This window comes from Macaca nemestrina, chromosome 20 (assembly GCF_043159975.1).
Source record: "Macaca nemestrina isolate mMacNem1 chromosome 20, mMacNem.hap1, whole genome shotgun sequence".
Lineage (NCBI taxonomy): Eukaryota > Metazoa > Chordata > Mammalia > Primates > Cercopithecidae > Macaca > Macaca nemestrina.
In genome coordinates, this window is record NC_092144.1 from 64,833,868 (window position 1) to 65,121,022 (window position 287,155).

General features: G+C 49.0%; 7 protein-coding genes, 1 long non-coding RNA gene, 1 other non-coding gene and 13 pseudogenes across 10 annotated transcripts in view; 20 read left to right on the forward strand and 2 right to left on the reverse strand.

Annotated features, from left to right (window-relative positions):
• The first annotated feature begins 1,462 nt into the window (after nucleotides 1-1,462).
• On the forward strand, nucleotides 1,463-13,663 carry LOC112429385 (killer cell immunoglobulin-like receptor 3DL1). The gene is given in 10 exon segments (XM_071087853.1): nucleotides 1,463-1,496; nucleotides 3,438-3,473; nucleotides 4,223-4,507; nucleotides 5,944-6,243; nucleotides 7,889-8,182; nucleotides 9,804-9,854; nucleotides 12,653-12,754; nucleotides 13,217-13,269; nucleotides 13,369-13,524; nucleotides 13,526-13,663. Coding segments are annotated over 10 exon segments (1,449 nt in total).
• Nucleotides 13,664-16,040: 2,377 nt separating this feature from the next.
• On the forward strand, nucleotides 16,041-27,815 carry LOC105469841 (killer cell immunoglobulin-like receptor 3DL1; annotated as a pseudogene).
• A 2,146-nt stretch (nucleotides 27,816-29,961) lies between these two features.
• Nucleotides 29,962-41,588, forward strand: LOC139360476 (killer cell immunoglobulin-like receptor 3DL2). Its single transcript, XM_071087855.1, has 9 exons — nucleotides 29,962-30,034; nucleotides 32,333-32,368; nucleotides 33,116-33,409; nucleotides 34,849-35,148; nucleotides 36,782-37,075; nucleotides 39,680-39,730; nucleotides 40,642-40,743; nucleotides 41,205-41,257; nucleotides 41,357-41,588. Exons 1-9 carry the CDS (start codon nucleotides 30,001-30,003, stop codon nucleotides 41,531-41,533), a joined length of 1,341 nt encoding a protein of 446 aa, XP_070943956.1. The 5' UTR covers nucleotides 29,962-30,000; the 3' UTR covers nucleotides 41,534-41,588.
• A 2,441-nt stretch (nucleotides 41,589-44,029) lies between these two features.
• On the forward strand, nucleotides 44,030-56,578 carry LOC105497312 (killer cell immunoglobulin-like receptor 3DL1). The gene is given in 10 exon segments (XM_071087856.1): nucleotides 44,030-44,063; nucleotides 46,081-46,116; nucleotides 46,866-47,150; nucleotides 48,593-48,892; nucleotides 50,526-50,819; nucleotides 52,437-52,487; nucleotides 55,287-55,388; nucleotides 55,836-55,888; nucleotides 55,988-56,149; nucleotides 56,151-56,578. Coding segments are annotated over 10 exon segments (1,428 nt in total). The 3' UTR covers nucleotides 56,262-56,578.
• A 5,061-nt stretch (nucleotides 56,579-61,639) lies between these two features.
• Nucleotides 61,640-73,339, forward strand: LOC105471161 (killer cell immunoglobulin-like receptor 3DL2). The gene is made up of 7 exons (XM_071086216.1): nucleotides 61,640-61,688; nucleotides 61,798-62,091; nucleotides 63,365-63,664; nucleotides 65,303-65,596; nucleotides 68,207-68,257; nucleotides 71,951-72,055; nucleotides 72,677-73,339. Exons 1-7 carry the CDS (start codon nucleotides 61,640-61,642, stop codon nucleotides 72,682-72,684), a joined length of 1,101 nt encoding a protein of 366 aa, XP_070942317.1. The 3' UTR covers nucleotides 72,685-73,339.
• Nucleotides 73,340-75,342: 2,003 nt separating this feature from the next.
• LOC105469840 (killer cell immunoglobulin-like receptor 3DL1) lies at nucleotides 75,343-84,639 on the forward strand. Its single transcript, XM_071087857.1, is given in 10 exon segments — nucleotides 75,343-75,376; nucleotides 76,387-76,422; nucleotides 77,168-77,461; nucleotides 78,887-79,186; nucleotides 80,741-81,034; nucleotides 82,493-82,543; nucleotides 83,455-83,556; nucleotides 84,019-84,071; nucleotides 84,172-84,321; nucleotides 84,323-84,639. Coding segments are annotated over 10 exon segments (1,437 nt in total). The 3' UTR covers nucleotides 84,446-84,639.
• Nucleotides 84,640-86,903: 2,264 nt separating this feature from the next.
• LOC139360477 (killer cell immunoglobulin-like receptor 3DL1) lies at nucleotides 86,904-97,467 on the forward strand (annotated as a pseudogene).
• A 2,160-nt stretch (nucleotides 97,468-99,627) lies between these two features.
• Nucleotides 99,628-111,081, forward strand: LOC139360479 (killer cell immunoglobulin-like receptor 3DL1; annotated as a pseudogene).
• A 2,380-nt stretch (nucleotides 111,082-113,461) lies between these two features.
• Nucleotides 113,462-125,146, forward strand: LOC139360478 (killer cell immunoglobulin-like receptor 3DL1; annotated as a pseudogene).
• Nucleotides 125,147-127,434: 2,288 nt separating this feature from the next.
• On the forward strand, nucleotides 127,435-138,888 carry LOC139360480 (killer cell immunoglobulin-like receptor 3DL1; annotated as a pseudogene).
• A 2,380-nt stretch (nucleotides 138,889-141,268) lies between these two features.
• On the forward strand, nucleotides 141,269-152,953 carry LOC139360481 (killer cell immunoglobulin-like receptor 3DL1; annotated as a pseudogene).
• Nucleotides 152,954-155,249: 2,296 nt separating this feature from the next.
• Nucleotides 155,250-166,884, forward strand: LOC139360482 (killer cell immunoglobulin-like receptor 3DL2; annotated as a pseudogene).
• A 2,060-nt stretch (nucleotides 166,885-168,944) lies between these two features.
• Nucleotides 168,945-182,294, forward strand: LOC139360483 (killer cell immunoglobulin-like receptor 3DL2; annotated as a pseudogene).
• A 2,305-nt stretch (nucleotides 182,295-184,599) lies between these two features.
• LOC105484389 (killer cell immunoglobulin-like receptor 3DS1) lies at nucleotides 184,600-195,417 on the forward strand. The gene is given in 10 exon segments (XM_071087858.1): nucleotides 184,600-184,633; nucleotides 185,795-185,830; nucleotides 186,578-186,871; nucleotides 188,300-188,599; nucleotides 190,208-190,501; nucleotides 193,128-193,178; nucleotides 194,089-194,190; nucleotides 194,652-194,704; nucleotides 194,804-194,959; nucleotides 194,961-195,417. Coding segments are annotated over 10 exon segments (1,488 nt in total). The 3' UTR covers nucleotides 195,129-195,417.
• A 2,061-nt stretch (nucleotides 195,418-197,478) lies between these two features.
• Nucleotides 197,479-209,067, forward strand: LOC105469839 (killer cell immunoglobulin-like receptor 3DL1; annotated as a pseudogene).
• Nucleotides 209,068-211,307: 2,240 nt separating this feature from the next.
• LOC139360486 (killer cell immunoglobulin-like receptor 3DL1) lies at nucleotides 211,308-223,066 on the forward strand (annotated as a pseudogene).
• A 2,056-nt stretch (nucleotides 223,067-225,122) lies between these two features.
• Nucleotides 225,123-238,392, forward strand: LOC139360484 (killer cell immunoglobulin-like receptor 3DL1; annotated as a pseudogene).
• A 2,258-nt stretch (nucleotides 238,393-240,650) lies between these two features.
• LOC139360485 (killer cell immunoglobulin-like receptor 3DL2) lies at nucleotides 240,651-254,092 on the forward strand (annotated as a pseudogene).
• A 1,879-nt stretch (nucleotides 254,093-255,971) lies between these two features.
• On the reverse strand, nucleotides 255,972-258,495 carry LOC139360487 (uncharacterized). Its single transcript, XR_011617895.1, has 3 exons — nucleotides 258,452-258,495; nucleotides 258,170-258,367; nucleotides 255,972-256,439 (listed from the first exon to the last, which is right to left on the reverse strand). It is a non-coding gene; the product is annotated as an uncharacterized lncRNA (long non-coding RNA).
• A 146-nt stretch (nucleotides 258,496-258,641) lies between these two features.
• Nucleotides 258,642-267,736, forward strand: LOC139360204 (killer cell immunoglobulin-like receptor 3DL2; annotated as a pseudogene).
• Nucleotides 267,737-269,457: 1,721 nt separating this feature from the next.
• Nucleotides 269,458-269,564, reverse strand: LOC112429414 (U6 spliceosomal RNA). Its single transcript, XR_003021619.1, has one exon. It is a non-coding gene; the product is annotated as a U6 spliceosomal RNA (small nuclear RNA).
• Nucleotides 269,565-275,223: 5,659 nt separating this feature from the next.
• Nucleotides 275,224-287,155, forward strand: part of LOC105496977 (Fc alpha receptor) — a 15,520-nt gene continuing 3,588 nt past the window's right edge. The window contains exons 1-4 of one of the 2 annotated variants that reach the window (XM_011767615.2): nucleotides 275,224-275,335; nucleotides 276,340-276,375; nucleotides 283,612-283,902; nucleotides 286,584-286,871. In XM_011767615.2, the coding sequence (XP_011765917.2) occupies nucleotides 275,302-275,335; nucleotides 276,340-276,375; nucleotides 283,612-283,902; nucleotides 286,584-286,871 (649 nt within the window). In that variant the 5' untranslated portion in view covers nucleotides 275,224-275,301. Of the gene's footprint in view, nucleotides 275,336-276,339; nucleotides 276,376-282,339; nucleotides 282,720-283,611; nucleotides 283,903-286,583; nucleotides 286,872-287,155 lie in introns of those variants that run through there. The other variant, XM_011767616.2, reaches the window with a different exon arrangement.

Below are 287,155 nucleotides of genomic sequence, written 5' to 3' on the forward strand. Positions count from 1 at the left end.
ATGATTTCATGTACACAGGAGGATGAACATGGGTTATATGCAAACGCTGTGCCATTTTATGTAAGAGGCTTGAGCACCTGCAGACTGTGGTATCTGAGCGGAGATCCTGAAACCAATCACCCACGAATAGTGAAGGACGACTGTATCTAACTTTTATTTCTCAATTTTAAATATAAATCATAAAAAATTTACAATACCAAGATAAAAAACAAGAAGTGTTTTATAGTGTGAGAATACGTGTAGATTTATTTTTTTCTATGCGTAACCCTCGGGCCCATGTTATCTATGGAGAAGACATTCTATTCCTCCTTAAACCACACGGCAGCCTTTGTCAACTCTAACGGGGCTGTGTGTACACGGATGTATTTTAGACACTGTTTGTCTCTGCGTTCACTCTCTTGAGGATGCTGCACATTATGTAGGCTTACACAACCCCTTAAAATTTGGTAGCTGGAGTCCTCTACTTTTTTATTATAGGCTATTTGCTAGGCTTTTTAAAATATTTCTTGAGGCGGAGTCTCGCTCTGTCGCCCAGGCTGGACTGCAGTGGCACGATCTCAGCTCACTGCAACTTCCGCCTCCCAGCTTCAAGAGATTCTCCTGCCTCAGCCTCTTGAGTAGCTAACATTAGCTCACCACCAGGCACAGCTAATTTTTGTATGTTTAGCAGAGACATGGCTTCACTAAGTTGGCCAGGGAGGTCTCGAACTCCCGACCTCCGTTGATCCGCAAACTTCGGCTTCCCAAAGTCCTGGGGGACACTTGATTTTCTATAGCATTATGTTACTGGATATTTCCATACAATTTAAAATGAGGGAGGCAGAGAGACAGACAGAGAGCGAACCATGAGTTGGGGCTCTGGACTCTTGGGTCATGAGACAAATTGTAGATAAAATGACAAAAATCCAGAATTGACATGTTGTGGGTTTTGCTGATAAAGAACAGTTCTAAGATTGTAAATAATTGCATAATCCTTCCCTGGGTATTTAAATCATTTAAACTGGTTCTGCTGTCATACTAGAAATACAAGCATGAAGCATCCTAATGGTTTATTCGTCACAATTGCTCTGACAACGTTCATAATCCCTATTAGATATTTTGCATATTACACACGGAAAAGAGTTTGAAACACAGATAAAAACAATAAAAATACATAAAAAGTCTTTCACGTCAGCACAGATTTCAGTCACCTCGTGTCCGGGAGGTTGGATCTGAGACGTGTTTTGAGCTGGTCATAGTGAAGGACACAAGGTGTCAGTTCTAGTGAGAACAATTTCCAGGAAGCCATTTTCCACTCTTGAGTGAGCACCCGCTGGGCCTCATGCAAGGTAGGAAGAGCCTGCGTACGTCACCCTCCCATGATGTGGTCAGCACGTCAACTGCATGGGCAGGGCGCCAGATAACATCCTGTGCGCTGCTGAGCGGAGCTGGGGCGCGGCCGCCTGTCTGCACCGGCAGCACCATGTCGCTCATAGTCCTCAGCGTGGCGTGTGTTGGTGAGTCCTGGAAGGGAATCGGCGGAGGAAGCACTGGGGTGGTGATCTGGGCCTGGGGTGGAGATATGATCCTGGAGTGGAGATATGGGCCTGGAGTGGAGATACAGGTCTGGAGTGGAGATATGGACCTGGAGTGGGGATACAGGTCTGGAGTGGAGATACAGGTCTGGAGTGGAGATATGGGCCTGGAGTGGAGATATGGGCCTGGGGGACAGATATGGGCCTGGAGTGGAGATCTGGGCCTGGAATGGATATCTGGGCCTGGAGTGGAGATATGGGCCTGGAGGGGAGATCTGGGCCTGGAGTGAAGATATGGTCCTGGAGGGGAGATCTGGGCCTGGAGTGGAGATCTGAGCCTGGAGTGGAGATACGGGCCTGGAGTGGAGATACAGGTCTGGAGTGAAGATATGGGCCTGGAGGGGAGATCTGGGCCTGGAGTGGAGATATGGTCCTGGAGGGGAGATCTGGGCCTGGAGTGGAGATATGGGCCTGGAGAGGAGATATGGGCCTGGAGTGGAGATCTGGGCCTGGAGTGGAGATACAGGCCTGGAGTGGAGATATGGGCCTGGAGTGGAGATACAGGTCTGGAGTGGAGATCTGGGCCTAGTGTGGAGACATGGGCCTGGCATGGACAGATGGGCCTGGAGTGGAGATCTAGGCCTGGAGTGGAGATATGGGCCCAGAGTGATGATATGGGCCTGGAGTGGAGATCTGGGCCTAGAGTGGAGATCTGGGCCTGGAGCGGAGATATGGGCCCGGAGTGGTGATATGGGCCTGGGGTAGAGATATGGTCCTGGAGTGGAAATCTGGGCCTGGGGTGGAGATATGGGCCTGGGATAGAGACATGGGCCTGGCATGGAGGGATGGGCCTGGGGTGGAGATCGGGGTCTGGAGTGGAAATTTTGGCCTGGAGTAGAGATATGGGCCTGGGGTGGAGATCTGGGTCTGGAGTGGAGATTTGGGTCTGGAGTGGAGATTTGGGTCTGGAATGGAGACATGGGCCTGGCATGGAGGGATGGGCCTGGAGTGGACATATGGGCCTGGAGTGGAGATCTGGGCCTGGAGTGGAGATATGGACCTGGAGTTGGGATACAGGTCTGGAGTGGAGATACAGGTCTGGAGTGGAGATATGGGCCTGGAGTGGAGATATGGGCCTGGGGTAGAGATATGGGCCTGGAGTGGAGATTTGGGTCTGGAAAGGCGACATGGGCCTGGCATGGAGGGATGGGCCTGGAGTGGAGATATGGGCCTGGAGTGGAGATCTGGGCCTGGAGTGGAGATATGGACCTGGAGTGGAGATCAGGGCCTGGAGTGGAGATCTGGGCCTGGGGTGGAGATATGGGCCTGGGGTGGAGATCTGGGTCTGGAGTGGAGATATGGGCCTGGTGTGGAGATATGGGCCTGGGGTAGAGATATGGGCCTGGAGTGGAGATATGGGCCTGGAGTGGAGATCTGGGCCTGGAGTGGAGATCTGGGCCTGGAGTGGAGATCTGGGCCTGGAGTGGAGATCTGGGCCTGGGGTGGAGATATGGGCCTGGGGTGGAGATCTGGGTCTGGAGTGGAGATCTGGGCCTGGGGTGGAGATCTGGGTCTGGAGTGGAGATCTGGGCCTGGAGTGGAGTTCTGGGCCTGGCATGGAGGGATGGGCCTGGGGTGGAGATATGGGCCTGGGTTGGAGATCTGGGCCTGGAGTAGAGATATCAGCATGGAGTGGACATGTGGGCCTGTTGTGTAGATCTACCCCTGGGGTGGAGATCTGGATCAGAAGTCTGGGTCTCTGGGCAGCTGAGATCCCTGCTGCGGGGGCAGGTAGGCAGCCAGGGTGAGTTTACCTTCAGCCCAGCAAGGGCCTGGCTGCCTAGACACATAGTCCCATGGGGGCAGCACAGGAGGCCCTGGTTTGCCTGCAGATGGATCATCGACCATGATCTTTCTTTCCAGGGTTCTTCTTGGTCCAGACGGCCTGTCCATACACGGGTGAGTTCTTCCCCAAACCTTAGGGTGTCATCTCCCCACCTAAGAGGATTTTCCTGAAACAAGAGGGAAGTCCTGTCGGAGAGTCTCTCATAAACTAAGAAGGGGGGACCCTGGGGTGCTCGGCTCACACTTCTGACCTCGTCCCCTCTGGCCTTTCTTACCCTTGGCTGAGTCAAGCTCTGTGAAGAGCAGGGTGAGCTTGGGGTGCTCCAAGCTGAGGGGTGCAGGGAGGAAGTGGTGTCAGCAGCTGAGGAAGGGAGGGAAGCAGTGCTAGGAACAACAGGTCCTCTGAGGACAAAGGTGTAACTCACACCCTCCAGTGTTTCCATGACGGTCAGGGCTGCAGTGTGGCTGCTGTCCTTCTACCAGAAGAGGTGGGGAAACCACAGCCATGACCCTGACATTCCAAATCTTCTGATGGGGGTTCGGTTCATGCACTGGCCTGATATTCCATTCACAAAGGACACACCCTACATGCCGTGTCTACTTTGTGTTGTTTTATGTGAGTGATCTCGCAGTATTAAAATCTAGTAAGAGTCGCTTATTCAGCACTTGCTCAAAGTTCTCAGCTGACACTTTTCTTGTAGGGAGACGGCATGTCCATGCTGGATAGGTTCTTCCTGTAGCCCTGGACACCCAGGTGTGGTAGGAGACTTAGAAACATGGAAAGGGGAAGAATCTTCTGAGCACAGGGAGGGAGGGGCGGCACCACATCCTCCTTTCTAAAGCGGCCCCTCCTTTTCCCCCAGGTGGTCAGGACAAGACCTTCCTGTCTGCCTGGCCCAGCCCTGTGGTGCCTCAGGGAGGACATGTGACTCTTCGGTGTCACTATCGTGGTGGGTTTAACAACTTCACTCTGTACAAAGACGACAGAAGCCACATTCCCATCTTCCACAGCAGAATATTCCAGGAGAGCTTCCTCATGGGCCCTGTGACCCCGGCACACGCAGGGACCTACAGATGTCGGGGTTCATACCCGCACTCCCTCAATGAGTGGTCGACTCCCAGCAACCCCCTGGCGATTAGGGTCACAGGTCAGAGGACTCCTGTCTGGGCTTCTCCTTGTCCCACCTCCTGAATCCCAGAGCTTCTACTGGGGGTGTCCGTCAGGGTCCCATCACCCAGGACATGACTGTCTTTGGGGTACAGGGGAATTGAATACAGGGAAATGGGTGCTGTGATGGGAAGAATAACTGTCCCCAATATGGCTACATTCTAATCCCTGGAGCGTGTGACTATTTATGTTATAGGGCAGGGGACTGAAGGGGAAGACGGAGCTCTGGTTGTTGATGAGTTGACCTTGAGATGGGGAGACGGCCTGGACTGTCCCACTGGGCTCAGTGGAATCACAAGGCACCAAATGAGAGGAGGAGGAGAGTGGGGGTTAGAGCAGCGTCGTGGGAGACTCCATCAGCCACTGTGGGCTTTGAAGGTGGAGTAAGGCCACGAGCCACAATGGCAGGTGGCCTCTACGGGCTGGAGAAGTCAAGAGAACCGCTCTGCTGAGTCTCCAGAGGGAACACAGTTCTGTAGATGACTTGATTTTAGCCCAGGGAGAACTGGATCCAATTTCTGTCTCCAGAAGTAGAAGGGTCAGTGTGTTCTCTCCTGATGCCATGTTTGGGATAATTTTCTGCAGCAGTAACAGGAAACCAACACAGGAACCAGCTCAAGGACGAGTTAGGAAACCAAACAACGATAGCTGGGCATGGTGGTGGGCGCGAGTAAACCAATGACTGAATTCAATCGCTTGAATCCAGGAGGCAGAAGTTGCAGTGAGCCAAGACCACACCACTACACTCCAGCCTGGGTGAAAAAGTGACACTCTGCCTCAAAAATCAATTAATTAATCAATTAATTAAAGAAACCAAACAAGGAGAAGGTTGGAAACCCCGAGATCAGGAAGGGCAGGACGCTGAAGCCACCAACAGGCTCCATCCACATAGGGAGGGGTCGATGCTCCTGGAACCAGCACCAGGAGCCACCCTGTGGAAGCTGAGGCCATGGAGAAGGCACAGGCATGGCAGGAGAGGCTCCCAATCCCCACCAGGAACAGGGAGTGTGGACACTGGTGCCTGCCTTACTGATCAGTTCATTCCTCCTGCCAGGGACTCCAGTTTGTCCAAAAGAGATTGAACCAGGCTGTTAAGAGCCTGGACATGCAGCCTGCCATGGTTCCTCTTCCACCCCCACACAGACAGGAGGAAAGAGATGAGTGGGAAACAGATACAGCAGCCTAAGAGATGAGGATGAGCCCAGTGGGAAGGGCATCCAAGGCTACTAGAGACAGACGGACAGAGAAGAGGGAGGGACACAGATGGAGGGACCTGCACCAGGGGATAAAAGACAGGGAGACACAGAGAGGGAGGAAAGAGACAGACAGCCGGGAGGGGAACCCTCACTCGTTCCAGGTGCCATGGATATGATGACAAAGCGAGACGCCTTCTAAACTCACAACCTCTCTTTCTAGGAGTCCACAAAAAGCCTTCCCTCCTGGCCCTCCCAGGTCCCCTGGTGAAATCAGGAGAGACGGTCACCCTACAATGTTCCTCAGATACCGTGTTTGAGCACTTCTTTCTGCATCATGAGGTGACCCTTGAGGAGCCCTTGCACCTTGTTGGAGAGCTCCATGGTGGGGGTTCCCAGGCCAACTATTCCATCAATTCCATGATGTATACCCTTGCAGGGACCTTCAGATGCTACGGTTCTTTTACTCACTCCCCCTATGTGTTGTCAGCTCCCAGTGACCCCCTGGACATCGTGATCACAGGTGAGAGTGTCTGGACATTCTTGTCATTGTCACTGGGACACAGAGTGAATGATCTAGGACTTGGAAGCCCCAGGTGGTCATGAGGAAGATGAGTGTGGGATTCTTATGGAGAGAGACTGACTTGGCGAGGTCTGTACCAACAGAGACAGAGAAACAGGAGACACAAGTACAGACCAGGTGTCATAACAGAGGACAGACACAGGGGCCACACAGGGAGGTAGAAAAGAGAGAAAGAGTTAAAGGGGACACCCAGACACACAGACATGTCCCAGAGAGAGGCGTCCTTCTGTGCTGACTTTGCTCAGATACCTGGCACAGGTTACAAACTTCATTTCTGTTTTACCTCCACAAAGCGTTTCTACCAGGAGAACCCAAGAACACCCATATTTCTGTCCTGAGTCAGCCCCTGTGGCCTCAGACCTTGTGGCACCTACAGATGCCGTGTTTGTTCTGACACCTCTGCCTTCCGTGCAGTGGAGAGTCATCGTCCCAGGATATCGTGGCCCCAGAACACCAACCCCTGTATGCTGTGTGTACTTGGGGTCCCCACACTGGATTCTGAGGCTCATATTCCACAGAACCCCACATATGATAGGATTCCTGAGAGACACAGGGACATCAAAAAGAAATCAGGAACATCAAAAAGCAAAGACATAAACACACACAGAATGAGCCAGAGGAAGGAGATTGAGAGACTCACAGACACATAAAGAGACAGAAAAGTGGGCAGAGGAGTGGAGAGAATGATGGAAGGGAGGAGAGAAAAGCTCCAAAATCAGAACCCTGAAGGCGGGGGGCACAAAGACAGAGATAGATAAAGATGTGGGGATGGATTGCAGAGATTCCAAATAGAACTAGAGAGACTGAGAGGCAGAGAAAGACAAGGAGATGGAGAGAGACAGATGGTAGATGGATAGATAGATAGATATAGATAGATGATAAATAGGTAGATCATAGATAATGGATGGGTTATAGATACATAGATGGCAACTGATAGATAGATGATACATGGAGATGATGATGATGATAGATACATAGATCGATAGATAGATAGAGAGACAGATAGACACATAGATAGGTACATAGATATGTAGATGATACATAGAGACAGAGAGGCAGACAGATAGAGAGGGAATAGACAGATGTTACATAGATATAGATAATAGATGGTGGATAGATAGAGAGACAGACAATTGATAGAGAGATAAATGATACATAGATATAGATTACAGATAGATAATTGATAGATTGACAGGTAGCAGATAGATAGATAGATAGATAGATAGATAGATAGATAGATAGATAGATCGATAGATAATAGATAGAAATGTTCAGAAGGTTATGAACAAAACAGAAAGTGAGAAACTCAGAATTAAAGAAAAAGGAAGATCAAGTCAACAATCCAAGGAGGATCATAGAGAAGAAAACAATACAAAAAGGGAAAACACACCACGGGCTGGGGAAGTGAGGTCAGAGACCTAGAGAGACAGAGAAGGTGGAAGGAGGAAACAGACATGAAGAGAGATGGGGTGGAGAGTGAGAGAGAGCATTAGCATAGAGCAGAAGAGTGAGTTCTCAGCTCAGATGTGAGGGGAGCTGTGACAAGGAAGAACCTCCATGAAGAAACTGCCTCTTCTCCTTCCAGGTCTATATGAGAAACCTTCTCTCTCAGCCCAGCCGGGCCCCACGGTTCAGGCAGGAGAGAACGTGACCTTGTCCTGCAGCTCCCGGCGCTCCTTTGACATGTACCATCTATCCAGGGAGGGGGAGGCCCGTGAACTTAGTCTCTCTGCAGTGCGAAGCGTCAACGGAACATTCCAGGGCGACTTCCCTCTGGGCCCTGCCACCCATGGAGGAACCTACAGATGCTTCGGTTCTTTCCGTACCACACCCTACAAGTGGTCACACCCGAGTGACCCACTGCCCGTTTCTGTCACAGGTGAGGAAAGCCCATGCCTGTCCCATGTCTTATGATCCCAGAGCCATAGCTGAGGAACTTGCTGCTGATGATGGAGAGAAGCATGGACAGGTTCAGAGAGAAGACCAAGCCTTGGTGTGAGGGTGGGATCAGGAGGCAGGATGGCAGAGAGGGCACCTCCAAACTCTCCTGCATGGCCTGCGTGGTGGTCCTCGGTCAGGGCTCCAGGCACCCAGGCAGATGGAGAAACTGGTCAGGACAGACCCAGAGGAGGGAGACTGGGCTCAGTTTGGGGAGATCAGAGGTTCCCTCAGCATTTGTTTTGCTTGTCATATTGATAAAAGCCATTTTAATGGGGTGAGATGAAAATTCATTGTGATTTTTCACTTGTATTTCTCTGATGATGAGTGATACTGAACACTTTCATACACATGATGGCCATTTATATGTTTTGTTTGTGGAGAAATGTGTGTTCAAGTTCAATAATGGCCATTTATATGTTTTGTTTGTGGAGAAATGTGTGTTCAAGTCTTTTGCTCATTTTTAATTAAATTATTTGTTTTATTGAGTTATGTGAGCTTCTTATATTTCCAGTTATAAATCCCATCTCAGATGCATAGTCTGCAAATATTTGCTCCCATTCTGTGGGTTGTCTCTTCACTTTGTTGGTTGCTTGTTTTGCAGTGCAGAAGCTGCTTAGTTTGATGTAATCCCTATGGTCCATTTTTTGCTTTGATTACTTGTGTTTCTGAGGTTTTAAACAAAATGCCTTTTCTCAGACAAATGTTCTGAAGCATTTCCCCAATATTTTCTTCTATGTGTTTCATAGGTTTAGGATTTAGACTCATGTATTTAATCCATTTGGATTTGACTTTTGTGAATGGTGAGAGGTAGAGGTGCAGTTTCATTCCCTGCATGCAGATAACCTGTTTTCCCCACATCGTTTATTGAAAAGACTGTCCTTTCCTGATTGTAGGTTCTTGACACTTTTGTCAAAATGCATTGTATTGGCTGGGCATGGTGGCTCACACCTGCAATCCCAGCACTTTCAGAGGCCAAGGTAGGCGGATCACCTGAGATCAGGAGTTAGAGGCCCGCCTGGCCAACATAGTAAAACCCTGTCTCCACTAAAAGTACAAAAATTAGCTGAGCATGGTGGTCAGCACCTGTCATACCACTACTCAAGAGTCTGAGGCAAGAGAATTACTTGAATTCAGGAGACGGAGGTTGCTGTGAGTCAAGAATGCACCTCTGCACTCCAGCCTGGGTGACAGAGCAAGATTCCATCTCAAAAAAAAAAAAAAAAAAGCCATTGAATGTAGACGCATAGATTATATCTGTGTTCTTCATTTTTCTCCATTGTTCTATGCACTTTTCTTTATGCCAACATCATGCTGTTTTGTTTACTATAACTCTGTAACATATTTTTAAGTCAGGTAATGTGTGTTCCTGTTTTCCCTCTATATCTTAAAGTCTCGAGATAATGGGTAACACATACAAAAATTATGGAGAAGAGGATCCCAGGACTCCCAGAACCCATTGTTGGATAACACGGTGTTGGCCGTGAACCAACCTCAAAGATTTCCCTTGAGTAGAGGACAGGCACCCTCTTTTCCTCACCTCTCTCCTGTCTCTATTCTAGGAAACCCTTCAAGTAGTTGGCCTTCACCCACTGAACCAAGCTCCAAAACCAGTGAGTAAAGAATCCCTCTTATCTCTGCTTTTGGAAACCTGGGGAGGTGGAAGCCTTGGAGTCAAGCCTTGGCTCAGCACCTCCCAGCTCTGATTGTGGGCCTGTCTTCCACCATCTCTCTGAACTCCAGACACTCCAACAGCAAAAGGGATCTTGGCCCAGCACAGGGCTCCGTGAAGTCTCTTAATCTCTAATCTTCTGCGGCTGAGACCTCCTACAAGCTGGAAGAATGATTGCAAATCTGACATCCTTCTCAGGAAAAATGCAGTGTTTGTTCTCCCTGCATTCCTAACTGGAGGATAAATTCCTGGGGGCTTGAAAGAGGGAAGGGAAGGGAACATCTAATGAGGGTGAGGTGTTTTAAAGAAGTTCCACTTGCCAAGGAATGAGCTCCTGTTGGTCATGAGGCAACCCTGGCTGACTCAGCAGAGCAAGAGCCTTGAGTAACAGAGAACAGAGCTCATGCACGCACACTTCGACTCACTGACTCATTCAGCCATGGCCCCATGCTCAGGCTGTGCAGTTAGAATCCATTCCTACTGTTGCCATAACAAATTTCCACAAAATTGGTGGATGAAAACAAAACGGCTTTTTAATTAACTTACAGTGCTATAGCTCAAAGGATGAAATGCACCTCACTGGGCTAAAATCAAGGTGACAGCAAGGCTGCCTTCCCTCCGAAGGTTCCAGGCGAGAATCTGCTCTTCACATGTCCCAGTTTCTAGAGGCTCCCACGGTCCTTGGCTCCTGGTCCCCTTCCTCCTTCCTCAAAACCCACAAAGACTGGTCACGACTCACAGGGCATCACTCAGACCCTTCTTCCTTGTCCACGCCTCTTTCTCTGCCTTCTTCCTCATCTTTTAAGGACTTTGGGATTATATTGCATTCACCAAGATAATCCATCATCATCTCCCTAATATCATCCAGGATACCCTCCTTTTCAGTTCAGCTGATTAGCAACCATAATTCCATCTGCAATCTTCATTCCTCTTTTCCATGTAAAAATCACACATTCACAAGGTATGAAGGCTAGGACAGGGACATTTTTGGGGTGGGGTGGATTCTCCTACCTTCCACAAATAGTAAACAGGATGCATTTGGCCTGTGCTCTTGGGACACTGACGTTGCAGATGGGTAAACGAGAGGAAAGAAAATGAATGCACAAGTGGACCTATAAATGGCTGATCTATTGGGAAATATCTGTGCATAAAATCTATTTATTTGTTTATTTTTTTTTTCTTTTTTTTTATTAAGACAGAGTCTCACTCTATCCCCTACACTGGAGTGCAGTGTCACGATCTTGGCTCACTGCAACCTCCTGGGTTCAAGTGATTCTCCTGCCTCAGCCTCTCGAGTAGCTTGGATTACGGGCACCCGCCACCACACCTGGCCAATTCTTTTTGTAGATTTTTGGTAGAGACGATGTTTCACCATGTTGCCCAGTCTATCTCCAACTCCCAATCTAAAGTCATCCGACCGCCTCAGCCTCCCAAAGTGCTGGGATTATAGGCGTGAACCATGGCACCCAGCCAGAATTTAAAATAAATAATAGATAATGCTGAGTGTATAATTTCAGGTGACAGAGAAGGTCTCACTAATCACATATTTGTGATGTTAATGAAAAAAATGGAAGACTGGCGGAAAGATTTTCCAAACACAGCTATCAGCCGTGAAGGCACAAAGGTGAAAACAATCTTATGTGGAAGGAAGAGGTTCTGCCTGAAACGCTGGGATGAGATGGGGAGAATTACAAGACCACTGGAAGGACAGAAGAGCACACTGGGCACACAGGAAACTAAGGAGGACAAGGAGTGTGTGTTTTATACTCACAGCCCTTGGATTCACCTCGGGCTAACTAGGAATCTCTACATGATTAATAGTGACTGACATGAACATAAGGGAGGCCCAGGTGCGTAACTGGAATCTAGGAGACCGTGGAAAAGGCGGTTCCCGCCCCACTGGTGAAACGTGGTGCTGACTTAGACACTGAGTAGATGAAGTGGATGGATACAGGATATGTTTGTGAGGTAGAATCATTTGCAGGGAGGACTTGTTGGGTTTGATTTTTCCTAGTTGTTTATTCCTTGCTTCATTAATTTCTTTCTGAGATTTATTTCTCCTACATGTAAATCAATACCTGGCAGAGGAGTGATAGAAAGACGAGGCATGGTGCAAACGAAGGGACCTATTACAGCATAATATACAAGGCTGTGAATGGTGGCTCATGCCTCTAACCCAGCTACTTAGCCGCCCACCACGACGCCCGGCTAATTTTTTGTGTTTTTAGTAGAAACGGGGTTTCACCGTGTTAGCCAGGATGATCTCGATCTCCTGACCTTGTGATCCGCCCATCTTGGCCTCCCAAAGTGCTGGGATGACAGGCGTGAGCCACTGCGCCCGGCCCCAAGCTCTTTTTAACAACCAGCTGTCCAGAGTACTAATAGAGGGAGAACTTGTTAACCCCGTCGTGTGGGAAACACTGATCTATTCATGGTGATTCCACCTCCATGACCCAAACACCTCCCAAGAGGCCCAATCTCCCACACTGGGGGTTAAATTTCAATGTGAGGTTTCAAGGGATCAAACATCTAAACTAAAGCAGTTGTATGTTCAGCAGGTTCCATGGTTACTGTGAGAGCTATAACTGAGAGAGCAGGAGGAAGCTGGGTCTCCCGCCATCGGGCCGCTTGTCCTAAGGAGACATTCCACATGGTTACCTGTCAATCAAGAAACGAGAGACAATCCATAACAAGGAACTGCTATGATTAGCTTCTTATTCGTGTCTCTTCTTCCTCCAGGTAACCCCAGACACCTGCATGTTCTGATTGGGACCTCAGTGGTCATGATCCTCTTCACCATCTTCTTCTTTCTCCTGCATCGCTGGTGCTCCAACAAAAAGAGTAAGTCTCACGAAGCAGAGGCCACAGACCTCAGAGCCGTGTGGGGAAGCGGGATGGGAGCACGCGGGTGTGTGTTTCTCACCGGCAGGATGGTCTCTGGCCCAAGGCAGGAGCCACAGAGGCAGGGATTTCTAGAGAGAGCACCAGACACCCTGTCCCTGCCTTCAGCTCACAGACCATTGCCTGATTCTCAACTGTATCCACATGTCCCTGCAGCCACTGACATCCAGGAGAAGGTTCCATGACAGGCAGAAAGTGGGAGGCAGAATCACTGGGATGGGAACTGACAGCTCTTCATGGGATGGGTCCTTCAGCTCAGAGAGACAGAATGTCTGAGTCTGGCTGTTGGCAGCTGAGGGACCTCAGGCACCTACAGTCTCCCGCTGTGTGTTGGGCTCTGCACATGAAATGAGGACCCAGACGGGCCCTCCCAGCTGTTTTGATGACTTTTGTCTCCTACAGATGCTGCTGTAATGGACCAAGAGCCTGCGGGGGACAGAACAGTGAACAGGGAGGTAGGTCCTCCTCGGCCCAGCCTCGTGGATCGAATCTTATTCCCTAATAGTCCTGAAGAATGTGAGCCCCTCCCTCACTCAACATTTCCCTCTCTCCAGGACTCTGATGAACAAGACCCTCAGGAGGTGACATACGCACAGTTGGATCACTGCGTTCTCACACAGGGAAACATCACTCGCCCTTCTCAGAGGCCCAAGAGACCCCCAGCAGATACCAGCGTGTACACGGAGCTTCCAAATGCTGAGCCCAGATCGAAAGTTGTCTTCTATCCATGAGCACCACCGTCAGGCCTTGCTGGGGTCTTCTAGGGAGACAACAGCCCTGTCTCAAAACCGGCTTCACAGCTCCAATGTACCAGCCGCAGGAATCCGAAGGTGTGAGTCTGCATCTTAGGGCATCGCTCTTCCTCACACCACGAATCTGAACGTGCCTCTCTCTTGCTTACAAATGTCTAAGGTCCCCACTGCCTGCTGCAGAGAAAACACACTCCTTTGCTTAGCCCACAATTCTCCACTTCACTTGACCCCTACCCACCTCTCCAACCTTACTGGCTTACTTCCTAGTCCTACTGGAGGCTGCAGTCACACTGAGGAACTCACAGTTCCAAACATACAAGAGGCTCCCTCTTAACACGGCACTTAGACACGTGTTGTTCCATCTTCCATCATGCTGTTCCACCTCCCCCTAGACTATCTTTCAGCCTTCTGTCAGCAGTGAAACTTATAAATTTTTTTATCATTTCAATGTAGCTCTCTCCTCTTCAAATAAACACGTCTGCCCTCATCCTTTAGATAATGTGACTCTTTATTCGCCGAAAGTTTCTGGTGTTATCATTACTATGTCCATATAGCCCCGTATGTTCTCCACTGGGTTCTCACCCCTGGACTCTGAGCTTCTGGAAGCAGGTGGAGCCTGATTTGTCTCTGGAAGTCCAATTTCCATCCAACGATGCAGTGCATAGGAGGTTGCAAGGATCGTGAATCAGATGAACAAGTGATATTCTTACTCTCTGCAGACCTGGAAAGCTGGCAGAGCCATTCCAAGATGAAACATCTGTAGAGTCATAGGCCTTGTTAGTCTCATCTCCACGGGGACACATGTCCACACATCATCTTTCATACCATAAATACACAGTCGCTCCTCCAGACCTGTGGGGTTTACAGGTGTTTGTTGAGCCAACTATAAAGCAAAAATATTCAGGGAAAAAATCCACAAAGTTCCAAAAAGCAAAACTATATTGAATGGACACAAATGGAATGGTGTGTAGGCTGTGTCAGGAATTATAAGTAATCTAGAGATGATTTCATGTACACAGGAGGATGAACATGGGTTATATGCAAACGCTGGACCATTTTATGTAAGAGGCTTGAGCATCTGCAGACTGTGGTATCTGAGCGGAGATCCTAAAACCAATCACCCACGAATAGTGAAGGACGACTGTATCTAACTTTTATTTCTCAGTTTTAAATATGAATCATAAAAAATTTACAATAACAAGATAAAAAACAAGAAGTGGTTTATAGTGTGAGAGTACGTTTAGATTTATTTTTTTCTATGCGTAACCCTTGGGCCCATGTTATCTATGGAGAAGACATTCTATTCCTCCTTAAACCACACGGCAGCCTTTGTCAGTTCTAAGGGGACTGTGTGTACACGGATGTATTTTAGAGACTGTTTTCCGATAAGGGGCTCTCTGCGTTCGCTCTCTTGAGGATGCTGCACATTCCGTAGGCTTTTACAAACCCTTACAATTTGGTAGCTGGAGTCCTCTAGTTTCTTATTATAGGTTATTTGCTCCGCTTTTTCTATATTTCTTCAGGCAGAGTCTCGCTCTGTCACCCAGGCTGCACTGCAGTGGCACAATCTCGGCTTACTGCAACTTCCGCCTCCCAGGTTCAAGCGATTCTCCTGCCTCAGCCTCTTGAGTAGCTGGGATTACAGGTGCCCGCCACCAGGCATGGCTAATTTTTGTATGTTTAGCAGAGACATGGTTTCTCTAAGTTGGCCAGGGTGGTCTCGAACTCCCAACCTCCGTTGATCCGCCCACCTCGGCTTCCCAAAGTGCTGGGGGACACTTGATTTTTTATAGCATTATGTTACTGGATATTTCCATACAATTTAAAATGCGGGAGGCAGAGAGACAGAGAGCGAACCATGTGCTGGGACTCTGGAATCTCAGGTCATGAGACAAATTGTAGATAAAATGACAAAAATCCAGAATTGACATGTTGTGAGTTTTGCTGATGAAGAACAGTTCTAAGATTGTAAATAATTGCATAATCCTTCCCTGGGTATTTAAATCATTTAAACTGGTTCTGCTGTCATACTAGAAATACAAGCATGAAACATCCTTATGGTTTATTCGTCACAATTGCTCTGACAACGTTCATAATACCTATTAGATATTTTGCATATTACACACGGAGAAGAGTTTGAAACACAGATAAAAACAACAAAAATACGTGAAAAGTCTTTCTCGTCAGCACAGATTTTAGTCACCTCGTGTCCGGGAGGTTGGATCTGAGACGTGTTTTGAGCTGGTCATAGTGAAGGACACAAGGTGTCAGTTCTCGTGAGAACCATTTCCAGGAAGCCATTTTCCACTCTTGAGTGAGCACCCTCTGCACCTCATGCAAGGTAGGAAGAGCCTGCGTACGTCACCTCCCATGATGTGGTCAGCACGTCAACTGCATGGGCAGGGCGCCAGATAACATCCTGTGCGCTGCTGAGCTGAGCTGGGGCGTGGCCACCTGTCTGCACCGGCAGCACCATGTCGCTCATGGTCGTCAGCGTGGCGTGTTTTGGTGAGTCCCGGAAGGGAATCGACGGAGGAAGCGCTGGGGTGGAGATCTGGGCCTGGAGGGGAGATCTGGACCTGGAGGTTGAGTTATGGGCCTGGAGTGGAGATATGATCCTGGAGTGGAGATCTGAGCCTGGAGTGGAGATATGGGCCTGGGTGGAGATATGAGCCCGGAGTGGAGATCTGGGCCTGGAGTAGAGATATGATCCTGGAGTGGAGATCTGGGCCTGGAGTGGAGATATGGGCCTGGGGTGGAGATATGATCCTGGAGTGGAGATCTGGGCCTGGAGTGGAGATATGATCCTGGAGTGGAGATCTGGGCCTGGAGTGGAGATATGGGCCTGGGGTGGAGATATGATCCTGGAGTGGAGATCTGGGCCTGGAGTGGAGATATGGGCCTGGAGTGGAGATCTGGGCCTGGGTGGAGATATGGGCCTGGGGTGGAGATATAGGCCTGGGATAGAGACATGGGCCTGGCATGGAGGGATGGGCCTGGAATGGAGATATGGGCCTGGGTGGAGATATGGTCCTGGGGTGGAGATCTGGGCCTGGAGTGGAGATATGATCCTGGAGTGGAGATCTGGGCCTGGAATGGAGATATGGGCCTGGAGTGGAGATCTAGGCCTGGGTGGAGATATGGGCCTGGGATAGAGATATTGGCCTGGAGTGGAGATTTGGGTCTGGAGTAGAGATATGAACCTGGAATAGAGATAGGATCCTGGAGTAGAGACATGAGCATGGAGTGGAGATACGGGCCTGCAGTGGAGATACGGGTCTAGAGTGGAGATACGGGCCTGGAGTGGAGATCTGGGCCTGGGCTGGAGATAGGAGCCTGGAGTGGAGATATGTTCCTGGAGTAGAGATATGGGTCTGGAGTGGAGATAGGAGCCTGGAAGGGAGATATGGGTTTGGAGTGGAGATATGGACCTGGAGTGGAGATACGGGCCTGGAGGGGAGATATGAGCCTGGAGGGGAGATATGGCTTTGGAGTGGAGATATGAGTCTGGAGTGCAGATATGAGCCTGGAGAGGAGATATGGGCCTGGGGTGGAGATATGGGCCTGGAGTGGAGATACGGGCCTGGAGTGGAGATATGGACCTGGAATAGAGATAGGATCCTGTAGTAGAGACATGAGCGTGGAGTGGAGATACGGGCCTGCAGTGGAGATACGGGTCTAGAGTGGAGATATGGGCCTGGGCTGGAGATCTGGGCCTGGAGTGGAGATAGGAGCGTGGAGTGGAAATATGTTCCTGGAGTAGAGATATGGGTCTGGAGTGGAGATATGGACCTACACTGGAGATCTGGGCCTGGAGGGGACATATGAACCTGGAGGGGAGATATGGGTTTGGAGTGGAGATATGAGCCTGGAGTGCAGATATGAGCCTGGAGAGGAGATATGGGCCTGGGGTGGAGATAGGGGCCTGGAGTGGAGATAGGAGCCTGGAGGGGAGATATGAGCCTGGAGGGGAGATATGGGTTTGCAGCAGAAATATGGTCCTGGAGAGGATTCCGGGCCTGGAGTGGAGATATGAGACTGGAGTGGAGATATGGGCCTGGAATTGAGACATGGGCCTGGAATTGTGATATGAGCCTGGAGTGGAGATATGGGCCTGGATTGGAGATATGGGACTGGGGTGGAGATAGGAGCCTGGAAAGGAGATATGGGTCTGGAGTGGAGATATGGGCCTGGAGTGGAGATATGAGCCTGGCATGGAGGGATGGGCCTGGAGTGGAGATATGAGCCTGGAGTGGAGATACAGGTCTGGAGTGGAGATATCGGCCTGGAGTGGAGATATGGGCCTGGGGTGGAGACAGGAGCCTGGAAGGGAGATATGGGTTTGGAGTGGAGATATGGGCCTGGAGTGCACATATGGGCCTGGCGGGGAGATATGGGTTTGGAGCGGAGATATGGGCCTGGAGGGGGGATACGGGCCTGGAGTAGAGATATCAGCATGGAGTGGACATATGGGCCTGTTGTGTAGATCTAGGCCTGGGGTGCAGATCTGGATCAGGAGGCTGGGTCTCTGCACAGCTGAGATCCCTGTTGCGGGGGCAGGTAGGCAGCCAGGGTGAGTTTACCTTCAGCCCAGCAAGGGCCTGGCTGCCCAGACGCACAGCCCCGTGGGGGCAGCACGGGAGGCCCTGGTTTGCCTGCAGATGGATCATCCATCATGATCTTTCTTTCCAGGGTTCTTCTTGGTCCAGAGGGCCTGTCCACACACGGGTAAGTCCTTCCCCAAACCTTAGGGTGTCATCTCCCCACCTAAGAGGATTTTCCTGAAACAGGAGGGAAGTCCTATCAGACAGTCTCTCATAAACTAAGAAGGGGGAACCCTGGGGTGCTCGGCTCACACTTCTGACCTCGTCCTCTCTGGCCTTTCTTACCCTTGGCTGAGACAAGCTCTGTGAAGACTGGGGTGAGGTTGGGGTGCTCCAAGCTGAGGTTTGCAGGGAGGAAGTAGTGTCAGCGACTGAGGAAGGGAGGGAAGCAGTGCTAGGAACAGCAGGTCCTCTGAGGACAAAGGTGTAACTCACACCCTCCAGTGTTTCCATGGCGGTCAGGGCTGCAGTGTGGCTGCTGTCATTCTACTAGAAGGGGTGGGGAAACCACAGCCATGACCCTGACATTCCAAATCTCTGATGGGGACTCAGTTCATGCACTGGCTGATATTCCATTCACAAAGGACATGCCCTCCATGCTGTGTCCACTTTGTGTTGTTTTATGTGAGTGATCTTGAAGTGTTAAAATCTAGTAAGAGTCCCTTATTCAGTACTTGTTCAAAGTTCTCAGCTGACACCTTTGTTGTAGGGAGATGCCATGTCTATGTGGGATGGGTTCTTCCTGTAGCCCTGGACACCCAGGTGCGGTAGGAGCCTTAGAAACATGGAAAGGGGAACAATATTCTGAGCACAGGGAGGGAGGGGCGACTCCACATCCTCCTCTCTAAGGCGGCCCCTCCTTTTCCCCCAGGTGGTCAGGACAAGACCTTCTTGTTTGCCCGGCCTAGCGCTGTGGTGCCTCAGGGAGGACACGTAACTCTTCGGTGTTACTATCGTGATGGACTTAACAACTTTACCAACTTCACTCTGTACAAAGACGACAGAAGCCACGTTCCCGTCTTCCACAGCAGAATATTCCAGGAGAGCTTCCTCATGGGCCCTGTGACCCCGGCACACGCAGGGACCTACAGATGTCGGGGTTCATACCCGCACTCCCCCACTGAGTGGTCGGCACTCAGTGACCCCCTGGCGATCAGGGTCACAGGTCAGAGGGCTCCTGTCTGGGCTTCTCCTTGTCCCACCTCCTGAATCCCAGATCTTCTGCTGGGGGTGTCCACCAGGGTCCCATCACCCAGGACCTGACTGTCTTTGGGGTAAAGGGGGATTGAACTCAGGCAAATGGGTGCTGTGATGGGAAGAATAACTGTCCCCAATATGGCTACATTGTAATCCCTGGAGCCTGTGACTCTTTATGCTATAGGGCAGGGGACTGAAGGGGAAAACGGAGCTCAGATTGTTGTGAGTTGACCTTGAGATGGGGAGACGGCCTGGACTGTCCCACTGGGCTCAGTGGAATCACAAGGCACCAAACGAGAGGAGGAGGAGAGTGGGGATTAGAGCAGCGTCGTGGGAGACTCCATCAGCCACTGTGGGCTTTGACGGTGTAGGAAGGCCACGAGCCACAATGGCAGGTGGCCTCTACGGGCTGGAGAAGTCAAGAGAACCGCTCTGCTGAGTCTCCAGAGGGAACGCAGTTCTGTAGACGCCTTGATTTTAGCCCAGGGAGAACTGGATCCAATTTCTGACTCTAAAAGTGGAAGGGGTCAGTGTATTCTCTCCTGCCGCCATGTTTGTGATAATTTTCTGCCACAGCAACAGGAAACCAACACAGGAACATGGTGAAAGACACGTTAAGAAACCAAACGATAGCCGGGCATGGTGGTGGGCGCAAGTAAACCAACGACTGGATTCGATCGCTTGAATCCGGGAGGCAGAAGTTGCAGTGAGCCAAGACCACACCACTGCACTCCAGCCTGGGTGAAAAAGTGACACTCTGTCTCAAAAATCAATTAATTAATCAATTAATTAAAGAAACCAAACAAGGAGAAGGTTGGCAACCCCGAGATCAGGAAGGGCGGGACGCTGATGCCACCACCAGGCTCCATCCACATAGGGAGGGGTCGATGCTCCTCGAACCAGCACCAGGAGCCACCCTGTGGAAGCTGAGGCCATGGAGAAGGCACAGGCATGGCAGGAGAGGCTCCCAATCCCCACCAGGAACAGGGAGTGTGGACACTGGTGCCTGCCTTACTGATCAGTTCATTCCTCCTGCCAGGGACTCCAGTTTGTCCAAAACAGATTGAACCAGGCTGCTAAGAGCCTGGACATGCAGCCTGCCGTGGTTCCTCTTCCACCCCCACATAGATAGTAGGAAACAGATTAGTGGGAAACACATACAACAGCCTAAGAGATGAGGCTGAGCCCAGTGGGAAGGGCGTCCGAGGCTACTAGAGACAGATGGACAGAGAAGAGGGAGGGACACAGATGGAGGGACCTGCACCAGGGGATAAAAGACAGGGAGACACAGAGAGGGAGGAGACAGACAGACAGCCGGGAGGGGAACCCTCACTCGTTCCAGGTGTCATGGATATGATGACAAAGGGAGACGCCTTCTAAACTCACAACGTCTCTTTCTAGGAGTCCACAGAAAACCTTCCCTCCTGGCCCTCCCAGGTCCCCTGGTGAAATCAGGAGAGACGGTCACCCTACAATGTTCTTCAGATATCGTGTTTGAGCACTTCTTTCTGCACAGTGAGGTGAACTTTGAGCAGCCCCTGCGCCTTGTTGGAGAGCTCCATGGTGGGGGTTCCCAGGCCAACTATTCCATCCGTCCCACGACGTCTGCCCTTACAGGGACCTTCAGATGCTACGGTTCTGTCACTCACTCCCCCTATGTGTTGTCAGCTCCCAGTGACCCCCTGGACATCGTGATCACAGGTGAGAGTGTCCGGATATTCTTCTCATTGTCACTGGGACACAGAGTGAATGATCCAGGACTTGGAAGCCCCAGGTGGTCATGAGGAAGATGAGTGTGGGATTCTTATGGAGAGAGACTGACTTGGAGAGGTCTGTACCAACAAAGACAGAGAAACAGGAGACACAAGTACAGACCAGGTGTCATAACAGAGGACAGACACAGGAGCCATACAGGGAGGTAGAAAGGAGAGAAAAAGTTAAAGGGGACACCCAGACGGACAGACATGTCCCACAGGTGTCCTTCCATGCTGACTTTCCTCAGAGACTTGGCACAGGTTATAAGTTTCATTTCTGTTTTACCTCCACAAAGTGTTTCTACCAGGAGAACCCAAGGACACCCATATTTCTGTCCTGAGTCAGCCCCTGTGGCCTCAGGCCTTGTGGCACCTACAGATGCCGTGTTTGTTCTGACACCTCTGCCTTCCGTGCAGTGGACAGTCATCGTCCCAGGATATCATGACCCCAGAACACCAACCCCTGTATGCTGTGTGTACTTGGGGTCCCCAGGCTGGATTCTGAGGCTCATATTCCACATAACCCCACATATGAGAGGATTCCTGAGAGACACAGGGAGAAATCAGGAACATCAAAAAGCAAAGACATAAAGAGAAGACAAAAAGCAAAGACACACAGAGAAGGAGCCGGAGGAAGGAGACTGAGAGACTCACAGACACATAAAGAGACAGAAAAGTGGGCAGAGGAGTGGAGAGAATGATGGAAGGGAGGAGAGAAAAGCTCCAAAATCAGAACCCTGAAGGCGGGGGCACAAACAGAGATAGATAAAGATGTGGGGATGGATTGCAGAGATTCCAAATAGAACTAGAGAGACTGAGAGGCAGAGAAAGACAAGGAGATGGAGAGAGACAGATGATAGATGGATAGGGAGATATAGATAGATGATAAATAGGTAGATGATAGATAATGGATGGGTTATAGATACATAGATGGCGATTGATAGATAGATGATTCATGGAGATGATGATGATGATGATAGATAGATAGACAGATAGATAGATCGATAGATAGATAGAGAGATAGATAGACACATAGATAGGTACATAGATACGAAGATGATACATAGAGACAGAGAGGCAGACAGATAGAGAGGGAATAGACAGATGATACATAGATATAGATAATAGATGGATGGTGGATAGATAGAGAGACAGACAATAGATACAGAGATAGATACATGATACATAGATATAGATTACAGATAGATAATTGATAGATTGACAGGTAGTAGAAAGATTGATCGATCGATAGATAATAGATAGAAATGTGCAGAAGGTTATGAACAAAACAGAAAGTGAGAAACTCAGAATTAAAGACAAAGGAAGATCAAGTCAACAATCCAAGGAGGATCAGAGAGAAGAAAACAATACAAAAAGGGAAAACACACCTCAGGCTGGGGAAGTGAGGTCAGAGACCTAGAGAGACAGAGAAGGTGGAAGGAGGAAACAGACATGAAGAGAGACGGGGTGGAGGGTGAGAGACAGAGAGAGCATTACGTCATAGATCAGGGGAGTGAGTTCTCAGCTCAGATGTGAGGGGAGCTGTGACAGGGAAGAACCTCCCTGAAGAAACTGCCTCTTCTCCTTCCAGGTAAATATGAGAAACCTTCTCTCTCAGCCCAGCCGGGCCCCACGGTTCAGGCAGGAGAGAACGTGACCTTGTCCTGCAGCTCCCAGAACTCGTTTGACATGTACCATCTATCCAGGGAGGGGGAGGCTCGTGAACTTAGTCTCTCTGCAGTGCCAAGCATCAATGGAACATTCCAGGCCGACTTCCCTCTGGGCCCTGCCACCCACGGAGGAACCTACAGATGCTTCGGTTCTTTCCGTACCACACCCTACAAGTGGTCAGACCCGAGTGACCCACTGCCCGTTTCTGTCACAGGTGAGGAAAGCCCATGCCTGTCCCATGTCTTATGATCCCAGAGCCATAGCTGAGGAACTTGCTGCTGATGATGGAGAGAAGCATGGACAGGTTCAGAGAGAAGACCAAGCTTCGGTGTGAGGGTGGGATCAGGACGCAGGATGGCAGAGAGGGCACCTCCAAACCCTCCTGCATGGCCTGCGTGGTGGTCCGTGGTCAGGGCTCCAGGCACCCAGGCAGATGGAGAAACTGGTCAGGACACACCCAGAGGAGGGAGACTGGGCTCAGTTTGGGGAGATCAGAGGTTCCCTCAGCCCCTCAATCTTACTCATTTCCCAGAAGCCCATCCCGGCCTCTCACCCACGCAGACATATCATCACCAGGAACCCTTACACCCTTTCCTTTTCATTTGAAAAAATAATTGTTGAGGTTAAAAATACCTATAAAATTCACCACCTTTACCATTTTTAAGTGTAAAGTCTAGTGGTCATAAATACATTTATATTCTGTTCTGGTTTTTCTTTTGTGTTGTTTTTACCCTCCACCGTTCCCTTCCTGGCCTCTGGTAGCCACCATTCTACTCTCTACCTTCTTGAGATCCACTTTAGAGCTCTTGCATAAGGGTGAGAATTGGCAATCTTTGTAATGAGCTCCAGTTCCATCCATGTGGCTGCAAATGTCAGGATGTTACTGTCTCTATGGATGAGTAGTCTCCATTGTGTGTATGTACTACATTCTCTCTATCCGTTCACCCACTGATGGGCAGGTAGGTGGACTCCACATCTTAGCTACTGTGAACTGTGCTGGAACAGTCATGGGAGTGCAGATAGAACTTCCATACACTGAAGTCCTTTCCTTTGGTTGTAAACCCAATAGTGAATTTGTGAATACTATGAAAATTCTCTTTTTAGTCTTTTGTTTGGTTTTTGTTTTGTTTTTGTTTTTGAGGCAGAGCTTTCCTCTGTAGCCCAGGCTGGAGTGCAACTGACACAATCTAGGCTCATTGCAACCTCCTGGGAGGCAGTGGCCTCCTGGAATCAAATGATTCTTCTGCCTCAGCCTCCCTGGGAGCTGGGATTACAGGCGCACGCCACAACGCCTAGCTACGTTTTGTATTTTTTGATACAGACAGGGTTTCCCCACGTTGATCAGGCTGCTCTCAAACTCCTGACCTCAAGCAAGGTGCTCGCCTCACTCTCCGAAACTGCTGGGATTACAGGCGTGAGCCACCATGCCCAGCCTCTTTTTAGTTTCTTAAAGGACTTCCATACTTTTCTGCATAATGGCTGTACTAATTTACCTTCCTACCAACAGGGTACCAGGATTCTCCTTTCTCTACCATCTTGCCAGCATTTGTTTTCCCTGTCTTGCAGATAAAAGCCATTTTAATGGGGTGAGATGAAAATTCATTGTGATTTTAATTTGTATTTCTCTAATAATGAGTGATACTGAACAGTGTTTCATACACATGATGGCCATTTATATGTTTTGCTTGTGGAGAAATGTCTGTTCATGTCTTTTGCTCATTTTTTAGTTAAATTATTTGTTTTATTGAGTTATGTGAGCTTCTTATATTTCCAGTTATAAATCCCGAATCAGATGCATAGTTTGCAAATATTTTCTCCCATTCTGTGGGTTGTCTCTTCACTTTATTGGTTGCTTCTTTTGCAGTGCAGAAGCTGCTTAGTTTGATGTAATCCCTGTGGTCTGTTTTTTGCTTTGATTACTTGTGTTCTGAGGTTTTAAACAAAATGTCCTTTTCAAACAAATGTCCTGAAGCATTTGCCCAATATTTTCTTCTATGTGTTTCATAGGTTCAGGCCTTAGACTCATGTATTTAATCCATTTGGATTTGACTTTTGTGAATGGTGAGAGGTAGAGGTGCAGTTTCATTCCCTGCATGCAGATAACCCGTTTTCCCCGCATCGTTTATTGAAAAGACTGTCCTTTCATGATTGTCGGTTCTTGACACTTTTGTCAAAATGCATTGGATTGGCTGGGCATGGTGGCTCACACCTGCAATCCCAGCACTTTCAGAGGCCAAGGTGGGTGGATCACCTGAGACCAGGAGTTCAAGGCCCTCCTGGCCAACATAGTAAAACCCTGTCTCCACTAAAAGTACAAAAATTAGCTGAGCATGGTGGTCAGCTCCTGTCATACCACTACTCAAGAGTCTGAGGCAAGAGAATTGCTTGAATTCAGGAGACGGAGGTTGCTGTGAGCCGAGATTGCACCTCTGCACTCCAGCCTGGGTAACAGAGCAAGATTCCATCTCAAAAAAAAAAAGAAAAGAAAAGAAAAGAAAAAAAACCATTGAATGTAGACGGATAGATTATATCTGTGTTCTTCATTTTTCTCCATTGTTCTATGCACTTTTCTTTATGCCAGCATCATGCTGTTTTGCTTACTACAGCTCTGTAACATATTTTTAAGTCAGGTAATGTGATGTTCCTGTTTTCTCTCTATATCTTAAAGTCTCGAGACAATGGGTAACACACACAAAAATTATGGAGAAGAGGATCCCAGGACTCCCAGAGCCCAGTGTTGGATAACAGAGTGTTGGCCATGAACCAACCTCAAAGATTTCCCTTGAGTAGAGGACAGGCACCCTCATTTCCTCACCTCTGTCCTGTCTCTATTCTAGGAAACCCTTCACGTACTTGGCCTTCACCCACTGAACCAAGCTCCAAAACCGGTGAGTAAAGAATCCCTCTTATCTCTGCTTTTGGAAACCTGGGGAGGTGGAAGCCTTGGATTCAAGCCTTGGCTCAGCACCTCCCAGCTCTGACTGTGGGCCTGTTTTCCACCATCTCTCTGAACTCCAGACACTCCAACAGCAAAAGGGATCTTGGCCCAGCACAGGGCTCAGTGAAGTCTCTTCATCTCTAATTTTCTGTAGCTGAGACCTCCTACAAGCTGAAAGAATGATTGCAAATCTGACATCCTTCTCAGGAAAAATGCAGTGTTCTCCCTGCATTCCTAACTGGAGGATAAATTCCTGGGGGCTTGAAAGAGGGAAGGGAAGGGAACATCTAATGATGGTGAGGTGTTTTAGAGAAGTTCCACTTGCCAAGGAATGAACTCCTGTGGGTCATGAGGCAACCCTGGCTGACTCAGCAGAGCAAGAGCCTTGCAGTAAAGAGCCTTGCACGCACACTCCGACTCACTGACTCATTCAGCCATGGCCCCATGCTGAGGCTGTGCAGTCAGAATCCTTTCCTATTGTTGCCATAACAAATTTCCACAAAATTGGTGGATGAAAACAAAACGGCTTTTTAATTATCTTACAGTGCTGTAGCTCAAAGGATGAAATGCACCTCACTGGGCTAAAATCAAGGTGACAGCAAGGCTGCCTTCCCTCTGAAGGTTCCAGGCGAGAATCTGCTCTTCACATGTCCCAGTTTCTAGAGGCTCCCACATTCCTTGGCTCCTGGTCCCCTTCCTCCTTCCTCAAAACAGAGCAGGAGAAAGCTGGGTCTCCCGCCATCAGGCCGCTTGTCCTAAGGAGCATTCCACATGGTTACCTGTCAATCAAGAAACGAGAGACAATCTATAACAAGGAACTGCTATGATTAGCTTCTTATTGGAGTCTCTTCTTCCTCCAGGTATCCCCAGACACCTGCATGTTCTGATTGGGACCTCAGTGGTTATGATCCTCTTCACCATCTTCTTCTTTCTCCTGCATCGCTGGTGCTCCAACAAAAAGAGTAAGTCTCACGAAGCAGAGGCCACAGACCTCAGGGACGTGGGGGGAAGTGGGATGGGAGCACGCAGGTGTGTGTTCCTCACCGGCAGGATGGTCTCTGGCCCAAGGCAGGAGCCACAGAGGCAGAGCTTTCTAGAGAGAGCACCAGACACCCTGTCCCTGCCTTCAGCTCACAGACCATTGCCTGATTCTGAACTGTATCCTCATGTCCCTGCAGCCACTGACATCCAGGAGAAGGTTCCATGATAGGCAGAAAGTGGGAGACAGAATCAATGGGATGGAAATTGAGAGCCATTCATGGGAAGGGGTCTTGAACTTAGAGAAACAGAATGTCTGAGCCTCGCTGTTGGCAGCTGAGGCACCTCAGGCGTCTACGGCCTCCCCTGTGTGTTGGACTCTGCACATGAAATGAGGACACAGAAGTGTCCTCCCAGCTGTTTTGATGACTTTTGTCTCCTACAGATGCTGCTGCAATGGACCAAGAGCCTGCGGGGGACAGAACAGTGAACAGGGAGGTAGGTCCTCCTCGGCCCAGCCTCGTGGATCGAATCTTATTCCCTAATAGTCCTGAAGAATGTGAGCCCCTCCCTCACTCAACATTTCCCTCTCTCCAGGACTCTGAAGAACAAGACCCTCAGGAGGTGACATACGCACAGTTGGATCACTGCGTTCTCACACAGGGAAACATCACTCGCCCTTCTCAGAGGCCCAAGAGACCCCCAGCAGATACCAGCGTGTACACGGAGCTTCCAAATGCTGAGCCCAGATCGAAAGTTGTCTTCTATCCATGAGCACCACCGTCAGGCCTTGCAGGGGTCTTCTAGGGAGACAACAGCCCTGTCTCAAAACCGGCTTCACAGCTCCAATGTACCAGCAGCAGGAATCCGAAGGTGTGAGTCTGCATCTTAGGGCATCGCTCTTCCTCACACCACGAATCTGAACGTGCCTCTCTCTTGCTTACAAATGTCTAAGATCCCCACTCCCTGCTGCGAGAAAACACACTCCTTTGCTTAGCCCACAATTCTCCACTTCACTTGACCCCTGCCCACCTCTCCAACCTACTGGCTTACTTCCTAGTCCTACTGGAGGCTGCAGTCACACTGAGGAACTCACAATTCCAATCATACAAGAGGCTCCTTCTTAACACGGCACTTAGTCATGTGCTGTTCCACCTTCCCTCATGCTGTTCCACCTCCCCTCATGCTGTTCCACCTTCCCTCAGATTATCTTTCAGCCCTTGTCAGCAGTGAAACTTATAAATTTTTTTATCATTTCAACGTAGCTCTCTCCTCTTCAAATAAACACCTCTACCCTCATCCTTTAGGTAATGTGACTCTTTATTCGCCGAAAGTTTGTGGTGTTATCATTACTATGTCCATATAGCCCCGTATGTTCTGCACTGGGTTCTCACCCCTGGACTCTGAGCTTCTGGAGGCAGAGTGGAGCCTGATTTCTGTCTGGAACTCCAATTTCCACCTAACGATGCAGCGCATAGGAGGTTGCAAGGATCGTGAATCAGATGAACAAGTGATATTCTTACTCTCTGCAGACCTGGAAAGCTGGCAGAGCCATTCCAAGATGAAACATTTGTAGAGTCATAGGCCTTGTTAGTCTCATCTCCACGGGGACACATGTCCACACATCATCTTCATACTATAAATACACAGTCGCTCCTCCAGACCTGTGGGGTTTACAGGTGTTTATTGAACCAACTATAAACCAAAAATATTCAGAGAAAAAATCCACAAAGTTTCAAAAAGCAAAACTATATTGAATGGACACAAATGGAATGGTGTGTAGGCTGAGTCAGGAATTATAAGTAATCTAGAGATGATTTCATGTATACAGGAGGATGAGCATGGATTATATGCAAACCCTGTGCCATTTCATGTAAGAGGCTTGAGCACCTGCAGATTGTGGTATCTGAGCCGAGATCCTGAAACTAATCACCCATGAATAATGAATGATGATTGGATCTAACTTTTATTTCTCAGTTTTAAATATGAATCATAAAAAATGTACAATAACAAGATTAAAACCAAGAAGTGGTTTATAGTGTGAGAATACGTTTAGATTTCTTTTTTTCTATGTGTAACCCTCGGGCCCATGTTATCTATGGAGAAGACATTCTATTCCTCCTTAAACCACACGGCAGCCTTTGTCAGTTCTAACGGGACTGTGTGTACACGGATGTATTTTAGACACTGTTTTCCGATAAGGGGCTCTCTGTGTTCGCTCTCTTGAGGATGCTGCACATTCCGTAGGCTTATACAAACCCTTACAATTTGGTAGCAGGAGTCCCCTAGTTTTTTATTATAGGCAATTTGCTATGCTTTTTAAAATATTTCTTGAGGCGGAGTCTCGCTCTGTCGCCCAGGCTGCACTGCAGTGGCACGATCTCAGCTCACTGCAACTTCCGCCTCCCAGGTTCAAGCGATTCTCCTGCCTCAGCCTCTTGAGTAGCTGGCATTACAGGTGCCCACCACCAGGAATGGCTAATTTTTGTATTTTTAGCAGAGACATGGTTTCACTAAGTTGGCCAGGGTGGTCTCGAACTCCCGACCTCTGCTGATCAGCCCACCACGGCTTCCCAAAGTGCTGGGGGACACTTGATTTTCTATAGCATTATGTTACTGGGTATTTTCATACAATTCAAAATGAGGGAGGCAGAGAGACAGAGAGAGAGTGAACCATAAGTTCGGGGCTCTGGACTCTAAGGTCATGAGACAAATTGTAGATAAAATGACAAAAATCCAGAATTGACATGTTGTGGGTTTTGCTGATGAAGAACAGTTCTAAGATTGTACATAATTGCATAATCCTTCCCTGGGTATTTAAATCATTTAAACTGGTTCTGCTGTCGTACTAGAAATACAAGCATGAAACATCCTAATGGTTTATTCGTTACAATTACCCTGACAATGTTCATAATACCTATTAGATATTTCGCATATTATACAGGAGAAGAGTTTGAAATACAGATAAAAACAACAAAAATACGTGAAAAGTCTTTCTCGTCAGCACAGATTTTAGTCACCTCGTGTCCGGGAGGTTGGATCTGAGACGTGTTTTGCGCTGGTCATAGTGAAGGACACAAGGTGTCAGTTCTAGTGAGAACCATTTCCAGGAAGCCATTTTCCACTCTTGAGTGAGCACCCGCTGCACCTCATGCAAGGTAGGAAGAGCCTGCGTACATCACCCTCCCATGATGTGGTCAGCACGTCAACTGCATGGGCAGGGCGCCAGATAACATCCTGTGCGCTGCTGAGCTGAGCTGGGGCGCGGCCGCCTGTCTGCACCGGCAGCACCATGTCGCTCATGGTCGTCAGCCTGGCGTGTGTTGGTGAGTCCCGGAAGGGAATCGACGGAGGAAGCGCTGGGGTGGAGATCTGGGCCTGGAGGGGAGATCTGGACCTGGAGGTTGAGTTATGGGCCTGGAGTGGAGATATGATCCTGGAGTGGAGATCTGAGCCTGGAGTGGAGATATGGGCCTGGGTGGAGATATGAGCCCGGAGTGGAGATCTGGGCCTGGAGTAGAGATATGATCCTAGAGTGGAGATCTGGGCCTGGAGTGGAGATATGGGCCTCGAGTGGAGATATGATCCTGGAGTGGAGATCTGGGCCTGGAGTGGAGATATGATCCTGGAGTGGAGATCTGGGCCTGGAGTGGAGATCTGGGCCTGGGGTGGAGATATGATCCTGGAGTGGAGATCTGGGCCTGGGGTGGAGATATGATCCTGGAGTGGAGATCTGGGCCTGGAGTGGAGATATGGGCCTGGGGTGGAGATATGATCCTGGAGTGGAGATCTGGGCCTGGGGTGGAGATATGATCCTGGAGTGGAGATCTGGGCCTGGAGTGGAGATACGATCCTGGAGTGGAGATCTGGGCCTGGAGTGGAGATATGGGCCTGGAGTGGATATCTGGGCCTGGAGTGGAGATATGGGCCTGGGGTGGAGATATGGGCCTGGGATAGAGACATGGGCCTGGAATGGAGATATGGGCCTGGGTGGAGATATGGTCCTGGGGTGGAGATCTGGGCCTGGAGTGGAGATATGATCCTGGAGTGGAGATATGGGCCTGGAATGGAGATCTGGGCCTGGAGTGGAGATCTGGGCCTGGGTGGAGATATGGGCCTGGGATAGAGATATTGGCCTGGAGTGGAGATTTGGGCCTGGAGTAGAGATATGAACCTGGAATAGAGATAGGATCCTGGAGTAGAGACATGAGCATGGAGTGGAGATACGGGCCTGCAGTGGAGATACGGGTCTAGAGTGGAGATATGGGCCTGGAGTGGAGATCTGGGCCTGGGCTGGAGATCTGGGCCTGGAGTGGAGATAGGAGCCTGGAGTGGAGATATGTTCCTGGAGTAGAGATATGGGTCTGGAGTGGAGATAGGAGCCTGGAAGGGAGATATGGGTTTGGAGTGGAGATATGGACCTGGAGTGGAGATACGGGCCTGGAGGGGAGATATGAGCCTGGAGGGGAGATATGGCTTTGGAGTGGAGATATGAGCCTGGAGTGCAGATATGAGCCTGGAGAGGAGATATGGGCCTGGGGTGGAGATATGGGCCTGGAGTGGAGATATGGGCCTGGAGTGGAGATATGGACCTGGAATAGAGATAGGATCCTGTAGTAGAGACTTGAGCGTGGAGTGGAGATACGGGCCTTCAGTGGAGATACGGGTCTAGAGTGGAGATATGGGCCTGGGCTGGAGATCTGGGCCTGGAGTGGAGATAGGAGCCTGGAGTGGAAATATGTTCCTGGAGTAGAGATATGGGTCTGGAGTGGAGATATGGACCTGCACTGGAGATCTGGGCCTGGAGGGGACATATGAACCTGGAGGGGAGATATGGGTTTGGAGTGAAGATATGAGCCTGGAGTGCAGATATGAGCCTGGAGAGGAGATATGGGCCTGGGGTGGAGATAGGGGCCTGGAGTGGAGATAGGAGCCTGGAGGGGAGATATGAGCCTGGAGGGGAGATATGGGTTTGCAGCAGAAATATGGGCCTGGAGAGGATTCCGGGCCTGGAGTGGAGATATGAGACTGGAGTGGAGATATGGGCCTGGAATTGAGACATGGGCCTGGAATTGTGATATGAGCCTGGAGTGGAGATATGGGCCTGGATTGGAGATATGGGACTGGGGTGGAGATAGGAGCCTGGAAAGGAGATATGGGTCTGGAGTGGAGATATGGGCCTGGAGTGGGGATATGAGCCTGGCATGGAGGGATGGGCCTGGAGTGGAGATATGGGCCTGGGGTGGAGATAGGAGCCTGGAAGGGAGATATGGGCCTGGAGTGCAGATATGGGCCTGGAGTGCAGATATGGGCCTGGGGGGAGATATGGGTTTGGAGCGGAGATATGGGCCTGGAGGGGAGATATGGGCCTGGAGTAGAGATATCAGCATGGAGTGGACATATGGGCCTGTTGTGTAGATCTAGGCCTGGGGTGCAGATCTGGATCAGGAGGCTGGGTCTCTGCACAGCTGAGATCCCTGTTGCGGGGGCAGGTGGGCAGACAGGGTGAGTTTACCTTCAGCCCAGCAAGGGCCTGGCTGCCCAGATGCACAGCTCCGTGGGGGCAGCAGGGGAGGCCCTGGTTTGCCTGCAGATGGATCATCCATCATGATCTTTCTTTCCAGGGTTCTTCTTGGTCCAGACGGCCTGTCCACACACGGGTGAGTCCTTCCCCAAACCTTAGGGTGTCATCTCCCCACCTAAGAGGATTTTCCTGAAACAGGAGGGAAGTCCTATCAGACAGTCTCTCATAAACTAAGAAGGGGAAACCCTGGGGTGCTCAGCTCACACTTCTGACCTCGTCCTCTCTGGCCTTTCTTACCCTTGGCTGAGACAAGCTCTGTGAAGACTGGGGTGAGCTTAGGGTGCTCCAAGCTGAGGTGTGCAGGGAGGAAGTGGTGTCAGCGACTGAGGAAGGGAGGGAAGCAGTGCTAGGAACAGCAGGTCCTCTGAGGACAAAGGTGTAACTCACACCCTCCAGTGTTTGCATGACGGTCAGGGCTGCAGTGTGGCTGCTGTCATTCTACCAGAAGAGGTGGGGAAACCACAGCCATGACCCTGACATTCCAAATCTCTGATGGGGACTCAGTTCATGCACTGGCTGATATTCCATTCACAAAGGACATGACCTCCATGCCGTGTCCACTTTGTGTTGTTTTATGTGAGTGATCTTGAAGTGTTAAAATCTACTAAGAGTCCCTTATTCAGTACTTGTTCAAAGTTCTCAGCTGACACCTTTGTTGTAGGGAGATGCCATGTCTATGTGGGATGGGTTCTTCCTGTAGCCCTGGACACCCAGGTGCGCTAGCAGCCTTAGAAACATGGAAAGGGGAACAATCTTCTGAGCACAGGGAGGGAGGGGTGACTCCACATCCTCCTCTCTAAGGCGGCCCCTCCTTTTCCCCCAGGTGGTCAGGACAAGACCTTCTTGTTTGCCCGGCCTAGCGCTGTGGTGCCTCAGGGAGGACACGTGACTCTTCGGTGTTACTATCGTGATGGACTTAACAACTTTACCAACTTCACTCTGTACAAAGACGACAGAAGCCACGTTCCCATCTTCCACAGCAGAATATTCCAGGAGAGCTTCCTCATGGGCCCTGTGACCCCAGCACACGCAGGGACCTACAGATGTCGGGGTTCATACCCGCACTCCCCCACTGAGTGGTCGGCACTCAGTGACCCCCTGGCGATCAGGGTCACAGGTCAGAGGGCTCCTGTCTGGGCTACTCCTTGTCCCACCTCCTGAATCCCAGAGCTTCTGCTGGGAGTGTCCACCAGGGTCCCATCACCCAGGACCTGACTGTCTTTGGGGTAAAGGGGGATTGAACTCAGGGAAATGGGTGCTGTGATGGGAAGAATAACTGTCCCCAATATGGCTACATTCTAATCCCTGGAGCCTGTGATTCTTTATGCTACAGGGCAGGGGACTGAAGGGGAAGTTGGAGCTCAGGTTGTTGATGAGTTGACCTTGAGATGGGGAGATGGCCTGGACTGTCCCACTGGGCTCAGTGTAATCACAAGGGTCCTCGTGACAGGCGGAGGAAAAGGAGAGTGGGGATTAGAGCAGTGTCGTGGGAGACTCCATCAGCCACTGTGGGCTTTGAAGGTGGAGGAAGGCCACGAGCCACAATGGCAGGTGGCCTCTACGGGCTGGAGAAGTCAAGAGAACCGCTCTGCTGAGTCTCCAGACGGAACACAGTTCTGTAGACGCCTTGATCTTAGCATAGGGAGAACTGGATCCAATTTCTGTCTCCAGAAGTGGAAGGGGTCAGTGTGTTCTCTCCTGCCGCCATGTTTGTGATAATTTTCTGCAGCAGCAACAGGAAACCAACATAACAACCAGGTCAAGGACGAGTTAGGAAACCAAACAACGATAGCCGGGCATAGTGGTGGGCGCGAGTAACCAACGATTGGATTCAATCGCTTGAATCTGGGAGGAAGTTGCAGTGAGCCAAGACCACACCACTACACTCCAGCCTGGGTGAAAAAGTGACACTCTGTCTCAAAAATCAATTAATTAATCAATTAATTAAAGAAAACAAACAAGGAGAAGGTTGGCAACCCCGAGATCAGGAAGAACGGGACGCTGATGCCACCACCAGGCTCCATCCACATAGGGAGGGGTCGATGCTCCTGGAACCAGCACCAGGAGCCACCCTGTGGAAGCTGGCACCATGGAGAAGGCACAGGCATGGCAGGAGAGGCTCCCAATCCCCACCAGGAACAGGGAATGTGGACACTGGTGCCTGCCTTACTGATCAGTTCATTCCTCCCGCCAGGGACTCCAGTTTGTCCAAAACAGATTGAACCAGGCTGCTAAGAGCCTGGACATGCAGCCGGCCGTGGTTCCTCTTCCAGCCCCACATAGACAGCAGGAAACAGATTAGTGGGAAACACATACAACAGCCTAAGAGATGAAGCTGAGCCCAGTGGGAAGGGCGTTCGAGGCTACTAGAGACAGACGGACAGAGAATAGGGAGGGACACAGATGAAGGGACCTGCACCAGGGGATAAAAGACAGGGAGACACAGAGAGGGAGGAGACAGACAGACAGCCGGGAGAGGAACCCTCACTCGTTCCAGGTGCCATGGATATGATGACAAAGGGAGACGCCTTCTAAACTCACAACCTCTCTTTCTAGGAGTCCACAGAAAACCTTCCCTCCTGGCCCTCCCAGGTCCCCTGGTGAAATCAGGAGAGACGGTCACCCTACAATGTTCTTCAGATATGGTGTTTGAGCACTTCTTTCTGCACAGTGAGGTGAACTTTGAGAAGCCCTTGCACCTTGTTGGAGAGCTCCATGGTGGGGGTTCCCAGGCCAACTATTCCATCAATTCCACGACGTCTGACCTTGCAGGGACCTACAGATGCTACGGTTCTGTCACTCACTCCGACTATGTGTTGTCAGCTCCCAGTCACCCCCTGGACATCGTGATCACAGGTGAGAGTGTCCGGACATTCTTCTCATTGTCACTGGGACACAGAGTGAATGATCCAGGACTTGGAAGCCCCAGGTGGTCCTGAGGAAGATGAGTGTGGGATTCTTATGGAGAGAGACTCACTTGGGGAGGTCTGTACCAACAGAGACAGAGAAACAGGAGACACAAGTACAGACCAGGTGTCATAACAGAGGACAGACACAGGGGCCATACAGGGAGGTAGAAAAGAGAGAAAGAGTTAAAGGGGACACTCAGACACAGACATGTCCCAGAGACAGTCGTCCTTCTGTGCTGACGTTGCTCAGAGACTTGGCACAGATTAGAAATTTCATTTCTGTTTTACCTCCACAAAGCGTTTCTACCAGGAGAACCCAAGGACGCCCATATTTCTGTCCTGAGTCAGCCCCTGTGGCCTCAGACCTTGTGGCACCTACAGATGCCGTGTTTGTTCTGACACCTCTGCCTTCTGTGCAGTGGAGAGTCATTGTCCCAGGATATCATGGCCCCAGAACACCAACCCCTGTATGCTGTGTGTACTTGGGGTCCCCGCACTGGATTCTGAGGCTCATATTCCACATAATCCTACATATGATCGATTCCTGAGAGACACAGAGAGAAATCAGGAACATCAAAAAGCAAAGACATAAACACACAGAGAATGATCCAGAGGAAGGGGACTGAGAGACACACAGACACATAAACAGATAGAAGAGAGGGCAGAGGAGTGGAGAGAATGATGGAAGGGAGCAGAGAAAAGCTCCAAAATCAGAACCCTGAGGGAGGGGCACAAAGACAGAGATAGATAAAGATGTCGGGATGGATTGCAGAGATTCCAAAGAGAACTAGAGAGACTGAGAGGCAGAGAAAGACAAGGAGATGGAGAGAGACAGATGGTAGATGGGTAGATAGCTATAGATAGATGATAAATAGGTAGATGATAGGTAGTGGATGGGTTATAGATACTTAGACAGCGATTGATAGATGATACATAGAGCTGATGATGATAGATTAGATAGATAGATAGATAGATAGATAGATAGATAGATAGATAGATAAATGGATCGATAGATAGATAGGTAGATAGACACATAGATAGATACGTAGATACGTAGATGATACATAGACAGAGAGGCAGACAGATAGAGAGGGAATAGACAGATGATATATAGATATAGATAATAGATAGATGGTGGATATAGACAGACGATAGAGAGAGAGATACATGATACATAGATATAGATTACAGATAGATAATTGATAGATTGACAGGTGGCAGATAGCTAGATCAATCGATAGATAATAGATAGAAATGTGCAGAAGGTTATGAACAAGACAGAAAGTGAGAAACTCAGAATTAAAGAAAAAGGAAGATCAAGTCAACAATCCAAGGAGGGTCAGAGAGAAGAAAACAATACAAAAAGGGAAAACACACCTCAGGCTGGGGAAGTGAGGTCAGAGACCTAGAGAGACAGAGAAGGTGGAAGGAGGAAACAGACATGAAGAGAGACGGGGTGGAGGGTGAGAGACAGAGAGAGCATTAGGTCATAGAGCAGGGGAGTGAGTTCTCAGCTCAGGTGTGAGGGGAGCTGTGACAGGGAAGAACCTCCCTGAAGAAACTGCCTCTTCTCCTTCCAGGTCTATATGAGAAACCTTCTCTCTCAGCCCAGCCGGGCCCCACGGTTCAGGCAGGAGAGAACGTGACCTTGTCCTTCAGCTCCCAGAACTCGTTTGACATGTATCATCTATCCAGGGAGGGGGAGGCTCGTGAACTTAGTCTCTCTGCAGTGCCAAGCGTCAATGGAACATTCCAGGCCAACTTCCCTCTGGGCCCTGCCACCCACGGAGGAACCTACAGATGCTTCGGTTCTTTCCGTAGCGCACCCTACAAGTGGTCAGGCCCGAGTGACCCACTGCCCGTTTCTGTCACAGGTGAGGAAACCCCATGCCTGTCCCATGTCTTATGATCCCAGAGCCATAGCTGAGGAGCTTCCTGCTGATGATGGAGAGAAGCATGGACAGGTTCAGAGAGAAGACCAAGCTTCGGTGTGAGGGCGGGATCAGGACGCAGGATGGCAGAGAGGGCACCTCCAAACCCTCCTGCATGGCCTGCGTGGTGGTCCGTGGTCAGGGCTCCAGGCACCCAGGCAGATGGAGAAACTGGTCAGGACAGACCCAGAGGAGGGAGACTGGGCTCAGTTTGGGGAGATCAGAGGTTCCCTCAGCCCCTGAATCTTACTCATTTCCCAGAAGCCCACCCTGGCCTCTCACTCACACAGACATATCATCACCAGGAACCCTTACACCCTTTCCTTTTCATTTGAAAAAATAATTGTTGAGGTTAAAAATACCTATAAAATTGACCACCTTTACCATTTTTAAGTGTAAAGTCTAGTGGTCATAAATACATTTATATTCTGTTCTGGTTTTTGTTTTGTGTTGTTTTTACCCTCCACCATTACCTTCCTGGCCTCTGGTAGCCACCATTCTACTCTCTACCTTCTTGAGATCCACTTTAGAGCTCTTGCATAAGGGTGAGAATTGGCAATCTTTGTAATGAGCTCCAGTTCCATCCATGTGGCTGCAAATGTCAGGATGTTACTGTCTCTATGGATGAGTAGTCTCCACTGTGTGTATGTACCACATTCTCTCTATCCGTTCACCCACTGATGGGCAGGTAGGTGGACTCCACATCTTAGCTACTGTGAACTGTGCTGGAACAGTCATGGGAGTGCAGATAGAACTTCAATACACTGAAGTCCTTTCCTTTGGATGTAAACCCAGTAGTGAATTTGTGAATACTATGAAAATTCTCTTTTTAGTCGTTTGTTTGGTTTTTGTTTTGTTTTTGTTTTTGAGGCAGAGCTTTCCTCTGTAGCCCAGGCTGGAGTGCAACTGACACAATCTAGGCTCATTGCAACCTCCTGGGAGGCAGAGGCCTCCTGGAATCAAATGATTCTTCTGCCTCAGCCTCCCTGGGAGCTGGGATTACAGGTGTACACCACAACGCCTAGCTACGTTTCATATTTTTTAGTACAGACAGGGTTTCCCCATGTTGGCCAGGCTGCTCTCAAACTCCTGACCTCAAACGAGGTGCCCGCCTCGCTCTCCGAAACTGCTGGGATTACAGGCATGAGCCACCATGCCCAGCCTCTTTTTAGTTTCTTAAAGGATTTCCATACTTTTCTGCATAATGGCTGTACTAATTTACTTTCCTACCAACAGGGTACCAGGTTTCTCCTTTCTCTGTCATCTTGCCAGCATTTGTTTTGTCTGTCTTATGGATAAAAACCATTTTAATGGGGTGAGATGAAAATTCATTGTGATTTTTCATTTGTATTTCCCTGATGATGAGTGACACTGAACACTTTCATACACATGATGGCCATTTATATGTTTTGTTTGTGGAGAAATATCTGTTCATGTCTTTTGCTCATTTTTTAGTTAAATTATTTGTTTTATTGAGTTATGTGAGCTTCTTATATTTCTAGTTATAAATCCCGTCTCAGATGCATTGTTTGCAATTATTGGCTCCCATTCTGTGGGTTGTCTCTTCACTTTGTTGGTTATTTGTTTTGCAGTGCAGAAGCTGCTTAGTTTGATATAATCCCTGTGGTCTGTTTTTTGGTTTGATTACTTGTGTTTTTGAGGTTTTAAACAAAATGTCTTTTCTCAGACAAATGTCCTGAAGCATTTCCCCAATATTTTCTTCTACATGTTTCATAGGTTCAGGACTTAGACTCATGTATTTAATCCATTTGGATTTGACGTTCCTGAATGGTGAGAGGTACAGGTGCAGTTTCATTCCCTGCATGGAGATAACCCGTATTCCCCGCATCATTTATTGAAAAGACTGTCCTTTCCTGATTGTAGGTTCTTGACACTTTTGTCAAAATGCATTGGATTGGCTGGGCATGGTGGCTCACACCTGCAATCCCAGCACTTTCAGAGGCCAAGGTGGGTGGATCACCTGAGACCAGGAGTTCGAGGCCCGCCTGGCCAACATAGTAAAACCCTGTCTCCACTAAAAGTACAAAACTTAGCTGAGCATGGTGGTCAGCACCGGTCATACCACTACTCGAGAGTCTGAGGCAAGAGAATTGCTTGAATTCAGGAGACAGAGGTTGCTGTGAGCCGAGATTGCACCTCTACACTCCAGCTTGGGTGACAGAGCAAGATTCCATCTCAAAAAAACAAAAAAGCCGTTGAATGTAGACGCATAGATTGTATCTGTGTTCTTCATTTTACTCCGTTGTTCTATGCACTTTTCTTTATGCCAACGTCATGTTGTTTTGTTTACTACGGCTCTGTAACATATTTTTAAGTCAGGTAATGTGATGTTCCTGTTTTCCCTCTATATCTTAAAGTCTCGAGACAATGGGTAACACATACAAAAATTATGGAGAAGAGGACCCCAGGACTCCCAGAGCCCAGTGTTGGATAACAGAGTGTTGGCCGTGAACTAACCTCAAAGATTTCCCTTGAGTAGAGGACAGGCACCCTCATTTCCTCACCTCTCTCCTGTCTCTGTTCTAGGAAACCCTTCACGTAGTTGGCCTTCACCCACTGAACCAAGCTCCAAAACCAGTGAGTAAAGAACCCCTCTTATCTCTGCTTTTGGAAACCTGGGGAGGTGGAAGCCTTGGATTCAAGCGTTGGCTCAGCACCTCCCAGCTCTGACTGTGGGCCTGTCTTCCACCAACTCTCTGAACTCCAGACACTCCAACAGCAAAAGGGATCTTGGCCCAGCACAGGGCTCCGTGAAGTCTCTTCATCTCTAATTTTCTGTAGCTGAGACCTCCTACAAGCTGGAAGAATGACTGCAAATCTGACATCCTTCTCAGGAAAAATGCAGTGTTCTCCCTGCATTCCTAACTGGAGGATAAATTCCTGGGGGCTTGAAAGAGGGAAGGGAAGGGAACATCTAATGAGGGTGAGGTGTTTTAGAGAAGTTCCACTTGCCAAGGAATGAACTCCTGTGGGTCATGAGGCAACCCTGGCTGACTCAGCAGAGCCAGAGCCTTGCAGTAAAGAGCCTTGCACGCACACTCCGACTCACTGACTCATTCAGCCATGGCCCCATGCTCAGGCTGTGCAGTTAGAATCCTTTTCTATTGTTGCCATAACAAATTTCCACAAAATTGGTGGATGAAAACAAAACGGCTTTTTAATTATCTTACAGTGCTGTAGCTCAAAGGATGAAATGCACCTCACTGGGCTAAAATCAAGGTGACAGCAAGGCTGCCTTCCCTCCGAAGGTTCCAGGCGAGAATCTGGTCTTCATATATCCCAGTTTCTAGAGGCTCCCACGTTCCTTGGCTCCTGGTCCCCTTCCTCCTTCCTCAAAACAGAGCAGGAGAAAGCTGGGTCTCCCGCCATCAGGCCGCTTGTCCTAAGGAGACATTCCACATGGTTACCTGTCAATCAAGAAACGAGAGACAATCCATAAGAAGGAACTGCTATGATTAGCTTCTTATTGGAGTCTCTTCTTCCTCCAGGTATCCCCAGACACCTGCATGTTCTGATTGGGACCTCAGTGGTCATGATCCTCTTCACCATCTTCTTCTTTCTCCTGCATCGCTGGTGCTCCAACAAAAAGAGTAAGTCTCACGAAGCAGAGGCCACAGACCTCAGGGCCGTGTGGGGAAGCGGGATGGGAGCAGGAAGGTGTGTGTTCCTCACCGGCAGGATGGTCTCTGGCCCAAGGCAGGAGCCACAGAGGCAGAGCTTTCTAGAGAGAGCACCAGACACCCTGTCCCTGCCTTCAGCTCACAGACCATTGCCTGATTCTCAACTGTATCCTCATGTCCCTGCAGCCACTGACATCCAGGAGAAGGTTCCATGACAGGCAGAAAGTGGGAGGCAGAATCACTGGGATGCCAGTTGAGAGCCGTTCATGGGAAGGGGTCTTGAACTCAGAGAGACAGAATGTCTGAGTCTGGCTGTTGGCAGCTGAGGGACCTCAGGCACCTACGGCCTCCCCTGTGTGTTGGACTCTGCACATGAAATGAGGACCCAGACGTGCCCTCCCAGCTGTTTTGATGACTTTTGTCTCCTACAGATGCTGCTGCAATGGACCAAGAGCCTGCGGGGGACAGAACAGTGAACAGGGAGGTAGGTCCTCCTCGCCCCAGCCTCGTGGATCGAATCTTATTCCCTAATAGTCCTGAAGAATGTGAGCCCCTCCCTCACTCAACATTTCCCTCTCTCTAGGACTCTGACGAACAAGACCCTCAGGAGGTGACATACGCACAGCTGGATCACCGCGTTTCCACACAGGGAAAAATCACTCGCCCTTCTCAGAGGCCCAAGACACCCCCAACAGATACCAGTGTGTACACGGAACTTCCAAATGCTGAGCCCAGATCGAAAGTTGTCTTCTATCCATGAGCACCACCGTCAGGCCTTGCAGGGTCTTCTAGGGAGACAACAGCCCTGTCTCAAAACCGGCTTCACAGCTCCAATGTACCAGCCGCAGGAATCTGAAGGTGTGAGAGTGCATCTTAGGGCATCGCTCTTCCTCACACCACGAATCTGAACGTGCCTCTCTCTTGCTTACAAATGTCTAAGGTCCCCACTGCCTGCTGCAGAGAAAACACACTCCTTTGCTGAGCCCACAATTCTCCACTTCACTTGACCCCAGCCCACCTCTCCAACCTACTGGCTTACTTCCTAGTCCTACTGGAGGCTGCGATCACACTGAGGAACTCACAATTCCAGACATACAGGAGGCTCCCTCTTAACACGGCACTTAGATACGTGCTGTTCCACCTTCCCTCATGCTGTTCCACCTCCCCTCAGACTATCTTTCAGCCTTCTGTCAGCAGTAAAACTTACAAATTTTTAAAAATAATTTCAATGTAGTTGCCTCTTCTTCAAATAAACATGTCTACCCTCATGGTTTCAGTAATGTGACTCTTTTCTTGCCGAAAGTTTCCGGTGTTATCATTACTATGTCCGTATAGCCCCATATGTTCTGCACTGGGTTCTCACCCCTGGACTCTGAGCTTCTGGAGGCAGAGTGGAGCCTGATTTCTGTCTGGAAGTCCAATTTCCACCTAACGATGCAACGCATAGGAGGTTGCAAGGATCGTGAATCAGATGAAAAAGTGATATTCTTACTCTCTGCAGACCTGGAAAGCTGGCAGAGCCATTCCAAGATGAAACATTTGTAGAGTCATAGGCCTTGTTAGTCTCATCTCCACAGGGACACATGTCAACACATCATCTTTCATACCATAAATACACAGTCGCTCCTCCAGATCTGTGGGGTTTACAGGTGTTTGTTGAGCCAACTATAAATCAAAAATATTCAGAGAAAAAATCCACAAAATTTCAAAAAGCAAAACTACGCTGAATGGACACAAATGGAATGGTGTGTAGGCTGTGTCAGGAATTATAAGTAATCTACAGATGATTTCATGTATACAGGAGGATGAACATGGATTATATGCAAACCCTGTGCCATTTCATGTAAGAGGCTTGAGCATCTGCAGATTGTGGTATCTGAGCGGAGATCCTGAAACCAATCACCCACGAATAGTGAAGGACGATTGTATCTAACTTTTATTTCTCAGTTTTAAATATGAATCATAAAAAATTTACAATAACAAGATAAAAAACAAGAAGTGGTTTATAGTGTGAGAATACGTTTAGATTTATTTTTTTCTATGCGTAATCCTTGGGCCCGCGTTATCTATTGAGAAGACATTCTATTCCTCCTTAAACCACGCGGCAGCCTTTGTCAACTCTAACGGAGTTGTGTGTACACGGATGTATTTTAGACACTGTTTTCCGATAAGGGGCTCTCTGCGTTCACTCTCTTGAGGATGCTGCACATTCCGTAGGCTTTTACAAACCCTTACAATTTGGTAGCTGGAGTCCTCTAGTTTCTTATTATAGGCTATTTGCTAGGCTTTTTAAAATATTTCTTGAGGCGGAGTCTCGCTCTGTCGCCCAGGCTGGACTGCAGTGGCACGATCTCGGCTCACTGCAACTTCCACTTCCCAGCTTCAAGAGATTCTCCTGCCTCAGCCTCTTGAGTAGCTAACATTAGCTCACCACCAGGCACGGCTAATTTTTGTATTTTTAGCAGAGACAAGGCTTCATTAAGTTGGCCAGGGAGGTCTCGAACTCCCAACCTCCGTTGATCCGCAAACTTCGGCTTCCCAAAGTCCTGGGGGCCGCTTGATTTTCTATAGCATTATGTTACTGGATATTTCCATACAATTTAAAATGAGGGAGGCAGAGAGACAGACAGAGAGCGAACCATGAGTTGGGGCTCTGGACTCTTGGGTCATGAGACAAATTGTAGATAATATGACAAAAATCCAGAATTGACATGTTGTGGGTTTTGCTGATAAAGAACAGTTCTAAGATTGTAAACAATTGCATAATCCTTCCCTGGGTATTTAAATCATTTAAACTGGTTCTGCTGTCATACTAGAAATACAAGCATGAAACATCCTAATGGTTTATTCGTCACAATTGCTCTGACAACGTTCATAATACCTATTAGATATTCTGCATATTACACACGGAAAAGAGTTTGAAACACAGATAAAAACAATAAAAATACATAAAAAGTCTTTCACGTCAGCACAGATTTCAGTCACCTCGTGTCCGGGAGGTTGGATCTGAGACGTGTTTTGAGCTGGTCATAGTGAAGGACACAAGGTGTCAGTTCTAGTGAGAACAATTTCCAGGAAGCCATTTTCCACTCTTGAGTGAGCACCCGCTGGGCCTCATGCAAGGTAGGAAGAGCCTGCGTACGTCACCTCCCATGATGTGGTCAGCACGTCAACTGCATGGGCAGGGCGCCAGATAACATCCTGTGCGCTGCTGAGCGGAGCTGGGGCGCGGCCGCCTGTCTGCACCGGCAGCACCATGTCGCTCATAGTCCTCAGCGTGGCGTGTGTTGGTGAGTCCTGGAAGGGAATCGGCGGAGGAAGCACTGGGGTGGTGATCTGGGCCTGGGGTGGAGATATGATCCTGGAGTGGAGATATGGGCCTGGAGTGGAGATATGGGCCTGGAGTGGAGATATGGACCTGGAGTGGGGATACAGGTCTGGAGTGGAGATACAGGTCTGGAGTGGAGATATGGGCCTGGAGTGGAGATATGGGCCTGGGGTACAGATATGGGCCTGGAGTGGAGATCTGGGCCTGGAGTGGATATCTGGGCCTGGAGTGGAGATATGGGCCTGGAGGGGAGATCTGGGCCTGGAGTGGAGATATGGTCCTGGAGGGGAGATCTGGGCCTGGAGTGGAGATCTGAGCCTGGAGTGGAGATACGGGCCTGGAGTGGAGATACAGGTCTGGAGTGAAGATATGGGCCTGGAGGGGAGATCTGGGCCTGGAGTGGAGATATGGTCCTGGAGGGGAGATCTGGGCCTGGATTGGAGATATGGGCCTGGATTAGAGATATGGGCCTGGAATGGAGATCTGGGCCTGGAGTGGAGATATGGGCCTGGAGGGGAGATCTGGGCCTGGAGTGGAGATATGGTCCTGGAGGGGAGATCTGGGCCTGGAGTGGAGATATGGGCCTGGAGAGGAGATATGGGCCTGGAGTGGAGATCTGGGCCTGGAGTGGAGATACAGGCCTGGAGTGGAGATATGGGCCTGGAGTGGAGATACAGGTCTGGAGTGGAGATCTGGGCCTAGTGTGGAGATATGGGCCTGGCATGGACAGATGGGCCTGGAGTGGAGATCTAGGCCTGGAGTGGAGATATGGGCCCAGAGTGATGATATGGGCCTGGAGTGGAGATCTGGGCCTGGAGTGGAGATCTGGGCCTGGAGTGGAGATATGGGCCCGGAGTGGTGATATGGGCCTGGGGTAGAGATATGGGCCTGGAGTGGAAATCTGGGCCTGGGGTGGAGATATGGGCCTGGGATAGAGACATGGGCCTGGCATGGAGGGATGGGCCTGGGGTGGAGATCTGGGTCTGGAGTGGAAATTTTGGCCTGGAGTAGAGATATGGGCCTGGGGTGGAGATCTGGGTCTGGAGTGGAGATTTGGGTCTGGAGTGGAGATTTGGGTCTGGAATGGAGACATGGGCCTGGCATGGAGGGATGGGCCTGGAGTGGACATATGGGCCTGGAGTGGAGATATGGGCCTGGAGTGGAGATATGGACCTGGAGTTGGGATACAGGTCTGGAGTGGAGATACAGGTCTGGAGTGGAGATATGGGCCTGGAGTGGAGATATGGGCCTGGGGTAGAGATATGGGCCTGGAGTGGAGATTTGGGTCTGGAAAGGCGACATGGGCCTGGCATGGAGGGATGGGCCTGGAGTGGAGATATGGGCCTGGAGTGGAGATCTGGGCCTGGAGTGGAGATATGGACCTGGAGTGGAGATCAGGGCCTGGAGTGGAGATCTGGGCCTGGGGTGGAGCTATGGGCCTGGGGTGGAGATCTGGGTCTGGAGTGGAGATATGGGCCTGGTGTGGAGATATGGGCCTGGGGTAGAGATATGGGCCTGGAGTGGAGATCTGGGCCTGGAGTGGAGATCTGGGCCTGGGGTGGAGATATGGGCCTGGGGTGGAGATCTGGGTCTGGAGTGGAGATCTGGGCCTGGGGTGGAGATCTGGGTCTGGAGTGGAGATCTGGGCCTGGAGTGGAGATCTGGGCCTGGCATGGAGGGATGGGCCTGGGGTGGAGATATGGGCCTGGGTTGGAGATCTGGGTCTGGAGTAGAGATATCAGCATGGAGTGGACATGTGGGCCTGTTGTGTAGATCTACCCCTGGGGTGGAGATCTGGATCAGGAGTCTGGGTCTCTGGGCAGCTGAGATCCCTGCTGCGGGGGCAGGTAGGCAGCCAGGGTGAGTTTACCTTCAGCCCAGCAAGGGCCTGGCTACCCAGAAACATAGTCCCATGGGGGCAGCACAGGAGGCCCTGGTTTGCCTGCAGATGGATCATCGACCATGATCTTTCTTTCCAGGGTTCTTCTTGGTCCAGACGGCCTGTCCATACACGGGTGAGTCCTTCCCCAAACCTTAGGGTGTCATCTCCCCACCTAAGAGGATTTTCCTGAAACAAGAGGGAAGTCCTGTCGGAGAGTCTCTCATAAACTAAGAAGGGGGGACCCTGGGGTGCTCGGCTCACACTTCTGACCTCGTCCTCTCTGGCCTTTCTTACCCTTGGCTGAGTCAAGCACTGTGAAGACTGGGGTGAGCTTGGGGTGCTCCAAGCTGAGGTGTGCAGGGAGGAAGTGGTGTCAGCAGCTGAGGAAGGGAGGGAAGCAGTGCTAGGAACAGCAGGTCCTCTGAGGACAAAGGTGTAACTCACACCCTCCAGTGTTTCCATGACGGTCAGGGCTGCAGTGTGGCTGCTGTCCTTCTACCAGAAGAGGTAGGGAAACCACAGCCATGACCCTGACATTCCAAATCTTCTGATGGGGGTTCGGTTCATGCACTGGCCTGATATTCCATTCACAAAGGACACGCCCTCCATGCCATGTCTACTTTGTGTTTTTCTATGTGAGTAATCTTGCAGTATTAAAATCTAGTAAGAGTCCCTTATTCAGCACTTGTTCAAAGTTCTCAGCTGACACCTTTGTTGTAGGGAGACGCCATGTCTATGTGGGATGGGTCCTTCCTGTAGCCCTGGATACCCAGGTGTGGTAGGAGCCTTAGAAACATGGAAAGGGGAAGAATCTTCTGAGCACAGGGAGGGAGGGGCGACTCCACATCCTCCTCTCTAAGGCGGCCCCTCCTTTTCCCCCAGGTGGTCAGGACAAGACCTTCCTGTCTGCCTGGCCCAGCGCTCTGGTGCCTCAGGGAGGACACGTGACTCTTCGGTGTCACTATCGTGGTGGGTTTAACAACTTCACTCTGTACAAAGACGACAGAAGCCACGTTCCCATCTTCCCCGGCAGAATATTCCAGGAGAGCTTCCTCATGGGCCCTGTGACCCCGGCACACGCAGGGACCTACAGATGTCGGGGTTCATACCCGCACTCCCTCACTGAGTGGTCGACTCCCAGCAACTCCCTGGCGATCAGGGTCACAGGTCAGAGGACTCCTGTCTGGGCTTCTCCTTGTCCCACCTCCTGAATCCCAGAGCTTCTACTGGGGGTGTCCGTCAGGGTCCCATCACCCAGGACATGACTGTCTTTGGGGTACAGGGGAATTGAATACAGGGAAATGGGTGCTGTGATGGGAAGAATAACTGTCCCCAATATGGCTACATTCCAATCCCTGGAGCGTGTGACTATTTATGTTATAGGGCAGGGGACTGAAGGGGAAGACGGAGCTCAGGTTGTTGATGAGTTGACCTTGAGATGGGGAGACGGCCTGGACTGTCCCACTGGGCTCAGTGGAATCACAAGGGTCCTCGTGACAGGAGGAAGAAAAGGAGAGTGGGGATTAGAGCAGCGTCGTGGGAGACTCCATCAGCCACTGTGGGCTTTGAAGGTGGAGGAAGGCCACGAGTCACAATGGCAGGTGGCCTCTACGGGCTGGAGAAGTCAAGAGAACCGCTCTGCTGAGTCTCCAGAGGGAACGCAGTTGTGTAGATGACTTGATTTTAGCCCAGGGAGAACTGGATCCAATTTCTGTCTCCAGAAGTGGAAGGGTCAGTGTGTTCTCTCCTGCTGCCATGTTTGGGATAATTTTCTGCAGCAGTAACAGGAAACCAACACAGGAACATGGTCAAGGACGAGTTAGGAAACCAAACAACGATAGCCGGGCATGGTGGTGGGCGCGAGTAAACCAATGACTGAATTCAATCGCTTGAATCCAGGAGGCAGAAGTTGCAGTGAGCCAAGACCACACCACTACACTCCAGCCTGGGTGAAAAAGTGACACTATGCCTCAAAAATCAATTAATTAATCAATTAATTAAAGAAACCAAACAAGGAGAAGGTTGGAAACCCCAAGATCAGGAAGGGCAGGACGCTGATGCCACCAACAGGCTCCATCCACATAGGGAGGGGTCGATGCTCCTCGAACCAGCACCAGGAGCCACCCTGTGGAAGCTGAGGCCATGAAGAAGGCACAGGCATGGCAGGAGAGGCTCCCAATCCCCACCAGGAACAGGGGGTGTGGACACTGGTGCCTGCCTTACTGATCAGTTCATTCCTCCTGCCAGGGACTCCAGTTTGTCCAAAAGAGATTGAACCAGGCTGTTAAGAGCCTGGACATGCAGCCTGCCATGGTTCCTCTTCCACCCCCACACAGACAGGAGGAAAGAGATGAGTGGGAAACAGATACAGCAGCCTAAGAGATGAGGCTGAGTCCAGTGGGAAGGGCGTCCGAGGCTACTAGAGACAGACGGACAGAGAAGAGGGAGGGACACAGATGGAGGGACCTGCACCAGGGGATAAAAGACAGGGAGACACAGAGAGGGAGGAAAGAGACAGACAGCCGGGAGGGGAACCCTCACTCGTTCCAGGTGCCATGGATATGATGACAAAGGGAGACGCCTTCTAAACTCACAACCTCTCTTTCTAGGAGTCCACAAAAAGCCTTCCCTCCTGGCCCTCCCAGGTCCCCTGGTGAAATCAGGAGAGACGGTCACCCTACAATGTTCCTCAGATACCGTGTTTGAGCACTTCTTTCTGCATCGTGAGGTGACCCTTGAGGAGCCCTTGCACCTTGTTGGAGAGCTCCATGGTGGGGGTTCCCAGGCCAACTATTCCATCAATTCCAAGACGTCTGACCTTGCAGGGACCTACAGATGCTACGGTTCTTTTACTCACTCCCCCTATGTGTTGTCAGCTCCCAGTGACCCCCTGGACATCGTGATCACAGGTGAGAGTGTCTGGACATTCTTCTCATTGTCACTGGGACACAGAGTGAATGATCTAGGACTTGAAAGCCCCAGGTGGTCATGAGGAAGATGAGTGTGGGATTCTTATGGAGAGAGACTCACTTGGGGAGGTCTGTACCAACAGAGACAGAGAAACAGGAGACACAAGTACAGACCAGGTGTCATAACAGAGGACAGACACAGGGGCCATACAGGGAGGTAGAAAAGAGAGAAAGAGTTAAAGGGGACACCCAGACACACAGACATGTCCCAGAGAGAGGCGTCCTTCTGTGCTGACTTTGCTCAGATACCTGGCACAGGTTACAAACTTCATTTCTGTATTACCTTCACAAAGCGTTTCTACCAGGAGAACCCAAGGACACCCATATTTCTGTCCTGAGTCAGCCCCTGTGGCCTCAGACCTTGTGGCACCTACAGATGCTGTGTTTGTTCTGACACCTCTGCCTTCCGTGCAGGGGACAGTCATCATCCCAGGATATCGTGGCCGTAGAACACCAACCCCTGTATGCTGTGTGTACTTGGGGTCCCCAGACTGGATTCTGAGGCTCATATTCCACATAACCCCACATATGATAGGATTCCTGAGAGACACAGGGACATCAAAAAGAAATCAGGAACATCAAAAAGCAAAGACATAAACACACAGAGAATGAGCTAGAGGAAGGGGACTGAGAGACTCACAGACACATAAAGAGACAGAAAAGTGGGCAGAGGAGTGGAGAGAATGATGGAAGGCAGGAGAGAAAATCTCCAAAATCAGAACCCTGAAGGCGGGGGGCACAAAGACAGAGAAAGATAAAGATGTGGGGATGGATTGCAGAGATTCCAAATAGAACTAGAGAGACTGAGAGGCAGAGAAAGACAAGGAGATGGAGAGAGACAGATGGTAGATGGATAGATAGATACATATAGATAGATGATAAATAGGTAGATCATAGATAATGGATGGGTTATAGATACATAGATGGCGATTGATAGATAGATGATACGTGGAGATGATGATGATGATAGATAGATCGATAGATAGATAGAGAGATAGATAGACACATAGATAGGTACATAGATACGTAGATGATACATAGAGACAGAGAGGCAGACAGATAGAGAGGGAATAGACAGATGTTACATAGATATAGATAATAGATGGTGGATGGATAGACAGACAATTGATAGAGAGATAAATGATACATAGATATAGATTACAGATAGATAATTGATAGATTGACAGGTAGCAGATAGATAGATAGATAGATAGATAGATAGATAGATAGATAGATCGATAGATAATAGATAGAAATGTTCAGAAGGTTATGAACAAAACAGAAAGTGAGAAACTCAGAATTAAAGAAAAAGGAAGATCAAGTCAACAATCCAAGGAGGATCATAGAGAAGAAAACAATACAAAAAGGGAAAACACACCACGGGCTGGGGAAGTGAGGTCAGAGACCTAGAGAGACAGAAAAGGTGGAAGGTGGAAACAGACATGAAGAGAGATGGGGTGGAGGGTGAGAGAGAGCATTAGCATAGAGCAGAAGAGTGAGTTCTCAGCTCAGATGTGAGGGGAGCTGTGACAAGGAAGAACCTCCATGAAGAAACTGCCTCTTCTCCTTCCAGGTCTATATGAGAAACCTTCTCTCTCAGCCCAGCCAGGCCCCACGGTTCAGGCAGGAGAGAACGTGACCTTGTCCTGCAGCTCCCGGTGCTCCTTTGACATGTACCATCTATCCAGGGAGGGGGAGGCCCGTGGACTTAGTCTCTCTGCAGTGCGAAGCGTCAACGGAACATTCCAGGGCGACTTCCCTCTGGGCCCTGCCACCCAGGGAGGAACCTACAGATGCTTCGGTTCTTTCCGTACCACACCCTGCAAGTGGTCAGACCCGAGTGACCCACTGCCCGTTTCTGTCACAGGTGAGGAAACCCCATGCCTGTCCCATGTCTTATGATCCCAGAGCCATAGCTGAGGAACTTGCTGCTGATGATGGAGAGAAGCATGGACAGGTTCAGAGAGAAGACCAAGCCTTGGTGTGAGGGTGGGATCAGGAGGCAGGATGGCAGAGAGGGCACCTCCAAACTCTCCTGCATGGCCTGCGTGGTGGTCCTCGGTCAGGGCTCCAGGCACCCAGGTAGATGGAGAAACTGGTCAGGACAGACCCAGAGGAGGGAGACTGGGCTCAGTTTGGGGAGATCAGAGGTTCCCTCAGCATTTGTTTTGCTTGTCATATTGATAAAAGCCATTTTAATGGGGTGAGATGAAAATTCATTGTGATTTTTCATTTGTATTTCTCTGATGATGAGTGATACTGAACACTTTCATACACATGATGGCCATTTATATGTTTTGTTTGTGGAGAAATGTGTGTTCAAGTTCAATAATGGCCATTTATATGTTTTGTTTGTGGAGAAATGTGTGTTCAAGTCTTTTGCTCATTTTTAATTAAATTATTTGTTTTATTGAGTTATGTGAGCTTCTTATATTTCCAGTTATAAATCCCATCTCAGATGCATAGTCTGCAAATATTTGCTCCCATTCTGTGGGTTGTCTCTTCACTTTGTTGGTTGCTTGTTTTGCAGTGCAGAAGCTGCTTAGTTTGATGTAATCCCTGTGGTCTGTTTTTTGCTTTGATTACTTGTGTTTCTGAGGTTTTAAACAAAATGCCTTTTCTCAGACAAATGTCCTGAAGCATTTCCCCAATATTTTCTTCTATGTGTTTCATAGGTTTAGGATTTAGACTCATGTATTTAATCCATTTGGATTTGACTTTTGTGAATGGGGAGAGGTAGAGGTGCAGTTTCATTCCCTGCATGCAGATAACCCGTTTTCCCCACATCGTTTATTGAAAAGACTGTCCTTTCCTGATTGTACGTTCTTGACACTTTTGTCAAAATGCATTGGATTGGCTGGGCATGGTGGCTCACACCTGCAATCCCAGCACTTTCAGAGGCTAAGGTGGTTGGATCACCTGAGACCAGGAGTTCAAGGCCCACCGGGCCAACATAGTAAAACCCTGTCTCCACTAAAAGTACAAAAATTACCTGAGCATGGTGGTCAGCACCTGTAATACCATTACTCGAGAGTGTGAAGCAAGAGAATTGCTTGAATTCAGGAGACGGAGGTTGCTGTGAGCCGAGATTGCACCTCTACACTCCAGCCTGGGTGACAGAGCAAGATTCCATCTAAAAAAAAAAAAAAAGTCGTTGAATGTAGACACATAGATTATATCTGTGTTCTTCATTTTACTCCATTGTTCTATGCACTTTTCTTTATGCCAATGTCATGCTGTTTTGTTTACTACAGCTCTGTAACATATTTTAAGTCAGGTAATGTGATGTTCCTGTTTTCCCTCTATATCTTAAAGTCTCGAGACAATGGGTAACACATACAAAAATTATAGAGAAGAGGATCCCAGGATTCCCAGAGCCTAGTGTTGGATAACACAGTGTTGGCCATGAACTAACCTCAAAGATTTCCCTTGAGTAGAGGACAGGCACCCTCATTTCCTCACCTCTCTCCTGTCTCTATTCTAGGAAACCCTTCACGTACTTGGCCTTCACCCACTGAACCAAACTCCAAAACTGGTGAGTAAAGAATCCCTCTTATCTCTGCTTTTGGAAACCTGGGGAGGTGGAAGCCTTGGATTCAAGCCTTGGCTCAGCACCTCCCAGCTCTGATTGTGGGCCTGTCTTCCACCATCTCTCTGAAGTCCAGACACTCCAACAGCAAAAGGGATCTTGGCCCAGCACAGGGCTCCGTGAAGTCTCTTAATCTCTAATTTTCTTTAGCTGAGACCTCCTACAAGCTGGAAAAATGATTGCAAATCTGACATCCTTCTCAGGAAAAATGCAGTGTTTGTTCTCCCTGCATTCCTAACTGGAGGATAAATTCCTGGGGGCTTGAAAGAGGGAAGGGAAGGGAACATCTAATGAGGGTGAGGTGTTTCAGAGAAGTTCCACTTGCCAAGGAATGAGCTCCTGTTGGTCATGAGGCAACCCTGGCTGACTCAGCAGAGCAAGAGCTTTGAGTAACAGAGAACAGAGCTCATGCACGCACACTTCGACTCACTGACTCATTCAGCCATGGCCCCATGCTCAGGCTGTGCAGTTAGAATCCTTTCCTGTTGTTGCCATAACAAATTTCCACAGAATTGGTGGATGAAAACAAAACGGCTTTTTAATTAACTTACAGTGCTATAGCTCAAAGGATGAAATGCATCTCACTGGGCTAAAATCAAGGTGACAGCAAGGCTGCCTTCCCTCCGAAGGTTCCAGGCGAGAATCTGCTCTTCACATGTCCCAGTTTCTAGAGGCTCCCACGGTCCTTGGCTCCTGGTCCCCTTCCTCCTTCCTCAAAACCCACAAAGACTGGTCACGACTCACATGGCATCACTCAGACCCTTCTTCCTTGTCCACGCCTCTTTCTCTGCCTTCTTCCTCATCTTTTAAGGACTTTGGGATTATATTGCATTCACCAAGATAATCCATCATCATCTCCCTAATATCATCCAGGATACCCTCCTTTTCAGTTCAGCTGATTAGCAACCGTAATTCCATCTGCAATCTTCATTCCTCCTCTCCATGTAAAATCACATATTCACAAGGTATGAAGGCTAGGACAGGGACATTTTTGGGGTGGGGTGGATTCTCCTGTCTTCCACAAATAGTAAACAGGATGCATTTGGCCTGTGCTCTTGGGACACTGACGTTGCAGATGGGTAAACGAGAGGAAAGAAAATGAATGCACAAGTGGACCTTTAGATGGCTGATCTATTGGGAAATATCTGTGCATAAAATCTATTTATTTGTTTATTTTTTTTTCTTTTTTTTTTTATTAAGACAGAGTCTCACTCTATCCCCTACACTGGAGTGCAGTGTCACGATCTTGGCTCACTGCAACCTCCTGGGTTCAAGTGATTCTCCTGCCTCAGCCTCTCGAGTAGCTTGGATTACAGGCACCCGCCACCACACCTGGCCAATTCTTTTTGTAGATTTTTGGTAGAGACGATGTTTCACCATGTTGCCCAGTCTATCTCCAACTCCCAATCTAAAGTCATCCGACCGCCTCAGCCTCCCAAAGTGCTGGGATTATAGGCGTGAACCACGGCACCCAGCCAGAATTTAAAATAAATAATAGATAATGCTGAGTGTATAATTTCAGGTGACAGAGAAGGTCTCACTAATCACATATTTGTGATGTTAATGAAAAAAATGGAAGACTGGCGGAAAGATTTTCCAAACACAGCTATCAGCCATGAAGGCACAAAGGTGAAAACAATCTTATGTGGAAGGAAGAGGTTCTGCCTGAAACGCTGGGATGAGATGGGGAGAATTACAAGACCACTGGAAGGACAGAAGAGCACACTGGGCACACAGGAAACTAAGGAGGACAAGGAGTGTGTGTTTTATACTCACAGCCCTTGGATTCACCTCGGGCTAACTAGGAATCCCTACATGATTAATAGTGACTGACATGAACATAAGGGAGGCCCAGGTGCGTAACTGGAATCTAGGAGACCGTGGAAAAGGCGGTTCCCGCCCCACTGGTGAAACGTGGTGCTGACTTAGACACTGAGTAGATGAAGTGGATGGATACAGGATATGTTTGTGAGGTAGAATCATTTGCAGGGAGGACTTGTTGGGTTTGATTTTTCCTAGTTGTTTATTCCTTGCTTCATTAATTTCTTTCTGAGATTTATTTCTCCTACATGTAAATCAATACCTGGCAGAGGAGTGATAGAAAGACGAGGCATGGTGCAAACGAAGGGACCTATTACAGCATAATATACAAGGCTGTGAATGGTGGCTCATGCCTCTAACCCAGCTACTTAGCCGCCCACCACGACGCCCGGCTAATTTTTTGTGTTTTTAGTAGAAACGGGGTTTCACCGTGTTAGCCAGGATGATCTCGATCTCCTGACCTTGTGATCCGCCCATCTTGGCCTCCCAAAGTGCTGGGATGACAGGCGTGAGCCACTGCGCCCGGCCCCAAGCTCTTTTTAACAACCAGCTGTCCAGAGTACTAATAGAGGGAGAACTTGCTAACCCCGTCGTGTGGGAAAGCATTGATCTATTCATGGTGATTCCACCTCCATGACCCAAACACCTCCCAAGAGGCCCAACCTCCCAACCTGGGGGTTAAATTTCAATGTGAGGTTTCAAGGGGTCAAACATCTAAACTAAAGCAGTTGTATGTTCAGCAGGTTCCATGGTGACTGTGAGAGCTGTAACTGAGAGAGCAGGAGGAAGCTGGGTCTCCCGCCATCGGGCCGCTTGTCCTAAGGAGACATTCCACATGGTTACCTGTCAATCAAGAAACGAGAGACAATCCATAACAAGGAACTGCTATGATTAGCTTCTTATTCGTGTCTCTTCTTCCTCCAGGTAACCCCAGACACCTGCATGTTCTGATTGGGACCTCAGTGGTCATGATCCTCTTCACCATCTTCTTCTTTCTCCTGCATCGCTGGTGCTCCAACAAAAAGAGTAAGTCTCACGAAGCAGAGGCCAGAGACCTCAGGGTCGTGTGGGGAAGCGGGATGGGAGCACGCGGGTGTGTGTTCCTCACCGGCAGGATGGTCTCTGGCCCAAGGCAGGAGCCACAGAGGCAGGGATTTCTAGAGAGAGCACCAGACACCCTGTCCCTGCCTTCAGCTCACAGACCATTGCCTGATTCTGAACTGTATCCTCATGTCCCTGCAGCCACTGACATCCAGGAGAAGGTTCCGTGACAGGCAGAAAGTGGGAGGCAGAATCAATGGGATGGAAATTGAGAGCCGTTCATGGGAAGGGGTCTTGAACTCAGAGAACGTCTGAGTCTGGCTGTTGGCAGCTGAGGGACCTCAGGTCCTCCCCTGTGTGTTGGCCTCTGCACATGAAATGAGGACCCAGTCGTGCCCTCCCAGCTGTTTTGATGACTTTTGTCTCCTACAGATGCTGCTGTAATGGACCAAGAGCCTGCGGGGGACAGAACAGTGAACAGGGAGGTAGGTCCTCCTCGGCCCAGAGTCGTGGATCGAATTTCATTCCCTAATAGTCCTGAAGAATGTGAGCCCCTCCCTCACTCAACATTTCCCTCTCTCCAGGACTCTGAAGAACAAGACCCTCAGGAGGTGACATACGCACAGTTGGATCACTGCGTTCTCACACAGGGAAAAATCACTCCCCCTTCTCAGAGGCCCAAGACACCCCCAACAGATACCAGCGTGTACACGGAACTTCCAAATGTGGAGCCCAGATCGAAAGTTGTCTTCTATCCATGAGCACCACCGTCAGGCCTTGCAGGGGTCTTCTAGGGAGACAATAGCCCTGTCTCAAAACCGGCTTCACAGCTCCAATGTGCCAGTAGCAGGAATCTGAAGGTGTGAGTCTGCATCTTAGGACATCGCTCTTCCTCACACCACGAATCTGAACGTGCCTCTCTCTTGCTTACAAATGTCTAAGGTCCCCACTGCCTGCTGCAGAGAAAACACACTCCTTTGCTTAGCCCACCATTCTCCACTTCACTTGACCCCTGCCCACCTCTCCAACCTACTGGCTTACTTCCTAGTCCTACTGGAGGCTGCAGTCACACCAAGGAACTCACAATTCCAAACATACGAGAGGCTCCCTCTTAACACGGCACTTAGACATGTGCTGTTCCACCTTCCCTCATGCTGTTCCACCTCCCCTCAGACTATCTTTCAGCCTTCTGTCAGCAGTGAAACTTATAAATTTTTTTATCATTTCAACGTAGCTCTCTCCTCTTCAAATAAACACATCTGCCCTCATCCTTTAGGTAATGTGACTCTTTATTCGCCGAAAGTTTCTGGTGTTATCATTACTATGTCCATATAGCCCCGTATGTTCTCCAATGGTTTCTCACCCCTGGACTCTGAGCTTCTGGAAGCAGGTGGAGCCTGATTTCTGTCTGGAACTCCAATTTCCATCCAACGATGCAGCGCATAGGAGGTTGCAAGGATCGTGAATCAGATGAACAAGTGATATTCTTACTCTCTGCAGACCTGGAAAGCTGGCAGAGCCATTCCAAGATGAAACATCTGTAGAGTCATAGGCCTTGTTAGTCTCATCTCCACGGGGACACATGTCAACACATCATCTTTCATACCATAAATACACAGTCGCTCCTCCGTATCTGTGGGGTTTACAGGTGTTTGTTGAGCCAACTATAAATCAAAAATATTCAGAGAAAAAATCCACATAGTTTCAAAAAGCAAAACTACGCTGAATGGACACAAATGGAATGGTGTGTAGACTGTGTCAGGAATTATAAGTAATCTAGAGATGATTTCATGTACACAGGAGGATGAGCATGGATTATATGCAAACCCTGTACCATTTCATGTAAGAGGCTTGAGCACCTGCAGACTGTGGTATCTGAGCCGAGATCCTGAAACCATTCACCCATGAATAATGAATGATGATTGGATCTAACTTTTATTTCTCAGTTTTAAATATGAATCATAAAAAATGTACAATAACAAGATTAAAAACAAGAAGTGGTTTATAGTGTGAGAATACGTTTAGATTTATTTTTTTCTATGCGTAACCCTTGGGCCCATGTTATCTATGGAGAAGACATTCTATTCCTCCTTAAACCACACGGCAGCCTTTGTCAACTCTAACGGGGCTGTGTGTTCACGGATGTATTTTAGACACTGTTTTCCGATAACGGGCTCTCTGTGTTCGCTCTCTTGAGGATGCTGCACATTCCGTAGGCTTTTACAAACCCTTACAATTTGGTAGCTGGAGTCCTCTAGTTTCTTACTATAGGCTATTTGCTACGTTTTTTTTATGTTTCTTCAGGCAGAGTCTCGCTCTGTCACCCAGGCTGGACTGCAGTGGCACAATCTCGGCTCACTGCAACTTCCGCCTTCCAGGTTCAAGCGATTCTCCTGCCTCAGCCTCTTGAGTAGCTGGCATGACAGGTGCCCACCACCAGGCATGGCTAATTTTTGTATGTTTAGCAGAGACATGGTTTCTCTAAGTTGGCCAGGGAGGTCTCGAACTCCCGACCTCCGTTGATCCACCCACCTCGGCTTCCCAAAGTGCTGGGGGACACTTGATTTTTTATAGCATTATGTTACTGGATATTTCCATACAATTTAAAATGAGGGAGGCAGAGAGACAGACAGAGAGCGAACCATGTGCTGGGACTCTGGAATCTCAGGTCATGAGACTAATTGTACATAAAATGACAAAAATCCAGAATTGACATGTTGTGGGTTTTGCTGATGAAGAACAGTTCTAAGATTGTAAATAATGGCATAATCCTTCCCTGGGTATTTAAATCATTTAAACTGGTTCTGCTGTCATACTAGAAATACAAGTATAAAACATCTTAATGGTTTATTCGTCACAATTGCTCTGACAACGTTCATAATACCTATTAGACATTTCGCATATTATACACGCAGAAGAGTTTGAAACACAAATAAAAACAACAGAAATACATAAAAGGCTTTCACGTCAGCACAGATTTCAGTCACCTCGTGTCCGGGAGGTTGGATCTGAGACGTGTTTTGAGCTGGTCATAGTGAAGGACACAAGGTGTCAGTTCTAGTGAGAACAATTTCCAGGAAGCCATTTTGCACTCTTGAGTGAGCACCCGCTGCACCTCATGCAAGGTAGGAAGAGCCTGCGTACGTCACCCTCCCATGATGTGGTCAGCACGTCAACTGCATGGGCAGGGCGCCAGATAACATCCTGTGCGCTGCTGAGCTGAGCTGGGGCGCGGCCACCTGTCTGCACCAGCAGCACCATGTCGCCCATGGTCGTCAGCCTGGCGTGTTTTGGTGAGTCCCGGAAGGGAATCGACGGAGGAAGCGCTGGGGTGGAGATCTGGGCCTGGAGGGGAGATCTGGACCTGGAGGTTGAGTTATGGGCCTGGAGTGGAGATATGATCCTGGAGTGGAGATCTGGGCCTGGAGGGGAGATCTGGACCTGGAGGTTGAGTTATGGGCCTGGAGTGGAGATATGATCCTGGAGTGGAGATCTGAGCCTGGAGTGGAGATATGGGCCTGGGTGGAGATATGAGCCCGGAGTGGAGATCTGGGCCTGGAGTGGAGATATGATCCTGGAGTGGAGATCTGGGCCTGGAGTGGAGATATGATCCTGGAGTGGAGATCTGGGCCTGGAGTGGAGATATGGGCCTGGGGTGGAGATATGATCCTGGAGTGGAGATCTGGGCCTGGAGTGGAGATATGATCCTGGAGTGGAGATCTGGGCCTGGAGTGGAGATATGGGCCTGGGGTGGAGATATGATCCTGGAGTGGAGATCTGGGCCTGGAGTGGAGATATGGGCCTGGAGTGGAGATCTGGGCCTGGGTGGAGATATGGGCCTGGGGTGGAGATATGGGCCTGGGATAGAGACATGGGCCTGGCATGGAGGGATGGGCCTGGAATGGAGATATGGGCCTGGGTGGAGATATGGTCCTGGGGTGGAGATCTGGGCCTGGAGTGGAGATATGATCCTGGAGTGGAGATCTGGGCCTGGAATGGAGATATGGGCCTGGAGTGGAGATCTGGGCCTGGGTGGAGATATGGGCCTGGGATAGAGATATTGGCCTGGAGTGGAGATTTGGGCCTGGAGTAGAGATATGAACCTGGAATAGAGATAGGATCCTGGAGTAGAGACATGAGCATGGAGTGGAGATACGGGCCTGCAGTGGAGATACGGGTCGAGAGTGGAGATATGGGCCTGGAGTGGAGATCTGGGCCTGGGCTGTAGATCTGGGCCTGGAGTGGAGATAGGAGCCTGGAGAGGAGACATGTTCCTGGAGTAGAGATATGGGTCTGGAGTGGAGATAGGAGCCTGGAAGGGAGATATGGGTTTGGAGTGGAGATAGGGACCTGGAGTGGAGATACGGGCCTGGAGGGGAGATATGAGCCTGGAGGGGAGATATGGCTTTGGAGTGGAGATATGAGCCTGGAGTGCAGATATGAGCCTGGAGAGGAGATATGGGCCTGGGGTGGAGATATGGGCCTGGAGTGGAGATATGGGCCTGGAGTGGAGATATGGACCTGGAATAGAGATAGGATCCTGTAGTAGAGACATGAGCGTGGAGTGGAGATACGGGCCTGCAGTGGAGATACGGGTCTAGAGTGGAGATATGGGCCTGGGCTGGAGATCTGGGCCTGGAGTGGAGATAGGAGCGTGGAGTGGAAATATGTTCCTGGAGTAGAGATATGGGTCTGGAGTGGAGATATGGACATACACTGCAGATCTGGGCCTGGAGGGGACATATGAACCTGGAGGGGAGATATGGGTTTGGAGTGGAGATATGAGCCTGGAATGCAGATATGAGCCTGGAGAGGAGATATGGGCCTGGGGTGGAGATAGGGGCCTGGAGTGGAGATAGGAGCCTGGAGGGGAGATATGAGCCTGGAGGGGAGATATGGGTTTGCAGCAGAAATATGGGCCTGGAGAGGATTCCGGGCCTGGAGTGGAGATATGAGACTGGAGTGGAGATATGGGCCTGGAATTGAGACATGTGCCTGGAATTGTGATATGAGCCTGGAGTGGAGATATGGGCCTGGATTGGAGATATGGGACTGGGGTGGAGATAGGAGCCTGGAAAGGAGATATGGGTCTGGAGTGGAGATATGGGCCTGGAGTGGGGATATGAGCCTGGCATGGAGGGATGGGCCTGGAGTGGAGATACGAGCCTGGAGTGGAGATACAGGTCTGGAGTGGAGATATGGGCCTGGAGTGGAGATATGGGCCTGGGGTGGAGATAGGAGCCTAGAAGGGAGATATGGGTTTGGAGTGGAGATATGGGCCTGGAGTACACATATGGGCCTGGCGGGGAGATATGGGTTTGGAGCGGAGATATGGGCCTGGAGGGGAGATATGGGCCTGGAGTAGAGATATCAGCATGGAGTGGACATATGGGCCTGTTGTGTAGATCTAGGCCTGGGGTGCAGATCTGGATGAGGAGGCTTGGTCTCTGCACAGCTGAGATCCCTGTTGCGGGGGCAGGTGGGCAGCCAGGGTGAGTTTACCTTTAGCCCAGCAAGGGCCTGGCTGCCCAGACGCACAGCCCCGTGGGGGCAGCACGGGAGGCCCTGGTTTGCCTGCAGATGGATCATCCATCATGATCTTTCTTTCCAGGGTTGTTCTTGGTCCAGAGGGCCTGTCCACACACGGGTGAGTCCTTCCCCAAACCTTAGGGTGTCATCTCCCCACCTGAGAGGATTTTCCTGAAACAGGAGGGAAGTCCTGTCAGACAGTGTCTCATAAACTAAGAAGGGGGGACCCTGGGGTGCTCGGCTCACACTTCTGACCTCGTCCTCTCTGGCCTTTCTTACCCTTGGCTGAGACAAGCTCTGTGAAGACCGGGGTGAGCTTGGGGTGCTCCAAGCTGAGGTGTGCAGGGAGGAAGTGGTGTCAGCGACTGAGGAAGGGAGGGAAGCAGTGCTAGGAACAGCAGGTCCTCTGAGGACAAAGGTGTAACTCACACCCTCCAGTGTTTCCATGACGGTCAGGGCTGCAGTGTGGCTGCTGTCATTCTACCAGAAGAGGTGGGGAAACCACAGCCATGACCCTGACATTCCAAATCTCTGATGGGGACTCAGTTCTTGCACTGGCTGATATTCCATTCACAAAGGACATGCCCTCCATGCCGTGTCCACTTTGTGTTGTTTTATGTGAGTCATCTTGAAGTGTTAAAATCTAGTAAGAGTCCCTTTTTCAGCACTTGTTCAAAGTTCTCAGCTGACACCTTTGTTGTAGGGAGATGCCAGGTCTATGTGGGATGGGTCCCTCCTATAGCCCTGGATACCCAGGTGCGGTAGCAGCCTTAGAAACATGGAAAGGGGAAGAATCTTCTGAGCACACGGAGGGAGGGGCGGCTCCACATCCTCCTCTCTAAGGCGGCCCCTCCTTTTCCCCCAGGTGGTCAGGACAAGACCTTCTTGTTTGCCCGGCCTAGCGCTGTGGTGCCTCAGGGAGGACACGTGACTCTTCGGTGTTACTATCGTGATGGACTTAACAACTTTACCAACTTCACTCTGTACAAAGACGACAGAAGCCACGTTCCCGTCTTCCACAGCCGAATATTCCAGGAGAGCTTCCTCATGGGCCCTGCGACCCCGGCACACGCAGGGACCTACAGATGTCGGGGTTCATACCCGCACTCCCCCACTGAGTGGTCGGCGCTCAGTGACCCCCTGGCGATCAGGGTCACAGGTCAGAGGGCTCCTGTCTGGGCTTCTCCTTGTCCCACCTCCTGAATCCCAGATCTTCCGCTGGGGGTGTCCGTCAGGGTCCCATCACCCAGGACCTGACGGTCTTTGGGGTAAAGGGGGATTGAACTCAGGGAAATGGGTGCTGTGATGGGAAGAATAACTGTCCCCAATATGGCTACATTCTAATCCCTGGAGTCTGTGACTCTTTAAGCTAAAGGACAGGGGACTGAAGGGGAAGATGGAGCTGAGGTTGTTGTGAGTTGACCTTGAGATGGGGAGAGGGCCTGGACTGTCCCACTGGGCTCAGTGGAATCCCAAGGCACCAAACGAGAAGAGGCGGATGAGGAGAGTGGGGATTAGAGCAGCGTCGTGGGAGACTCCATCAGCCACTGTGGGCTTTGAAGGAGGAGGAAGGCCACGAGCCACAATGGCAGGTGGCCTCTACAGACTGGAGAAGTGAAGAGAACTGCTCCGCTGAGTCTCCGTGGTTAGGAAACCAAACAACGATAGCCGGGCATGGTGGTGGGCACGAGTAAACCAACGACTGGATTCAATCGCTTGAATCTGGGAGGAAGTTGCAGTGAGCCAAGACCACACCACTACACTCCAGCCTGGGTGAAAAAGTGACACTATGCCTCAAAAATCAATTAATTAATCAATTAATTAAAGAAAACAAACAAGGAGAAGGTTGGCAACCCCGAGATCAGAAAGGACGGGACGCTGATGCCACCACCAGGCTCCATCCACATAGGGAGGGGTCGATGCTCCTTGAACCAGCACCAGGAGCCACCCTGTGGAAGCTGAGGCCATGGAGAAGGCACAGGCATGGCAGGAGAGGCTCCCAATCCCCACCAGGAACAGGGAATGTGGACACTGGTGCCTGCCTTACTGATCAGTTCATTCCTCCCGCCAGGGACTCCAGTTTGTCCAAAAGAGATTGAACCAGGCTGCTAAGAGCCTGGATATGCAGCCTGCCTGGATCCTCTTCCAGCCCCACATAGACAGCAGGAAACAGATTAGTGGGAAACACATACAACAGCCTAAGAGATGAAGCTGAGCCCAGTGGGAAGGGCGTCCGAGGCTACTAGAGACAGACGGACAGAGAAGAGGGAGGGACACAGATGAAGGGAACTGCACCAGGGGATAAAAGACAGGGAGACACAGAGAGGGAGGAGACAGACAGACAGCCGGGAGAGGAACCCTCACTCGTTCCAGGTGCCATGGATATGATGACAAAGGGAGACGCCTTCTAAACTCACAACCTCTCTTTCTAGGAGTCCACAGAAAACCTTCCCTCCTGGCCCTCCCAGGTCCCCTGGTGAAATCAGGAGAGACGGTCACCCTACAATGTTCTTCAGATATGGTGTTTGAGCACTTCTTTCTGCACAGTGAGGTGAACTTTGAGAAGCCCTTGCACCTTGTTGGAGAGCTCCACGGTGGGGGTTCCCAGGCCAACTATTCCATCAATTCCACGACGTCTGACCTTGCAGGGACCTACAGATGCTACGGTTCTGTCACTCACTCCGACTATGTGTTGTCAGCTCCCAGTGACCCCCTGGACATCGTGATCACAGGTGAGAGTGTCCGGACATTCTTCTCATTGTCACTGGGACACAGAGTGAATGATCCAGGACTTGGAAGCCCCAGGTGGTCATGAGGAAGATGAGTGTGGGATTCTTATGGAGAGAGACTGACTTGGCGAGGTCTGTACCAACAGAGACAGAGAAACAGGAGACACAAGTACAGACCAGGTGTCATAACAGAGGACAGACACAGGGGCCACACAGGGAGGTAGAAAAGAGAGAAAGAGTTAAAGGGGACACCCAGACAGAGAGACATATCCCAGAGAGTGGCGTCCTTGTGTGCTGATTTTGCTCAGAGACTTGGCACAGGTTAGAAACTTCATTTCTGTTTTACCTCCACAAAGCGTTTCTACCAGGAGAACCCAAGGACACCCATATTTCTGTCCTGAGTCAGCCCCTGTGGCCTCAGACCTTGTGGCACCTACAGATGCCGTGTTTGTTCTGACACCTCTGCCTTCTGTACAGTGGAGAGTCATCATCCCAGGATATCATGGCCCCAGAACACCAACCCCTGTATACTGTGTGTACTTGGGGTCCCCACACTGGATTCTGAGGCTCATATTCCACATAATCCCACATATGATCGATTCCTGAGAGACACAGAGAGAAATCAGGAACATCAAAAAGCAAAGACATAAACACACAGAGAATGAGCCAGAGGAAGGGGACTGAGAGACTCACAGACACATAAAGAGACAGAAGAGAGGGCAGAGGAGTGGAGAGAATGATGGAAGGAAGCAGAGAAAAGCTCCAAAATCAGAACCCTGAGGGAGGGGCACAAAGACAGAGATAGATAAAGATGTGGGGATGGATTGCAGAGATTCCAAATAGAAGTAGAGAGACTGAGAGGCAGAGAAAGACAAGGAGATGGACAGAGACAGATGGTAGATGGGTAGATAGATATAGATAGATGATAAATAGGTAGATGATAGGTAGTGGATGGGTTATAGATACTTAGACAGCGATTGATAGATGATACATAGAGATGATGATGATAAATTAGATAGATAGATAGATAGATAGATAGATAGATAGATAAATGGATCGATAGACAGATAGGTAGATAGACACATAGATAGATACATAGATACGTAGATGATACATAGAGACAGAGAGGCAGACAGATAGAGAGGGAATAGACAGATGATACATAGATATAGATAATAGTAGATGGTGGATAGATAGAGAGACAGACAACTGATTGAGAGAGAGATACATGATACATAGGTATAGATTACAGATAGATAATTGATAGATTGACAGGTAGTAGATAGATAGATCGATCGATAGATAATAGATAGAAATGTGCAGAAGGTTATGAACAAGACAGAAAGTGAGAAACTCAGAATTAAAGAAAAAGGAAGATCAAGTCAACAATCCAAGGAAGGTCAGAGAGAAGAAAACAATACAAAAAGGGAAAACACACCACGGGCTGGGGAAGTGAGGTCAGAGACCTAGAGAGACAGAGAAGGTGGAAGGAGGAAACAGACATGAAGAGAGACGGGGTGGATGGTGAGAGACAGAGAGAGCATTAGGTCATAGAGCAGGGGAGTGAGTTCTCAGCTCAGATGTGAGGGGAGCTGTGACAGGGAAGAACCTCCCTGAAGAAACTGCCTCTTCTCCTTCCAGGTCTATATGAGAAACCTTCTCTCTCAGCCCAGCCGGGCCCCACGGTTCAGGCAGGAGAGAACGTGACCTTGTCCTGCAGCTCCCAGAACTCGTTTGACATGTACCATCTATCCAGGGAGGGGGAGGCCCGTGAACTTAGTCTCTCTGCAGTGCCAAGCGTCAATGGAACATTCCAGGCCAACTTCCCTCTGGGCCCTGCCACCCACGGAGGAACCTACAGATGCTTCGGTTCTTTCCGTACCGCACCCTACAAGTGGTCAGACCCGAGTGACCCACTGCCCGTTTCTGTCACAGGTGAGGAAACCCCATGCCTGTCCCATGTCTTATGATCCCAGAGTCATAGCTGAGGAGCTTCCTGCTGATGATGGAGAGAAGCATGGACAGGTTCAGAGAGAAGACCAAGCTTCGGTGTGAGGGCGGGATCAGGACGCAGGATGGCAGAGAGGGCACCTCCAAACCCTCCTGCATGGCCTGCGTGGTGGTCCGTGGTCAGGGCTCCAGGCACCCAGGCAGATGGAGAAACTGGTCAGGACAGACCCAGAGGAGGGAGACTGGGCTCAGTGGGGAGATCAGAGGTTCCCTCAGCCCCTCAATCTTACTCATTTCCCAGAAGCCCATCCCGGCCTCTCACCCACACAGACATATCATCACCAGGAACCCTTACACCCTTTCCTTTTCATTTGAAAAAATAATTGTTGAGGTTAAAAATACCTATAAAATTGACCACCTTTACCATTTTTAAATGTAAAGTCTAGTGGTCATAAATACATTTATATTCTGTTCTGGTTTTTGTTTTGTGTTGTTTTTACCCTCCACCGTTACCTTCCTAGCCTCTGGTAGCCATCATTCTACTACTCTCTACCTTCTTGAGATCCACTTTAGAGCTCTTGCATAAGGGTGAGAAATGGGAATCTTTGTAATGAGCTCCAGTTCCATCCATGTGGCTGCAAATGTCAGGATGGTATTGTCTCTATGGATGAGTAGTCTCCACTGTGTGTATGTACTACATTCTCTCTATCCGTTCACCCACTGAGGGGCAGGTAGGTGGACTCCACATCTTAGCTACTGTGAACTGTGCTGGAACAGTCATGGGAGTGCAGATAGAACTTCCATACACTGAAGTCCTTTCCTTTGGATGTAAACCCAATAGTGAATTTGTGAATACTATGAAAATTCTCTTTTTAGTCTTTTGTTTGGTTTTTGTTTTGTTTTTGTTTTTGAGGCAGAGCTTTCCTCTGTAGCCCAGGCTGGAGTGCAACTGACACAATCTAGGCTCATTGCAATCTCCTGGGAGGCAGAGGCCTCCTGGATTCAAATGATTCTTCTGCCTCAGCCTCCCTGGGAGCTGGGATTACAGGTGTACGCCACAATGCCTAGCTACGTTTTGTATTTTTTAGTACAGACAGGGTTTCCCCATGTTGATCAGGCTGCTCTCAAACTCCTGACCTCAAGTGAGGTACCCGCCTTGGTATCCCAAAGTGCTGGGATTACAGGCATGAGCCACCATGCCCAGCCTCTTTTTAGTTTCTTAAAGGACTTCCATACTTTTCTGCATAATGGCTGTACTAACTTACCTTTCTACCAACAGGGTTGGTAGGATTCTCCTTTCTCTACTGTCTTGCCAGCATTTGTTTTGCCTGTCTTACGGATAAAAACCATTTTAATGGGGTGAGATGAAAATTCATTGTGATTTTTCATTTGTATTTATCTGATGATGAGTGATACTGAACACTTTCATACACATGATGGCCATTTATATGTTTTGTTTGTGGAGAAATGTCTGTTCAAGTCTTTTACTCATTTTTTAGTTAAATTCTTTGTTTTATTGAGTTATGTGAGCTTCTTATATTTCTAGTTATAAATCCCGTCTCAGATGCATAGTTTGCAAATATTGGTTCCCATTCTGTGGGTTGTCTCTTCACTTTGTTGGTTGCTTGTTTTGCAGTGCAGAAGCTGCTTAGTTTGATGGAATCCCCTATGGTCCGTTTTTTGCTTTGATTACTTGTGTTTTTGAGGTTTTAAACAAAATGCCTTTTCTCAGACAAATGTCCTGAAGCATTTTCCCAATATTTTCTTCTATGTGTTTCATAGGTTCAGGACTTAGACTCATGTATTTAATCCATTTGGATTTGACGTCTGTGAATGGTGAGAGGTAGAGGTGCAGTTTCATTCCCTGCATGCAGATAACCCGTTTTCCCCGCATCGTTTATTGAAAAGACTGTCCTTTCCTGATTGTAGGTTCTTGGTACCTTTGTCAAAATGCATTGGATTGGCTGGGCATGGTGGCTCACACCTGCAATCCCAGCACTGTCAGAGGCCAAGGTGGATGGATCACCTGAGACCAGGAGTTCGAGGCCCGCCAGGCCAACATAGTAAAACACTGTCTCCACTAAAAGTACAAAAATTAGCTGAGCATGGTGGTCAGCACCTGTAATACCACTACTTGAGAGTCTGTGGCAAGAAAATTGCTTGAATTCAGGAGACGGAGTTTGCTGTGAGACGAGATTGCACCTCTGCACTACAGCCTGGTTAACAGAGCAAGATTCTATCTCAAAAAAAAAAGAAAAAATGCCATTGAATGTAGATGCATAGATTATATCTGTGTTCTTCATTTTGCTCCATTGTTCTACACACTTTTCTTCATGCCAACGTCATGCTGTTTTGCTTACTATACCTCTGTAACATATCTTTAAGTCAGGTAATGTGATGTTCCTGTTTTCTCTATATATCTTAAAGTCTCAAGACAAGGGGCAACACATACAAAAATCGCGGAGAAGAGAATCCCAGGACTCCCAGAGCCAGTGTTGGATAACAGAGTGTTGGCCATGAACGAACCTCAAAGATTTCCCTTGAGTAGAGGACAGGCACCCTCATTTCCTCACCTCTCTCCTGTCTCTATTCTAGGAAACCCTTCAAGTAGTTGGCCTTCACCCACTGAACCAAGCTGCAAAACCAGTGAGTAAAGAATCCCTCTTATCTCTGCTTTTGGAAACCTGGGGAGGTGGAAGCCTTAGAGTCAAGCCTTGGCTCAGCACCTCCCAGCTCTGATTGTGGGCCTGTCTTCCACCATCTCTCTGAACTCCAGACACTCCAACAGCAAAAGGGATCTTGGCCCAGCACAGGGCTCCGTGAAGTCTCTTAATCTCTAATCTTCTGCAGTTGAGACCTCCTACATGCTGGAAGAATGATTGCAAATCTGACATCCTTCTCAGGAAAAATGCAGTGTTTGTTCTCGCTGCATTACTAACTGGAGGATAAATTCCTGGGGGCTGAAAGAGGGAAGGGAAGGGAACATCTAATGAGGGCGAGGTGTTTCAGAGAAGTTCCACTTGCCAAGGAATGAGCTCCTGTTGGTCATGAGGCAACCCTGGCTGACTCAGCAGAGCAAGAGCCTTGAGTAACAGAGAACAGAGCTCATGAACGCACACTTCGACTCACTGACTCATTCAGCCATGGCCCCATGCTCAGGCTGTGCAGTCGGAATCCTTTCCTACTGTTGCCATAACAAATTTCCACAAAATTGGTGGATGAAAACAAAACGGCTTTTTAATTATCTTACAGTGCTGTAGCTCAAAGGATGAAATGCACCTCACTGGGCTAAAATCAAGGTGACAGCAAGGCTGCCTTCCCTCTGAAGGTTCCAGGCAAGAATCTGCTTTCCACATGTCCCAGTTTCTAGAAGCTCCCACGTTCCTTGGCTCCTGGTCCCCTTCCTCCTTCCTCAAAACCCACAAAGACTGGTCACGTCTCACATGGCATCACTCAGACCCTTCTTCCTTATCCACGCCTCTTTCTCTGAATGTTCCTCTGCTTTCTTCCTCATTTCTTAAGGACTTTGGGATTTTATTGGGTTCACCAAGATTATCTATCATCATCTCCCTAATATCATCCAGGATACCCTCCTTTTCATTTCAGCTGATTAGCAACCGTAATTCCATCTGAAATCTTCATTCCTCTTTTTCACGTAAAATCACATGTTCACAAGGTATGAAGGCTAGGACAGGGATATTTTTGGGGTGGAGTGGATTCTCCTGCCTTCCACAAATAGTAAACAGGATGCATTTGGCCTGTGCTCTTGGGACACTGACGTTGCAGATGGTTAAATGAGAGAAAAGAAAATGAATGCACAAGTGGACCGAAAAATGGCTGATCCATTGGGAAACATTATGTATTTATTAAGACGGAGTCTCGCTCTATCCCCTAGGCTGGAGTGCAGCGTCACGATCTTGGCTCACTGCAACCTCCGCCTTCTGGGTTCAAGTGATTCTTCTGCCTCAGCCTCTCAAGTAGCTTGGATACAGGCACCCGCCGCCACACCTGGCTAATTCTTTTTGTAAACTTTTGGTAGAGACGATGTTTCACCATGTGGCCCAGTCTATCTCCAACTCCCTATCTAAAGTAATCCGACCGTCTCAGCCTCCCAAAGTGCTCGGATTATAGGCATGAACCACGGCACCCAACCAGAATTTAAACTAAATAACAGATAATGCTGAGTGTATGATTTCAGATCACAGAGAAGTTCTCACTGATCAAATAGTACTTGTGATCTTTATGAAAAAAATAGACTGAAATCCCCAGAAGACTGGCGGAAGGAGTTTCCACACACAGCAGTCAGCTGTGAAGGCACAAAGGTGAAAACAATGTTATGTGGAAGGAAGAGGCTCTGCCTGAAGTGCTGGGAATGAGATGGGGAGAATTACAAGACCACTGAAGAGAGACAGAGAGCACACTGGGCACACAGGAAACTAAGGAGGACAAGGAGTGTGTGTTTTATACGCACAGCCCTTGGATTCACCTCGGGCTAACTAGGAATCCCTACGTGATTTATAGTGACTGACATGAACATAAGGGAGGCCCAGGTGCATAACTGGAATCTAGGAGACTGTGGAAAAGGCAATTCCCACCTCACTGGTGAAATGTGTTGGGTATTCAGACACTAAATGAATGAAGTGGATGGATATAAGATGTCTATGTGAGGTAGAATACTTCGCAGGGAGGGCTTGCCTGGTTTGATTTTTCCTAATTGTTTAATTTCTTTCTGAGATTTATTTTTCCTACATGTAAATCAGTACCTGGCAGAGGACTGATTGATACATGAGGCGTGGTGCAAAGGAAGAGACTTACTATAATATAACACGCAAGGTTGTGAACGGTGGCTCACACCTGTAACCCAACATTTTGGGAGGCTGAGGCGGATGGATCCATTGAGGTCAGGAGTTCAAGAACAGCCCAGACAACATGGTCAAACCCAACTCTACTAAATAAACAAAAACTAGCTGGTGTGGTGGCACATGCCTGTAATACCAGCTATTCGGGAGGCTGAAGGAGGAGAATGGCTTCCACCCGGGAGGCAGAGGTTTCAGTGAGCCGAGATTGCGTCATTGGACTACACCCTGGGTGACAGAGTGAGACCCCATCATAAAAAATAAAAATACAAACTCATAAATGTCATATAACATACACGAATGACAAAAGCACTTCAATCCCAATTATCATTTTTCTGTTTCTCTATAATGACTTCTTTGATCCTTTATCTTATCCATTAGAAAATCAGCCAAAAACGTCTTCCCTGTTTGCTTTCTGTGAGCCTGAGATCATATGGAAAATATGAAAGGCCCCCGAACCCACCAGCACAGGCCCTGGAATAGAGAAAGTTCTCTGTTCATGGCATAAAACTTGCCCCCTCACCCAAATCCCCCACCTCACGCCTACTTCCTATCACATTAAGAGACACAGACAGACCGTGGGAAGGTAAAAACTAACCAGCAAGTGACAACAGAAGCCTGCATTTCAGTGTGAGCCAGTCCCCCAAGGCTCAGAAAAGCTGCTCGAGACATATGGAGTCACCCCATTTGCACTGCAGCTGGGGGAACCCAGAAAGCAGCCCTGCCTGGGTTTTGTACCCTGGAGCCACAGGAAGCACTGAGCTAAAGCACTGCATGACGTCCTCCTCTGGGAAGAACAGGAAGACAGCCCAGGCTGTTCTGGGACGTTCCTCCTGATCTCAGGATGTTGCCGTCTCAGTCCCTTTTTGAGGCTGTGAAAGAACACTTGAGCCTGGGTAACTTCTACAGAAAAGAAAATTGGTTGACTCACGGTTCTGCAAGGTGTACAAGAGGCAGGACACCAGCATCTATTTCTGGCTGCGGCCTCAGGCTGCTTCTACTCTGGTAGAAGAGACGGGGGCCTACATGTGCAGAGACCACCGAGATCACACAGCAAGACAGGGAGAAACGGGGTGTGATGGAGCTTCCAAGCTCTTTTTAAGAACCAACTCTCCAGAGTACTAATAGAGGGAGAACGTGCTAACCCCGTCGTGTGGGGCAGCATTAATCTATTCATGATGGATCCACCCCCATCATCCAAACACCTCCCGATAGGCCCAACCTCCCACACTCAGGGTTAAATTTCAAAGTGAAGCTTCGGAGGGTCAAATATCCATACGATAGCAGGTGTCTCATCGGCACATTCCATGGTTATTATGAAAACTATAACTGAGAAAGCAGGAGAAAGCTGGGTCTCCCACCACGTCAGTGCTTGTCCTAAAGAGATGTTTTATGGGGTTGCCTGGCAACCAAGAAATGAGAGACAATCCTCAAAGAGGAACTGCTATGGTGAGCTTCTCATTGGATTTCCATCTTCCTCCAGGTATCACCAGACACCTGCCTATTGTGATTAGGTACTCGGTGGCCACCATCATCTTCACCATCCTCCTCTTCTTTCTCCTTCGTCGTTGGTGCTCCGACAAAAAGAGTAAGTCTCGCAAAGCAGAGGCCAGAGACCTCAGGGCCGTGTGGGGAGGGAGGATGAGGAGGGATGGGAGCACGCAGGTGTGTGTTCCTCACCGGCAGGATGGTCTCTGGTCCAAGGCAGGAGCCACAGAGGCAGAGCTTTCTAGAGAGAGCACCAGACACCCTGTCCCTGCCTTCAGCTCACAGACCATTGCCTGATTCTCAACTGTATCCTCATGTCCCTGCAGCCACTGACATCCAGGAGAAGGTTCCATGACAGGCAGAAAGTGGGAGGCAGAATCACTGGGATGGGAACTGACAGCTCTTCATGGGATGGGCCTTGCACTCAGAGAGACAGAATGTCTGAGTCTGCTGTTGGCAGCTGAGGGACCTCAGGCACCTACAGTCTCCCCCTGTGTGTTGGTATCTGCACATGAAATGAGGACACAGACGTGCCCTCCCAGCTGTTTTGATGACTTCCGTCTCCTACAGATGCTGCTGTAATGGACCAAGAGCCTGCTAGGGACAGAACAATGAACAGGGAGATAGTCCTCCTAAGGCCAGCCTCATGGATATAGTCTTATTCCCTAATAGTCCAGAAGAATGTGAGCCCCTCCCTCACTCAACATTTCCCTCTCTCCAGGACTCTGAAGAACAAGACCCTCAGGAGGTGACATACGCACAGTTGGATCACTGCGTTTTCACACAGGGAAAAATCACTCGCCCTTCTCAGAGGCCCAGGAGATCCCCAACAGATACCAGCGTGTACATAGAGCTTCCAGATGCTGAGCCCAGATCACTGTCTCCAGCCCAGGAGCACCACAGACAGGCCTGGAGGGGCTCTTCTAGGGAGACCACAGCCCTGTCTCAAAACCAGCTTCACAGCTCCAATGTACCACCAGCCGGAATCTTTAGTCTCGACCCTGCATCTTAGAGCATTGCTCTTCTCACACCACAAATCTGCTGGCTCTGTCTTGCTTACCAACGTCTGCGGTTCCCACTGCCTGCTGGAGAGAAAACGCACTCCTTTGCTTAGCCTACAATTCTCCCCTTCACTTGACCCCTGCCCACTTCTCCAACCTAACTGGCTTACTTCCTAGTCCTACTGGAGGCTGCAGTCACACTGAGGAACTCACAATTCCCAACATACAAGAGGCTCCCTCTTAACACGGCACTTAGACTCATGCTGTTCCACCTTCCCTCATGCTGTTCCACCTCCCCTCAGACTATTTTTCAGTCTTCTGTCATCAGTAAACCTTATAAAACTTTGTTGTGATTTCTATGTAGCTCTCTCCTCTTCAAATAAACGTGACTGCCCTCATTCTATAGGTGACTCTTTTTTTGCCTAAAGTTTCTGGTGTTATCATTACTATGTCCATATAACGCCATATGTTCTCCACTGGGTTCTCACCCCTGGAATCTGAGCTTCTGGAAGCAGGCGGAGCCTGATTTGTCTCTGGGACTCCAATTTCCATCCAACGATACAGCACATAGGAGGTTGCAAGGATCGTGAATCAGATGAACAAGTAATATTCCTACTCTCTGCACACCTGGAAAACTGGCAGAGCCATTCCAAGATGAAACATCTGTAGAGTCATAGACCTTGTTAGTCTCATCTCCACGGGGACACATGTCCACACATCATCTTCATACTATAAATACACAGTCGCTCCTCCAGACCTGTGGGGTTTACAGGTGTTTATTGAACCAACTATAAACCAAAAATATTCAGAGAAAAAAATCCACAAAGTTTCAAAAAGCAAAACTATATTGAATGGACACAAATGGAATGGTGTGTAGGCTGTGTCAGGAATTGTAAGTAATCTAGAGATGATTTCATGTATACAGGAGGATGAGCATGGATTATATGCAAACCCTGTGCCATTTCATGTAAGAGGCTTGAGCACCTGCAGACTGTGGTATCTGAGCCGAGATCCTGAAACCAATCACCAACGAATAGTGAATGATGATTGGATCTCACTTTTATTTCTCAATTTTAAATATAAATCATAAAAAATTTACAACAACAAGATTAAAAACAAGAAGTGGTTTATAGTGTGAGAGTACGTTTAGATTTATTTTTTTCTATGCGTAACCCTTGGGCCCATGTTATCTATTGAGAAGACATTCTATTCCTCCTTAAACCACACGGCAGCCTTTGTCAACTCTAACCGGGCTGTGTGTGCACGGATGTATTTTAGACACTGTTTTCCGATAAGGGGCTCTCTGTGTTCGCTCTCTTGAGGATGCTGCACATTCCGTAGGCTTTTACAAACCCTTACAATTTGGTAGCTGGAGTCCTCTACTTTTTTATTATAGGCTATGTGCTATGCTTTTTAAAATATTTCTTGAGGCGGAGTCTCACTCTGTCGCCCAGGCTGCACTGCAGTGGCACGATCTCAGCTCACTGCAACTTCCGCCTCCCAGGTTCAAGCGATTCTCCTGCCTCAGCCTCTTGAGTAGCTGGCATTACAGGTGCCCACCACCAGGCATGGCTAATTTTTGTATTTTTAGCAGAGATATGGTTTCACTAAGTTGGCCAGGGAGGTCTCGAACTCCCGACCTCCGCTGATCAGCCCACCTCGGCTTCCCAAAGTGCTGGGGGACACTTGATTTTCTATAGCATTATGTTACTGGGTATTTTCATACAATTCAAAATGAGGGAGGCAGAGAGACAGAGAGAGAGTGAACCATAAGTTCGGGGCTCTGGACTCTCAGGTCATGAGACAAATTGTAGATAAAATGACAAAAATCCAGAATTGACATGTTGTGGGTTTTGCTGATGAAGAACAGTTCTAAGATTGTAAATAATTGCATAATCCTTCCCTGGGTATTTAAATCATTTAAACTGGTTCTGCTGTCATACTAGAAATACAAGCATGAAACATCCTAACGGTTTATTTGTCACAATTGCTCTGACAACGTTCATAATACCTATTAGATATTTTGCATATTACACACGAAGAAGAGTTTGAAACACAGATAAAAACATCAAAAATACATGAAAAGTCCTTCACGTCAGCACAGATTTTAGTCACCTCATGTCTGGGACGTTGGATCTCAGACGTGTTTTGAGCTGGTCATAGTGAAGGACACAAGGTGTCAGTTCTAGTGAGAACAATTTCCAGGAAGCCATTTTCCACTCTTGAGTGAGCACCCGCTGCACCTCATGCAAGGTAGGAAGATCCTGCGTACGTCACCTCCCATGATGTGGTCAGCACGTCAACTGCATGGGCAGGGCGCCAGATAACATCCTGTGCGCTGCTGAGCTGAGCTGGGGCGCGGCCGCCTGTCTGCACCGGCAGCACCATGTCGCTCATGGTCGTCAGCCTGGCGTGTGTTGGTGAGTCCCGGACGGGAATCGATGGAGGAATTGCTGGGGTGGAGATCTGGGCCTGGAGGGGAGATCTGGACCTGGAGGTTGAGTTATGGGCCTGGAGTGGAGATATGATCCTGGAGTGGAGATCTGAGCCTGGAGTGGAGATATGGGCCTGGGGTGGAGATATGGGCCTGGAGTGGAGATACAGGTCTGGAGTGGAGATCTGGGCCTGGAGTGGAGATATGGGCCTGGAGTGGAGATATGGGCCTGGCATGGAGAGATGGGCCTGGAGTGGAGATATGGGCCTGGAGTGGAGATCTCAGCCTGGAGTGGAGATATGGTCCTGGAGTGGAGATCTATGCCTGGGGTGGAGAATGGACCTGGAGTGGAGATCTGGGCCTGGAGTGGAGATATGGGCCTGAAGTGGAGATATGGGCCTGAAGTGGAGATATGGGCTTCGGGTGTAGATATGGGCCTGGGTTGGAGTTAAGGGCCTGGGATAGAGACATGTGCCTGGCATGGAGGAATGGGCCTGGGGTGAAGATATGGGTCTGGAGTAGAGATCTTGACCTGGAGTGAAGATATGGGCCTGGAGTGGAGATATGGGCATGGGGTGGAGATATGGGCCTGGGGTGAAGATATGGGTCTGGAGTAGAGATCTTGGCCTGGAGTGGAGATATGGGCCTGAAGTGGAGATATGGACCTAAAGTGGAGATCTGGGCCTGGGGTGGAGATATGGGCCTGGGGTCGAGTTATGGGCCTGGAGGGGAGATATGGGTTTGGAGTGGAGATATCAGCATGGAGTGGACATATAGGCCTGTTGTGTAGATCTAGGCCTGGGGTGCAGATCTGGATCAGGAGGCTGGGTCTCTGCACAGCTGAGATCCCTGCTGCGGGGGCAGGTAGGCAGCCAGGGTGAGTTTACCTTCAGCCCAGCAAGGGCCTGGCTGCCCAGACGCACAGCCCCGTGGGGGCAGCAGGGGAGGCCCTGGTTTGCCTGCAGATGGATCATCCATCATGATCTTCCTTTCCAGGGTTGTTCTGGGTCCAGAGGGCCTGTCCACACACGGGTGAGTCCTTCCCCAAAACTTAGGGTGTCATCTCCCCACCTAAGAGGATTTTCCTGAAACAGGAGGGAAGTCCTATCAGACAGTCTCTCATAAACTACGAAGGGGGGACCCTGGGGTGCTCGGCTCACACTTCTGACCTCGTCCTCTCTGGCTCTTCTTACCTTGGCCGAGTCAAGCGCTGTGAAGACGGGGGTGAGCTTGGGGTGCTCCAAGCTGAGGTGTGCAGGGAGGAAGTGGTGTCAGCGACTGAAGAAGGGAGGGAAGCAGTGCTAGGAACAGCAGGTCCTCTGAGGACAAAGGTGTAACTCACACCCTCCAGTATTTTCATGATGGTCAGGGCTGCAGTGTGGCTGCTGTCATTCTACCAGAAGAGGTGGGGAAACCACAGCCATGACCCTGACATTCCAAATCTCTGATAGGGACTCCGTTCATGCACTGGCTGATATTCCATTCACAAAGGACATGCCCTCCATGCCGTGTCTACTTTGTGTTCTTTTATGTGAGTCATCTTGAAGTGTTAAAATCTAGTAAGAGTCCCTTATTCAGCACTTGTTCAAAGTTCTCAGCTGACACTTTTGTTGTAGGGAGACGCCGTGTCCATGCTGGATAGGTTCTTCCTGTAGCCCTGGACACCCAGGTGCGCTAGCAGCCTTAGAAACATGGAAAGGGGAAGAATCTTCTGAGCCAGGGAGGGAGGGGCGACTCCACATCCTCCTCTCTAAGGTGGCGCCTCCTTCTCCCCCAGGTGGTCAGGACAAGACCTTCCTGTCTGCCCGGCCCAGCGCTCTGGTGTCTCAGGGAGGACACGTGACTCTTCGGTGTTACTATCGTGGTGGGCTTCACAACTTTACCAACTTCACTCTGTACAAAGACGACAGAAGCCACGTTCCCATCTTTCCCGGCAGAATATTCCAGGAGAGCTTCCTCATGGGCCCTGTGACCCCAGCACACGCAGGGACCTACAGATGTCGGGGATCATACCCGCACTACCCCACTGAGTGGTCGGCATTCAGTGACCCCCTGGCGATCATGGTCACAGGTCAGAGGGCTCCTGTCAGGGCTTCTCCTTGTCCCACCTCCTGAATCCCAGAGCTTCTGCTGGGGGTGTCCACCAGGGTCCCATCACCCAGGACCTGACTGTCTGTGGGGTAAAGGGGGATTGAATACAGGGAAATGGGTGCTGTGATGGGAAGAATAACTGTCCACAATATGGCTACATTGTAATCCCTGGAGCCTGTGACTCTTTATGCTATAGGGCAGGGGACTGAAGGGGAAGATGGAGCTCAGGTTGTTGTGAGTTGACCTTGAGATGGGGAGACGGCCTGGACTGTCCCACTGGGCTCAGTGGAATCACAAGGCACCAAACGAGAGAAGGAGGAGAGGGGAGTGGGGATTAGAGCAGCGTTGTGGGAGACTGCACCAGCCACTGTGGGCTTTGAAGGTGGAGGAAGGCCACGAGCTACAATGGCAGGTGGCCTCTACGGGCTGGAGAAGTCAAGAGAACTGCTCCGCTGAGTCTCCAGAGGGAACGCAGCCCTGTAGATGACTGGATTTTAGCCCAGGGAGGACTGGATCCAATTTCTGTCTCCAGAAGTGGAAGGGTCAGTGTGTTCTCTCCTGCTGCCATGTTTGGGATAATTTTCTGCCGCAGCAACAGGAAACCAACACAGGAATCAGGTCAAGGATGAGTTAGGAAACCAAACAAGGATAGCCGGGCATGGTGGGGGCACGAGTAAACCAACGACTGGATTCAATTGCTTGAATCCGGGAGGCAGAAGTTGCAGTGAGCCAAGACCACACCACTACACTCCAGCCTGGGTGAAAAAGTGACACTCTGTCTCAAAAATCAATTAATTAATCAATTAATTAAAGAAACGAAACAAGGAGAACGTTGGCAACCCCGAGATCAGCAAGAGCAGAATGCTGATGCCACCACCAGGCTCCATCCACATAGGGAGGGGTCGATGCTCCTCGAACCAGCACCAGGAGCCACCCTGTGGAAGCTGAGGCCATGGAGAAGGCACAGGCATGGCAGGAGAGGCTCCCAGTCCCCACCAGGAACAGGGAGTGTGGACACTGCTGCCTGCCTTACTGATCAGTTCATTCCTCCTGCCAGGGACTCCAGTTTGTCCAAAACAGATTGAACCAGGCTGCTAAGAGCCTGGACATGCAGCCTGCCGTGGTTCCTCTTCCACTCCGGAAAGAGATGAGTGGGAAACAGATACAGCAGCCTAAGAGATGAGGCTGAGCCCAGTGGGAAGGGCGTCCTAGGCTACTAGAGACAGACGGACAGAGAAGATGGAGGGACACAGATGGAGGGACCTGCACCAGGGGATAAAAGACAGGGAGACACAGAGAGGGAGGAGAGAGACAGACAGCAGGGAGGGGAACCCTCACTCATTCCAGGTGCCATGGATATGATGACAAAGGGAGACGCTTTCTAAATCACAACCTCTCTTTCTAGGAGTCCACAAAAAACCTTCCCTCCTGGCCCTCCCAGGTCCCCTGGTGAAATTAGGAGAGACGGTCACCCTCCAATGTTCGTCAGATACCGTGTTTGAGCACTTCTTTCTGCACAGTGAGGTGACCTTTCAGGAGCCCTTGCACCTTGTTGGAGAGCGCCATGGTGGGGGTTCCCAGGTCAACTATTCCATCAATTCCACGACGTCTGACCTTGCAGGGACCTACAGATGCTACGGTTCTGCCACTCACTCCCCCTATGTGTTGTCAGCTCCCAGTGACCCCCTGAACATCGTGATCACAGGTGAGAGTGTCAGGACATTCTTCTCATTGTCACTGGGACACAGAGTGAATGATCTAGGACTTGGAAGCCCCGGGTGGTCATGAGGAAGATGAGTGTGGGATTCTTATGGAGAGAGACTGACTTGGCGAGGTCTGTACCAACAGAGACAGAGAAACAGGAGACACAAGTACAGACCAGGTTTCATAACAGAGGACAGACACAGGGGCCATACAGGGAGGTAGAAAAGAGAGAAAGAGTTAAAGGGGACACCCAGACACACAGACATGTCCCAGAGAGAGGCGTCCTTCTGTGCTGACTTTGCTCAGATACCTGGCACAGGTTACAAACTTCATTTCTGTTTTACCTCCACAAAGCGTTTCGACCAGGAGAACCCAAGGACACCCATATTTCTGTCCTGAATCAGCCCCTGTGGCCTAAGGCCTTGTGGCGCCTACAGACGCCATGTTGATTCTGACACCTCTGCCTTCCATGCAGTGAAAAGTCATCGTCCCAGGATATCATGGCCCCAGAACGCCAACCCCTGTATGCTGTGTGTACTTGGGGTCCCCAGATTGGATTCTGAGGCTCATATTCCAAATAACTACATATGATAGGATTCCTGAGAGACACAGAGAGAAATCAGGGACACCAAAAAGCAAGACCTAAACACACAGAATGATCCAGAGGAAGGAGATTGAGAGACTCACAGACACATAAAGAGAGAGGAAAGCGTGCAGAGGAGTGGAGAGAATGATGGAAGGGAGCAGAGAAATCCCTAAAATTAGGGCCCTGAGGGAGGGGCACAAGGAGAGACAAAGATGGAGATGTAGGGATCGATTGCAGAGATTTCAAAGAGAACTAGAGAGAATGAGAGGCAGAGAAAGACAGAGAGATGGAGAGAGACAGCTGAGAGATGGACAGAGAGATATAGTTAGATGATAATAGGTAGATGGTAGATAATAGATAGGTTGTAGGTACATAGATGATGATTGATGGATTGATTGATAGACAGATGATACATAGAGATAATGATGATGAAGATAGACAGATGATACATAGAGATATAGAGGCAGACAGAGAGAGAGATAGATGATACATAGATATAGGTAACACATAGGTGATTGATGGATAGAGAGCTAGATAGACAATTGATAGATACAGAGATAGATAGATGATACATAAATATAGATGATAGATAGATAATTTGTAGATAGACACCAAATAGATAAATAGATCGATAGATAATAGACAGAAATATGCAGAAAGTTGTGAACAGGAGAGAAAGTGAGAAACTCAGAATTAAAGAAAAAGGAAGATCAAGTCAACAATCCAAGGAGGGTCAGAAAGAATAAAACCATGCAAAAAGGGGAAACATTCCTCGGGGTGGGGAAGTGAGGTCAGAGACCTAGAGAGACAGACAAGGCAGAAGGAGAAAATAGACATGAAGAGAGAAGGGGCTGGAGGGTGAGAGAGAGCATTAGGCCATAGAGCGGGGGAGTGAGTTCTCAGCTCAGATGTGAGGGGAGCTGTGACAAGGAAGAACCTCCCTGAGGAAACTGCCTCTTCTCCTTCCAGGTCTATATGAGAAACCTTCTCTCTCAGCCCAGCCGGGCCCTACAGTGCAGGCAGGAGAGAACGTGACCTTGTCCTGCAGCTCCCAGACCTCGTTTGACATGTACCATCTATCCAGGGAGGGGGAGGCCAATGAACTTAGGCTCCCTGCAGTGTCAAGTGTCAATGGAACTTTCCAGGCCAACTTCCTTCTGGGCCCTGCCACCCACGGAGGGACCTACAGATGCTTCGGCTCTTACCGTGACTCTCCCTATGAGTGGTCAGACCCGAGTGACCCACTGTCCGTTTCCGTTACAGGTGAGGAAAGCCCATGTCTGTCCCATGTCTTATGACCCTAGAGCCATAATGCTGGGATTACAGACGTGAGCCACCATGCCCAGCCTCTTTTTAGTTTCTTAAGAACTTCCATACTTTTCTCCATAATGGCTGTACTCGTTTACATTCCTACCAACGGGGCACCAGGGTTCTCCTTTCTCTACTATCTTGTTTTGCCTGTATTGCAGATAAAATCCATTTTAATGGGGTGAGATGAAAATTCATTGTGATTTTAATTTGCATTTCTCTGATGATGAGTGAAACTGAACACTTTTTCACACACATGATGGTCATTTATATGTTTTGTTTGTGGAGAAATGTCTGTTCAAGTCTATTGCTCATTTTTTAGTTAAATTTTATTTTATTGAGTTATGTGAGCTTCTTGTATTTCTAGTTATTAATCCTGTCTCAGATGCATAGTCTGCAAATATTGGCTCCCATTCTGTGGGTTGTCTCTTCACTTTGTTGTTTGCTTGTTTTGCAGTACAGAAGCTGCTTAGTTTGATGTAATCCCAATGGTCTGTTTATTGCTTTGATTATTTGTGTTTTTGAGGTTTCAAACAAAATGTCTCTTCTCAGACAAATGTCCTGAAGCACTTCCTCAATATTTTCTTCTACGTGTTTCATAGGTTCAGGCCTTAGACTCATGTATTTATTCCATTTTGATTTGGTTTTTGTGGATGATGAGACGTAGAGCTGCAGTTTCATTCGTCTGCATGGAGATAACCAGTTTTCCCCACATTGTTTATTAAAAAGACTGTCCTTTCCTGATTGTAGCCTCCTGGCACCTTTGTCAAAATGCATTGGATTGGCGGGGCGGGCATGGTGGCTCACACCTGCAGTCCCAGCACTTTCAGAGGCCAAGGTGGGTGGATCACCTGAGACCAGGAGTTTGAGGCCCGCCTGGCCAACATAGTAAAACCCTGTCTCCACTAAAAGTACAAAAATTAGCTTAGCATTGTGGTCAGTGCCTGTAATACCACTACTCAAGAGTCTGAGGCAAAAGAATTGCTTGAACCCAGTAGACAGAGGTTGTTGGAACCAAGATTGCACCTCTGCAATCCAGCCTGAGTAACAGAGCAAGATTCCATCTCAAAAAAAAGAATGCCATTGAATGTAGATGCATGGATATATCTGTATTCTGCATTTCATTCCATTGTTCTATGCACCTTTCCTTATGCCAACGTCATGCTGTTTTGTTTACTACAGCTCTGTAACATATTTTTAAGTCAGGTAATGTGATGTTCCTGTTTTCTCTCTGTACCTTAAACTCTCAAGACAATGGGCAACACATACAAAAATTATGGAGAAGAGGATCCCAGGACTCCCAGAGCCCAGTGTTGGATAACAGAGTGTTGGCCATGAACCAACCTCAAAGATTTCCCTTGAGTAGAGGACAGGCACCCTCATTTCCTCACCTCTCTCCCGTTTCTATTCTAGGAAACCCTTCACGTAGTTGGCCTTCACCCACTGAACCAAGCTGCAAAACCAGTGAGTAAAGAATCCCTCTTATCTCTGCTTTTGGAAACCTGGGGAGGTGGAAGCCTTGGATTCAAGCCTTGGATCAGCACCTCCCAGCTCTGACTGTGGGCCTGTCTTCCACCATCTCTCTGAACTCCAGACACTCCAACAGCAAAAGGGATCTTGGCCCAGCACAGGGCTCAGTGAAGTCTCTTAATCTCTAATCTTCTGCAGCTGAGACCTCCTACAAGCTGGAAAAATGATTGCAAATCTGACATCCTTCTCAGGAAAAATGCAGTGTTCTCCCTGCATTCCTAACTGGAGGATAAATTCCTGGGGGCTTGAAAGAGGGAAGGGAAGGGAACATCTAATGAGGCCAAGGTGTTTTAGAGAAGATCCACTTGCCAAAGAATGAGCTCCTGTTGGTCATGAGGCAACCCTGGCTGACTCAGCAGAGCAAGAGCCTTGCAGTAAAGAGCCTTGCACGCACACTTCGACTCACTGACTCATTCAGCCATGGCCCCATGCTCAGGCCATGCAGTTAGAATCCTTTTCTATTGTTGCCATAACAAATTTCCACAAAATTGGTGGATGAAAACAAAACGGCTTTTTAATTATCTTACAGTGCTGTAGCTCAAAGGATGAAATGCACCTCACTGGGCTAAAATCAAGGTGACAGCAAGGCTGCCTTCCCTCCGAAGGTTCCAGGCCAGAATCTGCTCTTCACATGTCCCAGTTTCTAGAGGCTCCCACGTTCCTTGGCTCCTGGTCCCCTTCCTCCTTCCTCAAAACAGAGCAGGAGAAAGCTGGGTCTCCCGACATCAGGCCGCTTGTCCTAAGGAGACATTCCACATCGTTACCTGTCAATCAAGAAACGAGAGACAATCCATAACAAGGAACTGCTATGATTAGCTTCTTATTGGAGTCTTTTCTTCCTCCAGGTAACCCTAGACACCTGCATGTTCTGATTGGGACCTCAGTGGCCATGAATCTCTTCACCATCTTCTTCTTTCTCCTGCATCGCTGGTGCTCCAACAAAAAGAGTAAGTCTCACGAAGCAGAGGCCACAGACCTCAGGGACGTGGGGGGAAGCGGGATGGGAGCACGCGGGTGTGTGTTCCTCACCGGCAGGATGGTCTCTGGCCCAAGGCAGAAGCCACAGAGGCAGAGCTTTCTAGAGAGAGCACCAGACACCCTGTCCCTGCCTTCAGCTCACAGACCATTGCCTGATTCTGAACTGTATCCTCATGTCCCTGCAGCCACTGACATCCAGGAGAAGGTTCCATGACAGGCAGAAAGTGGGAGGCAGAATCACTGGGATGGAAATTGAGAGCCATTCATGGGAAGGGGTCTTGAACTCAGAGAAACAGAATGTCAGAGCCTCGCTGTTGGCAGCTGAGGCACCTCAGGCGTCTACGGCCTCCCCCTGTGTGTTGTACTCTGCACATGAAATGAGGACCCAGACGTGCCCTCCCAGCTGTTTTGATGACTTTTGTCTCCTACAGATGCTGCTGTAATGGACCAAGAGCCTGCGGGGGACAGAACAGTGAACAGGGAGGTAGGTCCTCCTCGGTCCAGCCTCGTGAATCGAATCTTATTCCCTACTAGTCCTGAAGAATGTGAGCCCCCTCCCTCACTCAACATTTCCCTCTCTCCAGGACCCTGATGAACAAGACCCTCAGGAGGTGACATACGCACAGTTGGATCACTGCGTTCTCACACAGGGAAAAATCACTTGCCCTTCTCAGAGGCCCAAGACACCCCCAACAGATACCAGCGTGTACACGGAACTTCCAAATGCTGAGCCCAGATCGAAAGTTGTCTTCTATCCATGAGCACCACCGTCAGGCCTTGAAGGGGTCTGCTAGGGAGACAACAGTCCTGTCTCAAAACCGGCTTCACAGCTCCAATGTACCAGCAGCAGGAATCTGAAGGTGTGAGTCTGCATCTTAGGGCATCGCTCTTCCTCACACCACGAATCTGAACATGCCTCTCTCTTGCTTACAAATGTCTAAGATCCCCACTCCCTGCTGCGAGAAAACACACTCCTTTGCTTAGCCCACAATTCTCCACTTCACTTGACCCCTGCCCACCTCTCCAACCTACTGGCTTACTTCCTAGTCCTACTGGAGGCTGCGATCACACCGAGGAACTCACAATTCCAGACATACAGGAGGCTCCCTCTTAACACGGCACTTAGACATGTGCTGTTCCACCTTCCCTCATGCTGTTCCACCTTCCCTCATGCTGTTCCACCTTCCCTCATGCTGTTCCAGCTTCCCTCATGCTGTTCCACCTTCCCTCAGATTACCTTTCAGCCGTTGTCAGCAGTGAAACTTATAAATTTTTTTATTATTTCAACGTAGCTCTCTCCTCTTCAAATAAACACCTCTGCCCTCATCCTTTAGGTAATGTGACTCTTTATTCGCTGAAAGTTTCTGGTGTTATCATTACTATGTCCATATAGCCCCATATGTTCTCCAATGGTTTCTCACCCCTGGACTCTGAGCTTCTGGAAGCAGAGTGGAGCCTGGTTTCTGTCTGGAACTCCAATTTCCATCCAACGATGCAGCGCATAGGAGGTTGCAAGGATCGTGAATCAGATGAACAAGTGATATTCTTACTCTCTGCAGACCTGGAAAGCTGGCAGAGCCATTCCAAGATGAAACATCTGTAGAGTCATAGGCCTTGTTAGTCTCATCTTCACGGGGACACATGTCCACACATCATCTTTCATACCATAAATACACAGTCTCTCCTCCAGACCTGTGGGGTTTACAGGTGTTTGTTGAGCCAACTATAAATCAAAAATATTCGGGGAAAAAATCCACAAAGTTCCAAAAAGCAAAACTATGTTGAATGGACACAAACGGAATGGTGTGTAGGCTGTGTCAGGAATTATAAGTAATCTAGAGATGATTTCATGTACACAGGAGGATGAACATGGGTTATATGCAAACGCTGGACCATTTTATGTAAGAGGCTTGAGCATCTGCAGATTGTGGTATCTGAGCCGAGATCCTGAAACTAATCACCCATGAATAATGAATGATGATTGGATCTAACTTTTATTTCTCAGTTTTAAATATGAATCACAAAAAATGTACAACAACAAGATTAAAAACAAGAAGTGGTTTATAGTGTGAGAATACGTTTAGATTTATTTTTTTCTATGTGTAACCCTTGGGCCCATGTTATCTATGGAGAAGACATTCTATTCCTCCTTAAACCACGCGGCAGCCTTTGTCAACTCTAACGGGGCTGTGTGTTCACGGATGTATTTTAGACACTGTTTTCCGATAAGGGGCTCTCTGTGTTCGCTCTCTTGAGGATGCTGCACATTCCGTAGGCTTTTACAAACCCTTAAAATTTGGTGGCTGGAGTCCTCTAGTTTTTTATTATAGGCAATTTGCTACGCTTTTTAAAATATTTCTTGAGGCGGAGTCTCGCTCTGTCGCCCAGGCTGCACTGCAGTGGCACGATCTCAGCTCACTGCAACTTCCGCCTCCCAGGTTCAAGCGATTCTCCTGCCTCAGCCTCTTGAGTAGCTGGCATGACAGGTGCCCACCACCAGGCATGGCTAATTTTTGTATTTTTAGCAGAGACATGGTTTCACTAAGTTGGCCAGGGTGGTCTCGAACTCCCGACCTCCGCTGATCAGCCCACCTCGGCTTCCCAAAGTCCTGGGGGACACTTGATTTTCTATAGCATTATGTTACTGGGTATTTTCATACAATTCAAAATGAGGGAGGCAGAGAGACAGAGAGCGAACCATGTGCTGGGACTCTGGAATCTCAGGTCATGAGACAAATTGTAGATAAAATGACAAAAGTCCAGAATTGACATGTTGTGGGTTTTGCTGATGAAGAACAGTTCTAAGATTGTACATAATTGCATAATCCTTCCCTGGGTATTTAAATCATTTAAACTGGTTCTGCTGTCGTACTAGAAATACAAGCATGAAACATCCTAATGGTTTATTCGTTACAATTACTCTGACAATGTTCATAACACCTATTAGACATTTCACATATTATACACGAAGAAGAGTTTGAAACACAGATAAAAACAACAAAAATACGTGAAAAGTCTTTCTCGTCAGCACAGATTTTAGTCACCTCGTGTCCAGGAGGTTGGATCTCAGACGTGTTTTGAGCTGGTCATAGTGAAGGACACAAGGTGTCAGTTCTAGTGAGAACCATTTCCAGGAAGCCATTTTCCACTCTTGAGTGAGCACCCGCTGCACCTCATGCAAGGTAGGAAGAGCCTGCGTACGTCACCCTCCCATGATGTGGTCAGCACGTCAACTGCATGGGCAGGGCGCCAGATAACATCCTGTGCGCTGCTGAGCTGAGCTGGGGCGCGGCCGCCTGTCTGCACCGGCAGCACCATGTCGCTCATGGTCGTCAGACTGGCGTGTGTTGGTGAGTCCTGGAAGGGAATCGGCGGAGGAAGCGCTGGGGTGGAGATCTAGGCCTGGAGGGGAGATCTGGACCTGGAGGTTGAGTTATGGGCCTGGAGTGGAGATATGATCCTGGAGTGGAGATCTGGGCCTGGAGTGGAGATATGGGCCTGGGGTGGAGATATGATCCTGGAGTGCAGATCTGGGCCTGGAGTGGAGATATGATCCTGGAGTGGAGATCTGAGCCTGGAGTGGAGATATGGGCCTGGGGTGGAGATATGATCCTGGAGTGCAGATCTGGGCCTGGAGTGGAGACATGATCCTGGAGTGGAGATCTGAGCCTGGAGTGGAGATATGGGCCTGGGGTGGAGATATGGGCCTGGAGTGGAGATACAAGTCTGGAGTGGAGATCTGGGCCTGGAGTGGAGATATGGTCCTGGAGTGGAGATATGGGCCTGGCATGGAGGGATGGGCCTGGAGTGGAGATATGGGCCTGGAGTGGAGATCTCAGCCTGGAGTGGAGATATGGTCCTGGAGTGGAGATCTATGCCTGGGGTGGAGATCTGGACCTGGAGTGGAGATCTGGGCCTGGAGTGGAGATATGGGCCTGAAGTGGAGATATGGGCCTGGGGTGGGGATCTGGGCCTGGAGTGGAGATCTGGGCCTGGAGTGGAGATCTGGGCCTGAAGTGGAGATATGGACTTCGGGTGTAGATATGGGCCTGGGTTGGAGTTAAAGGCCTGGGATAGAGACATGTGCCTGGCATGGAGGAATGGGCCTGGGGTGAAGATATGGGTCTGGAGTAGAGATCTTGGCCTGGAGTGAAGATATGGGCCTGGAGTGGAGATATGGGCATGGGGTGGAGATATGGGCATGGGGTGAAGATATGGGTCTGGAGTAGAGATCTTGGCCTGGAGTGGAGATATGGGCCTGAAGTGGAGATATGGGCCTAAAGTGGAGATCTGGGCCTGGAGTGGAGATCTGGACGTGGGGTGGAGATATGGGCCTGGGGTCGAGTAATGGGCCTGGAGGGGAGATATGGGTTTGGAGTGGAGATATCAGCATGGAGTGGACATATGGGCCTGTTGTGTAGATCTAGGCCTGGGGTGCAAATCTGGATCAGGAGGCTGGGTCTCTGCACAGCTGAGATCCCTGCTGCGGGGGCAGGTAGGCAGCCAGGGTGAGTTTACCTTCAGCCCAGCAAGGGCCTGCCTGCCCAGACGCACAGCCCCGTGGGGGCAGCAGTGGAGGCCCTGGTTTGCCTGCAGATGGATCATCCATCATGATCTTTCTTTCCAGGGTTCTTCTTGGTCCAGAGGGCCTGTCCACACACGGGTGAGTCTTTCCCCAAACCTTAGGGTGTCATCTCCCCACCTAAGAGGATTTTCCTGAAACAGGAGGGAAGTCCTGTCAGACAGTCTCTCATAAACTAAGAAGGGGGCACCCTGGGGTGCTCGGCTCACACTTCTGACCTCGTCCTCTCTGGCTCTTCTTACCCTTGGCCGAGTCAAGCGCTGTGAAGACCGGGGTGAGCTCGGGGTGCTCCAAGCTGAGGTGTGCAGGGAGGAAGTGGTGTCAGCGACTGAAGAAGGGAGGGAAGCAGTGCTAGGAACAGCAGGTCCTCTGAGGACAAAGGTGTAACTCACACCCTCCAGTGTTTTCATGACGGTCAGGGCTGCAGTGTGGCTGCTGTCATTCTACCAGAAGAGGTGGGGAAACCACAGCCATGACCCTGACATTCCAAATCTCTGATAGGGACTCAGTTCATGCACTGGCTGATATTCCATTCACAAAGGACATGCCCTCCATGCCGTGTCTACTTTGTGTTCTTTTATGTGAGTGATCTTGAAGCGTTAAAATCTAGTAAGAGTCCCTTATTCAGCACTTGTTCAAGGTTCTCAAATGACACTTTTGTTGTACGGAGATGCCATGTCTATGTGGGATGGGTCCTTCCTGTAGCCCTGAACACCCAGGTGTGGTAGGAGCCTTAGAAACATGGAAAGGGGAAGAATCTTCTGAGCACACGGAGGGAGGGGCGGCTCCACATCCTTCTCTCTAAGGCGGCACCTCCTTCTCCCCCAGGTGGTCAGGACAAGACCTTCCTGTCTGCCTGGCCCAGTGCTCTGGTGCCTCAGGGAGGACACGTGACTCTTCAGTGTCACTATCGTCGTGGGTTTAACAACTTTACCAACTTCACTCTGTACAAAGAAGACAGAAGCCACGTTCCCGTCTTCCTCGGCAGAATATTCCAGGAGAGCTTCCTCATGGGCCCTGTAACCCCGGCACACGCAGGGACCTACAGATGTCGGGGTTCATACCCGCACTCCCCCACTGAGTGGTCGGCACTCAGTGACCCCCTGGCGATCATGGTCACAGGTCAGAGGGCTCCTGTCTGGGCTTCTCCTTGTCCCACCTCCTGAATCCCAGAGCGTCTGCTGGGGGTGTCCACCAGGGTCCCATCACCCAGGTCCTGACTGTCTCAGGGGTAAAGGGGGATTGAACACACGGAAATAGGTGCTGTGATGGGAAGAATAACTGTCCCCAATATGGCTACATTCTAATCCCTGGAGCCTGTGACTCTTTATGCTATAGGGCAGGGGACTGAAGGGGAAGATGGAGCTCAGGTTGTTGATGAGTTGACCTTGAGATGGGGAGACGGCCTGGACTGTCCCACTGGGCTCAGTGTAATCACAAGGCACCAAACGAGAGGAGGAGGAGGAGGAGAGTGGGGATTAGAGCAGCGTCGTGGGTGATTCCACCAGCCACTGTGGGCTTTGAAGGTGGAGGAAGACCACGAGCCACAATGGCAGGTGGCCTCCTCGGGATGGAGAAGTCAAGAGAACCGCTCCGCTGAGTCTCCAGAGGGAACACAGTTCTGTAGACGCCTTGATCTTAGCACAGGGAGAACTGGATCCAATTTCTGTCTCCAGAAGTGGAAGGGGTCAGTGTATTCTCTCCTGCTGCCATGTTTGTGATAATTTTCTGCCGCAGCAACAGGAAACCAACACAGGAACATGGTCAAGGACAAGTTAAGAAACCAAACAACGATAGCCGGGCATGTTGGTGCGCGCGAGTAAACCAACGACTGGATTCAATCCCTTGAATCCGGGAGGAAGTTGCAGTGAGCCAAGACCACACCACTACACCCCAGCCTGGGTGAAAAAGTGACACTCTGTGTCAAAAATTAATTAATTAATCAATTAATTAAAGAAACCAAACAAGGAGAAGGTTGGCAACCCCGAGATCAGGAGGGGCGGGACTCTGATGCCACCACCAGGCTCCATCCACATAGGGAGGGGTCGATGCTCCTCGAACCAGCACCAGGAGCCACCCTGTGGAAGCTGAGGCCATGGAGAAGGCACAGGCATGACAGGAGAGGCTCCCAGTCCCCACCAGGAACAGGGAGTGTGGACACTGGTGCCTGCCTTACTGATCAGTTCATTCCTCCCGCCAGGGACTCCAGTTTGTCCAAAAGAGATTGAACCAGGCTGCTAAGAGCCTGGATATGCAGCCTGCCTGGATCCTCTTCCAGCCCCACATAGACAGCAGGAAACAGATTAGTGGGAAACACATACAACAGCCTAAGAGATGAGGCTAAGCCCAGTGGGAAGGGCGTCCGAGGCTACTAGAGACAGACGGACAGAGAAGAGGGAGGGACACAGATGGAGGAACCTGCACCAGGGGATAAAAGACAGGGAGACACAGAGAGGGAGGAGACAGACAGACAGCCGGGAGAGGAACCCTCACTCGTTCCAGGTGCCATGGATATGATGACAAAAGGAGACGCCTTCTAAATCACAACCTCTCTTTCTAGGAGTCCACAGAAAACCTTCCCTCCTGGCCCTCCCAGGTCCCCTGGTGAAATCAGGAGAGACGGTCACCCTACAATGTTCTTCAGATATGGTGTTTGAGCACTTCTTTCTGCACAGTGAGGTGAACTTTGAGAAGCCCTTGCACCTTGTTGGAGAGCTCCACGGTGGGGGTTCCCAGGCCAACTATTCCATCAATTCCACGACGTCTGACCTTGCAGGGACCTACAGATGCTACGGTTCTGTCACTCACTCCCCCTATGTGTTGTCAGCTCCCAGTGACCCCCTGGACATCGTGATCACAGGTGAGAGTGTCCGGACATTCTTCTCATTGTCACTGGGACACAGAGTGAATGATCCAGGACTTGGAATCCCCAGGTGGTCATGAGGAAGATGAGTGTGGGATTCTTATGGAAAGAGACTCACTTGGGGAGGTCTGTACCAACAGAGACAGAGAAACAGGAGACACAAGTACAGACCAGTTGTCATAACAGAGGACAGACACAGGGGCCACACAGGGAGGTAGAAAAGACAGAAAGAGTTAAAGGGGACACTCAGACACAGACATGTCCCAGAGACAGTCGTCCTTCTGTGCTGACGTTGCTCAGAGACTTGGCACAGATTAGAAATTTCATTTCTGTTTTACCTCCACAAAGCGTTTCTACCAGGAGAACCCAAGGACGCCCATATTTCTGTCCTGAGTCAGCCCCTGTGGCCTCAGACCTTGTGGCACCTACAGATGCCGTGTTTGTTCTGACACCTCTGCCTTCTGTGCAGTGGAGAGTCATTGTCCCAGGATATCATGGCCCCAGAACACCAACCCCTGTATGCTGTGTGTACTTGGGGTCCCCGCACTGGATTGTGAGGCTCATATTCCACATAATCCTACATATGATCGATTACTGAGAGACACAGAGAGAAATCAGGAACATCAAAAAGCAAAGACATAAACACACAGAGAATGATCCAGAGGAAGGGGACTGAGAGACACACAGACACATAAAGAGATAGAAGAGAGGGCAGAGGAGTGGAGAGAATGATGGAAGGGAGCAGAGAAAAGCTCCAAAATCAGAACCCTGAGGGAGGGGCACAAAGACAGAGATAGATAAAGATGTCGGGATGGATTGCAGAGATTCCAAATAGAACTAGAGAGACTGAGAGGCAGAGAAAGACAAGGAGATGGAGAGAGACAGATGGTAGATGGATAGATAGATATAGATAGATGATAAATAGGTAGATGATAGGTAGTGGATGGGTTATAGATACTTAGACAGCGATTGATAGATGATACATAGAGCTGATGATGATAGATTAGATAGATAGATAGATAAATGGATCGATAGATAGATAGGTAGATAGACACATAGATAGATACGTAGATACGTAGATGATACATAGACAGAGAGGCAGACAGATAGAGAGGGAATAGACAGATGATATATAGATATAGATAATAGATAGATGGTGGATATAGACAGACAATTGATAGAGAGAGAGATACATGATACATAGATATAGATTACAGATAGATAATTGATAGATTGACAGGTGGCAGATAGATATATCTATCGATAGATAATAGATAGAAATGTGCAGAAGGTTATGAACAAAACAGAAAGTGAGAAACTCAGAATTAAAGAAAAAGGAAGATCAAGTCAACAATCCAAGGAGGATCAGAGAGAAGAAAACAATACAAAAAGGGAAAACACACCTCAGGCTGGGGAAGTGAGGTCAGAGACCTAGAGAGACAGAGAAGGTGGAAGGAGGAAACAGACATGAAGAGAGACGGGGTGGAGGGTGAGAGACAGAGAGAGCATTAGGTCATAGAGCAGGGGAGTGATTTCTCAGCTCACATGTGAGGGGAGCTGTGACAGGGAAGAACCTCCCTGAAGAAACTGCCTCTTCTCCTTCCAGGTCTATATGAGAAACCTTCTCTCTCAGCCCAGCCGGGCCCAACGGTTCAGGCAGGAGAGAACGTGACCTTGTCCTGCAGCTCCCAGAACTGGTTTGACATGTACCATCTATCCAGGGAGGGGGAGGCTCGTGAACTTAGTCTCTCTGCGGTGCCAAGCGTCAATGGAACATTCCAGGCCGACTTCCCTCTGGGCCCTGCCACCCACGGAGGAACCTACAGATGCTTCGGTTCTTTCCGTACCGCACCCTACAAGTGGTCACACCCGAGTGACCCACTGCCCGTTTCTGTCACAGGTGAGGAAACCCCATGCCTGTCCCATGTCTTATGATCCCAGAGCCATAGCTGAGGAACTTGCTGCTGATGATGGAGAGAAGCATGGACAGGTTCAGAGAGAAGACCAAGCTTCGGTGTGAGGGTGGGATCAGGACGCAGGATGGCAGAGAGGGCACCTCCAAACCCTCCTGCATGGCCTGCGTGGTGGTCCGTGGTCAGGGCTCCAGGCACCCAGGCAGATGGAGAAACTGGTCAGGACAGACTTCCACCGTTCCCTTCCTAGCCTCTGGTAGCCACCATTCTACTCTCTACCTTCTTGAGATCCACTTTAGAGCTCCTGCATAAGGGTGAGAAATGGGAATCTTTCTAATGAGCTCCAGTTCCATCCATGTGGCTGCAAATGGCAGGATGTTATTGTCTCTATGGATGAGTAGTCTCCACTGTGTGTATGTACTACATTCTCTCTATCCGTTCACCCACTGATGGGCAGGTAGGTGGACTCCACATCTTGGCTACTGTGAACTGTGCTGGAACAGTCATGGGAGTGCAGATAGAACTTCCATACACTGAAGTCCTTTCCTTTGGATGTAAACCCAGTAGTGAATTTGTGAATACTATGAAAATTCTCTTTTTAGTCTTTTGCTTGGTTTTTGTTTGGTTTTTGTTTTTGAGGCAGAGCTTTCCTCTGTAGCCCAGGCTGGCGGGCAAGTGACACAATCTAGGCTCATTGCAACCTCCTGGGAGGCAGAGGCCTCCTGGAATCAAATGATTCTTCTGCCTCAGCCTCCCTGGGAGCTGGGATTACAGGTGTACGCCACAACGCCTAGCTACGTTTTGTATTTTTTAGAACAGACAGGGTTCCCCCATGTTGATCAGGCTGCTCTCAAACTCCTGACCTCAAGCAAGGTGCCCGCCTCACTCTCCGAAACTGCTGGGATTACAGGCATGAGCCACCATGCCCAGCCTCTTTTTAGTTTCTTAAAGAACTTCCATACTTTTCTGCTTAATGGCTGTACTAATTTACCTTCCTACCAACAGGGTTGGTAGGATTCTCCTTTCTCTACCATCTTGCCAGCATTTGTTTCCCTATCTTCCAGAGAAAAGCCATTTTAATGGGGTGAGATGAAAATTCATTGTGATTTTAATTTGTATTTCTCTAATAATGAGTGATACCGAACAGTGTTTCATACACATCATGGCCATTTATATGTTTTGTTTGTGGAGAAATGCCTGTTCATGTCTTTTGTTCATTTTTTAGTTAAATTATTTGTTTTATTGAGTTATGTGAGCTTCTTATATTTCCAGTTATAAATCCCGTCTCAGATGCATAGTTTGCAAATATTTGCTCGCATTCTGTGGGTTGTCTCTTCATTTTATTGGTTGCTTGTTTTGCAGTGCAGAAGCTGCTTAGCTTGATATAATCCCTGTGGTCTGTTTTTTGCTTTGATTACTTGTGTTTTTGAGGTTTTAAACAAAATGTCTTTTCTCAAACAAATGTCCTGAAGCATTTGCCCAATATTTTCTTCTACGTGTTTCATAGGTTCAGGACTTAGACTCATGTATTTAATCCATTTGGATTTGACTTTTCTGAATGGTGAGAGGTAGAGGTGCAGTTTCATTCCCTGCATGCAGATAACCCGTTTTCCCCGCATCGTTTATTGAAAAGACTGTCCTTTCCTGATTGTAGGTTCTTGACACTTTTGTCAAAATGCATTGGATTGGCTGGGCATGGTGGCTCACACCTGCAATCCCAGCACTTTCAGAGGCCAAGGTGGGTGGATCACCTGAGACCAGGAGTTCAAGGCCCACCGGGCCAACATAGTAAAACCCTGTCTCCACTAAAAGTACAAAAATTACCTGAGCATGGTGGTCAGCTCCTGTCATACCACTACTCAAGAGTCTGAGGCAAGAGAATTGCTTGAATTCAGGAGACAGAGGTTGCTGTGAGCCGAGATTGCACCTCTGCACTCCAGCCTGGGTAACAGAGCAAGATTCCATCTCAAAAAAAAAAAAAAAGAAAAGAAAAGAAAAAAAACCATTGAATGTAGACAGATAGATTATATCTGTGTTCTTCATTTTTCTCCATTGTTCTATGCACTTTTCTTTATCCCAGCATCATGCTGTTTTGCTTACTACAGCTCTGTAACATATTTTTAAGTCAGGTAATGTGATGTTCCTGTTTTCTCTCTATATCTTAAAGTCTCGAGACAATGGGTAACACACACAAAAATTATGGAGAAGAGGATCCCAGGACTCCCAGAGCCCAGTGTTGGATAACAGAGTGTTGGCCATGAACCAAACTCAAAGATTTCCCTTGAGTAGAGGACAGGCACCCTCATTTCCTCACCTCTGTCCTGTCTCTGTTCTAGGAAACCCTTCACGTAGTCGGCCTTCACCCACTGAACCAAGCTCCAAAACCGGTGAGTAAAGAATCCCTCTTATCTCTGCTTTTGGAAACCTGGGGAGGTGGAAGCCTTGGATTCAAGCCTTGGCTCAGCACCTCCCAGCTCTGACCGTGGGCCTGTTTTCCACCATCTCTCTGAACTCCAGACACTCCAACAGCAAAAGGGATCTGGGCCCAGCACAGGGCTCAGTGAAGTCTCTTCATCTCTAATTTTCTGCAGCTGAGACCTCCTACAAGCTGAAAGAATGATTGCAAATCTGACATCCTTCTCAGGAAAAATGCAGTGTTCTCCCTGCATTCCTAACTGGAGGATAAATTCCTGGGGGCTTGAAAGAGGGAAGGGAAGGGAACATCTAATGATGGTGAGGTGTTTTAGAGAAGTTCCACTTGCCAAGGAATGAACTCCTGTGGGTCATGAGGCAACCCTGGCTGACTCAGCAGAGCAAGAGCCTTGCAGTAAAGAGCCTTGCACGCACACTCCGACTCACTGACTCATTCAGCCATGGCCCCATGCTCAGGCTGTGCAGTTAGAATCCTTTTCTATTGTTGCCATAACAAATTTCCACAAAATTGGTGGATGAAAACAAAACGGCTTTTTAATTATTTTACAGTGCTGTAGCTCAAAGGATGAAATGCACCTCACTGGGCTAAAATCAAGGTGACAGCAAGGCTGCCTTCCCTCCGAAGGTTCCAGGCGAGAATCTGCTCTTCACATGTCCCAGTTTCTAGAGGCTCCCACGTTCCTTGGCTCCTGGTCCCCTTCCTCCTTCCTCAAAACAGAGCAGGAGAAAGCTGGGTCTCCCGCCATCAGGCCGCTTGTCCTAAGGAGACATTCCACATGGTTACCTGTCAATCAAGAAACGAGAGACAATCCATAACAAAGAACTGCTATGATTAGCTTCTTATTGGAGTCTCGTCTTCCTCCAGGTATCCCCAGACACCTGCATGTTCTGATTGGGACCTCAGTGGTCATGATCCTCTTCACCATCTTCTTCTTTCTCCTGCATCGCTGGTGCTCCAACAAAAAGAGTAAGTCTCACGAAGCAGAGGCCACAGACCTCAGGGCCGTGTGGGGAAGCGGGATGGGAGCACGCAGGTGTGTATTTCTCACCGGCAGGATGGTCTCTGGCCCAAGGCAGGAGCCACAGAGGCAGGGATTTCTAGAGAGAGCACCAGACCCCCTGTCCCTGCCTTCAGCTCACAGACCATTGCCTGATTCTGAACTGTATCCTCATGTCCCTGCAGCCACTGACATCCAGGAGAAGGTTCCGTGACAGGCAGAAAGTGGGAGGCAGAATCAATGGGATGGAAATTGAGAGCCGTTCATGGGAAAGGGTCTTGCACTCAGAGAGACAGAATGTCTGAGTCTGGCTGTTGGCAGCTGAGGGACCTCAGGCGTCTACGGCCTCCCCTGTGTGTTGGGCTCTGCACATGAAATGAGGACCCAGACGGGCCCTCCCAGCTGTTTTGATGACTTTTGTCTCCTACAGATGCTGCTGTAATGGACCAAGAGCCTGCGGGGGACAGAACAGTGAACAGGGAGGTAGGTCCTCCTCGGTCCAGCCTCATGGATCGAATCTTATTCCCTACTAGTCCTGAAGAATGTGAGCCCCTCCCTCACTCAACATTTCCCTCTCTCCAGGACTCTGAAGAACAAGACCCTCTGGAGGTGACATACGCACAGTTGGATCACCGCGTTCTCACACAGGGAAAAATCACTCACCCTTCTGAGAAGCCCAAGACACCCCCAACAGATACCAGCGTGTACACGGAACTTCCAAATGCTGAGCCCAGATCGAAAGTTGTCTTCTATCCATGAGCACCACCGTCAGGCCTTGCAGGGGTCTTCTAGGGAGACAACAGCCCTGTCTCAAAACCGGCTTCACAGCTCCAATGTACCAGCCGCAGGAATCCGAAGGTGTGAGTCTGCATCTTAGGGCATCGCTCTTCCTCACACCACGAATCTGAACATGCCTCTCTCTTGCTTACAAATGTCTAAGGTCCCCACTGCCTGCTGCAGAGAAAACACACTCCTTTGCTTAGCCCACAATTCTCCACTTCACTTGACCCCAGCCCACCTCTCCAACCTACTGGCTTACTTCCTAGTCCTACTGGAGGCTGCGATCACACCGAGGAACTCACAATTCCAGACATACAGGAGGCTCCCTCTTAACACGGCACTTAGACACGTGCTGTTCCACCTTCCCTCATGCTGTTCCACCTCCCCTCAGACTATCTTTCAGCCTTCTGTCAGCAGTGAAACTTATAAATTTTTTTATCATTTCAATGTAGCTCTCTCCTCTTCAAATAAACACATCTGCCCTCATCCTTTAGGTAATGTGACTCTTTATTCGCTGAAAGTTTCTGGTGTTATCATTACTATGTCCATATAGCCCCATATGTTCTCCAGTGGTTTCTCACCCCTGGACTCTGAGCTTCTGGAAGCAGAGTGGAGCCTGGTTTCTGTCTGGAACTCCAATTTCCATCCAACGATGCAGCGCATAGGAGGTTGCAAGGATCGTGAATCAGATGAACAAGTGATATTCTTACTCTCTGCATACCTGGAAAGCTGGCAGAGCCATTCCAAGATGAAACATTTGTAGAGTCATAGGCCTTGTTAGTCTCATCTCCACGGGGACACATGTCCACACATCATCTTCATACTATAAATACACAGTCGCTCCTCCAGATCTGTGGGGTTTACAGGTGTTTGTTGAGCCAACTATAAATCAAAAATATTCAGAGAAAAAATCCACAAAATTTCAAAAAGCAAAACTATGTTGAATGGACACAAATGGAATGGTGTGTAGGCTGTGTCAGGAATTATAAGTAATCTAGAGATGATTTCATGTACACAGGAGGATGAACATGGGTTATATGCAAACGCTGGACCATTTTATGTAAGAGGCTTGAGCATCTGCGAATTGTGGTATCTGAGCGGAGATCCTGAAACCAATCACCCACGAATAGTGAAGGACGATTGTATCTCACTTTTATTTCTCAATTTTAAATAAATATCATAAAAAATTTACAACAACAAGATTAAAAACAAGAAGTGTTTTATAGTGTGAGAATACGTGTAGATTTATTTTTTTCTATGTGTAACCCTTGGGCCCATGTTATCTATGGAGAAGACATTCTATTCCTCCTTTAACCACACGGCAGCCTTTGTCAACTCTAACGGGACTGTGTGTACACGGATGTATTTTAGACACTGTTTTCCGATAAGGGGCTCTCTGTGTTCGCTCTCTTGAGGATGCTGCACATTCCGTAGGCTTTTACAAACCCTTACAATTTGGTAGCTGGAGTCCTCTAGTTTCTTATTATAGGCTATTTGCTACGTTTTTTTTATGTTTCTTCAGGCAGAGTCTCGCTCTGTCACCCAGGCTGGACTGCAGTGGCAGAATCTCGGCTCACTGCAACTTCCGCCTCCTAGATTCAAGCGATTCTCCTGCCTCAGCCTCTTGAGTAGCTGGCATGACGGGTGCCCACCACCAGGCATGGCTAATTTTTGTATGTTTAGCAGAGACATGGTTTCACTAAGTTGGCCAGGGAGGTCTCGAACTCCCGACCTCCGTTGATCCACCCACCTCGGCTTCCCAAAGTGCTGGGGGACACTTGATTTTTTATAGCATTATGTTACTGGATATTTCCATACAATTGAAAATGAGGGAGGCAGAGAGACAGAGAGAGCGAACCATGAGTTGGGACTCTGGACTCTCAGGTCATGAGACAAATTGTAGATAAAATGACAAAAATCCAGAATTGACATGTTGTGGGTTTTGCTGATGAAGAACAGTTCTAAGATTGTAAATAATTGCATAATCCTTCCCTGGGTATTTAAATCATTTAAACTGGTTCTGCTGTCATACTAGAAATACAAGCATGAAACATCCTAATGGTTTATTCACAATTGCTCTGACAACGTTCATAATACCTATTAGATATTTCGCATATTACACACGGAAGAGTTTGAAACACAGATAAAAACAATAAAAATACATAAAAAGTCTTTCACGTCAGCACAGATTTCAGTCACCTCGTGTCCGGGAGGTTGGATCTGAGACGTGTTTTGAGCTGGTCATAGTGAAGGACACAAGGTGTCAGTTCTAGTGAGAACCATTTCCAGGAAGCCATTTTCCACTCTTGAGTGAGCACCCGCTGCACCTCATGCAAGGTAGGAAGAGCCTGCGTACGTCACCCTCCCATGATGTGGTCAGCACGTCAACTGCATGGGCAGGGCGCCAGATAACATCCTGTGCGCTGCTGAGCTGAGCTGGGGCGCGGCCGCCTGTCTGCACCGGCAGCACCATGTCGCTCATGGTCGTCAGCGTGGTGTGTGTTGGTGAGTCCTGGAAGGGAATCGGGGGAGGAAGCACTGGGTTGGAGATCTGGGCCTGGAGGGAAGATCTGGACCTGGAGGTTGAGTTATGGGCCTGGAGTGGAGATATGATCCTGGAGTGGAGATCTGGGCCTGGAGTGGAGATATGGGCCTGGGGTGGAGGTATGGGCCTGGAGTGGAGATCTGGGCCTGAAGTGGAGATATGGGCCTGGAGTGGAGATATGGGCCTGGGGTGGAGATATGGGCCTGGAGTGGAGATATGGGCCTGGGGTGGAGATATGGGCCTGGAGTGGAGATATGGGCCTGGGGTGGAGATATGGGCCTGGAGTGGAGATATGGGCCTGGGGTGGAGATATGGGCCTGGGGTGGAGATACGGGCATGGAGTGGAGATACAGGTCTGGAGTGGAGATCTGGGCCTGGAGTGGAGATCTGGGCCTGGGGTAGAGATCTGGGCCTGGAGTGGGGATCTGGGCCTCGGGCGGAGATATGGGCCTGGGTTGGAGATAAGGGCCTGGGATAGAGACATATGCTTGGCATGGAGGGATGGGCCTGGGGTGGAGATATGGGTCTGGAGTGGAGATTTGGGCCTGGGGTGGAGATCTGGGTCTGGCGTGGAGATATGGGCCTGGAGTGGAGATATGGGCCTGGGGTGGAGATACAGGTCTGGAGTGGAGATCTGGGCCTGGAGGGGAGATCTGGTCCTGGAGGTTGAGTTACGGGCCTGGAGTGGAGATATGAATCTGGAGTGGAGATCTGGGCCTGGAGTGAAGATATGGGCCTGGGGTGGAGATATGATCCTGGAGTGGAGATCTGGGCCTGGAGTGGAGATACGGGCCTGGGGTGGAGATATAGGCCTGGAGTGGAGATATGGACCTGGGGTGGAGATATGATCCTGGAGGGGAGATCTGGGCCTGGAGTGGAGATATGATCCGGGAGTGGAGATATGATCCTGGAGGGGAGATCTGGGCCTGGAGTGGAGATATGATCCGGGAGTGGAGATATGATCCTGGAGGGGAGATCTGGGCCTGGAGGTTGAGTTATGGGCCTGGGGTGGAGATATGGGCCTGGAGTGGAGATATAGGCCTGGGATAGAGACATGGGCCTGGCATGGAGGGATGGGCCTGGAGTGGAGATATGGGCCTGGAGTGGAGATACAGGTCAGGAGGGGAGATATGAACCAGGAGGGTTGATATGGGTTTAGAGTGGAGATGTGAGCCTGGAGTGCAGATATGAGCCTGGAGAGGAGATATGGGCCTGGGGTGGAGATATGAGCCTGGAGGGGAGATATGGGTTTGGAGCAGAAATATGGGCCTGGAGAGGAATTCCGGGCCTGGAGTGGAGATAGGAGCCTGGAGTGGAGATCCCGACCTGGAGTAGAGATATGAGCCTGGAGTGGAGATATGAGCCTGGAGTGGAGATAGGAGCCTGGAAAGGAGATATGGGTTTGGTGTGGAGATATGGGCCTGGAGTGAAGATATGGGCCTGGAGGGGAGATATGGCTCTGGAGGGGAGATATAAGCCTGGAAGGGAGATACGGGCCTGGAGGGGAGATATCAGCATGGAGTGGAGATATGGGCCTGTTGTGTAGATCTAGGCCTGGGATGCAGATCTGGATCAGGAGACTGGGTCTCTGAACAGCTGAGATCCCTGCTGCGGGGGCAGGTGGGCAGCCAGGGTGAGTTTACCTTCAGCCCAGCAAGGGCCTGGCTGCCCAGACGCACAGCCCCGTGGGGGCAGCAGGGGAGGCCCTGGTTTGCCTGCAGATGGATCATCCATCATGATCTTTCTTTCCAGGGTTCTTTTTGGTCCAGAGGGCCTGTCCATACACGGGTGAGTCCTTCCCCAAACCTTAGGGTGTCATCTCCCCACCTAAGAGGATTTTCCTGAAACAGGAGGGAAGTCCTGTCAGACAGTGTCTCATAAACTAAGAAAGGGGGACCCTGAGGTGCTCGGCTCACACTTCTGACCTCGTCCTCTCTGGCTCTTCTTACCCTTGGCCGAGTCAAGCGCTGTGAAGACCGGGGTGAGCTTGGGGTGCTCCAAGCTGAGGTATGCAGGGAGGAAGTGGTGTCAGCGACTGAGGAAGGGAGGGAAGCAGTGCTAGGAACAGCAGGTCCTCTGAGGACAAAGGTGTAACTCACACCCTCCAGTGTTTGCATGACGGTCAGGGCTGCAGTGTGGCTGCTGTCATTCTACCAGAAGAGGTGGGGAAACCACAGCCATGACCCTGACATTCCAAATCTCTGATAGGGACTCAGTTCATGCACTGGCTGATATTCCATTCACAAAGGACATGCCCTCCATGCCGTGTCTACTTTGTGTTGTTTTATGTGAGTCATCTTGAAGTGTAAAAATCTAGTAAGAGTCCCTTATTCAGCATTTGTTCAAAGTTCTCAAATGACACTTTTGTTGTAGGGAGATGCCATGTCTATGTGGGATGGGTCCTTCCTGTAGCCCTAGACACCCAGGTGTGGTAGGAGCCTTAGAAACATGGAAAGGGGAAGAATCTTCTGAGCACAGGGAGGGAGGGGCGGCTCCACATCCTCCTCTCTAAGGTGGCGCCTCCTTCTCCCCCAGGTGGTCAGGACAAGACCTCGCTGTCTGCCCAGCCCAGCACTCTGGTGCCTCAGGGAGGACACGTGACTCTTCGGTGTCACTATCGTCGTGGGTTTAACAACTTTACCAACTTCACTCTGTACAAAGACGACAGAAGCCACGTTCCCGTCTTCCACAACAGAATATTCCAGCAGAGCTTCCTCATGGGCCCTGTGACCCCAGCAGACGCAGGGACTTACAGATGTCAGGGTTCATACCCGCACTCCCCCACTGAGTGGTCGGCACTCAGTGACCCCCTGGAGATCATGGTCACAGGTCAGAGGGCTCCTGTCAGGGCTTCTCCTTGTCCCACCTCCTGAATCCCAGAGCTTCTGCTGAGGGTGTCCACGAGGGTCCCATCACTCAGGACCTGACTGTCTTTGGGGTAAAGGGGGATTTAATACAGGGAAATGGGTGCTATGATGGGAAGAATAACTGTCCCCAATATGGTTACATTCTAATCCCTGGAGCCTGTGACTCTTTATGCTATAGGGCAGGGGACTGAAGGGGAAGATGGAGCTCAGGTTGTTGATGAGTTGACCTTGAGATGGGGAGATGGCCTGGACTGTCCCACTGGGCTCAGTGGAATCACAAGGCACCAAACGATAGGAGGAGGAGGAGGAGAGTGGGGGTTAGAGCAGCGTCGTGGGAGACTCCATCAGCCACTGTGGGCTTTGGAGGTGAAGGAAGGCCACGAGCCACAATGGCAGGTGGCCTCTACGGGCTGGAGAAGTCAAGAGAACCACTCTGCGGTGTCTCCAAAGGGAACACAGTTCTGTAGACGCCTTGATCTTAGCACAGGGAGAACTGGATCCAATTTCTGACTCTAAAAGTGGAAGGGGTCAGTGTATTCTCTCCTGCCACCATGTTTGTGATAATTTTCTGCCGCAGCAACAGGAAACCAACACAGGAACATGGTCAAGGACAAGTTAGGAAACCAAACAACGATAGCCGGGCATGGTGGTGGGCGCGAGTAAACCAACGACTGGATTCAATCACTTGAATCTGGGAGGAAGTTGCAGTGAGCCAAGACCACACCACTACACTCCAGCCTGGGTGAAAAAGTGACACTCTGTCTCAAAAATAAATTAATTAATCAATTAATTAAAGAAACCAAACAAGGAGAAAGTTGGCAACCCCGAGATCAGGAAGGACGGGACGCTGATGCCACCACCAGGCTCCATCCACATAGGGAGGGGTCGATGCTCCTGGATCCAGCACCAGGAGCCACCCTGTGGAAGCTGAGGCCATGGAGAAGGCACAGGCATGGCAGGAGAGGCTCCCAGTCCCCACCAGGAACAGGGGGTGTGGACACTGGTGCCTGCCTTACTAATCAGTTCATACCTCACACCAGGGACTCCAGTTTCTCCAAAAGAGATTAAACCAGGCTGCTAAGAGCCTGGACATGCAGCCTGCCTGGATCCTCTTCCAGCCCCACATAGACAGCAGGAAAGAGATTAGTGGGAAACACATACGACAGCCTAAGAGATGAGGCTGAGCCCAGTGGGAAGGACGTCCGAGGCTACTAGAGACAGACGGACAGAGAAGAGGGAGGGACACAGATGAAGGGAACTGCACCAGGGGATAAAAGACAGGGAGACACAGAGGGGGAGGAGACAGACAGACAGCCGGGAGAGGAACCCTCACTCGTTCCAGGTGCCATGGATATGATGACAAAGGGAGACGCCTTCTAAACTCACAACCTCTCTTTCTAGGAGTCCACAGAAAACCTTCCCTACTGGCCCTCCCAGGTCCCCTGGTGAAATCAGGAGAGACGGTCACCCTACAATGTTCTTCAGATACCGTGTTTGAGCACTTCTTTCTGCACAGTGAGGTGAACTTTGAGAAGCCCTTGCACCTTGTTGGAGAGCTCCACAGTGGGGGTTCCCAGGCCAACTATTCCATCAATTCCACGACGTCTGACCTTGCAGGGACCTACAGATGCTACGGTTCTGTCACTCACTCCCCCTATGTGTTGTCAGCTCCCAGTGACCCCCTGGACATCGTGATCACAGGTGAGAGTGTCCGGACATTCTTCTCATTGTCACTGGGACACAGAGTGAATAATCCAGGACTTGGAAGCCCCGGGTGGTCATGAGGAAGATGAGTGTGGGATTCTTATGGAGAGAGACTCACTTGGGGAGGTCTGTACCAACAGAGACAGAGAAACAGGAGACACAAGCACAGACCAGGTGTCATAACAGAGGACAGACACAGGGACCATACAGGGAGGTAGAAAACAGAGAAAGAGTTAAAGGGGACACCCAGACACAGACATGTCCCAGAGAGAGTCGTCCTTCTGTGCTGACGTTGCTCAGAGACTTGGCACAGGTGAAAAACTTCATTTCTGTTTTACCTCCACAAAGCGTTTCTACCAGGAGAACCCAAGGACACCCATATTTCTGTCCTGAGTCAGCCCCTGTGGCCTCAGACCTTGTGGCACCTACAGATGCTGTGTTTGTTCTGACACCTCTGCCTTCCGTGCAGTGGAGAGTCATCGTCCCAGGATATCGTGGCCCCAGAACACCAACCCCTGTGTGCTGTGTGTACTTGGGGTCCCCAGACTGGATTCTGAGGCTCATATTCCACATAATCCTACATATGATCGATTACTGAGAGACACAGAGAGAAATCAGGAACATCCAAAAGCAAAGACATAAACACACAGAGAATGAGCCAGAGGAAAGGGACTGAGAGACACACAGACACATAAAGAGACAGAAGGGAGGGCAGAGGAGTGGAGAGAATGATGGAAGGGAGCAGAGAAAAGCTCCAAAATCAGAACCCTGAGGGAGGGGCACAAAGACAGAGATAGATAAAGATGTGGGGATGGATTGCAGAGATTCCAAATAGAACTAGAGAGACTGAGAGGCAGAGAAAGACAAGGAGATGGAGAGAGGCAGATGGTAGATGGGTAGATAGATATAGATAGATGATAAATAGGTAGATGATAGGTAGTGGATGGGTTATAGATACTTAGACAGCGATTGATAGATGATACATAGAGATGATGATGATAGATTACATAGATAGATAGATAGATAAATGGATCGATAGATAGATAGGTAGATAGACACATAAATAGATACATAGATACGTAGATGAATCATAGAGACAAAGAGGCAGACAGATAGAGAGGGAATAGACAGATGATACATAGATATAGATAATAGATAGATGGTGGATAGATAGAGAGACAGACAACTGATAGAGAGAGAGATACATGATACATAGGTATAGATTACAGATAGATAATTGATAGATTGACAGGTAGTAGATAGATAGATCGATCGATAGATAATAGATAGAAATGTGCAGAAGGTTATGAAGAAGACAGAAAGTGAGAAACTCAGAATTAAAGAAAAAGGAAGATCAAGTCAACAATCCAAGGAGGATCAGAGAGAAGAAAACAATACAAAAAGGGAAAACACACCTCAGGCTGGGGAAGTGAGGTCAGAGACCTAGAGAGACAGAGAAGGTGGAAGGAGGAAATAGACCTGAAGAGAGACGGGGTGGAGGGTGAGAGACAGAGAGAGCATTAGGTCATAGATCAGAGGAGTGAGTTCTCAGCTCAGATGTGAGGGGAGCTGTGACAGGGAAGAACCTCCCTGAAGAAACTGCCTCTTCTCCTTCCAGGTAAATATGAGAAACCTTCTCTCTCAGCCCAGCCGGGCCCCACGGTTCAGGCAGGAGAGAACGTGACCTTGTCCTGCAGCTCCCGGTGCTCGTTTGACATGTACCATCTATCCAGGGAGGGGGAGGCCCGTGAACTTAGTCTCTCTGCAGTGCCAAGCGTCAATGGAACATTCCAGGCCGACTTCCCTCTGGGCCCTGCCACCCACGGAGGAACCTACAGATGCTTCGGTTCTTTCCGTACCGCACCCTACAAGTGGTCACACCCGAGTGACCCACTGCCCGTTTCTGTCACAGGTGAGGAAACCCCATGCCTGTCCCGTGTCTTATGATCCTAGAGCCATAGCTGAGGGGCTTCCTGCTGATGATGGAGAGAAGCATGGACAGGTTCAGAGAGAAGACCAAGCTTCGGTGTGAGGGGGGGATCAGGACGCAGGATGGCAGAGAGGGCACCTCCAAACCCTCCTGCATGGCCTGCGTGGTGTTCCACGGTCAGGGCTCCAGGCACCCAGGCAGATGGAGAAACTGGTCAGGACAGACCCAGAGGAGGGAGACTGGGCTCAGTTTGGGGAGATCAGAGGTTCCCTTAGCCCCTCGACCTTACCCATTTCCCAGAAGCCCATCCCGGCCTCTCACCCACACAGACATATCATCACCAGGAACCCTTACACCCTTTCCTTTTCATTTGAAAAAAGAATTGTTGAGCTTAAAAATACCTATAAAATTGACCACCTTTACCATTTTTAAGTGTAAAGTCTAGTGGTCATAAATACATTGATATTCTGTTCTGGTTTTTGTTTTGTGTTGTTTTCACCCTCCACCATTCCCTTCCTGGCCTCTGGTAGCCACCATTCTATTACTCTCTACCTTCTTGAGATCCACTTTAGAGCTCCTGCATAAGGGTGAGAATTGGGAATCTTTGTAATGAGCTCCAGTTCCATCCATGTGGCTGCAAATGTCAGGATGTTACTGTCTCTATGGATGAGTTGTCTCCACTGTGTGTATGTACTACATTCTCTCTATCCGTTCACCCACTGATGGGCAGGTAGGTGGACTCCACATCTTAGCTACTGTGAACTGTGCTGGAACAGTCACGGAGGTGCAGATAGAACTTCAATACACTGAAGTCCTTTCCTTTGGATATAAACCCAGTAGTGAATTTGTGAATACTATGAAAATTCTCTTTTTAGTCGTTTGTTTCGTTTTTGTTTTGTTTTTGTTTTTGAGGCAGAGCGTTCCTCTGTAGCCCAGGCTGGAGTGCAACTGACACAATCTAGGCTCATTGCAACCTCCTGGGAGGCAGTGGCCTCCTGGAATCAAATGATTCTTCTGCCTCAGCCTCCCTGGGAGCTGAGATTACAGGTGCACGCCACAACGCCTAGATATGTTTTGTATTTTTTAGTACAGACAGGGTTTCCCCATGTTGATCAGGCTGCTCTCAAACTCCTGACCTCAAGCCAGGTGCCCGCCTCGCTCTCCGAAACTGCTGGGATTACAGGCATGAGCCACCATGCCCAGCCTCTTTTTAGTTTCTTAAAGGACTTCCATACTTTTCTGCATAATGGCTGTACTAATTTACCTTCCTACCAACAGGGTACCAGGGTTCTCCTTTCTCTACCATCTTGCCAGCATTTGTTTTGCCTGTCTTATGGATAAAAACCATTTTAATGGGGTGAGATGAAAATTCATTGTGATTTTTCATTTGTATTTCTCTGATGATGAGTGATACTGAACATTTTCATACACATGATGGCCATTTATATGTTTTGTTTGTGGAGAAATATCTGTTCATGTCTTTTGCTCATTTTTTAAAGTTAAATTCTTTGTTTTATTGAGTTATGTGAGCTTCTTATATTTCTAGTTATAAATCCCGTCTCAGATGCATAGTTTGCAAATATTGGCTCCCATTCTGTGGGTTGTCTCTTCACTTTGTTGGTTATTTGTTTTGCAGTGCAGAAGCTGCTTAGTTTGATGGAATCCCTGTGGTCTGTTTTTTGCTTTGATTACTTGTGTTTTTGAGGTTTTAAACAAAATGTCTTTTCTCAGACAAATGTCCTGAAGCATTTCCCCAATATTTTCTTCTACATGTTTCATAGGTTCAGGACTTAGACTCATGTATTTAATCCATTTGGATTTGACTTTTCTTAATGGTGAGAGGTAGAGGTGCAGTTTCATTCCTTGCATGGAGATAACCCGTTTTCCCCGCATCGTTTATTGAAAAGACTGTCCTTTCCTGATTGTAGGTTCTTGACACTTTTGTCAAAATGCATTGGATTGGCTGGGCATGGTGGCTCACACCTGCAATCCCAGCACTTTCAGAGGCCAAGGTGGGTAGATCACCTGAGACCAGGAGTTCAAGGCCCGCCTGGCCAACATAGTAAAACCCTGTCTCCACTAAAAGTACAAAAATTAGCTGAGCATGGTGGTCAGCACCTGTCATACCACTACTCGAGAGTCTGAAGCAAGAGAATTGCTTGAATTTAGGAGACAGAGGTTGCTCTGAGCCGAAATTGCACCTCTACACTCCAGCTTGTGTGACAGAGCAAGATTCCATCTCGGCCGGGCGCAGTGGCTCACGCCTGTAATCCCAGCACTTTGGGAGGCCGAGGCGGGCGGATCACAAGGTCAGGAGATCGAGACCACGGTGAAACCCCGTCTCTACTAAAAATACAAAAAATTAGCCGGGCGCGGTTGTGGGCACCTGTAGTCCCAGCTACTCGGGAGGCTGAGGCAGGAGAATGGCGTGAACCCGGGAGGCGGAGCTTGCAGTGAGCCGAGATCGCGCCACTGCACTCCAGCCTGGGCAACAGAGCGAGACTCCATCTCAAAAAAAAAAAAAAAAAAAGATTCCATCTCAAAAAAAAACAAAAGAGCCGTTGAATGTAGACGCATAGATTATATCTGTGTTCTTCATTTTAATCCATTGTTCTATGCACTTTTCTTTATGCCAACGTCATGCTGTTTTGTTTACCACAGCTCTGTAACATATTTTTAAATCAGGTAATGTGATGTTCCTGTTTTCTCTCTATATCTTAAAGTCTCGAGACAATGGGTAACACATACAAAAATTATGGAGAAGAGTATCCCAGGACTCCCAGAGCCCAGTGTTGGATAACAGAGTGTTGGCCGTGAATCAACCTCAAAGATTTCGCTTGAGTAGAGGACAGGCACCCTCATTTCCTCACCTCTCTCCTGTCTCTATTCTAGGAAACCCTTCACGTAGTTGGCCTTCGCCCACTGAACCAAGCTCCAAAACCAGTGAGTAAAGAATGCCTCTTATCTCTGCTTTTGGAAACCTGGGGAGGTGGAAGCCTTGGATTCAAGCCTTGGCTCAGCACCTCCCAGCTCTGACTGTGGGCCTGTCTTCCACCATCTCTCTGAACTCCAGACACTCCAACAGCAAAAGGGATCTGGGCCCAGCACAGGGCTCAGTGAAGTCTCTTAATCTCTAATCTTCTGCAGTTGAGACCTCCTACAAGCTGAAAGAATGATTGCAAATCTGACATCCTTCTTAGGAAAAATGCAGTGTTTGTTCTCCCTGCATTCCTAACTGGAGGATAAATTCCTGGGGGCTTGAAAGAGGGAAGGGAAGGGAACATCTAATGAGGCCAAGGTGTTTTAGAGAAGATCCACTTGCCAAGGAATGAACTCCTGTGGGTCATGAGGCAACCCTGGCTGACTCAGCAGAGCAAGAGCCTTGCAGTAAAGAGCCTTGCACGCACACTCCGACTCACTGACTCATTCAGCCACAGCCCCAAGCTCAGGCTGTGCAGTTAGAATCCTTTCCTATTGTTGCCATAAAAAATTTCCACAAAATTGGTGGATGAAAACAAAACAGCTGTTTAATTATCTTACAGTGCTGTAGCTCAAAGGATGAAATGCTCCTCACTGGGCTAAATTCAAGGTGACAGCAAGGCTGCCTTCCCTCCGAAGGTTCCAGGCGAGAATCTGCTCTTCACATGTCCCAGTTTCTAGAAGCTCCCACGTTCCTTGGCTCCTGGTCCCCTTCCTCCTTCCTCAAAACAGAGCAGGAGAAAGCTGGGTCTCCCGCCATCAGGCCGCTTGTCCTAAGGAGACATTCCACATGGTTACCTGTCAATCAAGAAACGAGAGACAATCCATAACAAGAAACTGCTATGATTAGCTTCTTATTGGAGTCTCTTCTTCCTCCAGGTAACCCCAGACACCTGCATGTTCTGATTGGGACCTCAGTGATCATGATCCTCTTCACCATCTTCTTCTTTCTCCTGCATCGCTGGTGCTCCAACAAAAAGAGTAAGTCTCACGAAGCAGAGGCCACAGACCTCAGGGCCGTGTGGGGAGGAAGGATGAGGAGGGATGGGAGCATGCGGGTGTGTGTTCCTCACCGGCAGGATGGTCTCTGGCCCAAGGCAGGAGCCACAGAGGCAGGGATTTCTAGAGAGAGCACCAGACACCCTGTCCCTGCCTTCAGCTCACAGACCATTGCCTGATTCTCAAATGTATCCTCATGTCCCTGCAGCCACTGACATCCAGGAGAAGGTTCCATGACAGGCAGAAAGTGGGAGACAGAATCAATGGGATGGAAATTGAGAGCCGTTCATGGGGAAGGGTCTTGAACTCAGAGAGACAGAATGTCTGAGTCTGGCTGTTGGCAGCTGAGGGACCTCAGGCACCTACAGTCTCCCGCTGTGTGTTGGGCTCTGCACATGAAATGAGGACCCAGACGTGCCCTCTCAGCTGTTTTGATGACTTTTGTCTCCTACAGATGCTGCTGTAATGGACCAAGAGCCTGCGGGGGACAGAACAGTGAACAGGGAGGTAGGTCCTCCTCGGCCCAGCCTCGTGGATACTGCTTTATTCCCTAATAGTCCTGAAGAATGTGAGCCCCTCCCTCACTCAACATTTCCCTCTCTCCAGGACTCTGAAGAACAAGACCCTCAGGAGGTGACATACGCACAGTTGGATCACTGCGTTCTCACACAGGGAAAAACCACTCGCCCTTCTCAGAGGCCCAAGACACCCCCAACAGATACCAGCGTGTACACGGAGCTTCCAAATGCTGAGTCCAGATCGAAAGTTGTCTTCTATCCATGAGCACCACCGTCAGGCCTTGCAGGGGTCTTCTAGGGAGACAACAGCCCTGCCTCAAAACCGGCGTGACAGCTCCAATGTGCCAGCAGCAGGAATCCGAAGGTGCGAGTCTGCATCTTAGGGCATCGCTCTTCCTCACACCATGAATCTGAACGTGCCTCTCTCTTGCTTACAAATGTCTAAGGTCCCCACTGCCTGCTGCAGAGAAAACACACTCCTTTGCTGAGCCCACCATTCTCCACTTCACTTGACCCCTGCCCACCTCTCCAACCTACCTGGCTTACTTCCTAGTCCTACTGGAGCCTGCAATCACACTGAGGAACTCACAGTTCCAAACATACGAGAGGCTCCCTCTTAACACGTACTTAGACACGTGCTGTTCCACCTTCCCTCATGCTGTTCCACCACCCCTCAGACTCTCTTTCAGCTTTCTGTCAGCAGTGAAACTTATAAATTTTTTTATCATTTAAATGTAGCTCTCTCCTCTTCAAATAAACACATCTGTCCTCATCCTTTAGGTAATGTGACTCTTTATTCGCCAAAAGTTTCTGGTGTTATCATTACTATGTCCATGTAGCCGCGTATGTTCTCCATTGGGTTCTCACCCCTGGACTCTGAGCTTCTGGAAGCAGGTGGAGCCTGATTTCTGTCTGGAACTCCAATTTCCATCCAACGATGCAGCGCATAGGAGGTTGCAAGGATCGTGAATCAGATGAACAAGTGATATTCTTACTCTCTGCAGACCTGAAAAGCTGGCAGAGCCATTCCAAGATGAAACATCTGTAGAGTCATAGGCCTTGTTGGTCTCATCTCCACGGGGACACATGTCAACACATCATCTTTCATACTATAAATACACAGTCGCTCCTCCAGATCTGTGGGGTTTACAGGTGTTTGTTGAGCCAACTATAAATCAAAAATATTCAGAGAAAAAATCCACAAAATTTCAAAAAGCAAAACTATGTTGAATGGACACAAATGAAATGGTATGTAGGCTGTGTCAGGAATTATAAGTAATCTAGAGATGATTTCATGTACACAGGAGGATGAGCATGGATTATATGCCAACGCTGGACCATTTTATGTAAGAGGCTTGAGCATCTGCAGACTGTGGTATCTGAGCGGAGATCCTGAAACCAATCACCCACGAATAGTGAAGGACGACTGTATCTGACTTTTATTTCTCAATTTTAAAAATAAATCATAAAAAATTTACAACAACAAGATAAAAAACAAGAAGTGGTTTATAGTGTGAGAGTACGTTTAGATTTATTTTTTCTATGCGTAACCCTTGGGCCCATGTTATCTATGGAGAAGACATTCTATTCCTCCTTAAACCACACGGCAGCCTTTGTCAGTTCTAACGGGACTGTGTGTTCACGGATGTATTTTAGACACTGTTTTCCGATAAGGGGCTCTCTGTGTTCGCTCCCTTGAGGATGCTGCACATTCCGTAGGCTTTTACAAACCCTTACAGTTTGGTAGCTGGAGTCCTCTAGTTTCTTATTATAGGTTATTTGCTACGTTTTTTTTATATTTCTTCAGGCAGAGTCTCGCTCTGTCACCCAGGCTGGACTGCAGTGGCAGAATCTCGGCTCACTGCAACTTCCGCCTCCCAGGTTCAAGCGATTCTCCTGCCTCAGCCTTTTGAGTAGCTGGCATGACAGGTGCCCACCACCAGGCATGGCTAATTTTTGTATGTTTAGCAGAGACATGGTTTCTCTAAGTTGGCCAGGGTGGTCTCGAACTCCCAACCTCCGTTGATCCGCCCACCTCGGCTTCCCAAAGTGCTGGGGGACACTTGATTTTTTATAGCATTATGTTACTGGATATTTCCATACAATTTAAAATGAGGGAGGCAGAGAGACAGACAGAGAGCAAACCATGTGCTGGGACTCTGGAATCTCAGGTCATGAGACAAATTGTAGATGAAATGACAAAAATCCAGAATTGACATGTTGTGGGTTTTGCTGATGAAGAACAGTTCTAAGATTGTAAATAATGGCATAATCCTTCCCTGGGTATTTAAATCATTTAAACTGGTTCTGCTGTCATACTAGAAATACAAGCATGAAACATCCTAATGGTTTATTCGTCACAATTGCTCTGACAATGTTCATAATACCTATTAGACATTTCACATATTATACACGGAGAAGAGTTTGAAACACAGATAAAAACAACAAAAATACGTGAAAAGTCTTTCTCGTCAGCACAGATTTTAGTCACCTCGTGTCCGGGAGGTTGGATCTCAGACGTGTTTTGAGCTGGTCATAGTGAAGGACACAAGGTGTCAGTTCTAGTGAGAACCATTTCCAGGAAGCCATTTTCCACTCTTGAGTGAGCACCCGCTGCACCTCATGCAAGGTAGGAAGAGCCTGCGTACGTCACCCTCCCATGATGTGGTCAGCACGTCAACTGCAGGGGCAGGGCGGCAGATAACATCCTGTGCGCTGCTGAGCTGAGCTGGGGCGCAGCCGCCTGTCTGCACCAGCAGCACCATGTTGCTCATGGTCGTCAGCGTGGTGTGTGTTGGTGAGTCCTGGAAGGGAATCGACGGACGAAGTGCTAGGGTGGAGATCTGGGCCTGGAGGGGAGATCTGGACCTGGAGGTTGAGTTATGGGCCTGGAGTGGAGATCTGGGCCTGGAGTGGAGATATGATCCTGGAGTGGAGATCTGGGCCTGGAGTGGAGATATGATCCTGGAGGGGAGATCTGGACCTGGAGGTTGAGTTATGGGCCTGGAGTGGAGATATGATCCTGGAGTGGAGATCTGGGCCTGGAGTGGAGATATGGGCCTGGGGTGGAGATCTGGGCCTGGGATAGAGACATGGGCCTGGCATGGAGGGATGGGCCTGGAATGGAGATATGGGCCTGGGGTGGAGATCTGGGCCTGGAGTGGAGATATGGGCCTGGGATGGAGATCTGGGCCTGGAGTGGAGATATGATCCTGGAGTGGAGATCTGGGCCTGGAATGGAGATATAGGCCTGGGTGGAGATATGGGCCTGGGTTGGAGATATGGGCCTGGGATAGAGACATGGGCCTGGCATGGAGGGATGGGCCTGGAATGGAGATATGGGCCTGGGTGGAGATATGGGCCTGGGGTGGAGATCTGAGCCTGGAGTGGAGATATGATCCTGGAGTGGAGATCTGAGCCTGGAATGGAGATATGGGCCTGGAATGGAGATCTGGACCTGGGTGGAGATATGGGCCTGGGATAGAGATATTGGCCTGGAGTGGAGATTTGGGCCTGGAGTAGAGATATGAACCTGGAATAGAGATAGGATCTTGGAGTAGAGACATGAGCGTGGAGTGGAGATACGGGCCTGCAGTGGAGATACGGGTCTAGAGTGGAGATATGGGCCTGGAGTGGAGATCTGGGCCTGGGCTGGAGATCTGGGCCTGGAGGGGAGATAGGAGCCTGGAGTGGAGATATGTTCCTGGAGTAGAGATATGGGTCAGGAGTGGAGATAGGAGCCTGGAAGGGAGATATGGGTTTGGAGTGGAGATATGGACCTGGAGTGGAGATACGGGCCTGGAGGGGAGATATGAGCCTGGAGGGGAGATATGGATTTGGAGTGGAGATATGGGCCTGGAGTGGAGATATGGACCTGGAATAGAGATAGGATCCTGGAGTAGAGACATGAGCGTGGAGTGGAGATACGGGCCTGCAGTGGTGATACGGGTCTAGAGTGGAGATATGGGCCTGGGCTGGAGATCTGGGCCTGGAGTGGAGATAGGAGCCTGGAGTGGAAATATGTTCCTGGAGTAGAGACATGGGTCTGGAGTGGAGATATGGACCTGGACTGGAGATCTGGGCCTGGAGGGGACATATGAACCTGGAGGGGAGATATGGGTTTGGAGTGGAGATATGAGCCTGGAGTGCAGATATGAGCCTGGAGAGGAGATATGGGCCTGGGGTGGAGATAGGGGCCTGGAGTGGAGATAGGAGCCTGGAGGGGAGATATGAGCCTGGAGTAGAGATATGAGACTGGAGTGGAGATATGGGCCTGGAATGGAGACATGGGCCTGGAATTGTGATATGAGCCTGGAGTGGAGATATGGGCCTGGATTGGAGATATGGGCCTGGGGTGGAGATAGGAGCCTGGAAATCAGATATGGGTCTGGAGTGGAGATATGGGCCTGGAGTGGAGATATGAGCCTGGCATGGAGGGATGGGCCTGGAGTGGAGATATGAGCCTGGAGTGGAGATACAGGTCTGGAGTGGAGATATGGGCTTGGAGTGGAGATATGGGCCTGGAGTGGAGATCCAGGTCTGGAGTGGAGATATGGGCTTGGAGTGGAGATATGGGCCTGGAGTGGAGATATGGGCCTGGAATGGAGGGATGGGCCTGCAGTGGAGATCTGGGTCTGGAGTGGAGATCTGGGTCTGGAGTGGAGATATAAGCATGGAGAGGAGATATGAGCCTGGAGTGGAGATATGGGCCTGGGGTGGAGATAGGAGCATGGAAAGGAGATATGGGTCTGGAGTGGAGATATGGGCCTGGAGTGGAGATATGAGCCTGGCATGGAGGGATGGGCCTGGAGTGGAGATATGAGCCTGGAGTGGAGATACAGGTCTGGAGTGGAGATATGGGCCTGGAGTGGAGATATGGGCCTGGAGGGGAGATAGGAGCCTGGAGGGGAGATATGAGCCTGGAGTGGAGATATGGGCCTGGGGTGGAGATATGGGCCTGGAAGGGAGATAGGAGCCTGGAGTGGAGATATGGGCCTGGAGTGGAGATATGAGCCTGGAGTGGAGATATGGGCCTGGGGTGGAGATATGGGCCTGGAGTAGAGATATCAGCATGGAGTGGAGATATGAGCTTGTTGTGTAGATCGAGGCCTGGGGTGCAGATCTGGATCAGGAGGCTGGGTCTCTGCACAGCTGAGATCTCTGCTGCGGGGGCAGGTAGGCAGCCAGGGTGAGTTTACCTTCAGCCCAGCAAGGGCCTGGCTGCCCAGACGCACAGCCCCGTGTCGGCAGCAGGGGAGGCCCTGGTTTGTCTGCAGATGGATCATCCATCATGATCTTTCTTTCCAGGGTTCTTCTTGGTCCAGAGGGCCTGTCCATACACGGGTGAGTCCTTCCCCAAACCTTAGGGAGTCATCTCCTCACCTAAGAGGATTTTCCTGAAACAGGAGGGAAGTCGTGTCAGACAGTGTCTCATACAATAAGAAGGGGGGACCCTGGGGTGCTCGGCTCATACTTCTGACCTCGCCCACTCTGGCTTTCTTACCCTTGGCTGAGTCAAGCTCTGTGAAGACCGGGGTGAGCTTGGGGTGCTCCAAGCTGAGGTGTGCAGGGAGGAAGTGGTGTCAGCGACTGAGGAAGGGAGGGAAGCAGTCCTAGGAACAGCAGGTCCTCTGAAGACAAAGGTGTCACTCACACCCTCCAGTGTTTCCATGACGGTCAGGGCTGCAGTGTGGCTGCTGTCCTTCTACCAGAAGAGGTGAGGAAACCACAGCCATGACCCTGACATTCCAAATCTTCTGATGGGGGCTCAGTTCATGCACTGGCTGATGTTCCATTCACAAAGGACATGCCGTCCATGCCGTCTCTACTTTGTGTTGTTTTATGTGAGTAATCTTGCAGTGTTAAAATCTAGTAAGAGTCCCTTATTCAGCACTTGCTCAAAGTTCTCAGCTGACACTTTTGTTGTAGGGAGATGCCATGTCTATGTGGGATGGGTCCTTCCTGTAGCTCTGGACACTCAGGTGCGCTAGGAGCCTTAGAAACATGGAAAGGGGAAGACTCTTCTGAGCACACGGAGGTAGGGGCAGCTCCACATCCTCCTCTCTAAGGCAGCACCTCCTTCTCCCCCAGGTGGTCAGGACAAGACCTTCCTGTTTGCCCGGCCCAGCGCTGTGGTGCCTCAGGGAGGAAACGTGACCCTTCGGTGTTACTATCGTGATGGACTTAACAACTTTACCAACTTCACTCTGTACAAAGACGACAGAAGCCACGTTCCCGTCTTCCTTGGCAGAATATTCCAGGAGAGCTTCCTCATGGGTCCTGTGACCCCAGCACACGCAGGGACCTACAGATGTCGGGGTTCATACCCGCACTCCCCCACTGAGTGGTCGGCACTCAGTGACCCCCTGGCTATCAGGGTCACAGGTCAGAGGGCTCCTGTCTGGGCTTCTCCTTGTCCCACCTCCTGAATCCCAGAGCTTCTGCTGGGGGTGTCCACCAGGGTCCCGTCACCCAGGACCTGACTGTCTTTGGGGTAAAGGGGGATTGAACTCAGGGAAATGGGTGCTGTGATGGGAAGAATAACTGTCCCCAATATGGCTACATTCTAATCTCTGCAGCCTGTGACTCTTTATGCTATAGGGCAGGGGACTGAAGGGGAAGATGGAACTCAGGTTGTTGATGAGTTGACCTTGAGATGGGGAGACGGCCTGGACTGTCCCACTGGGCTCACTGTAATCACAAGGGTCCTCGTGAGAGGAGGAGGAAGAAGGGAGTGGGGATTAGAGCAGCGTCGTGGGAGACTCCATCAGCCACTGTGGGCTTTGAAGGTGGAGGAAGACTATGAGCCACAATGGCAGGTGGCCTCTACGGGCTGGAGAAGTCAAGAGAACTGCTCCGCTGAGTCTCCAGAGGGGACACAGTTCTGTAGACGCCTTGTTTTAGGGAGAACTGGATCCAATTTCTGTCTCCAGAAGTGGAAGGGGTCAGTGTGTTTCTCCTGATGCCATGTTTGGGATAATTTTCTGCCGCAGCAACAAGAAACCCACACAGGAACATGGTCAAGGACGAGTTAGGAAACCAAACAACAATAGCCGGGCATGGTGGTGGGCGCGAGTAAACCAACGACTGGATTCAATCTATTGAATCCGGGAGGAAGTTGCAGTGAGCCGAGACCACACCACTACACTCCAGCCTGGGTGAAAAAGTGACACTCTGTCTCAAAAATCAATTAATTAATCAATTAATTAAAGAAACCAAACAAGGAGAAGGTTGGCAACCCCGAGATCAGGAGGGGCGGGACGCTGATGCCACCACCAGGCTCCATCCACATAGGGAGGGGTCGATGCTCCTGGAACCAGCACCAGGAGCCACCCTATGGAAGCTGAGGCCATGGAGAAGGCACAGGCATGGCAGGAGAGGCTCCCAGTCCCCACCAGGAACAGGGAGTGTGGACACTGGTGCCTGCCTTACTGATCACTTCATTCCTCCTGCCAGGGACTCCAGTTTGTCCAAAAGAGATTGAACCAGGCTGCTAAGAGCCTGGACATGCAGCCTACCGGGGTTCCTCTTCCACCCCCACATAGACAGCAGGAAGGAGATTAGTGGGAAACAGATACAACAGCCTAAGAGATGAGGATGAGCCCAGTGGGAAGGGCGTCCGAAGCTACTAGAGACAGACGGACAGAGAAGAGAGAGGGACACAGATGGAGGAACCTGCACCAGGGGATAAAAGACAGGGAGACACAGAGAGGGAGGAGAGAGACAGACAGCCGGGAGGGGAACCCTCACTCGTTCCAGGTGCCATGGATATGATGACAAAGGGAGCCGCCTTCTAAACTCACAACCTCTCTTTCTAGGAGTCCACAGAAAACCTTCCCTCCTGGCCCTCCCAGGTCCCCTGGTGAAATCAGGAGAGACGGTCACCCTACAATGTTCCTCAGATATCGTGTTTGAGCACTTCTTTCTGCACAGTGAGGTGAACTTTGAGGAGCCCCTGCGCCTTGTTGGAGAGCTCCATGGTGGGGGTTCCCAGGCCAACTATTCCATCCGTCCCACGACGTCTGCCCTTACAGGGACCTTCAGATGCTACGGTTCTGTCACTCACTCCCCCTATGTGTTGTCAGCTCCCAGTGACCCCCTGGACATCATGATCACAGGTGAGAGTGTCCGGACATTCTTCTCATTGTCACTGGGACACAGAGTGAATGATCCAGGACTTGGAAGCCCCAGGTGGTCATGAGGAAGATGAGTGTGGGATTCTTATGGAGAGAGACTGACGTGGCGAGGTCTGTACCAACAGAGACAGAGAAACAGGAGACACAAGCACAGACCAGGTGTCATAACAGAGGACAGACACAGGGGCCATACAGGGAGGTAGAAAAGAGAGAAAGAGTTAAAGGGGACACCCAGACAGACAGACATGTCCCAGAGGTGTCCTTCCATGCTGACTTTCCTCAGAGACTTGGCACAGGTTATAAGTTTCATTTCTGCTTTACCTCCACAAAGTGTTTCTACCAGGAGAACCCAAGGACACCCATATTTCTGTCCTGAGTCAGCCCCTGTGGCCTCAGGCCTTGTGGCACCTACAGATGCCGTGTTTGTTCTGACACCTCTGCCTTCCGTGCAGTGGACAGTCATCGTCCCAGGATATCATGACCCCAGAACACCAACCCCTGTATGCTGTGTGTACTTGGGGTCCCCGCACTGGATTCTGAGGCTCATATTCCACATAACCCCACATATGATAGGATTCCTGAGAGACACAGGGAGAAATCAGGAACATCAAAAAGCAAAGACATAAAGAGAAGACAAAAAGCAAAGACACACAGAGAAGGAGCCAGAGGAAGGTGATTGAGAGACTCACAGACACATAAAGAAACAGAAAAGAGGGCAGAGGAGTGGAGAGAATGATGGAAGGGAGGAGAGAAAAGCTCCAAAATCAGAACCCTGAGGGCGGGGGCACAAACAGAGATAGATAAAGATGTGGGGATGGATTGCAAAGATTCCAAATAGAACTAGAGAGACTGAGAGGCAGAGAAAGACAAGGAGATGGAGAGAGACAGATGATAGATGGATAGAGAGATATAGATAGATGATAAATAGGTAGATGATAGATAATGGATGGGTTATAGATACATAGATGGCGATTGATAGATAGATGATTCATGGAGATGATGATGATGATGATAGATAGATAGACAGATAGATAGATCGATAGATAGATAGAGAGATAGATAGACACATAGATAGGTACATAGATACGTAGATGATACATAGAGACAGAGAGGCAGACAGAGAGGGAATAGACAGATGATACATAGGTATAGAAAATAGATGAATGGTGGATAGATAGAGAGACAGACAATAGATACAGAGACAGATACATGATACATAGATATAGATTACAGATAGATAATTGATAGATTGACAGGTAGTAGATAGATTGATCGATCGATAGATAAGAGATAGAAATGTGCAGAAGGTTATGAACAAAACAGAAAGTGAGAAACTCAGAATTAAAGAAAAAGGAAGATCAAGTCAACAATCCAAGGAGGATCAGAGAGAAGAAAACAATACAAAAAGGGAAAACACACCTCGGGCTGGGGAAGTGAGGTCAGAGACCTAGAGAGACAGAGAAGGTGGAAGGAGGAAACAGACATGAAGAGAGACAGGGTGGAGGGTGAGAGACAGAGAGAGCATTAGGTCATAGAGCAGAGGAGTGAGTTCTCAGCTCAGATGTGAGGGGAGCTGTGACAGGGAAGAACTTCCCTGAGGAAACTGCCTCTTCTCCTTCCAGGTCTATATGAGAAACCTTCTCTCTCAGCCCAGCCGGGCCCCACGGTTCAGGCAGGAGAGAACGTGACCTTGTCCTGCAGCTCCCGGTGCTCGTTTGACATGTACCATCTATCCAGGGAGGGGGAGGCTCGTGAACTTAGTCTCTCTGCAGTGCCAAGCATCAATGGAACATTCCAGGCCGACTTCCCTCTGGGCCCTGCCACCCACAGAGTAACCTACAGATGCTTCGGTTCTTTCCGTACCACACCCTACCAGTGGTCAGACCCGAGTGACCCACTGCCCGTTTCTGTCACAGGTGAGGAAACCCCATGCCTGTCCCATGTCTTATGATCCCAGAGCCATAGCTGAGGAACTTGCTGCTGATGATGGAGAGAAGCATGGACAGGTTCAGAGAGAAGACCAAGCTTCGGTGTGAGGGCGGGATCAGGACGCAGGATGGCAGGGAGGGCACCTCCACACCCTCCTGCATGGCCTGCGTGGTGGTCCACGGTCAGGGCTCCAGGCACCCAGGCAGATGGAGAAACTGGTCAGGACAGACTTCCACCGTTCCCTTCCTAGCCTCTGGTAGCCACCATTCTACTCTCTACCTTCTTGAGATCCACTTTAGAGCTCCTGCATAAGGGTGAGAAATGGGAATCTTTCTAATGAGCTCCAGTTCCATCCATGTGGCTGCAAATGGCAGGATGTTATTGTCTCTATGGATGAGTAGTCTCCACTGTGTGTATGTACTACATTCTCTCTATCCGTTCACCCACTGATGGGCAGGTAGGTGGACTCCACATCTTGGCTACTGTGAACTGTGCTGGAACAGTCATGGGAGTGCAGATAGAACTTCCATACACTGAAGTCCTTTCCTTTGGATGTAAACCCAGTAGTGAATTTGTGAATACTATGAAAATTCTCTTTTTAGTCTTTTGCTTGGTTTTTGTTTGGTTTTTGTTTTTGAGGCAGAGCTTTCCTCTGTAGCCCAGGCTGGCGGGCAAGTGACACAATCTAGGCTCATTGCAACCTCCTGGGAGGCAGAGGCCTCCTGGAATCAAATGATTCTTCTGCCTCAGCCTCCCTGGGAGCTGGGATTACAGGTGTACGCCACAACGCCTAGCTACGTTTTGTATTTTTTAGAACAGACAGGGTTCCCCCATGTTGATCAGGCTGCTCTCAAACTCCTGACCTCAAGCAAGGTGCCCGCCTCACTCTCCGAAACTGCTGGGATTACAGGCATGAGCCACCATGCCCAGCCTCTTTTTAGTTTCTTAAAGAACTTCCATACTTTTCTGCTTAATGGCTGTACTAATTTACCTTCCTACCAACAGGGTTGGTAGGATTCTCCTTTCTCTACCATCTTGCCAGCATTTGTTTCCCTATCTTCCAGAGAAAAGCCATTTTAATGGGGTGAGATGAAAATTCATTGTGATTTTAATTTGTATTTCTCTAATAATGAGTGATACTGAACAGTGTTTCATACACATCATGGCCATTTATATGTTTTGTTTGTGGAGAAATGCCTGTTCATGTCTTTTGTTCATTTTTTAGTTAAATTATTTGTTTTATTGAGTTATGTGAGCTTCTTATATTTCCAGTTATAAATCCCGCCTCAGATGCATAGTTTGCAAATATTTGCTCCCATTCTGTGGGTTGTCTCTTCACTTTGTTGGTTATTTGTTTTGCAGTGCAGAAGCTGCTTAGTTTGATATAATCCCTGTCGTCTGTCTTTTGCTTTGATTACTTGTGTTCTGAGGTTTTAAACAAAATGTCCGTTCTCAAACAAATGTCCTGAAGCATTTGCCCAATATTTTCTTCTACGTGTTTCATAGGTTCAGGACTTAGACTCATGTATTTAATCCATCTGGATTTGACTTTTCTGAATGGTGAGAGGTAGAGGTGCAGTTTCATTCCCTGCATGCAGATAACCCGTTTTCCCCGCATCGATTATTGAAAAGACTGTCCTTTCCTGATTGTCGGTTCTTGACACTTTTGTCAAAATGAATTGGATTGGCTGGGCATGGTGGCTCACACCTGCAATCCCAGCACTTTCAGAGGCCAAGGTGGGTGGATCACCTGAGACCAGGAGTTCCAGGCCCACCTGGCCAACATAGTAAAACCCTGTCTCCACTAAAAGTACAAAAATTAGCTGAGCATGGTGGTCAGCTCCTGTCATACCACTACTCAAGAGTCTGAGGCAAGAGAATTGCTTGAATTCAGGAGACAGAGGTTACTGTGAGCCGAGATTGCACCTCTGCACCCCAGCCTGGTTAACAGAGCAAGATTCCATCTCAAAAAAAAAAAAAAGAAAAGAAAAAAAACCATTGAATGTAGACGGATAGATTATATCTGTGTTCTTCATTTTTCTCCATTGTTCTATGCACTTTTCTTTATGCCAGCGTCATGCTGTTTTGCTTACTACAGCTCTGTAACATATTTTTAAGTCAGGTAATGTGATGTTCCTGTTTTCTCTCTATATCTTAAAGTCTCGAGACAATGGGTAACACATACAAAAATTATGGAGAAGAGTATCCCAGGACTCCCAGAGCCCAGTGTTGGATAACAGAGTGTTTGCCGTGAACCAACCTCAAAGATTTCCCTTGAGTAGAGGACAGGCACCCTCATTTCCTCACCTCTCCTGTCTCTGTTCTAGGAAACCCTTCACGTAGTTGGCCTTCACCCACTGAACCAAGCTCCAAAACCAGTGAGTAAAGAATCCCTCTTATCTCTGCTTTTGGAAACCTGGGGAGGTGGAAGTCTTGGATTCAAGCCTTGGCTCAGCACCTCCCAGCTCTGACCGTGGGCCTGTCTTCCATCATCTCTCTGAACTCCAGACACTCCAACAGCAAAAGGGATCTTGGCCCAGCACAGGGCTCAGTGAAGTCTCTTAATCTCTAATTTTCTGTTGCTGAGACCTCCTACAAGCTGGAAGAATGATTGCAAATCTGACATCCTTCTCAGGAAAAATGCAGTGTTCTCCCTGCATTCCTAACTGGAGGATAAATTCCTGGGGGCTTGAAAGAGGGAAGGGAAGGGAACATCTAATGAGGGTGAGGTGTTTTAGAGAAGTTCCACTTGCCAAGGAATGAACTCCTGTGGGTCATGAGGCAACCCTGGCTGACTCAGCAGAGCAAGAGCCTTGCAGTAAAGAGCCTTGCACGCACACTCCGACTCACTGACTCATTCAGCCATGGCCCCATGCTCAGGCTGTGCAGTTAGAATCCTTTTCTATTGTTGCCATAACAAATTTCCACAAAATTGGTGGATGAAAACAAAACGGCTTTTTAATTATTTTACAGTGCTGTAGCTCAAAGGATGAAATGCACCTCACTGGGCTAAAATCAAGGTGACAGCAAGGCTGCCTTCCCTCCGAAGGTTCCAGGCGAGAATCTGCTCTTCACATGTCCCAGTTTCTAGAGGCTCCCACATTCCTTGGCTCCTGGTCCCCTTCCTCCTTCCTCAAAACAGAGCAGGAGAAAGCTGGGTCTCCCGCCATCAGGCCCCTTGTCCTAAGGAGACATTCCACATGGTTACCTGTCAATCAAGAAACGAGAGACAATCCATAACAAGGAACTGCTATGATTAGCTTCTTATTGGAGTCTCTTCATCCTCCAGGTATCCCCAGACACCTGCATGTTCTGATTGGGACCTCAGTGGTCATGATCCTCTTCACCATCTTCTTCTTTCTCCTGCATCGCTGGTGCTCCAACAAAAAGAGTAAGTCTCACGAAGCAGAGGCCGCAGACCTCAGGGACGTGGGGGGAAGCGGGATGGGAGCACGCAGGTGTGTGTTCCTCACCGGCAGGATGGTCTCTGGCCCAAGGCAGGAGCCACAGAGGCAGAGCTTTCTAGAGAGAGCACCAGACACCCTGTCCCTGCCTTCAGCTCACAGACCATTGCCTGATTCTGAACTGTATCCTCATGTCCCTGCAGCCACTGACATCCAGGAGAAGGTTCCATGACAGGCAGAAAGTGGGAGACAGAATCAATGGGATGGAAATTGAGAGCCATTCATGGGAAGGGGTCTTGAACTCAGAGAAACAGAATGTCTGAGCCTCGCTGTTGGCAGCTGAGGCACCTCAGGCGTCTACGGCCTCCCCTGTGTGTTGGGCTCTGCACATGAAATGAGGACCCAGACGGGTCCTCCCAGCTGTTTTGATGACTTTTGTCTCCTACAGATGCTGCTGTAATGGACCAAGAGCCTGCGGGGGACAGAACAGTGAACAGGGAGGTAGGTCCTCCTCGGCCCAGCCTCGTGGATACTGTTTTATTCCCTAATAGTCCTGAAGAGTGTGAGCCCCTCCCTCACTCAACATTTCCCTCTCTCCAGGACCCTGATGAACAAGACCCTCAGGAGGTGACATACGCACAGTTGGATCACTGCGTTCTCACACAGGGAAAAATCACTCGCTCTTCTCAGAGGCCCAGGAGATCCCCAACAGATACCAGCGTGTACATAGAGCTTCCAAATGCTGAGCCCAGATCGAAAGTTGTCTTCTATCCATGAGCACCACCGTCAGGCCTTGAAGGGGTCTTCTAGGGAGACAACAGCCCTGTCTCAAAACCGGCTTCACAGCTCCAATGTACCAGCAGCAGGAATCCGAAGGTGTGAGTCTGCATCTTAGGACATCGCTCTTCTTCACACCACGAATCTGAACGTGCCTCTCTCTTGCTTACAAATGTCTAAGGTCCCCACTGCCTGCTGCAGAGAAAACACACTCCTTTGCTGAGCCCACCATTCTCCAATTCACTTGACCCCTGCCCACCTCTCCAACCTACTGGCTTACTTCCTAGTCCTACTGGAGGCTGCAGTCACACTGAGGAACTCACAGTTCCAAACATACAAGAGGCTCCCTCTTAACACGGCACTTAGTCATGTGCTGTTCCATCTTCCCTCATGCTGTTCCACCACCCCTCAGATTATCTTTCAGCCCTTGTCTGCAGTGAAACTTATAAATTTTTTTATCATTTCAACGTAGCTCTCTCCTCTTCAAATAAACACCTCTACCCTCATCCTTTAGGTAATGTGACTCTTTATTCGCTGAAAGTTTCTGGTGTTATCATTACTATGTCCATATAGCCCCATATGTTCTCCAATGGTTTCTCACCCCTGGACTCTGAGCTTCTGGAAGCAGAGTGGAGCCTGGTTTCTGTCTGGAACTCCAATTTCCATCCAACGATGCAGCACACAGGAGGTTGCAAGGATCGTGAATCAGATGAACAAGTGATATTCTTACTCTCTGCAGACCTGGAAAGCTGGCAGAGCCATTCCAAGATGAAACATTTGTAGAGTCATAGGCCTTGTTAGTCTCATCTCCACGGGGACACATGTCCACACATCATCTTCATACTATAAATACACAGTCGCTCCTCCAGATCTGTGGGGTTTACAGGTGTTTGTTGAGCCAACTATAAATCAAAAATATTCAGAGAAAAAATCCACAAAATTTCAAAAAGCAAAACTATGTTGAATGGACACAAATGGAATGGTGTGTAGGCTGTGTCAGGAATTATAAGTAATCTAGAGATGATTTCATGTACACAGGAGGATGAACATGGGTTATATGCAAACGCTGGACCATTTTATGTAAGAGGCTTGAGCATCTGCGAATTGTGGTATCTGAGCGGAGATCCTGAAACCAATCACCCACGAATAGTGAAGGACGATTGTATCTCACTTTTATTTCTCAATTTTAAATAAATATCATAAAAAATTTACAACAACAAGATTAAAAACAAGAAGTGTTTTATAGTGTGAGAATACGTGTAGATTTATTTTTTTCTATGTGTAACCCTTGGGCCCATGTTATCTATGGAGAAGACATTCTATTCCTCCTTTAACCACACGGCAGCCTTTGTCAACTCTAACGGGACTGTGTGTACACGGATGTATTTTAGACACTGTTTTCCGATAAGGGGCTCTCTGTGTTCGCTCTCTTGAGGATGCTGCACATTCCGTAGGCTTTTACAAACCCTTACAATTTGGTAGCTGGAGTCCTCTAGTTTCTTATTATAGGCTATTTGCTACGTTTTTTTTATGTTTCTTCAGGCAGAGTCTCGCTCTGTCACCCAGGCTGGACTGCAGTGGCAGAATCTCGGCTCACTGCAACTTCCGCCTCCTAGATTCAAGCGATTCTCCTGCCTCAGCCTCTTGAGTAGCTGGCATGACGGGTGCCCACCACCAGGCATGGCTAATTTTTGTATGTTTAGCAGAGACATGGTTTCACTAAGTTGGCCAGGGAGGTCTCGAACTCCCGACCTCCGTTGATCCACCCACCTCGGCTTCCCAAAGTGCTGGGGGACACTTGATTTTTTATAGCATTATGTTACTGGATATTTCCATACAATTGAAAATGAGGGAGGCAGAGAGACAGAGAGAGCGAACCATGAGTTGGGACTCTGGACTCTCAGGTCATGAGACAAATTGTAGATAAAATGACAAAAATCCAGAATTGACATGTTGTGGGTTTTGCTGATGAAGAACAGTTCTAAGATTGTAAATAATTGCATAATCCTTCCCTGGGTATTTAAATCATTTAAACTGGTTCTGCTGTCATACTAGAAATACAAGCATGAAACATCCTAATGGTTTATTCACAATTGCTCTGACAACGTTCATAATACCTATTAGATATTTCGCATATTACACACGGAAGAGTTTGAAACACAGATAAAAACAATAAAAATACATAAAAAGTCTTTCACGTCAGCACAGATTTCAGTCACCTCGTGTCCGGGAGGTTGGATCTGAGACGTGTTTTGAGCTGGTCATAGTGAAGGACACAAGGTGTCAGTTCTAGTGAGAACCATTTCCAGGAAGCCATTTTCCACTCTTGAGTGAGCACCCGCTGCACCTCATGCAAGGTAGGAAGAGCCTGCGTACGTCACCCTCCCATGATGTGGTCAGCACGTCAACTGCATGGGCAGGGCGCCAGATAACATCCTGTGCGCTGCTGAGCTGAGCTGGGGCGCGGCCGCCTGTCTGCACCGGCAGCACCATGTCGCTCATGGTCGTCAGCGTGGTGTGTGTTGGTGAGTCCTGGAAGGGAATCGGGGGAGGAAGCACTGGGTTGGAGATCTGGGCCTGGAGGGAAGATCTGGACCTGGAGGTTGAGTTATGGGCCTGGAGTGGAGATATGATCCTGGAGTGGAGATCTGGGCCTGGAGTGGAGATATGGGCCTGGGGTGGAGGTATGGGCCTGGAGTGGAGATCTGGGCCTGAAGTGGAGATATGGGCCTGGAGTGGAGATATGGGCCTGGGGTGGAGATATGGGCCTGGAGTGGAGATATGGGCCTGGGGTGGAGATATGGGCCTGGAGTGGAGATATGGGCCTGGGGTGGAGATATGGGCCTGGAGTGGAGATATGGGCCTGGGGTGGAGATATGGGCCTGGGGTGGAGATACGGGCATGGAGTGGAGATACAGGTCTGGAGTGGAGATCTGGGCCTGGAGTGGAGATCTGGGCCTGGGGTAGAGATCTGGGCCTGGAGTGGGGATCTGGGCCTCGGGCGGAGATATGGGCCTGGGTTGGAGATAAGGGCCTGGGATAGAGACATATGCTTGGCATGGAGGGATGGGCCTGGGGTGGAGATATGGGTCTGGAGTGGAGATTTGGGCCTGGGGTGGAGATCTGGGTCTGGCGTGGAGATATGGGCCTGGAGTGGAGATATGGGCCTGGGGTGGAGATACAGGTCTGGAGTGGAGATCTGGGCCTGGAGGGGAGATCTGGTCCTGGAGGTTGAGTTACGGGCCTGGAGTGGAGATATGAATCTGGAGTGGAGATCTGGGCCTGGAGTGAAGATATGGGCCTGGGGTGGAGATATGATCCTGGAGTGGAGATCTGGGCCTGGAGTGGAGATACGGGCCTGGGGTGGAGATATAGGCCTGGAGTGGAGATATGGACCTGGGGTGGAGATATGATCCTGGAGGGGAGATCTGGGCCTGGAGTGGAGATATGATCCGGGAGTGGAGATATGATCCTGGAGGGGAGATCTGGGCCTGGAGTGGAGATATGATCCGGGAGTGGAGATATGATCCTGGAGGGGAGATCTGGGCCTGGAGGTTGAGTTATGGGCCTGGGGTGGAGATATGGGCCTGGAGTGGAGATATAGGCCTGGGATAGAGACATGGGCCTGGCATGGAGGGATGGGCCTGGAGTGGAGATATGGGCCTGGAGTGGAGATACAGGTCAGGAGGGGAGATATGAACCAGGAGGGTTGATATGGGTTTAGAGTGGAGATGTGAGCCTGGAGTGCAGATATGAGCCTGGAGAGGAGATATGGGCCTGGGGTGGAGATATGAGCCTGGAGGGGAGATATGGGTTTGGAGCAGAAATATGGGCCTGGAGAGGAATTCCGGGCCTGGAGTGGAGATAGGAGCCTGGAGTGGAGATCCCGACCTGGAGTAGAGATATGAGCCTGGAGTGGAGATATGAGCCTGGAGTGGAGATAGGAGCCTGGAAAGGAGATATGGGTTTGGTGTGGAGATATGGGCCTGGAGTGAAGATATGGGCCTGGAGGGGAGATATGGCTCTGGAGGGGAGATATAAGCCTGGAAGGGAGATACGGGCCTGGAGGGGAGATATCAGCATGGAGTGGAGATATGGGCCTGTTGTGTAGATCTAGGCCTGGGATGCAGATCTGGATCAGGAGACTGGGTCTCTGAACAGCTGAGATCCCTGCTGCGGGGGCAGGTGGGCAGCCAGGGTGAGTTTACCTTCAGCCCAGCAAGGGCCTGGCTGCCCAGACGCACAGCCCCGTGGGGGCAGCAGGGGAGGCCCTGGTTTGCCTGCAGATGGATCATCCATCATGATCTTTCTTTCCAGGGTTCTTTTTGGTCCAGAGGGCCTGTCCATACACGGGTGAGTCCTTCCCCAAACCTTAGGGTGTCATCTCCCCACCTAAGAGGATTTTCCTGAAACAGGAGGGAAGTCCTGTCAGACAGTGTCTCATAAACTAAGAAAGGGGGACCCTGAGGTGCTCGGCTCACACTTCTGACCTCGTCCTCTCTGGCTCTTCTTACCCTTGGCCGAGTCAAGCGCTGTGAAGACCGGGGTGAGCTTGGGGTGCTCCAAGCTGAGGTATGCAGGGAGGAAGTGGTGTCAGCGACTGAGGAAGGGAGGGAAGCAGTGCTAGGAACAGCAGGTCCTCTGAGGACAAAGGTGTAACTCACACCCTCCAGTGTTTGCATGACGGTCAGGGCTGCAGTGTGGCTGCTGTCATTCTACCAGAAGAGGTGGGGAAACCACAGCCATGACCCTGACATTCCAAATCTCTGATAGGGACTCAGTTCATGCACTGGCTGATATTCCATTCACAAAGGACATGCCCTCCATGCCGTGTCTACTTTGTGTTGTTTTATGTGAGTCATCTTGAAGTGTAAAAATCTAGTAAGAGTCCCTTATTCAGCATTTGTTCAAAGTTCTCAAATGACACTTTTGTTGTAGGGAGATGCCATGTCTATGTGGGATGGGTCCTTCCTGTAGCCCTAGACACCCAGGTGTGGTAGGAGCCTTAGAAACATGGAAAGGGGAAGAATCTTCTGAGCACAGGGAGGGAGGGGCGGCTCCACATCCTCCTCTCTAAGGTGGCGCCTCCTTCTCCCCCAGGTGGTCAGGACAAGACCTCGCTGTCTGCCCAGCCCAGCACTCTGGTGCCTCAGGGAGGACACGTGACTCTTCGGTGTCACTATCGTCGTGGGTTTAACAACTTTACCAACTTCACTCTGTACAAAGACGACAGAAGCCACGTTCCCGTCTTCCACAACAGAATATTCCAGCAGAGCTTCCTCATGGGCCCTGTGACCCCAGCAGACGCAGGGACTTACAGATGTCAGGGTTCATACCCGCACTCCCCCACTGAGTGGTCGGCACTCAGTGACCCCCTGGAGATCATGGTCACAGGTCAGAGGGCTCCTGTCAGGGCTTCTCCTTGTCCCACCTCCTGAATCCCAGAGCTTCTGCTGAGGGTGTCCACGAGGGTCCCATCACTCAGGACCTGACTGTCTTTGGGGTAAAGGGGGATTTAATACAGGGAAATGGGTGCTATGATGGGAAGAATAACTGTCCCCAATATGGTTACATTCTAATCCCTGGAGCCTGTGACTCTTTATGCTATAGGGCAGGGGACTGAAGGGGAAGATGGAGCTCAGGTTGTTGATGAGTTGACCTTGAGATGGGGAGATGGCCTGGACTGTCCCACTGGGCTCAGTGGAATCACAAGGCACCAAACGATAGGAGGAGGAGGAGGAGAGTGGGGGTTAGAGCAGCGTCGTGGGAGACTCCATCAGCCACTGTGGGCTTTGGAGGTGAAGGAAGGCCACGAGCCACAATGGCAGGTGGCCTCTACGGGCTGGAGAAGTCAAGAGAACCACTCTGCGGTGTCTCCAAAGGGAACACAGTTCTGTAGACGCCTTGATCTTAGCACAGGGAGAACTGGATCCAATTTCTGACTCTAAAAGTGGAAGGGGTCAGTGTATTCTCTCCTGCCACCATGTTTGTGATAATTTTCTGCCGCAGCAACAGGAAACCAACACAGGAACATGGTCAAGGACAAGTTAGGAAACCAAACAACGATAGCCGGGCATGGTGGTGGGCGCGAGTAAACCAACGACTGGATTCAATCACTTGAATCTGGGAGGAAGTTGCAGTGAGCCAAGACCACACCACTACACTCCAGCCTGGGTGAAAAAGTGACACTCTGTCTCAAAAATAAATTAATTAATCAATTAATTAAAGAAACCAAACAAGGAGAAAGTTGGCAACCCCGAGATCAGGAAGGACGGGACGCTGATGCCACCACCAGGCTCCATCCACATAGGGAGGGGTCGATGCTCCTGGATCCAGCACCAGGAGCCACCCTGTGGAAGCTGAGGCCATGGAGAAGGCACAGGCATGGCAGGAGAGGATCCCAATCCCCACCAGGAACAGGGGGTGTGGACACTGGTGCCTGCCTTACTAATCAGTTCATACCTCACACCAGGGACTCCAGTTTCTCCAAAAGAGATTAAACCAGGCTGCTAAGAGCCTGGACATGCAGCCTGCCTGGATCCTCTTCCAGCCCCACATAGACAGCAGGAAAGAGATTAGTGGGAAACACATACGACAGCCTAAGAGATGAGGCTGAGCCCAGTGGGAAGGACGTCCGAGGCTACTAGAGACAGACGGACAGAGAAGAGGGAGGGACACAGATGAAGGGAACTGCACCAGGGGATAAAAGACAGGGAGACACAGAGGGGGAGGAGACAGACAGACAGCCGGGAGAGGAACCCTCACTCGTTCCAGGTGCCATGGATATGATGACAAAGGGAGACGCCTTCTAAACTCACAACCTCTCTTTCTAGGAGTCCACAGAAAACCTTCCCTACTGGCCCTCCCAGGTCCCCTGGTGAAATCAGGAGAGACGGTCACCCTACAATGTTCTTCAGATACCGTGTTTGAGCACTTCTTTCTGCACAGTGAGGTGAACTTTGAGAAGCCCTTGCACCTTGTTGGAGAGCTCCACAGTGGGGGTTCCCAGGCCAACTATTCCATCAATTCCACGACGTCTGACCTTGCAGGGACCTACAGATGCTACGGTTCTGTCACTCACTCCCCCTATGTGTTGTCAGCTCCCAGTGACCCCCTGGACATCGTGATCACAGGTGAGAGTGTCCGGACATTCTTCTCATTGTCACTGGGACACAGAGTGAATAATCCAGGACTTGGAAGCCCCGGGTGGTCATGAGGAAGATGAGTGTGGGATTCTTATGGAGAGAGACTCACTTGGGGAGGTCTGTACCAACAGAGACAGAGAAACAGGAGACACAAGCACAGACCAGGTGTCATAACAGAGGACAGACACAGGGACCATACAGGGAGGTAGAAAACAGAGAAAGAGTTAAAGGGGACACCCAGACACAGACATGTCCCAGAGAGAGTCGTCCTTCTGTGCTGACGTTGCTCAGAGACTTGGCACAGGTGAAAAACTTCATTTCTGTTTTACCTCCACAAAGCGTTTCTACCAGGAGAACCCAAGGACACCCATATTTCTGTCCTGAGTCAGCCCCTGTGGCCTCAGACCTTGTGGCACCTACAGATGCTGTGTTTGTTCTGACACCTCTGCCTTCCGTGCAGTGGAGAGTCATCGTCCCAGGATATCGTGGCCCCAGAACACCAACCCCTGTGTGCTGTGTGTACTTGGGGTCCCCAGACTGGATTCTGAGGCTCATATTCCACATAATCCTACATATGATCGATTACTGAGAGACACAGAGAGAAATCAGGAACATCCAAAAGCAAAGACATAAACACACAGAGAATGAGCCAGAGGAAAGGGACTGAGAGACACACAGACACATAAAGAGACAGAAGGGAGGGCAGAGGAGTGGAGAGAATGATGGAAGGGAGCAGAGAAAAGCTCCAAAATCAGAACCCTGAGGGAGGGGCACAAAGACAGAGATAGATAAAGATGTGGGGATGGATTGCAGAGATTCCAAATAGAACTAGAGAGACTGAGAGGCAGAGAAAGACAAGGAGATGGAGAGAGGCAGATGGTAGATGGGTAGATAGATATAGATAGATGATAAATAGGTAGATGATAGGTAGTGGATGGGTTATAGATACTTAGACAGCGATTGATAGATGATACATAGAGATGATGATGATAGATTACATAGATAGATAGATAGATAAATGGATCGATAGATAGATAGGTAGATAGACACATAAATAGATACATAGATACGTAGATGAATCATAGAGACAAAGAGGCAGACAGATAGAGAGGGAATAGACAGATGATACATAGATATAGATAATAGATAGATGGTGGATAGATAGAGAGACAGACAACTGATAGAGAGAGAGATACATGATACATAGGTATAGATTACAGATAGATAATTGATAGATTGACAGGTAGTAGATAGATAGATCGATCGATAGATAATAGATAGAAATGTGCAGAAGGTTATGAAGAAGACAGAAAGTGAGAAACTCAGAATTAAAGAAAAAGGAAGATCAAGTCAACAATCCAAGGAGGATCAGAGAGAAGAAAACAATACAAAAAGGGAAAACACACCTCAGGCTGGGGAAGTGAGGTCAGAGACCTAGAGAGACAGAGAAGGTGGAAGGAGGAAATAGACCTGAAGAGAGACGGGGTGGAGGGTGAGAGACAGAGAGAGCATTAGGTCATAGATCAGAGGAGTGAGTTCTCAGCTCAGATGTGAGGGGAGCTGTGACAGGGAAGAACCTCCCTGAAGAAACTGCCTCTTCTCCTTCCAGGTAAATATGAGAAACCTTCTCTCTCAGCCCAGCCGGGCCCCACGGTTCAGGCAGGAGAGAACGTGACCTTGTCCTGCAGCTCCCGGTGCTCGTTTGACATGTACCATCTATCCAGGGAGGGGGAGGCCCGTGAACTTAGTCTCTCTGCAGTGCCAAGCGTCAATGGAACATTCCAGGCCGACTTCCCTCTGGGCCCTGCCACCCACGGAGGAACCTACAGATGCTTCGGTTCTTTCCGTACCGCACCCTACAAGTGGTCACACCCGAGTGACCCACTGCCCGTTTCTGTCACAGGTGAGGAAACCCCATGCCTGTCCCGTGTCTTATGATCCTAGAGCCATAGCTGAGGGGCTTCCTGCTGATGATGGAGAGAAGCATGGACAGGTTCAGAGAGAAGACCAAGCTTCGGTGTGAGGGGGGGATCAGGACGCAGGATGGCAGAGAGGGCACCTCCAAACCCTCCTGCATGGCCTGCGTGGTGTTCCACGGTCAGGGCTCCAGGCACCCAGGCAGATGGAGAAACTGGTCAGGACAGACCCAGAGGAGGGAGACTGGGCTCAGTTTGGGGAGATCAGAGGTTCCCTTAGCCCCTCGACCTTACCCATTTCCCAGAAGCCCATCCCGGCCTCTCACCCACACAGACATATCATCACCAGGAACCCTTACACCCTTTCCTTTTCATTTGAAAAAAGAATTGTTGAGCTTAAAAATACCTATAAAATTGACCACCTTTACCATTTTTAAGTGTAAAGTCTAGTGGTCATAAATACATTGATATTCTGTTCTGGTTTTTGTTTTGTGTTGTTTTCACCCTCCACCATTCCCTTCCTGGCCTCTGGTAGCCACCATTCTATTACTCTCTACCTTCTTGAGATCCACTTTAGAGCTCCTGCATAAGGGTGAGAATTGGGAATCTTTGTAATGAGCTCCAGTTCCATCCATGTGGCTGCAAATGTCAGGATGTTACTGTCTCTATGGATGAGTTGTCTCCACTGTGTGTATGTACTACATTCTCTCTATCCGTTCACCCACTGATGGGCAGGTAGGTGGACTCCACATCTTAGCTACTGTGAACTGTGCTGGAACAGTCACGGAGGTGCAGATAGAACTTCAATACACTGAAGTCCTTTCCTTTGGATATAAACCCAGTAGTGAATTTGTGAATACTATGAAAATTCTCTTTTTAGTCGTTTGTTTCGTTTTTGTTTTGTTTTTGTTTTTGAGGCAGAGCGTTCCTCTGTAGCCCAGGCTGGAGTGCAACTGACACAATCTAGGCTCATTGCAACCTCCTGGGAGGCAGTGGCCTCCTGGAATCAAATGATTCTTCTGCCTCAGCCTCCCTGGGAGCTGAGATTACAGGTGCACGCCACAACGCCTAGATATGTTTTGTATTTTTTAGTACAGACAGGGTTTCCCCATGTTGATCAGGCTGCTCTCAAACTCCTGACCTCAAGCCAGGTGCCCGCCTCGCTCTCCGAAACTGCTGGGATTACAGGCATGAGCCACCATGCCCAGCCTCTTTTTAGTTTCTTAAAGGACTTCCATACTTTTCTGCATAATGGCTGTACTAATTTACCTTCCTACCAACAGGGTACCAGGGTTCTCCTTTCTCTACCATCTTGCCAGCATTTGTTTTGCCTGTCTTATGGATAAAAACCATTTTAATGGGGTGAGATGAAAATTCATTGTGATTTTTCATTTGTATTTCTCTGATGATGAGTGATACTGAACATTTTCATACACATGATGGCCATTTATATGTTTTGTTTGTGGAGAAATATCTGTTCATGTCTTTTGCTCATTTTTTAAAGTTAAATTCTTTGTTTTATTGAGTTATGTGAGCTTCTTATATTTCTAGTTATAAATCCCGTCTCAGATGCATAGTTTGCAAATATTGGCTCCCATTCTGTGGGTTGTCTCTTCACTTTGTTGGTTATTTGTTTTGCAGTGCAGAAGCTGCTTAGTTTGATGGAATCCCTGTGGTCTGTTTTTTGCTTTGATTACTTGTGTTTTTGAGGTTTTAAACAAAATGTCTTTTCTCAGACAAATGTCCTGAAGCATTTCCCCAATATTTTCTTCTACATGTTTCATAGGTTCAGGACTTAGACTCATGTATTTAATCCATTTGGATTTGACTTTTCTTAATGGTGAGAGGTAGAGGTGCAGTTTCATTCCTTGCATGGAGATAACCCGTTTTCCCCGCATCGTTTATTGAAAAGACTGTCCTTTCCTGATTGTAGGTTCTTGACACTTTTGTCAAAATGCATTGGATTGGCTGGGCATGGTGGCTCACACCTGCAATCCCAGCACTTTCAGAGGCCAAGGTGGGTAGATCACCTGAGACCAGGAGTTCAAGGCCCGCCTGGCCAACATAGTAAAACCCTGTCTCCACTAAAAGTACAAAAATTAGCTGAGCATGGTGGTCAGCACCTGTCATACCACTACTCGAGAGTCTGAAGCAAGAGAATTGCTTGAATTTAGGAGACAGAGGTTGCTCTGAGCCGAAATTGCACCTCTACACTCCAGCTTGTGTGACAGAGCAAGATTCCATCTCGGCCGGGCGCAGTGGCTCACGCCTGTAATCCCAGCACTTTGGGAGGCCGAGGCGGGCGGATCACAAGGTCAGGAGATCGAGACCACGGTGAAACCCCGTCTCTACTAAAAATACAAAAAATTAGCCGGGCGCGGTTGTGGGCACCTGTAGTCCCAGCTACTCGGGAGGCTGAGGCAGGAGAATGGCGTGAACCCGGGAGGCGGAGCTTGCAGTGAGCCGAGATCGCGCCACTGCACTCCAGCCTGGGCAACAGAGCGAGACTCCATCTCAAAAAAAAAAAAAAAAAAAGATTCCATCTCAAAAAAAAACAAAAGAGCCGTTGAATGTAGACGCATAGATTATATCTGTGTTCTTCATTTTAATCCATTGTTCTATGCACTTTTCTTTATGCCAACGTCATGCTGTTTTGTTTACCACAGCTCTGTAACATATTTTTAAATCAGGTAATGTGATGTTCCTGTTTTCTCTCTATATCTTAAAGTCTCGAGACAATGGGTAACACATACAAAAATTATGGAGAAGAGTATCCCAGGACTCCCAGAGCCCAGTGTTGGATAACAGAGTGTTGGCCGTGAATCAACCTCAAAGATTTCGCTTGAGTAGAGGACAGGCACCCTCATTTCCTCACCTCTCTCCTGTCTCTATTCTAGGAAACCCTTCACGTAGTTGGCCTTCGCCCACTGAACCAAGCTCCAAAACCAGTGAGTAAAGAATGCCTCTTATCTCTGCTTTTGGAAACCTGGGGAGGTGGAAGCCTTGGATTCAAGCCTTGGCTCAGCACCTCCCAGCTCTGACTGTGGGCCTGTCTTCCACCATCTCTCTGAACTCCAGACACTCCAACAGCAAAAGGGATCTGGGCCCAGCACAGGGCTCAGTGAAGTCTCTTAATCTCTAATCTTCTGCAGTTGAGACCTCCTACAAGCTGAAAGAATGATTGCAAATCTGACATCCTTCTTAGGAAAAATGCAGTGTTTGTTCTCCCTGCATTCCTAACTGGAGGATAAATTCCTGGGGGCTTGAAAGAGGGAAGGGAAGGGAACATCTAATGAGGCCAAGGTGTTTTAGAGAAGATCCACTTGCCAAGGAATGAACTCCTGTGGGTCATGAGGCAACCCTGGCTGACTCAGCAGAGCAAGAGCCTTGCAGTAAAGAGCCTTGCACGCACACTCCGACTCACTGACTCATTCAGCCACAGCCCCAAGCTCAGGCTGTGCAGTTAGAATCCTTTCCTATTGTTGCCATAAAAAATTTCCACAAAATTGGTGGATGAAAACAAAACAGCTGTTTAATTATCTTACAGTGCTGTAGCTCAAAGGATGAAATGCTCCTCACTGGGCTAAATTCAAGGTGACAGCAAGGCTGCCTTCCCTCCGAAGGTTCCAGGCGAGAATCTGCTCTTCACATGTCCCAGTTTCTAGAAGCTCCCACGTTCCTTGGCTCCTGGTCCCCTTCCTCCTTCCTCAAAACAGAGCAGGAGAAAGCTGGGTCTCCCGCCATCAGGCCGCTTGTCCTAAGGAGACATTCCACATGGTTACCTGTCAATCAAGAAACGAGAGACAATCCATAACAAGAAACTGCTATGATTAGCTTCTTATTGGAGTCTCTTCTTCCTCCAGGTAACCCCAGACACCTGCATGTTCTGATTGGGACCTCAGTGGTCATGATCCTCTTCACCATCTTCTTCTTTCTCCTGCATCGCTGGTGCTCCAACAAAAAGAGTAAGTCTCACGAAGCAGAGGCCACAGACCTCAGGGCCGTGTGGGGAGGAAGGATGAGGAGGGATGGGAGCATGCGGGTGTGTGTTCCTCACCGGCAGGATGGTCTCTGGCCCAAGGCAGGAGCCACAGAGGCAGGGATTTCTAGAGAGAGCACCAGACACCCTGTCCCTGCCTTCAGCTCACAGACCATTGCCTGATTCTCAAATGTATCCTCATGTCCCTGCAGCCACTGACATCCAGGAGAAGGTTCCATGACAGGCAGAAAGTGGGAGACAGAATCAATGGGATGGAAATTGAGAGCCGTTCATGGGGAAGGGTCTTGAACTCAGAGAGACAGAATGTCTGAGTCTGGCTGTTGGCAGCTGAGGGACCTCAGGCACCTACAGTCTCCCGCTGTGTGTTGGGCTCTGCACATGAAATGAGGACCCAGACGTGCCCTCTCAGCTGTTTTGATGACTTTTGTCTCCTACAGATGCTGCTGTAATGGACCAAGAGCCTGCGGGGGACAGAACAGTGAACAGGGAGGTAGGTCCTCCTCGGCCCAGCCTCGTGGATACTGCTTTATTCCCTAATAGTCCTGAAGAATGTGAGCCCCTCCCTCACTCAACATTTCCCTCTCTCCAGGACTCTGAAGAACAAGACCCTCAGGAGGTGACATACGCACAGTTGGATCACTGCGTTCTCACACAGGGAAAAACCACTCGCCCTTCTCAGAGGCCCAAGACACCCCCAACAGATACCAGCGTGTACACGGAGCTTCCAAATGCTGAGTCCAGATCGAAAGTTGTCTTCTATCCATGAGCACCACCGTCAGGCCTTGCAGGGGTCTTCTAGGGAGACAACAGCCCTGCCTCAAAACCGGCGTGACAGCTCCAATGTGCCAGCAGCAGGAATCCGAAGGTGCGAGTCTGCATCTTAGGGCATCGCTCTTCCTCACACCATGAATCTGAACGTGCCTCTCTCTTGCTTACAAATGTCTAAGGTCCCCACTGCCTGCTGCAGAGAAAACACACTCCTTTGCTGAGCCCACCATTCTCCACTTCACTTGACCCCTGCCCACCTCTCCAACCTACCTGGCTTACTTCCTAGTCCTACTGGAGCCTGCAATCACACTGAGGAACTCACAGTTCCAAACATACGAGAGGCTCCCTCTTAACACGTACTTAGACACGTGCTGTTCCACCTTCCCTCATGCTGTTCCACCACCCCTCAGACTCTCTTTCAGCTTTCTGTCAGCAGTGAAACTTATAAATTTTTTTATCATTTAAATGTAGCTCTCTCCTCTTCAAATAAACACATCTGTCCTCATCCTTTAGGTAATGTGACTCTTTATTCGCCAAAAGTTTCTGGTGTTATCATTACTATGTCCATGTAGCCGCGTATGTTCTCCATTGGGTTCTCACCCCTGGACTCTGAGCTTCTGGAAGCAGGTGGAGCCTGATTTCTGTCTGGAACTCCAATTTCCATCCAACGATGCAGCGCATAGGAGGTTGCAAGGATCGTGAATCAGATGAACAAGTGATATTCTTACTCTCTGCAGACCTGAAAAGCTGGCAGAGCCATTCCAAGATGAAACATCTGTAGAGTCATAGGCCTTGTTGGTCTCATCTCCACGGGGACACATGTCAACACATCATCTTTCATACTATAAATACACAGTCGCTCCTCCAGATCTGTGGGGTTTACAGGTGTTTGTTGAGCCAACTATAAATCAAAAATATTCAGAGAAAAAATCCACAAAATTTCAAAAAGCAAAACTATGTTGAATGGACACAAATGAAATGGTATGTAGGCTGTGTCAGGAATTATAAGTAATCTAGAGATGATTTCATGTACACAGGAGGATGAACATGGGTTATATGCCAACGCTGGACCATTTTATGTAAGAGGCTTGAGCATCTGCAGACTGTGGTATCTGAGCGGAGATCCTGAAACCAATCACCCACGAATAGTGAAGGACGACTGTATCTGACTTTTATTTCTCAATTTTAAAAATAAATCATAAAAAATTTACAACAACAAGATAAAAAACAAGAAGTGGTTTATAGTGTGAGAGTACGTTTAGATTTATTTTTTCTATGCGTAACCCTTGGGCCCATGTTATCTATGGAGAAGACATTCTATTCCTCCTTAAACCACACGGCAGCCTTTGTCAGTTCTAACGGGACTGTGTGTTCACGGATGTATTTTAGACACTGTTTTCCGATAAGGGGCTCTCTGTGTTCGCTCCCTTGAGGATGCTGCACATTCCGTAGGCTTTTACAAACCCTTACAGTTTGGTAGCTGGAGTCCTCTAGTTTCTTATTATAGGTTATTTGCTACGTTTTTTTTATATTTCTTCAGGCAGAGTCTCGCTCTGTCACCCAGGCTGGACTGCAGTGGCAGAATCTCGGCTCACTGCAACTTCCGCCTCCCAGGTTCAAGCGATTCTCCTGCCTCAGCCTTTTGAGTAGCTGGCATGACAGGTGCCCACCACCAGGCATGGCTAATTTTTGTATGTTTAGCAGAGACATGGTTTCTCTAAGTTGGCCAGGGTGGTCTCGAACTCCCAACCTCCGTTGATCCGCCCACCTCGGCTTCCCAAAGTGCTGGGGGACACTTGATTTTTTATAGCATTATGTTACTGGATATTTCCATACAATTTAAAATGAGGGAGGCAGAGAGACAGACAGAGAGCAAACCATGTGCTGGGACTCTGGAATCTCAGGTCATGAGACAAATTGTAGATGAAATGACAAAAATCCAGAATTGACATGTTGTGGGTTTTGCTGATGAAGAACAGTTCTAAGATTGTAAATAATGGCATAATCCTTCCCTGGGTATTTAAATCATTTAAACTGGTTCTGCTGTCATACTAGAAATACAAGCATGAAACATCCTAATGGTTTATTCGTCACAATTGCTCTGACAATGTTCATAATACCTATTAGACATTTCACATATTATACACGGAGAAGAGTTTGAAACACAGATAAAAACAACAAAAATACGTGAAAAGTCTTTCTCGTCAGCACAGATTTTAGTCACCTCGTGTCCGGGAGGTTGGATCTCAGACGTGTTTTGAGCTGGTCATAGTGAAGGACACAAGGTGTCAGTTCTAGTGAGAACCATTTCCAGGAAGCCATTTTCCACTCTTGAGTGAGCACCCGCTGCACCTCATGCAAGGTAGGAAGAGCCTGCGTACGTCACCCTCCCATGATGTGGTCAGCACGTCAACTGCAGGGGCAGGGCGGCAGATAACATCCTGTGCGCTGCTGAGCTGAGCTGGGGCGCAGCCGCCTGTCTGCACCAGCAGCACCATGTTGCTCATGGTCGTCAGCGTGGTGTGTGTTGGTGAGTCCTGGAAGGGAATCGACGGACGAAGTGCTAGGGTGGAGATCTGGGCCTGGAGGGGAGATCTGGACCTGGAGGTTGAGTTATGGGCCTGGAGTGGAGATCTGGGCCTGGAGTGGAGATATGATCCTGGAGTGGAGATCTGGGCCTGGAGTGGAGATATGATCCTGGAGGGGAGATCTGGACCTGGAGGTTGAGTTATGGGCCTGGAGTGGAGATATGATCCTGGAGTGGAGATCTGGGCCTGGAGTGGAGATATGGGCCTGGGGTGGAGATCTGGGCCTGGGATAGAGACATGGGCCTGGCATGGAGGGATGGGCCTGGAATGGAGATATGGGCCTGGGGTGGAGATCTGGGCCTGGAGTGGAGATATGGGCCTGGGATGGAGATCTGGGCCTGGAGTGGAGATATGATCCTGGAGTGGAGATCTGGGCCTGGAATGGAGATATAGGCCTGGGTGGAGATATGGGCCTGGGTTGGAGATATGGGCCTGGGATAGAGACATGGGCCTGGCATGGAGGGATGGGCCTGGAATGGAGATATGGGCCTGGGTGGAGATATGGGCCTGGGGTGGAGATCTGAGCCTGGAGTGGAGATATGATCCTGGAGTGGAGATCTGAGCCTGGAATGGAGATATGGGCCTGGAATGGAGATCTGGACCTGGGTGGAGATATGGGCCTGGGATAGAGATATTGGCCTGGAGTGGAGATTTGGGCCTGGAGTAGAGATATGAACCTGGAATAGAGATAGGATCTTGGAGTAGAGACATGAGCGTGGAGTGGAGATACGGGCCTGCAGTGGAGATACGGGTCTAGAGTGGAGATATGGGCCTGGAGTGGAGATCTGGGCCTGGGCTGGAGATCTGGGCCTGGAGGGGAGATAGGAGCCTGGAGTGGAGATATGTTCCTGGAGTAGAGATATGGGTCAGGAGTGGAGATAGGAGCCTGGAAGGGAGATATGGGTTTGGAGTGGAGATATGGACCTGGAGTGGAGATACGGGCCTGGAGGGGAGATATGAGCCTGGAGGGGAGATATGGATTTGGAGTGGAGATATGGGCCTGGAGTGGAGATATGGACCTGGAATAGAGATAGGATCCTGGAGTAGAGACATGAGCGTGGAGTGGAGATACGGGCCTGCAGTGGTGATACGGGTCTAGAGTGGAGATATGGGCCTGGGCTGGAGATCTGGGCCTGGAGTGGAGATAGGAGCCTGGAGTGGAAATATGTTCCTGGAGTAGAGACATGGGTCTGGAGTGGAGATATGGACCTGGACTGGAGATCTGGGCCTGGAGGGGACATATGAACCTGGAGGGGAGATATGGGTTTGGAGTGGAGATATGAGCCTGGAGTGCAGATATGAGCCTGGAGAGGAGATATGGGCCTGGGGTGGAGATAGGGGCCTGGAGTGGAGATAGGAGCCTGGAGGGGAGATATGAGCCTGGAGTAGAGATATGAGACTGGAGTGGAGATATGGGCCTGGAATGGAGACATGGGCCTGGAATTGTGATATGAGCCTGGAGTGGAGATATGGGCCTGGATTGGAGATATGGGCCTGGGGTGGAGATAGGAGCCTGGAAATCAGATATGGGTCTGGAGTGGAGATATGGGCCTGGAGTGGAGATATGAGCCTGGCATGGAGGGATGGGCCTGGAGTGGAGATATGAGCCTGGAGTGGAGATACAGGTCTGGAGTGGAGATATGGGCTTGGAGTGGAGATATGGGCCTGGAGTGGAGATCCAGGTCTGGAGTGGAGATATGGGCTTGGAGTGGAGATATGGGCCTGGAGTGGAGATATGGGCCTGGAATGGAGGGATGGGCCTGCAGTGGAGATCTGGGTCTGGAGTGGAGATCTGGGTCTGGAGTGGAGATATAAGCATGGAGAGGAGATATGAGCCTGGAGTGGAGATATGGGCCTGGGGTGGAGATAGGAGCATGGAAAGGAGATATGGGTCTGGAGTGGAGATATGGGCCTGGAGTGGAGATATGAGCCTGGCATGGAGGGATGGGCCTGGAGTGGAGATATGAGCCTGGAGTGGAGATACAGGTCTGGAGTGGAGATATGGGCCTGGAGTGGAGATATGGGCCTGGAGGGGAGATAGGAGCCTGGAGGGGAGATATGAGCCTGGAGTGGAGATATGGGCCTGGGGTGGAGATATGGGCCTGGAAGGGAGATAGGAGCCTGGAGTGGAGATATGGGCCTGGAGTGGAGATATGAGCCTGGAGTGGAGATATGGGCCTGGGGTGGAGATATGGGCCTGGAGTAGAGATATCAGCATGGAGTGGAGATATGAGCTTGTTGTGTAGATCGAGGCCTGGGGTGCAGATCTGGATCAGGAGGCTGGGTCTCTGCACAGCTGAGATCTCTGCTGCGGGGGCAGGTAGGCAGCCAGGGTGAGTTTACCTTCAGCCCAGCAAGGGCCTGGCTGCCCAGACGCACAGCCCCGTGTCGGCAGCAGGGGAGGCCCTGGTTTGTCTGCAGATGGATCATCCATCATGATCTTTCTTTCCAGGGTTCTTCTTGGTCCAGAGGGCCTGTCCATACACGGGTGAGTCCTTCCCCAAACCTTAGGGAGTCATCTCCTCACCTAAGAGGATTTTCCTGAAACAGGAGGGAAGTCGTGTCAGACAGTGTCTCATACAATAAGAAGGGGGGACCCTGGGGTGCTCGGCTCATACTTCTGACCTCGCCCACTCTGGCTTTCTTACCCTTGGCTGAGTCAAGCTCTGTGAAGACCGGGGTGAGCTTGGGGTGCTCCAAGCTGAGGTGTGCAGGGAGGAAGTGGTGTCAGCGACTGAGGAAGGGAGGGAAGCAGTCCTAGGAACAGCAGGTCCTCTGAAGACAAAGGTGTCACTCACACCCTCCAGTGTTTCCATGACGGTCAGGGCTGCAGTGTGGCTGCTGTCCTTCTACCAGAAGAGGTGAGGAAACCACAGCCATGACCCTGACATTCCAAATCTTCTGATGGGGGCTCAGTTCATGCACTGGCTGATGTTCCATTCACAAAGGACATGCCGTCCATGCCGTCTCTACTTTGTGTTGTTTTATGTGAGTAATCTTGCAGTGTTAAAATCTAGTAAGAGTCCCTTATTCAGCACTTGCTCAAAGTTCTCAGCTGACACTTTTGTTGTAGGGAGATGCCATGTCTATGTGGGATGGGTCCTTCCTGTAGCTCTGGACACTCAGGTGCGCTAGGAGCCTTAGAAACATGGAAAGGGGAAGACTCTTCTGAGCACACGGAGGTAGGGGCAGCTCCACATCCTCCTCTCTAAGGCAGCACCTCCTTCTCCCCCAGGTGGTCAGGACAAGACCTTCCTGTTTGCCCGGCCCAGCGCTGTGGTGCCTCAGGGAGGAAACGTGACCCTTCGGTGTTACTATCGTGATGGACTTAACAACTTTACCAACTTCACTCTGTACAAAGACGACAGAAGCCACGTTCCCGTCTTCCTTGGCAGAATATTCCAGGAGAGCTTCCTCATGGGTCCTGTGACCCCAGCACACGCAGGGACCTACAGATGTCGGGGTTCATACCCGCACTCCCCCACTGAGTGGTCGGCACTCAGTGACCCCCTGGCTATCAGGGTCACAGGTCAGAGGGCTCCTGTCTGGGCTTCTCCTTGTCCCACCTCCTGAATCCCAGAGCTTCTGCTGGGGGTGTCCACCAGGGTCCCGTCACCCAGGACCTGACTGTCTTTGGGGTAAAGGGGGATTGAACTCAGGGAAATGGGTGCTGTGATGGGAAGAATAACTGTCCCCAATATGGCTACATTCTAATCTCTGCAGCCTGTGACTCTTTATGCTATAGGGCAGGGGACTGAAGGGGAAGATGGAACTCAGGTTGTTGATGAGTTGACCTTGAGATGGGGAGACGGCCTGGACTGTCCCACTGGGCTCACTGTAATCACAAGGGTCCTCGTGAGAGGAGGAGGAAGAAGGGAGTGGGGATTAGAGCAGCGTCGTGGGAGACTCCATCAGCCACTGTGGGCTTTGAAGGTGGAGGAAGACTATGAGCCACAATGGCAGGTGGCCTCTACGGGCTGGAGAAGTCAAGAGAACTGCTCCGCTGAGTCTCCAGAGGGGACACAGTTCTGTAGACGCCTTGTTTTAGGGAGAACTGGATCCAATTTCTGTCTCCAGAAGTGGAAGGGGTCAGTGTGTTTCTCCTGATGCCATGTTTGGGATAATTTTCTGCCGCAGCAACAAGAAACCCACACAGGAACATGGTCAAGGACGAGTTAGGAAACCAAACAACAATAGCCGGGCATGGTGGTGGGCGCGAGTAAACCAACGACTGGATTCAATCTATTGAATCCGGGAGGAAGTTGCAGTGAGCCGAGACCACACCACTACACTCCAGCCTGGGTGAAAAAGTGACACTCTGTCTCAAAAATCAATTAATTAATCAATTAATTAAAGAAACCAAACAAGGAGAAGGTTGGCAACCCCGAGATCAGGAGGGGCGGGACGCTGATGCCACCACCAGGCTCCATCCACATAGGGAGGGGTCGATGCTCCTGGAACCAGCACCAGGAGCCACCCTATGGAAGCTGAGGCCATGGAGAAGGCACAGGCATGGCAGGAGAGGCTCCCAGTCCCCACCAGGAACAGGGAGTGTGGACACTGGTGCCTGCCTTACTGATCACTTCATTCCTCCTGCCAGGGACTCCAGTTTGTCCAAAAGAGATTGAACCAGGCTGCTAAGAGCCTGGACATGCAGCCTACCGGGGTTCCTCTTCCACCCCCACATAGACAGCAGGAAGGAGATTAGTGGGAAACAGATACAACAGCCTAAGAGATGAGGATGAGCCCAGTGGGAAGGGCGTCCGAAGCTACTAGAGACAGACGGACAGAGAAGAGAGAGGGACACAGATGGAGGAACCTGCACCAGGGGATAAAAGACAGGGAGACACAGAGAGGGAGGAGAGAGACAGACAGCCGGGAGGGGAACCCTCACTCGTTCCAGGTGCCATGGATATGATGACAAAGGGAGCCGCCTTCTAAACTCACAACCTCTCTTTCTAGGAGTCCACAGAAAACCTTCCCTCCTGGCCCTCCCAGGTCCCCTGGTGAAATCAGGAGAGACGGTCACCCTACAATGTTCCTCAGATATCGTGTTTGAGCACTTCTTTCTGCACAGTGAGGTGAACTTTGAGGAGCCCCTGCGCCTTGTTGGAGAGCTCCATGGTGGGGGTTCCCAGGCCAACTATTCCATCCGTCCCACGACGTCTGCCCTTACAGGGACCTTCAGATGCTACGGTTCTGTCACTCACTCCCCCTATGTGTTGTCAGCTCCCAGTGACCCCCTGGACATCATGATCACAGGTGAGAGTGTCCGGACATTCTTCTCATTGTCACTGGGACACAGAGTGAATGATCCAGGACTTGGAAGCCCCAGGTGGTCATGAGGAAGATGAGTGTGGGATTCTTATGGAGAGAGACTGACGTGGCGAGGTCTGTACCAACAGAGACAGAGAAACAGGAGACACAAGCACAGACCAGGTGTCATAACAGAGGACAGACACAGGGGCCATACAGGGAGGTAGAAAAGAGAGAAAGAGTTAAAGGGGACACCCAGACAGACAGACATGTCCCAGAGGTGTCCTTCCATGCTGACTTTCCTCAGAGACTTGGCACAGGTTATAAGTTTCATTTCTGCTTTACCTCCACAAAGTGTTTCTACCAGGAGAACCCAAGGACACCCATATTTCTGTCCTGAGTCAGCCCCTGTGGCCTCAGGCCTTGTGGCACCTACAGATGCCGTGTTTGTTCTGACACCTCTGCCTTCCGTGCAGTGGACAGTCATCGTCCCAGGATATCATGACCCCAGAACACCAACCCCTGTATGCTGTGTGTACTTGGGGTCCCCGCACTGGATTCTGAGGCTCATATTCCACATAACCCCACATATGATAGGATTCCTGAGAGACACAGGGAGAAATCAGGAACATCAAAAAGCAAAGACATAAAGAGAAGACAAAAAGCAAAGACACACAGAGAAGGAGCCAGAGGAAGGTGATTGAGAGACTCACAGACACATAAAGAAACAGAAAAGAGGGCAGAGGAGTGGAGAGAATGATGGAAGGGAGGAGAGAAAAGCTCCAAAATCAGAACCCTGAGGGCGGGGGCACAAACAGAGATAGATAAAGATGTGGGGATGGATTGCAAAGATTCCAAATAGAACTAGAGAGACTGAGAGGCAGAGAAAGACAAGGAGATGGAGAGAGACAGATGATAGATGGATAGAGAGATATAGATAGATGATAAATAGGTAGATGATAGATAATGGATGGGTTATAGATACATAGATGGCGATTGATAGATAGATGATTCATGGAGATGATGATGATGATGATAGATAGATAGACAGATAGATAGATCGATAGATAGATAGAGAGATAGATAGACACATAGATAGGTACATAGATACGTAGATGATACATAGAGACAGAGAGGCAGACAGAGAGGGAATAGACAGATGATACATAGGTATAGAAAATAGATGAATGGTGGATAGATAGAGAGACAGACAATAGATACAGAGACAGATACATGATACATAGATATAGATTACAGATAGATAATTGATAGATTGACAGGTAGTAGATAGATTGATCGATCGATAGATAAGAGATAGAAATGTGCAGAAGGTTATGAACAAAACAGAAAGTGAGAAACTCAGAATTAAAGAAAAAGGAAGATCAAGTCAACAATCCAAGGAGGATCAGAGAGAAGAAAACAATACAAAAAGGGAAAACACACCTCGGGCTGGGGAAGTGAGGTCAGAGACCTAGAGAGACAGAGAAGGTGGAAGGAGGAAACAGACATGAAGAGAGACAGGGTGGAGGGTGAGAGACAGAGAGAGCATTAGGTCATAGAGCAGAGGAGTGAGTTCTCAGCTCAGATGTGAGGGGAGCTGTGACAGGGAAGAACTTCCCTGAGGAAACTGCCTCTTCTCCTTCCAGGTCTATATGAGAAACCTTCTCTCTCAGCCCAGCCGGGCCCCACGGTTCAGGCAGGAGAGAACGTGACCTTGTCCTGCAGCTCCCGGTGCTCGTTTGACATGTACCATCTATCCAGGGAGGGGGAGGCTCGTGAACTTAGTCTCTCTGCAGTGCCAAGCATCAATGGAACATTCCAGGCCGACTTCCCTCTGGGCCCTGCCACCCACAGAGTAACCTACAGATGCTTCGGTTCTTTCCGTACCACACCCTACCAGTGGTCAGACCCGAGTGACCCACTGCCCGTTTCTGTCACAGGTGAGGAAACCCCATGCCTGTCCCATGTCTTATGATCCCAGAGCCATAGCTGAGGAACTTGCTGCTGATGATGGAGAGAAGCATGGACAGGTTCAGAGAGAAGACCAAGCTTCGGTGTGAGGGCGGGATCAGGACGCAGGATGGCAGGGAGGGCACCTCCACACCCTCCTGCATGGCCTGCGTGGTGGTCCACGGTCAGGGCTCCAGGCACCCAGGCAGATGGAGAAACTGGTCAGGACAGACTTCCACCGTTCCCTTCCTAGCCTCTGGTAGCCACCATTCTACTCTCTACCTTCTTGAGATCCACTTTAGAGCTCCTGCATAAGGGTGAGAAATGGGAATCTTTCTAATGAGCTCCAGTTCCATCCATGTGGCTGCAAATGGCAGGATGTTATTGTCTCTATGGATGAGTAGTCTCCACTGTGTGTATGTACTACATTCTCTCTATCCGTTCACCCACTGATGGGCAGGTAGGTGGACTCCACATCTTGGCTACTGTGAACTGTGCTGGAACAGTCATGGGAGTGCAGATAGAACTTCCATACACTGAAGTCCTTTCCTTTGGATGTAAACCCAGTAGTGAATTTGTGAATACTATGAAAATTCTCTTTTTAGTCTTTTGCTTGGTTTTTGTTTGGTTTTTGTTTTTGAGGCAGAGCTTTCCTCTGTAGCCCAGGCTGGCGGGCAAGTGACACAATCTAGGCTCATTGCAACCTCCTGGGAGGCAGAGGCCTCCTGGAATCAAATGATTCTTCTGCCTCAGCCTCCCTGGGAGCTGGGATTACAGGTGTACGCCACAACGCCTAGCTACGTTTTGTATTTTTTAGAACAGACAGGGTTCCCCCATGTTGATCAGGCTGCTCTCAAACTCCTGACCTCAAGCAAGGTGCCCGCCTCACTCTCCGAAACTGCTGGGATTACAGGCATGAGCCACCATGCCCAGCCTCTTTTTAGTTTCTTAAAGAACTTCCATACTTTTCTGCTTAATGGCTGTACTAATTTACCTTCCTACCAACAGGGTTGGTAGGATTCTCCTTTCTCTACCATCTTGCCAGCATTTGTTTCCCTATCTTCCAGAGAAAAGCCATTTTAATGGGGTGAGATGAAAATTCATTGTGATTTTAATTTGTATTTCTCTAATAATGAGTGATACTGAACAGTGTTTCATACACATCATGGCCATTTATATGTTTTGTTTGTGGAGAAATGCCTGTTCATGTCTTTTGTTCATTTTTTAGTTAAATTATTTGTTTTATTGAGTTATGTGAGCTTCTTATATTTCCAGTTATAAATCCCGCCTCAGATGCATAGTTTGCAAATATTTGCTCCCATTCTGTGGGTTGTCTCTTCACTTTGTTGGTTATTTGTTTTGCAGTGCAGAAGCTGCTTAGTTTGATATAATCCCTGTCGTCTGTCTTTTGCTTTGATTACTTGTGTTCTGAGGTTTTAAACAAAATGTCCGTTCTCAAACAAATGTCCTGAAGCATTTGCCCAATATTTTCTTCTACGTGTTTCATAGGTTCAGGACTTAGACTCATGTATTTAATCCATCTGGATTTGACTTTTCTGAATGGTGAGAGGTAGAGGTGCAGTTTCATTCCCTGCATGCAGATAACCCGTTTTCCCCGCATCGATTATTGAAAAGACTGTCCTTTCCTGATTGTCGGTTCTTGACACTTTTGTCAAAATGAATTGGATTGGCTGGGCATGGTGGCTCACACCTGCAATCCCAGCACTTTCAGAGGCCAAGGTGGGTGGATCACCTGAGACCAGGAGTTCCAGGCCCACCTGGCCAACATAGTAAAACCCTGTCTCCACTAAAAGTACAAAAATTAGCTGAGCATGGTGGTCAGCTCCTGTCATACCACTACTCAAGAGTCTGAGGCAAGAGAATTGCTTGAATTCAGGAGACAGAGGTTACTGTGAGCCGAGATTGCACCTCTGCACCCCAGCCTGGTTAACAGAGCAAGATTCCATCTCAAAAAAAAAAAAAAGAAAAGAAAAAAAACCATTGAATGTAGACGGATAGATTATATCTGTGTTCTTCATTTTTCTCCATTGTTCTATGCACTTTTCTTTATGCCAGCGTCATGCTGTTTTGCTTACTACAGCTCTGTAACATATTTTTAAGTCAGGTAATGTGATGTTCCTGTTTTCTCTCTATATCTTAAAGTCTCGAGACAATGGGTAACACATACAAAAATTATGGAGAAGAGTATCCCAGGACTCCCAGAGCCCAGTGTTGGATAACAGAGTGTTTGCCGTGAACCAACCTCAAAGATTTCCCTTGAGTAGAGGACAGGCACCCTCATTTCCTCACCTCTCCTGTCTCTGTTCTAGGAAACCCTTCACGTAGTTGGCCTTCACCCACTGAACCAAGCTCCAAAACCAGTGAGTAAAGAATCCCTCTTATCTCTGCTTTTGGAAACCTGGGGAGGTGGAAGTCTTGGATTCAAGCCTTGGCTCAGCACCTCCCAGCTCTGACCGTGGGCCTGTCTTCCATCATCTCTCTGAACTCCAGACACTCCAACAGCAAAAGGGATCTTGGCCCAGCACAGGGCTCAGTGAAGTCTCTTAATCTCTAATTTTCTGTTGCTGAGACCTCCTACAAGCTGGAAGAATGATTGCAAATCTGACATCCTTCTCAGGAAAAATGCAGTGTTCTCCCTGCATTCCTAACTGGAGGATAAATTCCTGGGGGCTTGAAAGAGGGAAGGGAAGGGAACATCTAATGAGGGTGAGGTGTTTTAGAGAAGTTCCACTTGCCAAGGAATGAACTCCTGTGGGTCATGAGGCAACCCTGGCTGACTCAGCAGAGCAAGAGCCTTGCAGTAAAGAGCCTTGCACGCACACTCCGACTCACTGACTCATTCAGCCATGGCCCCATGCTCAGGCTGTGCAGTTAGAATCCTTTTCTATTGTTGCCATAACAAATTTCCACAAAATTGGTGGATGAAAACAAAACGGCTTTTTAATTATTTTACAGTGCTGTAGCTCAAAGGATGAAATGCACCTCACTGGGCTAAAATCAAGGTGACAGCAAGGCTGCCTTCCCTCCGAAGGTTCCAGGCGAGAATCTGCTCTTCACATGTCCCAGTTTCTAGAGGCTCCCACATTCCTTGGCTCCTGGTCCCCTTCCTCCTTCCTCAAAACAGAGCAGGAGAAAGCTGGGTCTCCCGCCATCAGGCCCCTTGTCCTAAGGAGACATTCCACATGGTTACCTGTCAATCAAGAAACGAGAGACAATCCATAACAAGGAACTGCTATGATTAGCTTCTTATTGGAGTCTCTTCATCCTCCAGGTATCCCCAGACACCTGCATGTTCTGATTGGGACCTCAGTGGTCATGATCCTCTTCACCATCTTCTTCTTTCTCCTGCATCGCTGGTGCTCCAACAAAAAGAGTAAGTCTCACGAAGCAGAGGCCACAGACCTCAGGGCCCTGTGGGGAAGCGGGATGGGAGCAGGAAGGTGTGTGTTCCTCACCGGCAGGATGGTCTCTGGCCCAAGGCAGGAGCCACAGAGGCAGAGCTTTCTAGAGAGAGCACCAGACACCCTGTCCCTGCCTTCAGCTCCCAGACCATTGCCTGATTCTGAACTGTATCCTCATGTCCCTGCAGCCACTGGCATCCAGGAGAAGGTTCCATGATAGGCAGAAAGTGGGAGACAGAATCAATGGGATGGAAATTGAGAGCCATTCATGGGAAGGGGTCTTGAACTCAGAGAAACAGAATGTCTGAGCCTCGCTGTTGGCAGCTGAGGGACCTCAGGCACCTACGGCCTCCCCTGTGTGTTGGACTCTGCACATGAAATGAGGACCCAGACGTGCCCTCCCAGCTGCTTTGATGACTTTTGTCTCCTACAGATGCTGCTGTAATGGACCAAGAGCCTGCGGGGGACAGAACAGTGAACAGGGAGGTAGGTCCTCCTCGGCCCAGCCTCGTGGATCGAATCTTATTCCCTAATAGTCCTGAAGAATGTGAGCCCCTCCCTCACTCAACATTTCCCTCTCTCCAGGACTCTGATGAACAAGACTCTCAGGAAGTGACATACGCACAGTTGGATCACTGCGTTTTCACACGGGAAAAAATCACTCACCCTTCTCAGAGGCCCAAGAGACCCCCAACAGATACCAGCGTGTACATAGAGCTTCCAAATGCAGAATCCAGATGGAAAGTTGTCTCCTGCCCATGAGCACCACCGTCAAGCCTTAAAGGGGTCTTCTAGGGAGACAACAGCCCTGTCTCAAAACTGGCTTCACAGCTCCAATGTACCAGCCGCAGGAATCCGAAGGTGTGAGTCTGCATCTTAGGACATCGCTCTTCCTCACACCACGAATCTGAACGTGCCTCTCTCTTGCTTACAAATGTCTAAGGTCCCCACTGCCTGCTGCAGAGAAAACACACTCCTTTGCTTAGCCCACAATTCTCCACTTCACTTGACCCCTGCCCACCTCTCCAACCTACTGGCTTACTTCCTAGTCCTACTGGAGGCTGCAGCCACACCGAGGAACTCACAGTTCCAAACATACAAGATGCTCCCTCTTAACACGGCACTTAGACACCTGCTGTTCCACCTTCCCTCATGCTGTTCCACCTGCCCCCAGACTATCTTTCAGCCTTCTGTCAGCAGTGAAATTTATAAATTTTTTTTATCATTTCAACGTAGCTCTCTCCTCTTCAAATAAACACCTCTACCCTCATCCTTTAGGTAATGTGACTCTTTATTTGCCGAAAGTTTGTGGTGTTATCATTACTATGTCCATATAGCCCCATATGTTCTCCACTGGGTTCTCACCCCTGGACTCTGAGCTGTTGGAAGCAGGCGGAGCCTGATTTCTGTCTGGAACTCCAATTTCCATCCAACGATGCAGCGCTTAGGAGGTTGCAAGGATCGTGAATCAGATGAACAAGTGATATTCTTACTCTCTGCACACCTGGAAAGCTGGCAGAGCCATTCCAAGATGAAACATCTGTAGAGTCATAGGCCTTGTTAGTCTCATCTCCACGGGGACACATGTCCACACATCATCTTTCATACCATAAATACACAGTCGCTCCTCCAGATCTGTGGGGTTTACAGGTGTTTGTTGAGCCAACTATAAATCAAAAATATTCAGAGAAAAAATCCACAAAATTTCAAAAAGCAAAACTATGTTGAATGGACACAAACGGAATGGTGTGTAGGCTGTGTGAGGAATTATAAGTAATCTAGAGATGATTTCATGTACACAGGAGGATGAGCATGGGTTATATGCAAACGCTGTACCATTTCATGTAAGAGGCTTGAGCATCTGCAGACTGTGGTATCTGAGCGGAGATCCTGAAACCAATCACCCACGAATAGTGAAGGACGACTGTATCTAACTTTTATTTCTCAATTTTAAATATAAATCATAAAAAATTTACAGCAACAAGATAAAAAACAAGAAGTGGTTTATAGTGTGAGACTACGTGTAGATTTATTTTTTTCTATGCGTAACCCTTGGGCCCATGTTATCTATGGAGAAGACATTCTATTCCTCCTTAAACCACACGGCAGCCTTTGTCAGCTCTAACGGGGTTGTGTGTTCACGGATGTATTTTAGACACTGGTTTCCGATAAGGGGCTCTCTGCGTTTCCTCTCTTGAGGATGCTGCACATTCCGTAGGCTTTTACAAACCCTTACAATTTGGTAGCTGGAGTCCTCTAGTTTCTTACTATAGGCTATTTGCTACGTTTTTTTTATGTTTCTTCAGGCAGAGTCTCGCTCTGTCACCCAGGCTGGACTGCAGTGGCACAATCTCGGCTCACTGCAACTTCCGCCTCCCAGGTTCAAGCGATTCTCCTGCCTCAGCCTCTTGAGTAGCTGGCATGACAGGTGCCCACCACCAGGCATGGCTAATTTTTGTATGTTTAGCAGAGACATGGTTTCTCTAAGTTGGCCAGGGAGGTCTCGAACTCCCGACCTCCGTTGATCCACCCACCTCGGCTTCCCAAAGTGCTGGGGGACACTTGATTTTTTATAGCATTATGTTACTGGATATTTCCATACAATTTAAAATGAGGGAGGCAGAGAGACAGACAGAGAGCGAACCATGTGCTGGGACTCTGGAATCTCAGGTCATGAGACTAATTGTACATAAAATGACAAAAATCCAGAATTGACATGTTGTGGGTTTTGCTGATGAAGAACAGTTCTAAGATTGTAAATAATTGCATAATCCTTCCCTGGGTATTTAAATCATTTAAACTGGTTCTGCTGTCATACTAGAAATACAAGTATAAAACATCTTAATGGTTTATTCGTCACAATTGCTCTGACAACGTTCATAATACCTATTAGACATTTCGCATATTATACACGGAGAAGAGTTTGAAACACAAATAAAAACAACAGAAATACATAAAAGGCTTTCACGTCAGCACAGATTTCAGTCACCTCGTGTCCGGGAGGTTGGATCTCAGACATGTTTTGAGCTGGTCATAGTGAAGGACACAAGGTGTCAGTTCTAGTGAGAACAATTTCCAGGAAGCCATTTTGCACTCTTGAGTGAGCACCCGCTGCACCTCATGCAAGGTAGGAAGAGCCTGCGTACGTCACCCTCCCATGATGTGGTCAGCACGTCAACTGCATGGGCAGGGCGCCAGATAACATCCTGTGCGCTGCTGAGCTGAGCTGGGGCGCGGCCACCTGTCTGCACCGGCAGCACCATGTCGCCCATGGTCGTCAGCCTGGCGTGTTTTGGTGAGTCCCGGAAGGGAATCGACGGAGGAAGCGCTGGGGTGGAGATCTGGGCCTGGAGGGGAGATCTGGACCTGGAGGTTGAGTTATGGGCCTGGAGTGGAGATATGATCCTGGAGTGGAGATCTGGGCCTGGAGGGGAGATCTGGACCTGGAGGTTGAGTTATGGGCCTGGAGTGGAGATATGATCCTGGAGTGGAGATCTGAGCCTGGAGTGGAGATATGGGCCTGGGTGGAGATATGAGCCCGGAGTGGAGATCTGGGCCTGGAGTGGAGATATGATCCTGGAGTGGAGATCTGGGCCTGGAGTGGAGATATGGGCCTGGGGTGGAGATATGATCCTGGAGTGGAGATCTGGGCCTGGAGTGGAGATATGATCCTGGAGTGGAGATCTGGGCCTGGAGTGGAGATATGGGCCTGGGGTGGAGATATGATCCTGGAGTGGAGATCTGGGCCTGGAGTGGAGATATGATCCTGGAGTGGAGATATGGGCCTGGGGTGGAGATATGATCCTGGAGTGGAGATCTGGGCCTGGAGTGGAGATATGGGCCTGGAGTGGAGATCTGGGCCTGGGTGGAGATATGGGCCTGGGGTGGAGATATGGGCCTGGGATAGAGACATGGGCCTGGCATGGAGGGATGGGCCTGGAATGGAGATATGGGCCTGGGTGGAGATATGGTCCTGGGGTGGAGATCTGGGCCTGGAGTGGAGATATGATCCTGGAGTGGAGATCTGGGCCTGGAATGGAGATATGGGCCTGTAGTGGAGATCTGGGCCTGGGTGGAGATATGGGCCTGGGATAGAGATATTGGCCTGGAGTGGAGATTTGGGCCTGGAGTAGAGATATGAACCTGGAATAGAGATAGGATCCTGGAGTAGAGACATGAGCATGGAGTGGAGATACGGGCCTGCAGTGGAGATACGGGTCGAGAGTGGAGATATGGGCCTGGAGTGGAGATCTGGGCCTGGGCTGTAGATCTGGGCCTGGAGTGGAGATAGGAGCCTGGAGAGGAGACATGTTCCTGGAGTAGAGATATGGGTCTGGAGTGGAGATAGGAGCCTGGAAGGGAGATATGGGTTTGGAGTGGAGATAGGGACCTGGAGTGGAGATACGGGCCTGGAGGGGAGATATGAGCCTGGAGGGGAGATATGGCTTTGGAGTGGAGATATGAGCCTGGAGTGCAGATATGAGCCTGGAGAGGAGATATGGGCCTGGGGTGGAGATATGGGCCTGGAGTGGAGATATGGGCCTGGAGTGGAGATATGGACCTGGAATAGAGATAGGATCCTGTAGTAGAGACATGAGCGTGGAGTGGAGATACGGGCCTGCAGTGGAGATACGGGTCTAGAGTGGAGATATGGGCCTGGGCTGGAGATCTGGGCCTGGAGTGGAGATAGGAGCGTGCAGTGGAAATATGTTCCTGGAGTAGAGATATGGGTCTGGAGTGGAGATATGGACATACACTGCAGATCTGGGCCTGGAGGGGACATATGAACCTGGAGGGGAGATATGGGTTTGGAGTGGAGATATGAGCCTGGAATGCAGATATGAGCCTGGAGAGGAGATATGGGCCTGGGGTGGAGATAGGGGCCTGGAGTGGAGATAGGAGCCTGGAGGGGAGATATGAGCCTGGAGGGGAGATATGGGTTTGCAGCAGAAATATGGGCCTGGAGAGGATTCCGGGCCTGGAGTGGAGATATGAGACTGGAGTGGAGATATGGGCCTGGAATTGAGACATGTGCCTGGAATTGTGATATGAGCCTGGAGTGGAGATATGGGCCTGGATTGGAGATATGGGACTGGGGTGGAGATAGGAGCCTGGAAAGGAGATATGGGTCTGGAGTGGAGATATGGGCCTGGAGTGGAGATATGGGCCTGGGGTGGAGATAGGAGCCTAGAAGGGAGATATGGGTTTGGAGTGGAGATATGGGCCTGGAGTGCACATATGGGCCTGGCGGGGAGATATGGGTTTGGAGCGGAGATATGGGCCTGGAGGGGAGATATGGGCCTGGAGTAGAGATATCAGCATGGAGTGGACATATGGGCCTGTTGTGTAGATCTAGGCCTGGGGTGCAGATCTGGATCAGGAGGCTTGGTCTCTGCACAGCTGAGATCCCTGTTGCGGGGGCAGGTGGGCAGCCAGGGTGAGTTTACCTTCAGCCCAGCAAGGGCCTGGCTGCCCAGACGCACAGCCCCGTGGGGGCAGCACGGGAGGCCCTGGTTTGCCTGCAGATGGATCATCCATCATGATCTTTCTTTCCAGGGTTCTTCTTGGTCCAGAGGGCCTGTCCACACACGGGTGAGTCCTTCCCCAAACCTCAGGGTGTCATCTCCCCACCTGAGAGGATTTTCCTGAAACAGGAGGGAAGTCCTATCAGACAGTCTCTCATAAACTAAGAAGGGGGCACCCTGGGGTGCTCGGCTCACACTTCTGACCTCGTCCTCTCTGGCCTTTCTTACCCTTGGCCGAGTCAAGCACTGTGAAGACCGGGGTGAGGTTGGGGTGCTCCAAGCTGAGGTGTGCAGGGAGGAAGTGATGTCAGCGACTGAGGAAGGGAGGGAAGCAGTGCTAGGAACAGCAGGTCCTCTGAAGACAACGGTGTAACTCACACCCTCCAGTGTTTGCATGACGGTCAGGGCTGCAGTGTGGCTGCTGTCATTCTACCAGAAGAGGTGGGGAAACCACAGCCATGACCCTGACATTCCAAATCTCTGATAGGGACTCAGTTCATGCACTGGCTGATATTCCATTCACAAAGGACATGCCCTCCATGCCGTGTCCACTTTGTGTTGTTTTATGTGAGTGATCTTGAAGTGTTAAAATCTAGTAAGAGTCCCTTATTCAGCACTTGTTCAAAGTTCTCAGCTGACACCTTTGTTGTAGGGAGATGCCATGTCTATGTGGGATGGGTCCTTCCTGTAGCCCTGGATACCCAGGTGCTGTAGCAGCCTTAGAAACATGGAAAGGGGAACAATATTCTGAGCACAGGGAGGGAGGGGCGACTCCACATCCTCCTCTCTAAGGCGGCCCCTCCTTTTCCCCCAGGTGGTCAGGACAAGACCTTCTTGTTCGCCCGGCCTAGCGCTGTGGTGCCTCAGGGAGGACACGTGACTCTTCGGTGTTACTATCGTGATGGACTTAACAACTTTACCAACTTCACTCTGTACAAAGACGACAGAAGCCACGTTCCCATCTTCCATAGCAGAATATTCCAGGAGAGCTTCCTCATGGGCCCTGTGACCCCGGCACACGCAGGGACCTACAGATGTCGGGGCTCATACCCGCACTCCCCCACTGAGTGGTCGGCACTCAGTGACCCCCTGGTGATCATGGTCACAGGTCAGAGGGCTCCTGTCTGGGCTTCTCCTTGTCCCACCTCCTGAATCCCAGAGCTTCTGCTGGGGGTGTCCACCAGGGTCCCATCACCCAGGACCTGACTGTCTTTGGGGTAAAGGGGGATTGAATACAGGGAAATGGGTGCTGTGATGGGAAAATAACTGTCCACAATATGGCTACATTCTAATCCCTGGAGCCTGTGACTCTTTATGCTATAGGGCAGGGGACTGAAGGGGAAGATGGAACTCAGATTGTTGTGAGTTGACCTTGAGATGGGGAGACGGCCTGGACTGTCCCACTGGGCTCAGTGGAATCACAAGGCACCAAACGAGAAGAGGCGGATGAGGAGACTGGGGATTAGAGCAGCGTCGTGGAAGACTCCATCAGCCACTGTGGGCTTTGAAGGAGGAGGAAGGCCACGAGCCACAATGGCAGGTGGCCTCTACAGGCTGGAGAAGTCAAGAGAACTGCTCCGCTGAGTCTCCAGAGGGAACACAGTTCTGTAGACGCCTTGATTTTAGCCCAGGGAGGACTGGATCCAATTTCTGTCTCCAGAAGTGGAAGGGGTCAGTGTGTTCTCTCCTGCTGCCATGTTTGTGATAATTTTCTACCGCAGCAACAGGAAACCAACACAGGAACATGGTCAAGGACAAGTTAGGAAACCAAACAACGATAGCCGGGCATGGTGGTGGGCACGAGTAAACCAACGACTGGATTCAATCGCTTGAATCTGGGAGGAAGTTGCAGTGAGCCAAGACCACACCACTACACTCCAGCCTGGGTGAAAAAGTGACACTCTGTCTCAAAAATAAATTAATTAATCAATTAATTAAAGAAACCAAACAAGGAGAAAGTTGGCAACCCCGAGATCAGGAAGGACGGGACGCTGATGCCACCACCAGGCTCCATCCACATAGGGAGGGGTCGATGCTCCTGGATCCAGCACCAGGAGCCACCCTGTGGAAGCTGGCACCATGGAGAAGGCACAGGCATGGCAGGAGAGGATCCCAATCCCCACCAGGAACAGGGGGTGTGGACACTGGTGCCTGCCTTACTAATCAGTTCATACCTCACACCAGGGACTCCAGTTTCTCCAAAAGAGATTAAACCAGGCTGCTAAGAGCCTGGACATGCAGCCTGCCTGGATCCTCTTCCAGCCCCACATAGACAGCAGGAAAGAGATTAGTGGGAAACACATACGACAGCCTAAGAGATGAGGCTGAGCCCAGTGGGAAGGACGTCCGAGGCTACTAGAGACAGACGGACAGAGAATAGGGAGGGACACAGATGAAGGGAACTGCACCAGGGGATAAAAGACAGGGAGACACAGAGGGGGAGGAGACAGACAGACAGCCGGGAGAGGAACCCTCACTCGTTCCAGGTGCCATGGATATGATGACAAAGGGAGACGCCTTCTAAACTCACAACCTCTCTTTCTAGGAGTCCACAGAAAACCTTCCCTCCTGGCCCTCCCAGGTCCCCTGGTGAAATCAGGAGAGACGGTCACCCTACAATGTTCCTCAGATATCGTGTTTGAGCACTTCTTTCTGCAAAGTGAGGTGACCTTTAAGAAGTCCTTGCACCTTGTTGGAGAGCTCCATGGTGGGGGTTCCCAGGCCAACTATTCCATGGGTCCCACGACGTCTGCCCTTGCAGGGACCTACAGATGCTACGGTTCTGTCACTCACTCCCCCTATGTGTTGTCAGCTCCCAGTGACCCCCTGGACATCGTGATCACAGGTGAGAGTGTCCGGACATTCTTCTCATTGTCACTGGGACACAGAGTGAATGATCCAGGACTTGGAAGCCCCAGGTGGTCATGAGGAAGATGAGTGTGGGATTCTTATGGAGAGAGACTCACTTGGGGAGGTCTGTACCAACAGAGACAGAGAAACAGGAGACACAAGTACAGACCAGGTGTCATAACAGAGGACAGACACAGGGACCATACAGGGAGGTAGAAAACAGAGAAAGAGTTAAAGGGGACACCCAGACACAGACATGTCCCAGAGAGAGTCGTCCTTCTGTGCTGACGTTGCTCAGAGACTTGGCACAGGTGAAAAACTTCATTTCTGTTTTACCTCCACAAAGCGTTTCTACCAGGAGAACCCAAGGACACCCATGTTTCTGTCCTGAGTCAGCCCCTGTGGCCTCAGACCTTGTGGCACCTACAGATGCCGTGTTTGTTCTGACACCTCTGCCTTCCGTACAGTGGAGAGTCATCGTCCCAGGATATCGTGGCCCCAGAACACCAACCCCTGTGTGCTGTGTGTACTTGGGGTCCCCAGATTGGATTCTGAGGCTCATATTCCACATAATCCTACATATGATCGATTACTGAGAGACACAGAGAGAAATCAGGAACATCCAAAAGCAAAGACATAAACACACAGAGAATGATCCTGAGGAAAGGGACTGAGAGACACACAGACACATAAAGAGACAGAAGGGAGGGCAGAGGAGTGGAGAGAATGATGGAAGGGAGCAGAGAAAAGCTCCAAAATCAGAACCCTGAGGGAGGGGCACAAAGACAGAGATAGATAAAGATGTGGGGATGGATTGCAGAGATTCCAAATAGAAGTAGAGAGACTGAGAGGCAGAGAAAGACAAGGAGATGGAGAGAGGCAGATGGTAGATGGGTAGATAGATATAGATAGATGATAAATAGGTAGATGATAGGTAGTGGATGGGTTATAGATACTTAGACAGCGATTGATAGATGATACATAGAGATGATGATGATAGATTACATAGATAGATAGATAGATAAATGGATCGATAGATAGATAGGTAGATAGACACATAAATAGATACATAGATACGTAGATGAATCATAGAGACAGAGAGGCAGACAGATAGAGAGGGAATAGACAGATGATACATAGATATAGATAATAGATAGATGGTGGATAGATAGAGAGACAGACAACTGATAGAGAGAGAGATATATGATACATAGGTATAGATTACAGATAGATAATTGATAGATTGACAGGTAGTAGATAGATAGATCGATCGATAGATAATAGATAGAAATGTGCAGAAGGTTATGAACAAGACAGAAAGTGAGAAACTCAGAATTAAAGAAAAAGGAAGATCAAGTCAACAATCCAAGGAGGATCAGAGAGAAGAAAACAATACAAAAAGGGAAAACACACCTCAGGCTGGGGAAGTGAGGTCAGAGACCTAGAGAGACAGAGAAGGTGGAAGGAGGAAATAGACCTGAAGAGAGACGGGGTGGAGGGTGAGAGACAGAGAGAGCATTAGGTCATAGATCAGAGGAGTGAGTTCTCAGCTCAGATGTGAGGGGAGCTGTGACAGGGAAGAACCTCCCTGAAGAAACTGCCTCTTCTCCTTCCAGGTCTATATGAGAAACCTTCTCTCTCAGCCCAGCCAGGCCCCACGGTTCAAGCAGGAGAGAACGTGATCTTGTCCTGCAGCTCCCAGAACTCGTTTGACATGTACCATCTATCCAGGGAGGGGGAGGCTCGTGAACTTAGTCTCTCTGCAGTGCCAAGCGTCAATGGAACATTCCAGGCCGACTTCCCTCTGGGCCCTGCCACCCACGGAGGAACCTACAGATGCTTTGGTTCTTTCCGTACCGCACCCTACAAGTGGTCAGACCCGAGTGACCCACTGCCCGTTTCTGTCACAGGTGAGGAAACCCCATGCCTGTCCCATGTCTTATGATCCCAGAGCCATAGCTGAGGAACTTGCTGCTGATGATGGAGAGAAGCATGGACAGGTTCAGAGAGAAGACCAAGCTTCGGTGTGAGGGCGGGATCAGGATGCAGGATGGCATAGAGGGCACCTCCAAACCCTCCTGCATGGCCTGCGTGGTGTTCCACGGTCAGGGCTCCAGGCACCCAGGCAGATGGAGAAACTGGTCAGGACAGACCCAGAGGAGGGAGACTGGGCTCAGTTTGGGGAGATCAGAGGTTCCCTCAGCCCCTCAATCTTACTCATTTCCCAGAAGCCCATCCCGGCCTCTCACTCACACAGACATATCATCACCAGGAACCCTTACACCCTTTCCTTTTCATTTGAAAAAAGAATTGTTGAGGTTAAAAATACCTATAAAATTGTCCACCTTTACCATTTTTAAGTGTAAAGTCTAGTGGTCATAAATACATGTATATTCTGTTCTGGTTTTTGTTTTGTGTTGTTTTTACCCTCCATCGTTACCTTCCTGGCCTCTGGTAGCCACCATTCTACTCTCTACCTTCTTGAGATCCACTTTAGAGCTCTTGCATAAGGGTGAGAATTGGGAATCTTTGTAATGAGCTCCAGTTCCCTCCATGTGGCTGCAAATGTCAGGATGTTACTGTCTCTATGGATGAGTAGTCTCCACTGTGTGTATGTACTACAGTCTCTCTATCCGTTCACCCACTGAGGGGCAGGTAGGTGGACTCCACATCTTAGCTACTGTGAACTGTGCTGGAACAGTCATGGGAGTGCAGATAGAACTTCCATACACTGAAGTCCTTTCCTTTGGATGTAAACCCAGTAGTGAATTTGTGAATACTATGAAAATTCTTTTTTTAGTCGTTTGTTTCGTTTTTGTTTTGTTTTTGTTTTTGAGGCAGAGCATTCCTCTGTAGCCCAGGCTGGAGTGCAACTGACACAATCTAGGCTCATTGCAACCTCCTGGGAGGCAGTGGCCTCCTGCAATCAAATGATTCTTCTGCCTCAGCCTCCCTGGGAGCTGGGATTACAGGTGTACACCACAACGCCTAGCTACGTTTCGTATTTTTTAGTACAGACAGGGTTTCCCCATGTTGATCAGGCTGCTCTCAAACTCCTGACCTCAAACGAGGTGCCCGCCTCGCTCTCCGAAATTGCTGGGACTACAGGCATGAGCGACCATGCCCAGCCTCTTTTTAGTTTCTTAAAGGACTTCCATACTTTTCTGCATAATGGCTGTACTAATTTACTTTCCTACCAACAGGGTACCAGGGTTCTCCTTTTCCTATCATCTTGCCAGCATTTGTTTTGCCTGTCTTATGGATAAAAACCATTTTAATGGGGTGAGATGAAAATTCATTGTGATTTTTCATTTGTATTTCTCTGATGATGAGTGATACTGAACACTTTCATACACATCATGGCCATTTATATGTTTTCTTTGTGGAGAAATATCTGTTCATGTCTTTTGCTCATTTTTTAGTTAAATTCTTTGTTTTATTGAGTTATGTGAGCTTCTTATATTTCTAGTTATAAATCTCGTCTCAGATGCATAGTTTGCAATTATTGGCTCCCATTCTGTGGGTTGTCTCTTCACTTTGTTGGTTATTTGTTTTGCAGTGCAGAAGCTGCTTAGTTTGATATAATCCCTGTGGTCTGTTTTTTGCTTTGATTACTTGTGTTTTTGAGGTTTTAAACAAAATGTCTTTTCTCAGACAAATGTCCTGAAGCATTTTCCTAATATTTCCTTCTACATGTTTCATAGGTTCAGGACTTAGACTCATGTATTTAATCCATTTGGATTTGACTTTTCTGAATGGTGAGAGGTAGAGGTGCAGTTTCATTCCCTGCATGGAGATAACCCGTTTTCCCCACATCGTTTATTGAAAAGACTGTCCTTTCCTGATTGTCGGTTCTTGGTACCTTTGTCAAAATGCATTGGATTGGCTGGGCATGGTGGCTCACACCTGCAATCCCAGCACTTTCAGAGGACAAGGTGGGTGGATCACCTGAGACCAGGAGTTCGAGGCCCGCCTGGCCAACATAGTAAAACCCTGTCTCCACTAAAAGTACAAAAATTAGCTGAGCATGGTGGTCAGCGCCTGTCATACCACTACTCGAGAGTCTGAAGCAAGAGAATTGCTTGAATTCAGGAGACAGAGGTTGCTGTGAGCCGAGATTACACCTCTACACTCCAGCTTGGGTGACAGAGCAAGATTCCATCTCAAAAAAAAAGAAAAGCCGTTGAATGTAGACGCATAGATTATATCTGTGTTCTTCATTTTACTCCGTTGTTCTATGCACTTTTCTTTATGCCAATGTCATGCTGTTTTGTTTACTACAGCTCTGTAACATATTTTTAAGTCAGGTAATGTGATGTTCCTGTTTTCTCTCTATATCTTAAAGTCTCGAGACAATGGGTAACACATACAAAAATTATGGAGAAGAGGATCCCAGGACTCCCAGAGCCCAGTGTTGGATAACAGAGTGTTGGCCATGAACCAACCTCAAAGATTTCCCTTGAGTAGAGGACAGGCACCCTCATTTCCTCACCTCTGTCCTGTCTCTATTCTAGGAAACCCTTCACGTAGTTGGCCTTCACCCACTGAACCAAGCTCCAAAACCGGTGAGTAAAGAATCCCTCTTATCTCTGCTTTTGGAAACCTGGGGAGGTGGAAGCCTTGGATTCAAGCCTTGGCTCAGCACCTCCCAGCTCTGACTGTGGGCCTGTCTTCCACCATCTCTCTGAACTCCAGACACTCCAACAGCGAAAGGGATCTTGGCCCAGCACAGGGCTCCGTAAAGTCTCTTAATCTCTAATTTTCTGTAGCTGAGACCTCCTACAAACTGAAAGAATGATTGCAAATCTGACATCCCTCTCAGGAAAAATGCAGTGTTCTCCCTGCATTCCTAACTGGAGGATAAATTCCAGGGGGCTTGAAAGAGGGAAGGGAAGGAAACATGTAATGACGGTGAGGTGTTTTAGAGAAGTTCCACGTGCCAAGGAATGAACTCCTGTGGGTCATGAGGCAACTCTGGCTGACTCAGCAGAGCAAGAGCCTCGAGTAACAGAGAACAGAGCTCATGCACGCACACTTCGACTCACAGACTCATTCAGCCACAGCCCCATGCTCAGGCTAGGCAGTCAGAATCCTTTCCTATTGTTGCCATAACAAATTTCCACAAAATTGGTGGATGAAAACAAAACAGCTTTTTAATTATCTTACAGTGCTGTAGCTCAAAGGATGAAATGCATCTCACTGGGCTAAAATCAAGGTGACAGCAAGGCTGCCTTCCCTCCGAAGGTTCCAGGCGAGAATCTGCTCTTCACATGTCCCAGTTTCTAGAGACTCCCACGTTCCTTGGCTCCTGGTCCCCTTCCTCCTTCCTCAAAACAGCAGGAGAAAGCTGGGTCTCCCGACATCAGGCCGCTTGTCCTAAGGAGACATTCCACATGGTTACCTGTCAATCAAGAAACGAGAGACAATCCATAACAAGGAACTGCTATGATTAGCTTCTTATTGGTGTCTTTTCTTCCTCCAGGTATCCCCAGACACCTGCATGTTCTGATTGGGACCTCAGTGGCCATGATCCTCTTCACCATCTTCTTCTTTCTCCTGCATCGCTGGTGCTCCAACAAAAAGAGTAAGTCTCACGAAGCAGAGGCCAGAGACCTCAGGGTCGTGTGGGGAAGAGGGATGGGAGCACGCAGGTGTGTGTTCCTCACCAGCAGGATGGTCTCTGGCCCAAGGCAGGAGCCACAGAGGCAGAGCTTTCTAGAGAGAGCACCAGACACCCTGTCCCTGCCTTCAGCTCACAAACCATTGCCTGATTCTCAACTGTATCCTCATGTCCCTGCAGCCACTGACATCCAGGAGAAGGTTCCATGACAGGCAGAAAGTGGGAGGCAGAATCACTGGGATGCCAGTTGAGAGCCATTCATGGGAAGGGGTCTTGAACTTAGAGAAACAGAATGTCTGAGCCTCGCTGTTGGCAGCTGAGGCACCTCAGGCGTCTACGGCCTCCCCTGTGTGTTGGGCTCTGCACATGAAATGAGGACCCAGAAGTGTCCTCCCAGCTGTTTTGATGACTTTTGTCTCCTACAGATGCTGCTGTAAAGGACCAAGAGCCTGAGGGGGACAGAACAGTGAACAGGGAGGTAGGTCCTCCTCGGTCCAGCCTCATGGATCGAATCTTCTTCCCTAATAGTCCTGAAGAATGTGAGTCCCCTCCCTCACTCAACATTTCCCTCTCTCCAGGACTCTGACGGACAAGACCCTCAGGAGGTGACATACGCACAGTTGGATCACTGCGTTCTCACACAGGGAAAAATCACTCGCCCGTCTCAGAGGCCCAAGACACCCCCAACAGATACCAGCGTGTACACGGAACTTCCAAATGCTGAGCCCAGATCGAAAGTTGTCTTCTATCCATGAGCACCACCGTCAGGCCTTGAAGGGGTCTGCTAGGGAGACAACAGTCCTGTCTCAAAACCAGCTTCACAGTTCCAATGTGCCAGCAGCAGGAATCTGAAGGTGTGAGTCTGCATCTTAGGACATTGCTCTTCCTCACACCACGAATCTGAACGTGCCTCTCTCTTGCTTACAAATGTCTAAGGTCCCCACTGCCTGCTGCAGAGAAAACACACTCCTTTGCTGAGCCCACAATTCTCCACTTCACTTGACCCCAGCCCACCTCTCCAACCTACTGGCTTACTTCCTAGTCCTACTGGAGGCTGCGATCACACTGAGGAACTCACAATTCCAGACATACAGGAGGCTCCCTCTTAACACAGCACTTAGACACGTGCTGTTCCACCTTCCCTCATGCTGTTCCACCTCCCCTCATACTATCTTTCAGCCTTCTGTCAGCAGTGAAACTTATAAATTTGTTTATCATTTCAATGTAGCTCTCTCCTCTTCAAATAAACACGTCTGCCCTCATCCTTTAGGTAATGTGACTCTTTATTCGCCGAAAGTTTGTGGTGTTATCATTACCATGTCCGTACAGCCCCATATATTCTGCACTGGGTTCTCACCCCTGGACTCTGAGCTTCTGGAGGCAGAGTGGAGCCTGATTTCTGTCTGGAAGTCCAATTTCCACCTAACGATGCAACGCATAGGAGGTTGCAAGGATCGTGAATCAGATGAACAAGTGATATTCTTACTCTCTGCAGACCTGGAAAGCTGGCAGAGCCATTCCAAGATGAAACATCTGTAGAGTCATAGGCCTTGTTAGTCTCATCTCCACGGGGACACATGTCAACACATCAACTTCATACTATAAATACACAGTCGCTCCTCCAGATCTGTGGGGTTTACAGGTGTTTGTTGAGCCAACTATAAATCAAAAATATTCAGAGAAAAAATCCACAAAATTTCAAAAAGCAAAACTATGTTGAATGGACACAAATGGAATGGTGTGTAGGCTGTGTCAGGAATTATAAGTAATCTAGAGATGATTTCATGTACACAGGAGGATGAACATGGGTTATATGCAAACCCTGTGCCATTTTATGTAAGAGGCTTGAGCACCTGCAGACTGTGGTATCTGAGCGGAGATCCTGAAACCAATCACCCACGAATAGTGAAGGACGACTGTATCTCACTTTTATTTCTCAATTTTAAATAAATATCATAAAAAATTTACAACAACAAGATATTTGCTATGCTTTTTAAAATATTTCTTGAGGCGGAGTCTCACTCTGTCGCCCAGGCTGGACTGCAGTGGCACGATCTCAGCTCACTGCAACTTCCGCCTCCCAGCTTCAAGAGATTCTCCTGCCTCAGCCTCTTGAGTAGCTAACATTAGCTCACCACCAGGCACAGCTAATTTTTGTATTTTTAGCAGAGACATGGCTTCATTAAGTTGGCCAGGGAGATCTCGAACTCCCAACCTCCGTTGATCCGCAAACTTCGGCTTCCCAAAGTCCTGGGGGCCGCTTGATTTTCTATAGCATTATGTTACTGGATATTTCCATACAATTTAAAATGAGGGAGGCAGAGAGACAGACAGAGAGCGAACCAAGAGTTGGGGCTCTGGACTCTTGGGTCATGAGACAAATTGTAGAAAAAATGACAAAAATCCAGAATTGACATGTTGTGGGTTTTGCTGATAAAGAACAGTTCTAAGATTGTAAATAATTGCATAATCCTTCCCTGGGTATTTAAATCATTTAAACTGGTTCTGCTGTCATACTAGAAATACAAGCATGAAACATCCTAATGGTTTATTCGTCACAATTGCTCTGACAACGTTCATAATACCTATTAGATATTTTGCATATTACACACTAAGAAGAGTTTGAAACACAGATAAAAACAACAAAAATACATGAAAAGTCTTTCTCGTCAGCACAGATTTTAGTCACCTCGTGTCCGGGAGGTTGGATCTGAGACGTGTTTTGAGCTGGTCATAGTGAAGGACACAAGGTGTCAGTTCTAGTGAGAACAATTTCCAGGAAGCCATTTTCCACTCTTGAATGAGCACCCGCTGCACCTCATGTAAGGTAGGAAGAGCCTGCGTACGTCACCCTCCCATGATGTGGTCAGCACGTCAACTGCATGGGCAGGGCGCCAGATAACATCCTGTGCGCTGCTGAGCTGAGCTGGGACGCGGCCGCCTTTCTGCACCGGCAGCACCATGTCGCTCATGGTCGTCAGCGTGGCGTGTGTTGGTGAGTCCCGGAAGGGAATCGAGGGAGGAAGCGCTGGGGTGGAGATCTGGGCCTGGAGGGGCAATCTGGACCTGGAGGTTGAGTTATGGGCCTGGAGTGGAGATATGATCCTGGAGTGGAGATCTGGGCCTGGAGTGGAGATATGATCCTGGAGGGGAGATCTGGACCTGGAGGTTGAGTTATGGGCCTGGAGTGGAGATATGATCCTGGAGTGGAGATCTGGGCCTGGAGTGGAGATATGGGCCTGGAGTGGAGATATGTTCCAGGAGTAGAGATTGGGTCTGGAGTGGACATAGGAGCCTGGAAGGGAGATATGGGTTTGGAGTGGAGATATGGACCTGGAGTGGAGATACGGGCCGGGAGGGGAGATATGAGCCTGGAGTGCAGATATGAGCCTGGAGAGGAGATATGGGCCTGGGGTGGAGATATGGGCCTGGAGTGGAGATATGGGCCTGGAGTGGAGATATGGACCTGGATTAGAGATAGGATCCTGGAGTAGAGACATGAGCGTGGAGTGGAGTTACGGGCCTGCAGTGGAGATACGGGTCTAGAGTGGAGATATGGGCCTGGGCTGGAGATCTGGGCCTGGAGTGGAGATAGGAGCCTGGTGTGGAAATATGTTCCTGGAGTAGAGATATGAGTCTGGAGTGGAGATATGGACCTGGAGTGGAGATCTGGGCCTGGAGGGGAGATATGAACCTGGAGGGGAGATATGGGTTTGGAGTGGAGATATGAGCCTGGAGTGCAGATATGAGCCTGGAGAGGAGATATGGGCCTGGGGTGGAGATAGGGGCCTGGAGTGGAGATAGGAGCCTGGAGGGGAGATATGAGCCTGGAGGGGAGATATGGGTTTGGAGCAGAAATATGGGCCTGGAGAGGAGATCCGGGCCTGGAGTGGAGATAGGAGCCAGGAGTGGAGATAGGGTCCTGGAGTAGAGATATGAGACTGGAGTGGAGATATGGGCCTGGAATGGAGACATGGGCCTGGAATTGTGATATGAGCCTGGAGTGGAGATATGGGCCTGGATTGGAGATATGGGCCTGGGGTGGAGATAGGATCCTGAAGTGGAGATATGAGCATGGAGAGGAGATATGAGCCTGGAGTGGAGATATGGGCCTGGGGTGGAGATAGGAGCCTGGAAAGGAGATATGCGTCTGGAGTGGAGATATGGGCCTGGAGTGGAGATATGAGCCTGGCATGGAGGGATGGGCCTGGAGTGGAGATATGAGCCTGGAGTGGAGATACAGGTCTGGAGTGGAATTATGGGCCTGGAGTGGAGATATGAGCCTGGAGGGGAGATAGGAACCTGGAGGGGAGATATGAGCCTGGAGTGGAGATATGGACCTGGGGTGGAGATAGGAGCCTAGAAGGGAGATATGGGTTTGGAGTGGAGATATGGGCCTGGAGTGCAGATATGAGCCTGGAGGGGAGATATGGGTTTGGAGCAGAGATATGGGCCTGGTGTAGAGATATCAGCATGGAGTGGACATGTGGGCCTGTTGTGTAGATCTAGGCCTGGGGTGTAGATCTGGATCAGGAGTCTGGGTCTCTGCACAGCTGAGATCTCTGCTGCGGGGGCAGGTAGGCAGTCAGGGTGAGTTTACCTTCAGCCCAGCAAGGGCCTGGCTGCCCAGACGCACAGCCCAGTGGGGGCAGCAGGGGAGGCCCTGGTTTGCCTGCAGATGGATCATCCATCATGATCTTTCTTTCCAGGGTTCTTCTTGATCCAGAGGACTTGTCCATACACGGGTGAGTCCTTCCCCAAACCTTAGGGTGTCATCTCCTCACCTAAGAGGATTTTCCTGAAACAGGAGGGAAGTCCTATCAGACAGTCTCTCATAAACTACGAAGGGGGGACCCTGAGGTGCTCGGCTCACACTTCTGACCTCGTCCTCTCTGGCCTTTCTTACCCTTGGCTGAGTCAAGCTCTGTGAAGACCGGGGTGAGCTTGGGGTGCTCCAAGCTGAGGTGTGCAGGGAGGAAGTGGTGTCAGCGACTGAGGAAGGGAGGGAAGCAGTGCTAGGAACAGCAGGTCCTCTGAGGACAAAGGTGTTACTCACACCCTCCAGTGTTTCCATGACGGTCAGGGCTGCAGTGTGGCTGCTGTCATTCTACCAGAAGAGGTGGGGAAACCACAGCCATGACCCTGACATTCCATATCTTCTGATGGGGGATCAGTTCATGCACAGGCTGATATTCCATTCACAAAGGACATGCCCTCCATGCCGTGTCTACTTTGTGTTGTTTTATGTGAGTCATCTTGCAGTATTAAAATCTAATAAGAGTCCCTTATTCAGCACTTGTTCAAAGTTCTCAGCTGACACCTTTGTTGTAGGGAGATGCCATGTCTATGTGGGATGGGTCCTTCCTGTAGCCCTGGACACCCAGGTGCGGTAGGAGCCTTAGAAACATGGAAAGGGGAAGAATCTTCTGAGCACAGGGAGGGAGGGGCGGCTCCACATCCTCCTCTCTAAGGCGGCGCCTCCTTCTCCCCCAGGTGGTCAGGACAAGACCTTCCTGTCTGCCCGGCCCAGCACTCTGGTGCCTCAGGGAGGACACGTAACTCTTCGGTGTCACTATCGTCGTGGCCTTTACAACTTTACCAACTTCACTCTGTACAAAGACGACAGAAGCCACGTTCCCATCTTCCCTGGCAGAATATTCCAGGAGAGCTTCCTCATGGGCCCTGTGACTCCGGCAGACGCAGGGACCTACAGATGTCGGGGTTCATACCCGCACTCCCTCACTGAGTGGTCGGCACTCAGTGAACCCCTGGCGATCATGGTCACAGGTCAGAGGGCTCCTGTCTGGGCTTCTCCTTGTCCCACCTCCTGAATCCCAGAGCTTCTGCTGGGGGTGTCCACCAGGGTCCCATCACCCAGGACCTGACTGTCTTTGGGGTAAAGGGGGATTGAACACAGGGAAATGGGTGCTGTGATGGGAAGAATAACTGTCCACAATATGGCTACATTGTAATCCCTGGAGCCTGTGACTCTTTATGTTATAGGGCAAGGGACTGAAGGGGAAGATGGAGCTCAGGTTGTTGATGAGTTGACCTTGAGATGGGGAGACGGCCTGGACTGTCCCACTCGGCTCAGTGGAATCACAAGGCACCAAATGAGAGAAGGAGGAGAGGGGAGTGGGGATTAGAGCAGCGTCGTGGGAGACTGCACCAGCCACTGTGGGCTTTGAAGGTGGAGGAAGGCCACGAGCCACAATGGCAGGTGGCCTCTACGGGCTGGAGAAGTCAAGAGAACTGCTCCGCTGAGTCTCCAGAGGGAACGCAGCCCTGTAGATGACTGGATTTTAGCCCAGGGAGGACTGGATCCAATTTCTGTCTCCAGAAGTGGAAGGGTCAGTGTGTTTCTCCTGCCGCCATGTTTGGGATAATTTTCTGCCGCAGCAACAGGAAACCAACACAGGAATCAGGTCAAGGACGAGTTAGGAAACCAAACAAGGATAGCCGGGCATGGTGGTGGGCGCGAGTAAACCAACGACTGGATTCAATTGCTTGAATCCGGGAGGCAGAAGTTGCAGTGAGCCAAGACCACACCACTACACTCCAGCCTGGGTGAAAAAGTGACACTCTGTCTCAAAAATCAATTAATTAATCAATTAATTAAAGAAACGAAACAAGGAGAACGTTGGCAACCCCGAGATCAGCAAGAGCAGAATGCTGATGCCACCACCAGGCTCCATCCACATAGGGAGGGGTCGATGCTCCTCGAACCAGCACCAGGAGCCACCCTGTGGAAGCTGAGGCCATGGAGAAGGCACAGGCATGGCAGGAGAGGCTCCCAATCCCCACCAGGAACAGGGAGTGTGGACACTGGTGCCTGCCTTACTGATCAGTTCATTCCTCCTGCCAGGGACTCCAGTTTGTCCAAAACAGATTGAACCAGGCTGCTAAGAGCCTGGACATGCAGCCCGCCGTGGTTCCTCTTCCACTCCGGAAAGAGATGAGTGGGAAACAGATACAACAGCCTAAGAGATGAGGCTGAGCCCAGTGGGAAGGGCGTCCAAGGCTACTAGAGACAGACGGACAGAGAAGAGGGAGGGACACAGATGGAGGGACCTGCACCAGGGGATAAAAGACAGGGAGACACAGAGAGGGAGGAGAGAGACAGACAGCAGGGAGGGGAACCCTCACTCATTCCAGGTGCCATGGATATGATGACAAAGGGAGACGCTTTCTAAATCACAACCTCTCTTTCTAGGAGTCCACAAAAAACCTTCCCTCCTGGCCCTCCCAGGTCCCCTGGTGAAATCAGGAGAGACGGTCATCCTCCTTTGTTCGTCAGATACCGTGTTTGAGCACTTCTTTCTGCACAGTGAGGTGACCTTTCAGGAGCCCTTGTACCTTGTTGGAGAGCGCCATGGTGGGGGTTCCCAGGTCAACTATTCCATCAATTCCACGACGTCTGACCTTGCAGGGACCTACAGATGCTACGGTTCTGCCACTCACTCCCCCTATGTGTTGTCAGCTCCCAGTGACCCCCTGGACATCGTGATCACAGGTGAGAGTGTCCGGACATTCTTCTCATTGTCACTGGGACACAGAGTGAATGATCCAGGACTTGGAAGCCCCGGGTGGTCATGAGGAAGATGAGTGTGGGATTCTTATGGAGAGAGACTGACTTGGCAAGGTCTGTACCAACAGAGACAGAGAAACAGGAGACACAAGTACAGACCAGGTGTCATAACAGAGGACAGACACAGGGGCCATACAGGGAGGTAGAAAAGAGAGAAAGAGTTAAAGGGGACACTCAGACAGACAGACATGTCCCAGAGAGAGGTGTCCTTCCATGCTGACTTTCCTCAGATACCTGGCACAGGTTCGAAATTTCATTTCTGTTTCCCTCCACAAAGTGTTCTCTACCAGGAGAACCCAAGGACACCCATATTTCTGTCCTGAATCAGCCCCTGTGGCCTTAGGCCTTGTGGCGCCTACAGACGCCATGTTGATTCTGACACCCCTGCCTTCCATGCAGTGAAAAGTCATCGTCCCAGGATATCATGGCCCCAGAACGCCAACCCCTGTATGCTGTGTGTACTTGGGGTCCCCAGATTGGATTCTGAGGCTCATATTCCAAATAACTACATATGATAGGATTCCTGAGAGACACAGAGAGAAATCAGGGACACCAAAAAGCAAGACCTAAACACACAGAATGATCCAGAGGAAGGAGATTGAGAGACTCACAGACACATAAAGAGAGAGGAAAGAGGGCAGAGGAGTGGAGAGAATGATGGAAGGGAGCAGAGAAATCCCTAAAATTAGGGCCCTGAGGGAGGGGCACAAGGAGAGACAAAGATGGAGATGTAGGGATCGATTGCAGAGATTTCAAAGAGAACTAGAGAGAATGAGAGGCAGAGAAAGACAGGGAGATGGAGAGAGACAGCTGAGAGATGGACAGAGAGATATAGTTAGATGATAATAGGTAGATGGTAGATAATAGATAGGTTGTAGGTACATAGATGATGATTGATGGATTGATTGATAGACAGATGATACATAGAGATAATGATGATGAAGATAGACAGATGATACATAGAGATATAGAGGCAGACAGAGAGAGAGATAGATGATACATAGATATAGGTAACACATAGGTGATTGATGGATAGATAGCTAGATAGACAATTGATAGATACAGAGATAGATAGATGATACATAAATATAGATGATAGATAGATAATTTGTAGATAGACACCAAATAGATAAATAGATCGATAGATAATAGACAGAAATATGCAGAAAGTTGTGAACAGGAGAGAAAGTGAGAAACTCAGAATTAAAGAAAAAGGAAGATCAAGTCAACAACCCAAGGAGGGTCAGAAAGAATAAAACCATGCAAAAAGGGGAAACATTCCTCGGGGTGGGGAAGTGAGGTCAGAGACCTAGAGAGACAGACAAGGCAGAAGGAGAAAATAGACATGAAGAGAGAAGGGGCTGGAGGGTGAGAGAGAGCATTAGGCCATAGAGCGGGGGAGTGAGTTCTCAGCTCAGATGTGAGGGGAGCTGTGACAAGGAAGAACCTCCCTGAGGAAACTGCCTCTTCTCCTTCCAGGTCTATATGAGAAACCTTCTCTCTCAGCCCAGCCGGGCCCCACAGTGCAGGCAGGAGAGAACGTGACCTTGTCCTGCAGCTCCCAGACCTCGTTTGACATGTACCATCTATCCAGGGAGGGGGAGGCCAATGAACTTAGGCTCCCTGCAGTGTCAAGTGTCAATGGAACTTTCCAGGCCAACTTCCTTCTGGGCCCTGCCACCCACGGAGGGACCTACAGATGCTTCGGTTCTTTCCATACCACACCCTACAAGTGGTCACACCCGAGTGACCCACTGCCCGTTTCTGTCACAGGTGAGGAAACCCCATGCCTGTCCCATGTCTTATGATCCCAGAGCCATAGCTGAGGAACTTCCTGCTGATGATGGAGAGAAGCATGGACAGGTTCAGAGAGAAGATCAAGCCTTGGTGTGAGGGCGGGATCAGGATGCAGGATGGCAGAGAGGGCACCTCCAAACCCTCCTGCATGGCCTGCATGGTGGTCCTCGGTCAGGGCTCCAGGCACCCAGGCAGATGGAGAAACTGGTCAGGACAGACCCAGAGGAGGGAGACTGGGCTCAGTTTGGGGAGATCAGAGGTTCCCTCAGCATTTGTTTTGCTTGTCATATGGATAAAAGCCATTTTAATGGGGTGAGATGAAAATTCATTGTGATTTTTCATTTGTATTTCTCTGATGATGAGTGATACTGAACACTTTCATACACATGATGGCTATTTATATGTTTTGTTTGTGGAGAAATGTGTGTTCAAGTTCAATGATGGCCATTTATATGTTTTGTTTGTGGAGAAATGTGTGTTCAAGTCTTTTGCTCATTTTTAATTAAATTATTTGTTTTATTGAGTTATGTGAGCTTCCAGTTATAAATCCCATCTCAGATGCATAGTCTGCAAATATTTGCTCCCATTCTGTGGGTTATCTCTTCACTTTGTTGGTTGCTTGTTTTGCAGTGCAGAAGCTGCTTAGTTTGATGTAATCCCTATGGTCCATTTTTTGCTTTGATTACTTGTGTTTCTGAGGTTTTAAACAAAATGCCTTTTCTCAGACAAATGTCCTGAAGCATTTCCCCAATATTTTCTTCTATGTGTTTCATAGGTTTAGGATTTAGACTCATGTATTTAATCCATTTGGATTTGACTTTTGTGAATGGTGAGAGGTAGAGGTGCAGTTTCATTCCCTGCATGCAGATAACCCGTTTTCCCCGCATCGTTTATTGAAAAGACTGTCCTTTCCTGATCGTAGGTTCTTGACACTTTTGTCAAAATGCATTGGATTGGCTGGGCATGGTGGCTCACACCTGCAATCCCAGCACTTTCAGAGGCCAAGGTGGGTGGATCACCTGAGACCAGGAGTTCAAGGCCCACCGGGCCAACATAGTAAAACCCTGTCTCCACTAAAAGTACAAAAATTAGCTGAGCATGGTGGTCAGCACCTGTCATACCACTACTCGAGAGTCTGAAGCAAGAGAATTGCTTGAATTCAGGAGACGGAGGTTGCTGTGAGCCGAGATTGCACCTCTACACTCCAGCCTGGATGACAGAGCAAGATTCCATCTCAAAAAAACAAAAAAGCCATTGAATGTAGACGCATAGATTATATCTGTGTTCTTCATTTTACTCCGTTGTTCTATGCACTTTTCTTTATGCCAACGTCATGCTGTTTTGTTTACTACAGCTCTGTAACATATTTTTAAGTCAGGTAATGTGATGCTCCTGTTTTCCCTCTATATCTTAAAGTCTCAAGACAATGGGTAACACATACAAAAATTATAGAGAAGAGGATCCCAGGACTCCCAGAGCCTAGTGTTGGATAACAGAGTGTTGGCCATGAACCAACCTCAAAGATTTCCCTTGAGTAGAGGACAGGTACCCTCATTTCCTCACCTCTGTCCTGTCTCTATTCTAGGAAACCCTTCAAGTAGTTGGCCTTCACCCACTGAACCAAACTCCAAAACTGGTGAGTAAAGAATCCCTCTTATCTCTGCTTTTGGAAACCTGGGGAGGTGGAAGCCTTGGATTCAAGCCTTGGCTCAGCACCTCCCAGCTCTGACTGTGGGCCTGTCTTCCACCATCTCTCTGAACTCCAGACACTCCAACAGCAAAAGGGATCGTGGCCCAGCACAGGGCTCCATGAAGTCTCTTAATCTCCAATTTTCTGCAGCTGAGACCTCCTACAAGCTGGAAGAACGATTGCAAATCTGACATCCTTCTCAGGAAAAATGCAGTGTTCTCCCTGCATTCCTAACTGGAGAATAAATTCCTGGGGGCTTGAAAGAGGGAAGGGAAGGGAACATCTAATGAGGGTGAGGTGTTTTAGAGAAGTTCCACTTGCCAAAGAATGAACTCCTGTGGGTCATCAGGCAACCCTGGCTGACTCAGCAGAGCCAGAGCCTTGCAGTAAAGAGCCTTGCACGCACACTCCGACTCACTGACTCATTCAGCCATGGCCCCATGCTCAGGCTGGGCAGTGAGAATCCTTTCCTATTGTTGCCATAAAAAATTTCCACAAAATTGGTGGATGAAAACAAAACGGCTTTTTAATTATCTTACAGTGCTGTAGCTCAAAGGATGAAATACACCTCACTGGGCTAAAATCAAGGTGACAGCAAGGCTGCCTTCCCTCTGAAGGTTCCAGGCAAGAATCTGCTTTCCACATGTCCCAGTTTCTAGAAGCTCCCACGGTCCTTGGCTCCTGGTCCCCTTCCTCCTTCCTCAAAACCCACAAAGACTGGTCACATCTCACATGGCATCACTCAGACCCTTCTTCCTTGTCCACGCCTCTTTCTCTGAATGTTCCTCTGCTTTCTTCCTCATCTCTTAAGGACTTTGAGATTTTATTGGGTTCACCAAGATTATCTTCATCATCTCCCTAATATCATCCAGGATACCCTCCTTTTCAGTTCAGCTGATTAACAACCATAATTCCATCTGCAATCTTCATTCCTCCTCTCCATGTAAAATCACTTATTCACAAGGTGTGTAGGCTAGGACAGGGACATTTTTGGGGTGGGGTGGATTCTCCTGCCTTCCACAAATAGTAAACAGGATGCATTTGGCCTGTGCTCTTGGGACACTGACGTTTCAGATAGGTAAACGGGAGGAAAAAGAGAATGAATGCACAAGTGGACCTATAAATGGCTGATCCATTGGGAAACATTGGTGCATGAAATCTATTTATTTATGTATTTATTAATTTGTATTTATTAAGTCAGAGTCTCGCTCTATCCCCTAGGCCGGAGTGCAGTGTCATGATCTTGGCTCACTGCAACCTCCACCTCCTGGGTTCAAGTGATTCTTCTGCCTCAGCCTCTCAAGTAGCTTGGATACAGGCACCCACCGCCACACCTGGCTAATTCTTTTTGTAGATTGTTGGTAGAGACGATGTTTCACCATGCGGCCCAGTCTATCTCCAACTCCCAATCTAAAGTCATCTGACCTCCTCAGCCTCCCAAAGTACTGGGATTATAGGCGTGAACCAGGGCACCCAGCCAGAATTTAAAATAAATAACAGATAATACTGAGTGTATGATTTCAGGTCACAGAGAAGTTCTCACTGATCAAATAATACTTGTGATCTTTATGAAAAATATTGATCAACCCCTGGAAGACTGGCGGAAGGATTTTCCACACACAGCAATCAGCTGTGAAGGAACAAAGGTGAAAACAATCTTATGTGGAAGGAAGAGGCTCTGCCTGAAATGCTGGGAATGAGATGGGAGAATTACAAGACCACTGGAGAGAGAGAAGAGCACACTGGGCACACAGGAAACTAAGGAGGACAAGGAGTGTGTGTTTTATACTCACAGCACTTGGATTCACCTCGGGCTAACTAGGAATCCCTACATGATTAATAGTGACTGACATGAACATAAGGGAGGCCCAGGTGCGTAACTGGAATCTAGGAGACTGTGGAAAAGGCAATTGCCGCCCCACTGGTGAAATGTGTTGTGTATTTAGACACTAAATGAATGAAGTGGATGGATAGAAGATGTGTATGTGAGGTAGAATAATTCGCAGGGAGGGCTTGCCTGGTTTGATTTTTCCTAATTGTTTAATTTCTTTCTGAGATTTATTTTTCCTACATGTAAATCAATACCTGGCAGAGGACTGATTGATACATGAGGGGTGGTGCAAAGGAAGAGACCTATTATAATGTAACACAGGAGTTTGTGAACGGTGGCTCACACCAGTAACCCAACATTTTGGGAGGCTGAGGCGGACGGATCCACTGAGGTCAGGAGTTCGAGAACAGCCCGGACACTATGGTCAAACCCAACTCTACTAAATAAACAAAAACTAGCTGGGTGTGGTGGCGGGTGCCTGTAATACCAGCTATTTGGGAGGCTGAAGCAGGAGAATGGCTTCCACCCGGGAGGCAGAGGTTTCAGTGAGCCGAGATCACGTCATTGGACTACACCCTGGGTGAGAGGGTGAGACTCCATCACAAAAAATAAAAATACAAGACTCATAAATCTAATATAACATACACGAATGACAAAGGCACTTCAATCCCAATTATCATTTTTCTGTTTCTCTATAACGACTTCTTTGATCCTTTATCTTATCCATTAGAAAATCAGCCAAAAACGTCTTCCCTGTTTGCTTTCTGTGAGCCTGAGATCATATGGAAATATGAAAGGCCCCCGAACCCACCAGCACAGACGCTGGAATAGAGAAAGTTCTCTGTTCGTGGCATAAAACTTGTCCCCTCACCCAAATCCCCCACATCACGCCTACTTCCTATCACATTAAGAGACACAGATAGACCGTGGGAAGGTAAAAACTAACATTCTTTGGAGCTCAGACCTTGGACTCAGAGACCAGCACCAGCACCATCTCCTGGTCACCTTTTGTAGGAATTCACAGAAGGACAGGTTGTACCGAAGCAATAGATGATGGAGGGGGTTGTCCTTCCTCCGGACTCTCAGGTAGAACAGCAGCCTAATATAGGACTCCCGAGATCACAAAAAGGAGCACGTTCTTCATGAGCTTCATCATTATTTCCTGGCTGTTGGATATATGACAGTTCTACTTCACTTTTTTGATCTTGATTTCACTTTATGCCTTTTCTTCCTGAATGTAATGTGTTTGAGTCAAGAGGGTTCTGGCCATAGAAATTGCAAAGCACATTCACTGTGTATCGATCCTAGTCCAGTCTTCCCAGAGAAGACTCTAAACACTTCCTATACTGCACCTGGGGCTCTGCCAGTTTCTGTCACTCACCGTCACTCCAGGGAGACAGAACACACAGAGAATACATGACATAGGCAGGTTCATTACTAACGGATAACCAGCAAGTGACAACAGAAGCCTGCATTTCAGTGTGAGCCAGTCCCCCAAGGCTCAGAAAAGCTGCTCGGAACATATGGAGTCACCCCATTTGCACTGCAGCTGGAGGAACCCAGAAAGCAGCCCTGCCTGGGTTTTGTACCCTGGAGCCACAGGAAGCACTGAGCTAAAGCACTGCATGACATCCTCCTCTGGGAAGAACAGGAAGACAGCCCAGGCTGTTCTGGGACGTTCCTCCTGGTCTCAGGATGTTGCCGTCTTAGTCCCTTTTTGAGGCTGTGAAAGAACACTTGAGCCTGGGTAACTTCTACAGAAAAGAGAATTGGTTGACTCACGATTCTGCAAGGTGTACAAGAGGCAGGACACCAGCATCTATTTCTGGCTGTGGCCTCAGGCTACTCCTACTCTGGTAGAAGAGAAGGGGGCCTACATGTGCAGAGACCACCGAGATCACACAGCAAGACAGGGAGAAACGGGGTGTGATGGAGCTTCCAAGCTCTTTTTAAGAACCAACTCTCCAGAGTACTAATAGAGGGAGAACGTGCTAACCCTGTCGTGTGGGGCAGCATTAATCTATTCATGATGGATCCACCCCCATCATCCAAACACCTCCCGATAGGCCCAACCTCCCACACTCAGGGTTAAATTTCAAAGTGAAGCTTCGGGGGGTCAAATATCCATACGATAGCAGGTGTCTCATCGGCACATTCCGTGGTTATTATGAAAACTATAACTGAGAAACCAGGAGAAAGCTGGGTCTCCCACCACGTGGGTGCTTGTCCTAAAGAGATGTTTTATGGGGTTGCCTGGCAACCAAGAAATGAGAGACAATCCTCAAAGAGGAACTGCTATGGTGAGCTTCTCATTGGATTTCCATCTTCCTCCAGGTATCACCAGACACCTGCCTATTGTGATTAGGTACTCGGTGGCCACCATCATCTTCACCATCCTCCTCTTCTTTCTCCTTCGTCGCTGGTGCTCCGACAAAAAGAGTAAGTCTCACGAAGCAGAGGCCAGAGACCTCAGGGCCGTGTGGGGAGGGAGGATGAGGAGGGATGGGAGCACGCAGGTGTGTGTTTCTCACCGGCAGGATGGTCTCTGGCCCAAGGCAGGAGCCACAGAGGCAGAGCTTTCTAGAGAGAGCACCAGACACCCTGTCCCTGCCTTCAGCTCACAGACCATTGCTTGATTCTGAACTGTATCCTCATGTCCCTGCAGCCACTGACATCCAGGAGAAGGTTCCATGACAGGCAGAAAGTGGGAGGCAGAATCACTGGGATGGGAACTGACAGCTCTTCATGGGATGGGCCTTGCACTCAGAGAGACAGAATGTCTGAGTCTGGCTGTTGGCAGCTGAGGGACCTCAGGCACCTACAGTCTCCCACTGTGTGTTGGGCTCTGCTCATGAAATGAGGACCCAGACGTGCCCTCCCAGCTGTTTTGATGACTTCCGTTTCCTACAGATGCTGCTGTAATGGACCAAGAGCCTGCTGGGGACAGAACAGTGAACAGGGAGATAGTCCTCCTAAGGCCAGCCTCATGGATATAGTCTTATTCCCTACTAGTCCTGAAGAATGTGAGCCCCCTCCCTCACTCAACATTTCCCTCTCTCCAGGACTCTGATGAACCAGACCCTCGGGAGGTGACATACGCACAGTTGGATCACTGCGTTTTCACACGGGGAAAAATCACTCGCCCTTCTCAGAGGCCCAAGACACCCCCAACAGATACCAGCGTGTACATAGAGCTTCCAGATGCTGAGCCCAGATCGTTGTCTCCAGCCGAGGAGCACCACAGACAGGCCTGGAAGGGGTCTTCTAAGGAGACAACAGCCCTGTCTCAAAACCGGCTTCACAGCTCCAATGTACCAGCAGCTGGAATCTGAAATCTCGACTCTGCATCTTAGAGCATTGCTCTTCCTCACACCACAAATCTGCTGGCTCTGTCTTGCTTACCAATGTCTGCGGTTCCCACTGCCTGCTGGAGAGAAAACACACTCCTTTGCTTAGCCCACAATTCTCCATTTCACTTGACCCCTGCCCACCTCTCCAACCTACCTGGCTTACTTCCTAGTCCTACTTGAGACTGCAGTCACACTGAGGAACTCACAATTCCAAACATACAAGAGGCTCCCTCTTAACACGGCACTTAGACTCATGCTGTTCCACCTTCCCTCATGCTGTTCCACCTCCCCTCAGACGATTTTTCAGTCTTCTGTCATCAGTAAACCTTATAAAAATTTGTTGTGATTTCTATGTAGCTCTCTCCTCTTCAAATAAACGTGACTGCCCTCATTCTATAGATGACTCTTTTTTTGCCTAAAGTTTCCGGTGTTATCATTACTATGTCCATATAACCCCATATGTTCTCCACTGGGTTCTCACCCCTGGAATCTGAGCTTCTGGAAGCAGGCGGAGCCTGATTTGTCTCTGGGACTCCAATTTCCATCCAAAGATGCAGCACATAGGAGGTTGCAAGGATCGTGAATCAGATGAACAAGTAATATTCCTACTCTCTGCACACCTGGAAAACTGGCAGAGCCATTCCAGGATGAAACATTTGTAGAGTCATAGGCCTTGTTAGTCTCATCTCCACGGGGACACATGTCCACACATCATCTTCATACTATAAATACACAGTCGCTCCTCTAGACCTGTGGGGTTTACAGGTGTTTATTGAACCAACTATAAATCAAAAATATTCAGAGAAAAAATCCACAAAGTTTCAAAAAGCAAAACTATATTGAATGGACACAAATGGAATGGTGTGTAGGCTGTGTCAGGAATTATAAGTAATCTAGAGATGATTTCATGTATACAGGAGGATGAGCATGGATTATATGCAAACCCTGTGCCATTTCATGTAAGAGGCTTGAGCACCTGCAGACTGTGGTATCTGAGCCGAGATCCTGAAACCAATCACCCACGAATAATGAATGATGATTCTCAATTTTAAATATAAATCATAAAAAATTTACAACAACAAGATTAAAAACAAGAAGTGGTTTATAGTGTGAGAATACGTTTAGATTTATTTTTTTCTATGTGTAACCCTTGGGCCCATGTTATCTATTGAGAAGACATTCTATTCCTCCTTAAACCACACGGCAGCCTTTGTCAACTCTAACGGGGCTGTGTGTTCACGAATGTATTTTAGACACTGTTTTCCGATAAGGGGCTCTCTGTGTTTGCTCTCTTGAGGATGCTGCACATTCCATAGGCTTTTACAAACCCTTACAATTTGGTGGCTGGAGTCCTCTAGTTTTTTATTATAGGCAATTTGCTATGCTTTTTAAAATTTTCTTGAGGCGGAGTCTCACTCTGTTGCCCAGGCTGGACTGCAGTGGCACGATCTCGGCTCACTGCAACTTCCGCCTCCCAGGTTCAAGCGATTCTCCTGCCTCAGCCTCTTGAGTAGCTGGCATTACAGATGCCCACCACCAGGCATGGCTAATTTTTGTATGTTTAGCAGAGACATGGTTTCTCTAAGTTGGCCAGGGTGATCTCGAACTCCTGACCTCCGCTGATCCGCCCACCTCGGCTTCCCAAAGTGCTGGGGGACACTTGATTTTCTACAGCATTGTGTTACTGGATATTTCCATACAATTCAAAAGGAAGGAGGCAGAGAGACAGAGAGAGAGTGAACCATAAGTTCGGGGCTCTGGACTCTCAGGTCATGAGACCAGTTGTGGATAAAACAACAAAAATCCAGAATTGACATATTGTGGGTTTTGCTGATGAAGAACAGTTCTAAGATTGTACATTTTTGCATAATCCTTCCCTGGGTATTTAAATCATTTAACTGGTTCTGCTGTCGTACTAGAAATACAAGCATGAAACATCCTAATGGTTTCTTCGTCACAATTACTCTGAGAATGTTCATAATACCTATTAGATATTTCGCATATTATACACGGAGAAGAGTTTGAAACACAGATAAAAACAACAAAAATACATGAAAAGTTTTTCTCGTCAGCACAGATTTTAGTCACCTCGTGTCCGGGAGGTTGGATCTGTGACGTGTTTTGAGCTGGTCATAGTGAAGGACACAAGGTGTCAGTTCTAGTGAGAACAATTTCCAGGAAGCCATTTTCCACTCTTGAGTGAGCACCCGCTGCACCTCATGTAAGGTAGGAAGAGCCTGCGTACGTCACCCTCCCATGATGTGGTCAGCACGTCAACTGCATGGGCAGGGCGCCAGATAACATCCTGTGCGCTGCTGAGCTGAGCTGGGGCGCAGCCGCCTGTCTGCCCCGGCAGCACCATGTCGCTCATGGTCGTCCGCCTGGCGTGTGTTGGTGAGTCCCGGAAGGGAATCCACGGAGGAAGCTCTGGGGTGGATATCTGGGCCTGGAGGGGAGATCTGGACCTGGAGGTTGAGTTATGGGCCTGGAGTGGAGATATGATCCTGGAGTGGAGATCTGGGCCTGGAGTGGAGATATCATCCTGGAGTGGAGATCTGGGCCTGGAGTGGAGATATGATCCTGGAGGGGAGATCTGGGCCTGGAGGTTGAGTTATGGGCCTGGAGTGGAGATATGATCCTGGAGTGGAGATATGATCCTGGAGTGGAGATATGATCCTGGAGTGGAGATCTGGGCCTGGAGTGGAGATATGATCCTGGAGTGGAGATATGGGCCTGGGTGGAGTTATGGGCCTGGGGTGGAGATATGGGCCTGGGGTGGAGATAGGGGCCTGGGGTGGAGTTATGGGCCTGGAGTGGAGATATGGGCCTGGGTGGAGATATGGGCCTGGAGGGGAGATACGGGCCTGGGTGGAGATATGGGCCTGGGGTGGAGATATGGGCCTGGCATGGAGGGATGGGCCTGTAATGGAGATATGGGCCTGGAGTAGAGATATTAAGCTGGAATAGAGATAGGATCCTGGAGTAGAGACATGAGCATGGAGTGGAGATACGGATCTAGAGTGGAGATATGGGCCTGGGCTGGAGATCTGGGCCTGGAGTGGAGATAGGAGCCTGGACTGGAGATATGTTCCTGGAGTAGAGATATGGGTCTAGAGTGGAGATATGGACCTGGAGTGGAGATCTGGGCCTGGAGAGGAGATATGGGCTTGCAGGGGAGATATGAACCTGGAGGGGAGATATGGGTTTGGAGTGGAGATATGGGCCTGGAGTGCAGATATGAGCCTGGAGGGGAGATAGGAGCCTGGAGGGGAGATATGGGTTTGGAGTGGAGACGTGAGCCTGGAGTAGAGATATCAGCATGGAGTGGAGATATGGGCCTGTTGTGTAGATCTAGGCCTGGGGTGCAGATCTGGATCAGGAGGCTGGGTCTCTGGGCAGCTGAGATCCCTGCTGCGGGGGCAGGTAGGCAGCCAGGGTGAGTTTACCTTCAGCCCAGCAAGGGCCTGGCTGCCCAGACGCACAGCCCAGTGGGGGCAGCAGGGGAGGCCCTGGTTTGCCTGCAGATGGATCATCCATCATGATCTTTCTTTCCAGGGTTCTTCTTGGTCCAGAGGGCCTGTCCATACACGGGTGAGTCCTTCCCCAAACCTTAGGGTGTCATCTCCCCACCTAAGGGGATTTTCCTGAAACAGGAGGGAAGTCCTGTCAGACAGTGTCTCATAAACTAAGAAGGGGGGACCCTGAGGTGCTCGGCTCACACTTCTGACCTCGTCCCCTCTGGCCTTTCTTACCCTTGGCCGAGTCAAGCGCTGTGAAGACCGGGGTGAGCTTGGGGTGCTCCAAGCTGAGGTGTGCAGGGAGGAAGTGGTGTCAGCGACTGAGGAAGGGAGGGAAGCAGTGCTAGGAACAGCAGGTCCTCTGAGGACAAAGGTGTAACTCACACCCTCCAGTGTTTGCATGACGGTCAGGGCTGCAGTGTGGCTGCTGTCATTCTACCAGAAGAGGTGGGGAAACCACAGCCATGACCCTGACATTCCAAATCTCTGATGGGGACTCAGTTCATGCACTGGCTGATATTCCATTCACAAAGGACATGCCCTCCATGCCGTGTCTACTTTGTGTTGTTTTATGTGAGTCATCTTGAAGCGTTAAAATCTAGTAAGAGTCCCTTATTCAGCCCTTGTTCAAAGTTCTCAGCTGACACCTTTGTTGTAGGGAGACGCCGTATCTATGTGGGATGGGTTCTTCCTGTAGCCCTGGACACCCAGGTGTGGTAGGAGCCTTAGAAACATGGAAAGGGGAAGAATCTTCTGAGCACAGGGAGGGAGGGGCGACTCCACATCCTCCTCTCTAAGGTGGTGCCTCCTTCTCCCCCAGGTGGTCAGGACAAGACCTTCCTGTCTGCCCGGCCCAGCGCTCTGGTGTCTCAGGGAGGACACGTGACTCTTCAGTGTCACTATCGTCGTGGCCTTTACAACTTTACCAACTTCACTCTGTACAAAGACGACAGAAGCCACGTTCCCGTCTTCCACAGCAGAATACTCCAGGAGAGCTTCCTCATGGGCCCTGTGACCCAGGCACACGCAGGGACCTACAGATGTCGGGGCTCATACCCGCACTCCCCCACTGAGTGGTCGGCACTCAGTGAACCCCTGGCGATCAGGGTCACAGGTCAGAGGGCTCCTGTCTGGGCTTCTCCTTGTCCCACCTCCTGAATCCCAGAGCTTCTGCTGGGGGTGTCCACCAGGGTCCCATCACCCAGGACCTGACTGTCTTTGGGGTAAAGGGGGATTGAATACAGGGAAATGGGTGCTGTGATGGGAAAATAACTGTCCACAATATGGCTACATTCTAATCCCTGGAGCCTGTGACTCTTTGTGCTATAGGGCAGGGGACTGAAGGGGAAGATGGAGCTCAGATTGTTGTGAGTTGACCTTGAGATGGGGAGACGGCCTGGACTGTCCCACTGGGCTCAGTGGAATCACAAGGCACCAAACGAGAGGAGGAGGAGAGTGGGGATTAGAGCAGCGTCGTGGGAGACTCCATCAGCCACTGTGGGCTTTGAAGGTGGAGGAAGGCCACGAGCCATAATGGCAGGTGGCCTCTACGGGCTGGAGAAGTCAAGAGAACCGCTCCGCTGAGTCTCCAGAGGGAACACAGTTCTGTAGACGCCTTGATCTTAGCACAGGGAGAACTGGATCCAATTTCTGACTCTAAAAGTGGAAGGGGTCAGTGTATTCTCTCCTGCCACCATGTTTGTGATAATTTTCTGCCACAGCAACAGGAAACCAACACAGGAACATGGTCAAGGACAAGTTAAGAAACCGAACAACCATAGCCGGGTATGGTGGTGGGTGCGAGTAAACCAACGACTGGATTCAATCTCTTGAATCCGGGAGGTAGCAGTTGCAGTGAGCCAAGACCACACCACTACACTCCAGCCTGGGTGAAAAAGTCAACTCTGTGTCAAAAATTAATTAATTAATCAATTAATTAAAGAAACCAAACAAGGAGAAGGTTGGCAACCCCGAGATCAGGAGAGGCGGGACGCTGATGCCACCACCAGGCTCCATCCACATAGGGAGGGGTCGATGCTCCTCGAACCAGCACCAGGAGCCACCCTGTGGAAGCTGAGGCCATGGAGAAGGCACAGGCATGGCAGGAGAGGCTCCCAATCCCCACCAGGGACAGGGGCTTTGGACGCTGGTGCCTGCCTTACTGATCAGTTCATACCTCCTGCCAGGGACTCCAGTTTGTCCAACAGGTTGAACCAGGCTGCTAAGAGCCTGGACATGCAGCTGGCCGTGGTTCCTCTTCCACCCCCACATAGACAGCAGGAAAGAGATTAGTGGGAAACAGATACAGCAGCCTAAGCGATGAGGATGAGCCCAGTGGGAAGGGCGTCCGAGGCTACTAGAGACAGACAGAGAAGAGGGAGGGACACAGATGGAGGGACCTGCACCAGGGGATAAAAGACAGGGAGACACAGAGAGGGAGGAGAGAGACAGACAGCAGGGAGGGGAACCCTCACTCGTTCCAGGTGCCATGGATATGATGACAAAGGGAGACGCCTTCTAAACTCACAACCTCTCTTTCTAGGAGTCCACAGAAAACCTTCCCTCCTGGCCCTCCCAGGTCCCCTGGTGAAATCAGGAGAGACGGTCACCCTACAATGTTCGTCAGATACCGTGTTTGAGCACTTCTTTCTGCACAGTGAGGTGAACTTTGAGAAGCCCTTGCACCTTGTTGGAGAGCTCCATGGTGGGGGTTCCCAGGCCAACTATTCCATCAATTCCAAGACGTCTGACCTTGCAGAGACCTACAGATGCTACGGTTCTGTCACTCACTCCCCCTATGTGTTGTCAGCTCCCAGTGACCCCCTGGACATCGTGATCACAGGTGAGAGTGTCCGGACATTCTTCTCATTGTCACTGGGACACAGAGTGAATGATCCAGGACTTGGAAGCCCCAGGTGGTCATGAGGAAGATGAGTGTGGGATTCTTATGGAGAGAGACTGACTTGGCGAGGTCTGTACCAACAGAGACAGAGAAACAGGAGACACAAGTACAGACCACGTGTCATAACAGAGGACAGACACAGGGGCCATACAGGGAGGTAGAAAAGAGAGAAAGAGTTAAAGGGGACACCCAGACAGAGAGACATGTCCCAGAGAGTGGCGTCCTTGTGTGCTGATTTTGCTCAGAGACTTGGCACAGGTTAGAAACTTCATTTCTGTTTTACCTCCACAAAGCGTTTCTACCAGGAGAACCCAAGGACACCCATATTTCTGTCCTGAGTCAGCCCCTGTGGCCTCAGACCTTGTGGCACCTACAGATGCCGTGTTTGTTCTGACACCTCTGCCTTCTGTACAGTGGAGAGTCATCATCCCAGGATATCATGACCCCAGAACACCAAGCCCTGTATGCTGTGTGTACTTGGGGTCCCCAGACTGGATTCTGAGGCTCATATTCCACATAACCCCACATATGATAGGATTCCTGAGAGACACAGGGAGAAATCAGGAACATCAAAAAGCAAAGACATAAACACACAGAGAATGACCCAGAGGAAGGGGACTGAGAGACTCACAGACACATAAAGAGACAGAAGAGAGGGCAGAGGAGTGGAGAGAATGATGGAAGGAAGCAGAGAAAAGCTCCAAAATCAGAACCCTGAGGGAGGGGCACAAAGACAGAGATAGATAAAGATGTGGGGATGGATTGCAGAGATTCCAAATAGAAGTAGAGAGACTGAGAGGCAGAGAAAGACAAGGAGATGGAAAGAGACAGATGGTAGATGGGTAGATAGATATAGATAGATGATAAATAGGTAGATGATAGGTAGTGGATGGGTTATAGATACTTAGACGGCGATTGATAGATGATACATAGAGATGATGATGATAGATTACATAGATAGATAAATGGATCGATAGACAGATAGGTAGATAGACACATAGATAGATACATAGATACGTAGATGATACATAGAGACAGAGAGGCAGACAGATAGAGAGGGAATAGACAGATGATACATAGATATAGATAATAGATAGATGATGGATAGATAGATACACAATTGATAGAGAGATACATGATACATAGGTATAGATTACACATAGATAATTGATAGATTGACAGGTAGTAGATAGATAGATCTATCGATAGATAATAGATAGAAATGTGCAGAAGGTTATGAACAAGACAGAAAGTGAGAAACTCAGAATTAAAGAAAAAGGAAGATCAAGTCAACAATCCAAGGAGGATCAGAGAGAAGAAAACAATACAAAAAGGGAAAACACACCTCGGGCTGGGGAAGTGAGGTCAGAGACCTAGAGAGACAGAGAAAGTGGAAGGAGGAAATAGACCTGAAGAGAGATGGGGTGGAGGGTGAGAGACAGAGAGAGCATTAGGTCATAGATCCGAGGAGTGAGTTCTCAGCTCAGATGTGAGGGGAGCTGTGACAGGGAAGAACCTCCCTGAGGAAACTGCCTCTTCTCCTTCCAGGTCTATATGAGAAACCTTCTCTCTCAGCCCAGCCGGGTCCAACGGTTCAGGCAGGAGAGAACGTGACCTTGTCCTGCAGCTCCCGGTGCTCGTTTGACATGTACCATCTATCCAGGGAGGGGGAGGCCCGTGAACTTAGTCTCTCTGCAGTGCCAAGCATCAATGGAACATTCCAGGCCGACTTCCCTCTGGGCCCTGCCACCCACGGAGGAACCTACAGATGCTTCGGTTCTTTCCGTACCACACCCTACAAGTGGTCAGACCCGAGTGACCCACTGCCCGTTTCTGTCACAGGTGAGGAAACCCCATGCCTGTCCCATGTCTTATGATCCCAGAGCCATAGCTGAGGAACTTGCTGCTGATGATGGAGAGAAGCATGGACAGGTTCAGAGAGAAGACCAAGCTTCGGTGTGAGGGTGGGATCAGGATGCAGGATGGCAGAGAGGGCACCTCCACACCCTCCTGCATGGGCTGCGTGGTGGTCCGCGGTCAGGGCTCCAGACACCCAGGCAGATTGAGAAACTGGTCAGGACAGACCCAGAGGAGGGAGACTGGGCTCAGTTTGGGGAGATCAGAGGTTCCCTCAGCCCCTCAACCTTACCCATTTCCCAGAAGCCCATCCTGGCCTCTCACCCACACAGACATATCATCACCAGGAACCCTTACACCCTTTCCTTTTCATTTGAAAAAATAATTGTTGAGGTTAAAAATACCTATAAAATTGACCACCTTTACCATTTTTAAGTGTGAAGTCTAGTGGTCATAAATACATGTATATTCTGTTCTGGTTTTTGTTTTGTGTTGTTTTTACCCTCCACCATTTCCTTCTGGCCTCTGGTAGCCACCATTCTACTACTCTCTACCTTCTTGAGATCCACTTTAGAGCTCCTGCATAAGGGTGAGAATTGGGAATCTTTGTAATGAGCTCCAGTTCCATCCATGTGGCTGCAAATGGCAGGATGTTACTGTCTCTATGGATGAGTAGTCTCCACTGTGTGTATGTACTACATTCTCTCTATCCGTTCACCCACTGATGGGCAGGTAGGTGGACTCCACATTTTGGCTAGTGTGAACTGTGCTGGAACAGTCATGGGAGTGCAGATAGAACTTCCATACACTGAAGTCCTTTCCTTTGGATGTAAACCCAGTAGTGAATTTGTGAATACTATGAAAATTCTCTTTTTAGTCTTTTGCTTGGTTTTTGTTTGGTTTTTGTTTTTGAGGCAGAGCTTTCCTCTGTAGCCCAGGCTGGCGGGCAAGTGACACAATCTAGGCTCATTGCAACCTCCTGGGAGGCAGAGGCCTCCTGGAATCAAATGATTCTTCTGCCTCAGCCTCCCTGGGAGCTGGGATTACAGGTGTACGCCACAACGCCTAGCTACGTTTTGTATTTTTTAGAACAGACAGGGTTCCCCCATGTTGATCAGGCTGCTCTCAAACTCCTGACCTCAAGCAAGGTGCCCGCCTCACTCTCCGAAACTGCTGGGATTACAGGCATGAGCCACCATGCACAGCCTCTTTTCAGTTTCTTAAAGAACTTCCATACTTTTCTGCTTAATGGCTGTACTAATTTACCTTCCTACCAACAGGGTTGGTAGGATTCTCCTTTCTCTACCATCTTGCCAGCATTTGTTTCCCTGTCTTGCAGAGAAAAGACATTTTAATGGGGTGAGATGAAAATTCATTGTGATTTTAATTTGTATTTCTCTAATAATGAGTGATACTGAACAGTGTTTCATACACATCATGGCCATTTATATGTTTTGCTTGTGGAGAAATGCCTGTTCATGTCTTTTGTTCATTTTTTAGTTAAATTCTTTGTTTTATTGAGTTATGTGAGCTTCTTATATTTCCAGTTATAAATCCCGTCTCAGATGCATAGTTTGCAAATATTTGCTCGCATTCTGTGGGTTGTCTCTTCACTTTATTGGTTGCTTGTTTTGCAGTGCAGAAGCTGCTTAGTTTGATGTAATCCCTGTGGTCTGTTTTTTGCTTTGATTACTTGTGTTTTTGAGGTTTTAAACAAAATGTCCTTTCTCAAACAAATGTCCTGAAGCATTTGCCCAATATTTTCTTCTACGTGTTTCATAGGTTCAGGACTTAGACTCATGTATTTAATTCATTTGGATTTGACTTTTCTGAATGGTGAGAGGTAGAGGTGCAGTTTCATTCCCTGCATGCAGATAACCCGTTTTCCCCGCATCGTTTATTGAAAAGACTGTCCTTTCCTGATTGTAGGTTCTTGACACTTTTGTCAAAATGCATTGGATTGGCTGGGCATGGTGGCTCACACCTGCAATCCCAGCACTGTCAGAGGCCAAGGTGGATGGATCACCTGAGACCAGGAGTTCCAGGCCCGCCTGGCCAACATAGTAAAACCCTGTCTCCACTAAAAGTACAAAAATTAGCTGAGCATGGTGGTCAGCTCCTGTCATACCACTACTCAAGGGTCTGAGGCAAGAGAATTGCTTGAATTCAGGAGACAGAGGTTACTGTGAGCCGAGATTGCACCTCTGCACCCCAGCCTGGTTAACAGAGCAAGATTCCATCTCAAAAAAAAAAAAAAAGAAAAGAAAAGAAAAAAAACCATTGAATGTAGACGGATAGATTATATCTGTGTTCTTCATTTTTCTCCATTGTTCTATGCACTTTTCTTTATGCCAGCATCATGCTGTTTTGCTTACTACAGCTCTGTAACATATTTTTAAGTCAGGTAATGTGATGTTCCTGTTTTCTCTCTATATCTTAAAGTCTCGAGACAATGGTTAACACATACAAAAATTATGGAGAAGAGGATCCCAGGACTCCCAGAGCCCAGTGTTGGATAACAGAGTGTTGGCCGTGAACCAACCTCAAAGATTTCCCTTGAGTACAGGACAGGCACCCTCATTTCCTCACCTCTCTCCTGCCTCTGTTCTAGGAAACCCTTCACGTAGTTGGCCTGCACCCACTGAACCAAGCTCCAAAACCGGTGAGTAAAGAATCCCTCTTATCTCTGCTTTTGGAAACCTGGGGAGGTGGAAGCCTTGGATTCAAGCCTTGGCTCAGCACCTCCCAGCTCTGACCGTGGGCCTGTTTTCCACCATCTCTCTGAACTCCAGACACTCCAACAGCAAAAGGGATCTTGGCCCAGCACAGGGCTCAGTGAAGTCTCTTCATCTCTAATTTTCTGTAGCTGAGACCTCCTACAAGCTGAAAGAATGATTGCAAATCTGACATCCTTCTTAGGAAAAATGCAGTGTTCTCCCTGCATTCCTAACTGGAGGATAAATTCCTGGGGGCTTGAAAGAGGGAAGGGAAGGGAACATCTAATGATGGTGAGGTGTTTTAGAGAAGTTCCACTTGCCAAGGAATGAACTCCTGTTGGTCATGAGGCAACCCTGGCTGACTCAGCAGAGCCAGAGCCTTGCAGTAAAGAGCCTTGCACGCACACTCCGACTCACTGACTCATTCAGCCATGTCCCCATGCTCAGGCCGTGCAGTTAGAATCCTTTTCTATTGTTGCCATAACAAATTTCCACAAAATTGGTGCATGAAAACAAAACGGCTTTTTAATTATTTTACAGTGCTGTAGCTCAAAGGATGAAATGCACCTCACTGGCTAAAATCAAGGTGACAGCAAGGCTGCCTTCCCTCCGAAGGTTCCAGGCGAGAATCTGCTCTTCACATGTCCCAGTTTCTAGAGGCTCCCACTGTCCTTGGCTCCTGGTCCCCTTCCTCCTTCCTCAAAACAGAGCAGGAGAAAGCTGGGTCTCCCGCCATCAGGCCGCTTGTCCTAAGGAGACATTCCCCATGGTTACCTGTCAATCAAGAAACGAGAGACAATCCATAACAAAGAACTGCTATGATTAGCTTCTTATTGGAGTCTCTTCTTCCTCCAGGTATCCCCAGACACCTGCATGTTCTGATTGGGACCTCAGTGGCCATGGTCCTCTTCACCATCTTCTTCTTTCTCCTGCATCGCTGGTGCTCCAACAAAAAGAGTAAGTCTCACGAAGCAGAGGCCAGAGACCTCAGGGTCGTGTGGGGAAGCGGGATGGGAGCAGGAAGGTGTGTGCTCCTCACCGGCAGGATGGTCTCTGGCCCAAGGCAGGAGCCACAGAGGCAGAGCTTTCTAGAGAGAGCACCAGACACCCTGTCCCTGCCTTCAGCTCACAGACCATTGCTTGATTCTCAACTGTATCCTCATGTCCCTGCAGCCCCTGACATCCAGGAGAAGGTTCCATGACAGGCAAAAAGTGGGAGGCAGAATCACTGGGATGCCAGTTGAGAGCCGTTCATGGGAAGGGGTCTTGAACTCAGAGAGACAGAATGTCTGAGTCTGGCTGTTGGCAGCTGAGGGACCTCAGGAACCTACGGCCTCCCCTGTGTGTTGGACTCTGCACATGAAATGAGGACCCAGACGTGCCCTCCCAGCTGTTTTGATGACTTTTGTCTCCTACAGATGCTGCTGAAAAGGACCAAGAGCCTGCGGGGGACAGAACAGTGAACAGGGAGGTAGGTCCTCCTCGCCCCAGCCTCGTGGATCGAATCTTATTCCCTAATAGTCCTGAAGAATGTGAGCCCCTCCCTCACTCAACATTTCCCTCTCTCTAGGACTCTGATGAACAAGACCCTCAGGAGGTGACATACGCACAGCTGGATCACCGCGTTCTCACACAGGGAAAAATCACTCGCCCTTCTCAGAGGCCCAAGACACCCCCAACAGATACCAGTGTGTACACGGAACTTCCAAATGCTGAGCCCAGATCGAAAGTTGTCTTCTATCCATGAGCACCACCGTCAGGCCTTGCAGGGTCTTCTAGGGAGACAACAGCCCTGTCTCAAAACCGGCTTCACAGTTCCAATGTACCAGCCGCAGGAATCTGAAGGTGTGAGTCTGCATCTTAGGGCATCGCTCTTCCTCACACCACGAATCTGAACGTGCCTCTCTCTTGCTTACAAATGTCTAAGGTCCCCACTGCCTGCTGCAGAGAAAACACACTCCTTTGCTGAGCCCACAATTCTCCACTTCACTTGACCCCAGCCCACCTCTCCAACCTACTGGCTTACTTCCTAGTCCTACTGGAGGCTGCGATCACACTGAGGAACTCACAATTCCAGACATACAGGAGGCTCCCTCTTAACACGGCACTTAGACACGTGCTGTTCCACCTTCCCTCATGCTGTTCCACCTCCCCTCAGACTATCTTTCAGCCTTCTGTCAGCAGTGAAACTTATAAATTTGTTTATCATTTCAATGTAGCTCTCTCCTCTTCAAATAAACACCTCTGCCCTCATCCTTTAGGTAATGTGACTCTTTATTCGCTGAAAGTTTCTGGTGTTATCATTACTATGTCCGTATAGCCCCATATGTTCTGCACTGGGTTCTCACCCCTGGACTCTGAGCTTCTGGAGGCAGAGTGGAGCCTGATTTCTGTCTGGAAGTCCAATTTCCACCTAACGATGCAAGGCATAGGAGGTTGCAAGGATCGTGAATCAGATGAACAAGTGATATTCTTACTCTCTGCAGACCTGGAAAGCTGGCAGAGCCATTCCAAGATGAAACATCTGTAGAGTCATAGGCCTTGTTAGTCTCATCTCCACGGGGACACATGTCAACACATCATCTTTCATACCATAAATACACAGTCGCTCCTCCAGATCTGTGGGGTTTACAGGTGTTTGTTGAGCCAACTATAAATCAAAAATATTCAGAGAAAAAATCCACAAAATTTCAAAAAGCAAAACTATGTTGAATGGACACAAACGGAATGGTGTGTAGGCTGTGTCAGGAATTATAAGTAATCTAGAGATGATTTCATGTACACAGGAGGATGAACATGGGTTATATGCAAACGCTGGACCATTTTATGTAAGAGGCTTGAGCACCTGCAGACTGTGGTATCTGAGCCGAGATCCTGAAACCAATCACTCACGAATAGTGAAGGACGACTGTATCTAACTTTTATTTCTCAATTTTAAATATAAATCATAAAAAATTTACAATACCAAGATAAAAAACAAGAAGTGTTTTATAGTGTGAGAATACATGTAGATTTATTTTTTTCTATGTGTAACCCTCGGGCCCATGTTATCTATGGAGAAGACATTCTAGTCCTCCTTAAACCACACGGCAGCCTTTGTCAGTTCTAACGGGGCTGTGTGTTCACGGATGTATTTTAGACACTGGTTTCCGATAAGGGGCTCTCTGTGTTCGCTCTCTTGAGGATGCTGCACATTCCGTAGGCTTTTACAAACCCTTACAATTTGGTAGCTGGAGTCCTCTAGTTTCTTACTATAGGCTATTTGCTACGTTTTTTTTATGTTTCTTCAGGCAGAGTCTCGCTCTGTCACCCAGGCTGGACTGCAGTGGCACAATCTCGGCTCACTGCAACTTCCGCCTCCCAGGTTCAAGCGATTCTCCTGCCTCAGCCTCTTGAGTAGCTGGCATGACAGGTGCCCACCACCAGGCATGGCTAATTTTTGTATGTTTAGCAGAGACATGGTTTCTCTAAGTTGGCCAGGGAGGTCTCGAACTCCCGACCTCCGTTGATCCACCCACCTCGGCTTCCCAAAGTGCTGGGGGACACTTGATTTTTTATAGCATTATGTTACTGGATATTTCCATACAATTTAAAATGAGGGAGGCAGAGAGACAGACAGAGAGCGAACCATGTGCTGGGACTCTGGAATCTCAGGTCATGAGACTAATTGTACATAAAATGACAAAAATCCAGAATTGACATGTTGTGGGTTTTGCTGATGAAGAACAGTTCTAAGATTGTAAATAATTGCATAATCCTTCCCTGGGTATTTAAATCATTTAAACTGGTTCTGCTGTCATACTAGAAATACAAGTATAAAACATCTTAATGGTTTATTCGTCACAATTGCTCTGACAACGTTCATAATACCTATTAGACATTTCGCATATTATACACGGAGAAGAGTTTGAAACACAAATAAAAACAACAGAAATACATAAAAGGCTTTCACGTCAGCACAGATTTCAGTCACCTCGTGTCCGGGAGGTTGGATCTCAGACATGTTTTGAGCTGGTCATAGTGAAGGACACAAGGTGTCAGTTCTAGTGAGAACAATTTCCAGGAAGCCATTTTGCACTCTTGAGTGAGCACCCGCTGCACCTCATGCAAGGTAGGAAGAGCCTGCGTACGTCACCCTCCCATGATGTGGTCAGCACGTCAACTGCATGGGCAGGGCGCCAGATAACATCCTGTGCGCTGCTGAGCTGAGCTGGGGCGCGGCCACCTGTCTGCACCGGCAGCACCATGTCGCCCATGGTCGTCAGCCTGGCGTGTTTTGGTGAGTCCCGGAAGGGAATCGACGGAGGAAGCGCTGGGGTGGAGATCTGGGCCTGGAGGGGAGATCTGGACCTGGAGGTTGAGTTATGGGCCTGGAGTGGAGATATGATCCTGGAGTGGAGATCTGGGCCTGGAGGGGAGATCTGGACCTGGAGGTTGAGTTATGGGCCTGGAGTGGAGATATGATCCTGGAGTGGAGATCTGAGCCTGGAGTGGAGATATGGGCCTGGGTGGAGATATGAGCCCGGAGTGGAGATCTGGGCCTGGAGTGGAGATATGATCCTGGAGTGGAGATCTGGGCCTGGAGTGGAGATATGGGCCTGGGGTGGAGATATGATCCTGGAGTGGAGATCTGGGCCTGGAGTGGAGATATGATCCTGGAGTGGAGATCTGGGCCTGGAGTGGAGATATGGGCCTGGGGTGGAGATATGATCCTGGAGTGGAGATCTGGGCCTGGAGTGGAGATATGATCCTGGAGTGGAGATCTGGGCCTGGAGTGGAGATATGGGCCTGGGGTGGAGATATGATCCTGGAGTGGAGATCTGGGCCTGGAGTGGAGATATGGGCCTGGAGTGGAGATCTGGGCCTGGGTGGAGATATGGGCCTGGGGTGGAGATATGGGCCTGGGATAGAGACATGGGCCTGGCATGGAGGGATGGGCCTGGAATGGACATATGGGCCTGGGTGGAGATATGGTCCTGGGGTGGAGATCTGGGCCTGGAGTGGAGATATGATCCTGGAGTGGAGATCTGGGCCTGGAATGGAGATATGGGCCTGTAGTGGAGATCTGGGCCTGGGTGGAGATATGGGCCTGGGATAGAGATATTGGCCTGGAGTGGAGATTTGGGCCTGGAGTAGAGATATGAACCTGGAATAGAGATAGGATCCTGGAGTAGAGACATGAGCATGGAGTGGAGATACGGGCCTGCAGTGGAGATACGGGTCGAGAGTGGAGATATGGGCCTGGAGTGGAGATCTGGGCCTGGGCTGGAGATCTGGGCCTGGAGTGGAGATAGGAGCCTGGAGAGGAGACATGTTCCTGGAGTAGAGATATGGGTCTGGAGTGGAGATAGGAGCCTGGAAGGGAGATATGGGTTTGGAGTGGAGATAGGGACCTGGAGTGGAGATACGGGCCTGGAGGGGAGATATGAGCCTGGAGGGGAGATATGGCTTTGGAGTGGAGATATGAGCCTGGAGTGCAGATATGAGCCTGGAGAGGAGATATGGGCCTGGGGTGGAGATATGGGCCTGGAGTGGAGATATGGGCCTGGAGTGGAGATATGGACCTGGAATAGAGATAGGATCCTGTAGTAGAGACATGAGCGTGGAGTGGAGATACGGGCCTGCAGTGCAGATACGGGTCTAGAGTGGAGATATGGGCCTGGGCTGGAGATCTGGGCCTGGAGTGGAGATAGGAGCGTGCAGTGGAAATATGTTCCTGGAGTAGAGATATGGGTCTGGAGTGGAGATATGGACATACACTGCAGATCTGGGCCTGGAGGGGACATATGAACCTGGAGGGGAGATATGGGTTTGGAGTGGAGATATGAGCCTGGAATGCAGATATGAGCCTGGAGAGGAGATATGGGCCTGGGGTGGAGATAGGGGCCTGGAGTGGAGATAGGAGCCTGGAGGGGAGATATGGGTTTGCAGCAGAAATATGGGCCTGGAGAGGATTCCGGGCCTGGAGTGGAGATATGAGACTGGAGTGGAGATATGGGCCTGGAATTGAGACATGTGCCTGGAATTGTGATATGAGCCTGGAGTGGAGATATGGGCCTGGATTGGAGATATGGGACTGGGGTGGAGATAGGAGCCTGGAAAGGAGATATGGGTCTGGAGTGGAGATATGGGCCTGGAGTGGAGATATGGGCCTGGGGTGGAGATAGGAGCCTAGAAGGGAGATATGGGTTTGGAGTGGAGATATGGGCCTGGAGTGCACATATGGGCCTGGCGGGGAGATATGGGTTTGGAGCGGAGATATGGGCCTGGAGGGGAGATAAGGGCCTGGAGTAGAGATATCAGCATGGAGTGGACATATGGGCCTGTTGTGTAGATCTAGGCCTGGGGTGCAGATCTGGATCAGGAGGCTTGGTCTCTGCACAGCTGAGATCCCTGTTGTGGGGGCAGGTGGGCAGCCAGGGTGAGTTTACCTTCAGCCCAGCAAGGGCCTGGCTGCCCAGACGCACAGCTCCGTGGGGGCAGCAGGGGAGGCCCTGGTTTGCCTGCAGATGGATCATCCATCATGATCTTTCTTTCCAGGGTTCTTCTTGGTCCAGAGGGCCTGTCCACACACGGGTGAGTCCTTCCCCAACCCTTAGGGTGTCATCTCCCCACCTAAGAGGATTTTCCTGAAACAGGAGGGAAGTCCTGTCAGACAGTCTCTCATAAACTAAGAAGGGGGGACCCTGGGGTGCTCGGCTCACACTTCTGACCTCGTCCTCTCTGGCCTTTCTTACCCTTGGCTGAGACAAGCTCTGTGAAGACCGGGGTGAGCTTGGGGTGCTCCAAGCTGAGGTGTGCAGGGAGGAAGTGGTGTCAGCGACTGAGGAAGGGAGGGAAGCAGTGCTAGGAACAGCAGGTCCTCTGAGGACAAAGGTGTAACTCACACCCTCCAGTGTTTGCATGACGGTCAGGGCTGCAGTGTGGCTGCTGTCATTCTACCAGAAGAGGTGGGGAAACCACAGCCATGACCCTGACATTCCAAATCTCTGATGGGGACTCAGTTCATGCACTGGCTGATATTCCATTCACAAAGGACATGCCCTCCATGCCGTGTCCACTTTGTGTTGTTTTATGTGAGTCATCTTGAAGTGTTAAAATCTAGTAAGAGTCCCTTTTTCAGCACTTGTTCAAAGTTCTCAGCTGACACCTTTGTTGTAGGGAGATGCCAGGTCTATGTGGGATGGGTCCCTCCTATAGCCCTGGATACCCAGGTGCGGTAGCAGCCTTAGAAACATGGAAAGGGGAAGAATCTTCTGAGCACACGGAGGGAGGGGCGGCTCCACATCCTCCTCTCTAAGGCGGCCCCTCCTTTTCCCCCAGGTGGTCAGGACAAGACCTTCTTGTTTGCCCGGCCTAGCGCTGTGGTGCCTCAGGGAGGACACGTGACTCTTCGGTGTTACTATCGTGATGGACTTAACAACTTTACCAACTTCACTCTGTACAAAGACGACAGAAGCCACGTTCCCGTCTTCCACAGCCGAATATTCCAGGAGAGCTTCCTCATGGGCCCTGCGACCCCGGCACACGCAGGGACCTACAGATGTCGGGGTTCATACCCGCACTCCCCCACTGAGTGGTCGGCGCTCAGTGACCCCCTGGCGATCAGGGTCACAGGTCAGAGGGCTCCTGTCTGGGCTTCTCCTTGTCCCACCTCCTGAATCCCAGAGCTTCTGCTGGGGGTGTCCGTCAGGGTCCCATCACCCAGGACCTGACTGTCTTTGGGGTAAAGGGGGATTGAACTCAGGGAAATGGGTGCTGTGATGGGAAGAATAACTGTCCCCAATATGGCTACATTGTAATCCCTGGAGTCTGTGACTCTTTACGCTAAAGGACAGGGGACTGAAGGGGAAGATGGAGCTGAGGTTGTTGTGAGTTGACCTTGAGATGGGGAGAGGGCCTGGACTGTCCCACTGGGCTCAGTGGAATCCCAAGGCACCAAACGAGAAGAGGCGGATGAGGAGAGTGGGGATTAGAGCAGCGTAGTGGGAGACTCCATCAGCCACTGTGGGCTTTGAAGGAGGAGGAAGGCCACGAGCCACAATGGCAGGTGGCCTCTACAGACTGGAGAAGTGAAGAGAACTGCTCCGCTGAGTCTCCGTGGTTAGGAAACCAAACAACGATAGCCGGGCATGGTGGTGGGCACGAGTAAACCAACGACTGGATTCAATCGCTTGAATCTGGGAGGAAGTTGCAGTGAGCCAAGACCACACCACTACACTCCAGCCTGGGTGAAAAAGTGACACTCTGTCTCAAAAATCAATTAATTAATCAATTAATTAAAGAAAACAAACAAGGAGAAGGTTGGCAACCCCGAGATCAGAAAGGACGGGACGCTGATGCCACCACCAGGCTCCATCCACATAGGGAGGGGTCGATGCTCCTCGAACCAGCACCAGGAGCCACCCTGTGGAAGCTGAGGCCATGGAGAAGGCACAGGCATGGCAGGAGAGGCTCCCAATCCCCACCAGGAACAGGGAATGTGGACACTGGTGCCTGCCTTACTGATCAGTTCATTCCTCCCGCCAGGGACTCCAGTTTGTCCAAAAGAGATTGAACCAGGCTGCTAAGAGCCTGGATATGCAGCCTGCCTGGATCCTCTTCCAGCCCCACATAGACAGCAGGAAACAGATTAGTGGGAAACACATACAACAGCCTAAGAGATGAAGCTGAGCCCAGTGGGAAGGGCGTCCGAGGCTACTAGAGACAGACGGACAGAGAAGAGGGAGGGACACAGATGAAGGGAACTGCACCAGGGGATAAAAGACAGGGAGACACAGAGAGGGAGGAGACAGACAGACAGCCGGGAGAGGAACCCTCACTCGTTCCAGGTGCCATGGATATGATGACAAAGGGAGACGCCTTCTAAACTCACAACCTCTCTTTCTAGGAGTCGACAGAAAACCTTCCCTCCTGGCCCTCCCAGGTCCCCTGGTGAAATCAGGAGAGACGGTCACCCTACAATGTTCTTCAGATATGGTGTTTGAGCACTTCTTTCTGCACAGTGAGGTGAACTTTGAGAAGCCCTTGCACCTTGTTGGAGAGCTCCACGGTGGGGGTTCCCAGGCCAACTATTCCATCAATTCCACGACGTCTGACCTTGCAGGGACCTACAGATGCTACGGTTCTGTCACTCACTCCGACTATGTGTTGTCAGCTCCCAGTGACCCCCTGGACATCGTGATCACAGGTGAGAGTGTCCGGACATTCTTCTCATTGTCACTGGGACACAGAGTGAATGATCCAGGACTTGGAAGCCCCAGGTGGTCATGAGGAAGATGAGTGTGGGATTCTTATGGAGAGAGACTCACTTGGGGAGGTCTGTACCAACAGAGACAGAGAAACAGGAGACACAAGTACAGACCAGGTGTCATAACAGAGGACAGACACAGGGGCCATACAGGGAGGTAGAAAAGAGAGAAAGAGTTAAAGGGGACACTCAGACACAGACATGTCCCAGAGACAGTCGTCCTTCTGTGCTGACGTTGCTCAGAGACTTGGCACAGATTAGAAATTTCATTTCTGTTTTACCTCCACAAAGCGTTTCTACCAGGAGAACCCAAGGACGCCCATATTTCTGTCCTGAGTCAGCCCCTGTGGCCTCAGACCTTGTGGCACCTACAGATGCCGTGTTTGTTCTGACACCTCTGCCTTCTGTGCAGTGGAGAGTCATTGTCCCAGGATATCATGGCCCCAGAACACCAACCCCTGTATGCTGTGTGTACTTGGGGTCCCCGCACTGGATTCTGAGGCTCATATTCCACAGAACCCCACATATGATAGGATTCCTGAGAGACACAGAGAGAAATCAGGAACATCAAAAAGCAAAGACATAAACACACAGAGAATGATCCAGAGGAAGGGGACTGAGAGACACACAGACACATAAACAGATAGAAGAGAGGGCAGAGGAGTGGAGAGAATGATGGAAGGGAGCAGAGAAAAGCTCCAAAATCAGAACCCTGAGGGAGGGGCACAAAGACAGAGATAGATAAAGATGTCGGGATGGATTGCAGAGATTCCAAAGAGAACTAGAGAGACTGAGAGGCAGAGAAAGACAAGGAGATGGAGAGAGACAGATGGTAGATGGGTAGATAGCTATAGATAGATGATAAATAGGTAGATGATAGGTAGTGGATGGGTTATAGATACTTAGACAGCGATTGATAGATGATACATAGAGCTGATGATGATAGATTAGATAGATAGATAGATAGATAGATAGATAGATAGATAGATAAATGGATCGATAGATAGATAGGTAGATAGACACATAGATAGATACGTAGATACGTAGATGATACATAGACAGAGAGGCAGACAGATAGAGAGGGAATAGACAGATGATATATAGATATAGATAATAGATAGATGGTGGATATAGACAGACAATTGATAGAGAGAGAGATACATGATACATAGATATAGATTACAGATAGATAATTGATAGATTGACAGGTGGCAGATAGCTAGATCAATCGATAGATAATAGATAGAAATGTGCAGAAGGTTATGAACAAGACAGAAAGTGAGAAACTCAGAATTAAAGAAAAAGGAAGATCAAGTCAACAATCCAAGGAGGGTCAGAGAGAAGAAAACAATACAAAAAGGGAAAACACACCTCAGGCTGGGGAAGTGAGGTCAGAGACCTAGAGAGACAGAGAAGGTGGAAGGAGGAAACAGACATGAAGAGAGACGGGGTGGAGGGTGAGAGACAGAGAGAGCATTAGGTCATAGAGCAGGGGAGTGAGTTCTCAGCTCAGGTGTGAGGGGAGCTGTAACAGGGAAGAACCTCCCTGAAGAAACTGCCTCTTCTCCTTCCAGGTCTATATGAGAAACCTTCTCTCTCAGCCCAGCCGGGCCCCACGGTTCAGGCAGGAGAGAACGTGACCTTGTCCTGCAGCTCCCAGAACTCGTTTGACATGTATCATCTATCCAGGGAGGGGGAGGCTCGTGAACTTAGTCTCTCTGCAGTGCCAAGCGTCAATGGAACATTCCAGGCCGACTTCCCTCTGGGCCCTGCCACCCACGGAGGAACCTACAGATGCTTCGGTTCTTTCCGTAGCGCACCCTACAAGTGGTCAGGCCCGAGTGACCCACTGCCCGTTTCTGTCACAGGTGAGGAAACCCCATGCCTGTCCCATGTCTTATGATCCCAGAGCCATAGCTGAGGAGCTTCCTGCTGATGATGGAGAGAAGCATGGACAGGTTCAGAGAGAAGACCAAGCTTCGGTGTGAGGGCGGGATCAGGACGCAGGATGGCAGAGAGGGCACCTCCAAACCCTCCTGCATGGCCTGCGTGGTGGTCCGTGGTCAGGGCTCCAGGCACCCAGGCAGATGGAGAAACTGGTCAGGACAGACCCAGAGGAGGGAGACTGGGCTCAGTTTGGGGAGATCAGAGGTTCCCTCAGCCCCTGAATCTTACTCATTTCCCAGAAGCCCACCCTGGCCTCTCACTCACACAGACATATCATCACCAGGAACCCTTACACCCTTTCCTTTTCATTTGAAAAAATAATTGTTGAGGTTAAAAATACCTATAAAATTGACCACCTTTACCATTTTTAAGTGTAAAGTCTAGTGGTCATAAATACATTTATATTCTGTTCTGGTTTTTGTTTTGTGTTGTTTTTACCCTCCACCATTACCTTCCTGGCCTCTGGTAGCCACCATTCTACTCTCTACCTTATTGAGATCCACTTTAGAGCTCTTGCATAAGGGTGAGAATTGGCAATCTTTGTAATGAGCTCCAGTTCCATCCATGTGGCTGCAAATGTCAGGATGTTACTGTCTCTATGGATGAGTAGTCTCCACTGTGTGTATGTACCACATTCTCTCTATCCGTTCACCCACTGATGGGCAGGTAGGTGGACTCCACATCTTAGCTACTGTGAACTGTGCTGGAACAGTCATGGGAGTGCAGATAGAACTTCAATACACTGAAGTCCTTTCCTTTGGATGTAAACCCAGTAGTGAATTTGTGAATACTATGAAAATTCTCTTTTTAGTCGTTTGTTTGGTTTTTGTTTTGTTTTTGTTTTTGAGGCAGAGCTTTCCTCTGTAGCCCAGGCTGGAGTGCAACTGACACAATCTAGGCTCATTGCAACCTCCTGGGAGGCAGAGGCCTCCTGGAATCAAATGATTCTTCTGCCTCAGCCTCCCTGGGAGCTGGGATTACAGGTGTACACCACAACGCCTAGCTACGTTTCATATTTTTTAGTACAGACAGGGTTTCCCCATGTTGGCCAGGCTGCTCTCAAACTCCTGACCTCAAACGAGGTGCCCGCCTCGCTCTCCGAAACTGCTGGGATTACAGGCATGAGCCACCATGCCCAGCCTCTTTTTAGTTTCTTAAAGGACTTCCATACTTTTCTGCATAATGGCTGTACTAATTTACTTTCCTACCAACAGGGTACCAGGTTTCTCCTTTCTCTGTCATCTTGCCAGCATTTGTTTTGTCTGTCTTATGGATAAAAACCATTTTAATGGGGTGAGATGAAAATTCATTGTGATTTTTCATTTGTATTTCCCTGATGATGAGTGACACTGAACACTTTCATACACATGATGGCCATTTACATGTTTTGTTTGTGGAGAAATATCTGTTCATGTCTTTTGCTCATTTTTTAGTTAAATTATTTGTTTTATTGAGTTATGTGAGCTTCTTGTATTTCTAGTTATAAATCCCGTCTCAGATGCATTGTTTGCAATTATTGGCTCCCATTCTGTGGGTTGTCTCTTCACTTTGTTGGTTATTTGTTTTGCAGTGCAGAAGCTGCTTAGTTTGATATAATCCCTGTGGTCTGTTTTTTTGCTTTGATTACTTGTGTTTTTGAGGTTTTAAACAAAATGTCTTTTCTCAGACAAATGTCCTGAAGCATTTCCCCAATATTTTCTTCTACATGTTTCATAGGTTCAGGACTTAGACTCATGTATTTAATCCATTTGGATTTGACGTTCCTGAATGGTGAGAGGTACAGGTGCAGTTTCATTCCCTGCATGGAGATAACCCGTATTCCCCGCATCATTTATTGAAAAGACTGTCCTTTCCTGATTGTAGGTTCTTGACACTTTTGTCAAAATGCATTGGATTGGCTGGGCATGGTGGCTCACACCTGCAATCCCAGCACTTTCAGAGGCCAAGGTGGGTGGATCACCTGAGACCAGGAGTTCGAGGCCCGCCTGGCCAACATAGTAAAACCCTGTCTCCACTAAAAGTACAAAACTTAGCTGAGCATGGTGGTCAGCACCGGTCATACCACTACTCGAGAGTCTGAGGCAAGAGAATTGCTTGAATTCAGGAGACAGAGGTTGCTGTGAGCCGAGATTGCACCTCTACACTCCAGCTTGGGTGACAGAGCAAGATTCCATCTCAAAAAAACAAAAAAGCCGTTGAATGTAGACGCATAGATTGTATCTGTGTTCTTCATTTTACTCCGTTGTTCTATGCACTTTTCTTTATGCCAACGTCATGTTGTTTTGTTTACTACGGCTCATTACATATTTTTAAGTCAGGTAATGTGATGTTCCTGTTTTCTCTCTATATGTTAAAGTCTCGAGACAATGGGTAACACATACAAAAATTATGGAGAAGAGGACCCCAGGACTCCCAGAGCCCAGTGTTGGATAACAGAGTGTTGGCCGTGAACCAACCTCAAAGATTTCCCTTGAGTAGAGGACAGGCACCCTCATTTCCTCACCTCTCTCCTGTCTCTGTTCTAGGAAACCCTTCACGTAGTTGGCCTGCACCCACTGAACCAAGCTCCAAAACCAGTGAGTAAAGAACCCCTCTTATCTCTGCTTTTGGAAACCTGGGGAGGTGGAATCCTTGGATTCAAGCGTTGGCTCAGCACCTCCCAGCTCTGACTGTGGGCCTGTCTTCCACCAACTCTCTGAACTCCAGACACTCCAACAGCAAAAGGGATCTTGGCCCAGCACAGGGCTCCGTGAAGTCTCTTCATCTCTAATTTTCTGTAGCTGAGACCTCCTACAAGCTGGAAGAATGACTGCAAATCTGACATCCTTCTCAGGAAAAATGCAGTGTTCTCCCTGCATTCCTAACTGGAGGATAAATTCCTGGGGGCTTGAAAGAGGGAAGGGAAGGGAACATCTAATGAGGGTGAGGTGTTTTAGAGAAGTTCCACTTGCCAAGGAATGAACTCCTGTGGGTCATGAGGCAACCCTGGCTCACTCAGCAGAGCCAGAGCCTTGCAGTAAAGAGCCTTGCACGCACACTCCGACTCACTGACTCATTCAGCCATGGCCCCATGCTCAGGCTGTGCAGTTAGAATCCTTTTCTATTGTTGCCATAACAAATTTCCACAAAATTGGTGGATGAAAACAAAACGGCTTTTTAATTATTTTACCGTGCTGTAGCTCAAAGGATGAAATGCACCTCACTGGGCTAAAATCAAGGTGACAGCAAGGCTGCCTTCCCTCCGAAGGTTCCAGGCGAGAATCTGGTCTTCATATATCCCAGTTTCTAGAGGCTCCCACGTTCCTTGGCTCCTGGTCCCCTTCCTCCTTCCTCAAAACAGAGCAGGAGAAAGCTGGGTCTCCCGCCATCAGGCCGCTTGTCCTAAGGAGACATTCCACATGGTTACCTGTCAATCAAGAAACGAGAGACAATCCATAAGAAGGAACTGCTATGATTAGCTTCTTATTGGAGTCTCTTCTTCCTCCAGGTATCCCCAGACACCTGCATGTTCTGATTGGGACCTCAGTGGTCATGATCCTCTTCACCATCTTCTTCTTTCTCCTGCATCGCTGGTGCTCCAACAAAAAGAGTAAGTCTCACGAAGCAGAGGCCACAGACCTCAGGGCCGTGTGGGGAAGCGGGATGGGAGCAGGAAGGTGTGTGTTCCTCACCGGCAGGATGGTCTCTGGCCCAAGGCAGGAGCCACAGAGGCAGAGCTTTCTAGAGAGAGCACCAGACACCCTGTCCCTGCCTTCAGCTCACAGACCATTGCCTGATTCTCAACTGTATCCTCATGTCCCTGCAGCCACTGACATCCAGGAGAAGGTTCCATGACAGGCAGAAAGTGGGAGGCAGAATCACTGGGATGCCAGTTGAGAGCCGTTCATGGGAAGGGGTCTTGAACTCAGAGAGACAGAATGTCTGAGTCTGGCTGTTGGCAGCTGAGGGACCTCAGGCACCTACGGCCTCCCCTGTGTGTTGGACTCTGCACATGAAATGAGGACCCAGACGTGCCCTCCCAGCTGTTTTGATGACTTTTGTCTCCTACAGATGCTGCTGTAATGGACAAAGAGCCTGCGGGGGACAGAACAGTGAACAGGGAGGTAGGTCCTCCTCGCCCCAGCCTCGTGGATCGAATCTTATTCCCTAATAGTCCTGAAGAATGTGAGCCCCTCCCTCACTCAACATTTCTCTCTCTCTAGGACTCTGAAGAACAAGACCCTCAGGAGGTGACATACGCACAGCTGGATCACCGCGTTCTCACACAGGGAAAAATCACTCGCCCTTCTCAGAGGCCCAAGACACCCCCAACAGATACCAGTGTGTACACGGAACTTCCAAATGCTGAGCCCAGATCGAAAGTTGTCTTCTATCCATGAGCACCACCGTCAGGCCTTGCAGGGTCTTCTAGGGAGACAACAGCCCTGTCTCAAAACCGGCTTCACAGTTCCAATGTACCAGCCGCAGGAATCTGAAGGTGTGAGTCTGCATCTTAGGGCATCGCTCTTCCTCACACCACGAATCTGAACGTGCCTCTCTCTTGCTTACAAATGTCTAAGGTCCCCACTGCCTGCTGCAGAGAAAACACACTCCTTTGCTGAGCCCACAATTCTCCACTTCACTTGACCCCAGCCCACCTCTCCAACCTACTGGCTTACTTCCTAGTCCTACTGGAGGCTGCAGCCACACTGAGGAACTCACAATTCCAGACATACAGGAGGCTCCCTCTTAACACGGCACTTAGACACGTGCTGTTCCACCTTCCCTCATGCTGTTCCACCTCCCCTCATACTATCTTTCAGCCTTCTGTCAGCAGTGAAACTTATAAATTTGTTTATCATTTCAATGTAGCTCTCTCCTCTTCAAATAAACACCTCTGCCCTCATCCTTTAGGTAATGTGACTCTTTATTCGCTGAAAGTTTCTGGTGTTATCATTACTATGTCCGTATAGCCCCATATGTTCTGCACTGGGTTCTCACCCCTGGACTCTGAGCTTCTGGAGGCAGAGTGGAGCCTGATTTCTGTCTGGAAGTCCAATTTCCACCTAACGATGCAACGCATAGGAGGTTGCAAGGATCGTGAATCAGATGAACAAGTGATATTCTTACTCTCTGCAGACCTGGAAAGCTGGCAGAGCCATTCCAAGATGAAACATCTGTAGAGTCCTAGGCCTTGTTAGTCTCATCTCCACGGGGACACATGTCAACACATCATCTTTCATACCATAAATACACAGTCGCTCCTCCGTATCTGTGGGGTTTACAGGTGTTTGTTGAGCCAACTATAAATCAAAAATATTCAGAGAAAAAATCCACATAGTTTCAAAAAGCAAAACTACGCTGAATGGACACAAATGGAATGGTGTGTAGGCTGTGTCAGGAATTATAAGTAATCTAGAGATGATTTCATGTACACAGGAGGATGAACATGGGTTATATGCAAACCCTGTACCATTTTATGTAAGAGGCTTGAGCACCTGCAGACTGTGGTATCTGAGCGGAGATCCTGAAACCAATCACCCATGAGTAGTGAAGGACGACTGTATCTCACTTTTATTTCTCAATTTTAAATATAAATCATAAAAAATTTACAGCAACAAGATAAAAAACAAGAAGTGGTTTATAGTGTGAGAATACGTTTAGATTTATTTTTTTCTATGCATAACCCTTGGGCCCATGTTATCTATGGAGAAGACATTCTATTCCTCCTTAAACCACACGGCAGCCTTTGTCAGTTCTAACGGGGCTGTGTGTACACGGATGTATTTTAGACACTGTTTTCCGATAAGGGGCTCTCTGTGTTCACTCTCTTGAGGATGCTGCACATTCCGTAGGCTTTTACAAACCCTTACAATTTGGTAGCTGGAGTCCTCTAGTTTCTTACTATAGGCTATTTGCTACGTTTTTTTTATGTTTCTTCAGGCAGAGTCTCGCTCTGTCACCCAGGCTGGACTGCAGTGGCACAATCTCGGCTCACTGCAACTTCCGCCTCCCAGGTTCAAGCGATTCTCCTGCCTCAGCCTCTTGAGTAGCTGGCATGACAGGTGTCCACCACCAGGCACGGCTAATTTTTGTATGTTTAGCAGAGACATGGTTTCTCTAAGTTGGCCAGGGAGGTCTCGAACTCCCGACCTCCGTTGATCCACCCACCTCGGCTTCCCAAAGTGCTGGGGGACACTTGATTTTTTATAGCATTATGTTACTGGATATTTCCATACAATTTAAAATGAGGGAGGCAGAGAGACAGACAGAGAGCGAACCATGTGCTGGGACTCTGGAATCTCAGGTCATGAGACTAATTGTACATAAAATGACAAAAATCCAGAATTGACATGTTGTGGGTTTTGCTGATGAAGAACAGTTCTAAGATTGTAAATAATTGCATAATCCTTCCCTGGGTATTTAAATCATTTAAACTGGTTCTGCTGTCATACTAGAAATACAAGTATAAAACATCTTAATGGTTTATTCGTCACAATTGCTCTGACAACGTTCATAATACCTATTAGACATTTCGCATATTATACACGGAGAAGAGTTTGAAACACAAATAAAAACAACAGAAATACATAAAAGGCTTTCACGTCAGCACAGATTTCAGTCACCTCGTGTCCGGGAGGTTGGATCTCAGACATGTTTTGAGCTGGTCATAGTGAAGGACACAAGGTGTCAGTTCTAGTGAGAACAATTTCCAGGAAGCCATTTTGCACTCTTGAGTGAGCACCCGCTGCACCTCATGCAAGGTAGGAAGAGCCTGCGTACGTCACCCTCCCATGATGTGGTCAGCACGTCAACTGCATGGGCAGGGCGCCAGATAACATCCTGTGCGCTGCTGAGCTGAGCTGGGGCGCGGCCACCTGTCTGCACCAGCAGCACCATGTCGCCCATGGTCGTCAGCCTGGCGTGTTTTGGTGAGTCCCGGAAGGGAATCGACGGAGGAAGCGCTGGGGTGGAGATCTGGGCCTGGAGGGGAGATCTGGACCTGGAGGTTGAGTTATGGGCCTGGAGTGGAGATATGATCCTGGAGTGGAGATCTGAGCCTGGAGTGGAGATATGGGCCTGGGTGGAGATATGAGCCCGGAGTGGAGATCTGGGCCTGGAGTGGAGATATGATCCTGGAGTGGAGATCTGGGCCTGGAGTGGAGATATGATCCTGGAGTGGAGATCTGGGCCTGGAGTGGAGATATGGGCCTGGGGTGGAGATATGATCCTGGAGTGGAGATCTGGGCCTGGAGTGGAGATATGATCCTGGAGTGGAGATCTGGGCCTGGAGTGGAGATATGGGCCTGGGGTGGAGATATGATCCTGGAGTGGAGATCTGGGCCTGGAGTGGAGATATGGGCCTGGAGTGGAGATCTGGGCCTGGGTGGAGATATGGGCCTGGGGTGGAGATATGGGCCTGGGATAGAGACATGGGCCTGGCATGGAGGGATGGGCCTGGAATGGAGATATGGGCCTGGGTGGAGATATGGTCCTGGGGTGGAGATCTGGGCCTGGAGTGGAGATATGATCCTGGAGTGGACATCTGGGCCTGGAATGGAGATATGGGCCTGGAGTGGAGATCTGGGCCTGGGTGGAGATATGGGCCTGGGATAGAGATATTGGCCTGGAGTGGAGATTTGGGCCTGGAGTAGAGATATGAACCTGGAATAGAGATAGGATCCTGAAGTAGAGACATGAGCATGGAGTGGAGATACGGGCCTGCAGTGGAGATACGGGTCGAGAGTGGAGATATGGGCCTGGAGTGGAGATCTGGGCCTGGGCTGTAGATCTGGGCCTGGAGTGGAGATAGGAGCCTGGAGAGGAGACATGTTCCTGGAGTAGAGATATGGGTCTGGAGTGGAGATAGGAGCCTGGAAGGGAGATATGGGTTTGGAGTGGAGATAGGGACCTGGAGTGGAGATATGGGCCTGGAGGGGAGATATGAGCCTGGAGGGGAGATATGGCTTTGGAGTGGAGATATGAGCCTGGAGTGCAGATATGAGCCTGGAGAGGAGATATGGGCCTGGGGTGGAGATATGGGCCTGGAGTGGAGATATGGGCCTGGAGTGGAGATATGGACCTGGAATAGAGATAGGATCCTGTAGTAGAGACATGAGCGTGGAGTGGAGATACGGGCCTGCAGTGGAGATACGGGTCTAGAGTGGAGATATGGGCCTGGGCTGGAGATCTGGGCCTGGAGTGGAGATAGGAGCGTGGAGTGGAAATATGTTCCTGGAGTAGAGATATCGGTCTGGAGTGGAGATATGGACATACACTGCAGATCTGGGCCTGGAGGGGACATATGAACCTGGAGGGGAGATATGGGTTTGGAGTGGAGATATGAGCCTGGAATGCAGATATGAGCCTGGAGAGGAGATATGGGCCTGGGGTGGAGATAGGGGCTTGGAGTGGAGATAGGAGCCTGGAGGGGAGATATGAGCCTGGAGGGGAGATATGGGTTTGCAGCAGAAATATGGGCCTGGAGAGGATCCGGGCCTGGAGTGGAGATATGAGACTGGAGTGGAGATATGGGCCTGGAATTGAGACATGTGCCTGGAATTGTGATATGAGCCTGGAGTGGAGATATGGGCCTGGATTGGAGATATGGGACTGGGGTGGAGATAGGAGCCTGGAAAGGAGATATGGGTCTGGAGTGGAGATATGGGCCTGGAGTGGGGATATGAGCCTGGCATGGAGGGATGGGCCTGGAGTGGAGATACGAGCCTGGAGTGGAGATACAGGTCTGGAGTGGAGATATGGGCCTGGAGTGGAGATATGGGCCTGGGGTGGAGATAGGAGCCTAGAAGGGAGATATGGGTTTGGAGTGGAGATATGGGCCTGGAGTGCACATATGGGCCTGGCGGGGAGATATGGGTTTGGAGCGGAGATATGGGCCTGGAGGGGAGATAAGGGCCTGGAGTAGAGATATCAGCATGGAGTGGACATATGGGCCTGTTGTGTAGATCTAGGCCTGGGGTGCAGATCTGGATCAGGAGGCTTGGTCTCTGCACAGCTGAGATCCCTGTTGTGGGGGCAGGTGGGCAGCCAGGGTGAGTTTACCTTCAGCCCAGCAAGGGCCTGGCTGCCCAGACGCACAGCTCCGTGGGGGCAGCAGGGGAGGCCCTGGTTTGCCTGCAGATGGATCATCCATCATGATCTTTCTTTCCAGGGTTCTTCTTGGTCCAGAGGGCCTGTCCACACACGGGTGAGTCCTTCCCCAACCCTTAGGGTGTCATCTCCCCACCTAAGAGGATTTTCCTGAAACAGGAGGGAAGTCCTGTCAGACAGTCTCTCATAAACTAAGAAGGGGGGACCCTGGGGTGCTCGGCTCACACTTCTGACCTCGTCCTCTCTGGCCTTTCTTACCCTTGGCTGAGACAAGCTCTGTGAAGACCGGGGTGAGCTTGGGGTGCTCCAAGCTGAGGTGTGCAGGGAGGAAGTGGTGTCAGCGACTGAGGAAGGGAGGGAAGCAGTGCTAGGAACAGCAGGTCCTCTGAGGACAAAGGTGTAACTCACACCCTCCAGTGTTTGCATGACGGTCAGGGCTGCAGTGTGGCTGCTGTCATTCTACCAGAAGAGGTGGGGAAACCACAGCCATGACCCTGACATTCCAAATCTCTGATGGGGACTCAGTTCATGCACTGGCTGATATTCCATTCACAAAGGACATGCCCTCCATGCCGTGTCCACTTTGTGTTGTTTTATGTGAGTCATCTTGAAGTGTTAAAATCTAGTAAGAGTCCCTTTTTCAGCACTTGTTCAAAGTTCTCAGCTGACACCTTTGTTGTAGGGAGATGCCAGGTCTATGTGGGATGGGTCCCTCCTATAGCCCTGGATACCCAGGTGCGGTAGCAGCCTTAGAAACATGGAAAGGGGAAGAATCTTCTGAGCACACGGAGGGAGGGGCGGCTCCACATCCTCCTCTCTAAGGCGGCCCCTCCTTTTCCCCCAGGTGGTCAGGACAAGACCTTCTTGTTTGCCCGGCCTAGCGCTGTGGTGCCTCAGGGAGGACACGTGACTCTTCGGTGTTACTATCGTGATGGACTTAACAACTTTACCAACTTCACTCTGTACAAAGACGACAGAAGCCACGTTCCCGTCTTCCACAGCCGAATATTCCAGGAGAGCTTCCTCATGGGCCCTGCGACCCCGGCACACGCAGGGACCTACAGATGTCGGGGTTCATACCCGCACTCCCCCACTGAGTGGTCGGCGCTCAGTGACCCCCTGGCGATCAGGGTCACAGGTCAGAGGGCTCCTGTCTGGGCTTCTCCTTGTCCCACCTCCTGAATCCCAGAGCTTCTGCTGGGGGTGTCCGTCAGGGTCCCATCACCCAGGACCTGACTGTCTTTGGGGTAAAGGGGGATTGAACTCAGGGAAATGGGTGCTGTGATGGGAAGAATAACTGTCCCCAATATGGCTACATTGTAATCCCTGGAGTCTGTGACTCTTTACGCTAAAGGACAGGGGACTGAAGGGGAAGATGGAGCTGAGGTTGTTGTGAGTTGACCTTGAGATGGGGAGAGGGCCTGGACTGTCCCACTGGGCTCAGTGGAATCCCAAGGCACCAAACGAGAAGAGGCGGATGAGGAGAGTGGGGATTAGAGCAGCGTAGTGGGAGACTCCATCAGCCACTGTGGGCTTTGAAGGAGGAGGAAGGCCACGAGCCACAATGGCAGGTGGCCTCTACAGACTGGAGAAGTGAAGAGAACTGCTCCGCTGAGTCTCCGTGGTTAGGAAACCAAACAACGATAGCCGGGCATGGTGGTGGGCACGAGTAAACCAACGACTGGATTCAATCGCTTGAATCTGGGAGGAAGTTGCAGTGAGCCAAGACCACACCACTACACTCCAGCCTGGGTGAAAAAGTGACACTCTGTCTCAAAAATCAATTAATTAATCAATTAATTAAAGAAAACAAACAAGGAGAAGGTTGGCAACCCCGAGATCAGAAAGGACGGGACGCTGATGCCACCACCAGGCTCCATCCACATAGGGAGGGGTCGATGCTCCTCGAACCAGCACCAGGAGCCACCCTGTGGAAGCTGAGGCCATGGAGAAGGCACAGGCATGGCAGGAGAGGCTCCCAATCCCCACCAGGAACAGGGAATGTGGACACTGGTGCCTGCCTTACTGATCAGTTCATTCCTCCCGCCAGGGACTCCAGTTTGTCCAAAAGAGATTGAACCAGGCTGCTAAGAGCCTGGATATGCAGCCTGCCTGGATCCTCTTCCAGCCCCACATAGACAGCAGGAAACAGATTAGTGGGAAACACATACAACAGCCTAAGAGATGAAGCTGAGCCCAGTGGGAAGGGCGTCCGAGGCTACTAGAGACAGACGGACAGAGAAGAGGGAGGGACACAGATGAAGGGAACTGCACCAGGGGATAAAAGACAGGGAGACACAGAGAGGGAGGAGACAGACAGACAGCCGGGAGAGGAACCCTCACTCGTTCCAGGTGCCATGGATATGATGACAAAGGGAGACGCCTTCTAAACTCACAACCTCTCTTTCTAGGAGTCGACAGAAAACCTTCCCTCCTGGCCCTCCCAGGTCCCCTGGTGAAATCAGGAGAGACGGTCACCCTACAATGTTCTTCAGATATGGTGTTTGAGCACTTCTTTCTGCACAGTGAGGTGAACTTTGAGAAGCCCTTGCACCTTGTTGGAGAGCTCCACGGTGGGGGTTCCCAGGCCAACTATTCCATCAATTCCACGACGTCTGACCTTGCAGGGACCTACAGATGCTACGGTTCTGTCACTCACTCCGACTATGTGTTGTCAGCTCCCAGTGACCCCCTGGACATCGTGATCACAGGTGAGAGTGTCCGGACATTCTTCTCATTGTCACTGGGACACAGAGTGAATGATCCAGGACTTGGAAGCCCCAGGTGGTCATGAGGAAGATGAGTGTGGGATTCTTATGGAGAGAGACTCACTTGGGGAGGTCTGTACCAACAGAGACAGAGAAACAGGAGACACAAGTACAGACCAGGTGTCATAACAGAGGACAGACACAGGGGCCATACAGGGAGGTAGAAAAGAGAGAAAGAGTTAAAGGGGACACTCAGACACAGACATGTCCCAGAGACAGTCGTCCTTCTGTGCTGACGTTGCTCAGAGACTTGGCACAGATTAGAAATTTCATTTCTGTTTTACCTCCACAAAGCGTTTCTACCAGGAGAACCCAAGGACGCCCATATTTCTGTCCTGAGTCAGCCCCTGTGGCCTCAGACCTTGTGGCACCTACAGATGCCGTGTTTGTTCTGACACCTCTGCCTTCTGTGCAGTGGAGAGTCATTGTCCCAGGATATCATGGCCCCAGAACACCAACCCCTGTATGCTGTGTGTACTTGGGGTCCCCGCACTGGATTCTGAGGCTCATATTCCACAGAACCCCACATATGATAGGATTCCTGAGAGACACAGAGAGAAATCAGGAACATCAAAAAGCAAAGACATAAACACACAGAGAATGATCCAGAGGAAGGGGACTGAGAGACACACAGACACATAAACAGATAGAAGAGAGGGCAGAGGAGTGGAGAGAATGATGGAAGGGAGCAGAGAAAAGCTCCAAAATCAGAACCCTGAGGGAGGGGCACAAAGACAGAGATAGATAAAGATGTCGGGATGGATTGCAGAGATTCCAAAGAGAACTAGAGAGACTGAGAGGCAGAGAAAGACAAGGAGATGGAGAGAGACAGATGGTAGATGGGTAGATAGCTATAGATAGATGATAAATAGGTAGATGATAGGTAGTGGATGGGTTATAGATACTTAGACAGCGATTGATAGATGATACATAGAGCTGATGATGATAGATTAGATAGATAGATAGATAGATAGATAGATAGATAGATAGATAGATAGATAGATAAATGGATCGATAGATAGATAGGTAGATAGACACATAGATAGATACGTAGATACGTAGATGATACATAGACAGAGAGGCAGACAGATAGAGAGGGAATAGACAGATGATATATAGATATAGATAATAGATAGATGGTGGATATAGACAGACAATTGATAGAGAGAGAGATACATGATACATAGATATAGATTACAGATAGATAATTGATAGATTGACAGGTGGCAGATAGCTAGATCAATCGATAGATAATAGATAGAAATGTGCAGAAGGTTATGAACAAGACAGAAAGTGAGAAACTCAGAATTAAAGAAAAAGGAAGATCAAGTCAACAATCCAAGGAGGGTCAGAGAGAAGAAAACAATACAAAAAGGGAAAACACACCTCAGGCTGGGGAAGTGAGGTCAGAGACCTAGAGAGACAGAGAAGGTGGAAGGAGGAAACAGACATGAAGAGAGACGAGGTGGAGGGTGAGAGACAGAGAGAGCATTAGGTCATAGAGCAGGGGAGTGAGTTCTCAGCTCAGGTGTGAGGGGAGCTGTGACAGGGAAGAACCTCCCTGAAGAAACTGCCTCTTCTCCTTCCAGGTCTATATGAGAAACCTTCTCTCTCAGCCCAGCCGGGCCCCACGGTTCAGGCAGGAGAGAACGTGACCTTGTCCTGCAGCTCCCAGAACTCGTTTGACATGTATCATCTATCCAGGGAGGGGGAGGCTCGTGAACTTAGTCTCTCTGCAGTGCCAAGCGTCAATGGAACATTCCAGGCCAACTTCCCTCTGGGCCCTGCCACCCACGGAGGAACCTACAGATGCTTCGGTTCTTTCCGTAGCGCACCCTACAAGTGGTCAGGCCCGAGTGACCCACTGCCCGTTTCTGTCACAAGTGAGGAAACCCCATGCCTGTCCCATGTCTTATGATCCCAGAGCCATAGCTGAGGAGCTTCCTGCTGATGATGGAGAGAAGCATGGACAGGTTCAGAGAGAAGACCAAGCTTCGGTGTGAGGGCGGGATCAGGACGCAGGATGGCAGAGAGGGCACCTCCAAACCCTCCTGCATGGCCTGCGTGGTGGTCTGTGGTCAGGGCTCCAGGCACCCAGGCAGATGGAGAAACTGGTCAGGACAGACCCAGAGGAGGGAGACTGGGCTCAGTTTGGGGAGATCAGAGGTTCCCTCAGCCCCTGAATCTTACTCATTTCCCAGAAGCCCACCCTGGCCTCTCACTCACACAGACATATCATCACCAGGAACCCTTACACCCTTTCCTTTTCATTTGAAAAAATAATTGTTGAGGTTAAAAATACCTATAAAATTGACCACCTTTACCATTTTTAAGTGTAAAGTCTAGTGGTCATAAATACATTTATATTCTGTTCTGGTTTTTGTTTTGTGTTGTTTTTACCCTCCACCATTACCTTCCTGGCCTCTGGTAGCCACCATTCTACTCTCTACCTTATTGAGATCCACTTTAGAGCTCTTGCATAAGGGTGAGAATTGGCAATCTTTGTAATGAGCTCCAGTTCCATCCATGTGGCTGCAAATGTCAGGATGTTACTGTCTCTATGGATGAGTAGTCTCCACTGTGTGTATGTACCACATTCTCTCTATCCGTTCACCCACTGATGGGCAGGTAGGTGGACTCCACATCTTAGCTACTGTGAACTGTGCTGGAACAGTCATGGGAGTGCAGATAGAACTTCAATACACTGAAGTCCTTTCCTTTGGATGTAAACCCAGTAGTGAATTTGTGAATACTATGAAAATTCTCTTTTTAGTCGTTTGTTTGGTTTTTGTTTTGTTTTTGTTTTTGAGGCAGAGCTTTCCTCTGTAGCCCAGGCTGGAGTGCAACTGACACAATCTAGGCTCATTGCAACCTCCTGGGAGGCAGAGGCCTCCTGGATTCAAATGATTCTTCTGCCTCAGCCTCCCTGGGAGCTGGGATTACAGGTGTACACCACAACGCCTAGCTACGTTTCATATTTTTTAGTACAGACAGGGTTTCCCCATGTTGGCCAGGCTGCTCTCAAACTCCTGACCTCAAACGAGGTGCCCGCCTCGCTCTCCGAAACTGCTGGGATTACAGGCATGAGCCACCATGCCCAGCCTCTTTTTAGTTTCTTAAAGGACTTCCATACTTTTCTGCATAATGGCTGTACTAATTTACTTTCCTACCAACAGGGTACCAGGTTTCTCCTTTCTCTGTCATCTTGCCAGCATTTGTTTTGTCTGTCTTATGGATAAAAACCATTTTAATGGGGTGAGATGAAAATTCATTGTGATTTTTCATTTGTATTTCCCTGATGATGAGTGACACTGAACACTTTCATACACATGATGGCCATTTATATGTTTTGTTTGTGGAGAAATATCTGTTCATGTCTTTTGCTCATTTTTTAGTTAAATTATTTGTTTTATTGAGATATGTGAGCTTCTTGTATTTCTAGTTATAAATCCCGTCTCAGATGCATTGTTTGCAATTATTGGCTCCCATTCTGTGGGTTGTCTCTTCACTTTGTTGGTTATTTGTTTTGCAGTGCAGAAGCTGCTTAGTTTGATATAATCCCTGTGGTCTGTTTTTTGGTTTGATTACTTGTGTTTTTGAGGTTTTAAACAAAATGTCTTTTCTCAGACAAATGTCCTGAAGCATTTCCCCAATATTTTCTTCTACATGTTTCATAGGTTCAGGACTTAGACTCATGTATTTAATCCATTTGGATTTGACGTTCCTGAATGGTGAGAGGTACAGGTGCAGTTTCATTCCCTGCATGGAGATAACCCGTATTCCCCGCATCATTTATTGAAAAGACTGTCCTTTCCTGATTGTAGGTTCTTGACATTTTTGTCAAAATGCATTGGATTGGCTGGGCATGGTGGCTCACACCTGCAATCCCAGCACTTTCAGAGGCCAAGGTGGGTGGATCACCTGAGACCAGGAGTTCGAGGCCCGCCTGGCCAACATAGTAAAACCCTGTCTCCACTAAAAGTACAAAACTTAGCTGAGCATGGTGGTCAGCACCGGTCATACCACTACTCGAGAGTCTGAGGCAAGAGAATTGCTTGAATTCAGGAGACAGAGGTTGCTGTGAGCCGAGATTGCACCTCTACACTCCAGCTTGGGTGACAGAGCAAGATTCCATCTCAAAAAAACAAAAAAGCCGTTGAATGTAGACGCATAGATTGTATCTGTGTTCTTCATTTTACTCCGTTGTTCTATGCACTTTTCTTTATGCCAACGTCATGTTGTTTTGTTTACTACGGCTCTGTAACATATTTTTAAGTCAGGTAATGTGATGTTCCTGTTTTCTCTCTATATGTTAAAGTCTCGAGACAATGGGTAACACATACAAAAATAATGGAGAAGAGGACCCCAGGACTCCCAGAGCCCAGTGTTGGATAACAGAGTGTTGGCCGTGAACTAACCTCAAAGATTTCCCTTGAGTAGAGGACAGGCACCCTCATTTCCTCACCTCTCTCCTGTCTCTGTTCTAGGAAACCCTTCACGTAGTTGGCCTTCACCCACTGAACCAAGCTCCAAAACCAGTGAGTAAAGAACCCCTCTTATCTCTGCTTTTGGAAACCTGGGGAGGTGGAAGCCTTGGATTCAAGCGTTGGCTCAGCACCTCCCAGCTCTGACTGTGGGCCTGTCTTCCACCAACTCTCTGAACTCCAGACACTCCAACAGCAAAAGGGATCTTGGCCCAGCACAGGGCTCCGTGAAGTCTCTTCATCTCTAATTTTCTGTAGCTGAGACCTCCTACAAGCTGGAAGAATGACTGCAAATCTGACATCCTTCTCAGGAAAAATGCAGTGTTCTCCCTGCATTCCTAACTGGAGGATAAATTCCTGGGGGCTTGAAAGAGGGAAGGGAAGGGAACATCTAATGAGGGTGAGGTGTTTTAGAGAAGTTCCACTTGCCAAGGAATGAACTCCTGTGGGTCATGAGGCAACCCTGGCTGACTCAGCAGAGCCAGAGCCTTGCAGTAAAGAGCCTTGCACGCACACTCCGACTCACTGACTCATTCAGCCATGGCCCCATGCTCAGGCTGTGCAGTTAGAATCCTTTTCTATTGTTGCCATAACAAATTTCCACAAAATTGGTGGATGAAAACAAAACGGCTTTTTAATTATCTTACAGTGCTGTAGCTCAAAGGATGAAATGCACCTCACTGGGCTAAAATCAAGGTGACAGCAAGGCTGCCTTCCCTCCGAAGGTTCCAGGCGAGAATCTGCTCTTCATATATCCCAGTTTCTAGAGGCTCCCACGTTCCTTGGCTCCTGGTCCCCTTCCTCCTTCCTCAAAACAGAGCAGGAGAAAGCTGGGTCTCCCGCCATCAGGCCGCTTGTCCTAAGGAGACATTCCACATGGTTACCTGTCAATCAAGAAACGAGAGACAATCCATAAGAAGGAACTGCTATGATTAGCTTCTTATTGGAGTCTCTTCTTCCTCCAGGTATCCCCAGACACCTGCATGTTCTGATTGGGACCTCAGTGGTCCTGATCCTCTTCACCATCTTCTTCTTTCTCCTGCATCGCTGGTGCTCCAACAAAAAGAGTAAGTCTCACGAAGCAGAGGCCACAGACCTCAGGGCCGTGTGGGGAAGCGGGATGGGAGCAGGAAGGTGTGTGTTCCTCACCGGCAGGATGGTCTCTGGCCCAAGGCAGGAGCCACAGAGGCAGAGCTTTCTAGAGAGAGCACCAGACACCCTGTCCCTGCCTTCAGCTCACAGACCATTGCCTGATTCTCAACTGTATCCTCATGTCCCTGCAGCCACTGACATCCAGGAGAAGGTTCCATGACAGGCAGAAAGTGGGAGGCAGAATCACTGGGATGCCAGTTGAGAGCCGTTCATGGGAAGGGGTCTTGAACTCAGAGAGACAGAATGTCTGAGTCTGGCTGTTGGCAGCTGAGGGACCTCAGGCACCTACGGCCTCCCCTGTGTGTTGGACTCTGCACATGAAATGAGGACCCAGACGTGCCCTCCCAGCTGTTTTGATGACTTTTGTCTCCTACAGATGCTGCTGCAATGGACCAAGAGCCTGCGGGGGACAGAACAGTGAACAGGGAGGTAGGTCCTCCTCGCCCCAGCCTCGTGGATCGAATCTTATTCCCTAATAGTCCTGAAGAATGTGAGCCCCTCCCTCACTCAACATTTCCCTCTCTCTAGGACTCTGAAGAACAAGACCCTCAGGAGGTGACATACGCACAGCTGGATCACCGCGTTCTCACACAGGGAAAAATCACTCACCCTTCTCAGAGGCCCAAGACACCCCCAACAGATACCAGTGTGTACACGGAACTTCCAAATGCTGAGCCCAGATCGAAAGTTGTCTTCTATCCATGAGCACCACCGTCAGGCCTTGCAGGGTCTTCTAGGGAGACAACAGCCCTGTCTCAAAACCGGCTTCACAGTTCCAATGTACCAGCCGCAGGAATCTGAAGGTGTGAGTCTGCATCTTAGGGCATCGCTCTTCCTCACACCACGAATCTGAACGTGCCTCTCTCTTGCTTACAAATGTCTAAGGTCCCCACTGCCTGCTGCAGAGAAAACACACTCCTTTGCTGAGCCCACAATTCTCCACTTCACTTGACCCCAGCCCACCTCTCCAACCTACTGGCTTACTTCCTAGTCCTACTGGAGGCTGCGATCACACTGAGGAACTCACAATTCCAGACATACAGGAGGCTCCCTCTTAACACGGCACTTAGACACGTGCTGTTCCACCTTCCCTCATGCTGTTCCACCTCCCCTCAGACTATCTTTCAGCCTTCTGTCAGCAGTGAAACTTATAAATTTGTTTATCATTTCAATGTAGCTCTCTCCTCTTCAAATAAACACCTCTGCCCTCATCCTTTAGGTAATGTGACTCTTTATTCGCTGAAAGTTTCTGGTGTTATCATTATTATGTCCGTATAGCCCCATATGTTCTGCACTGGGTTCTCACCCCTGGACTCTGAGCTTCTGGAGGCAGAGTGGAGCCTGATTTCTGTCTGGAACTCCAATTTCCACCTAACGATGCAACGCATAGGAGGTTGCAAGGATCGTGAATCAGATGGACAAGTGATATTCTTACTCTCTGCAGACCTGGAAAGCTGGCAGAGCCATTCCAAGATGAAACATTTGTAGAGTGATAGGCCTTGTTAGTCTCATCTCCATGGGGACACATGTCAACACATCATCTTTCATACCATAAATACACAGTCGCTCCTCCAGATCTGTGGGGTTTACAGGTGTTTGTTGAGCCAACTATAAATCAAAAATATTCAGAGAAAAAATCCACAAAATTTCAAAAAGCAAAACTACGCTGAATGGACACAAACGGAATGGTGTGTAGACTGTGTCAGGAATTGTAAGTAATCTAGAGATGATTTCATGTACACAGGAGGATGAACATGGATTATATGCAAACGCTGTACCATTTTATGTAAGAGGCTTGAGCATCTGCGAATTGTGGTATCTGAGCGGAGATCCTGAAACCAATCACCCACGAATAGTGAAGGACGATTGTATCTCACTTTTATTTCTCAATTTTAAATAAATATCATAAAAAATTTACAACAACAAGATTAAAAACAAGAAGTGTTTTATAGTGTGAGAATACGTGTAGATTTATTTTTTTCTATGTGTAACCCTTGGGCCCATGTTATCTATGGAGAAGACATTCTACTCCTCCTTTAACCACACGGCAGCCTTTGTCAACTCTAACGGGGCTGTGTGTTCACGGATGTATTTTAGACACTGTTTTCCGATAAGGGGCTCTCTGTGTTCACTCTCTTGAGGATGCTGCACATTCCGTAGGCTTATACAAACCCTTACAATTTGGTAGCTGGAGTCCTCTAGTTTCTTATTATAGGCTATTTGCTACGTTTTTTTTATATTTCTTCAGGCAGAGTCTCGCTCTGTCACCCAGGCTGGACTGCAGTGGCAGAATCTCGGCTCACTGCAACTTCCGCCTCCTAGATTCAAGCGATTCTCCTGCCTCAGCCTCTTGAGTAGCTGGCATGACAGGTGCCCACCACCAGGCATGGCTAATTTTTGTATGTTTAGCAGAGACATGGTTTCTCTAAGTTGGCCAGGGAGGTCTCGAACTCCCGACCTCCGTTGATCCACCCACCTCGGCTTCCCAAAGTGCTGGGGGACACTTGATTTTCTATAGCATTATGTTACTGGATATTTCCATACAATTGAAAATGAGGGAGGCAGAGAGACAGAGAGAGCGAACCATGAGTTGGGACTCTGGACTCTCAGGTCATGAGACAAATTGTAGATAAAACGACAAAAATCCAGAATTGACATGTTGTGGGTTTTGCTGATGAAGAACAGTTCTAAGATTGTAAATAATTGCATAATCCTTCCCTGGGTATTTAAATCATTTAAACTGGTTCTGCTGTCATACTAGAAATACAAGCATGAAACATCCTAATGGTTTATTCACAATTGCTCTGACAACGTTCATAATACCTATTAGATATTTTGCATATTACACACTAAGAAGAGTTTGAAGCACAGATAAAAACAACAAAAATACATGAAAAGTCTTTCTCGTCAGCACAGATTTTAGTCACCTCGTGTCCGGGAGGTTGGATCTGAGACGTGTTTTGAGCTGGTCATAGTGAAGGACACAAGGTGTCAGTTCTAGTGAGAACACTTTCCAGGAAGCCATTTTCCACTCTTGAATGAGCACCCGCTGCACCTCATGCAAGGTAGGAAGAGCCTGCGTACGTCACCTCCCATGATGTGGTCAGCACGTCAACTGCATGGGCAGGGCGCCAGATAACATCCTGTGCGCTGCTGAGCTGAGCTGGGGCGCGGCCGCCTTTCTGCACCGGCAGCACCATGTCGCTCATGGTCGTCTGCGTGGCGTGTGTTGGTGAGTCCCGGAAGGGAATCGAGGGAGGAAGCGCTGGGGTGGAGATCTGGGCCTGGAGGGGCAATCTGGACCTGGAGGTTGAGTTATGGGCCTGGAGTGGAGATATGATCCTGGAGTGGAGATCTGGGCCTGGAGTGGAGATATGATCCTGGAGGGGAGATCTGGACCTGGAGGTTGAGTTATGGGCCTGGAGTGGAGATATGATCCTGGAGTGGAGATCTGGGCCTGGAGTGGAGATATGGGCCTAGAGTGGAGATATGTTCCAGGAGTAGAGATTGGGTCTGGAGTGGACATAGGAGCCTGGAAGGGAGATATGGGTTTGGAGTGGAGATATGGACCTGGAGTGGAGATACGGGCCTGGAGGGGAGATATGAGCCTGGAGTGCAGATATGAGCCTGGAGAGGAGATATGGGCCTGGGGTGGAGATATGGGCCTGGAGTGGAGATATGGGCCTGGAGTGGAGATATGGACCTGGATTAGAGATAGGATCCTGGAGTAGAGACATGAGCGTGGAGTGGAGTTACGGGCCTGCAGTGGAGATACGGGTCTAGAGTGGAGATATGGGCCTGGGCTGGAGATCTGGGCCTGGAGTGGAGATAGGAGCCTGGTGTGGAAATATGTTCCTGGAGTAGAGATATGAGTCTGGAGTGGAGATATGGACCTGGAGTGGAGATCTGGGCCTGGAGGGGAGATATGAACCTGGAGGGGAGATATGGGTTTGGAGTGGAGATATGAGCCTGGAGTGCAGATATGAGCCTGGAGAGGAGATATGGGCCTGGGGTGGAGATAGGGGCCTGGAGTGGAGATAGGAGCCTGGAGGGGAGATATGAGCCTGGAGGGGAGATACGGGTTTGGAGCAGAAATATGGGCCTGGAGAGGAGATCCGGGCCTGGAGTGGAGATAGGAGCCAGGAGTGGAGATAGGGTCCTGGAGTAGAGATATGAGACTGGAGTGGAGATATGGGCCTGGAATGGAGACATGGGCCTGGAATTGTGATATGAGCCTTGAGTGGAGATATGGGCCTGGATTGGAGATATGGGCCTGGGGTGGAGATAGGATCCTGAAGTGGAGATATGAGCATGGAGAGGAGATATGAGCCTGGAGTGGAGATATGGGCCTGGGGTGGAGATAGGAGCCTGGAAAGGAGATATGCGTCTGGAGTGGAGATATGGGCCTGGAGTGGAGATATGAGCCTGGCATGGAGGGATGGGCCTGGAGTGGAGATATGAGCCTGGAGTGGAGATACAGGTCTGGAGTGGAATTATGGGCCTGGAGTGGAGATATGAGCCTGGAGGGGAGATAGGAACCTGGAGGGGAGATATGAGCCTGGAGTGGAGATATGGACCTGGGGTGGAGATAGGAGCCTGGAAGGGAGATATGGGTTTGGAGTGGAGATATGGGCCTGGAGTGCAGATATGAGCCTGGAGGGGAGATATGGGTTTGGAGCAGAGATATGGGCCTGGTGTAGAGATATCAGCATGGAGTGGACATGTGGGCCTGTTGTGTAGATCTAGGCCTGGGGTGTAGATCTGGATCAGGAGTCTGGGTCTCTGCACAGCTGAGATCTCTGCTGCGGGGGCAGGTAGGCAGTCAGGGTGAGTTTACCTTCAGCCCAGCAAGGGCCTGGCTGCCCAGACGCACAGCCCAGTGGGGGCAGCAGGGGAGGCCCTGGTTTGCCTGCAGATGGATCATCCATCATGATCTTTCTTTCCAGGGTTCTTCTTGATCCAGAGGACTTGTCCATACACGGGTGAGTCCTTCCCCAAACCTTAGGGTGTCATCTCCTCACCTAAGAGGATTTTCCTGAAACAGGAGGGAAGTCCTGTCAGACAGTCTCTCATAAACTACGAAGGGGGGACCCTGAGGTGCTCGGCTCACACTTCTGACCTCGTCCTCTCTGGCCTTTCTTACCCTTGGCTGAGTCAAGCTCTGTGAAGACCGGGGTGAGCTTGGGGTGCTCCAAGCTGAGGTGTGCAGGGAGGAAGTGGTGTCAGCGACTGAGGAAGGGAGGGAAGCAGTGCTAGGAACAGCAGGTCCTCTGAGGACAAAGGTGTAACTCACACCCTCCAGTGTTTCCATGACGGTCAGGGCTGCAGTGTGGCTGCTGTCATTCTACCAGAAGAGGTGGGGAAACCACAGCCATGACCCTGACATTCCATATCTTCTGATGGAGGATCAGTTCATGCACAGGCTGATATTCCATTCACAAAGGACATGCCCTCCATGCCGTGTCTACTTTGTGTTGTTTTATGTGAGTGATCTTGAAGTGTTAAAATGTAGTAAGAGTCCCTTATTCAGCACTTGTTCAAAGTTCTCAGCTGACACCTTTGTTGTAGGGAGATGCCATGTCTATGTGGGATGGGTCCCTCCTGTAGCCCTGGACACCCAGGTGTGGTAGGAGCCTTAGAAACATGGAAAGGGGAACAATCTTCTGAGCACACGGAGGGAGGGGCGGCTCCACATCCTCCTCTCTAAGGCGGCGCCTCCTTCTCCCCCAGGTGGTCAGGACAAGACCTTCCTGTCTGCCCGGCCCAGCGCTCTGGTGCCTCAGGGAGGACACGTAACTCTTCGGTGTCACTATCGTCGTGGGCTTTACAACTTTACCAACTTCACTCTGTACAAAGACGACAGAAGCCACGTTCCCATCTTCCCCGGCAGAATATTCCAGGAGAGCTTCCTCATTGGCCCTGTGACTCCGGCACACGCAGGGACCTACAGATGTCGGGGATCATACCCGCACTCCCCCACTGAGTGGTCGGCACTCAGTGACCCCCTGGCGATCATGGTCACAGGTCAGAGGGCTCCTGTCAGGGCTTCTCCTTGTCCCACCTCCTGAATCCCAGAGCTTCTGCTGGGGGTGTCCACCAGGGTCCCGTCACCCAGGACCTCACTGTCTTTGGGGTAAAGGGGGATTGAACACAGGGAAATGGGTGCTGTGATGGGAAGAATAACTGTCCACAATATGGCTACATTGTAATCCCTGGAGCCTGTGACTCTTTATGCTATAGGGCAGGGGACTGAAGGGGAAGATGGAGCTCAGGTTGTTGTGAGTTGACCTTGAGATGGGGAGACGGCCTGGACTGTCCCACTGGGCTCAGTGGAATCACAAGGCACCAAATGAGAGAAGGAGGAGAGGGGAGTGGGGATTAGAGCAGCGTCGTGGGAGACTGCACCAGCCACTGTGGGCTTTGAAGGTGGAGGAAGGCCACGATCCACAATGGCAGGTGGCCTCTACGGGCTGGAGAAGTCAAGAGAACTGCTCCGCTGAGTCTCCAGAGGGAACGCAGCCCTGTAGATGAATGGATTTTAGCCCAGGGAGGACTGGATCCAATTTCTGTCTCCAGAAGTGGAAGGGTCAGTGTGTTCTCTCCTGCTGCCATGTTTGGGATAATTTTCTGCCGCAGCAACAGGAAACCAACACAGGAATCAGGTCAAGGACGAGTTAGGAAACCAAACAAGGATAGCCGGGCATGGTGGGGGCACGAGTAAACCAACGACCGGATTCAATTGCTTGAATCCGGGAGGCAGAAGTTGCAGTGAGCCAAGACCACACCACTACACTCCAGCCTGGGTGAAAAAGTGACACTCTGTCTCAAAAATCAATTAATTAATCAATTAATTAAAGAAACCAAACAAGGAGAAGGTTGGCAACCCCGAGATCAGCAAGAGCAGAATGCTGATGCCACCACCAGGCTCCATCCACATAGGGAGGGGTCGATGCTCCTGGAACCAGCACCAGGAGCCACCCTGTGGAAGCTGAGGCCATGGAGAAGGCACAGGCATGGCAGGAGAGGCTCCCAATCCCCACCAGGAACAGGGAGTGTGGACACTGGTGCCTGCCTTACTGATCAGTTCATTCCTCCCGCCAGGGACTCCAGTTTGTCCAAAACAGATTGAACCAGGCTGCTAAGAGCCTGGACATGCAGCCCGCCGTGGTTCCTCTTCCACTCCGGAAAGAGATGAGTGGGAAACAGATACAACAGCCTAAGAGATGAGGCTGAGCCCAGTGGGAAGGGCGTCCGAGGCTACTAGAGACAGACGGACAGAGAAGAGGGAGGGACACAGATGGAGGGACCTGCACCAGGGGATAAAAGACAGGGAGACACAGAGAGGGAGGAAAGAGACAGACAGCCGGGAGGGGAACCCTCACTCGTTCCAGGTGCCATGGATATGATGACAAAGGGAGACGCTTTCTAAATCACAACCTCTCTTTCTAGGAGTCCACAAAAAACCTTCCCTCCTGGCCCTCCCAGGTCCCCTGGTGAAATCAGGAGAGACGGTCATCCTCCAATGTTCGTCAGATACTGTATTTGAGCACTTCTTTCTGCACAGTGAGGTGACTTTTCAGGAGCCCTTGCACCTTGTTGGAGAGCGCCATGGTGGGGGTTCCCAGGTCAACTATTCCATCAATTCCACGACGTCTGACCTTGCAGGGACCTACAGATGCTACGGTTCTGCCACTCACTCCCCCTATGTATTGTCAGCTCCCAGTGACCCCCTGGACATCGTGATCACAGGTGAGAGTGTCAGGACATTCTTCTCATTGTCACTGGGACACAGAGTGAATGATCCAGGACTTGGAAGCCCCGGGTGGTCATGAGGAAGATGAGTGTGGGATTCTTATGGAGAGAGACTGACTTGGCAAGGTCTGTACCAACAGAGACAGAGAAACAGGAGACACAAGTACAGACCAGGTGTCATAACAGAGGACAGACACAGGGGCCATACAGGGAGGTAGAAAAGAGAGAAAGAGTTAAAGGGGACACTCAGACAGACAGACATGTCCCAGAGAGAGGCGTCCTTCTGTGCTGACGCTGCTCAGAGACTTGGCACAGGTTAGAAATTTCATTTCTGTTTTACCTCCACAAAGCGTTTCTACCAGGAGAACCCAAGGACACCCATATTTCTGTCCTGAATCAGCCCCTGTGGCCTTAGGCCTTGTGGCGCCTACAGACGCCATGTTGATTCTGCCTTCCATGCAGTGAAAAGTCATCGTCCCAGGATATCATGGCCCCAGAACGCCAACCCCTGTATGCTGTGTGTACTTGGGGTCCCCAGATTGGATTCTGAGGCTCATATTCCAAATAACTACATATGATAGGATTCCTGAGAGACACAGAGAGAAATCAGGGACACCAAAAAGCAAGACCTAAACACACAGAATGATCCAGAGGAAGGAGATTGAGAGACTCACAGACACATAAAGAGAGAGGAAAGAGGGCAGAGGAGTGGAGAGAATGATGGAAGGGAGCAGAGAAATCCCTAAAATTAGGGCCCTGAGGGAGGGGCACAAGGAGAGACAAAGATGGAGATGTAGGGATCGATTGCAGAGATTTCAAAGAGAACTAGAGAGAATGAGAGGCAGAGAAAGACAGGGAGATGGAGAGAGACAGCTGAGAGATGGACAGAGAGATATAGTTAGATGATAATAGGTAGATGGTAGATAATAGATAGGTTGTAGGTACATAGATGATGATTGATGGATTGATTGATAGACAGATGATACATAGAGATAATGATGATGAAGATAGACAGATGATACATAGAGATATAGAGGCAGACAGAGAGAGAGATAGATGATACATAGATATAGGTAACACATAGGTGATTGATGGATAGATAGCTAGATAGACAATTGATAGATACAGAGATAGATAGATGATACATAAATATAGATGATAGATAGATAATTTGTAGATAGACACCAAATAGATAAATAGATCGATAGATAATAGACAGAAATATGCAGAAAGTTGTGAACAGGAGAGAAAGTGAGAAACTCAGAATTAAAGAAAAAGGAAGATCAAGTTAACAATCCAAGGAGGGTCAGAAAGAATAAAACCATGCAAAAAGGGGAAACATTCCTCGGGGTGGGGAAGTGAGGTCAGAGACCTAGAGAGACAGACAAGGCAGAAGGAGAAAATAGACATGAAGAGAGAAGGGGCTGGAGGGTGAGAGAGAGCATTAGGCCATAGAGCAGGGGAGTGAGTTCTCAGCTCAGGTGTGAGGGGAGCTGTGACAAGGAAGAACCTCCCTGAGGAAACTGCCTCTTCTCCTTCCAGGTCTATATGAGAAACCTTCTCTCTCAGCCCAGCCGGGCCCCACAGTGCAGGCAGGAGAGAATGTGACCTTGTCCTGCAGCTCCCAGACCTCGTTTGACATGTACCATCTATCCAGGGAGGGGGAGGCCAATGAACTTAGGCTCCCTGCAGTGTCAAGTGTCAATGGAACTTTCCAGGCCAACTTCCTTCTGGGCCCTGCCACCCACGAAGGGACCTACAGATGCTTCGGCTCTTACCGTGACTCTCCCTATGAGTGGTCAGACCCGAGTGACCCACTGTCCGTTTCCGTTACAGGTGAGGAAAGCCCATGTCTGTCCCATGTCTTATGACCCTAGAGCCATAATGCTGGGATTACAGACGTGAGCCACCATGCCCAGCCTCTTTTTAGTTTCTTAAGAACTTCCATACTTTTCTCCATAATGGCTGTACTCGTTTACATTCCTACCAACGGGGCACCAGGGTTCTCCTTTCTCTACTATCTTGTTTTGCCTGTATTGCAGATAAAAGCCATTTTAATGGGGTGAGATGAAAATTCATTGTGATTTTAATTTGCATTTCTCTGATGATGAGTGAAACTGAACACTTTTTCACACACATGATGGTCATTTATATGTTTTGTTTGTGGAGAAATGTCTGTTCAAGTCTTTTGCTCATTTTTTAGTTAAATTTTGTTTTATTGACTTATGTGAGCTTCTTATATTTCTAGTTATTAATCCTGTCTCAGATGCATAGTCTGCAAATATTGGCTCCCATTCTGTGGGTTGTCTCTTCACTTTGTTGTTTGCTTGTTTTGCAGTACAGAAGCTGCTTAGTTTGATGTAATCCCAATGGTCTGTTTATTGCTTTGATTATTTGTGTTTTTGAGGTTTCAAACAAAATGTCTCTTCTCAGACAAATGTCCTGAAGCACTTCCCCAATATTTTCTTCTACGTGTTTCATAGGTTCAGGCCTTAGACTCATGTATTTATTCCATTTTGATTTGGTTTTTGTGGATGATGAGACGTAGAGCTGCAGTTTCATTCGTCTGCATGGAGATAACCAGTTTTCCCCACATTGTTTATTAAAAAGACTGTCCTTTCCTGATTGTAGCCTCCTGGCACCTTTGTCAAAATGCATTGGATTGGCAGGGCGGGCATGGTGGCTCACACCTGCAGTCCCAGCACTTTCAGAGGCCAAGGTGGGTGGATCACCTGAGACGAGGAGTTTGAGGCCCGCCTGGCCAACATAGTAAAACCCTGTCTCCTCTAAAAGTACAAAAATTAGCTTAGCATTGTGGTCAGTGCCTGTAATACCACTACTCAAGAGTCTGAGGCAAAAGAATTGCTTGAACCCAGTAGACAGAGGTTGTTGGAACCAAGATTGTACCTCTGCAATCCAGCCTGAGTAACAGAGCAAGATTCCATCTCAAAAAAAAGAATGCCATTGAATGTAGATGCATGGATATATCTGTATTCTGCATTTCATTCCATTGTTCTATGCACCTTTCCTTATGCCAACGTCATGCTGTTTTGTTTACTACAGCTCTGTAACACATTTTTAAGTCAGGTAATGTGATGTTCCTGTTTTCTCTCTGTACCTTAAACTCTCAAGACAATGGGCAACACATACAAAAATTATGGAGAAGAGGATCCCAGGACTCCCAGAGCCCAGTGTTGGATAACAGAGTGTTGGCCATGAACCAACCTCAAAGATTTCCCTTGAGTAGAGGACAGGCACCCTCATTTCCTCACCTCTCTCCCGTTTCTATTCTAGGAAACCCTTCACGTAGTTGGCCTTCACCCACTGAACCAAGCTGCAAAACCAGTGAGTAAAGAATCCCTCTTATCTCTGCTTTTGGAAACCTGGGGAGGTGGAAGCCTTGGATTCAAGCCTTGGATCGGCACCTCCCAGCTCTGACTGTGGGCCTGTCTTCCACCATCTCTCTGAACTCCAGACACTCCAACAGCAAAAGGGATCTTGGCCCAGCACAGGGCTCAGTGAAGTCTCTTAATCTCTAATCTTCTGCAGCTGAGACCTCCTACAAGCTGGAAAAATGATTGCAAATCTGACATCCTTCTCAGGAAAAATGCAGTGTTCTCCCTGCATTCCTAACTGGAGGATAAATTCCTGGGGGCTTGAAAGAGGGAAGGGAAGGGAACATCTAATGAGGCCAAGGTGTTTTAGAGAAGATCCACTTGCCAAAGAATGAGCTCCTGTTGGTCATGAGGCAACCCTGGCTGACTCAGCAGAGAAAGAGCCTTGCAGTAAAGAGCCTTGCACGCACACTTCGACTCACTGACTCATTCAGCCATGGCCCCATGCTTAGGCTGTGCAGTTAGAATCCTTTTCTATTGTTGCCATAAAAAATTTCCACAAAATTGGTGGATGAAAACAAAACAGCTTTTTAATTATCTTACAGTGCTGTAGCTCAAAGGACGAAATGCTCCTCACTGGGCTAACATCAAGGTGACAGCAAGGCTGCCTTCCCTCCGAAGGTTCCAGAAGAGAATCAGCTCTTCACATGTCCCAGTTTCTAGAGGCTCCCACGGTCCTTGGCTCCTGGTCCCCTTCCTCCTTCCTCAAAACCCACAAAGACTGGTCACGTCTCACAGGGCATCACTCAGACCCTTCTTCCTTGTCCACGCCTCTTTCTCTGAACGTTCCTCTGCCTTCTTTCTCATCTTTTAAGGACTTCGGGATTATATTGCATTCACCAAGATAATCCATCATCATCTCCCTAATATCATCCAGGATACCCTCCTTTTCAGTTCAGCTGATTAGCAACCATAATTCCATCTGCAATCTTCATTCCTCCTCTCCATGTAAAATCACATATTCACAAGGTATGAAGGCTAGGACAGGGACATTTTTGGGGTGGGGTGGATTCTCCTGTCTTCCACAAATAGTAAACAGGATGCATTTGGCCTGTGCTCTTGGGACACTGACGTTGCAGATGGGTAAACGAGAGGAAAGAAAATGAATGCACAAGTGGACCTTTAGATGGCTGATCTATTGGGAAATATCTGTGCATAAAATCTATTTATTTATTTACTTATTTATTTATTTTATTTTTTATTTATTTTTATTAAGACAGAGTCTCGCTCTATCCCGTACACTGGAGTGCAGTGTCACGATCTTGGCTCACTGCAACCTCCACCTCCTGGGTTCAAGTGATTCTTCTGCCTCAGCCTCTCAAGTAGCTTGGATACAGGCACCTGCCGCCACAACTGGCTAATTCTTTTTGTAGTTTTTTGGTAGAGACGATGTTTCACCATGTGGCCCAGTCTATCCCAACTCCCAATCTAAAGTAATCCGACCACCTCAGCCTCCCAAAGTGCTCGGATTATAGGCGTGAACCACGGCACCCAACCAGAATTTAAACTAAATAACAGATAATGCTGAGTGTATGATTTCAGGTCACAGAGAAGTTCTCACTGATCAAATACTACTTGTGATTTTAATGAAAAAAATAGATCAACCCCTGGAAGACTGGCAGAAGGATTTTCCACACACAGCAATCAGCTGTGAAGGAACAAAGGTGAAAACAATCTTATGTGGAAGGAAGAGGCTCTGCCTGAAGTGCTGGGAATGAGATGGGGAGAATTACAAGACCACTGGAGAGAGAGAAGAGCACACTGGGCACACAGGAAACTAAGGAGGACAAGGAGTGTGTGTTTTATACGCACAGCCCTTGGATTCACCTCGGGCTAACTAGGAATCCCTACGTGATTTATAGTGACTGACATGAACATAAGGGAGGCCCAGGTGCATAACTGGAATCTAGGAGACTGTGGAAAAGGCAATTCCCACCTCACTGGTGAAATGTGTTGTGTATTTAGACACTAAATGAATGAAGTAGATGGATACAAGATGTCTATGTGAGGTAGAATAATTCACAGGGAGGGCTTGCCTGGTTTGATTTTTCCTAATTGTTCAATCTTCACTTCATTAATTTCTTCCTGAGATTTATTTTTCCTACATGTAAATCAGTACCTGGCAGAGGACTGATGGATACATGAGGCGTGGTGCAAAGGAAGAGACTTACTATAATATAACACGCAAGGTTGTGAACGGTGGCTCACACCTGTAACCCAGCATTTTGGGAGGCTGAGGCGGATGGATCCATTGAGGTCAGGAGTTCAAGAATAACCTGGACACTATGCTCAAACCCAAGTCTACTAAATAAACAAAAACTAGCTGGGTGTGGTGGCACATGCCTGTAATACCAGCTATTCGGGAGGCTGAAGCAGGAGAATGGCTTCCACCCGGGAGGCAGAGGTTCAGTGAGCCGAGATCACATCATTGGACTACATCCTGGGTGACACATTGAGACTCCATCTCAAAAATTAAAATACAAAACTCGTAAATGTAATATAACATACACGAATGACAAAGGCACTTCAATCCCAATTATCATTTTTCTGTTTCTCTATAGCGACTTCTTTGATCCTTTATCTTATCCATTAGAAAATCAGCCAAAAACGTCTTCCCTGTTTGCTTTCTGTGAGCCTGAGATCATATGGAAAATATGAAAGGCCCCCGAACCCACCAGCACAGATGCTGGAATAGAGAAAGTTCTCTGTTCATGGCATAAAACTTGTCTCCTCACCCAAATCCCCCACCTCACGCCTACTTCCTATCACATTAAGAGACACAGACAGACCGTGGGAAGGTAAAAACTAACATTCTTTGGAGCTCAGACCTTGGACTCGGAGACCAGCACCAGCACCATCTCCTGGTCACCTTTTATACGAATTCACAGAAGGACAGGTTGTACCGAAGCAATAGATGATGGAGGGGGTTGTCCTTCCTCCGGACTCTCAGGTAGAACAGCAGCCTAATATAGGACTCCCGAGATCACAAAAAGGAGCACGTTCTTCATGAGCTTCATCATTATTTCCTGGCTGTTGGATATATGACAGTTCTACTTCACTGTTGTGATCTTGATTTCACGTTATGCCTTTTCTTGTCAAATGTAATGTGTTTGAGTCAAGAGGGTTGTGGCCGTAGAAATTGTAAAGCACATTCACTGTGTATCGATCCCAGTCCAGTCTTCCCAGAGAAGACTCTAAACACCTCCTGTACTGCACCTGGGGCTATGCCAATTTCTATCACTCACCGTCACTCCAGGGAGACAGAACACACAGAGAACACATGACATAGGCAGGTTCATTACTAACGGATAACCAGCAAGTGACAACAGAAGCCTGCATTTCAGTGTGAGCCAGTCCCCCAAGGCTCAGAAAAGCTGCTCGGAACATATGGAGTCACCCCATTTGCACTGCAGCTGGGGGAACCCAGAAAGCAGCCCTGCCTGGGTTTTGTACCCTGGAGCCACAGGAAGCACTGAGCTAAAGCACTGCATGACGTCCTCCTCTGGGAAGAACAGGAAGACAGCCCAGGCTGTTCTGGGACGTTCCTCCTGATCTCAGGATGTTGCCGTCTTAGTCCCTTTTTGAGGCTGTGAAAGAACACTTGAGCCTGGGTAACTTCTACAGAAAAGAGAATTGGTTGTCTCACGGTTCTGCAAGGTGTACAAGAGGCAGGACACCAGCATCTATTTCTGGCTGTGGCCTCAGTCTGCTCCTACTCTGGTAGAAGAGACGGGGGCCTACATGTGCAGAGACCACCGAGATCACACAGCAAGACAGGGAGAAACGGGGTGTGATGGAGCTTCCAAGCTCTTTTTAAGAACCAACTCTCCAGAGTACTAATAGAGGGAGAACGTGCTAACCCTGTCGTGTGGGGCAGCATTAATCTATTCATGATGGATCCAGCCCCATCACCCAAACACCTCCCGATTGGCCCAACCTCCCACACTCAGGGTTAAATTTCAAAGTGAAGCTTCGGGGGGTCAAATATCCATACGATAGCAGGTGTCTCATCGGCACATTCTGTGGTTATTATGAAAACTATAACTGAGAAACCAGGAGAAAGCTGGGTCTCCCACCACGTGGGTGCTTGTCCTAAAGAGATGTTTTATGGGGTTGCCTGGCAACCAAGAAATGAGAGACAATCCTCAAAGAGGAACTGCTATGGTGAGCTTCTCATTGGATTTCCATCTTCCTCCAGGTATCACCAGACACCTGCCTATTGTGATTAGGTACTCGGTGGCCACCGTCTTCTTCACCATCCTCCTCTTCTTTCTCCTTCGTCGCTGGTGCTCCGACAAAAAGAGTAAGTCTCACGAAGCAGAGGCCAGAGACCTCAGGGCCGTGTGGGGAGGGAGGATGAGGAGGGATGGGAGCACGCAGGTGTGTGTTTCTCACCGGCAGGATGGTCTCTGGCCCAAGGCAGGAGCCACAGAGGCAGAGCTTTCTAGAGAGAGCACCAGACACCCTGTCCCTGCCTTCAGCTCACAGACCATTGCCTGATTCTCAACTGTATCCTCATGTCCCTGCAGCCACTGACATCCAGGAGAAGGTTCCATGACAGGCAGAAAGTGGGAGGCAGAATCACTGGGATGGGAACTGACAGCTCTTCATGGGATGGGCCTTGCACTCAGAGAGACAGAATGTCTGAGTCTGGCTGTTGGCAGCTGAGGGACCTCAGGCACCTACAGTCTCCCCCTGTGTGTTGGTATGTGCACATGAAATGAGGACCCAGACATGCCCTCCCAGCTCTTTTGATGACTTCCGTCTCCTACAGATGCTGCTGTAATGGACCAAGAGCCTGCTGGGGACAGAACAATGAACAGGGAGATAGTCCTCCTAAGGCCAGCCTCATGGTTATAGTCTTATTCCCTACTAGTCCTGAAGAATGTGAGTCCCCTCCCTCACTCAACATTTCCCTCTCTGCAGGACCCTGATGAACCAGACCCTCAGGAGGTGACATACGCACAGTTGGATCACTGCGTTTTCACACGGGGAAAAATCACTCGCCCTTCTCAGAGGCCCAAGACACCCCCAACAGATACCAGCGTGTACATAGAGCTTCCAGATGCTGAGCCCAGATCGTTGTCTCCAGCCCAGGAGCACCACAGACAGGCCTGAAGGGGTCTTCTAAGGAGACAACAGCCCTTTCTCAAAACCAGCTTCACAGCTCCAATGTACCAGCAGCTGGAATCTGAAATCTCGACTCTGCATCTTAGAGCATTGCTCTTCCTCACACCACAAATCTGCTGGCTCTCTCTTGCTTACCAATGTCTGCGGTTCCCACTGCCTGCTGGAGAGAAAACACACTCCTTTGCTTAGCCCACAATTTTCCATTTCACTTGACCCCTGCCCACCTCTCCAAACTAACTGACTTGCTTCCTAGTCCTACTTGAGACTGCAGTCACACTGAGGAGCTCACAATTCCAAACATACAAGAGGCTCCGTTTTAACATGGCACTTAGACACGTGCTGTTCCACCTTCCCTCATGCTGTTCCACTTCCCCTCAGATGATTTTTCAGTCTTCTGTTATCAGTAAACCTTATAAAAATTTGTTGTGATTTCTATGTTGCTCTCTCGTCTTCAAATAAACGTGACTGTCCAATTCTGTAGGTGAGTCTTTTTTTTGCCTGAATTTTCTGGTGTTATCATTACTATGTCCATATAACCCCATATGTTCTCCACTGGGTTCTCACCCCTGGAATCTGAGCTTCTGGAAGAGGTGGAGCCTGATTTGTGTCTGGGACTCCAATTTCCATCCAACGATGCAGCACGTAGGCGGTTTCAAGGATCACGAATCAGATGAACAAGTGATATTCTTACTCTCTGCAGACCTGGAAAGCTGGCAGAGCCATTCCAAGATGAAACATCTGTAGAGTCATAGGCCTTGTTGGTATCATCTCCACGGGGACACATGTCCACACATCATCTTCATACTATCAATACACAGTCGCTCCTCCAGACCTGTGGGGTTTACCGGTGTTTATTGAGCCAACTATAAATCAAAAATATTCAGAGAAAAAATCCACAAAGTATCAAAAAGCAAAACTATGTTGAATGGACACAAACGGAATGGTGTGTAGGCTGTGTCAGGAATTATAAGTAATCTAGAGATGATTTCATGTACACAGGAGGATGAGCATGGGTTATATGCAAACGCTGTGCCATTTCATGTAAGAGGCTTGAGCACCTGCAGACTGTGGTATCTGAGCCGAGATCCTGAAACCAATCACCCACGAATAGTGAAGGACGACTGTATCTCACTTTTATTTCTCAATTTTAAATATAAATCATAAAAAATTTACAATACCAAGATAAAAAACAAGAAGTGTTTTATAGTGTGAGAATACGTGTAGATTTATTTTTTTCTATGCGTAACCCTCGGGCCCATGTTATCTATTGAGAAGACATTCTGTTCCTCCTTAAACCACACGGCAGCCTTTGTCAACTCTAACGGGACTGTGTGTTCACGGATGTATTTTAGACACTGTTTTCCAATAAGGGGCTCTCTGTGTTCGCTCTCTTGAGGATGCTGCACATTCCGTAGGCTTTTACAAACCCTTACAATTTGGTAGCTGGAGTCCTCTACTTTTTTATTATAGGCTATTTGCTATGCTTTTTAAAATATTTCTTGAGGCGGAGTCTCGCTCTGTCGCCCAGGCTGGACTGCAATGGCACGATCTTGGCTCACTGCAACTTCCGCCTCCCAGGTTCAAGCGATTCTCCTGCCTCAGCCTCTTGAGTAGCTAACATTAGCTCACCACCAGGCACAGCTAATTTTTGTATTTTTAGCAGAGACATGGCTTCACTAAGTTGGCCAGGGAGGTCTCGAACTCCCGACCTCCGTTGATCCGCAAACTTCGGCTTCCCAAAGTCCTGGGGGACGCTTGATTTTCTATAGCATTATGTTACTGGATATTTCCATACAATTTAAAATGAGGGAGGCAGAGAGACAGAGAGAGAGCGAACCATGAGTTGGGGCTCTGGACTCTTGGGTCATGAGACAAATTGTAGATAAAATGACAAAAATCCAGACATGTTGTGGGTTTTGCTGATGAAGAACAGTTCTAAGATTGTAAACAATTGCATAATCCTTCCCTGGGTATTTAAATCATCTAAACTGGTTCTGCTGTCATACTAGAAATACAAGCATGAAACATCCTAATGGTTTATTCGTCACAATTGCTCTGACAACGTTCATAATACCTATTAGATATTTTGCATATTACACACGGAAAAGAGTTTGAAACACAGATAAAAACAATAAAAATACATAAAAAGTCTTTCACGTCAGCACAGATTTCAGTCACCTCGTGTCTGGGAGGTTGGATCTGAGATGTGTTTTGAGCTGGTCATAGTGAAGGACACAAGGTGTCAGTTCTAGTGAGAACAATTTCCAGGAAGCCATTTTCCACTCTTGAGTGAGCACCCGCTGGGCCTCATGCAAGGTAGGAAGAGCCTGCGTACGTCACCTCCCATGATGTGGTCAGCACGTCAACTGCATGGGCAGGGCGCCAGATAACATCCTGTGCGCTGCTGAGCGGAGCTGGGGCGTGGCCGCCTGTCTGCACCGGCAGCACCATGTCGCTCATAGTCCTCAGCGTGGCGTGTGTTGGTGAGTCCTGGAAGGGAATCGGCGGAGGAAGCACTGGGGTGGTGATCTGGGCCTGGGGTGGAGATATGATCCTGGAGTGGAGATATGGGCCTGGAGTGGAGATCTGGGCCTGGAGTGGATATCTGGGCCTGGAGTGGAGATATGGGCCTGGAGGGGAGATCTGGGCCTGGAGTGGAGATATGGTCCTGGAGGGGAGATCTGGGCCTGGAGTGGAGATCTGAGCCTGGAGTGGAGATACGGGCCTGGAGTGGAGATACAGGTCTGGAGTGAAGATATGGGCCTGGACGGGAGATCTGGGCCTGGAGTGGAGATATGGTCCTAGAGGGGAGATCTGGGCCTGGATTGGAGATATGGGCCTGGATTAGAGATATGGGCCTGGAATGGAGATCTGGGCCTGGAGTGGAGATATGGGCCTGGAGGGGAGATCTGGGCCTGGAGGGAGATATGGGCCTGGTGTGGAGATCTGGGCCTGGAGTGGAGATACAGGCCTGGAGTGGAGATATGGGCCTGGAGTGGAGATACAGGTCTGGAGTGGAGATCTGGGCCTAGTGTGGAGATATGGGCCTGGCATGGACAGATGGGCCTGGAGTGGAGATCTAGGCCTGGAGTGGAGGTATGGGCCCAGAGTGATGATATGGGCCTGGAGTGGAGATCTGGGCCTGGAGCGGAGATATGGGCCCGGAGTGGTGATATGAGCCTGGGGTAGAGATATGGGCCTGGAGTGGAAATCTGGGCCAGGGGTGGAGATATGGGCCTGGGATACAGACATGGGCCTGGCATGGAGGGATGGGCCTGGGGTGGAGATCTGGGTCTGGAGTGGAAATTTTGGCCTGGAGTAGAGATATGGGCCTGGGGTGGAGATCTGGGTCTGGAGTGGAGATTTGGGTCTGGAGTGGAGATTTGGGTCTGGAATGGAGACATGGGCATGGCATGGAGGGATGGGCCTGGAGTGGAGATATGGGCCTGGAGTGGAGATATGGGCCTGGGGTAGAGATATGGGCCTGGAGTGGAGATTTGGATCTGGAAAGGCGACATGGGCCTGGCATGGAGGGATGGGCCTGGAGTGGAGATATGGGCCTGGAGTGGAGATATGGGCCTGGAGTGGAGATATGGAACTGGAGTGGAGATCAGGGCCTGGAGTGGAGATCTGGGCCTGGGGTGGAGATATGGGCCTGGGGTGGAGATCTGGGTCTGGAGTGGAGATCTGGGCCTGGAGTGGAGATATGGGCCTGGAGTGGAGATCTGGGCCTGGAGTGGAGATCTGGGCCTGGGGTGGAGTTATGGGCCTGGGGTGGAGATCTGGGTCTGGAGTGGAGATCTGGGCCTGGGGTGGAGATCTGGGTCTGGAGTGGAGATCTGGGCCTGGAGTGGAGATCTGGGCCTGGCATGGAGGGATGGGCCTGGGGTGGAGATATGGGCCTGGGTTGGAGATCTGGGTCTGGAGTAGAGATATCAGCATGGAGTGGACATGTGGGCCTGTTGTGTAGATCTACCCCTGGGGTGGAGATCTGGATCAGGAGTCTGGGTCTCTGGGCAGCTGAGATCCCTGCTGCGGGGGCAGGTAGGCAGCCAGGGTGAGTTTACCTTCAGCCCAGCAAGGGCCTGGCTACCCAGACACATAGTCCCATGGGGCAGCACAGGAGGCCCTGGTTTGCCTGCAGATAGATCATCGACCATGATCTTTCTTTCCAGGGTTCTTCTTGGTCCAGACGGCCTGTCCATACACGGGTGAGTCCTTCCCCAAACCTTAGGGTGTCATCTCCCCACCTAAGAGGATTTTCCTGAAACAAGAGGGAAGTCCTGTCGGAGAGTCTCTCATAAACTAAGAAGGGGGGACCCTGGGGTGCTCGGCTCACACTTCTGACCTCGTCCTCTCTGGCCTTTCTTACCCTTGGCTGAGTCAAGCTCTGTGAAGAGCGGGGTGAGCTTGGGGTGCTCCAAGCTGAGGTGTGCAGGGAGGAAGTGGTGTCAGCAGCTGAGGAAGGGAGGGAAGCAGTGCTAGGAACAGCAGGTCCTCTGAGGACAAAGGTGTAACTCACACCCTCCAGTGTTTCCATGACGGTCAGGGCTGCAGTGTGGCTGCTGTCCTTCTACCAGAAGAGGTGGGGAAACCACAGCCATGACCCTGACATTCCAAATCTTCTGATGGGGGTTCGGTTCATGCACTGGCCTGATATTCCATTCACAAAGGACACGCCCTACATGCCGTGTCTACTTTGTGTTGTTTTATGTGAGTGATCTCGCAGTATTAAAATCTAGTAAGAGTCGCTTATTCAGCACTTGCTCAAAGTTCTCAGCTGACACTTTTCTTGTAGGGAGACGCCATGTCCATGCTGGATAGGTTCTTCCTGTAGCCCTGGACACCCAGGTGTGGTAGGAGACTTAGAAACATGGAAAGGGGAACAATCTTCTGAGCACACGGAGGGAGGGGCGGCTCCACATCCTCCTCTCTAAGGCGGCCCCTCCTTTTCCCCCAGGTGGTCAGGACAAGACCTTCCTGTCTGCCTGGCCCAGCCCTGTGGTGCCTCAGGGAGGACATGTGACTCTTCGGTGTCACTATCGCGGTGGGTTTAACAACTTCACTCTGTACAAAGACGACAGAAGCCACGTTCCCGTCTTTCCCGGCAGAATATTCCAGCAGAGCTTCCTCATGGGCCCTGTGACCCCGGCACACGCAGGGACCTACAGATGTCGGGGCTCATACCCGCACTCCCTCACTGAGTGGTCGACTCCCAGCAACCCCCTGGCGATCAGGGTCACAGGTCAGAGGACTCCTGTCTGGGCTTCTCCTTGTCCCACCTCCTGAATCCCAGAGCTTCTACTGGGGGTGTCCGTCAGGGTCCCATCACCCAGGACATGACTGTCTTTGGGGTACAGGGGAATTGAATACAGGGAAATGGGTGCTGTGATGGGAAGAATAACTGTCCCCAATATGGCTACATTCTAATCCCTGGAGCGTGTGACTATTTATGTTATAGGGCAGGGGACTGAAGGGGAAGACGGAGCTCTGGTTGTTGATGAGTTGACCTTGAGATGGGGAGGCGGCCTGGACTGTCCCACTGGGCTCAGTGGAATCACAAGGGTCCTCGTGACAGGAGGAAGAAAAGGAGAGTGGGGATTAGAACAGCGTCGTGGGAGACTCCATCAGCCACTGTGGGCTTTGAAGGTGGAGGAAGGCCACGAGCCACAATGGCAGGTGGCCTCTACGGGCTGGAGAAGTCAAGAGAAGCGCTCTGCTGAGTCTCCAGAGGGAACGCAGTTGTGTACATGACTTGATTTTAGCATAGGGAGAACTGGATCCAACTTCTGTCTCCAGAAGTAGAAGGGTCAGTGTGTTCTCTCCTGCCGCCATGTTTGGGATAATTTTCTGCAGCAGTAACAGGAAACCAACACAGGAACATGGTCAAGGACGAGTTAGGAAACCAAACAACGATAGCCGGGCATGGTGGTGGGCGCGAGTAAACCAATGACTGAATTCAATCGCTTGAATCCGGGAGGCAGAAGTTGCAGTGAGCCAAGACCACACCACTACACTCCAGCCTGGGTGAAAAAGTGACACTCTGCCTCAAAAATCAATTAATTAATCAATTAATTAAAGAAACCAAACAAGGAGAAGGTTGGAAACCCCGAGATCAGGAAGGGCAGGACGCTGATGCCACCACCAGGCTCCATCCACATAGGGAGGGGTCGATGCTCCTCGAACCAGCACCAGGAGCCACCCTGTGGAAGCTGAGGCCATGAAGAAGGCACAGGCATGGCAGGAGAGGCTCCCAATCCCCACCAGGAACAGGGGGTGTGGACACTGGTGCCTGCCTTACTGATCAGTTCATTCCTCCTGCCAGGGACTCCAGTTTGTCCAAAAGAGATTGAACCAGGCTGTTAAGAGCCTGGACATGCAGCCTGCCATGGTTCCTCTTCCACCCCCACACAGACAGGAGGAAAGAGATGAGTGGGAAACAGATACAGCAGCCTAAGAGATGAGGCTGAGTCCAGTGGGAAGGGCGTCCAAGGCTACTAGAGACAGACAGACAGAGAAGAGGGAGGGACACAGATGGAGGGACCTGCACCAGGGGATAAAAGACAGGGAGACACAGAGAGGGAGGAAAGAGACAGACAGCCGGGAGGGGAACCCTCACTCGTTCCAGGTGCCATGGATATGATGACAAAGGGAGACGCCTTCTAAACTCACAACCTCTCTTTCTAGGAGTCCACAAAAAGCCTTCCCTCCTGGCCCTCCCAGGTCCCCTGGTGAAATCAGGAGAGACGGTCACCCTACAATGTTCCTCAGATACCGTGTTTGAGCACTTCTTTCTGCACCGTGAGGTGACCCTTGAGGAGCCCATGCACCTTGTTGGAGAGCTCCATGGTGGGGGATCCCAGGCCAAGTATTCCATCAATTCCACGACATCTGACCTTGCAGGGACCTTCAGATGCTACGGTTCTTTTACTCACTCCCCCTATGTGTTGTCAGCTCCCAGTGACCCCCTGGACATCGTGATCACAGGTGAGAGTGTCCGGACATTCTTCTCATTGTCACTGGGACACAGAGTGAATGATCCAGGACTTGGAAGCCCCAGGTGGTCATGAGGAAGATGAGTGTGGGATTCTTATGGAGAGAGACTGACTTGGCAAGGTCTGTACCAACAGAGACAGAGAAACAGGAGACACAAGTACAGACCAGGTGTCATAACAGAGGACACACACAGGAGCCATACAGGGAGGTAGAAAAGAGAGAAAGAGTTAAAGGGGACACTCAGACAGACAGACATGTCCCAGAGAGAGGCGTCCTTCCGTGCTGACTTTGCTCAGATACCTGGCACAGGTTAGAAGCTTCATTTCTGTTTTACCTCCACAAAGCGTTTCTACCAGGAGAACCCAAGGACACCCATGTTTCTGTCCTGAGTCAGCCCCTGTGGCCTCAGACCTTGTGGCACCTACAGATGCCGTGTTTGTTCTGACACCTCTGCCTTCCATACAGTGGACAGTCATCGTCCCAGGATATCGTGGCCCCAGAACACCAACCCCTGTATGCTGTGTGTACTTGGGGTCCCCAGACTGGATTCTGAGGCTCATATTCCACATAACCCCACATATGATAGGATTCCTGAGAGACACAGGGACATCAAAAAGAAATCAGGAACATCAAAAAGCAAAGACATAAACACACAGAGAATGAGCCAGAGGAAGGAGAATGAGAGACTCACAGACACATAAAGAGACAGAAAAGTGGGCAGAGGAGTGGAGAGAATGATGGAAGGGAGGAGAGAAAAGCTCCAAAATCAGAACCCTGAGGGCGGGTGGGCACAGAGATAGAGATAGATAAAGACGTGGGGATGGATTGCAGAGATTCCAAATAGAACTAGAGAGACTGAGAGGCAGAGAAAGACAAGGAGATGGAGAGAGACAGATGGTAGATGTATAGATAGATATAGATAGATGATAAATAGGTAGATCATAGATAATGGATGGGTTATAGACACATAGATGGCGATTGATACATAGGTGATACATGGAGATGATGATGATGATAGATAGACAGATAGATAGATCGATAGATAGATAGAGAGATAGATAGACACATAGATAGGTACATAGATACGTAGATGATACATAGAGACAGAGAGGCAGACAGATAGAGAGGGAATAGACAGATGATACATAGATACAGATAATAGATGGTGGATAGAGAGACAGACAATTGATAGAGAGATAAATGATACATAGATATAGATTACAGATAGATAATTGATAGATTGACAGGTAGCAGATAGATGATAGATAGATAGATAGATAGATAGATAGATAGATAGATCGATAGATAATAGATAGAAATGTTCAGAAGGTTATGAACAAAACAGAAAGTGAGAAACTCAGAATTAAAGAGAAAGGAAGATCAAGTCAACAATCCAAGGAGGATCATAGAGAAGAAAACAATACAAAAAGGGAAAACACACCACGGGCTGGGGAAGTGAGGTCAGAGACCTAGAGAGACAGAGAAGGTGGAAGGAGGAAACAGACATGAAGAGAGATGGGGTGGAGGGTGAGAGAGAGCATTAGCATAGAGCAGGGGAGTGAGTTCTCAGCTCAGATGTGAGGGGAGCTGTGACAAGGAAGAACCTCCCTGAGGAAACTGCCTCTTCTCCTTCCAGGTCTATATGAGAAACCTTCTCTCTCAGCCCAGCCAGGCCCCACGGTTCAGGCAGGAGAGAACGTGACCTTGTCCTGCAGCTCCCGGCGCTCCTTTGACATGTACCATCTATCCAGGGAGGGGGAGGCCCGTGAACTTAGTCTCTCTGCAGTGCAAAGCGTCAACGGAACATTCCAGGGCGACTTCCCTCTGGGCCCTGCCACCCACGGAGGAACCTACAGATGCTTCGGTTCTTTCCATACCACACCCTACAAGTGGTCACACCCGAGTGACCCACTGCCCGTTTCTGTCACAGGTGAGGAAACCCCATGCCTGTCCCATGTCTTATGATCCCAGAGCCATAGCTGAGGAACTTCCTGCTGATGATGGAGAGAAGCATGGACAGGTTCAGAGAGAAGATCAAGCCTCGGTGTGAGGGCGGGATCAGGATGCAGGATGGCAGAGAGGGCACTTCCAAACCCTCCTGCATGGCCTGCGTGGTGGTCCTCGGTCAGGGCTCCAGGCACCCAGGCAGATGGAGAAACTGGTCAGGACAGACCCAGAGGAGGGAGACTGGGCTCAGTTTGGGGAGATCAGAGGTTCCCTCAGCATTTGTTTTGCTTGTCATATGGATAAAAGCCATTTTAATGGGGTGAGATGAAAATTCATTGTGATTTTTCATTTGTATTTCTCTGATGATGAGTGATACTGAACACTTTCATACACATGATGGCTATTTATATGTTTTGTTTGTGGAGAAATGTGTGTTCAAGTTCAATGATGGCCATTTATATGTTTTGTTTGTGGAGAAATGTGTGTTCAAGTCTTTTGCTCATTTTTAATTAAATTATTTGTTTTATTGAGTTATGTGAGCTTCCAGTTATAAATCCCATCTCAGATGCATAGTCTGCAAATATTTGCTCCCATTCTGTGGGTTGTCTCTTCACTTTGTTGGTTGCTTATTTTGCAGTGCAGAAGCTGCTTAGTTTGATGTAATCCCTATGGTCTATTTTTTGCTTTGATTACTTGTGTTTCTGAGGTTTTAAACAAAATGCCTTTTCTCAGACAAATGTCCTGAAGCATTTCCCCAATATTTTCTTCTATGTGTTTCATAGGTTTAGGATTTAGACTCATGTATTTAATCCATTTGGATTTGACTTTTGTGAATGGTGAGAGGTAGAGGTGCAGTTTCATTCCCTGCATGCAGATAACCTGTTTTCCCCACATCGTTTATTGAAAAGACTGTCCTTTCCTGATTGTCGGTTCTTGACACTTTTGTCAAAATGCATTGGATTGGCTGGGCATGGTGGCTCACACCTGCAATCCCAGCACTTTCAGAGGCCAAGGTGGGTGGATCACCTGAGACCAGGAGTTCGAGGCCCACCGGGCCAACATAGTAAAACCCTGTCTCCACTAAAAGTACAAAAATTAGCTGAGCATGGTGGTCAGCGCCTGTCATACCACTACTCGAGAGTCTGAAGCAAGAGAATTGCTTGAATTCAGGAGACGGAGGTTGCTGTGAGCCAAGATTGCACCTCTACACTCCAGCCTGGATGACAGAGCAAGATTCCATCTCAAAAAAACAAAAAAGCCATTGAATGTAGACGCATAGATTATATCTGTGTTCTTCATTTTACTCCGTTGTTCTATGCACTTTTCTTTATGCCAGCGTCATGCTGTTTTGTTTACTACAGCTCTGTAACATATTTTTAAGTCAGGTAATGTGATGCTCCTGTTTTCCCTCTATATCTTAAAGTCTCGAGACAATGGGTAACACATACAAAAATTATAGAGAAGAGGATCCCAGGACTCCCAGAGCCTAGTGTTGGATAACAGAGTGTTGGCCATGAACCAACCTCAAAGATTTCCCTTGAGTAGAGGACAGGCACCCTCATTTCCTCACCTCTGTCCTGTCTCTATTCTAGGAAACCCTTCAAGTAGTTGGCCTTCACCCACTGAACCAAACTCCAAAACTGGTGAGTAAAGAATCCCTCTTATCTCTGCTTTTGGAAACCTGGGGAGGTGGAAGCCTTGGATTCAAGCCTTGGCTCAGCACCTCCCAGCTCTGACTGTGGGCCTGTCTTCCACCATCTCTCTGAACTCCAGACACTCCAACAGCAAAAGGGATCGTGGCCCAGCACAGGGCTCCATGAAGTCTCTTAATCTCCAATTTTCTGCAGCTGAGACCTCCTACAAGCTGGAAGAACGATTGCAAATCTCACATCCTTCTCAGGAAAAATGCAGTGTTTGTTCTCCCTGCATTCCTAACTGGAGGATAAATTCCTGGGGGCTTGAAAGAGGGAAGGGAAGGGAACATCTAATGAGGGTGAGGTGTTTTAGAGAAGTTCCACTTGCCAAAGAATGAACTCCTGTGGGTCATCAGGCAACCCTGGCTGACTCAGCAGAGCAAGAGCCTTGCAGTAAAGAGCCTTGCACGCACACTCCGACTCACTGACTCATTCAGCCATGGCCCCATGCTCAGGCTGGGCAGTGAGAATCCTTTCCTACTGTTGCCATAACAAATTTCCACAAAATTGGTGGATGAAAACAAAACGGCTTTTTAATTATCTTACAGTGCTGTAGCTCAAAGGATGAAATGCACCTCACTGGGCTAAAATCAAGGTGACAGCAAGGCTGCCTTCCCTCTGAAGGTTCCAGGCAAGAATCTGCTTTCCACATGTCCCAGTTTCTAGAAGCTCCCACGTTCCTTGGCTCCTGGTCCCCTTCCCCCTTCCTCAAAACCCACAAAGACTGGTCACATCTCACATGGCATCACTCAGACCCTTCTTCCTTGTCCACGCCTCTTTCTCTGAATGTTCCTCTGCTTTCTTCCTCATCTCTTAAGGACTTTGGGATTTTATTGGGTTCACCAAGATTATCTTCATCATCTCCCTAATATCATCCAGGATACCCTCCTTTTCAGTTCAGCTGATTAACAACCATAATTCCATCTGCAATCTTCATTCCTCCTCTCCATGTAAAATCACTTATTCACAAGGTGTGTAGGCTAGGACAGGGACATTTTTGGGGTGGGGTGGATTCTCCTGCCTTCCACAAATAGTAAACAAGATGCATTTGGCCTGTGCTCTTGGGACACTGACGTTTCAGATCGGTAAACGGGAGGAAAAAGAGAATGAATGCACAAGTGGACCTATAAATGGCTGATCCATTGGGAAACATTGGTGCATGAAATCTATTTATTTATGTATTTATTAATTATGTATTTATTAGGTCAGAGTCTCGCTCTATCCCCTAGGCCGGAGTGCAGTGTCATGATCTTGGCTCACTGCAACCTCCACCTCCTGGGTTCAAGTGATTCTTCTGCCTCAGCCTCTCAAGTAGCTTGGATACAGGCACCCGCCGCCACACCTGGCTAATTCTTTTTGTAGATTGTTGGTAGAGACGATGTTTCACCATGTGGCCCAGTCTATCTCCAACTCCCAATCTAAAGTCATCTGACCTTCTCAGCCTCCCAAAGTACTGGGATTATAGGCGTGAACCAGGGCACCCAGCCAGAATTTAAAATAAATAACAGATAATACTGAGTGTATGATTTCAGGTCACAGAGAAGTTCTCACTGATCAAATAATACTTGTGATCTTTATGAAAAATATTGATCAACCCCTGGAAGACTGGCGGAAGGATTTTCCACACACAGCAGTCAGCTGTGAAGGAACAAAGGTGAAAACAATCTTATGTGGAAGGAAGAGGCTCTGCCTGAAACGCTGGGAATGAGATGGGAGAATTACAAGACCACTGGAGAGAGAGGAGAGCACACTGGGCACACAGGAAACTAAGGAGGACAAGGAGTGTGTGTTTTATACTCACAGCCCTTGGATTCACCTCGGGCTAACTAGGAATCCCTACATGATTAATAGTGTCTGACATGAACATAAGGGAGGCCCAGGTGCGTAACTGGAATCTAGGAGACTGTGGAAAAGGCAATTCCCGCCCCACTGGTGAAATGTGTTGTGTATTTAGACACTAAATGAATGAAGTGGATGGATATAAGATGTCTATGTGAGGTAGAATACTTCGCAGGGAGGGCTTGCCTGGTTTGATTTTTCCTAATTGTTTAATTTCTTTCTGAGATTTATTTTTCCTACATGTAAATCAATACCTGGCAGAGGACTGATTGATACATGAGGCGTGGTGCAAAGGTAGAGACCTATTATAATGTAACACAGGAGTTTGTGAACGGTGGCTCACACCTGTAACCCAACATTTTGGGAGGCTGAGGCGGATGGATCCATTGAGGTCAGGAGTTCAAGAACAGCCCGGACACTATGGTCAAACCCAACTCTACTAAATAAACAAAAACTAGCTGGGTGTGGTGGCTCATGCCTGTAATACCGGCTATTCGGGAGGCTGAAGGAGGAGAATGGCTTCCACCCGGGAGGCAGAGGTTTCAGTGAGCCGAGATCGCGTCATTGGACTACACCCGGGGTGACAGGGTGAGACTCCATCACAAAAAATAAAAATACAAGACTCATAAATGTCATATAACATACACGAATGACAAAGGCACTTCAATCCCAATTATCATTTTTCTGTTTCTCTATAATGACTTCTTTGATCCTTTATCTTATCCATTAGAAAATCAGCCAAAAACGTCTTCTCTGTTTGCTTTCTGTGAGCCTGAGATCATATGGAAAATATGAAAGGCCCCCGAACCCACCAGCACAGGCCCTGGAATAAAGTTCTCTGTTCATGGCATAAAACTTGCCCCCTCACCCAAATCCCCCATCTCACCCCTACTTCCTATCACATTAAGAGACACAGACAGACCGTGGGAAGGTAAAAACTAATACTCTTTGGAGTTCAGATCTTGGACTCGGAGACCAGCACCAGCACCATCTCCTGGTCACCTTTTGTACGAATTCACAGAAGGACAGGTTGTACCGAAGCAATAGATGATGGAGGGGGTTGTCCTTCCTCCGGACTCTCAGGTAGAACAGCAGCCTAATATAGGACTCCCGAGATCACAAAAAGGAGCACGTTCTTCACGAGCTTCATCATTATTTCCTGGCTGTTGGATATATGACAGTTCTACTTCACTGTTTTGATCTTGATTTCACTTTATGCCTTTTCTTCCTGAATGTAATGTGTTTGAGTCAAGAGGGTTCTGGCCGTAGAAATTGTAAAGCACATTCACTGTGTATCGATCCTAGTCCAGTCTTCCCAGAGAAGACTCTAAACACCTCCTGTACTGCACCTGGGGCTCTGCCAGTTTCTGTCACTCACCGTCACTCCAGGGAGACAGAACACACAGAGAATACATGACATAGGCAGGTTCATTACTAACAGATAACCAGCAAGTGACTACAGAAGCCTGCATTTCAGTGTGAGCCAGTCCCCCAAGGCTCAGAAAAGCTGCTCGGAACATATGGAGTCACCCCATTTGCAATGCAGCTGGGGGAACCCAGAAAGCAGCCCTGCCTGGGTTTTGTACCCTGGAGCCACAGGAAGCACTGAGCTAAAGCACTGCATGACGTCCTCCTCTGGGAAGAACAGGAAGACAGCCCAGGCTGTTCTGGGACGTTCCTCCTGATCTCAAGATGTTGCTGTCTTAGTCCCTTTTTGTGGCTATAAAACAACGCTTGAGCCTGGGTAACTTCTACAGAAAAGAGAATTGGTTGACTCATGGTTCTGCAAGGTGTACAAGAGGCAGGACACCAGCATCTATTTCTGGCTGTGGCCTCAGGCTGCTCCTACTCTGGTAGAAGAGAAGGGGGCCTACATGTGCAGAGACCACCGAGATCACACAGCAAGACAGGGAGAAACGGGGTGTGATGGAGCTTCCAAGCTCTTTTTAAGAACCAATTCTCCAGAGCACTAATAGAGGGAGAACGTGCTAACCCTGTCGTGTGGGGCAGCATTAATCTATTCATGATGGATCCACCCCCATCACCCAAACACCTCCCGATAGGCCCAACCTCCCACACTCAGGGTTAAATTTCAAAGTGAAGCTTCGGGGGGTCAAATATCCATACGATAGCAGGTGTCTCATCGGCACATTCTGTGGTTATTACGAAAACTATAACTGAGAAAGCAGGAGAAAGCTGGGTCTCCCACCACGTGGGTGCTTGTCCTAAAGAGATGTTTTATGGGGTTGCCTGGCAACCAAGAAATGAGAGACAATCCTCAAAGAGGAACTCCTATGGTGAGCTTCTCATTGGATTTCCATCTTCCTCCAGGTATCACCAGACACCTGCCTATTGTGATTAGGTACTCGGTGGCCACCATCATCTTCACCATCCTCCTCTTCTTTCTCCTTCGTCGTTGGTGCTCCGACAAAAAGAGTAAGTCTCACGAAGCAGAGGCCAGAGACCTCAGGGCCGTGTGGGGAGGGAGGATGAGGAGGGATGGGAGCACGCAGGTGTGTGTTTCTCACCGGCAGGATGGTCTCTGGCCCAAGGCAGAAGCCACAGAGGCAGAGCTTTCTAGAGAGAGCACCAGACACCCTGTCCCTGCCTTCAGCTCACAGACCATTGCCTGATTCTGAACTGTATCCTCATGTCCCTGCAGCCACTGACATCCAGGAGAAGGTTCCATGACAGGCAGAAAGTGGGAGGCAGAATCACTGGGATGGGAACTGACAGCTCTTCATGGGATGGGCCTTGCACTCAGAGAGACAGAATGTCTGAGTCTGGCTGTTGGCAGCTGAGGGACCTCAGGCACCTACGGCCTCCCCGTGTGTGTTGGTATCTGCTCATGAAATGAGGACCCAGACGTGCCCTCCCAGCTGTTTTGATGACTTCTTCCGTCTCCTACAGATGCTGCTGTAATGGACCAAGAGCCTGTGGGGGACAGAACAATGAACAGGGAGATAGTCCTCCTAAGGCCAGCCTCATGGTTATAGTCTTATTCCCTACTAGTCCTGAAGAATGTGAGTCCCCTCCCTCACTCAACATTTCCCTCTCTCCAGGAATCTGAAGAACAAGACCCTCAGGAGGTGACATACGCACAGTTGGATCACTGCGTTTTCACACGGGGAAAAATCACTCGCCCTTCTCAGAGGCAAAAGACACCCCCAACAGATACCAGCATGTACATAGAGCTTCCAGATGCTGAGCCCAGATCGTTGTCTCCAGCCCAGGAGCACCACAGACAGTCCTGGAGGGGGTCTTCTAGGGAGACCACAGCCCTTTCTCAAAACCGGCTTCACAGCTCCAATGTACCAGCAGTTGGATTCTGAAGTCTCGACTCTGCATCTTAGAGCATTGCTCTTCCTCACACCACAAATCTGCTGGCTCTGTCTTGCTTACCAACGTCTGCGGTTCCCACTGCCTGCTGGAGAGAAAACGCACTCCTTTGCTTAGCCCACAATTCTCCCCTTCACTTGACCCCTGCCCACTTCTCCAACCTAACTGGCTTACTTCCTAGTCCTACTGGAGGCTGCAGTCACACTGAGGAACTCACAATTCCCAACATACAAGAGGCTCCCTCTTAACACGGCACTTAGACTCATGCTGTTCCACCTTCCCTCATGCTGTTCCACTTCCCCTCAGACGATTTTTCAGTCTTCTGTTATCAGTAAACCTTATAAAAATTTGTTGTGATTTCTATGTAGCTCTCTCCTCTTCAAATAAATGTGTCTGCCCTCATTCTTTAGGTGACTCTTTTTTTGCCTAAAGTTTCCGGTGTTATCATTACTATGTCCATATAGCCCCACATGTTCTCCACTGGGTTCTCATCCCTGGAATCTGAGCTTCTGGAAGCAGGTGGAGCCTGATTTGTCTCTGGGACTCCAATTTCCATCCAACGATGCAGCACGTAGGCGGTTTCAAGGATCACGAATCAGATGAACAAGTGATATTCTTACTCTCTGCACACCTGGAAAGCTGGCAGAGCCATTCCAAGATGAAACATCTGTAGAGTCATAGGCCTTGTTGGTCTCATCTCCACGGGGACACATGTCCACACATCATCTTCATACTATCAATACACAGTCGCTCCTCCAGACCTGTGGGGTTTACAGGTGTTTATTGAGCCAACTATAAATCAAAAATATTCAGAGAAAAAATCCACAAAGTTTCAAAAAGCAAAACTATGTTGAATGGACACAAATGGAATGGTGTGTAGGCTGTGTCAGGAATTATAAGTAATCTAGAGATGATTTCATGTACACAGGAGGATGAACATGGGTTATATGCAAACCCTGTGCCATTTCATGTAAGAGGCTTGAGCACCTGCAGATTGTGGTATCTGAGCCGAGATCCTGAAACCAATCACCCACGAATAGTGAAGGACGACTGTATCTAACTTTTATTTCTCAATTTTAAATATAAATCATAAAAAATTTACAATACCAAGATAAAAAACAAGAAGTGGTTTATAGTGTGAGAATACGTGTAGATTTATTTTTTCTATGCGTAACCCTCAGGCCCATGTTATCTATTGAGAAGACATTCTATTCCTCCTTAAACCACACGGCAGCCTTTGTCAACTCTAACGGGGTTGTGTGTACACGGATGTATTTTAGACACTGTTTTCCGATAAGGAGATCTCTGTGTTCGCTCTCTTGAGGATGCTGCACATTACATAGGCTTACACAACCCCTTAAAATTTGGTAGCTGGAGTCCTCTAGTTTTTTATTATAGGCTATTTGCTATGCTTTTTAAAATATTTCTTGAGGCGGAGTCTCACTCTGTCGCCCAGGCTGGACTGCAGTGGCACGATCTCAGCTCACTGCAACTTCCACTTCCCAGCTTCAAGAGATTCTCCTGCCTCAGCCTCTTGAGTAGCTGACATTAGCTCACCACCAGGAACAGCTAATTTTTGTATTTTTAGCAGAGACATGGCTTCATTAAGTTGGCCAGGGAGGTCTCGAACTCCCGACCTCCGTTGATCCGCAAACTTCTGCTTCCCAAAGTCCTGGGGGCCGCTTGATTTTCTATAGCATTATGTTACTGGATATTTCCATACAATTTAAAATGAGGGAGGCAGAGAGACAGACAGAGAGCGAACCATGAGTTGGGGCTCTGGACTCTTGGGTCATGAGACAAATTGTAGATAAAATGACAAAAATCCAGAATTGACATGTTGTGGGTTTTGCTGATAAAGAACAGTTCTAAGATTGTAAACAATAGCATAATCCTTCCCTGGGTATTTAAATCATTTAAACTGGTTCTGCTGTCATACTAGAAATACAAGCATGAAACATCCTAATGGTTTATTCGTCACAATTGCTCTGACAACCTTCATAATACCTATTAGATATTTGGCATATTACACACGGAAAAGAGTTTGAAACACAGATAAAAACAATAAAAATACATAAAAAGTCTTTCACGTCAACACAGATTTCAGTCACCTCGTGTCCGGGAGGTTGGATCTGAGACGTGTTTTGAGCTGGTCATAGTGAAGGACGCAAGGTGTCAGTTCTAGTGAGAACAATTTCCAGGAAGCCATTTTCCACTCTTGAGTGAGCACCCGCTGGGCCTCATGCAAGGTAGGAAGAGCCTGCGTACGTCACCTCCCATGATGTGGTCAGCACGTCAACTGCATGGGCAGGGCGCCAGATCACATCCTGAGCGCTGCTGAGCTGAGCTGGGGCGCGGCCGCCTGTCTGCACCGGCAGCACCATGTCGCTCATGGTCCTCAGCGTGGCGTGTGTTGGTGAGTCCTGGAAGGGAATCGGCGGAGGAAGCACTGGGGTGGTGATCTGGGCCTCGGGTGGAGATATGATCCTGGAGTGGAGATATGGGCCTGGAGTGGAGATATGGGCCTGGAGTGGAGATATGGACCTGGAGTGGGGATACAGGTCTGGAGTGGAGATACAGGTCTGGAGTGGAGATATGGGCCTGGAGTGGAGATATGGGCCTGGGGTACAGATATGGGCCTGGAGTGGAGATCTGGGCCTGGAGTGGATATCTGGGCCTGGAGTGGAGATATGGGCCTGGAGGGGAGATCTGGGCCTGGAGTGGAGATATGGTCCTGGAGGGGAGACCTGGGCCTGGAGTGGAGATCTGAGCCTGGAGTGGAGATACGGGCCTGGAGTGGAGATACAGGTCTGGAGTGAAGATATGGGCCTGGAAGGGAGATCTGGGCCTGGAGTAGAGATATGGTCCTGGAGGGGAGATCTGGGCCTGGATTGGAGATATGGGCCTGGAGTGGAGATATGGGCCTGGAGTGGATATCTGGGCCTGGAGTGGAGATCTGGGCCTGGAGGGGAGATCTGGGCCTGGAGTGGAGATATGGTCCTGGAGGGGAGATCTGGGCCTGGAGTGGAGATATGGGCCTGGAGAGGAGATATGGGCCTGGAGTGGAGATCTGGGCCTGGAGTGGAGATACAGGCCTGGAGTGGAGATATGGGCCTGGAGTGGAGATACAGGTCTGGAGTGGAGATCTGGGCCTAGTGTGGAGATATGGGTCTGGCATGGACAGATGGGCCTGGAGTGGAGATCTAGGCCTGGAGTGGAGATATGGACCCAGAGTGATGATATGGGCCTGGAGTGGAGATCTGGGCCTGGAGTGGAGATCTGGGCCTGGAGTGGAGATATGGGCCCGGAGTGGTGATATGGGCCTGGGGTAGAGATATGGGCCTGGAGTGGAAATCTGGGCCTGGGGTGGAGATATGGGCCTGGGATAGAGACATGGGCCTGCCATGGAGGGATGGGCCGGGGGTGGAGATCTGGGTCTGGAGTGGAAATTTTGGCCTGGAGTAGAGATATGGGCCTGGGGTGGAGATCTGGGTCTGGAGTGGAGATTTGGGTCTGGAGTGGAGATATGGGCCTGGAGTGTAGATATGGGCCTGGAGTGGAGATATGGACCTGGAGTTGGGATACAGGTCTGGAGTGGAGATACAGGTCTGGAGTGGAGATATGGGCCTGGAGTAGAGATTTGGGTCTGGAAAGGCGACATGGGCCTGGCATGGAGGGATGGGCCTGGAGTGGAGATATGGGCCTGGAGTGGAGATATGGGCCTGGAGTGGAGATCTGGGCCTGGGGTAGAGATATGGGCCTGGGGTGGAGATCTGGGTCTGGAGTGGAGATATGGGCCTGGTGTGGAGATATGGGCCTGGGGTAGAGATATGGGCCTGGAGTGGAGATCTGGGCCTGGAGTGGAGATCTGGGCCTGGGGTGGAGATATGGGCCTGGGGTGGAGATCTGGGTCTGGAGTGGAGATCTGGGCCTGGAGTGGAGATCTGGGCCTGGCATGGAGGGATGGGCCTGGGGTGGAGATATGGGCCTGGGTTGGAGATCTGGGTCTGGAGTAGAGATATCAGCATGGAGTGGACATGTGGGCCTGTTGTGTAGATCTACCCCTGGGGTGGAGATCTGGATCAGGAGTCTGGGTCTCTGGGCAGCTGAGATCCCTGCTGCGGGGGCAGGTAGGCAGCCAGGGTGAGTTTACCTTCAGCCCAGCAAGGGCCTGGCTGCCCAGACGCACAGCCCCGTGGGGGCAGCAGGGGAGGCCCTGGTTTGCCTGCAGATGGATCATCCATCATGATCTTTCTTTCCAGGGTTCTTCTTGGTCCAGAGGGCCTGTCCACACACGGGTGAGTCCTTCCCCAAACCTTAGGGTGTCATCTCCCCACCTAAGAGGATTTTCCTGAAACAAGAGGGAAGTCCTGTCAGACAGTCTGTCATACAATAAGAAGGGGGGACCCTGGGGTGCTCGGCTCACACTTCTGACCTCGCCCTCTCTGGCTCTTCTTACCCTTGGCTGAGTCAAGCTCTGTGAAGACCGGGGTGAGCTTGGGGTGCTCCACGCTGAGGTGTGCAGGGAGGAAGTGGTGTCAGCGACTGAGGAAGGGAGGGAAGCAGTGCTAGGAACAGCAGGTCCTCTGAGGACAAAGGTGTAACTCACACCCTCCAGTGTTTCCATGACGGTCAGGGCTGCAGTGTGGCTGCTGTCATTCTACCAGAAGAGGTGGGGAAACCACAGCCATGACCCTGACATTCCAAATCTTCTGATGGGGGCTCGGTTCATGCACTGGCCTGATATTCCATTCACAAAGGACACGCCCTCCATGCCGTGTCTACTTTGTGTTGTTTTATGTGAGCAATCTTGCAGTATTAAAATCTAGTAAGAGTCACTTATTCAGCACTTGTTCAAAGTTCTCAGCTGACACTTTTGTTGTAGGGAGACGCCATGTCCATGCTGCATAGGTTCTTCCTGTAGCCCTGGACACCCAGGTGTGGTAGGAGCCTTAGAAACATGGAAAGGGGAACAATCTTCTGAGCACAAGGAGGGATGGGTGACTCCACATCCTCCTCTCTAAGGCAGCGCCTCCTTCTCCCCCAGGTGATCAGGACAAGCCGTTCCTGTCTGCCTGGCCCAGCCCTGTGGTGCCTCAGGGAGGAAACGTGACTCTTCGGTGTCACTATCGTGGTGGGTTTACCAACTTCACTCTGTACAAAGACGACAGAAGCCACATTCCCGTCTTCCACGGCAGAATATTCCAGGAGAGCTTCCTCATTGGCCCTGTGACTCCGGCACACACAGGGACCTACAGATGTCGGGGTTCACACCCGCACTCCCTCACTGAGTGGTCGACTCCCAGCAACCCCCTGGCGATCATGGTCACAGGTGAGAGGGCTCCTGTCTGGGCTTCCCCTTGTCCCACCTCCTGAATCCCAGAGCTTCTGCTGGGGTGTCCGTCAGGGTCCCATCACCCAGGACCTGACTGTCTTTGGGGTACAGGGGAATTGAATACACGGAAATGGGTGCTGTGATGGGAAGAATAACTGTCCCCAATATGGCTACATTCTAATCCCTGGAGCCTGTGACTCTTTATGCTATAGGGCAGGGGACTGAAGGGGAAGATGGAGCTCAGGTTGTTGATGAGTTGACCTTGAGATGGGGAGGCGGCCTGAACTGTCCCACTGGGCTCAGTGGAATCACAAGGGTCCTCGTGACGGGAGGAGGAGAAGGAGAGTGGGGATTAGAGCAGTATCGTGGGAGACTCCATCAGCCACTGTGGGCATTGAAGGTGGAGGAAGGCCACGATCCACAATGGCAGGTGGCCTCTATGGGCTGAAGAAGTCAAGAGAACCGCTCTGCTGAGTCTCCAGAGGGAACACAGTTCTGTAGACGCCTTGATTTTAGCCCAGGGAGGACTGGATCCAATTTCTGTCTCCAGAAGTGGAAGGGGTCAGTGTGTTTCTCCTGCCGCCATGTTTGTGATAATTTTCTGCCGCAGCAACAGGAAACCAACACAGGAACCAGCTCAAGGACGAGTTAGGAAACCAAACAATGATAGCCGGGCATGGTGGTGGGCGCCAGTAAACCAACGATTGGATCCAATCGCTTGAATCCGGGAGGCAGAAGTTGCAGTGAGCCAAGACCACACCACTACACTCCAGCCTGGGTGAAAAAGTGACACTCTGCCTCAAAAATCAATTAATTAATCAATTAATTAAAGAAATCAAACAAGGAGAAGATTGGCAACCCCGAGATCAGCAAGGGCAGGATGCTGATGCCACCACCAGGCTCCATCCACATAGGGAGGGGTCGATGCTCCTGGAACCAGCACCAGGAGCCACCCTGTGGAAGCTGAGGCCATGGAGAAGGCACAGGCATGGCAGGAGAGGCTCCCAATCCCCACCAGGAACAGGGAGTGTGGACACTGGTGCCTGCCTTACTGATCACTTCATACCTCCTGCCAGGGATTCCAGATTGTCCAAAAGAGATTGAACCAGGCTGCTAAGAGCCTGGACATGCAGCCTGTCGTGGTTCCTCTTCCACCCCCACATAGACAGCAGGAAAGAGATGAGTGGGAAACAGATACGACAGCCTAAGAGATGAGGCTGAGCCCAGTGGGAAGGGCGTCCGAGGCTACTAGAGACAGACGGACAGAGAAGAGGGAGGGACACAGATGGAGGGACCTGCACCAGGGGATAAAAGACAGGGAGACACAGAGAGGGAGGAGAGAGACAGACAGCAGGGAGGGGAACCCTCACTCGTTCCAGGTGCCATGGATATGATGACAAAGGGAGACGCCTTCTAAATCACAACCTCTCTTTCTAGGAGTCCACAGAAAACCTTCCCTCCTGGCCCTCCCAGGTCCCCTGGTGAAATCAGGAGAGACGGTCACCCTACAATGTTCCTCAGATACCGTGTTTGAGCACTTCTTTCTGCAAAGTGAGGTGACCTTTGAGGAGCCCTTGCACCTTGTTGGAGAGCTCCACGGTGGGGGTTCCCAGGCCAACTATTCCATGGGTCCCACGACGTCTGCCCTTGCAGGGACCTACAGATGCTACGGTTCTGTCACTCACTCCCCCTATGTGTTGTCAGCTTCCAGTGACCCCCTGGACATCGTGATCACAGGTGAGAGTGTCCGGACATTCTTCTCATTGTCACTGGGACACAGAGTGAATGATCCAGGACTTGGAAGCCCCAGGTTGTCTTGAGGAAGATGAGTGTGGGATTCTTATGGAGAGAGACTGACGTGGCGAGGTCTGTACCAACAGAGACAGAGAAACAGGAGACACAAGCACAGACCAGGTGTCATAACAGAGGACAGACACAGGGGCCATACAGGGAGGTAGAAAAGAGAGAAAGAGTTAAAGGGGACACCCAGACAGACAGACATGTCCCAGAGGTGTCCTTCCATGCTGACTTTCCTCAGAGACTTGGCACAGGTTATAAGTTTCATTTCTGTTTTACCTCCACAAAGTGTTTCTACCAGGAGAACCCAAGGACACCCATATTTCTGTCCTGAGTCAGCCCCTGTGGCCTCAGGCCTTGTGGCACCTACAGATGCCGTGTTTGTGCTGACACCTCTGCCTTCCGTGCAGTGGACAGTCATCGTCCCAGGATATCATGACCCCAGAACACCAACCCCTGTATGCTGTGTGTACTTGGGGTCCCCGCACTGGATTCTGAGGCTCATATTCCACATAACCCCACATATGATAGGATTCCTGAGAGACACAGGGAGAAATCAGGAACATCAAAAAGCAAAGACATAAAGAGAAGACAAAAAGCAAAGACACACAGAGAAGGAGCCAGAGGAAGGTGATTGAGAGACTCACAGACACATAAAGAAACAGAAAAGAGGGCAGAGGAGTGGAGAGAATGATGGAAGGGAGGAGAGAAAAGCTCCAAAATCAGAACCCTGAGGGCGGGGGCACAAACAGAGATAGATAAAGATGTGGGGATGGATTGCAAAGATTCCAAATAGAACTAGAGAGACTGAGAGGCAGAGAAAGACAAGGAGATGGAGAGAGACAGATGATAGATGGATAGATAGATATAGATAGATGATAAATAGGTAGATGATAGATAATGGATGGGTTATAGATACATAGATGGCGATTGATAGATAGATGATTCATGGAGATGATGATGATGATGATAGATAGATAGACAGATAGATAGATCGATAGATAGATAGAGAGATAGATAGACACATAGATAGGTACATAGATACGTAGATGATACATAGAGACAGAGAGGCAGACAGATAGAGAGGGAATAGACAGATGATACATAGGTATAGAAAATAGATGAATGGTGGATAGATAGAGAGACAGACAACAGATACAGAGAGAGATACATGATACATAGATATAGATTACAGATAGATAATTGATAGATTGACAGGTAGTAGATAGATTGATCGATCGATAGATAAGAGATAGAAATGTGCAGAAGGTTATGAACAAAACAGAAAGTGAGAAACTCAGAATTAAAGAAAAAGGAAGATCAAGTCAACAATCCAAGGAGGATCAGAGAGAAGAAAACCATACAAAAAGGGAAAACACACCTCGGGCTGGGGAAGTGAGGTCAGAGACCTAGAGAGACAGAGAAGGTGGAAGGAGGAAACAGACATGAAGACAGACGGGGTGGAGGGTGAGAGACAGAGAGAGCATTAGGTCATAGAGCAGAGGAGTGAGTTCTCAGCTCAGATGTGAGGGGAGCTGTGACAGGGAAGAACTTCCCTGAGGAAACTGCCTCTTCTCCTTCCAGGTCTATATGAGAAACCTTCTCTCTCAGCCCAGCCGGGCCCCACGGTTCAGGCAGGAGAGAACGTGACCTTGTCCTGCAGCTCCCGGTGCTCGTTTGACATGTACCATCTATCCAGGGAGGGGGAGGCTCGTGAACTTAGTCTCTCTGCAGTGCCAAGCATCAATGGAACATTCCAGGCCGACTTCCCTCTGGGCCCTGCCACCCACAGAGGAACCTACAGATGCTTCGGTTCTTTCCGTACCACACCCTACCAGTGGTCAGACCCGAGTGACCCACTGCCCGTTTCTGTCACAGGTGAGGAAACCCCATGCCTGTCCCATGTCTTATGATCCCAGAGCCATAGCTGAGGAACTTGCTGCTGATGATGGAGAGAAGCATGGACAGGTTCAGAGAGAAGACCAAGCTTCGGTGTGAGGGCGGGATCAGGACGCAGGATGGCAGGGAGGGCACCTCCACACCCTCCTGCATGGCCTGCGTGGTGGTCCACGGTCAGGGCTCCAGGCACCCAGGCAGATGGAGAAACTGGTCAGGACAGACTTCCACCGTTCCCTTCCTAGCCTCTGGTAGCCACCATTCTACTCTCTACCTTCTTGAGATCCACTTTAGAGCTCCTGCATAAGGGTGAGAAATGGGAATCTTTCTAATGAGCTCCAGTTCCATCCATGTGGCTGCAAATGGCAGGATGTTATTGTCTCTATGGATGAGTAGTCTCCACTGTGTGTATGTACTACATTCTCTCTATCCGTTCACCCACTGATGGGCAGGTAGGTGGACTCCACATCTTGGCTACTGTGAACTGTGCTGGACCAGTCATGGGAGTGCAGATAGAACTTCCATACACTGAAGTCCTTTCCTTTGGATGTAAACCCAGTAGTGAATTTGTGAATACTATGAAAATTCTCTTTTTAGTCTTTTGCTTGGTTTTTGTTTGGTTTTTGTTTTTGAGGCAGAGCTTTCCTCTGTAGCCCAGGCTGGCGGGCAAGTGACACAATCTAGGCTCATTGCAACCTCCTGGGAGGCAGAGGCCTCCTGGAATCAAATGATTCTTCTGCCTCAGCCTCCCTGGGAGCTGGGATTACAGGTGTACGCCACAACGCCTAGCTACGTTTTGTATTTTTTAGAACAGACAGGGTTCCCCCATGTTGATCAGGCTGCTCTCAAACTCCTGACCTCAAGCAAGGTGCCCGCCTCACTCTCCGAAACTGCTGGGATTACAGGCATGAGCCACCATGCCCAGCCTCTTTTTAGTTTCTTAAAGAACTTCCATACTTTTCTGCTTAATGGCTGTACTAATTTACCTTCCTACCAACAGGGTTGGAAGGATTCTCCTTTCTCTACCATCTTGCCAGCATTTGTTTCCCTATCTTCCAGAGAAAAGCCATTTTAATGGGGTGAGATGAAAATTCATTGTGATTTTAATTTGTATTTCTCTAATAATGAGTGATACTGAACAGTGTTTCATACACATCATGGCCATTTATATGTTTTGTTTGTGGTGAAATGCCTGTTCATGTCTTTTGTTCATTTTTTAGTTAAATTATTTGTTTTATTGAGTTATGTGAGCTTCTTATATTTCTAGTTATAAATCCCGTCTCAGATGCATAGTTTGCAAATATTTGCTCGCATTCTGTGGGTTGTCTCTTCACTTTATTGGTTGCTTGTTTTGCAGTGCAGAAGCTGCTTAGTTTGATATAATCCCTGTGGTCTGTTTTTTGCTTTGATTACTTGTGTTTTTGAGGTTTTAAACAAAATGTCTTTTCTCAAACAAATGTCCTGAAGCATTTGCCCAATATTTTCTTCTACGTGTTTCATAGGTTCAGGACTTAGACTCATGTATTTAATCCATTTGGATTTGACTTTTCTGAATGGTGAGAGGTAGAGGTGCAGTTTCATTCCCTGCATGCAGATAACCCGTTTTCCCCGCATCGTTTATTGAAAAGACTGTCCTTTCCTGATTGTCGGTTCTTGACACTTTTGTCAAAATGTATTGGATTGGCTGGGCATGGTGGCTCACACCTGCAATCCCAGCACTTTCAGAGGCCAAGGTGGGTGGATCACCTGAGACCAGGAGTTTCAAGCCCGCCTGGACAACATAGTAAAACCCTGTCTCCACTAAAAGTACAAAAATTAGCTGAGCATGGTGGTCAGCTCCTGTCATACCACTACTCAAGGGTCTGAGGCAAGAGAATTGCTTGAATTCAGGAGACAGAGGTTACTGTGAGCCGAGATTGCACCTCTGCACTCCAGCCTGGTTAACAGAGCAAGATTCCATCTCAAAAAAAAAAAAAGAAAAGAAAAGAAAAGAAAAAAAACCATTGAATGTAGACGGATAGATTATATCTGTGTTCTTCATTTTTCTCCATTGTTCTATGCACTTTTCTTTATGCCAGCATCATGCTGTTTTGCTTACTACAGCTCTGTAACATATTTTTAAGTCAGGTAATGTGATGTTCCTGTTTTCTCTCTATATCTTAAAGTCTCAAGACAATGGGTAACACATACAAAAATTATGGAGAAGAGGATCCCAGGACTCCCAGAGCCCAGTGTTGGATAACAGAGTGTTGGCCGTGAACCAACCTCAAAGATTTCCCTTGAGTAGAGGACAGGCACCCTCATTTCCTCACCTCTCTCCTGCCTCTGTTCTAGGAAACCCTTCACGTAGTTGGCCTTCACCCACTGAACCAAGCTCCAAAACCGGTGAGTAAAGAATCCCTCTTATCTCTGCTTTTGGAAACCTGGGGAGGTGGAAGCCTTGGATTCAAGCCTTGGCTCAGCACCTCCCAGCTCTGACCGTGGGCCTGTTTTCCACCATCTCTCTGAACTCCAGACACTCCAACAGCAAAAGGGATCTTGGCCCAGCACAGGGCTCAGTGAAGTCTCTTAATCTCTAATCTTCTGCAGTTGAGACCTCCTACATGCTGGAAGAATGATTGCAAATCTGATATCCTTCTCAGGAAAAATCCAGTGTTCTCCCTGCATTCCTAACTGGAGGATAAATTCCTGGGGGCTTGAAAGAGGGAAGGGAAGGGAACATCTAATGATGGTGAGGTGTTTTAGAGAAGTTCCACTTGCCAAGGAATGAACTCCTGTGGGTCATGAGGCAACCCTGGCTGACTCAGCAGAGCCAGAGCCTTGCAGTAAAGAGCCTTGCACGCACACTTCGACTCACTGACTCATTCAGCCATGGCCCCATGCTCAGGCTGTGCAGTTAGAATCCTTTTCTATTGTTGCCATAACAAATTTCCACAAAATTGGTGGATGAAAACAAAACGGCTTTTTAATTATTTTACAGTGCTGTAGCTCAAAGGATGAAATGCACCTCACTGGGCTAAAATCAAGGTGACAGCAAGGCTGCCTTCCCTCCGAAGGTTCCAGGCGAGAATCTGCTCTTCACATGTCCCAGTTTCTAGAGGCTCCCACGTGCCTTGGCTCCTGGTCCCCTTCCTCCTTCCTCAAAACAGAGCAGCAGAAAGCTGGGTCTCCCGCCATCAGGCCGCTTGTCCTAAGGAGACATTCCACATGGTTACCTGTCAATCAAGAAACGAGAGACAATCCATAACAAAGAACTGCTATGATTAGCTTCTTATTGGAGTCTCGTCTTCCTCCAGGTATCCCCAGACACCTGCATGTTCTGATTGGGACCTCAGTGGCCATGATCCTCTTCACCATCTTCTTCTTTCTCCTGCATCGCTGGTGCTCCAACAAAAAGAGTAAGTCTCACGAAGCAGAGGCCACAGACCTCAGGGCCGTGTGGGGAAGCGGGATGGGAGCACGCAGGTGTGTATTTCTCACCGGCAGGATGGTCTCTGGCCCAAGGCAGGAGCCACAGAGGCAGGGATTTCTAGAGAGAGCACCAGACCCCCTGTCCCTGCCTTCAGCTCACAGACCATTGCTTGATTGTGAACTGTATCCTCATGTCCCTGCAGCCACTGACATCCAGGAGAAGGTTCCGTGACAGGCAGAAAGTGGGAGACAGAATCAATGGGATGGAAATTGAGAGCCGTTCATGGGAAAGGGTCTTGCACTCAGAGAGACAGAATGTCTGAGTCTGGCTGTTGGCAGCTGAGGGACCTCAGGCGTCTACGGCCTCCCCTGTGTGTTGGGCTCTGCACATGAAATGAGGACCCAGACGGGCCCTCCCAGCTGTTTTGATGACTTTTGTCTCCTACAGATGCTGCTGTAATGGACCAAGAGCCTGCGGGGGACAGAACAGTGAACAGGGAGGTAGGTCCTCCTCGGTCCAGCCTCATGGATCGAATCTTATTCCCTACTAGTCCTGAAGAATGTGAGCCCCTCGCTCACTCAACATTTCCCTCTCTCCAGGACTCTGAAGAACAAGACCCTCAGGAGGTGACATACGCACAGTTGGATCACCGCGTTCTCACACAGGGAAAAATCACTCGCCCTTCTCAGAGGCCCAAGACACCCCCAACAGATACCAGCGTGTACACGGAACTTCCAAATGCTGAGCCCAGATCGAAAGTTGTCTTCTATCCATGAGCACCACCGTCAGGCCTTGAAGGGGTCTTCTAGGGACACAACAGCCCTGTCTCAAAACCGGCTTCACAGCTCCAATGTACCAGCAGCAGGAATCTGAAGGTGTGAGTCTGCATCTTAGGGCATCGCTCTTCCTCACACCACGAATCTGAACGTGCCTCTCTCTCGCTTACAAATGTCTAAGGTCCCCACTGCCTCCTGCAGGGAAAACACACTCCTTTGCTTAGCCCACAATTCTCCACTTCACTTGACCCCTGCCCACCTCTCCAACCTACTGGCTTACTTCCTAGTCCTACTGGAGGCTGTGATCACACTGAGGAACTCACAATTCCAAACATACAAGAGACTCCCTGTTAACACAGCACTTAGACACGTGCTGTTCCATCTTCCCTCATGCTGTTCCACCTCCCCTCAGACTATCTTTCAGCCCTTGGCAGCAGTGAAACTTATAAATTTTTTTATCATTTCAATGTAGCTCTCTCCTCTTCAAATAAACACGTCTGCCCTTATCCTTTAGGTAATGTGACTCTTTATTGGCCGAAAGTTTCTGGTGTTATCGTTACTATGTCCGTATAGCCCCGTATGTTCTCCACTGGGTTCTCACCCCTGGACTCTGAGCTTCTGGAAGCAAGGTGGAGCCTGATTTCTGTCTGGGACTCCAATTTCCATCCAACGATGCAGCGCATAGGAGGTTGCAAGGATCGTGAATCAGATGAACAAGTGATATTCTTACTCTCTGCAGACCTGGAAAGCTGGCAGAGCCATTCCAAGATGAAACATCTGTAGAGTCATAGGCCTTGTTAGTCTCATCTCCACGGGGACACATGTCAACACATCATCCTTCATACTATAAATACACAGTCGCTCCTCCGTATCTGTGGGGTTTACAGGTGTTTATTGAGCCAACTATAAATCAAAAATATTCAGAGAAAAAATCCACAAAGTTCCAAAAAGCAAAACTATGTTGAATGGACACAAACGGAATGGTGTGTAGGCTGTGTGAGGAATTATAAGTAATCTAGAGATGATTTCATGTACACAGGAGGATGAACATGGGTTATATGCAAACGCTGGACCATTTTATGTAAGAGGCTTGAGCACCTGCAGGTTTTGGTGTCAGAGCAGAGATCCTGAAACCAATCACCCGCGAATAGTGAAGGATGACTGTATATAATTTTTATTCATGAATTTTAGAAATAAATCCTCAAAATGCACAATAATAAGATAAAACAATAAGCAGTGTTTTTACAGTGTGAAAATAAGCTTAGATTTATTTTTTCCTACGTGTAACCCTCTGGTCCAATGTTATTTATGGAGAAGACATTCTTTTCCACCTTAACCCACATGGCAGCCTCTGTCAACTATAAAGGGACTGTGTGTACACGGATGTATTTTACACTCTTTCCTGCTTAGTGGCTCTCTGTGTCCACTCTCACGAGGATGCTGCACCTTATGTAGCCTTAGAGAACCCCTTAACATTTGGTAGCCTGAATCCTCTAATTTCTCCTTCCTCTTTAAGATTGCCATTATTATTATTATAGGTTATTTGCTTTTCCATGTGAATTTGTAATAATTTTTCTCATTTTCACCAAAAACAATGCTTGTAATTTTGTTGTGACTCCCTTAAATCTACAGATAAAGTTCTGTCCTGTAGAAACATCATGCAAACCACATACATTCTTTTAAATTCGCTAGAATCCAAAATAAAAAGCTAACAAGAAACAGATAAAATTAATTTAAGTTAATCCCATAGACCCATAATATCCTTAACCCAATAGACCCAAAATATTAACCTAGTAGATCCAAAATATTATTTTATAATCCAAATAGACTCAAAATATTATCATTTCAACATGTAATCATGTGTCCTCTTGGAAAATATCAGATCCCTGTCTAGGTGGGCAAAGGTTTTTCTTTGTAATATCTAATTTCCACATTTCCACTTGGCGCAGAAACTGCCCCCAAGGTTCAGGATAATAAGAGGCAGTAGGAAGGGGTAGATGTATCTGCAGGAAAATGACTAAATGAAATTGAGACACCAGAGTTTGGGGAACTCACTAGAACTACAGGGTCAGTGTAGGGGAGGGAATTGGGAGATGTTGATCAAAGGATGCAAAGTTTCAGGTATTCAGGAGGAATCGGTCTGAAGGTCTCTTATACAGCTTGGCCACTGTAGTTGACAACACTGTACTCTATACTTGAAATTTACCAGGAGAGTAGATTTTTTTTTTAATATGGAACACTTCACGAATTTGCGTGTCATCCTTGCGCAGGGGCCATGCTAATCTTCTCTGTATCGTTCCAAGTTTAGTATATGTGCTGCGGAGGCGAGCATGGGAGAGTCCATCTTAAGGGTCCTCACCACGAAAGAAAGAAAGTAAAGAAGGAAAGAAAAAGAGAGAAAGAGAGAGAGAGAGAAAGTAAGGAAGGAAAGAGAGAGAGAGAGAGAAAGGAAGGAAGGAAGGAAGGAAGGAAGGAAGGAAGGAAGGAAGGAAGGAAGGAAGGAAGGAAGGAAGGAAGGAAGGAAGGAAAAGAAAGAAAGAAAGAAAGAAAGAAAGAAAGAAAGAAAGAAAGAAAGAAAGAAAGAAAGAAAGAAAGAAAGAAAGAAAGAAAGAAAGAAAGAAAGAAAGAAAGAAAGAAGATAAAGAAAAGAAAGAAACAGTAGGCTGGGCGCAGTGGCTCATGCCTGTAACTCCAGCACTTTGGGAGGCCAAGACAGGCAGATCACTTGAGATCGGGAGTTCAAGACCAGCATGGCCAACATGGTGAAACCCTGTCTCTACTAAAAATACAAAAATTAGTCAGGCATGGTGACACGAGCCTGTGATCCCAGCTACTCAGGAGGCTGAAGCAGGAGAATCACTTAAACCCAGGAGGCAGAGGTTGCGGTGAGCCAAGATCGCGCCACTGCTCTCCAGCCTGGGGGACAGAGTGAGACTCCCTCTCAAAAAAAAAAAAAAGAAAGAAAGAAACGAAAAAATTACCCTGACAGATGATGGATATGTTAACTAGCTTGACTGTGGCGATCATGTCACCAGATGATGGATATGTTAACTAGCTTGACTGTGGCGATCATGTCACCAAATGATGGATATGTTAACTAGCTTGACTGTGGCGATCATGTCACCAGATGATGGATATGTTAACTAGCTTGACTGTGGCGATCATGTCACCAGATGATGGATATGTTAACTAGCTTGACTGTGGCGATCATGTCACCAGATGATGAATATGTTAACTAGCTTGACTGTGATGATCATGTCACCATGTATACATACATCAAAACATGAAGTGTAATACACCTTAAATATATACAATTTCCATTTGTCAATCATGTCGCAATAAAGCTGAAAGAAACCTCTAAGTTTCAACTTTATTTTCAGAAAGCTGTGCCATGCTTACCTCAGTACCGAAGTATACTCTAATTCATGGAAATTGCCTTTAAAACTGCAGAGTGGCTGGACACAGCGGCTCACACCTATAATCCCAGCACTTTGGGAGGTGGAGGTGAAGGCGGGCGGATCATGAGGTCAGGAGTTCGAGATCAGCCTGGCCAACATGGTGAAACTCCGTCTCTACTAAAAATACAAAAAAATAGCTGTGCGTGGTGTTGGGCACCTGTAATCTGAGATACTCAGGAAGCTGAGGCAGGAGAATCATTTCAACTCGGGATGCGGAGGTTGCAGTGAGCCGAGATTGTGCCATTGCACTCCAGCCTGGGCGACAGGCGAGACTCCTCGGCAAAAAAAAAAAAAAAAACTGCAGAGAGTTAAGGCCCCCGCTGGCCACTCTCCGGTACCTCTGAGGTCAGTGGATAGAGAAGCAGCTCCCCTTCTTCTTCCTCGAAACAGAAGCCTCCTCCTTTCTTAGGCGTTTGGGACAAATTCTACACACAGGTGCAGCTGAGCACTGTAAAGTCCCATCGAGGGTCGAGGGTCTCCATTGAGGGTTGAGGGTCTCCATTGCCAGTCACAGTTTGGGCTTGTTAGGGTTATGCTGTACAAGGAGAATGGAACCTATCAATCAACTCTTAGTGACCAGTTAGACAGATTCAAGGCAAATTTCCCTACTGGGAAATCCTAAATCCCAAAATATGCAGAGACCAATAGACGCCTCAATTCTTCTGTGTCTCCGTCTAAATCCTTGGATCACTGTGATTCACGTAATTATGTGGCTTGTAATTCCTCGGGCTGCAGAATGGCTACGACAGACCCTGTGCTAAGGGGATTGGTGACAGTTGAGACAGGAACATGGAAGCTATAGCAGTCAGGGTTCTCCAGAAAAAAATAATCAATACTAATAATGATAGATATACAGGTAATGATTGATAGTCAAATAATGATAGACAGATGGATAATGATAATGATATCACAAATAATGATAGATGGATAATGATAGATATATAGTGATATCACAAATAATGATAGACAGGTGGATAACGGCAGGTGTATAACGATTGATACACACATAGGGTATTTATATATTGGCTTATGCAACTATGGAGACTGACAGGTCCCATGATCTGCCATCTGCAAGCTGGAGACCTAGGAAAGTCCACCTGTAGTTCCAGTCTACGTGCAAAAATCTGAGAACCAGGAGAGTCAGCAGTGTACATAACAGTCCAAAAGCCGGCAGGCTCATTCCAGGCACGGTGGCTCACGTCTGTAATCCCAACACTTTGGAAGGCCAAGGCAGCAGGCACATCACCTGAGGTCAGAGCTCAAGACCAGCCTGGCCAACATGGCGAAATTCCATCTTTACTAAAAATACAAAAATTAGCCGGGTGTAGTGGCGCTCGCTTGTAATCCCAGCTACTCAGAGGCTGAGGTACGAGAATTGCTTGAACCCAGGAGGTGAAGGTTACAGTGAGCCGAGATCGCACCACAGCACTCCAGCCTGGGTGACAGAGTGAGACTCTATCTCAAAAAAAAAAAAAAAAAAAAAAGCTAGCAGGCGCAACATCTAAAGAGTCAATGCTTCAGTGAGAGTTCAAGGACCAGAAAAGACTGATGTCCAGGCAAAAGGAACTTCATTTTACATTACCAGTTCAATTTTTTGTTCTGTTCAGGCCCCACCTGATTGAATGAGGCCGACTCACATTAGGGATTGCAATCTGCTTTATAAATTACACTAACTCCAATGATAATCTCATTCAGAAACACCCCCACAGACACACACAGAATAATGTTTAACCAAATATCTCGGCACCCCATGGCTACGTTACCATTCCTGTTCCACAGAAAGAGGAAACCACAGCAAACGTGGTGGTAAGTTGACGCAATCTGTTCCGGCCCACTAGTAAATGATGGCCACTGAGGTTCCTGAACTTCAACCAATTAGTATCTCTCTCCCAATAGAAAGCCGTATCATTTGTAAACCATAACAACCATTTTTCTTGTTTTTTTGCTTTTTTGAGACACAGTCTCGCTCTGCGTTGCCCAGGCTGGAGTGCAGTGATCTTGGCTCACTGCAACTTCTGCCTTCTGGGTTCAAGTGACTCTCCTGCCTCAGCCTTCTGAGTAGCTGGAATTCCAGGCTCCCACCACCACACCCAGCTAATTTTTTGTATTTTTAGTAGGGACTGGGTTTCACCATATTGACCAGGCTGGTCTTAAATTCCTGACCTTAAGTGATTCACCCACCTTGGCCTCCCAAAGTGCTGGGATTATAGGCGTGAGCTACTGCACCTAGTCAACAATAGTATTTTTAATCAGGTCATCCTGCCTTTACAATCTATGAATTTTCCACTACTCCTATCTGCACTTTAAATACTCAACTAAGAGTACAGCCATTACTTGTCTTTCACCCAAAGTCCCATTCAAGTGAGAACAAAGGAATAAATAAATAAGGCATAAGTAACAACAACAACAATGACAAAAGAAAATTAGAATGTGGTCAATTTCTTTTTTTTTTTTTTTTTTTTTTTTTTTTTTTTGAGACAGAGTCTTGCTCTGTCGCCCAGGCTGGAGTGCAGTGGCCGGATCTCAGCTCACTGTAAGCTCCACCTCCCGGGTTTACGCCATTCTCCTGCCTCAGCCTCCCAAGTAGCTGGGACTACAGGCGCCCGCCACCTCGCCCGGCTAGTTTTTTTTTGTATTTTTTAGTAGAGATGGGGTTTCACCGTGTTAGCCAGGATGGTCTCGATCTCCTGACCTCGTGATCCACCCGTCTCGGCCTCCCAAAGTGCTGGGATTACAGGCTTGAGCCACCGTGCCCGGCCAAATGTGGTCAATTTCATGCAATCATCAACACCAAATTTCCAGAACATAATATTTCCAAATTTCCTGAACGTAAATACGTATGTGGAAATTAACAAAATGTGGTGAAACAAAAGATCACTTAAATTTGCACAAATGAAACAGCCAACGTGGAAGCGGATCTGCTTTCTGAAATATGGGACAAGCTCAGGACTTCAAACTACTTCGTGCGTTGGAAGGCCTAAGTGATGACGTATTAAAATGAAAATAAGATTGTAGAAGGTTTAATCTCGAATATTTCACTTTCCACACTTGAAGAGTTCATGATAGCCAGGAGTCTACAATCAAAACAACATAAATAATAAGATTAAAAATAAAATTAATTTGAAGCCATAAAAAAGAATGAGTTCGCCGGGCGCGGTGGCTCACGCCTGTAATCCCAGCACTTTGGGAGGCCGAGGCGGGCGGATCATGAGGTCAGGAGATCGAGACCATCCTGGCTAACACGGTGAAACCCCGTCTCTACTAAAAATGCAAAAAATTAGCCGGGCGAGGCGGCGGGCGCCTGTAGTCCCAGCTACTCGGGAGGCTGAGGCAGGAGAACGGCGTGAACCCGGGAGGCGGAGCTTGCAGTGAGCCGAGATCGCACCATTGCACTCCAGCCTGGGCGACTAAGCGAGACTCTGTCTCAAAAAAAAAAAAAAAAAAAAAGAATGAGTTCATATCTTTTGTGGGAACATGGATGGAGCTGGAGGCCATTATCCTTAGCAAAGTATACAAGAACAGAAAACCAAATACAGCATGTTCTCACCTATGAGTGGAAGCTAAATAATAGAACTCATGAACATGAAGAAGGGAACAACAGACAATGGGGTCTCCTTTAGGGTGGAGGATGGGAGGTGGGATAGGAGCAGGAAAAGCAACACTTCTGTACTAGGCTTGGTGCCTAGGTAATGAAATAATCTGTACAACAAACCCCCATGACACAAGTGTACCTGTATAACAAACCTTCACATGTACCCTTGAACCTAAAAGTTAAAAAAAAAAACTTAATGAGCAACAATGTACATTATTTAAGGATAATTACATTAAAAGCCCAGACTTCACCACCACACAAAATATCCATGTAACAAAATTTCACTTGTGCTCCTTAAATTTATACAAATAAAAAGAACAGTATAATAAAATAGTAGATTCTTTCTTTAGAGATGACAAAGAGTGCCAGAGAAAATGCCTCCACATTCTGGCATTGAGATCATCCCCAGGGTAAGGGGTATACTGCATGCCTGATCAAGCCCAAGTAAATATACTCAGACCATGAATCCCAGAGATGAAACATAGGTTCAGAACAGACAAAGCCACAGAGCTTCTGACTGATGGCCCAGTGAAGACAGTCTCTGCCTGAATGGTGTCCACCACCTTATAGTCTGTCCCAAGCCCTTCCATTTGGATGTAGGATCTGGTTCAAAGATGGATTTGAACACCATTAGACACTGGCTTGATGAAAATTCACTTCTCATTCACTTCTCATCTGAAACATACATAGAAATATAGGTCTTCAGAAGGAGGATTTCTTGAGGCCAGGAGTTAGAGAGTACCCTGGCCAACATAGCAAGACCCCATCTCTATTAAAAAAAAATATATATATATATATGTCTTCTCTTGGGCTCCACCCAAGAGCAACCTGAAACTAAGTTCTTCAGGAACAAACTGTTCCACTTTGCTGTGAGGCAACAGATGTGGAAATTCACTGACCAGGGGCTCTGTCCTCATACTTCCTCATACTTCCTGTGGAGCTTATTGTCATAAGAGTGTCTGTCATCCTGCTAATGTGAATCAAAAGGAGGCCAACAGGGCTGAGGCCGTGTCAGCGTGATGGACCCCAAAGAGACCACCCTCCTGTGTCTCGGTGAGTTTCAGAGTAAAAGTGGGTTAGAGGGGAAAACAGGGAAATCCCAAAATAATCCGGGTATCTCTTGACAGTATGACTAGGAGATTTTAGTGGCTGCCGAGGAGATTCTGACCTCCTTAGTGGAAAGGCAGTCTTTATCAATATGTCTATAACTTTGTCTCTGCCCAAGTCCGACCTAGCTTGTGGGACTCAAGGGTTAATATTTTTATTAAACCTATAGTGTGTTATCTGGGATTAATGATGGTTCCAAGGTTCCCATCAAAGAGAGACTTAGGGGCTGGAATCTGAAAGGTAAAAATAAAGAATGAGCCTCAAAACTGTGATTGTTGTGGAAGGAAAAAATATGATTGAACCCCATATAGAAATATGGTTACTAGTATTTTGTTGAAGATTTTTGCATTTATGTTCAACAAAGACGTTATCCCGAAGTTTTCTGGTTTTGTTGCGTCTCTGCCACGTTTTGTTATCAGGATGATGCTGGCCTCATAGAATGAGTTGGGGAGGAGTCCCTCCTCCTGGATTTTTTCAATAGTTTCAGTAGGAATAATACTAGTTCTTCTTGGCCAGGTGCCGTGGCTCACGCCTATAATCCCAGCACTTTGGGAGGCCAAGGCAGGTGGAACACACGGTCAGGAGATCACATCCTGCCTAACACAGTGAAACCCCGTCTCTACTAAAAATACAAAAAAATTAGCCAGATGTGGTGGCGGGCACCTGTAGTCCCAGCTACTCGGGAGGCTGAGGCAGGAGAATGGCATGAACCTGGGAGGCAGAGCTTGCAGTGAGCTGAGATCGCACCACTGCACTTCAGCCTGGGCGACAGAGCGAGACTCTGTCTCAAAAAAAAAAAAAAAAAATACTAGCTCTTCTTTATATATCTAGTGGGACTGAGCTGTGTCTCCATCTGGTACTGGTCTTTTCCTGGTCTATCATTACAGAGGGTGATTTGTCATAAAGATTGGAAATGGAAGCTTGATTTTTCATAAATCTCTCTCTTCCAGTGCTCTGTCTGGGCCAGAGGATTCAGGCACAGGAAGGTAAGTGTCCTGTAAATCTCTCCCAGCCCCTTTAGACTCTCTTGGAAGCTCAGGATAAAGAAATTGAGGAATAGCCTGAAGTACAGATTCTTATTTTAGTCCCCATTCCAGTTGTTTCTGCTGTGCTTCTCTTGCATAATTTCTATCACACTTTGTTATAGCCAAATCCTTCAGACTCATTAATGCTCAGGCCTGGATTTATAGTTAGTCCTTGCCTGTGTTAGACTGCCCATGAAGGATCTGTAATCTACTGAATGCTCAAAACTGCAAGAATGAGGAAGTCAGGAGTCATTTGCCCAACATCCTTCCTTATGCTTTGTTTTAGCAACCTACTTCCTCCTGTCACTTCATTTAAAGGGATACTGCCATAGTCTAATCCTACTGAACATTCTACTATTCTATAGTACTACTGCAGTACTAAGCATGCAGTAGTCTTAGAGTACTACTGAATATTCTGCCACCCCAACTACTATTGCCTTAGCCTCCTAATGGGTGTAAGCCCCATGTCCATCCATGTCTGCTCTCTTCCAGCTCCTTCTATAGCCTGAATTATTTGTGTGTTGAACAATATTCATTCTTCCTATCCATGAGCATGGAATGTTTTTCCATCTGTTTGTGTCATCTATGATTTCTTTGAGCAGCGTTTTGTAGTTCTCCTTGCAGATATCTTCCACCTCCCTGGTTAGCTGTATTCCTAGGTATTTTATTCTTTTTGTGGTAATTGTGAATGGATTCTGTTCTTGATTTGGCTCTTAGCTGAGACGTTTTTGGTGCATAGGAATGCTACTGATTTTTGTATATTGATTTTGTGTCCTGGAACTTTGTCAGAGTCGTTTATCAGATTAAGAAGTGTTTGGGCAGAGATTGTGGTTTTCTAGGTATAGAATCACATCATCTGCAAACAGGGATGGTTTGACTTCCTTTCTTCCTATTTGGATGCCTTTCATTTCTTTCTCGCCTGATTGCTTTGGCTAGGACTTCCAGTACTATGTTGAATAGAAGTAGTGACAGAGGGTATCCATGTCTTGTGTCAGTTTTCAAGGGGAATACTCCCAGCTTTTGCCCATTCAATATTATGTAGGCTGTGAGTTTGTCATAGATCTTCCTTATTATTTTGAAGTACGTTTCTTCAATGCCTAGTTTGTCGAGGTTTTTTAGCATAAAGGGATGTTGGATTTTATCAAAAGCTCTATTGAGATGATTATATGTGTGTGGCCGGGGGATTGTTCTATGAATCACATTTAAGATTTGTGTATATTGAATCAACCTTGCATCCCAGAAATAAAGCCTCCTGATGGTGGTGGACTGGCTTTCTGAAGTGCTGCTGGATTGTTTGCTAGTATTTTCTTGAGGATTTTTGCATTTATGTTCAACAAGGATATTGTCCTGAAGTTTTCTGGTTTTGTTGTGTCTCTGCCATGTTTTTGCATCTATGCTGGTCTCATAGAATGACTTGGGGAGGCATTCCTCTTCCTGAATTTTCTGGAAAGCTTCAGTAGATATAGTACCAGCTCTTCTCTATGTATCTGATGGGATTCAGCAGTGAGTTTGTCTGGTACTGGCCTTTTTCTGCTCTGTAGGCTTTTTATGACTGATTCAATTTTGGAGTTCATTATTGGTCTGTTCATGGAATCAGTTTGTTCTTGGTTCAATCTCAGAAGGATGTATGTGTCCAGGAATCTCTCCATTTATTCTGGATTTTCTAGTTTGTGTGCACAGAGGTGTTCCTAATATTCTCTGATGATTGTATTTCTGTGGGGTCAGTGCTAATATCCCCTTTGTTGTTTCTAATTGTGTTTATCTGGATCATCTCTCTTTTCTTCTTAATTAGTCTAACTAGTCACCTGTCTTACTAATTTTTTTCAAAAATCCAACTCCTGGATTTGCTGATCTTCTGAATGGTTTTTTGCATCTCAATCTCCTTCTGTTCAGCTCTGGTTTTGGTTATTTCTCGTTTTCTACGAGCTTTGGGGTTGATTTCCTCTTGGTTCTCTCAGTTCTTCTCGTTGTGATGTTAGGTTGTTAATTTGAACTTTTTCTAACTTTTTGACGTGGGAGTTTAGTACTATAAACTTCCCCCTTAACACTGCCTTAGTTGTGTCCCAGAGATTCTGCTGTATTTACCCACAAATTCCAGAACAGACTGTTTAATTTCCATGCATTGTACAGTTTTGAGTGGTTTTCTTAGTATCTATTCCTATTTTTATTCCACTGTGCTCTGAGAATGTGCCTGGTATGATTTCACTATTCTGGATTTGTTAAGGATTGTTGTATGTCTGATTGCATGATTGACTTTAGAGTATGTGCCACGGGGCAATGAAAACAATGTAGATTCTGTTGTTTTGGGGGTGGAGAGTTCTGTAGATGTCCATCAGGTCCCTTTGGTCCAGTGCTGAGTTCAGGTCCTGAATATCTTTGTTTGCCTCAGTGATCTAACACTGTTGACGGGATGTTAAAGTCCCCCCCTATTATTATGTGGTTGTCTAAGTCTCTTTGTTGGTCTCTCAGAACACGCTTTATGAATCTGGGTGCTTCTGTGTTAGATGCATGATATTTAGGATAGTTAGGTCTTCATGTTCTGTCTTTATTTTTTTTTCTTTTTCTTTTCCTTTTTTTTTTTTTTTTTTTTTTTTTGAGATGGAGTCTCACTCTGTTGCCCAGGCTAGAGTGCAGTGGTGCAATCTCGGCTCACTGCAAGCTTCACCTCCCGGGTTCATGCCATTCTCCTGCTTCAGCCTCCCGAGTAGCTGGGACTACAGGTGCCTGCCACCACGCCCGGCTAGTTTTCCAACATGGAAAACTATGTTTTCCATATTGCTTGCTTTCTCCCCATCTCTTTCGGGGACCCCAATGGGTTGCCTATTTGGTCTCTTTACATAATCCCATGTTTCTTAGAGGTTTCAAATTTCATTCATTCTTTTGTATTCTTTTGTCTTCATTTTTGTCTGACTGAATTAGTTCAGAGAGCCAGTATTCATGCTCTGAGATTCCTTCCTCGTTTTGCTTTATTCTGCCATTAATACTTGTGATTGCATTATGAAATCTTGCAGCGTGTTTTTCAGCTCTATCAGATCCGTTCGGTTCTTTCAAAATGACCGTTTCATAGATTAGCCCCTGTGTCATTTTATCGTAATCTTTCGATTCCTCGCATTGGGTTTCAACTTTCTCCTGAATTGGATGACCTTGATTTCCACTCATATTCTGAATTCTATTTCTGTCCTTTCAGCCACTTCCTCCTGGTAAAGAGCCCTTGCTGGGAAGCTCGTGTGGGAATTTGGAGGAAGGAAGACACTTGCTTTTTGAGTCTTGTGCTAATTCTTTCTCATCCGTGTGGGCTAATGTTCTTTTAAGTGTGGTGCAATTGGAGTGTTTTTCTTTTTTCTTTTAACTGTGGTGTAATCTGAGTACAGTCAGTAGACTTCTTTTCTGGGTGGTTTCAGAGGGCTGGGGCTTCGCACAGGGTCTCTACTGATAGCTCAATTCTTGTCCTTGGTATAACGGGGGGTATATTAGCAAGCATTTTTGGTGTTGAAGTTTGGGCTGCAATCCAGTAAGTGATGCTTAAGCATAATGGCCAGTAGGTCATTCCTCATGACGGCCGCTGTGCTCCCTCTCATGCTCTGAACGTGTGGGCTCCTCTCCCACTCAAGCGCTGGCTACAGATCTGGGCTCCGCACTCCCAGGCTGCCCATCACAGCGCTGGGGTGAGCTCAGGTTTTATGTTCCCTCCGTGGCTTGGGGGCAGCAGGGGAAGGGACCTCAGCAGTGGCTGTGGCAGATGGCCTTTCACTTGTCCCTTGGGACTCCACCCCAGAGAGATGTGGAACCACTCTCAGTAGTGTGATGAGCCAAGAGTGGGGCGACTGCGCTGTGGGCCCAAGCTAGGGGCCCTGCCTAGTGATGAGCAGCGGGGACAGGTGGGTCGCAGGGGTGACAGACTGGCCTCTTCTCCTTAGGGCAGCTTGCGGGAGGTGTGGTTAAGGCACTCAGAGTCTTTGCTCCTTCCCCAGTCTGAGGGCAGCAAGGCCAGGACCACCGCAGTGGCAGCCGCAGAGGGGCTGTGAGTTGCCTCTGGGAGCTCCGCCACAGAGAAATGCAGACCCACAGCTCCCAGGCACGCTCCGCAGAGGGTGGGGCTGCTGTGCTGTGGGCTCAGGCTGGGGTTTGGTGAAGAGCAGGGGGCTGAGGGCTCGCAGGGAGAGGAGACTGAGCTCCTCTCTTACGGTGACTGTGGTGTGCTAGAGGCATGAATGAAGGCTGGGCTCGGCGGCTCACGCCTGTCATCCCAGCACTTTGGGAGGCCGAGGCGGGCGGATCACGAGGTCAGGAGATCGAGGCCATCCTGGCTAACACGGTGAAACCCCGTCTCTACTAAAAATACAAAAAACTAAGCCGGGCGTGGTGGCGGGTGCTTGTAGTCCCAGCTGCTCAGGAGGCTGAGGCAGGAGAATGGCGTAAACCCGAGAGGCGGAGCTTGCAGTGAGCTGAGATTCGGCCACTGCACTCCAGCCTGGGCGACAGAGCGAGACTCCGTCTCAAAAAAAAAAAAAAAAAAGATATATATATGTGTGTGTGTATGTATATATATATGTATGTGTGTGTATATATGTGTGTGTATATATATGTGTATATATATATCATTTCTACAAATGCTCAGTAAAAAAAATACTAATAATAAAATAAAATAAAATAAAGCATGAATGAAGCTCCTAGGCTCCTTGTTCTTCCTCAGACCACAGGCAGCAGGGGCAGAATCCTTGCCATGGCGGTGGCAGAGGGGCCGTCAGTTGCCTCTGGGAGCCATTCCCCAGGGAAACACGGAGCCACCACCAGTGAGGATGCTGAGGGTAGGGCAGCTGCTCTGCAGTCCCAAGCTGGGGGCTCTGCCTGGTAAAGTGGGGGTGGGGGCTCACGGGGAAGAGAGACTAGACTCCTCTCTGTCTGATGGCTGTGGCATAATGACCAGTCCCCGACACGTGAAAAAGAATTGTGGGAACTCAGAAACCCAGTTTGTCCCCACCATGGACTCCTTGCACTGCGTTTCAAATTTCTCCTCAATCTCCATGAGCTTCCCAGCCATCCAGATTCTGAATTCTATGTCCCTCGTTTCATTCATCTCAATCTAGCTAAGAACCAGATTTCCAGGGGACTATCGAGTTGCCAGAGTTCTTGTGTTCCTTTTATTTTTTCCTTTTGTGTGACAAGAGTCTTACTCCGTTGCCCAGGCTGGGGTGCGGTGGCGTGATCTCAGCTCACGGCTGCAACTTTCACCTCCCAGGTTCAAGCTATTCTCCTGTCTCAGCCTCCCAAGTAGCTGGGATTACAGCTGCGTGCCACCACACACAGCTAATTTTTGTATGTTTAGTAGAACCCAGGTTTTGTCAGGTTGGTCAGGCTGGTCTTGAACTCTTGACCTCCGGTGATCCGCCCGCCTGGGCCTCCCAAAGTGCTGGGATTACAGGTGTGAGCCACCGTGCCCGGCCTTGGTGTGGATTCTTTGTCTTGTGTGAGGGCTGGTGTTCCTTTAACTGTGATGTCAGTTGAATACAGTCACTTAGCTTCATTTCTGGCTGTTTTCAGATGCCAGGACTCTGCACGGAATCTTTATTTGTGGCTGGATTTTTCACTTCGTTGTCTACTGGCAAAATATTTCAGTCTTGTATTTTGACGTGTGATCCAGTAGGTGGCACTTAAAAGGGGCTGGCCAGCATACAGGATCTTAGCCACAAGGCTGTTTTGTAGTTTTGTTTCGTTTTTTGTTTTGTTTTTTGACACAGGGTCTTGCTCTGTCGCCCAGGCTGGAGTGCAGTGGCACAGTCTCGGCTCACTGCAGCCTCCATCTATCAGGCTAAGTGATCCTCCTGCCTCAGCCTCCTAAGTAGCTGGGACTACAAGCACATACCACCATACCAAGAAAATGTAATTTTTTTTTTTTTTTTTTTTTTTAGAGATGGGGTTTCACCATGTCTGCCAGGCTGGTCTCAAACTCCTGGGTTTAAGTGATCTGCCTCCCTTGGCTCCCCAACTCTTGTATTTTGACAAAGTTAGCAGTAGTGCTCTGTGGTTGTGGGGAGGGGTGACTCCCTCACCTGGTCCATTCCTGGGCCTTGGAGGAGCCTCCTACAATCACTGGCTCTGCACCCACCGTTTCCTTTGTTAGGATTGTTCTGCCCACGGGGTTCCTTCAGGCAGTGCATGGTGGGAAGACAGGCTGTATCCTTCCCCAGCCAGCCTACGGAGGGAGGACCACCCCACTCCTCTGCAGGCTGATGAAATCACGTGTTTCATTCTTCTGAGTGTTCTGAGAATGAGGGCTCCTCACCGCTCAGTCGCCACCCAAGCTGGTGAGTCCTTCTCAGCAAGGGCGGTTGGAACCACCTGATCTGCCATCTCAGTGCTTCCCAGGGGAACCCAGAGCTGCTGGGGCATGGCAGCTCATGCCTGTAATCCCAGTACTTTGGGAGGCCAAGGCGGGCAGATCACGAAGTCAGGAGATCGAGACCATCCTGGATAACATGGTGGAACCCCATTTCTACTAAAAATACAAAAATTATCCAGGCATGTGGCGGGCACCTGTAATCCCAGCTACTCGGGAGGCTGAGGCAGGAGAATTGCTTGAACCCGGGAGGCGGAGTTTGCAGTGGGCCGAGATTGCGCCACTGCACTGCAGCCTGGGCGACAGAGCGAGACTCTGTCTCGAAAAATAATAACAAAAAAAAATAAAGATGGCAACCATAGACACTGGAGACGACTAGACGGGGAGGAAGAGAGGGGCTTGAAAAACTAACTGCCTACTGGGTACTATGCTCAGTACCTGGGTGACAGGATCCATCGTACCCCAAACCTCAGCATCATAAATTATTTACATGTTTATTTTTATTTATTTATTTATTTTAATTGAGACAGAGTCTCACTCTGTGGCCCAGGCTGGAGTGCCATGGCGGGATCTCAGCTCACTGCAAGCTCCGCCTCCCGGGTTCACGCCACTCTCCTGACTCATCCTCCCAAGTAGCTGGGACTACAGTCGCCCACCCCCACGCCTGGCTAATTTTTTGTATTTTTAGTAGAGACGAGGTTTCACCATGTTAGCCAAGATGGTCTCGATCTCCTGACCTCGTGTTCCACCCGCCTCGGCCTCCCAAAGTGCTGGGATTACAGGCGTGAGCCACCACACCTGGCCTAAATTTTTCTTTAAATAAAGAATGACAGGTTCTTCATACCCTAATTTTCTTCCAGGGAACTTTTCCACGCCTTTCATATCTACCAGGTCAAGTCCTGTGGTTCCCTGGGGTGGGTCTGTGAGAATCCAGTGCCAGGCCATTCCTGACGCTTACCTGATCTGGCTGATGATGCTAAAAAACTCCACGTACGAGAAGAGAGACGAAAAACTGGGGTTTTGGAATGATACTACGCCTGAGTTCGTCATTGACCACATGGACGCGAACAAAGCAGGGCGCTATCGGTGCCGATATAGGATAGGGTTCTCCAGGTTCCAGTACAGTGACACCCTGGAGCTAGTGGTGACAGGTAAGGAAACATCCAGGGTCCACAGCCCTGGTGTGATTTTTTTTCTTATTTTTAATAGAGTATTTTTCGATAAGTTTTAGATTTACAGAAAAAAGAAAAATTGAGATGACTGCTTCACAGAGTTCTCAGCTATCTGGCACCCACTTCCCCCAGAGTTAACATCTGACATTACTATGGCACATTTCTTTTTTTTTCTTTTTTTTTTTTAATTTATTTTTTTTTTTTTTTTGAGACGGAGTCTCGCTCTGTCGCCCAGGCTGGAGTGCAGTGGCCGAATCTCAGCTCACTGCAAGCTCCGCCTCCCGGGTTTACACCATTCTCCTGCCTCAGCCTCCCGAGTAGCTGGGACTACAGGTGCCCGCCACCTCGCCTGGCTAGTTTTTTGTATTTTTTAGTAGAGACGGGGTTTCACCGTGTTAGCCAGGATGGTCTCGATCTCCTGACCTCGTGATCCGCCCGTCTCGGCCTCCCAAAGTGCTGGGATTACAGGCGTGAGCCACCGCGCGCGGCTCTATGGCACATTTCTTACCATTAATGAACAAATAGTGACAGATTCTCAGCTAAAGTCTATCGCTTATTTACATTTTCTTAGTTTTTACCTGACAGTCTTTCTCTGTTCCGGGAGCCCATTCAAGATTTCACATTGCGGCCGGGCGCGGTGGCTCACGCCTGTAATCCCAGCACTTAGGGAGGCCGAGGTGGGTGGATCACCTGAGGTCAGGAGTTCGAGACCAGCCTGGCCAACACAGTGAAACCCCCCCGTCTCTACTAAAAATGGAAAAAATTGCTGGGCGCGGTGGCTCATGCCTGTAATCCCAGCACTTTGGGAGGCCGAGGCGGGCGGATCACAAGGTCAGGAGATCGAGACCACGGTGAAACCCCGTCTCTACTAAAAATACAAAAAATTAGCCGGGCGCGGTGGCGGGCGCCTGTAGTCCCAGCTACTCAGGAGGCTGAGGCAGGAGAATGCTGTGAACCCGGGAGGCGGAGCTTGCAGTGAGCCAAGATCGCGCCACTGCACTCCAGCCTGGGCTACAGAGGGAGACTCCGTCTCAAAAAAAAAAAAATTGGAAAAAATTGGCTGGGCCTGGTGGCACGTGCCTGTAATCCCTGCTACTTGGGAGGCTGAAGCAGGAGAATTGCTTGAACCCGGGAGGCGGAGGTTGCAGTGAGCCGAGATCACGCCACTGCACTCCAGCCTGGGTGACAGAGCGAGACTCTGTCTCTCTCACACACACACACACACACACACACACACACAGAGGTTACACACACACACACACACACAAACGCACACACACACACACACACACAGGTTTCACATTGCATTCAGGTGTCATGTATCTTTAGCTTTCTCCCGGCTCTCACAGCTTCTCCGATGTTGCTGGTTTTCCATGGCCTTGTCAGTTTTGAGAGTAGAAGTCCATCACTTTCAAGGGTACTCCCACTATTGGAAATTGTCCGATGTGTTGCTCATGACTAGACTGAGTTATGGGTTGTTGAAGACCACAGAAGCAAAGTGCCATTTCATCTCCTCATAGCAAAGGTTTAAACTGTCCATGGGAATATGACTGTTGATGCTGAACTGGCTGTTGTTGAAAGCCTGGCTGAAGTAGTGACTGTGACCAGGCACCGAGGCTCACGCCTGTAATCCCAGCGCTTTGAGAGGTCGGGCGCAGTGGCTCACGCCTGTAATCCCAGCACTTTGGGAGGCCGGGTGCAGTAATCCCAGCGCTTTGAGAGGCCAAGACAGGCGGATCACTTAAGCCCAGGAGACCAGCCGAGGCAACATAGTAAGACCCCATCTGTACAAAAAAAACAAAAAATTAGCTGGGCATGGTGGCACCCACCTGTAGTCTCAGCTACTTGAGAGGCTGAGATGGTAGGATCACTTGAGCCTGGGAGGTCGAGGCTGCAGTGAGCCGCGATTATGCCACTGCCCTCAGCCTGGGCGACAGAGTGAGACCCTCTCTAAAATAAATAAATAAATAAAATTTTAAAAAGAAAAAAGAGGCTGGGCACTGTGGTTCACGCCTGTAATCCCAGCACTTTGGGAGGCTGAGGCGGGTGGATCACCTGAGGTCAGAGATTCAAGACCAGCCTGACCAACATGGTGAAACCTCGTCTCTACTAAAAATACAAAAATTAGCTGGGCATGGTGGGAGGTGCCTGTAATCCCAGCTACTCAGGAGGCTGAGGCAGGAGAATCACTTGAACCTCGGAGGTGGAGGTTGCGGTGAGCCAAGATTGTGCCACTGCACTGCAGCCTCGGTGACAGATCGAGACTCCATCTCAAAACACAATAATAGGCCGGGTGCGGTGGCTCACGCCTGTAATCCCAGCACTTTGGGAGGCCAAGATGGGCAGATCACTTGAGGTCAGGAGTTCGAGACCAGCCTGACCAACATGGAGAAACCCCGTCTCTACTAAAAATACAAAAATTAGCTGGGCATGGTGGTGCACACCTGTAATCCCAGCTTCTCAGGAGGCTGAGGCAGGAGAATCACTTGAACCCAGGAGGCAGAGGTTGTAGTGAGCCGAGATCACACAATTGCTCTCCAGCTTGGGCAACAAGAGCAAAACTCCGTCTCAAAAAATATATATAATAATAGCAATAATCAGAAGAAGAAAAAAATAAAGGAGAAAAGGTCTTGCTAACAGCTCACTCTTCTCTCTCTTAGGCTTGTATGGCAAACCTTCCCTCTCTGTGGATCGGGGTCCAGTGTTGATGCCGGGAGAGAATATTTCCGTCACGTGCAGCTCAGCACACATCCCATTTGATAGATTTTCACTGGCCAAGGAGGGAGAACTTTCTCTGCCACAGCACCAAAGTGGGGAACACCCGGCCAACTTCTCTCTGGGTCCTGTGGACCTCAATGTCTCAGGGAGCTACAGGTGCTACGGCTGGTACAACAGGAGCCCCTACCTGTGGTCCTTCCCCAGTAACGCCCTGGAGCTTGTGGTCACAGGTAGGTACCTCCCCGTCCAGCCCTGTGTCCGGGTTGGCTGTCCAGGCCCTTGTCACTGGGCAGGAATATGAATATGAAGATGTGCACTGAGCATAATGTGAAGAGAGGCAAAGACTCACCCACTCCAGGACAGTGGAGAAAGAAAGTCTTCCCAACACACTTTCCACCTTCACTTCCTCGCTAGAGTTCTCCAGACAGTGTTCATTGAAAACTTGTGGTTTATGGAGAAAAGAAGGACTGACTCATTTTATTTTATTTTATTTTCTGTGATGGAGTCTTGTTCT

What these genes read in the sequence shown, in the direction of transcription:
- LOC139360476 (XM_071087855.1), top strand. Translation starts at nt 30,001, where the DNA reads ATGTCGCTCATGGTCGTCAGCCTGGCGTGTGTTG. An exon ending in CCTGGCGATCAGGGTCACAG is followed by an intron (nt 33,410 to 34,848) that starts GTCAGAGGGCTC and finishes CTCTCTTTCTAG; the next exon opens with GAGTCCACAGAAAACCTTCC. An exon ending in CTGGTGCTCCAACAAAAAGA is followed by an intron (nt 40,744 to 41,204) that starts GTAAGTCTCACG and finishes TGTCTCCTACAG; the next exon opens with ATGCTGCTGCAATGGACCAA.
- LOC105471161 (XM_071086216.1), top strand. Translation starts at nt 61,640, where the DNA reads ATGCCAGGTCTATGTGGGATGGGTCCCTCCTATAGCCCTGGATACCCA. An exon ending in CCTGGCGATCAGGGTCACAG is followed by an intron (nt 62,092 to 63,364) that starts GTCAGAGGGCTC and finishes CTCTCTTTCTAG; the next exon opens with GAGTCCACAGAAAACCTTCC. An exon ending in ACTGCCCGTTTCTGTCACAG is followed by an intron (nt 65,597 to 68,206) that starts GTGAGGAAACCC and finishes TCTCTATTCTAG; the next exon opens with GAAACCCTTCAAGTAGTTGG.